At 42.1% G+C, this 288,358-nt stretch overlaps 5 protein-coding genes, 1 long non-coding RNA gene and 1 other non-coding gene across 17 annotated transcripts; 4 read left to right on the plus strand and 3 right to left on the minus strand.

Annotated features, from left to right (window-relative positions):
- Window positions 1-749: 749 nt before the first annotated feature.
- On the minus strand, window positions 750-8,496 carry SMIM28 (small integral membrane protein 28). The gene is made up of 2 exons (XM_074820711.1): window positions 8,386-8,496; window positions 750-1,938 (listed from the first exon to the last, which is right to left on the minus strand). The coding sequence occupies exons 1-2, from the start codon at window positions 8,494-8,496 to the stop codon at window positions 1,540-1,542; spliced, it is 510 nt and encodes a 169-aa protein (XP_074676812.1). The 3' UTR covers window positions 750-1,539.
- A 16,268-nt stretch (window positions 8,497-24,764) lies between these two features.
- ARFGEF3 (ARFGEF family member 3) lies at window positions 24,765-123,731 on the minus strand. 8 transcript variants are annotated; one of them, XM_074818969.1, is made up of 35 exons: window positions 123,218-123,731; window positions 121,967-122,018; window positions 104,712-104,793; window positions 100,833-100,964; window positions 84,838-84,906; window positions 79,624-79,746; window positions 78,015-78,060; window positions 76,915-76,993; window positions 73,505-73,609; window positions 70,470-70,794; window positions 68,954-69,066; window positions 67,296-68,206; window positions 63,641-63,724; window positions 62,313-62,479; window positions 60,909-61,074; window positions 59,389-59,496; window positions 58,925-59,137; window positions 58,558-58,668; window positions 57,029-57,179; window positions 56,155-56,469; window positions 54,451-54,584; window positions 52,781-52,926; window positions 51,049-51,228; window positions 50,525-50,669; window positions 49,282-49,404; window positions 46,920-47,023; window positions 44,704-44,848; window positions 41,929-42,057; window positions 41,201-41,377; window positions 40,516-40,630; window positions 39,791-39,893; window positions 39,031-39,162; window positions 37,304-37,434; window positions 32,487-33,717; window positions 24,765-31,760 (listed from the first exon to the last, which is right to left on the minus strand). In XM_074818969.1, the coding sequence occupies exons 1-35, from the start codon at window positions 123,300-123,302 to the stop codon at window positions 31,569-31,571; spliced, it is 6,624 nt and encodes a 2,207-aa protein (XP_074675070.1). In that variant the 5' UTR covers window positions 123,303-123,731; the 3' UTR covers window positions 24,765-31,568. The 8 variants fall into 8 exon arrangements, with proteins under 8 accessions (XP_074675070.1, XP_074675069.1, XP_074675068.1 ...); XM_074818968.1 differs by having other exon boundaries at window positions 58,925-59,140; window positions 78,015-78,057; window positions 123,218-123,729; XM_074818967.1 differs by having other exon boundaries at window positions 58,925-59,140; window positions 123,218-123,729.
- On the plus strand, window positions 122,262-122,363 carry LOC141921951 (U6 spliceosomal RNA). The gene has a single exon (XR_012622834.1). It is a non-coding gene; the product is annotated as a U6 spliceosomal RNA (small nuclear RNA).
- A 21,357-nt stretch (window positions 123,732-145,088) lies between the features above and the next one.
- PERP (p53 apoptosis effector related to PMP22) lies at window positions 145,089-156,029 on the plus strand. Its single transcript, XM_074818976.1, has 3 exons — window positions 145,089-145,351; window positions 152,806-152,949; window positions 153,569-156,029. The coding sequence occupies exons 1-3, from the start codon at window positions 145,141-145,143 to the stop codon at window positions 153,802-153,804; spliced, it is 591 nt and encodes a 196-aa protein (XP_074675077.1). The 5' UTR covers window positions 145,089-145,140; the 3' UTR covers window positions 153,805-156,029.
- A 9,121-nt stretch (window positions 156,030-165,150) lies between these two features.
- LOC141921793 (p53 apoptosis effector related to PMP-22-like) lies at window positions 165,151-179,713 on the plus strand. Its single transcript, XM_074820712.1, has 3 exons — window positions 165,151-165,361; window positions 179,106-179,249; window positions 179,499-179,713. The coding sequence occupies exons 1-3, from the start codon at window positions 165,151-165,153 to the stop codon at window positions 179,711-179,713; spliced, it is 570 nt and encodes a 189-aa protein (XP_074676813.1).
- Window positions 179,714-212,099: 32,386 nt separating this feature from the next.
- Window positions 212,100-216,407, plus strand: LOC141921794 (uncharacterized). The gene is made up of 3 exons (XR_012622781.1): window positions 212,100-212,233; window positions 213,889-214,141; window positions 214,363-216,407. It is a non-coding gene; the product is annotated as an uncharacterized LOC141921794 (long non-coding RNA).
- Window positions 216,408-222,677: 6,270 nt separating this feature from the next.
- TNFAIP3 (TNF alpha induced protein 3) lies at window positions 222,678-249,121 on the minus strand. Of its 4 annotated transcripts, none has more exons than XM_074818980.1 (9): window positions 248,583-249,119; window positions 244,984-245,296; window positions 240,674-240,864; window positions 240,356-240,503; window positions 239,998-240,168; window positions 239,127-239,307; window positions 236,730-237,640; window positions 235,074-235,306; window positions 222,678-223,731 (listed from the first exon to the last, which is right to left on the minus strand). In XM_074818980.1, exons 2-9 carry the CDS (start codon window positions 245,294-245,296, stop codon window positions 223,714-223,716), a joined length of 2,166 nt encoding a protein of 721 aa, XP_074675081.1. In that variant the 5' UTR covers window positions 248,583-249,119; the 3' UTR covers window positions 222,678-223,713. The 4 variants fall into 4 exon arrangements, with proteins under 4 accessions (XP_074675081.1, XP_074675079.1, XP_074675080.1 ...); XM_074818978.1 differs by lacking the exon at window positions 222,678-223,731 and adding an exon at window positions 232,684-234,436 and having other exon boundaries at window positions 248,583-249,118; XM_074818979.1 differs by lacking the exon at window positions 222,678-223,731 and adding an exon at window positions 234,269-234,429.
- Window positions 249,122-288,358: the final 39,237 nt, after the last annotated feature.

Below are 288,358 nucleotides of genomic sequence, written 5' to 3' on the forward strand. Positions count from 1 at the left end.
TAATCCCATCTCTGGATTGCAAAAGGCATTATTTTTTTCTTGTTTTAAGGGAACTGTATGAGTGGGATCATCAGTTTTGATGTGGACTACTTGGTTACTGTGGTGATGTGATTTGTGCTACTGTTGACATAACATGAATTTTAACTACCTGCAGCTCAAAAGTGGCCTTTCTTCTGCTGAACAGAATTTCTTCTTCCATTATTGTTTTCTTTTTTTTTTTTTTTTTTTTAATGGAATGTGGTATGTTCACAAAGTAGGACTGACTGATATTGACACTTAATGACAGTTGCTGGAATCACAATGTGCAAGTCAGGACAGCCTTTGGGTTTAGGAGTCAGACCAAGACTGCATGCAATAATATGTAGTAGTTGTTATGTTGGCAAGCCACAGACAAATGTAATGTCATGGAATAGCTGACACCTGCAAGGAAGAAAATGTCATAACTTTTGAAGCTGTCAGGATCCGTAGTAGCCACCTTCCATTACAAGAGCATCTATCAACATAGTGAAAAAGCTATCTTGTAAGAAAGAATTAAAGACAGCATACATCATTGTATGAAAATACGTATGTGCAAGCCCTCTTGAAACTGAACCACTGCTACCAATGCACTTTAATGAGATTTACTTTGCCCTTGTGATGAAGGGGGAGTATAATTCTGTTTTGAAATACAGACCAGATTTTTTTGTGCATTTGATTTTATTAATTTTTTCCCAACTCCTTTACACACTGCACCAAATAGGTCACAGAGCTCTATTGTTGTAGACTTGTAAATTGGAAAATAAGTCAAGCCAGTAGCCTGGAACATCAGGACCTTGCAGACCTTGGCAAATAGCTTGCAGCAAGAGTGTGAGTGTGCTCGTGTGTGGTGCTGCTGGAGTCTTCCTCACACAGAATGATCAGGTCTTCTCTGATTGTCCTCATTGTTCAACCGTGATAAGACAAACATCCACAGTTCATGTTTGAACCTTTGGGGACAGTTGCTGGAAATTTCGTAGAGTTTATATATTTATTTACTTTCCTGAGAGCTGTTGTGATCATTCCAGAACACTGCAGAATGATGTGATGTTAACACACACAGATGGATTGAATTGGCTTGTCAGAAACTCAGTTAAAAAGAAACACATAAAAAAGAAAAAGCTAAACTGGAATAGGTGTGTACGAAAAGCCCTTTTTCTGACTGGTGAATCTATAGCATAATTTATATTTCCTTGTAGCTGAGGGATTGCAGAGGGACAGATTCCCACCCGTCCTTGAGTTTAATCTTTGCATGACATGCTTTGTTAACTGGAATACCCGTGTTACCAGTCTGGGACAGATTTGGTGCTATGCTCTTTGTGTACGCTTGCCACAAATGGAAGGTAGAGAATCCTAGGATGAAGTGAAGACACTCGTTCCCTGTTACTCCAAGTTTCTTCCTTCATTAACTCATTGGTTTGGTGCCTCATTTGGAATCTTGTCACTAATTTTAAAGGCCATAGCAGTTCCAGGTTTGTGCCTTGAGGGGCTGCATACTTCAGCTAAGGTGCTTCCGTAGGAAGTTTATTTGGTGCTGCTAGATTGCAGCGTGCTCTCTTCATAAGGAGGCACTGGATCTGGAGAGAGCTCAATGTGAGCCTCGTCCATGGAAGACTTCATGGTGGCCTCCTCGTAGGATGGAGGCAAACACACAGTGAGGAACGTGGCATCGGGGAGCAGAGTGGAGTAGTGGAAACTCTGTTCACTGTTCCAGGGCAGCACAGAAAGGAAATTGGAGACATCGTGCTCAGGCAGGGTCTCAGGGAGGTCGATGCTGAAGACCTGTCCCTGTGGAGCGGGGCGCTGGCAACGGCGGTACAGGAAGAGCAGCAGGAATGCCAGGAAGAGCATCATGGTGGCAGGCAATATGATGCACAGAAATGGTTCTATGTCGTCTTTGGTTGAACTTGTCTGCTGTCTGCTCTGTAATCAAAGCAAATAGGTAGTGTGTTGGATTCCTGGAGACCTCTTAATTGGAGGGAAAAAATACATTCTCAATCCCCTGCCCCATGATGTATCAGTTGCTTTTCCAAATTACTTTTTGTCTGCATTAGTGGCATTCAAGCAATAGGTTTCACAGGCTCATGAACTGTCAAATTCTATTTGCTGGTCCACTAAACCTAATAACGGCTAGAGACAAAAGAAATGGAGAAGTTGCAATGAGTGTGGGTTTCTAGGAATCCCTGTCTCTAATGGGGGAAAAAAACAACAACCTGGAACTGTATGTCTTTTGGTATGAGATTTTGTTACGCTTGGACCAGTCCTCTTTGCAGGAGATTGGCCAAGCTTTTAAAACTTGGTAGAACACCAAATGGCAGAGCAATAGGGCTAATGATCCATCACCTATAGTTGTTTCAAACTTGACTGTTTACTTTAAAGAACAAATATTATGACAGCTATGCCTTTCATCAGGGCCCACTACCTACAATACCTGTTCTTTGGTCTGTTCTAACCTTATAGGCCAGCCCCAGATAAAATGCAGTGTGTCAGGACAGCCTGGACCGGGGCTCTTTCTTGAGCTTGTTCTGCCAGCTGTCCAAGAATCATTCTTCTGTTTAGAACTAGAAAAATAATTTCTGGTGTAAGAGTAATAGTAGCTGTGACTGCTGTGTCAGCTTTATCTCCTGCAAAATGTAGCACAGAAGACCTCTGTCCCACAGATTTTGAATTGTGCTGTGGAGTTATAAGCTATTTTTTTAAAAAAAATAACACTTGTGCTCTTCTGTTATTAGCTTCACTTTGAAAATTTAATATATCTTACTTCCAGTCTGACTCTATCTAACTCTAGCTTCTAATAACTGGATCTCGTTCAGAGTGTAGTCTAGAGAGGGAGGAAAACCCAGACTCTCAAATACTGTTTATTATCAACTCTTTCCCTTTGTAAGTACTTTGAAGCCTGTAATCAGATGGATTTTTCACATTTTTATGGTGAGAGTGAACAGGTCAATGGATCAGATTTCCTTTATTTTGAACAAAGACATCTTTTCAAGCTAGGAGAACTTGAATAGTTCTTTCCTCAAAGCATTTGGAAGCAGGGACGCAAAGAGGCTGTTTGCAGCAATGGCTTTGTGAAAAGGGCTAGTAACCCCAGTGTCCCCCTTCTTAGTCTACGAAAACTTTCTCTGCTTATTCTTCCAAGAATCATGGTCACTACAAAAATCACACTGTAATTGATGTTCTACTGATTATCTACCAGGTGTTTTTTACCTCTCCGCTTTGTTGTCCTATTATGAAATTGTTAGTACATGGCCATGCCTAAGAAAGTAAATGGGTTTTCACTTTTATCGAATAGTGTAGGGGAGATTTCTGCTTTTTTTTCCTGAGGTATTTTGGGTCTGAAGCCAAACACATTAAAGTAATTCTAAAATACATTGAAATCTTTGTGGATTAGCTATTAAGCCTTTTTTTCCCCCAGCTGGCTTTTACCACAAAAATGCATACTAAAGAACTATTTCATATTTACTGATCATTTCTTATTAAAGAGTTTTTGGCAGTACAAGCTGTTGTCTTACCTGACCATTAAATGAGCTACAGGAAAGAGCCGAGCTGGAAGAAACTGTTCAGCTATTATTCTAATGCAGACGTTAAATTTTTAAAAAATCCCCTCTTTTTAAAAAAATGAAGTTTGTTAACACTTTTTAAGTGTGTCTTGTGAGGTACATAAAACACTTCACAGGAAAATAAGAAAAAGCATTCGGTATTATGTTTGTGCGCTATATATATTGAGAGTCACTGATACTGTTATGTTATTGATACTCTTAGAATAAATATTTAGAACAGCTGAACTTATACTGGACAGCATTATTCATGATTAGTGAAAAGCATGTTTTCAAGATCCAAGTGTATGTTTTGGGCTTAATTTGTAAGGAGCAGGCTTTCAGTCAGGTTAAACGTTGCTCTTAGGATCTGTGAGTTGTACACTATTGTGGTTGTTTGTGAGGATAGAGGGCGAGATTGCCAGTGTTTCCTACATGAGACTAGTGAAAGGTATGTAAAACCCCAATTCTTTTACCTTTAAACTCAGTGCAACTTCCCTATAAATTTCACTGAAAGGATATTTGTATTTTAAATAATGGCCAAGGGCAACGTGTCCTTCGTGTGCTGGTGGAAGCACAGGCTAGTGTTATGGTTGCCTGACATGTCCTGTTATAAGACAAGGCCTCATACAAAGACTGGATTTCAGAGAGTCCACAGGATGGCGAGGAGACTGGGGAGACACTGGTGGGTTTGGATGTGGGGGTGAAGTGCAGGATGAGAACTGATGCTCCTGATGTGAGGAGCTGTGGATTTGTCAGGGGAGGGCAGAGTGGAGAAGGGTGTGGACCAGAATTGTGCAGCAGTGTGGATGGAGAGCCTCGGCTTGTGAGGAGGATGCACAAGATGCAAAGCTGTGGGGAGGAAAGCCAAAAGGGAACTGAGAGTGAAGGCAGTAGGATTGGATAGGACTAAGAAGAGAAGTCTGAGGAATAAATGGTGGGGCTCCTCTCTCACTGTAGAAGTCCCATTCTCTTTGCAGAAGAAGAAAAAGGAAAGGGCTAGTGACAAACTGGGATGCAGGGGAAGGAAATACTAAGCTTGATGGAAGGAATTAACAAATGGTCTCGAGGACATACTTTGTTCCAATGTCTTACCTGGAACCCAGCAGTCTTGGGCCTTGCAAAGAAATACACATCAACAGAAATATGTAAAATATATAATTGTTGGAGGGGCCAATTTGCATCTAATGGTAAGAAAACAGAAGAAGAGAAACTATTTGTAGTATGAGCTAGCTCAGATGGCCACAGTCTGTGAAGCAGGTATAAAAGGACAACCTAGATTCATTTGGATGTCAGTGTGGTTACTGGGCTGCAGACTCTTTGTTTAAAAGCTGTCCAAGAGTAACAGTAACCTATAGCATTGCTTCTAAAGTTGCAAATTCAAGCCCTCAAGACTCAATAAAAGCCAGTGTTTTGGATATCTGTGAATTCTGAATTTGATCCACAACGCACGTAATTTTTAATTGTGTTATTGTGTACAAAGTGTCTACCCTAAGCTAGATTGCTTAGGGAAGAAGACCACAGTACCTAGGGTAATGCGTTGCAGGCTATGTAGAGTATGTAGTGACTGAGTCAGGGAACTGGGGAAGAGAGGACTGCCTCTAGTTTGGGATAGTGAATGCTCTCCTGGGGAGCTGTATTCCTGTCTCTGTTACTGAATGCTCTAGGCAGGGTAAAACAGTTCAGCTGAGGTGTTTGTTGTGGATTATTCATTAGTTATATCTCACTTTGAGTGCCTGGGTTGAGATCCCTGGGTCTGGTCTGTAGAGATGCTGCATCTGTATTGCTGTCCCTGAAGGTGAAAGGGTGGTACCTGTGAGTACTTTATTACGCTAAGGGATCTGGGCAAAATTGACATAGGAAATCATGAAACAGTTCATATGCTGTTGTACGGTCTGAAGTGGTTGGGCAGTTGTACTAGATGATCATTGTAGGTCCCTTTCAACTGAACTACTCCTCTTCTACCTTATTCTATTCAAAATAACTACACAAGTGCCCGGTGGCTATCTATTCAGTAATGTGTACAAAACAAGATATAAGAAATTTGTTGTTTGAAGAAGATGCAGTAAATAAGACCCTGAGCTGTATGCTGAGAAACGTGGGGAGAGTAGCAGATTCAATGGCTAGTAATGAAGAGAATGCCATGTCCTGTGCAGTTGTGAAAGAACAGTAAGTATGTCTTACTACTATCTGCAAAGTAATAGCATGTGAAGCAGGTAGGATTAAGGATTGGGTAATATGTTTATCTGTATGATAAGAGGTGACATTAAGGGACAGTTTTCCTCAGTCTGTGTTTCAAACTGCCCATAGTTTTTAAACACAGCTAACATTAAGCCTTAGCTTTCCTGTTTGGGTGAAATAATCTGTAGGCTACTTAGTATTATTTGAGCTGAAATGGTTTTTAACAAGTTAATACTGCCCCACGGATGCTCAGAACCTGAAACATAAATCACGGGGAGTTACATGTCCATTTTGATACTGTCTCCTGCCAAACATTTTACATGGACTGATTGTGCATTGAGATGGAGTTCAAAAGGCTGATTAACTTCCTTTAGGTATATCCATATATATATCAAATGTATTGGGAGACAATTGAGCAGTATTAGTCCCTGTTTTTCTGTTGTGGTTTTGTGTCCACTTCTGGGATGAATGGCTAAGGGGCTACTGAAGAATGTTGCAAAAATCTTGACATAAAGACTTTTGGAAAATCTTATAGCCATTAAAAAAATTATACTAAAAACAGAAATAATTTTAATAAAATGAAACAAAGGTCACTTAGAAAAAAATAAACATTTGCTCTGAAGTTCTAAACTAAAACTAAAGTTCTAAACTGAACTAAAACTAACTTCTAAAACCGAAGCTCTAAAACTAGAAAAGGAACCAGTGTGTATAGGTATCAGAAATAGCTGCTAGAACTGGAAAATAAAATAATCTAGAAATGAAACAATCTTCAGTAATTGAAAGTGTAAGCAAAGTGTAAGTAAGAGGTCAGCGTATGCTCTGTCTGTGTTATCACAAGAAGCTACTGTCGCATTAGTAACTGACAAAAATAAGGCTCTGACTTCCAGCATGACAAAAGTTACAGACACGTAAATATAGGGAAATTATCCTTTATGAAGACATAGGCAGAAAAGGGCATGGGGGTAAAAAAAGTCCTCTGTTTTCCCAGAACTGATTTTTAGTAGGTTGATTTGGCCATTTTAGGTTCATGTTTATTCTCTTCCTTTCATTTATATCTTTGTAGGGACTAAAACAGAGGGTCAGTTTTCCCAAACACTGAGCACAGACTAGTAGTAAAGCCTTTCATTAGTAATCTGTCTGCCTACGTTTTTTTAACGTGCTGAGCATGTATGGTTGCCAGCTTACAGATTACATGACCCATATTGGTTTAGATGAGCTTTTACTCGTGCCTGTGGTAAAGCAATAAAGTGCAGAGTACAGCCTACTTGTGTGGCATTTCCACAACGAGTAATGGAATGGGTTTAGAATTGAACTCTTTGTCTAGATGAAAGAAGCCTAGTACCTGGCTTTGAAGGGAATAACCTAATAAGGCCAAACATGAGTTTAAAAGAAGCTTTTGTGTAAGGATAGAAAAATGAAAGTTTATTTGGCTGGCTTAAATTCCCGCTGAAGTGATTGTTTGATTGGTGCTAGGATTTATTATGCTGTTAATGATTTGCTAGGGTACTTAGAACTTTATTAAAATTATTTTTATTAATATAGCCCAGATTTATACTAATATCTTTTGAAGCTGAATCAGTAAACCGATACTTCTGAAATGTTTTAAGTGGATTTGGAACAAAGTCTGCTTTGAAGTCATGAGGCTGTGGTCCATGCATAGGTGCTTTTCTAAGCTTCATCCTACTTCTTAAAACTGATTCATTATAGCTTGTAAAGAGCAAAACCATATAACTCTGAGAAATAGAAAAACATTTTGATGTGTTTCTGTGTACATTAATTATGACACATAATTTTTAAATGCACTTAGCTTTATAATGAATTTTCAGATAGTTGTTAGAATGTGACTCTGGTGATGCTGTTTGTTTCTCACTGTTGGACAAAACCAATGTCAAGGTGTGAAGACATTGCCATTCTAACTCTGGCAATGTTACTGATGAGGTAGACTTTGTTAAAATTGCAGAAGCATTTGAAAACTACTTTTTCTCCTGTTTTGATCCCTCACTCCTACCCCCTTCTATTTTACCACAATACACTTGATAGCTAAGTAGCATGGACAGTTCATTTGCAAATGCTACTTGACTTGGACGTTTACTGGTGATATATGTGCTCCTTAAATTATTATTTCCGATCAGAGAGACCCTTTTGCTGTCTCCCAGACAAAGCCAGAAAGGCAGTCTGTGTTTTCATCTTCCGAGGGCTACTTCCCTCCCCCCACTTGCCTGCATGTGATCCTCTCTCACAGAAGTAATCAGCGCGCAGCTTAGGGAACAAGAGTTCATTGCTGACTGCTAGTGACTCTTAACATCTGCAGAAAGGCTTCGTGGGACCAGATCCAAAGAAAAACCATGCATTTAAAAGAAAGGAAATCAGAGAATAGCAGAATGCATTATGCTTAAAAGAAATAATTAAACTTCTTTACCTGCCGCTCCAGAAAGATTTTTTTTTTTTTTCCATCTAATGTTTTTCTTTCCCCACAAATGTGTTTAAAACAGCAATAAATAAATGGTCTGACTCCTATGTAATTGAGCAGTACTGCTTTGATACATTTCAGTACCCAGGTATTTACTCTGTGTTATACACTGAGGCATTACACAGACATAGATGCATGCAAAGTCAAAGGACACGCCACAGAGAGGAGCAGAGGGGTACAGACCTGAAGCTCTGTTTCCAGAAGTGGCCCACCTGGTTCACTATTTAGCCAGTCATAGTTTCCTCTGTCAGCGTGTCCAAATTTTCTCCAGCTGCTGCCCGAGAGCCACCTCATGCTTTCATTAACCTGATCTTCTGTCTTCGTGCCTCCACCTTGCTTCGCTGCTTGCAACTGCATCCCCGCCTCCCAGCCTTGACCCAGCTGGGCTGCTCTCAGCTAATGATCCCTCTTAAATGATATCCCGTTTACAGTGGAAAAGAAAAAAAGAAGTTAGACACCCCCCACCCCCCACCCCCCCCCCGTCATCAGGAAGCCAAGCAAATAGATCTCAGAGCCTCTCTCCACTTCCAACTCAATCTCTCTGGATTTGCTTCGGTGGCCTACATTACCAGCAAAGCTGGCATCAGGTATCCGGAGCTGGGGCTGATAGTGCTCTGATTGGAGCACTCCCTGCATTAGGATTATTAAAAGGGGAATTTGCATGTGAATCTGAGCCCACATGGTCATGACTCTGTGTGGATAAATAACGCTCTATATTTAGGTATCTAATAAACACTTTTTCCAACAAAATAAAATAAATAAAACCCACAACTTCTATGTCGAGAGCGAAGATTCCCCCTCAGTTACGCGACGCGAGGAGGAACCATGATCCAGACAGGTTTTTCCTCCCTGTTGCTGGAACATACAGTAAATAGTAAGAGCGGTTTCTGGGTAGAGAGGCAAGGACACAAGGCTAAATGCTGTGCTGAATTATTTAGCAGCACTAGGATGTAGATGTTAATGATAAATCCAGAGAGAGAGCTCTGCCAGGAAAGCTTTGGTCACTGAGAGTATATGATTGCTTTCAGTAATAATGAGTTGTCAGTTCAGTTAAATGAGGACTCATTTACAGCTTTCTAGGATATACGTTGTTAAATGGCAATTGTTTCCAGAGAGAAGCCTTTGTGCTGTTTATCCAGCAAAAGAAAATATTTCACTGATGTGTGTTAACCTCGGAAGGGAGGAATATTTAATCTAAGTTGAAAGGTGAATCAAGGTTTAACTCTTACTGAAAAGTTGGAGGTGTCTTTTTCTGCCTTACTGTGAGCAGAGGGAGAGGCTATTGGTAATATCCCATTCAACTGTGGTGTATTTTGTATGGTTTCTCAAGGCTAACCTGTTCAAGCAAAAGTTGTGTTTGGGACTGATGATACAACATTGGGGTCAGAATTGTAATCTCTTATTTCTTGCTTAGACTTCCTTTTGTCAGCTCTTCTTTTGAGCTTATGGCTCCCAGAAAATTGCAGGCCTAATTGGCAGCAGGCTGAACTCTTGCAGCCCCAACAACGGTGCTCAGAAGCGCCAGAACTTGACGTTTCTAACAAAAGGACTCTGGAAGTGCCTGTTCCAAGCCTGGCTGTGATCCCTGCGACTGCAGCTTGCAGGAGGGATTTACGCTGCAGGTGAACCTGGGCTGTGGGAAAGAGGGGAAATGATTGTTTGATAAATCTCTCCCATTTTGTTACCAAAGTTGCCAGGTGAGCCATGGATGGGGAGCAACAATATTGAATGAAGGGTTGGTCTTGGTGCTGAAGCAGCTACAACATTTATCAGAAACCAGACCCTGCTCTTGATTCTGCTGAGGAGGTCCTGCGTGAAGCTAAAAAATACACCTCACCAAAGCCTTTGCACTCTTGTGAGAAGACACGTCCTTTCCTCAGTGCCTCACTTGTCATCTTGGAAAGCACTTTTAGAGGTGGTGACTGCTTGCAGCTGCAACCAGAGTCCACAGGAGATATGCTGTGCATCAGAACGTCCCCTGAGAAACCAGGTCCTAACTGTGTCTTAACAGGTCACACCAAGAAAGCGAAATACTTCTGACTTGATGACTCGACACCTTGTATGGAAGGAAGAATGACAACCATCTTTCCCAAACTGGTGTTAAGAAAATAAATTCCTTAAGGAGTCTTGTGACTGTGTAGCTTAAATCTGTCATCTCACTTGCAAGCAGGAAACATTCATATACTATCTTAATTAGGGTCTTAATACAGCTTCTAAGATTATTAATGCTATTTTTAAAAGCTTGCTGTAAATTTGCTTTGGGACTGTGTCATGAATAATGAGGAGAAGTAAAAAATTACATCTACTTGCAGTATAAACACCCTGCTTGGCATCCTTGGATTCTGGTTAGGTGAATTTTAGCCAAAAAATAAGCTGTACACTTTTAAGACTCACTGACCTGATTTACAAAGTGCTGCTTTGAATTCTTGACCTCTGAAAAATATTTAAGAATGATTTAACTTAGTAGAGCTGAGGCCAAATGGGAATTTGGGGAAATGTGATGGCCTTTGTCATGCAGGTAATTAGAATATAAAATAATGATTTTCTTTATGGCTTTTTATATAATCAGTGGTCCCAGCAGGAAGATTAGTGAGAGTAATGGGGATACAGCCTTTCTACTGCCAGTGGTCGGACACCCATTTGACATACTGCCTTTGTAGAGAAGATCTGCTCTCGTGCAGAACTCAAACAGTACCACTTGAGACTGAATTTCTGATGACAAATGTGTTGCAGATTTCTGCCAACCCTGTGGGACACACGTGATACTTATTTCTCCTTCTCACAAAGAGTTCATAAATGCCACCACAGCTTGGGCATGCTGTAGTGTGGAAGTTGGAGGGAGGGTGAACAACCTTGATTCCAAGCTCCATGGCCAGATATCAGGCTTGCTGCTTTGAGGTGTGCGGGAGGTTGACCTTTGGAGGTCTTCAGACCCTGACATGAACAAAACTTACCTCCCTCTCCATCCACTGGCTTTGTTCTTTGAAACTGTTTAATATAACAGTTGCCCTGTCAAATAATCTGAAGAAACTAGCTGGCATGGAATTGTACCACTAAATTGATTAAAGTTTGGTAAAGGTTTATAGAACGATTGCAATGTAATGTTTTGAATTGAGGCGGTATTGCTAATATCCCCTCCAATGTTCTAGCAGGGGAGTAGGGAGAGACTTTCTGAGGAAGCCACTGCAGAAAATAATCACTTCAACTCTTCCCAGTACAAAGCTCAAACTGTCTGTCATAAATAATCTTTCTGACTTGCTGAGATGTTCAAGGCTAGCAGTGTAAGTCTAGGCTGGATTGCCACTAATATTGTTAGGGAACAGAATATCCACAGTGCCCTAGACGCCTTTCAAATTTCTTGCTAATTTCTTCCCCCGGTTTCTTTTGCTGCTTTCTGCAGGAGGTGGTGAACCTTCTCTGCCTGAACAACTTCACTGCTGTGAGGGAGGGTGTGAGGGCTAACCTGAATAATGCAAAACTAGGAATCAGAATGGGTAAAGGGTGTAAACGGTAAACTGTAAACACTGCTGTGTTGTCAGGTATAGATTCATCAGATGAAATGGAGGGAGATGCTGACTTTTGCCTATAACCAGCTGGTAGGTGCTTCTGCATCCTTCAGATGGAAGTGGTGTTGGCTCCTGTCCATTCCCTTTCACTTAAGCAATTCATAAGTGATCTGCTCTTTTTTGATAAATTTTTCATGATATTGAGATTTTGGCTTTGGTGTTTTGTGTTTTTTTTTTTTTTGTTAAACTTCAATAAATTCATTTTTCAAAAACAAAGCACCTTCTGAAGAGCAATCTCCTCCCCCCATCAAACTAAAACCACTGTCACTTCAAAAGGGTAGATACAAATTGTCATAGCCCCCCTGAAAACCAGTATTCTGGAGAGCAGCATTTGTGAACAAGCTGTGCATACTCATGGCCTGTAGAAATGAAGACAGGGAGACCCAGTTATCAAATGAGTGCACCCTGGTGCTTCGTATGCTGGTGTAGGAGCAGCAGCGACCACGGGAGCGGGAGGTGGTACTGCTGAGATATTGATCTGGTGCTGCAGATGGGGAATTGAAAGTAAAACCTTTATAGAGGGTGCCAGTGACAGACCTCAGGTCTCTGCCAGAGCAGAATTGCCTCCTATAGAACATCACTTAAAGTTTTATGAGTGTAACAACACTTGAAAAGCTCTGTGGCCATGTCAGAGTGCTGGTGACTGACCAGCATCCATCTAACAATACTGTCTAGAGCTTTGGGGGGTTTATTATTTATTTTTTGTAATTTCTGTCAATCTAGTTTTAATCCCCTTCATTTACAGTTTGTCATCCTTACCCTGAATTCTTGTTTTCTCTTATTTAAGTTTGCCAGTATGCACTGTATGGTATTTTGTTCCTATTTAGCCAGAAATTCTTGGGTTTGTTTATTTGTTTGTGAGGGGGTTTGTGATTGGGTTTTTTGGGGTTTTGTTTTTTTTTTTTGTTTTTTTTTTTGCTTCAGCTCATGTTGCCTTGTGTCACCACTTAGCCATTTTGTCAAAACTTTGCAAACCTTTCAGGGCACCGGAACACTGAACAACTTGATGTATAAGAGCACTGTCCAAAAATGAGCTGTTGCCTTTCGTCTTGGACAGCAGGCAGTGCCTGGTGGAGAGGGTCAGGTGCTCAGTGGGATCAGCAGCTTTTCCTGAGATATGCCACAGGGGCTGAGGTGCCCAGCACCATGTTCTGAAGTCCCCTTGCACAGCCAAGTGCCCACAGCATTGGGGATCCCCGTCTGTCCTGCAGCTGCTGCCTGGCTAACAGACCCTGTCCCAGGTGAAATCCCCAATGTCCCTTTGGGCCTGGGCATGCAGTGACTGCTATCAGCGTGCCTCTGAAGAACATTTCTCTTCAGAAGACTACAGTGGAGAGTAAAGGCTGGAAAACACAAACATTTTTAGGGGGGAAGGGGGCTAGCCTTGAAAAGCATGACACATTTTTCCTCACTGTCCTGAAATCTGTGTGTGCATGTGTGTGATTAAATTATTTCAGTGCTAGTTCATGTTTTGGGGAGAAGGAGGTTGCATTGTGATTTTTTTTTTTTTTTTTTTTTTTGAGGAAAGTGGGGATTAAATGTTTGTGTGTGTTTTCTATTTGCAGGCTGAGATATGCCCATTTTATTTATTCTGTCTTCCTGACATTGTCAGACCCTCTCCTCTGCACTAATGTTGGTGAAAATTGTGCTGCCACCCTGGGCTCTTGCTCTGCTACCACAATATGTTGAAATTTTGACACTGACTCCGTGCGAAGGGGCAGATGTTAAGCTCTGTATATCGCCTTACCCGTCATAGCTAAGAGGGCTGTGGGCTAGTTTCCCACTGCATTTATTACTCCTATTTAATGTAATTGAAATGAAAGGAGGGGACTTTTTTCGCTTTAGTAAAGCTTAACTCAAAGTGTTTTTATCTGTCGTAAGGCATACATTCTAAAGATGGCCGTGGCAGTTCAGTTGTCCTTGTATCTGAACTCCAGTTGCTTGAAAGTTTATGCAGGCTAATTCATCCCAGAGCTGTAGCCTACTGGCGACTGTGGGGGCTCCTGGCCTGGAGCCCATGGCATGGCATATCGCTTTGCCTTCAGTCTTGCAGAAAAATCATTCTTGACTGATTCTGCTTCTCTGTGAGGGATTCTTTCTTTCAGGCTGTCACCTGCAAGTAAGCATCCTTCACTTTTCCAAGGTACATAAAAGACTGCTTTTACAACTTATGCTGACTCAAGGCTATTATTTTCATCAGTAGTTAAAACTGAACTTTGTAATGCATCACCTAGCCAAAAGAAAAATCTGAATTAAAAAATAATTATATATGTACAAAATATAGGAATAGAAAAGAGCCATTTTAGTAATAATACTTCCACCATTTTGCCATAACTTTCCTAAATGTGTTGCTGAGATCAATTTACTTTTGAGTGATTCAAGATTACCACTGTTCTCCTTGGAAGTCATGATCTTGAACTGGAAACTGGGCATGATCTACAGGTTGTCCTGTACCCCTAATAAGCAAGAGGAAGCAAAGGTCAGCTAGACATCAAGAAGGTGGACAGCCCCTCTTTTGATCTTTCTGAGAGTTGTAAGCTCTGGGTTTCTGCAGCTGTTTAATTTAACTGGAGTTTCATAGCAGTGTAAGTAGCCCTCACTCCCCCCTTTTCCCCAAAATGCAGTTATAAGCATTTTACAGGCATCTTTTCTGAGATAATCATAGAATCATTTAGGCTGGAAAAGACCTTTAGGATCATCAAGTCCAACCACAACTGGAATTGCACATGAATTTAAGCACTTCTAGGTGAAGCAAAACATTTCTGAAGAGCCCAGCTGACCATGTATGGTTTTGACTACCTATGCTTAGTGAGAGATAAGGTGTTTTGCTACTTTATAAGGATGGTATTCCAAAAATAAAAAAATGGATTAGAAATGCTTCAAGCAAAGGGAGTGAGGAAATGGAAAAGCACTAACTAGGGATAAATATCTGATGCTGCTGGCATATCCAAGAAGGGGACAAAAGCTCCATGGTAGCCTGAAGATGGGGAGAGAGAGGGAGGGGGGGCAGCTGTGAAGGGGTGTCTGTGCGTGTTTGACTGTGAACAAGAAGAGGCAGATGTTACTAGAAAGAGAAGAGCTCACTCCATATTGTGGAAAAGCTTACTTCTTGCAGTATATCAAAATAAATGAAGTCCCCTTAAGTAAATAATAGTCAGTCCTTAAATATACCTGAAAAAATGCTCATTGAGATTTCCTTAAAAATATACTAATTTGGTAGCAATATAAAATGTTTCCATTTTTTAAATAAAGCTTTATACCATTCTAATACCAGCAATGAAACCTAATTTAAGTTAAACCACTAAAAATGAGGCTGAACTATTGTTTTCTTGCCTTTAATAGTAAAAAATAATCTTTTATGTCTGGGAGATCTCTACTGAATAGATTGTCCAACACAGCTGTAAAATTTGTCTGCATTTAACTACCAACTATGAGCACCATTATAATAAATTGTAATACTTGTAACATCTGCAGTGATGCCAGTATCCTTCCTTTTAGAAGGCTTCAGGAAGAAGAGCAGATGTGTGTGTTAACACTGACATTAAAGAATGGCACGTAGGTTTGCTGTATCCTTTATCCACACTTTATTTCTTTTGCTGGTTTCTTCCAGTAATGTGTGCCAAAATATGGAAATAAAATTTTAAGGAGAAAACGTGAATGTCTGGTTAACCTTCAGCTGAGCTTTTAAAAATAAACTTTTAAGATTTATCTGCATCTGACCAAACACTATTTGTTTTTATAGAATGGTATTGTTCATTGTATTTGATGTTGCTTGCCCGGATTGTTGACCTGGTGTAATGCTGGGCAGGCCTTAGATACGGACCTCGCAAGTAATCTGCAGCGTCTTGGGCTGTGTTTTATTCAGTAAGTTGGGAATTGGTGAAATAATGTATAATAGTGGAAAATCTAGAAAACTTAGATTACTCAAATTTCAACCTCTCTTGCAGCATGTTTGAAAGGTTAAAAAATCCCCCCCAAAACAACAACAAAACCCAACAACCCTCCCCACAGCAATGCATAATCTCTATTAGTATGGTCATTGCAGAAAAAAGATAAGAAAAGGGAGACTTCATGGATGGATTCTCTTCTCTCCCAAACATTCCTGTTTGGGGTGGGGATTAAAAGTTAATAATTCTGTTTTGCATTGGTTTATTTTGGATTTTTTTAGTTTGTTTTTCCATAGTCCAAGAGCTCCAAATGCCTTTCATGAATACGGATTTCTTGCTTTTTGCCCAGCAGCTGCACTTTGTGCTTTTTAGTTCTGGGGTTTGTGGGTTGTTTGATGGTGTGGTTTGGTTTTTTGTTTTGAGGGTTTTCTTTTCAGATGTATAATTCACACAGGTTGAATCTCACTTTTTAAAAAATCACTGTTGTTACAATAATCTTTCAGTGCATTTGGAATTTTTTTTCCCTGTGTGTTTTGTGTTTTCAGGTGGTTGCATCTTCCTTCAGTATTGTGCCGGGCTTTAGTTAGTGCTTTATACTTCTTTAGCAAGATTGCTAATGACAGTGTTTGACAAGACAGTATCCAATTCTGGCCACTGTGTGATCCTACTAAAACAACTTGGCCCAACTAAGTGTAGTCAATTATGCAATTTTTGCTTTGCCTATAATGACTGTGTTTCAATCCATTTAGCAATTCTTTGTTCAAAACGATATAACTTTCTGCTAGAATGTTGTGAATTCTTGGATCAAATCCCTTGAGACTGTATCTAAATACAGCAGTCTCTGTGTCAGTACATGTTGCTAACACAGTAGATTTTATACAGAAGCATGATCATATCTTCATAGCCTGATTTGGTTAATGTCATCTGCTGCCAAAAATCTATTGACTCTAGATGCCAAAGGAATTAGTCTTTCTGATATTGTTGCTTAGAACCAGTGTGGCCAAGAGAGCGCTGCTGGAGAAGGAATAGCTCTTTTAGCTTCTAAAATTAGCTCTGTTCTTCAACAGATTGGAAAAAATGCAAATTACTTACTAGTCCTTTGTCATCATTTTAAGGCCAGGTATTGCTCCAGAGCAGAGAACTTGTAGGTATTAACATACTTTCTGACAGGTAAATGTCTCTAACTAGAGATCTAGAAAAGCCCTGATATCTTTCTTGTCATTAACAGTGAATCTGTAGGTCTTCATTTGTCAGTGTTAAAATGCTTGAAACATTTGAAAGCCTGAGGAAGTACAGCTTTTGAAATCCATTTCTGCCCTGTAACATATTTAGCAATAACAGTCAGAATGAGTGAGTTGAAAATTATCTGTATAAACGAACGCAGCTGATGCAGTACATAAGGTTGTAGTGGGTTGCAGTTGCCCGTATAGATGTGAGAACAAGTGGTATGACAAACTGGACCAAAGACACAGTTGTGGGGGGGACCTTCAGGCTCTGTAAAAGGAGAATAAAAGTTTAGGCACTGCCAGTTCCTCAACTGGCCTTTTGGAGAGCCAAGGGAGAACTCATAAGGGGAAAGCTGGAGTATGCTGGAGGACGAGCTCAAGTAGCAGAGGTTACCCAGCTCTCACTGACTGGCCTCTAGCACAGATCAGGCAGGTTACTCACTTGTCCTTAACCCCAGCTCATCACTGGTTAGGTGGCTTCCCTGAACTGCAGACTGCATCCGTATGAGAACCGGGGCTGTAAATAAGACGGCACTTGTTCAGTGTTGTGCTGTGCTCAGTTGTCCCTTCAGGACAAAGGAGAAAATTATTCCTGCCTGTGGACTTCTGAATCCATATGAATCCAAACTCCCTGAATTGAAGTGTGCATTATTTAACAGAGCATCAGCTGAGAGGCTTTGAGCAATTTTGTGCTGTTTGAATTTAGGTGAACTGGAATATCCCTTTGCTTGAAATAACATGTTTGTGTACTGTTGCAATTCAGAGTTCAAATCCTGAAGCTGAATTTCCTGTTGTGAATCTAAAGATTTCTACTTCCAACTTACAGAGAAGATGCACAGCCTCCTGCAACCTGTAAAATGAAGTTTGCTGTAGAAAAGAAATACATGAAGAAAATCTTGTATGTAAAAAAGGCCCCAAATAAAGCAAGAGCTTTATTTTCTCAAGTGCACTTGTTAATGGTTCAACTTGTCAGCAAAATTGCGATCAAGTCTAGATTCGATGATATGACCCTTATTGCACAAAGACAGGTCAGCTAGTCTTAAATGCACAAAGCTTTATTAGCAGAGCTGATGGCATACATTGACTGCAAAGTTACCTGAAGGGGCAGAGAAAAGGGAAAACTTTTCCCCACCAGTCAGGGGGGAGGAGAAGTAAGGGAGTTGCAGGCAGGCGTCCTCCTCCTTGGGGTGTCCTCTTGGGGCAGCAGGTGCCCCATAACACTTTGCTGAGCATGACTGCGTTGTTTTTGTTGGGAGCTGCTCAAACTCCCTGTTGGTTGCTTTTGCTCCTGATGATATTAGCGTCAACTGCATCAGACCTGATGTGGTACATGTGCTGCATGATGATTGCTTCCTAAGCTTTGTGCACATGTGTTATTGGGTAATGTCTATTGAATAAATAAAGAGCCATTACTCTAGTAGGTGCTGAAGTTACCTACAAAAAACTGCAAGGAGAAGGCTGAAGAGCTCTTACTATAGAGCTACAGACTTGGAAACTAAAATGTCAGGAGGCAGAGGGGGAAAAAAGGGATGAGTTAAACACGAAAGGCAGACATTTTCCACATAAGTGACATAAAAATGTTTCAGACTTGACCAGTGCAAAGCCATAAGGATGAGAGCACTTGGGACAGTGGGGTAAAGGCACTGCCACAGTGTCCTCAGGCTGGAGAGATGAGAGTTTACAGAGATGCAAGTGGGAAGTGTGCTACAGGATTGGAAATCAAAGTCCCTTGATATTAAAAAAGGTAAGGCATCATGCAACACACCCAGTAGAAAACCACAGATACAGAGGCAAAGGTTTCAAGTGTGGCTTCTTAAAAGGAGGCTTATCGAGGCAGCTGGGTGTGGCATTGAAAGCAGGAGATCATGAAAGGAACATGTTGTCTGAGGAATGTGTGAATGAATGGAGGGGAATAATTACACATTAGAGATACCTGGACAGTGGAGCTGCTGAGAACCATTATTCAGCTGCAGCCCAAGAATTATGTGCTGATATTGAGGTGTATGGAGTTACGTGATAGCGTCTTCTGTGGGAAGCTGACACTGAGGTGGGGGCTTGTACAAGTAGAAGGGCCAAAAAGGTAGCAAAACGTAAAGACAATTCTGCTCTGTGGCTTGGGGAAGCTGAATGGATTATCTGAACAGTTCTTTCATGTGTGCCATCTGTCATGTCCTAAATCCAGGAGACTATTGTCATTTGAGAGAGTATTGAGAAAATACCCACTGCAGTGACACCCTTCTGGATAACTAGTGGGAAGAGGGTGCCCTGTGGTGTGTTCCAGTTCAGCCTGCATGGACTGCATTGATGCTGTGGTGCAAAATGTTGTTCCTCTACTAAGCTCCAGCACTGCTCTATGGGAACAGGGTTGTACAGTGGGGAAAGCCTGGGTCCAGGCTGATTATATATGGATTTCCTTTTTAAGGAACAACTAGATTTTGCTTGGGGCCCTGGTGTACAAACAAAGTGAGATGTGAACAGAACAGCTGAGGCAGTTTGATTTGATTTCTGCTACAAGGTGGGGATCTTCTCATCCCATTTCCAGGCATAGCCTCATACTTTCAAGGTCAAGTGACTTGGTGTGTTAGGGCAGGAGGAGCCAGGTGGCTGCAGTGGGGCAACAGTGCCTGCATGGGACAGCCATTATAATGGGCCCAGGTTGTAGGGGCAGCACTAGGCCTGGCTGGTTAGAGGCATTTGTGTTTTGATGTTGCTCTTCAGTTGTTTTTTTTAAAAAACTTTATTTGGCTCCAAACATTGCTTTTTGCCATGTGCAGAATGATGCCTCTTTGAAAGGGATGCTTGTCCAGCCAGCCTGGCTTGATTTGATGGCTCAGGTTCTAAAAGTGACATAGTTTGGCACTTGTGCCCTGCCCCAGGCTCTTCTTCCTCCTCCTGTTTTTCTTCAGCAATCACTGCAGATCTGTGCTGTTATCTAGGATGACCCAGCTTACTCTATATCCTCACCCACCCCTGTCGGACACTCAGTAGTGGTCATCATTCTTGTCCTACTCTCAGTACAGCTCTGCCTAAAAAACTTCCATGGCACACTATTACACTGAGTTTTTGTTCCATTGCTATTACTGCTCTTGTTCCTCTGAAATGCTAAAGGAGATTTGATTGAAAAGTTGTAAGAAAAAATTATTAGTGAACTGGATTTAAACCTTCACTTTTTTCTTTTTCTTTTTTTTTTTTTTTTTTTTTCCATGGTTGGCTTTGCAAACTAATAATCTTTATTCTCTTGGGCTTGGGGCTGGTCACAAGAGCCTGCATTGAGATATTCAATTATTTAGCATCCTTTTAAAAGAAAAGGTAATGTATGCAAGAGAGATGTAAGATCTGCTCTGATGACCATCCCTGCACCTGGGACTTTAAAAGAACATTTTTATCAGAGCACTTGCTCTTGTGGTGCTACCATTGCAATTCTACCCAGAAACTGATTCCCATGTTTTTTCAAGGGAAGATGAATTGCTTTTGCAGGTAAGTGTTTCGAACCAACCAAGACCCTTTTCACCTTATTCCCTTTACACGAGTTACTGCAACACATTTTCAAAGCCATTTTTCACTTTCTCATTACATTTGACATTCTTGTTTCCCAGGCTTGAAGATTTGTCTGTTTCTGACCTCTTGGGCATACTTATAGGGATAGATTTCAATATAGTATCTTATCCAGTTTTATTTTGCTCTGTTCCTCTCCCCATAATTTCTGGCACAAAGGAGAACTTGATTTGAAGTACAAAGCAGTTTGCCAGAAATGTAATTTAACATTCAAAAACATAGTAAATAATTGATAAATATCACAGAGGAAAGTATTCTGAATTATTTTAATCTTAAGTAATTTTGTTTGACTGTGGTAGGGAACAAGGATGTTGAGCGACCTCCTCAGAAGTAGTCACACTAACCACAGCAAACAAAAAAATTCAGCTTGGGCATATTTCCTCAGAGCTGGCAAACCAGAAGTATTGCCTCTACTTTATGGATACAGATCTCCCAGTAAATACAGTGTAGATAAAGGTACAATTCTCTTGTAAAAATGAAACAAAACAAAAAGCTAAACCAGGTTTACTACTGTAGATTTCTATCAGGAGTCAGAAAATTGCACGTGCAGCCTGATTAATGTGTTTGGTTTAGGTTTTATGTTTGGTTTTTTTCTTTTTTTTTAATTCAGTATAAGACTAGGACCTAACTGATCTGTGCTTACATCTATGTTGTTGTGAATTATTTGGAATTCTGTTGGGTTTTGAAACCTGAATGCTGAGTGCACTGTTCTAGCCTGTGTCAGACTTTGGATAAAGAGTTCAACTTGTGTTTATGGTGATATTAGATGTAAGTAGGTTTATCCTGATGCCAGCTTCTTTGCCAAAAGCTCAGAAATTGGAGATCACCCCGTGGTTCACATGGCTCAGCAGATACAACCCAAGCCTGGTTCTATTTCTCATTTCGACTTCTGTCACAGGCTCATTTAGTGGACCAAAAGACAAGTTTCTCCATCACTAAAACATGGATTAAGAAATGTCTGTCCTGGAGAGATCCAGCAGGATTACTGAAAATATTGTCCCATTATTACCATGGGGGTACTTTCTGACTGTTTGGGTGTACAGATGTACCAGTGGTCTCCTATGCAACCCTATCGTGTGTTAACTGTTGCATTCAAAGTGCATACCCTTTCTCTTTAGTCTTGTACCTGAAGTATCTGCTAATATCTCTAGTTTGCCTTTCTATTATCCCTCCCATAAACTGCCTTTGCTCTTGTGTGCTTTTTTTTTCTCTCCCTCTTGACAGATTATCCTACAGGTCTACAGCTCTGGCCAAAGCAAGAGGCCAGAGCATGTGGTGTAGATACTTTGGGCCCTTTTGAGGTAAATGACATATTTTTTACTTGCTCAGTTGTTGATCCCACTTGTAAAATGGTAGTGGTGACACTGGGTGCTCTCTCGGCACCCTGTCAAAAAATAACAAATAGGAAAAATACCAGCTTGGTATCTGGGAAGCTTTTAAATTTTAGTTGACCACAGATTAATACAGTGTAGCCTACACTGTGATAAACGTACACTGTGAAAAAACATCAGTTTTGAAATCCTATTTGTTATAAATAAATGTTTATCATGGAGGGAGACTAGGGTGACTTGATGTCCATGCACCAATCTTTGGCACTTGTGATGGCAGAGGAAGACCTTTACCAAAGCTGGGGAGAGAGCATGTGGTTTCATGTGGTTTGGTGGGTGCTGTTCCACCTCTGAGCCTCTTGGGGGTCTGACCTGTGGTAGGCTCTAGAGGGAGTTGAGAGAGCTGACCATCCTGGACCTAAAAGTCAGCCTTTCAAAACTGAACCATGATCATTTCTTCTGATAAATATGTTTATCAGTTAACGACTTCTATGGGAAGTTTTCATTGCTGGTCAATTAACAAAACCAAAAGCAATCTGTTAAATTTTGTCTACAAAGCAATGCATTAAATGGTCACTGCCTTTCCTGCACCCTGTTGTGGAATCTGGCATATGAATTCAGTGACTCCACTGAACAAAAGACAATGCTTGAGATTTAATAGCGTGGCTGTTCTTCTTTTTTTTTTTTTTTTTTTTTTTAATATTTGCTGACAACTGTTTTCTTTGGTGAGTGTTCTTAACACTTTGTTCTTCAACAAAGCAAGCAGCCCAGGTGTCTTCTATATAACTACAAAGGAAGTTGACCACCTCCACTGTGTGTTGACCTCTTCCTCTCACACCAGTGACACCAGAAGCCATGCTAGTCTGACTTCCCTGTTAAGTGAGAAGACAGCTGGGAATTTGTACAGGTAAGGAGTGAGTGAAATAGCCGTACTTTCTGTACCAGTTGCTGGTTTACATCACTGAACACTGTTTAGGAGGAAATGAAAATCTTTCTAATGGGATCTAAATGAGATGTGTGGAGCAGCAGAAGGTAGTTTCCTGGGATGGAATTAGGTCCAACTGTTGGGATTTAACACACTCTGTTTTGCCAGAAGTGCTGTAAGATTATTAAAGCATCACAACCTCATTTAGTGGCTTTGTAATCTGCTTTTAACCTTCATGCTGATGAGGCTGTTGTGTAACAGACACTGAAGCCAGGCCTTGTGTTGCTCCAGTGCATGGGATCCCAAGCCCAGTGATCCCTGGGAGGCCAGGTGGGAATGCTGGCTGCATTTTCACTCATGAGATGATGTGGAAAGCTTGTCTTTGGGCTGTGGATAGCATCCCTGAGCACACAGAGGTGTACCCTAAAGGTTACTGTATGCTGCTATGTCTCGTTGCTGAAACACTCCTGCTTTCAGGAAGCCCCATGGTAATTCTCTTGAAGGGTACTAGTCAACCCTTTCTTCTTCTGTACCTAAATTTTGGTTGCATGTGCAAGCATGTGTGGCTGCTGTGAAGAAGGTGTTTACTGTTCTCATTAAATATTTCCATTAAAGATTTTTCTCCAGCAGGAGTGATCATTGATCCAACTTTAATCAAAAGAAGGATTTAGGCGACAGGGGAGAGCCCTTGCCGAACTTTTTAGAGGGATGAAACACTGGAACATCCATGCTGCTTGCACGTACCTGTAGATTGGGAACCCATTTGGAGTGCTAGCTAACCTGAGTGTGGTTGGGGAATGCCCAGCTTAAAAACCCAGTGTGGTGGTTTGACCTTGGCTAAATGCCAGGTACCCACCAAGTCACTCTATCACTTCCCCCCCTTTCCCCTTTTTTTCTCAATAGGGCAAAGAAGGGAAAGAAAATAAGATAGGAAAACAAAACAACCCTTGTGGGTAAAACAAAAGCAGTTTAATATAAGCAAAGCGAAGCAAAGGTCCGCGCGCGGAAGCAAAAAAAGAAAACAGATTTATTCTCTACTTCCCATGAACAGGCGATGTCGGGCCTTCTCAGGAAGCAGGGCTCCAATACGCGTAGTAGTTGCCTCAGAGGACCAAGGGTGACCCCACCCCCTTCCTCCTTTCTCCCAGCTTTATACTGAGCAGACGTCATATGGTATGGAATATCCTTTTGGTCAGTTCGGGTCAGCTGTCCTGGTTGTGTCCCCTCCCAAGATCTTGCCCACCCCATCCCACTGGGAGGGGAAATGTCAGAAAGAGCCTTGTGCTGTGTAAGCACTACTCAGCAGTAGCCACACCACCAGTGTGCTATCAACACCCTGCCAGCTCCCAACATAAAACACAGCACCATGAGGGCTGCTACAGGGGAAAACCAATTCTGGCTCAGCCAGACCCGGTATACCCAGTAAAAGTCTGGCTGTGAACTGGGGCTCCAAGGAACCCTGTCCTGTGACGGCTGCCTGTCCCTGGCGGTGTTTACAAGCAGTGGTTTTCATGTTGGGGGCCGGGGTGGTGGTGTCTGGATTTCAGTGGCAGTAAAGTGGGTACTTCAGTGTGTGACAGAGTATGTAGAGTTCAATCCCTAAAACCTTAGCACAGTTTTCAAAGCTATTTCTGTGATTGAAAGTAGGTGCCTTTTCTGACATGTTTGTGTGGGGTTTTTGGTGTTTTTTTTTTAATTCCGTCACTAATGAAATCAAAGCCAGAAGTATTTTCCTCATTTTAATGGATGGAGAAATGTTTCACCTGTTTAGATGCTTCAAAATTCTGCACAGTGTCTACTTGCACCTTTAGCTGTCTCAGTAGCTTCATCCTTCTCCACCTCTGCAAGCCCAACTCAGGCTAGGAGTGGTGTAGGGCTCATTTGTTAAAGTGTTCAGATCTCAGCTCCCACCAAAAAACCCCCCAGCAGTTCAAAGTGGCTAAATTCCTAGGTCGTCTGTGAAAACTGCAGTCCCTGCTGGTATGTACCAAGTGTTTCAGGCCCTTTCTCAGTTCTGCTCTTTTGCCTCATCAGTAACTGTAAAATAACTTTCTTTAGACAAAACCAAAGCTTAATTTATTTTGCATTTGCTTCTTTATTCTACAACACAAGCAACATAAGTAGTTTATAATTTTTGTTTTAAAATATTTCCATTTCAGAATTCAGTCAGAATAAAATATACACAAAATACAATTTGCAAGCCAGCTGACAGTGACTGCCTGACCACTGGACACCCGAGGACCAAACAAAGCTAGCAGCACAACAGGACACGGCGGACACAGGGAGGTGTTTTTCTAAAGAAGAGCAGAAAGGTAGAGGGAGGAAACATGGATGAGACCGGGGAACTGCAGCTAGATATGAACGCAGTAGAAGGTAAACCCAATGTAATTAGCACTTGCTTGACAAGGCAATTTACAGTCTCTCTTAGAAAGTGTGAGTGGCTCCTCCTGAATATACAGCTAGAGAGATGAAGTCCTGGGAATCATGTTTTGTGGTAAAATGCTTCCTATGGCAGCCATCATCATGGAAATAAAATTTGATTTTTTAATATTGAAACAGGAAAGGCTTACATCTTTGGCAAAATGGAGTGTCCACTCCCTTTGGCTTGCTTTCAGTTTTCAGTTCTGGTTGAAGGGCCCATGGAAGTATGTTTGCAGTTTCACAAATAATGACAAAAAGAGGGGGGTGGCAAGCGAAAGTGAGGGGAACTGAAAGAAAGTGCTCGCTGCTGTCATTGCATACATTTCAATGTCTTGCTCCCATCTGCTCCAGCAAACTGTGCAGTACAGGGCTTTGTCACCACCATGCTCTGCCCTTCCTGGCTCTTCTCCCTTTGGTACTGCTTTCCTCTGCAGAGAAGGGGGCTCAGGAGCCACAGTCTGCTTGTGGGGAAGATATTTGTCCCTTGCTTGAGCCTGTATACCTGTGCCTCTCCACCAGCTCAGCTCCCTCATTTCAGCTTGCTTCTTGTGGAAGCGTGGCACTTCACCGCAGCCCAGAAGAACCAAACGCATGGACAGGAAATAGGGCCCTGGTGCTCCATGGTATTTAAATGACGTTTATGGAAGTACATAACTAACTTTTGAAAAGTGGGATGTTGGGGTAAAAGGATTGAAATAGATCCTGTTGCCATGTTTCTTAACAAAAAATGCCTTCCATAAATTCAGTTCCCTGATTCAATGTGGCAGTGGAGACTATGCAAACCTCAACTTGCGAATTTGCCAAACAAAGAGAATTTGAGGGATTTGGTCCCACAGGCAAGCTCATTATTGCATTAATCCAGGATCACACAGTGTAGCTCTGCTGATATCCACAGAATTAGGCCATTTCTTCTTCCCTCTGCTTTTACTTTTTAGCTTGGAGACCTCTGAGCACTAAGTGAAAAGACTGGTGTATACTTATACTATGCTTTTTTGTTTTTTTCTTTTTAAATAGCCAGCACTCCATGTTTGGCCAAAGCTGTTTGTTTAGTATGATATCATACAGTTAGTGTCACATATAAAGTATATGTTCTGAGGGGGATTAGTGGAAACAACAGAAAGAGGAGCTACAACTTCTTCCTCGCATCTGTACAACTTCCTGGAGTCCCAGGTGCGTTGCTGGTGAGGGTTGCTAAGAGACCCTTAGGTCGTATCTCTATAGAAACTCTACTCAAAATAGGGAGATTCGGTGAAGAGGGATCTCTAGCTGCCGAATGCTGTTATCTACATTGCATAAAATCCCACATTTGTGCTTCTGTGCTATGGGAACTTGGTCCTTTTATACTAAAAAAGAAGAGAAACTATTTTATTTTAAATTGACGGTATTGCATTATTTCTTCAAACAATTGTGGAATGATCAGAAATTGAAAAAACCTAACTGTATTTTGTGTCATATGCCATGATTAGCACTGTACATAGATCTTCACAGAAATTACTACAACTGGAGTAATGAGTAAATATCTTGCTTAGTCATAATCTTAGCACATGCCCACAAAAGCAAGGGCAAGGAAAGAATGCACTTTTCTAGTGAATTAAGTTATCACTGAGTAATGGCATTTCTAGAATGGATTGCTGAAGGTGAAAATAGCTAAACCACCTGCTCAATTTCTGAATAAGCTTCTACACAAATGAGCAATGTAGAAATAAATTACTTTGGCTTGCCATGGTCAGCCTCCTATATGCTAAAACTGGATCTGTGCAAAAGTGAAGGTTCTAGTTGTGGGATGCTGGGATCCATGGGAATATGTGCCAGATCTTGTGAATTTTTCAAGCAGGAGGCATACAGAGGACAGCAGCAGAGCGGGTGACATCAGGAACTGTAGAGGACTTCCCCTTTCCTGAGAACTTGTGAACCTGTATGTAAGGACTAAAGGATTCAAGGACTGAGTCCTGAGTATTAGAGATATCCAGGTATGTAACTCGCAGTGATTTCAACAGCCTAGGCACTTTGAGTGTGGGCCTAAGCTGTGAAGAGAGGTACGAAGGGCAGGCAGCACACAGAGCTGGACCTCTCTACTTGCTAACTCATTTGCCACTCAGTTTCATACTGGTGCTGCATCGAGCTCTGCAGGAGCAGTGCAGGAGACACCAACACTGAGATGCTACTATATCAAGTGCAGGTGGAGATTACATATGGTAACACAAGGTGTTTAGAGGTGGGGGATGCATCTTTGGCATGTGAGGATTTGTCAGTGGATTTTACACTAAGGTTTAGGTTTTAAACAAAACCTGAAGCTCAAATTGAAAGGCAAAGTGCCTTAGAAGTCATGAGTGTCAACTCTGGCCTTGACAGGAATTTTTAATCTGTGATGAGGCAAAAGCTGTGTTGCCTCTGCTTGGAGTTTTACAAGGAAGGTTTTGCCCAGGTCTATGTAAATCTTTCACTAATAATTCTTCCTAGATGCTGAATTAAGTCAGTCAGTTATTCTCACATGCATGTTTATCCCTAGGAGAGTATTAAATCTGTATCTTAACATCTTAAAGATATGAAAGCATGCTCATCAAGAGATAGTGGTGGTAATTCTATGGCTGCTGTCTCATATATCTGTCTCAATTGTCTCATATATCTGCATATATGTCTCAATTGTTTCATACATCTGCATATAGTCACACTTCAGAATAAAGTGCAAACATATGCAATGGCCTGAGACCAGTTAGGGTCAAACCCTGCTTCTGTTATACAAGAAAAGTAGCACTTTCCTGCTTGATGCTTTTTTCAGCTTTAAATATTTAAACATTTGCACAGTGATGAGTTATTCCATGTGCATAAAGGTAGGTGATGCTGGCCAACAGCAACTCTCTCTGTGAGTGGCTGCCTATAAGATTTTAAAATGTGATGTCATTGCCTCTGATTGCTGTGGTGGCCCTGAGGCGGGAGGTGTGAACTGGGCAAAGGCAGCAGAGGTGCAGCTCTGGTACTTGAGAAGGATGTCAAATCACCACACCCATTTTTTTTTTTTTAAGCAGTTCAGTTAAATAAAAATTACTGGCCGGTCATTTAAAAAAACTCTATAGAAATTCATGGGACAAAAAAAGCAAGTGCAAGAAAAGAGAAGAATGTGGTCATTAAACAGAGCAAAGAGAAAGAGTAAGCTCAGGCTATAATACACAGACTCTGTTTTTTCAAGGCTCAAATGCTCTGATTCAAAAGTAAAGCTGGTAATATGCTGCTGTTAGCTCATGCATTATGTTATGGGGCTGTAAGTAAGAATTTGGATGGGTTATGTCAGAAAGACTTACATGTGCGGATACAAGGGTTGCTTTGTGCTACTGACTGAGGTGCTTCCCCACTCACAAGTGGAAAGCAGAAAAGCTGCTATAGTGTGGTACAGCTGAACATGACTGGGGTGTTCAGAGTTGGGGAGTCCCCTTCTGAAGCTTAGGACAGGCTGTTGCCAGTACCCTTTTCCTGCGACTGTTCCTTTGGGCTAAAAGCTTCCTTTGTGAGGCCTGAACGTAGCACGCTGGCAGCCTTAAGCCCAAAGTATGCATGAAACAGGTTGCACAGGTCTATGAAATGGTGACTTCACATGTTTAGTGTTGTACTTCTTTGGGGCTTGCTGATGTCTATGGCTAAAAAAGAAAAAAAATAGCTGTGAAACTAATGAACCAACTCAATTTTTTATTTATTTATATTTTGGAGGTGCATCAGAAAGCATTTGCATCTCAGATTAATGGTTCCTGAAGTGGCTGCTCTCCTCACCTGCTTACCATTTTACACACAAGGAAAAGGAAGAGCAGCACATGCTAAACTTTGCTTATGTAAAGCCTGCTGCTTCAAAGATTCCTTCATCCCCACCTCCACCCTCTTAAATGACATTTCTGGAATTACTCAAAGTTACTCAAGACCTCTTATGGAGGGGTGTTAATGAGCAGAGGCACTGAGGGTGACAATGGGCACTTAGTGCATAAATTTGGAGGGCAAAGTTTAAAATAGGGCAACAGCAATACAGCAAATTTACTTCCTACTCATTTCCAGTACAGAATTTGTAGTGTAAAAAGTTGAAATGAAATGATATTTTGGGTCAAAATGGTGGCTAATCAAATGTGTTTATGGGCTTGAGAGGGGAGTGGGGGTGATGGTATTGTCACTCCTAGAGCTTTTCTTTCTGTTTTACAGAAGGATTTTGTATTGCAACCACAACACATAACCACCGATACTAGACCCTCTTCTGGAGTCCTGAGTGATTCCATTGGTACTGCTATCAATTTTGCCTCTCCAATATAATTTAGGGATTTGCTTTAGTTTTAGATTAGTACAGCAAGGATCTGCATTCATTCAATGCATGTGTAATGAAAAACAGCAGAGTTGGGTGTTTTGCATAGTTTATTATTCTGATTTTTTTGTTGCCTAATTAATGTACTGCTTTAAAAGCAGTTCTGTATAGATGTTCCAATAAAAACATTAATGAAAAATATAACCACCCTTTTACTCTACCTAAAGATGTGTAAGAAAGACATGGCAACAGAAATCAAACCATGCCACTACTCGCCCATATACCAAGGGCTAATCTCACCCTTCCCCAAGGAAGTACTAAAACTGCTGGGGGAAAATTGACAATTGATAAAATTGTTAAATTACTCATTTATAAAGTCAATGTGGTGGTAAGGAAGAGTAGTTTTAATGGAATTTTTATATCCTTGAAACAATTTAGCCAAGGGAAGTTTTGAAAGAAAGGGAAACAGTGTGACTGACACTACAGAAAGGTACGAGACAAATATTCCCTGCACAAGTCTAGCAGGTGGGAAGTGGGAAGTGGGCAATGGAGGGAAAAAGCAGGAGGATAGTGGCAGACTCTTCATAAAAAACACATCAGCTTGGGTGATGGCTGTTCAATGGAGCCTCTTGGTTCCCTCGGTTTTTCTAGGTTAGTTATGCAAAATCCAGGCTTGATATAAAGAAATGCCATTTTGAGGAGGCTTTAGAGCAAGGACTGAAGCTGTATATTTAGTTGGTATGCACATTTTAAAAGCCTTGGGAGAATCTAATTAAGGGGTCACCCAAGATTAAAATCAATTTATTTTCAACAAATTATTTTAACTTCTAATCCAACAAATTATGTAGTATGGGAATATGAGATGGCATGCCCCAGGGGCTGTGGCATAACTTGTGCAGCAAGGTAACCCTTTGCTGTGTCTACTGTGAAGAGCATCATACATGTATTTGACAACACAATAGTGAATCCTTCCCCTTCATAATATCAGCAAATTGTAGTAGTTCCTATAGGAGTGCTACATAGAGGGGGGTGTTGCCTCCATGAGGATCTGTCCCCTTCTATTTACAGCAGCAGACAAGAAATGGGAGAGAAACAGGAGAGATACCTTCATTTCAGACTATTTTCCATCTTGATTCAGCTCGATGTGGAGTGATAGGCTAAGTTTAACAAAGGTGGTAAGGGTGTTCCTGGCTACAGCAGCTCTATATAAGCAAACATAAATTTCCAGTAGAAGCATAAGCTAACTTAGCTGCAGTGTTGCTTAAACTGGAACACTTTATCTCTACTCTTGTTTAGTTGAATGCTGGATATTGGCACATGCTGGTATTTGCTTTGTGGTGTGTCTTTCCCCCACCTTCACAAAAAACAGTGAAACAAACATCCCTGTTGCCCTTAGGGGGAATTAGACATGTGGAAAAATGTCAGCTCTAGGCATAGCTGAAGAGGCAGCCAGGGTAGCATTGTAGAGAGGGCAGCTTGACAGTGCCATTTCTCCTCAAGCAATACTCCACAAGAGCAATGAAAGGATGGATAGTCTGTGCTTGGTTCCAGTTTTAGACCTGTGATATTTTAATATTCACTTATTAGCTACTCCAAATGTGATCAGACTTCAAAGGCTCTTCTCAGGGCAAAATAAAGCTCCGCTTTCTCTAGTGAGTGAGGCATATAGTAACTACAATAATCTTTATTTGGCTTTCCTCTTTCATGCTAATTTCAGAAGGGAAAAAAGTTACCCTAAACAAATGTCAAGTTTTTACTTGTCCTATAGCCCCACCTTTTTCCTGATTTTTTTTTTTTTTTAAGTTACATAGGCTTACTGGCCCAGTTTGACATCCAGATGACAGTTGCGTTCACAGCTAATTGCAAGTGTGGAAGAAAGTTCTGATGCAGTTTACTGTGGCTCCCGCTGTTGCAAATTTGAATTAAAATGAAGTATCAGCTGGATTTACTGGCAGTTTCTGGGTTCTGGGACCATTCCAGACCCCCCTGGACACACTCATGCTTTGCCTCCTTTGCTAGTGTGAGTGAGGGACACAGAGTTTCAAGTGAATAGGGGATATACATCAACAAGCTCATTGTTTCTTAATTTATCACCAACAAATAGGCAATTAATGAATCCCAAATACTTCTTTGCTGTATACCTTGGATGTCTTCTCCCCTTTGCAACAGAGGGCAGCTAGGTTTAAATGATGATATCGTAAACTCGGCCCACTCTTCCCAGCCATTCTCGTACTGCCTGGCGGACACGGATATCTGTCACGTGGCAAGTCAGTTGGCTGATACAGGGGAACACTGCTGGCTGCAGGGCTGTGAAAGTTTGGTCTGGCAGGGCCTGAATCTGGTTGAGAACTGTCAGCACCATGTTGGTCCATGCCTACAAATTGGAAACAAAAAAAGACTCTTTTAGAAGACCTTTCTAAATAGATGAGCACATTGGTTGAGGCAGAAGATGAAGAGGACTGAGTAATGTCAGCATATGCATTTAATGTTCACTGTGTCTTCCGAAGTCATTCAGTATTGTAAGTCATTGTTTGACTTTGTATTGCAGGTATCATGCTCACCCTTCGTCACTGTTTATTTCATCCCACAGTGAACAAAGACTTTAAAGTTTGATGCTTTCATCGCTTTGTTCACTTGGACATGCAAGCAGCAAGTTTCTGTTTAGCAACAGAGCCCACTATTTCTGCTGTGGAATTAACCAAAAAACCTTCTTAAGTACAAAAGCATTGTGATAAGCAGCATGACATTTTCAAAAGCCTTAAGTGGGCTAGAGCCCTTAGCAGTAAGCAATGAGTTCATTGTAGGCTGTTAGTTCTTAGGACTAAGTGCAGCTTTGGCCTCAGTCACAGAAGCACTCTTGAAAGCTGTACTAGTATATGTCTGATAACACTTCCCTGAAGACTGATTTTCTTTTGATAGGACAGAATCGGGTTTTTATCAGTGCCAGACGCTGAAATATTTGGTCCTCATCATGATGACTTCTTCATGTAATGAAGACATTTAATGAAGAGATTATAATCATTATAATAAAAGCAACAGAAAAAATATTTATCTTTTTAATTATGGTTATTATTATTAGCATACTACAGGTATGTCCTACCTGTATCTGGGCCTCAGCATCCCTAACGGATATATTCAGGGAGCTGACTGTGGATCCTGAGCGTGGTCTCTTCTCTTGTCTCAGGATCTCTGGCCCAGCACTGAATGAATGCCTCATTTGACCTTGATCTATAAGCTGTTGTGGCCGCTGGAGTATGGGTGAGTCTGGCCCTCTTGAAGTCAGGAGCTCCCCTTTCTTTTCCACTTTGATCTCTTTGGTGAAGGATGTCATGGCCTGTTGCTGCTTTCTTTTCTTGTACTCTGTCATGAGCTTGGAGATAGTTTTGTCAGTGGCTATGGTGTAGATCTTGTTGCCAGCACTCTCCCACCATTCTTTTTTCCTGGTTTGCTCTTTTTTCTCTGGTTTAGGACTTAGGGGTGGGGGTAGCAGCAACATTTCTCCACTCCCTCCTCGGGGTGTCAGGCTCTCTCCCAGTTGGTCCCTGATTTGACTCCGGTCATCTTCCGATGGTGTGTCCTTCCCAGATTGCCCTCCAGTCGATGGAGTAGAGGTTTCTGAGTGAAAGGATGGTAAAATGAAGAAAGGGTCACCTTTGAACACTGGAGGCTCCTCTATATTATTCTCCAGGTCCAGATGCATCTGGATATAGTTGTTGCACAGTTCCATACAGAGCTTATGAAGCCGCTTGATTAGCCATCCCCAGTCTGCATTGCTGACGGGCTGTACACTCAAAGATGGTATTCGAGCCCTCCACTGTCTCTTCTCCTTCCCTCGTGGGGGACTGACCTGGGCAGTTTCTTCAAAAATGTCTTCATCTTCTGAAGAACACTGCTGTGATGAGTCTGTGCTTCTCTCATCATCTTCAAAGAGGATCTTTTTCACTTGCTCTGCAGTGATGTTCTCCTGGTTTGTCAGGATTGCACAAATCAAAGCGTGGAAGTAGATGTTGAAGCTCATTGCTGACTGGCGATACAAGTTGGCAGCTCCACTAATGCCAGACACTTTTTTCAGCAAACACTTCAATCCAGGTCTGGTGTCAAACTCTCTGGCTGTTCGATAGGAGTCCAGCAGTAAGTCAAAGATGACAGCCAGGTTTTGCATGGAGATGTACCTAAGAAAACCAGCCAACTTGTTTTCTGGTACTTGTATTGTCATTTTCTCCTCTAAGTTAGAAGGGCCTTTCACAAATTCTTCCAGTAAGATGTCATATAAATTCTGGAGCAGTACTTGGTGGGACAGCAAGCTCACCACTATCGTCCTGAAAGGAATACTTGGTAAACCAAGCATGGGAAGGAAGAAAATAAAATAAAATTAAAATGGTGCATTGTGCTTTTACTAGAAGTACAGGAACACAGTATTTTAGACTCTAACACGAAAGATGCAAACGAAAGGCCAAATTTTCATAGCCTTGTTACAAAAAAGTGAAGGAAGATAAAGTTGTCTAGAATGGTCTTTCAGCTACTCTTTCTAATACTTTCCTAGAAGGGGAGACACATTGGTTAAGAAAAATAATTGTCCACAGCAAGCACACTAATGGCACTTGTGCAGAGGTGGTATTAAAACAAAGCTCTATTGTAATTTTTGTTCTTTTCTCCAGAGATGTCTAACACTGAGGGATTAAATATTCTGTGTTTCAATTTCATGGCAGCTGCAACTACTCTCAATATTTCAGCCTGCTGTAACTGAGGAATTTGTTAATACACAAGTCATGCAGCACTTCTGCCATTGGTCTCTGACTGCATTTTCTAATTTTGTTGCTGGACTTTGGCTAAGTTGAAATATCCTGGAAATTCCTCCACCAGCATTTCAGCCAACCTTAACTTTGTCATGAGAAACTGAGGTGAAAACTAGTTTACTATTCAGCTTTCATTTCTGCTAATGCCACGAGTAGTACTTAAAAAAATAAACCACAAAGAGCCAACCAACCAACCAATAAAAAAACATCTACAGAAACATCAGCAGTGCAATGGAGCATGCAAAGAAGCTTAAGTCTTGCTGAAGGCACATTTCACTGTTTGCTCTTAAGACTTCAACTTGAATACTGAGAGCCTAGCATGGAAATATGTATTCCTAACCTTGTTTCTCACATACGATACTGGGTGATTCTTAGATGTACTCCTGTTAGAGAGATGCTGTGAGTCATTCTAAGTCTCACTGATTTTTGATTTGCACAGGGAACCCATGAATGGCAAATTCCTCCAACCAAAATTTTCAGGTCATTCACCAGTAAATAACATCGAGAGGCTTGCAGGCAAGGGAGGCCAGGAAGAAAGGGTGGACAGGACTGTTGTTTGGTATCTCATGGATTTATAAACTGTGACACCTATCTTAAGGAATTTTAAAAAAAGTCTTTGAATAAGATTACAGTGGTGATGTTTTAACCGGAGCTGATGCTCTAGTAGACATAGTTATACTGGTTTTGATGTAGGGAACTATGATGGGTTGCATTTTAATTAGCACTGCTATCAAGTGAGGAAGAGATTTTTCAGTTTGCTTGCAATACTAAAGTTTTAGGTCTAAGTCAAAGGAAATCTTCATGTAACATCAGATGTTCAGTTGCAGACCTTTAATTTTTTTGTTGCAAAAATTATTCTACTTTCATTAAACAACTTTCAAAAGTGTTTTCAACATACCAAAACAAGAAATCTACTTTTTTTTGAGAAATTGTATCAAAACTCAGTTTTGAGAATGCAACATTTAAAAAAAAAAAAAGTCAGACAAAAGTGTGCTTCTTGGGTTAATTTACCTATGTCAGTTTGCTTACCATGACACAGCTGTCAGTGCTATCACATCAGTAAAATTTACTAGTCTTATTATCTGACAGTGCTAAAATCTTGGTGATTAATACATACATTGGAGCTCTTTATGGGGAAGTAGTTTTCTGCTGTAAAAACCATTAGAGGCTCTGACTCAGAAAAGCTCTTAAGAGCATACATAAAGTTAAATGAGTGCTTGCATTGATTTCAAGAGACTAATCCTGTTTCAAAAGCAGGATCAGAATGAAGGAGATCTGCTTTCCTTGTAATTGCCAAAGAAGGCAATTTGCAAGGGCAGTTTAAAGTACTGTTCAATTCCAAAAGAAACTAGTACAGAACTATAGGTGAAAACACACAATGCCAAAGCTGGTTAAGGATAGTATTTTCTTATTCTGCCCAAAGTTTCAAACTGAAATATATTATTACTTTTTAGGAAGAAGAAAAGCTCCCTTACCCCAGCTTCCTGTGAAACGATGCAGCATTAAGGAAACAAAAGCAAAAAGGGAGAAGAGAAACCCCACTAAGGTTAAAGTAAAACTTTTGAAAGGCCACAGTTACTAGCATGCAAGACTGGCATATTACTGCACTGCTGTAGCAAATAATATGAAAAACAGTGGCACAGTCAACTTTTGAGCCCTGTTTTAGTGAAAAATGAGCATTGCTGGGGTAACATTTGCCTGTCAGCATATACACTTTTTGCAGTTGTTTAGACAAAGCGCAGGGTGAGAGCATTCAGAGTTTGTATTAATTGCAAGCTTTATTTATTTATTTGTTTAAAGACAAGCAAGACCCATGCTACCTTTATGAACGCAGCCTGTTAGATAGCATGGCCTTATGTGCCATGAGAGGGGAGTACTCCAGTCTCTTGCTTTGCATTCATTATAACAAGAAGAATGATTCCGCAAACCTTTGGCTAAAGCAGATATTTTCCCACCATGAAGGAAGGGTTTAAGACTCTGATCTCAACCTTTCTTCGTCTTTGTGCAGGGCCCTGGTCTCTGAAGGCGAGGCAACAGAGCACCTGCTCTTGGGGGAAACTTCTGTACAGCTGTGTAAGAATAGAGACATCTTACATGGTCTTTCTTCCTGTCCATCCAAAGAAGGACCATCACATTCTGGCTCCTTGTTGCAAGCAACAGTTTAGTTTTGAATGAGAACACCTGAAGTGGTACAGAAGCAGGTTTGGTATCTAGTAAAAGACAATTTCATGCCATGTATTACATACCTTGCAACACAAACACAAACCCTGAATGCAGAATTCTAATTCCTGGCCCTATTGATGTTACAGCAGTTGTTTAAACAACTGAGTGCAAGCAAAAAGAAATATTCTTTGACAAGATCAGATTGTCATGCAAATGCATGAGTTTCTGAGGTGGTAACATATAGAAGGGCTTCCACAAAAATGAAGTGCCAAGCAAAAACAACGTTCCCTAGATCAATATGCTGACAGTTTCACAGCTTTGGATGTGGTCTCTTCAACTTATGCCACTCCAGTTTATCCATTAACTTCTTCTACCATCTTAATCCAGTAATACTGAATTTAAAAGACCATTAGAGAAGCAAACATTATTTCATTTGCTAGGATCATTACAAACATAACAGTACTCCCAAAGCTTTCTTCAAATTGGTATTTTTAACTATACTTCTTAAAGAAAAGAATCTCAAATATTGGAAAGATTTTCCTAGTATTTTCTATGGGAAATCTTTTCTTAATTTAATCTGCATTTCTTCTACTGGAAGGCTTTGTGTGACCTTATGTATCCTTCAGGTATTTGTAACCTACCAATTTTTACTATTAGAAGCATTTTCCTTATTTAGCTTTCTAAGGGACATATTACAGACCCTGACACAGGCTTGTCTATAACTGTAACAGCTCTTGCATGTGCCTGCTCACCAGTGTATGATCATGGGAACATGTGGAGAGCAGACAGTAGTAACCTATTGTCTCCTGTGTCACAAACTCTAAATTTTATGTATTTCATTTTTGATGAGACCTATGGAGAGGCATGGTTTGCCAGGCTCAGTTCACATCTCTGCCAGGCTGACAATATTTTTATCTTGCCTTTAATGACACAGCATTTTCCTCAGAAGATATTTTACCTTCTCTGTGTATGCCCATTTGGTTTCTTATCTGGTGGCAGGTCAATAACAAGCACGCACGACTGAGCATGTTCAAACCCTTCCTTGTTGTTAGGGGTCTTTGGGGAGCACTGAGTCTCCAGCATGAAGACCTAGAAAACAACAAGTTACATAAAACAATCAGTTTAGCACTTGCACTGGGTCCATGGGGGGCCTGAAAATAGGATTTTCTGCATTGTGAAAGATCTGTTATGATGACTTATTTTACAGTGATGGAGAAAATGAAAGGTATCCCCCCAGGCAGAACTTCCCTGGAGCATGCTGCTTTGCTAAAACAGCCTCAGAGCCATGGGCTACCTCCAGACACTCAGCAGAGCACAGGGCAAAGGACAGACATCTTTTTCTTTGAACTTGTATAAGGCATAATACCAAATGCCAAAACAAGCTTTCTGCTGTCTGGATACTACTATCAGAAAATATCATGTATAGTGGAGTCAAGGACCTGGTTTGCATAGTTAGTCTGTTGCACCTAGAAAGGTTGGTTACTGGAAGGATTATTTTCAGCCACGAAGATACAACAGACACCTAACTTGCAATACTTTGTGTGGTAAATGGGGAAATGCCTCTCAGTTGCTGTAACTGTTTTGTAGCTTACTAGTTGTGCCAAATTCCTGCTGAGAAGGACTCAGGGAGTGCCACTGATAGTGTCTACAACAAAAGTATAAATGCAACATTCCTTGCTTTCTTGAGTTCTGCATCTTTAAAACTTAATTTAAAACATTTTTTCTATTCAAACAAAGTCTGCCACTACCACATTATTTGTGATCACAAATCCTGGTCTGTGTGTCTCAGATTTTCAAGTAGTATCAGGGTATGATTAATCAAGTCAGAAATTGACACCAAACATCTGTTGGCTCTTTTAATCCAGCTGCTTTCCCATGGTGAAACTGTCACACAGTATTTACAGTTTTATCATACCCTGCAGGTCATTAAGTTCAGTGTGCTGTATTTCAAGGAGCTTGTTTCATATAACCACTTCCATAAAATGAACAACCTCCATTGTACTCAAAAGGACCCCGAGAAGGTTGTCTCCAAGCTTGCTCTGCTGATTAGGAGTTAGTGGTAAGTTTTAAATCATTTGTTAAGCGTCAGCCTTATCCTTCCAGTTCTCTGTAACTCTTTTTCTTCTCTGCAATCTATACCCAGGTATTTATAGAGAAAAAAAATCTGCATTCCTCTTCACACTCTGCTTTGATAGGTTGAACAAATCTTGGTTTTCTAGTTTCATATCACAGTCTCTGTTCTAAGTGCATTTTTTGTCCTTTGGATTTATCATTCTTTAACAGACTAATCAGAAATAGAGATGACATTCTAGATGAGGATTCATAGTGACACTACTATTTCCCTTTCTCCATCAGAAACATTTCCACTGATGTATGCTAGGGTTGCCATTTTTAAAGCTGCATTACACAATAGGCTCGTTGCCAGTCCTCCTCAGGTACCCATGCATCTTCCTCCACCCTAGGCATTCCTAATTCCTACTTACAGGAGGACAGTTTTAAGGATTTTTTCCTAGTTTTTATTACTTTTTCTCAATACTACTGTTAGACAAATAAATGCTAGGCTGGTGATGAGGAAGTCTTTGCCTGTAGGATTTGTGAGAAAGGTGGTAGTAAAGGTGTACTTTCATAAAGAAAAGCCCCAAGTTTAAAAGGTTCTCTGACTTCCCCTGAAATGTCAGTCAGTACCTGTTGTGCCATGGCTCTGATTCTCCAGTATTCAGCTTCAGCACTTGGCGAGAGGGAGGGGGCTGCCACCTTCACTTCACAGGCATCTCCACTAAAGCTTTCAGAACCACTGTGGAAATAGCCCAACAGGTTCTATAGAGAGACACAACATCAGACTTTCACTGTGCGTTAAATGAAGTCAGTGACTGTAGCACTGTCCAGCCTGTTTGTGTGCAATACAAGATTCAGTGATCTGTCCCATTGTCATCAGCTGGTCACCTGCTGTTTAGCATTTGAAGGATCTGATGCAAAGGCATTACAACTTCTTACGTACTCATCCTTAACAGGATTTTTTGTTACAAGAAAGATAGTGAGTTGAGAAATAATTTATATGGAGCATGTAGCTACAAGATCAAGGTAACAACTTTGTCTTCTATCTAGTTTTAGACAATGCAGAGAAAGAAATGGATCAAAAAGTAAGTTTTCACCTACTTAACTCTTCTGATTTCATACTGGCAGAGCAATTTAGAGTAAGTCTGGACTGTTAGCAACTAGTGTTATCTGTACATGTTTAGAAAAATTTATTTCAATATCCATTGTTGATCCAACACCTTTCATTGTGAATTGACAAGATAACAAAAGCTACCACATAATCCTTACGCTTCTTTTCCTGGCTCTGTACCCAAAAACTTTTCTGAAAAACAAAAAGCAATCTGTCAAAAGTTAGTGAGCCTACAACTAATGTGATTACATTTTGACTGTCAGCAAAAAGGCAGATTACCTTTACTGGCTCCAGAGTGGCAGAGAACGCATCCTGCAAGGCACAACATGCAAGCCTCCACATCTCTTCGGTAAAAACAGGCCCTGCTGTCACTAACACATACCTGCAAGGACACAGGAAAACGTTACCATGTTCAAGAAGGAACGAGACAATTCTTACTTGTAATGGGAGAAGGTTGAAAACAGAACAAAAGGCCTACTCAGTAGTTAGCTAACGATATCCAATCTCCTCAGTTGACCTATATTTGCAATTACACTGTAGTTCTGACTTTTTTTCCTTTGCTTTTCCTCTTTAAGTAGTCATCTTGCCAGCACAAGAACCACATGTTGTGTTACTATATAATGCAGGGCTTATTTTGACTATGACTGTAATAACCTGAAGACTGAAAGGTATTAATTACCTCTAAAGACCTGTGAATTCCAACAGAAAGACCATTGATTATTTTTCCTAAGGATTAATTATTGACTAACTGCATATAAGTAATGTACAAGTGCATTTTATGGGAATCATACACATAGTAATGCCTCAAATCACAGGTTCTGAAGCAGACCAAAAACAGCAAGAAAAGGTTAGTAAATCTAAAATTCATTATTCAGGTAACAAGAGAGAGAGATATTGTAGACTTCTTTTGAGATGCTAGCCAACTTAATCAGTCTGCAAATTCTTCAAAGATATAAAGACTTTTTTTTTTTGAATATGCTAAGAGAGTGAACAGACTGTGTTACCTGATACAAGAGCAGCCAACTCTGGAAATAATTTCTGTTGGTTCTGCTACACAGGCTACCAGCAACTTGAAAAGATCTTTCAGCATAGTATTGATCATATTTTCATAACCAATATCTATAAGGAAAAGACACAGACTGGTTTTAACATCATTGCCTTTTCATTATAATTAAACAGTCTTGCTACACTTACTGCTATTCAGAGACTTTGCAAAACCAAGTTGTTTTTATGCAGCTATCAGTAGAGTTCAATTGTGAAACACACATCACATCAAACTGATATAAGAACCATCCTTTTGATGTTAACAATATACAATGTCTGGACTTAAGTGGTATTGGAGAAATTCTGTTAGATCCTGTTTCTGATATTCTAGTTCTTTATGATCAAAGTCTTAGTATCTTCTTTTGGAAAGTATAATATAGGCTGTGATGATTTAATTTTGAAGATAGCCCTGCTCTGAGCAGGAGGCTGGACTAAATAATTTCCACAGGTCCCTTACAAGTTAATTTTTTCCATAATTCTAAACCCTACAAAGAAAGAAAAAACCTCAAACAAACAAAAATTTTCAACCTCCTCCTCTTATTTTATGCTTGAGCAACCAAAAAGCAATGAAACCATCTCCCCAAGTAGCTATTCAGTAACTTGCCACTGATAACTGTCAGTAGATGTGACAATACAATCACATACCTGAGTGTATGAAATTTTGAATGTGCTCCACTACGAGTTCACAGGAAAGGCCAATGGCATGCTTGAAATTAGCAGATGCCACATCCCAGTAAGAATGGTCACCATGACTGCGATGGAGCCAAAGAGACATCGTGGGCAGAAGAAGATGCACAACTGCATAAATGCCAAATCCTGGTCCTTAAAATAAACACAATGATGGTTGTATACTTCTGCTTACAAAGCCTACATGAACAGTAAATCTGCTAAATTGTTCCAGGCTTGATGCCAGGGGTGATGCTAAAGAAAGCAGGTTCTGAAACACTTTTTGTGGGATGAGAGGGGTAAGCAGTTTTGGATCTAGTTGTGAGGTGGTATATGAACATTTAGCGAACTGTTTACCTGCTGTCTTTCCCAGAAGGTCTACAGGACTACATAATTTTCTTTTTCCATTTCCTAGACACCAGGCAAACATTTTCTGTGGCTAGGAACATCAATAGAGTACTGCACCTCTTTATTCGTGCAATAAATATAAGAGTAACTTCAACATACTCTTACAAGATGTCTTTTGTCAACACAGAACAATGCACTAACTGGAACAACAGATCATGCTCTAAGAAAATCCCTTTCTAATTGAGAATGTCTCTGTGCAGCTCTAGCATAAGTAACACACTTTACAGAAGTAGTTTGGGATTCTAAGAGGTTCGGGTCAGGGCTCTACTAGCTCACATTTTAGCAAGCTCTTTCATTACCAGGTGTCTTGGCAACATCCCTCAGCAATTCAAAGAGCAGATCCAAAGTAGGAGGCTGGTGCTGACGGGGACAGTTCGATATGGCAGTTGTTAATTCTTCCAGCAGAATAATCCAGACATTGATAAGGCCTACAAGTAAGGAAACAAAGATTAAGAACCGTAAGTGAGAAACTGCATTGACCACAGCTGGAACTTGCCCTCAGAAAGTGATGTAGGCTAAGAAATTAATTAACTTAAAGATCATGGGTTCTTGCATGTTCACTGTTCCTGGGTAATGGCTGTGGGCAATAGCAATTTTTGAAACTATGGTCTCCTTTTCCTTCCCTTTTTATTAAGTTTGTGTTTTGCCCCTTCCTTCCTCCTCCACATACACCTTGTTCTGGTCTTCTGTCTTAGTTTACTACTCCCACTGGTCTGGTCTCCTTAACCTTGGTGGGGTTTTAGATTTTTTTAATGGGACATTTTACACATCTCACTACTGTTGCAAATGCTACTCAGAAAGGACTGTACTCATTTAGGTTATGCTTTTAGGTAAGGATCCTAAGGTGACTGGCCATAATTTAACTGGCTTTATTTGGTACCCGGAGTTGAGCAGTAATAATGCCTCATGAAGCGTCATTGGGCTGCCTCACATCATCTTTAGATGTTAAGAGGTCACTGATAGAAGAGTACTAAATGTGGAAATGGCAGAGCTGGACAACTACCAGAACAGCGCTTTAGGATACAGGTAGTACTGTGAGTTCATATCTACACATATCCCTAAAAGATTATAGGATACAACTAGTTTTCAATACAATTTTGAAAATGGTTAGGAATTGCTGCCCTTTAATTTTTCACAGATCACTTAAGTACTTGCTAGTTCCCCATGACATTATGAATGACTAGAGAGATCTTGCATATTACACTCCTTATGCTCCTTGCAACATATAGTGTTATTCTTGAGCTAAGTCTCCTTAAAAAGCTATGGGTTTATTAGGCTAAAATGGATTTTACTTTGGTTCACTAATAAGCCCATCTTTTCTGTCATGCTGATGTAGTCTGTGTCTGCATGATGCCTGCTGGCTAATTATGTTCCAAAAGCAATAAAAAAGGCTGCAAGAAAACTTCATTTAAGAGGCACTGAGTTTGCTGACTGCAAGAGCCTTCTGGAGAATCAAGGAGAAAACAGAGAAATCATTACTTGGCAACTGGGTTGATTATTTATTCACACCACTTCCACAGGGCAGTGAAGTTATACAAACTTCAATGATGTTTCTAGATAAGGAAAAAGCACAAATCACTCAGCACAAAATCTGGCTATCTTCAAATCTGAAAGAATTGAGTATCTTTTAGAAACACCCTTTTGAAGAGTTTGGCATGGAATCAAATACACTACGAAAATACACTACACCACCATATGGCAAAGTAGACTACAACATTTTGCTCCATCTTGGTACTGACTTTCAGCACTAGAATGCCAGGTAAAGCACTGTCTTCTGTCTTTGTAAAGTCAGTTTGCCTAGCAGTGGTCTAATACTGTCATCAGCTAAATAAAAATTGGGTGAAAGTTTCAGCAATTAGCTCTGACAAGAACCAAATCAGGTGGTTTCTTTGCTGCTGGGTGGCATTTCTGTTCATAGCAAGCAAGACGCTGATAGGCAGAGCCACTTCAGAACACAGTAGGCAAGTGGTGCTCACCTGAGGTGGGGAGACCCTAGGTCAAGTCCCAAGCCTGACTCAAAGCAGAGACTTCAGTGACTTGGGTCTCCTACATCCCAGCTGAGCATCCTAAAGTTTCCAGAGAGGGAAAAAAGAACCAAGCATATAAAGAAGAAAGTAGAAGTGGGTTTTTTTAAAAAAGCCTAGGACTTGCGGTTTGCTTTTTTCAGAGAGCAGCTTTTCTCTCCTTTATCCAGGGTAGCAGTGGAACAGGACAATCCATGTGACAGAAGAGCCCAGATAAAAGTAGGTACACCAGGAGTCATTCTGGTGAGGCATGCAAATGAAATGCGCTGGAGTCAGCCTGCTTTCTGCCTGTTTAGAGCTGGCTCTTCACAGAGGCACCCAGGCTGGAACAGCGCAGTAGTTCAGATATTCAGAAATGACTGTACTGCTTCGAAGGGCCCTCACGAGTCCCGAAGCAGTAAGGCTGCATTCCTCTACCACTTGCTTCAACACAGATCTAGCTCATTAATCACCTGATTAATCCACAACCCATATAAGCCACACAAATAATCAGGAGAAAAATGCTGCCTGTTTTTCTGGAGGTCATACCGCTTTTTATGGACTTTAGAAATACACCATTTAGTTCAACAGACCACAGGACATAATTTTGGAAACATAATTAGACAAGTATTCTTTATCTCTAAACTCTAACTCAACACTGATATTTTTTCTGTTAAAGGCAGGCCTGCCAATACCAGCCTTAAAAGGTATTCACTTGTTTACTTAAGCTGTGGTCTAGAAAGTATTTTTGTGTTAGCTCTCAGAAATACATACTGGTTGTATTATGAGTATCAGAATAATTAAAATATTATTAATTAAAATATTATTTCTTGTCCCAAGAGAGGGGTTGTATTTTTCTCATATATGAATGGTATCTTTTAACATAAAGAAGGTGATGTGACCTGAACTTCCAAGCACTGTGTGTGTACATGTGTGTGTATAGACAACAGGGAGACAATAAACTATGAAGTTTTTCCCTTCCTTTTTGCTTTCAGCAGTTGGCAAAATTTACAGTGACATATAGAAGAAGCAATTGATTAATTCCGCATTTACTGCTATCAATACACTTACCAGTGTCGTCATCAAAGTCAGAAAGGATGCACTCAATACCATCCTCACTGCTGGCTGACTGCTCCTGCACTCTTCGGGGCAGGTTAATCAGCCGGCCACTGAGGAACATGGGTTTCAAGGGCATTTTATAGATTTTGGCTAACAACTTGGGGGTGGGGAAGAGGGTAGGAGAGAAAGAGAAAAAAAGAGAAGATAAATATATATGGGAAACTTTGTAAAAGCTATCCATACAACACAGGTATGTAAAATAAAGCAAAAGGTATGAAAGCAGCATAATGTCAGCATTTGATCTGTTCATCCAGCTATAGTGAAAATGAAGGACACAACTGGAGGCCAGAAATCTTCTATTCATTGACAACTCTCCACTCTCATGAGACCCCACCTGGAGTACTGTGTGTAGCTCTGGGGTCCCCAATATAAGGAGGACATGGACCTGTTGGAGTGAGTCCAGAGGAGGGCCAAGAAGATGATCAGGGAGCTGGAGCACCTCCCTTATGAGGACAGACTAAGAGAGTTGGGGTTGTTCAGCCTGGGGAAGAGAAGGCTCCAGGGAGACCTTATAGAGACCTTTCAGTACTTAAAGGGGGCCTCCAGGAAATATGGGGAGGGATTCTTTGTCAGGGAGTGTAGGGATAGGACAAGGGGTAACAGTTTTAAATGGAAAGACGGTAGATTTAGATCAGATATAAGGAGAAATTTTTTACTGTGAGGGTGGTGAGACACTGGAACAGGTTGCCCAGAGAGGCTGTGGCTGCCCCCTTCCTGGAAGTATTCAAGGTCAGGCTGGATGGGGCCTTGAGCAACCTGGTCTAGTGGAAGGGTTGGAACTAGATGATCTTTAAGGTCCCTTCCAACCCAAACCATTCTATGTAGTAAGGGGTCAGGGGGAGAAAGACAGGGAGAAAAGCAATTTAAATAACACATTTTTGGGGAAGGAGTGTGCTCTCTCCTCATTTGTGAAAGACAAATGTTACTACTTACTGATTGCACCTATGACCTAAGAAGCTCCATTAGCTGTACACAGAATATTTTGGAGCTCTGAAGAACTAAGTAAATATTGATAAAAGGATCTGTATAGGTTTACTGCAGAGCTTCATTGCCTGGGTTGTCAATTGCACAACAAATACAAACTGCAGAATTGTGCTATACCTGGGATGCTACCAGTATTTTACCAGGTCTTTCTAAAGTAAACCATGTATTTGCAATATACAGACAGCATTTCTTTTTAGTCATTCCTGTTCTTCTTCTACTGGCAAGTTAAAAGGTATAACAAGATAGAAATGGCTGCTTCTTTTAAAGAAGAGAAAATATTTCTGCCTCACTGTGGACTGGGGTTTGTCAGAATGAGGAAGAGTGATGTGACACATAGTGTATAGATAGAACATACATTAGACATATGAATAGCTATTCACTAATTTTTTTTTTTTTTTAGGTGAACAAGATGGCAAGTACAGCTTGATATGTCTGCTGTTTATTATTCTGAGCTGCCTTATTCTTTCCTTCTCCTCTCAATCTGCATACTGAATCCACCCATCATCTCTGAATTTAGATATTAAGGCCTTTCAGCTATGGTAATATCCTTTGTTATGCATTTGTACTGTACCCAGAAAAAACATGGCGTGGGTCCAACAAAAAGACCTGCAGGTACTACAGAAATACAAACACCATTATAAAATGAGACAAAAATCTTTCTAATAACCCTGGATAATAATCTGTGCTGTGTGCAAGGAGATTACAGGAAACATGCCAGCATTCTAATTGTTAAGAGATTTGCCCTGAGCTTCAGATATGTTTTCATGGTACAGATAAGATGCTGCTGCATTTTAGAGGGTGTAACCTGTTGCTCTTCTTAAGACCTGACAATTCTCAGGGTGGTTCTTCTTTTCTCCTTCATTCCCAACACTGTTTACAGTAACTGTCTAAGTAAGATTGAATGTAGCTTTGAATATGTTACTACTAGGTTTTGAACATTCACATTTTCCCACATGCTCCTTGGATCTGAGTGTTTTTATCTCCTCAGTTTTCCCACTGTTAGCTGGCCTAGAAGGTGTGAGATTCCTTCAGATTGCCACTCTCCATCTGGCAGTGCAGGTTATTACCGTCAGGTTTACCACAGATTCTGCTGTGTTCATGCAAACCACCTAAACACTGATGCAAAGCCTGGAGGTTAGAACTGCTTCCTAGGCCAGGTTAGTACCTGTATAAGATCATCATACCTGAGAACATCTCCTGAGGTAATCAAGCGCGGGAAGGCACAAGTCTGTAGATGCAGATCCTGATCCTGGCACACAGTCACCCATCTCCTTACAATCTACTTCCCCTGGGGATAGAAGAGGCAGCATTGGGAAGGACAGAAGAAGAGAAACAAACATAACATTAGTTTTCCTTTTTCATTCAGTTGTGTCCTGATGTCTGAATAGAATCCAGAAAACATCCTTTGTTTGATCTTATTAGATGACAACTAGATGATCCTCATACAAACAATACAGTGATATTGGTCACAGTTCATACTCAGACTTTTATATGAATAAATACTTTAATAAATGCATGCCTATTTAGTCAGTCTTTAGTAGAGCCTTTGGGAGTTCTTATAACCATACCTTATAGTCATCTGTCATATTGACTCCACTGTTTTCCATGGGTGTATGAATTACCTGCTCATATTCACCCTTTGCTCAATTACTATACTCATTTTTTTTTTCTGTTCATTTGCATTCCAGTACCCTGGAAAACTCTTCTACCACAAGTTCTTCCTTTTAGTTTATTTACTCCTGAATACACCATTTTATATTTTGTGCTACAATAGTTCCTTCTTCCATCTAATTCAGGTTTCAAGGTCTCACAGTTTCAACTGTATGATATCCTCAGGGTCTAGTGTCTCAGTATCGCATGTATTACTAACTCTGTGGCATCAGCAGACTCCTACTTTTAGGTCAGCTTCACTAAGTGTACTACTGAATAAGATGATCAGTTCCAAGGCATCCTGTTGCAGAGTTCCTCCCTGGGTAACTACATTCACTCCAGCATTTTCCCTGTCTGCACGATCTGTTTTCCTCCCCTCTCAGCCAATGTTCTGTCCACCCTACAATACTTGGCTCATAATCATTTTTCCAGTTTAGCCAAATACTTCCCACTAAGTGCCAAATCTGAATCTTTACTAAACGCTTATATACGTTAACATTTTATTGCCTTAAAAGCTATTCCTCTCATAAAAACCACACAATAAATATTAAATCTTTTATTAAATCCTACTTTATTCTACTTTCACTACATTTATTTGTTTTTTCTATGGCCTTAACTATTCCCTCCATACTGTATTTTAAAGTCTTGTCTACTATTGAGATCAGCCATGTCAGTCAGTGAGGTTTGAATCTTTCACTTCTATGTTAAAATGAACATAAACGTATTTGCTATTGTTCAGTACTGAAGTATCCCATAGTTCTACTACCTTTAATACAAGAAAAAGACCTTGTTTTTTGACACATAACCATAAAGGTGGCAACCTTACCTCATGAAAGTAAGAAACCTAAAGAAATGTTAGACAGACTTTTAAGTTCTCCAGAAGGCACATGAGTTCCCTCTACTGGTACTGAACATGCAAGTTTGTTTCTCTTTTGTAGTAACAATTACAATTCTGGTCTGTCATCAAAAGCTGAATTCTGCCCCCATTGAATAGTGAAATAGCTTAATAAGATGAGAGTAACATTGAAGACTAGATATGCTGCAGTTAGGTGCTTCATTTAAATCAAAGGGAGACACTTACAGACCAAGATACCTCTGTGAATTAATATACATATAAAAAAAGTGTCACATTTTACCACTCATTAGAAGTTTTGCGATTTACATAAGGAAAAAAAAAAATCATTGCCACAGTTCAATGAAAAGTGTCAAACTCTAATGATCAAGGCAAGCCAGGGAACATGAATATGGGGGCAGAATGACCCAACACCATTTGCCTTTCTTCTGAAGTTTGGTGAAGCACCACAGTTACCCTGCAGGGTCACCTTGACTTGACACGCCTGGTCTCTGCTGCCCCAGTAACACAACAAAAAAACTAATTGTGGAGACAGAGTGCTGTTAGTTGAAATGTTCATGATCTCACTGAAGGTTCAGCAGGTTTTCAGCAATGCATATGTCAAACTGAGGTGGGCAAGGGTAAAAAGGAGCCATGTGGCTTTGATCGTTGAATGTAAAAGATACCTTGTTCTGTTGCAGACAACCTATGCTGTAGCTGTGCAATGCCATGACATTTCTGCAATATTCTGGGGTTTGTGGGTTTTTTTTTCCAAATTATTTAACTTAACATAAGCAAGTCTTGATGCAAATTAAGATCAAATGAAGCAGACATTTGAGATTCATCTTTGCTGCTAGAACTTGAAGAATTGATAGCATTAAAAGTGTTCCTAAAATAATCCCTTGTCTTTATTTTATTTTTTTAAAGCATTCTGGTCTCCATTTCTTCACTGCCTCTCTCTTCCCTACCATGCAATGTATTACATTATTGAATTCTCCTCTTCTGCAGGATCAAGTTTTACATATCATGACTTAATAGGATAAAAGGAAAATAAAAATATTTACCCAGTCCTTTGACAAACTTCATAAGGCACATAATATAACTGGTGGCGGCATTGGCAAAGACCTGGATGCTGTCTGTGTTTAGAAATGCTTCAAAGACATCAAACACCGGAGCCTGGCGTTTCCCTGTGGAAATAACAAGATGAGAACTCTTCCCCATCCCCCATAAAGGTGATTTTCCAACAGTTTTTCAACAATTTAACTGAATCTGTAAAACCTCTTCTATTCTGGTCAGAGTCAGAAATGATCTTAGAAGTAAAACCTTCTCTTGCTCTTGAGGCAACTTGTGTAGTCTTTCACAGGAAGTAACATAGACTCCTTCCTTTGCCTTACCTATGAAAAATATCAGCCTATACCTGCCCAAATGGTAAAAGTAGGTCTGAGCTCTTGAACTCAGCTCAGTAGCTGACACTTCTATTTGGTGGAGGTTTCTGGTTTAGTTCTTGATAACTGCCAAGATGACAGCAGTCACACGGAAAACTATTCAGAGTATACAGTAACAAAACAGCCTTGCTTTTCTTAAGTAGATTATTAGGTTTCAAAAGCTGTATAGACTTGCATTTTGCCATTGATCATAACAGATCTGAAAGAAAAATTTAGAAGGAAAACCATATCCCTTACATGTGACTTGTCACATTTAAAAATATCTTCTAATGGGGCAACAGAACAGATTAAAGTGATTGTCCCATATTACCCAGTTTCCATACAAGCAAACATCTCTGGGAAGGATGCAGAATCATTCTTACAACAAATATGGTTTGTAATAGTGCTAGCAATTTGAAGTCTTGTGATTAAATGCCTGGACAAGCACTCTCCTAGATTATCACACTAAGTTACCCTGATGTATAAAAACAATAGGTTTCACATAGTAAGAAAGACAGTCCACATGAGATGTGGTGGTTGTATACAGTAAGCTTTCCTTTCTCCAGCAGGACAGTGACAAGGACCCAGCCAAGCTCAGTACTCCTGCAGTACTGTTCTGCTCAACAATATTCAAGTATGTTTGAAGCACTTCTTTCTCATTCTACTCATCTGCCAGAATCCAGAAGGTAAAAAGTCAGAACAGTACCTCTGCTCTGCCTCCCACCCCAACTAATAAACCAGATACTTCGGTACAGTCCTGGAGTATCGCAGCGCCACTGTTCAGGTAGGGCATTTAAATACATTGAGGTAGTTATTGTGTCCCCAAGGAATAAGACAGGGAAACAAAAGCACATATGAAACAGTCAGTGCATTAAGTCCTTACCCATAGAGTATTCTCCTACGAGGTACTCTTTAACCTCTGACTTGCTGCTGCTGTGCACTGTTTCCAGGGCACTGAACAGGGGTCTCCATCCTGACTGGATCTGGGTAGAACACATTTCCACCAACTCTCCTATAGAGGTGACCACCTGCAGACAGTGTAGGAGAGGTTAAAAGATTAAAACCAAAAACCAGAATCGATACATAGATGGACCTTCAGAAGGAATGAGGATGGCTTTAAACACATTCCTAGATTTCACTATGTCAGTCTAGACTAATATTTATTTTTTTTTTTAGATAATAGAGAAGTTTTATTTAATTACTGTATGGCCAGGTGTACTGTCTCCATGCTCTACCACAATGCTGGCTTAGGTAGGCAGAACCCTCCTGATTCCTTGAGGACGATAAAGGGGCACCATTTGAAGGATATCTGGGAAACACTCTCTCAAGTGGACCAAGTGCACTCTGGACACCATCCTTATGTGCATGGTAGGTCAGATACAGACACCCTGATCAGGGCTAACTTGCCTGGTCTTGGACATCCTCATCACACAGCTCTAGCTGCATGATACGCTCAAATGGGCGGAAAAGCGCCTCATTAAAGTGAAAATGAGAAGGCTCATTCCAGTCTGTTAGCACTTCAGTGAGGATGTCATGGATGAAGGAGACAGCCTTCCGAGACACATGCCTCTCCTTATGACAGGCAGCCTGCAGGGAAAAGAGGAGTGTTAGTTTGTCTAAGCAAAAAATTTGCCATTAGTGAGACACTTTTAAGGGAGATAAGCACTTCATGTTGCTGAACGCTAAAAATGGCTTCACCATGAATGTGACAAGGGACCCCACTGCAATGAAAATGGGAGTACTGCCATGGAAACAGATGACGACTGAGACTCTTAACTGCTTGGAGTCCCACAGATGCATGAAGGTTTACAGACAATTCAAAAAGCACAGAGCTAAAAATAAATAAATAATAAAACCCACAGAACTTGTGTGAAAAGTTGCCTTTTGTTTCTACCATGTGTCTATTTTTCCCTTCAAAAAGGTAGTTTCTGTATATATTCACCATACTTATCTATGTACGATCAAATGTCACTTTTTATTTGGCTATTTATGGAACTTAAAGTGAGAAGGTTCTCATCACTTTTAGAAGAGCTATTAAAAAATTAAACACCAGTGAATCTGGATATAAAATTACTGTTTTGAGCAACTATGCAGGTTACGTTAAATTCTGTCCTTTCCCTGATATTGCTCCTTCCCAGTAATGCCTTCATCTGCACTGAAGTCAACTGAAAAGACTGACCAGCCCTGCATTCTAAAAATACGGAAGGTACTTGAGTTTAAAGTGGCCTGGGATTTTAAAAGTGTTCAAAACATGAGAAATATTTAAAGTGGTCTCAGAGTGGCATCCAAAAGCAAGTGAGACACTAGTTTTCAAGATAAAGCATACAACAAAACTGTTCTCTGCTATTTCTACTTCACTTAGAGAGATTCCACTGAGACTCCGCAATGTCTGAACTCTGCTGTAAGACAGTCCACATATTTTACTGAGTCAATGAAATGAAGTGCTATGGCAATTTACTGAATAGCTTGTCTTAAAACTCCAGAGAAGCATGCTCCCAATAGACCTGAGCAGATGACACCGCATACCTCACCAAGAGAAAGAAAGGAAGTACTGCATGTTTATTCACACCAGTGATACAAATCAAAAAGCTCTAAGTCAAGACACCAGCATTTCACCAGATAAGACTGAAAGTTTGGCTGAGAAAAGGTCCTTTGTTATAACTGAAATCCATTATATGGCTGCTACTGGCATGCCACTGACCAGGATTCAAGAAAGAGAAGGAAAGTGAAAAATGTCACCATCTTCCTAGTTGGCTTTATACGGGAAAAGAAAGCCTGCATCCTTTTATGGGAAGATTTACAAGGATGCAGACTTTGACTGGAAAAACAGGTAGGTGAAGGAATTACTTGTAACCTTTTAGCGTGGTTTCAGTTTTTTCACCACAGACGCACAGGAAGTATCACATTTCAAAAATCCAACACACTGTCCCTGGACCTGCCCATTTCAATTATTTAAAAGTGCACTCCTTGGTGGCAGCATCACAATATAAGACACAGGATATACAACACCCCAACAGGAGTGTAACCAGATTTGACAACGTTGAGGGCTGACACACATTTTAAGAGCTATCAAGCCTTCTCCAGCTTTTTCAGCTTTGCTATCTCTTGCACACATTCCCATTTTCTCCCCTACTCCTACCTCTACAAGGTGAGGTGCCACCAGGCTCCAGCAGCGCATGAGGTGGAGCAACGGGCGAGATTTACTCCTTACAATTCTGAGCATGGCATCACCAAGTCGGAACAAGTGAAGTGCACTTCTCCTGTCCTGAGTAGATTTTACTTCACCTACAAGAAAGTATAAGAAAATAAATGGAAGCTAAGCAATAGCGGCTCCTCCATCTCTAGATGTCTAAATTGGAATTTAAATCAGGTTAGAAATACTTAGTATTAAGTCGGGGGCAGGAGTGGGGCAGGGAGGGTGGTGGAGAAAAAAAACCCCACCACATCAGTCTAAAACACAGACTATGCCTGTGTAGGTAAAAGGAGATGGAACAACTTATTAAACCCACTTTATCTGGTTTAAGTGATTTTTTTTTTTTTTTTTTTGGCAAATATTTTAAAGACAAAGGCTTGGAAAAGTAGTGCAGAAGAGTTAAGCAAGAAGTTAAATAATTGATATGAAGACCCAAAATAGTAGTTGCAAAAACCTCTGGTGACATCTACAGGGGAGAATATAAACTGCAAATTACTTAGTTTTGGTTTGTCCTTTTGCATTTCTTATCAAGCAAAGGATAATGAAGCAGAGAATGTGAGAAAATACTTCTCTGTTCCCCAGCCAGTAATACTTGTTATTTCCTACTGAAAGAGATTCATCTTCTATTGTTCCTACAACATTTGGAAAGACACTTTTTTCTTTCATTTAAAATATGTTGGTGCTTTTATCTCTAATGTGAAAGACATAATCAGGGGGCATACCACTTCTAATATTAAAAAAAACCAAACAAACAGTTGCTCTAATCCTAATTTTAATTTCATTATTACTAACTACTGTTGATTGACTACTACATAAATGATAAGACGATCACTATTTATTAAAAATACAGTGATGAATGTTTTGGCCTGGAGACAAGCAAGAGCAAAAAATGAACAACTTGAAGTGTCACACTGGGAAAATGACAAGCAGCAATTCAAGGAGAGGGGAACTGATTAAACTGGAGGCATATATCAGATAAAATCCATGTCCGCTACAGGACAGAACAAAACCTGTATGACTAATGTAACTTCTACAGGCACAGCACAAATTTAAGGAAAATATCCTTCTTTGGGTCCAATCCTGCTTTATTTGAGACAGTGATGGAAACAATTTACAGGCTTTGTACCATAAGGTGTATGCTCCACTCTGCTGGGGAAGAGCAAGCAGGACAAATCCCACGGCTTTAACATTCTTCAGTTGCATGCTTTGTTGGTTCATTTTCTGAACGCTTCTGAGGTTATCCCATTGTCAAATGTCTAACCTAAATCCACTGTCTTAGGTCTACACTCACCCGAGTTTCCTTACTGGATTGGGCTTCAAAATGGAGCTGTGATTAAATATCTGTGGATAATTAACACCCCCAAACTCCAAGAACTAAATGAATGTCCTCTGAAGTGCTTCATAGCAGGCGTGGATGTGGTCCCTGTCCAAAAACAAAGTGCTCAACCTTTTCTAAAGACTTTGAATTGCTCCTACAGAAAGATCTGACTAAATACTGTGTTTTATTTGAAATTTCAGTTGGAAAAATTAAAACTGTAAGAAACAAAGCAAGTCCTGTAAGCAGTACAGTTGTATATGAAACACAGAACTGTGTAAGGGATCTTCAGGTGAGTTACCTGGCATTGCTAGGGAGTAATCAACTGTATCTGTGACTGAATGGAAAAGCTGGGCCTGAGAAGCCTTCTTGAGCTGGTAAAGGAAGCCTGCCAATGCCATCAAGTTTAACTTGTCAGCAGCATCTTCAAAAAGCCTGTGAGTGAAACAACAGTATCTAATTGAAAAATTAACAAGATAAAAGACCTAAATGTGTATGTAACAGGAAAACTGTTATCTGTACATGGCTGCTATGTGTTACCTTTGGTGACACACTAGGTTATTGAGGGCTTTTTCATTTATACACTGCTACAGAAAGACTTTGATCCAGCTTTATTAATTGGAGGGTGGAAAGTAGGGTGCTGTAGGACCAACCAGAACCCTTCCAAGATTCAACTGCGGGACCAAAACAAAAAGTCACTTTTTCAAGGAACCAATGCTTCCCCATTGCTGTATCTTAATGCTATAAGCAGTTCATGGGCCAGTAATCAAAAAACCAGTGAGAATATGCCTAGTCCTCACAACACAGATCATCACAGCTCCACTGACTTTAGAGTTACACCAGTTTGCTCCATCTGAAGTTACAGCCCCTTACCTGAAAAACAAATTAATTCAAGTCTTAAAGTTCCTGTACCTGAATTGCTATTTTGGAATATAAAGAAGAGTTGTTATTTTCAGCTGCAATGAACTCTTAAGATTTAAGAGTTAAAATCTGTACCCTTAAACCAGTAAACATGCTTACATAGGAGGTAGGTTCCACAGAGATTAAGGTGAAATTTCACATGGTGCAGCCACAAGTTGAAACAAATATGATTTTCTGACATTGCTTTTCATGAAAAACTTTCTATAGTCCTAGAAAACTGGAGATTGAGTCCTAATAACGTCCACACTGAAGTATAAGTGCAGAAATCAAATTTGCATTGTTAAAATCACAGTACTGCTATTCCCTAATCCTTGGAACCAAGTTGTATTGTGAGCTTCCTAAATAAAAGGTACTTTCGATGCACAGAGTCAAACTCCTACAAGCAGTGTCAGTATGCATTACTTTTTCCCCTGAATTTACAAATAACACCCTCCTATGGGCAGAGATCAAGAATGTAAAGTGTTAGCTGGAGAAGAAAGGTTATTAGAATCACCCAAACCCAGGAAACTTTCAACTCTAGCCTGGGCTGCCAAAAGAATAACAGAAATAATGAAACAGTGTGCAACATCAGTCTGCAGATGGTGTTGTAGGGACACTTAACCTAGCCATTCTGTGACCATGATTGGTGGCCCTTTCTCCTCTGGACATGCTTGGGAGGGCTGACAAGCTGTCCACACAGTCCTAACAGAAGCAGCTGCTTTCTAATTGATAATGGTTTTGTCACTCAGTCCCTTCCTGTCAGGACAAGACACCTACTTATTTTGTCTGCTTTAATGAACACCACTGATTAATTTACATGCAAGCAATAAATCCACCACTCTCAGGATGCATTTGATTTACTTGGCATATTCACTGTTGTGCACAGACATACTCAGCCCAGTACCTGCAGGGCAGGTACTGCAGAGATGCAGAAAACCAGGGCTTTTAGGAACTGCTGGTTGTGACGCACCTGCAGCTCTTGTGAAACTCAACCAAAGCAAGTAGCTGCAACAGAGAGAGATTGGGCCCCATTGCACCACAAAAATATCCATTTTGGTCCTGTTTAGGGAACAAGGATTTTGGTTCCTGACAGCGCTGCTTTTACCTGTCAGCTTGTGTGGAGAGTGTGAGAACAGCCTTGGCAGCACTGGTCCCGCACAGCAGGCTGCCTCCACGGAAGTCAAAAGCTCTGCCCTTACTGCTCTCCTTGATGAGTTCTTGTATAGAAACTGGCTGAATGACAGGATTGTTGCTGAGGGTGGTCTCCTGCTCAGGGGTCAATGCCTGGGGAGACTCCCCAGGCTCAGAGTCTGGGTGCAGCCCTCCAGGTGCCTGCTGTGACTGGGTGATGGTAAGGGAGGGCTGAGAAGCACCATCACTGAAGTGGGTGTGCTCCAGTGTGCTGATGTACTCACAGACCCTGAGAACAAACAGGAGAAGCAAAAGATGAATGAAAACCCCCAAACAACAACTCCCCCCACTAATCACCAGGTTCACTGAAGAAACATTTGGGTCTGTACTCCAGAGATGAGTCAGGATAGTGTGCATACAGCTCTCAGCTGCCTCACGGCCCCATCACTGTGAGAAGCCAGCTTACATGGAAACCAATTTGCAGGCACTGATTTCTACATCTGAATCAGATATGATGCACAGGGCATTTTCCTCAAACTGTAGAAAATCTCTAACTCTCAGACTACATATAGATAACCCATCTTCTTACATCCTTTGGCCTCCCATGAGTCTAGATAGCAAACAGTTTAGTGGAGGTGCCTGAAAAGCCCATTTTGAAGTTTCTAAGCGTTGATTTTCTCTCTGAATAGAGGTGGAAAACAGCACTAGCTTTTCTCTTACAGATACAGGCAATTCACTCTGATACTGTTTCTGCAGAACACTCCCAGAGCGTGTAAAGTTTTTCTCAGTCCATTACTTTCAGGCAACATGGTACAAATTCTGTTTCTTTTGGAAAAGCTGGTGAGTACCTGAACACGTGAGGCCAACAGTCCTGATTGTGGCTTCCCATCTCCAGGCCCACGTTAAGGACTGCGTCCATACACAAAACATGAGCAGTATGCAGGCAGACTCCCTGCACTTTCCCCATCTGCTCCAGTTTCTGCTCCACTTTCTGTTTCACTGCAGCATGAAAAATAAAAGAAACCCATTAGCTTCTCCAGCTTTTAAACAAACACTGGTTTGTATATAGGGTGATGGCAAAGGTATACAGTCTGAAAGCTATAAAAGATCATGGATTTTAGACAAAAGACAAATTAGAGAAACGAATTTCTTCCTAATAAACATAAGGCAGTTTTAAAATTAAATCCCTTTTGATTGATCTTATATGCATGACAACAATCAATGCCAGATTGACACTCCACCCCCAAATTCACATCTTGTTGCCCACAGAACAGATGCAGACTGGCAGTGATATTACATGCTTCTCTTTGGAGCTGGCTGGCTGGATATTCATTTATTTTTACCAAAATCTCCTTTGCTACAGGAAAAAAAAACAGTTTGCAGATTTCACATCTATTTCCATACAAAAGTTTCACCGAAGAGCTTTGTTAATGGATACTCTTGTCAAAGCAAAACTAATCCTGATCTGAATTACAAGCATTTGGACCTCATTCTTTTTCCTGAGAATCTCTGAAGAGCTTTTCTGCATTGGAATGGAAACAAATTTTGAAGCTTTACAAGCTTTCACAGAACAGATCTGTTGGCCTCTGGCCACCTCTAATGCCCCCTCTTTGCTTCAGCGTGGCCTGGCCAATTCATTTCAGTCATACCTAGCAGGGTGGACAAAAGCTAGTTTGTGCTCAGGCCTATTCAGTTTTGTTTTCTCTACTGAGACACCAAATTTAAGTGCTAAGCAGAGTCATTTGTGCAACATTGTGTTTTGATATGGGCTTCTTGCCATTAGAAATCAGATGTCATCAGACATATTTTATGTACTTCTCCATACAGCCACTGGAGACAACAATTGACTTTACTGACTTCCACTGGGTTTGAAGTAGTGGTATGAAGATGCAGAACCTTTTACATGTTATAAATACATCATTTTTTTTTATTCCATCTTCATTTAACATGATTCAGGAACAGTTTTAAATATGTGATGATGACAAAAGACAACCAAGGATGTATATGCAAGGCAGGGATGCGAACTCAGCTTATATTACCACCCAACACATTAAAAAGACATTGTTTCTCTGATGCCCTGTTGCACTAGAATTGCAGGGCTTAAAAAGTGCACATTTCAAAAATGCTGTTTACTTACCTGTTGTTCCACTATAATTTCAGTTCCATATAAAATATAACCATTATGACATAATGTTAAGAACCTAGGACAGCAGGACATGTACTGAAGCCTCTAGATATACATCCCATATGCACACAAGTGAGTGGTGCACAGTAGTGGCACCGCCCTCTGTCCTTGTTCTGTGTGTAGCAAAATACTTTCCAGTTGCATCTTTGCAGGCAATATGAGATAAGGTAGGTAATTTAATCACATAGCAACCTTGAGCTATAGTATCACTGGGCTCTTGGATTTCTTTTTCCTCTTTCTCTTCTTGGACACAGGAGGCAGCAGCCATTTGGGCAAGAGCAGATGCACAGTTAGCAGCAACTCCTGTAAGGCAACAACACAATTACTGTTTAACCAGCACTTCCTCCCCAGTCCCATGCAACCTCAACAACAGGCTGTGTCAAAGAAAGTTGGCTGGATACGTCTATGCTGTAGGGCAGGTGCACTCTATGGGGAGTCCTACAGTCCAGGTTCCCATCCAAGACTGGAACAAGATGCTGCTTTTCTCTCTCACAAAATCCTTTAAGGAAAGTTACCATCCTATTTTATTAGTCTGCCATGATCCCACATGCAGCAGTACCTAAAGCACAGCTCAGCCGGGCTGCCCTCCTCAGTCCATCCAGGCTCACACAGATGGAGTCCTTCTCCTTTTGGTTCTGCTCCTTGGCTCCTTCTGCTCCCAAGATGAAAGCCAGCCCCTTGGAGCTGCCTGCCATGCGGCCAGTCAGTGGTGTGGACAAAGTGTCAATCAAGTTCTTCCAACAGCCGATTAAAAGGTATCGGGCAAAGGCAACTCCTGTAATGAGAAATGCATTACTACTACTACTGGAAAATGGCACAACAGCAGCTTTATCATCAAGGGTAAAAAACAAGTCATATTTGTCCTCTGCATACTGGACTACCAATTCACACATAGGATGTACTGACGTACTTCCCTCAACCCTTAAATTGTTGTCCTAAAACACAATTTATCTGAATATGCTTATGGTATATAACAATCCACTGCTGATAGATACACTTGTGCATATAATACAGTCTTAATACCTGCAACAACAGAATCATCTGTCTTCCGGTTTTGGGAAAGAGGAGATTGAGCTGAAGCAGATGCCATCAATTGGCCACCAATCGCACTGCTTCCCAAGCCATCAATGTCTGCCAGAACATTAAAAACCAACAGATTACTATTTGACACACAGATGGTATAAAGAAAGCATCTCCTACTGGCTCTTTGTTCAAATAAGTACTAGCACTCCTGACTTCTCAGGTATGCTTTTTAGTTGCTTTTTTCTGGCACCCTTCTGAAGCCTTGGCATAAGCACGAGCTGTGGCATCTTATGCTTTGCCCAGTATAACCAATGTTTTCTTGAAGAAGGGAAATATCCCACTCTCAAAAGCCTCCTATCCCCCCTGCCAAGTTGTCAAAAGAACTCTCAGGCAAAGATTTCATGGTATTTCATACAGTTCAGAACTTCCCACGTTTCTTAGTATAACCTTTCAAATCTTGCTAAATCCTGTATCTAGATGTTTCCAGACCTTAGTCTGAGTCCTCAGGATGCACTGGGATCCTATGTCCTAAATGCAATTTTTAGTAAACCCACGTAGGTTCAATCTCAACAAAAGAAATACAACCCTTTCTCCAACACAACAAAAGGCCAGTTTCTCACAGAGAGTTTAATGTTAGGGACGGCAGGTTGATTTCCTTTCTAGTAGTCCCTGTCTGTCTGTCTCTTCTTCACATACTTCAAGGCTACTGTTTTTCTAAAGTGCTTCTTTCAGCTTCCCAGCTCAATAGCTAAAAGCAACACCGAGCTCAATAGAATCAGCAAAAAACTTGCAGAGCAGTGCCCTTTGATTACTAGTTAATGGTTCAGCTAAAGCCAGTGTTCTCCCTGCATACACTGTTTTAATTACTTCTCTGTAATCAATACAGTATACATATTTAAGCAGACAGTGAACAGACAGAGATTATATCAATACAGTATCACAGACATCCTGCTGCCTTTCAGCTGATACAATTTGATTTTTTTCCTCAAATGAAGCTAAGGATTATTTTTAAGCATTTGTTAGAGGTGCTCCAGGTTTTCAGCTTTTCTCTAGTGCCACTTGGCATATTCCTGGCATAGCACAAATCTGAACCGAGGGGAGCACAATCTGTGGAAGTCTTCAGGATCAGACACCACTATTTATATTTGTTCTGCGCCACAGGCACACTGAAATGGCAGCCTTACCACTTATCATTAACAGGTACCAAGTCTACCAGAACTAAAGCTGACAGAATTAAAAGATGTTTTGGTTCAGTGAACAAACCTACCCTCCCTGTCTCCCAGGATGGTTTGTTTTTAAACACATGCTTCAAAAGCTTTCTGTCTGATTCAAAACAAACACTTAAGTACCTGCCACGGTTAAGTCTGGTTCCTTCTCTACCAGTAATTTCATGAAACACCATGTGTTGCATGATGATATGCTGTTCTGTATGTAACGCAATGAATGAAGCAGTATGTTGTTGTAGCTTGTTTCAGACATGTGTTTGGAAGTCAGCCTTGCCACCATAACATAGTACTGACCCGTCAGCATGGTGATAAGTGGAAGGCTGTGCTCTTCAGGGCTTCCCCAGTATCCAGCTTCCCCCAGCATGTTCCTTTCTAGTACCTGGTGGTACAGTTCTTCAACCCAGGCCTGGGAAAATACCATCAACACTCCACTGGACTGGACCTGCTTCATGAACTCCTTCTGCAGAGAACCATAAAAGCCAGATGTAAGACAACAGTAAGCTCTACAGCATGAGTCTCAGCCCATAGATCTACTCCTGAGTGTAAAGGAATGCAGGAGTAGAAATGAAGTTATGCAAAACCAATAATTAACCACGGATTGCGATGTGTCTCTACAGTGGAGAATTACATGAACAAAGAGCTTTCCCTTCTCTTATTGCAGTTCATGCAAGATGCAAATCATAATGACAGTTCTTGCACAGTGACAATGGGATGTGCTGATCTCTCATTATTTCCACGAGGTAGGGGTAGGATCTCAATTCCAACAACAAGAAGTTGTGGCACCTAATACTGCCTGTCCAGCAATCAGGCCCTTCTGCACTGAACAGTCACCATAGATGAACTGGGGTCCAATTAGATATCTGAACTACTTTCAACAATACTTAGGTCCATGCTCAGACCTGTCGTGCACAGTGCTGTCCCTAGAGAAGGTTACGAGTCACAGACTTGCTCTCACAGCTGCTGAAGAACATAACAGAACTGATGATGATGTTAAAACACATGTGGTTTTGAGGACTTATTCTAGAATATAAATTCTCTTCCACGGGAAGCTCAGCAATAATGGTACACTCTGGCAGAATTTTTTTGGTTTTAGGAAATTTTTTTTTATTTTTAGGAAAACTCTGAAATGTCTTCTCTCAGGCAATTTAGTTGAAAAACCTAGATTCATGTTTTATAGCTCCTGCAGCCTTCGAAATAATTTTTAAAAAGACCAAGAAGCTGAGGAATCTCAGGTGCCACAGAAATTATCAGTTCATATTTTTCACTCTAACTTCTCATGTCTTCATCTGTGCAAATACAAATCAAGTATTAAGCAAGAAATTTGTCATTATGCTCAAAAGTAGTTACAAGATGAAGAAGGTATGTCCCTTGATAACATGAACAACCAGTACTTACTGTATCACATGATACTAATGAAGATCTGTTCTGAAGATAGAGTATCCATCAAAATGACTGCTACTTTAACGATAATCAGTAAGCAGCATTCGTTCCCCCCCAAAATTACAGAGAAGCTGTGTAATTCAGATGCGTGACATTTATCATGCAAGATTCATAAGCAGCTAGGAGAATGCTTCATTTGCAATTATTATTCCTCCACTTAGCAAGCAGCCTGAAGGCTTTACGCGTGGGCTGTTTTATGTGAAAGGAAGCAAAACAAATTTGCTTTTTTTAACAGCTTTCCCGTATTCTCCAACTCACCAGCAACACAGGGGCTTGGGCAGGCTTCTTTCTGTAGTAATCCGAGTTGGCCAATTTTAGGTTGAGCAGCAGAGTGTAATGTGAGACCATGTAGAGACTGTCTGCATTCATCAGAGTCTGGAAGCTGAAATTTAGGTTTCCCTCAAATCCTGGTGAGTGCATCATACCTAACAAAAACACCATGTGAGCTCTCACATTTTACACAGATTTTGCCTGGAAAAAAAATCAGAAACTAACCCTAGCATTTCAGCAGCAACAGATTGCTAGAACAGTTAATGAATCATCAGTAGAAATTACTCTACTAAATGTACTAGAATAAGTAATAGAAAAATAAGTAGTCCATCTAGAATGCAGCGCTGCAAGGCAAACTGAACACTCCAGTCACAGTCCAGCAAAGCAACAAGCTAAATCTGAAATACACAAGGAGCACCAACACTCATTGGGATGACTGTCAGGTACAAAGCAAAGGGCAGGAAACATCTGCAATGCTAACTGGAAAGGTGAGGTGGGAAGGAGCAGAGGCAAAGCCTGCATACTTAACTGAGCATACACTGCACCAAAGGAGGGTGACAGCCCTTTTAACTCCCTAGTAAATCTGTCCTGCCTAAATGAGTTGTTGGATGGAGACTGGAGTGCTCAGCACCTTGCAGGAACATCATTCTCTCCATTGCCTAGAGGTGTGGGGACAAATATTTGGGGCCAAGCTGGCTGGAATTCCAAGCCCTGTTTAGTTCATACAAGACCTGCTTTCCAGATAGCTGAGCACTTGCAGCTCTGTCAGACCCAAAAGCCACTTGTAAGTGCTCAGTACTCCTGAAAACACTATTTGTATGAAACAACAACCTACAACCATGCCCAGTGGCACAATCTCTTCTTCCCAGGTAGGACGGATGACACATACATTTTCCTGAATTAGCTGACCTACTGGTAGAAAAACATAAATCAAGTATGAGCAATACCTAATTGAATCCCCATGATCTGTAGTTTGAGCCACGAAAAAAACAGAATTATTAGACACCCCCATATGACCCACAATATTTCATGGTTTTCACATCAACTGTGAAATCCATTCATATAATGTCAGTTGTGGAAGATTAAGGAGTAAGCTTTATCCTAGAGGAATGTTTGAAATGAAACAAAAAACAGCTTCCAAGGTTAGTTACATGATGAAGCAAAGCTGTGTCATTTGTTAACTGCTGCAGTGGTTTACTGTGAATATATTCCTCCCACCATAAAGCTCATAACTCTTCTTAGACAAAATACAACAAACCATTAACATTAAAAAAAAAAAAATCCACACACAGAAAAGAAGCAAATGTTTTTCTTGCCTCGTGAGGGTTTGAAAGTTCTGTGCTGCTGCCTTCTCGGACTTTCCACTGTCGTCACTTTGGGGGCGTGGATAAGGTGAGTAACTGTTTGAGGGCGGATTTAGAAAGAGAGTAACTGTTCCAGGGTGGGTCTAAAAAATGAATAGCTGTTCAAGGGAGCAACCTTTGTGGAAAAGAGGTGATAGGGCTGGCCACAAACCATACCCACATGGGTTGGCACGTGCTTGGAGTAGATTTCTTGTGGTGAACGTTAACAGAGAATCTTTATCTAGCACCAAAACTGCAACCATGTGCTTGAAAGTAGCCTGTGAGTAGCTCCAGTGACTCCTTCATCACTGAAGGCAAAGATGCATCTTAACACTTTGTTGGATGGAGGATCATGATATTGATGTAGCCAGAATATATTGATTTGATGCCTTATCTGTTCTAAATATGTACCTCAGGGTCTAGCATCTGCTAGAGTAATAAAAAAATCAAGGCAGAGAGGTAGGTAAAAAAAAAAAGCCCACTTTATTTTGCATTAAAGTATTTTAAAAATTATGCAACACCCTACACAGGACTGCAATTAAAAAGGAATGCGTATAACTGCACATAAAAGTAGCTACTACATAGTCGGTATGTATTTGAGCACCCAAAAGCGTTTGGGAAAAATATGGTCCTTAATTTCCTCTAAAACATAATAAACTACTGAATTTGGAGATGCTGAGGTCACAAAAGCAGAAGATTAGCTGATGCATAAACTTGCAATGATGCTTACCAACATAAAAACCTTGCTGCTAAAAGCTATGGAATCAAAACTGAAAGGAGGTGCTAAAAATGTTTGCTATGATTATTCACACAATGGCACGCAACTTTTAGAATTAATGCCTTGACACTATGGTTCATGAGAATAGTTATGTCTGAATTAAGAGAATACTGATCATCAACTTTAATTATAAAAATCTGCCAGCTATAATAAACAATGAAGTTCACACACTGTCTTAACAGAGACAATAGGTCATTTAAATCGGCCAGGTAAAAGGAGGTCCTGAAAAAATGCAAACAATGTTTTGTACAAGTCAAGATAACGTTGAGAATTTTTAGATAATTCAGTATTTTTTAAGATAGATATCACACTTTGGTGTCACTAACGAATTTTTTGGCATTGGTTTGATCTAGCAACAAGGAGGAACTTTCTGAGGAAAGATGAAAACTGTAGCTTAGGAAGGATTTTAACCAACTGACTTCCAAATCTTAATTTCACTATAACTTTGCTTAGCTGACTTCACTTTTTCCATGCTTATACTCCCATACTAGTGCCTCAAATTCCTACCTCCTTTCATTTGCTTTTCAATCCTATGATAACATAATAATATTACAATGCTATTTAAGAACCTAACCTGTAGGAAAGACTACTAAATTGTAGCTAATGTATTTTTCCCCCAAAGTGTAAGAAAAATTGCTAAATGAAGCAAAGCAGTTAAATAAGGTCTCTCAGAAACATAAAAATACTGCTTCTGTACTGGCTGGTCTCAGAACCGCACCTGTCTCTTATCAACTTGGATCTTAACCAATACTCAAATTTCCTAATGTATTATTCAGGAATTACACATTAATAAATGTTGTACATACAATGAATATGACCAGTTCCTCTAACTTCATCACCTAATTTGTGCCTTGAATTGTTGGTGCTAACAAAGGAGTCCTGAAGCAAGGACTCACATGTTGCCTATAGAGGCAGATCAGACTGGTGTCTCAGAAGCTCTCCAGGGGAAGTTCCTACCACCAGACACATGTTTCAACTTTAGTAAGTCTCTCTCTCCACAGGTCTTCAAACCTGCACAGGAACACAAGTCCTCACCTCAGGAGGACTGATGGACTTTTGCTTAAGATCTGAGGTACATGTTAAGGGACTGTTTCAACTGGATTGAGTCTCATTCCAGGTATCCAACTGAAACATGAACTGCACAGATCTTGGGACAGCAGAAAGTTACAACTCTGTAACAGCCACGGCTCTATGAAAACACCAGGTTACCTCTTCCAAGCTATTTTAATACAGTAACTTGCTACTATATTTTTCCATGATCCCTTACTGAGTGGCACCTTCCAAGAATACTTCACCAAGTCTGACTGGAAACATAGTGTACACTTTTATGTACAGATTTAGCCATGGGGGTGGCTTTCTTAGGAAAATGAAAGGCCTTTCTCAACAGTTTAAGTTCAAGACTAGGTATCTTTTTAAGACAGATGTACAAACCAGGAATTATGGACTTAATGCAGAAATTGAGTTATATTCTTCCCTCTTTCTCACTGTATTAATCATACTGAATGACAACAAAAGCTGCATTTAGCTTTAAAATATGAAAGTCTGCTACATCTACCTCTTCCAACACTTTAAAACGTTCTAAAGGATTTGACAGACAAAAGAGAAAAGAAGTGGTATATGCATCCATGCACGAGAGAACAGGTGCACAAAGTTTGAGCTAAAGTTCTAGTCCTGGTCTTTTGGCATAACTTCAAGATCATTCTTTTTCAGGAAAAATAAATCCATTGTGCTTCTGAGCACCTCAATTAGGAATGTAATTAATACTAATGTCCTGTTTAAGGTATCTCCCTTCTGTGATATAACATGGCCAACGTTTCTTAAGAATGTGATCTACCATTTTGCTGACATAGGGCTTATTTGGGCACCATTTAAACAGGATATCAGGAATATCAGCTTATTCACCCAGCTTCATATCTAAACTATGCTGTATAATGATGGGAGGCATCCCTTCTGACTCTGTATGAGTTTAATGTGTATGAGAGAGCACAAATGAATGAAGCAATGATTAGGAGAGGAGCAATAGGAAAGGCAATTGTGGTGAATTAAGTTAAAGAAACAGAGAAATATGTTTTAACAAACATTTCCACTTTGGCCACTGTCAGAAAAAAGAAACCCTTCTAAAAAATATATATATACACATCTTAAATATACTATCAACAGGACAAATTAGCCTTTGCATGGTGTTTTTTTGTTTGATTGACCAAGTCAAGATCCTCTGAAAGAACAGGTATTTAATCTCTCAAAAGGCAAGATCTTTAACTATTTTTCACTTGGTCTGGACTTTGCATTTCCTGTCATGATAGACAGCAGTATTAAGAAAAACAAAAGTGAAGAAGAGAGTTGCTCCTCTTTTCTTATCCTCTCAAGAGTTTTCTGCTGTGGAATTTTTACCACCTTCTTTGCAAAGCTGGCATTACTAACAGTAATGCAGTGATGTACTAAGCTACTTAAATCTCTTTCAAAACAGGTGATGGTCCTCCCCACACCCCTTTCATGCTAAGGGGCAAGCCCAACCTCTCTTTAATGACAGCGTGTGCAAATCTTCTCAATAGATCTTCACAAATCTGTGAAGAGGTATCTTACTACAGAAAATTTGATTTCTCTGTTGACTGAGGACATAATCCAGAGCCTGTTAAGAGTCAATGGATTGACCTCCCTTTGAATCAGTGCCTGCATATTCAATTTGCTTTGCCCTAAATGAAGTGTGCTGCTGTGGAGGAATGTGCTTTGTAAAGCACAAACCTCCTTATTCTGGGTATGTTCTCTGAAGATGAAATCCTACAAGAGAATCTGCGTACAGTGCTGTCACAGCGTGCATGCTGGTGAGACAGTAAATATTTGCTTGCAAACCTGAGCAGAATGTTGAAGAGAAGCTCTGCAGTGCTCCATCCACCTCCTCTATGCTGGGAAGAGCTATAAGCCGAGGAAGAAGAGCTTCAAGTGACTGGATAAACAGCCGTGCACTGTGCTGGTCTGCTTCTTGGTTTTTCAGCAATTTCAGAGAGAGAGCAGCAGTACGTAAGGATCTGTGACCTGGACAATCCCGTGGTGTCTGCTCCTCATCAGCCAGGGAGCAATTGTCAGAGCCTATATCTGAGACATCTGACCTGCCCGAGTCCTTCTCTGCTGCCATGGAATACTGATCACATGAATCAAACTCAGTCCTAGAAAGGTCCTGGTCATCTACACTGAAGTTACTTTCGCTGTATCTGGATCCATAGGACCGGGTCTTGCAATCAACTGATAAGAAGTTAGTTATATCTGGATAGACTATGGTGTGGCTTCTCTGAACGACGTCTGGCTGGTCGATGGTTTCTGACTCTGGTTCTCTATAATGAATCTCTTTGCTTTCATGTCCAGCTGGAGATGGCAGTGAGTTTTTTTGACTTTCTGGATTATCCTCTGGAGTTGTCTGTCCCATATCCCCTTCCAAAGTGGTCTGACCAGTGTCTGTGGTAACGCTAATGCTAATATCAGGACTTTTCTCATTTCCTGATTCCCAGGCAGGATTTTCTGAGGACAGGATGCGCCTCTGCCACCTAAAGTCGGCATCATTGATCTCCATGGAGTCCCTGCTCGTCTCGGTCCCATCCTTCAATTCTTCTAAGCGCCGGAGCAGCAGCTGGATCTGCTCTTCACTGAGACCCCTCCCTTGGCTCAGCTCATCTAATGCTCCAAGCAGGGCAAAGACACAGGACACTGAAGCATAACATGCTTCAATACCACCTTTGATGCATGCTTCTGTCATCCCGTCCATGATACTACAATAAAAACAGAGTTAATTTAAGTGATGCAGCACATACAGTGAGCATGTCACTATCATCCAACACCATCCCTCCATAGCCAGGAAAAAAATAAGTGAAAAATCCTGTAAGACTACTCCTGAGAAAGACAACTAGTATTAGAACAAATCACTAAGTCTCCCACGTGGACATGGTCTTTCTGTAAAGGGAGTCTTAACCAGAGAAACAGTTACCATGCATTTGTACCAGCATGCACAGCGTGTTTTCCCTTACAGGCAAGCACTTACACTGAAAAAAAACCATCAACACCCAACTGAAGCTAAATTTAAAGCCATCTGTGTCCTGAAAATTATCTTATGTACAAGATATGATCTTTATAGGAATTGAGAATCCTTCTTGCACAATCTGACAATGTTTAAATTTTCGATTATCTCCTTTGACTTCATCTTGGAAACGTACTTCTAAATAAGCACACAGTTATTTCATTGCAAGTTTAGGGACCCAAACCCAAGAATTTCCAGCTGTAAACCAACATATTTGGGTATTCTGGCAAACTCCACAAGGTAGTTATCTATGCCTTTACAAGCAGGCCCAGACTGATGACAAACCAGTAAGACCCTTTACACCTCTGCCGTTTTCACAGCTTATTTAACCAGAGAGGTACCCTGGCTTGTATTTGGGTATGCTTCTGAAGGTACAACTGTTTAAGTGTCCTGTGTGCACAGGCTTAAGAGAAAAGAGGCTAAAGGAGGAAACAAAGCGTACAGCTTGAGAAGATCCAAATGGGACTTCCTTTTAGAAATAGACCTCTTCCTGGATTCTGACTCAGAACAGCAGGGCCCTGCCAAATCACAAAGCTGCCGAGGACTGCCAAGTATCTGAAAGGAAAGGAAACCGAAGTTACTAGAGGATTATCTAAGCATTATTTAAACACAATAAATGAGTCATAGTTCTATCAAGCCCTGGAACCTGAGGTAGCAGTACTGTAATTTCTCACAGCAAAGGAAAACAGCACGCTGATGTTCTACTTATTAAAGCCACCTCTTTTTAAAGGCAGAAAAGCAGATAGAGAAAAGCAGAATATTGGACAGAAATCACAAATAGAATGTTCTGCAGTGCTTTACATTTTTGACTGAATAGGTTTCAACTGATACTGTACACAAGACAGTCTTTATGTCTAAATATAGAGCAAGTATCTTGCATTACATTATATACCAAAGGGAGCCTTTCTCTTCAGTCATCCAGTTACAAAATGATGGAGTCATGCAAGGATAGGCAAAGTGATTCCTTCTGACTCAACCTGTGGGGTGAGGTCCTGTTAATGCCCACCAGGTAATACAAGGAGAAGGCTTTACAAACAAGCCCATATTAATAAGCAGAAAGAGGAAAGATACTCCCTGCTGGAAACAAAATTAGACTGAGCTTTTCCTAAAACTTCAGTTGTCATCTTTCTATTGTTTAAAATTAGAGGAAGACAAGTGCCAGCATAACCGCCAGTTCAGACAACCACCCAGTGGGTGGCTGTGTGGTGTTAGGAGACATCTTCAGACATAGAACAGCCAGGTATGCACAAGCTAGAACAAAAATCCTCTGAAAGACCACTGTTCCTACTAATTACATAAGTCGCTTCATGTTCCACAACATGAGAAGAAAGCCACATATGTGAAATGGAAGAGCCCATGGTTTCAGCTGCTGCTCAAAGTCATCTCCCAGTGCTCCAGTTCTAGTGCTGACAGAGGCACTGGGCAAGAGGCCAGAATGGACTGGTCTTGACATGGCCATTTAAGACATTAGCAGCTTCCTTATGGCTATTCTAATAAAGCTCAAAGAAACTGTATTTCAAAAACCTGGCATGTAATCAAAGCCCATATTCACCTTAATGCCTGGAATCCTACACTGTGAGGATGAATGTCTCCTTCTAGCAAGAGCAGAGAGTGGGGAAAGATGCCAAAGAAGTTGAGAACTGCATCATTATACTGTATCTCACCCAAAAGAGCAGTCATGACTCAGTGAGAAGATCTGCTCCATGCAGTACCACAGCATGAACACTGATGGAGTTGCCATAGCAGCTTGCATTATGGAGATAAATACAGCTATTACGACTTTGTAAAACTAAAAATATGTCAGAGTGTCTTTGATGTAATAGCTGTGCTCAGAAAGGGTGATTTCAGCATCCTTAGTGCTAAGGTATGGAATGGACTGTATGCACGTATCAGCAACATTTACTGTTAAACAAACATTTTGCTTTATATGCCTGGATTTGCACATGTGATTATCCTACCTCTTTCATAATTTTGATGGCTTCTACTCGGTGCTGAGGTGGTGGGTAAAGCAATATCCGGTGATAGAGAGACTGCAGCACAGGCTTCATGGATTCCACTGACCCCACTAGTCGAACCAGTTCTGCTGCAATATAATATATGGTCCGTGCAACAGGCCCACTAAGGGCAGGTGCTGTGGAGGAACAACCTGAACCCCGGCCATGATCAGAGATCCCAGGGGAAGGTGAATCAGCCTCAAGGCAGATGCTGCTGTGGGCAGAGGTGATAGTTTTGTCATGGATTGGATTTCCCAGGATTACTACTAGGGCTGGACACAGTTGCTTCCTGAGAAAGAGAAAAGCAGCAGATGGTAACTGGAAAAAAATAATCTCACAGGAACAGATTGAAAATAGCCCGTGGTTAAATGAGATACACACTCTTGTTTTAATGATCAGTCAACAGCAGTGGTTAGATAGAATAACAAATAATGCCAGGCTTTTTTCATCTCCCAAGCATCAGCATGTTAGTACATATGGAAATACTTTTGGGTGCTTTATAAACATGGTACTGATTTTGCAAGTTCATGTTGCTGCACAATGCTGTCCTTTACAGGATAGCATGCCTCCTCTTTCATTGGTGCAATCTATTGCAAGGTAGAAATTCTAGGTTTCTACTGCTAAGTGTTTCTTCTTCAGTCCAACTTAAAAAAGCCTGACCAAACAGAAACCAATCTATGTTAACTACAAGGCCTGATGTTCCATCACCGAGCTGCACATGCATGTATTTTGGTAAGCACCCTTAGTTGTGAGCTTCTGTTTTGCTGCCTTTTGAGAACATAATTAAAGCCCTCTACAGTAACTCAAAGTGTGCACTGTAATTTCTCATATGCCACTACACACTAAAACCACTGTCCCCTTCAACAGTCTTTCCGCATGAACACGTGAGTTAAGTGATTCCACACTAGCAGATCACTTTTCTGTGGAACCAGAGCCAAAATCAACTGAGCACTTTGCTTCATTAGCTGTTATTTCAGCTTTGCACTCATGCACTTGACATTTTACTTCAGTCTGCATTCCCTAATTTAAAAAGCCAAGTGCTGCATGAGAATGCTGCCCCAAACCTGATTTTCACCCACATGTCTCAGAGGTTCAAGCTGGTGCCTGGAGCAAGAACCCAATGACAAGTAGTGATTCAGCATAAAAAGTAACACATCTTCATAGGTAAGTACATCTTGTTTTCTCAAGATTTTTACGCAGTCCAGAACTTTCATTGCTTCTCTTAACATGCTTGCTAAAACAGCTCAGCTTCCTGAAGTCACAGAAAGAAAAACAGCTTTTAATCAGACATCAGATAATGACTTTGAGTCTGCATATTCCATTTCTTTCTCCAATCCAGTACACTTCAAAACATATCAATTCACTGCTTAAGAAATAAGCTTGCCTCGAAGCAGGCGTAATCACAGGTTGCAACAGCAACATATTCCCCACATATCTTACTCCCATCAAAGTGCTTCTGTATCAAACTATAGAGAACACTGTCAGAAGAACAGAGCTAAATCTCTGTCTGCTCCCTTCTTTATCTTCTGTTGAGAACTGACTACAAAGTGCCAGCCAGAGAGAAAGTTGTGTGCATGTAGGCAACAGCTCCTTAAAGAACAAAGACAGCTATTAGTTTGGTTCACAACTTTGCTACACAGTTAATGGATCAGTATGTACTTATACTGAAATATATACTCAAAATGATGTTTGCAGTTTAAACTGTTTCATGTCTTCCTAGTGTTTTTTTTTTCCACTTCACCTTAGGTATGTAGTTGGAGGATGCATATTCCTTGGCAGCAACGCAGGTTAAGAAGCCCTGAAAGCTTGCCCTCATGATACAGTTACAAATACAAACACCTGTAGATTTGCAGCATAAAGTGGATCATCAAAATTATGTAAATTTAAACAGGAAGTGTTTTCTTTTTACCAAGATCATTTCAGTGACCTTGCTTACAGGATGGCCCCACAATCACTCACATAAGCATAAACAAAGGGTTGGTGAAATTCAAGGGCAGAAACTTCTGAAAAGGGTTTGCCATGAAAGAGAGGACTCTGCTCTTACATTAGAGCTCCCAGAGGTCGCAGCACAGGGTCCCTGTGCAACACTGCCAAGTGTTATCAACCTGAAGACCTCCCAGTCCAGCAGCCACTGATTTTACTGGGAGAGCAAGGAAAGTTATGGCTACCTCTACATGTTGTATCCTTAGAACTAGACCCAAGTCAAACACTTTCATTTCAAAAATTACAGGGTAAAAGCACAAGAAACACATTTGCCATTAACTGTCACATGTATCTTTTCTTTACACAGTCACCCACCAAGGTCACAGGACGGGCATAGACTGCAAGGAACTGCATATTAGTTACATTCTTGCTTTATCACTATGACTCAATTATCTATATGCTACAAAAAACGCACTACTGCAAAGAGAAGAGGGAAAAGTATTATTTCAGGTGCTCTGAGGTGATGATATCAAACAATTAAGAGGTAGATATGAACACTGAAGACGTCAAGCCTTTCTGGTGAAATGTATTAAAAAGAGGGTTTCTTGATAAAGTGGAAGCACCATGAAGACCATTTAGCCTCAACCCTTATACAATGCAGGTCATAAGCATTTCTGGTCACCAGCACACCATCTGACATTAATTTTGCTTATCTTCCTGTATTACTGCATCAGACCAGTCAGAGTCTCTATAGCACCCTCCTACTGTAAGCAGGACATTTGTGTGTTTAATGCTGCACATGAATTCAAACTATTGCAGAAAGCATAAGAGATTTTCTGTTCTGGCTAAATACACTAGACTTCATTACAGTGATAATTCACTATAGGGAATTAATGTGTTAGTTGAGCATGAGGTCCTACCAACCTTATATGAGGTACAAAATGAACTGATAGTAGGTTATCAGCAAGCTCTGCTCACATCTGGAGATTTATTACAGGTTTGTTTGCATGGCTGGGGGAGAAGATCCTTTTATACTTACAAACAGAATATTTGCACTAGTCTTCAGGTGTACTCACCATATTAGATCAGTGAATCCTTTGTGCTGATGCATGCTGGGAGAGGAGCTGTTTAACATGGAGAGGATGCACTCCAAGTAAAGAAGTTGAAGTTGCCGATTGTCACTGGCAAAGAGAAAAGATGCCATTCACATCACATTAAAACAAAGATTATTTAATTTTCTAAAATAACTACATTAGTCCACTTGAAAATTATACCACATTTTACAGCAGTGATTTATTTTGCTACTTCCCATGGATTTACAATGGTATGATCACATTTATCATCCCATTTATTTTGTACTGATCACATGCAGTGATCTGCTACCTTAAAAAAAAAAAAAAAACTATGTGAAAAAAGAGGAAGAAGAAAACAGAAATAATTATTCAAATTCAATCCAAAACCTTGAGGAGGAAGGAGCCCTTAAACAGAGGAAAAGAAGACAACCAGAAGATTTTTGTCTATTGGATAGTTTCTTCAGGCCATCTGACGGGCATTTAGGCTGCTCTCTTCTGGTTATTTTTTCTCTTTTCTTGGTGACAGCTACAACTGTCAAAAGTCAAGGTCTACAGGCAGAAAGTTACATGATGACATGGCTACCTTTCAGGGCCTTGTCAATTACTCTGTCAAAACCATAAACACAAAGTGAGCTTCATGAGAAAGAACATGCAAGATCCTATGGACATCTGGAATTGATACACTTGTAATGTGCAACGGGCTTGTACCTACTCTCAGAATTAGCTGCAGAATTCAGGAGACAAGTAAGGCTGAGGTCTGCCTTACAAAAGGAGCTCCCCAGGCCAACTGCACCCACATTCTGGATTCACTCCTAAGAAAACTAGGATTTAATCGTTCTTTTTTGGTCTGAGATGAGAGCTGGAGGAATGTATTTTTTGATGTATGATGGTAGGTAAAGGAAGCTGTAAAGAATTGATTTATCTTAATTGAAATTAAGAAATGAGAAATGTCTGCTCTCTGTCACTGCCTGAATTCCTTTTGTTCACATAGATGAACTTTCACCCAAGTAGAACAGTACCTATTTCACATGTCATGCAGAAAATAGGGAATCCCAAGGCTCAAAGCTAGATTTCGAAGTCTATGCTATGGAGAGTTTAAGACTACTGGCTGGTTACATATTTTAGAGGTGATAGCCTTCTCCTCACAACAGTCCACACCTATCTGGAAATACCACACGTTCCAGGTACATTTGTCTTCTTTCCCAATAGCTTTTCTTACAATGTGTCTTAATGCAGATCATCAACATCTTGCAGTTCACACTTGCATGGGCATGCACAGGGCATCCCTGCACTCTTGATTGCTCTGATGCCTCTTGCTAACAAATTGTTTTCCTGTAGGTAAAAAATGAATATTGCACTCCTGCACACCTCAGCATAGCTGGTGTGTTCATATCACTGCTGCCACAAATTCCACAGTCACCAAAGTCACCAGTGGTCCTGAGAATAAAAATCACCTCCCTGAACTCATCCTCATCACTCATAGCTGTACCTCCCTCAAAACCAAATTCTAAAAAGCTTGAAATTTAGAAGGAGGAATTAAAGTAATCTTCATACTAAGAAATTACAACAGGCAGTATAGCATACTAAACCTCATTTCACTGACCTGGAGGTTAGAAAGTTAAGTTGCTGCCAACAAAGTGTTTTGAAGGAGATACAAAAATTGGCCTTGAAAGAAATAACAGCTTTTCATTCATGGAGTTAGTTCTTTAACAAGCCATGCTAATTAAATTTATTTTCCTCAGTTTCAATTAGAATCCTTTACTATGCTTTGCTCATAATTACAGATCCTAACAGTCTAGGTACACAATTACAAGCATGAAGTAAACCATGGTTTAGTAAGTATTTTTAAGTCCTCTGAATTTCTTATTGTACATTATCTACAGCAAGCGTCAATCTGTTCTAATTCAGTACAGTTTTATGAGGAGCTGGGATTGCAGATGAATTTTTAAAAGACTTTCAGTGATTTTGAAAGATCCTGTGAGGTAGTTTAGTTTCCATATTTCATAACCAGTAATTCAAACTGATTATCATTTGGTGGACAATACTTATCAGATGATAGCTGTTTACAGCTTCACATGTGGGCAAAATCTGATACAAAGAATCTTTCAGCTGGTTTTCCACTTGCTATTGTTAGATACACACTTTTGAAGATCTCTTCTTACTGTCCTGTAACTATGCACACAACTAAAAAAAAGAAAAGTTTATTTAGAAGATTCAGAAACATGCTTTTGTTTTCCCAAATGCTGACACTGATTAAATAATGCTAAGTAAGGCACTCTTCCCTTTCAAATCTTGCTGTAATTAGAGACACTCATGGGAGGGAAGTCTATAGAAGAACTGCACATGAAGATGTCCGTGCTGTCTTCAGCTCCAGTAGTTCCTAAGCATAGGTTTCCCGAAAATGGTAGAGCATATAAAAGGAAGTACCGATGCATGTTTCTTTGGTTTATCTCCCATTTCCCCGAGTTCACCACAGGCTACTTCCAGAGACACACAGGCCAACCAAAGAGACAACGTTATGCTACATTGAAAATAGCTTCAGACTGGCTTTTTTGCTATCACTCAGGCCATATGCAACTGGCAGTAGTAGCAAGTTAAATCTTATTTTACTGATACAGAAACAATGTTGTCAAGTGAGAACCTGTTTTTCCCTTAAAACTTTGAAATTATTTCTATATTTCTATTTTTCTAAATAACTGTATAATGTTTGCATTGCTTTTGGTTGGTCACCTCTTTAACACTTAAGGCTTTTTTTGGCTCATTTCTTAATAGACCTTTAGTCTATTAAGTCCATGCTAGAATGCCACAGGAAGTAATTTTTAACTCATGAGTAAGTATTTACTCTTACAGTAGTGGCCAACAAGAGACTAGTATTTTAATGCAGTGTAACACCCTATTGCTGCCCATAATAACTGCATTTTGAAAGTTAGGCTCATGCATTTCAAAGTAGGTAGCGTATGATATTCCTAAATTTAAGGAATGCTTTAGTAACACAAATTATCTCAACTAGATGAATGCTGCCTTTCTAAGGAGGACATACTAATTTATTCTGCATGTTGTTTCTCTTAGGTTTTTCCATGTCTCCTGTAATTGTTGTTCTCTCTACAATGGATGCTTTCAAGCCAGAAAAGAAATCTCCTTTGACAAGTATTTTGCTGCTATATGGAAGTTACTTATAGATTAGATTTACTGGAAGCTCTTTTAAAGCTGAACAGTGCACAAAGAAGGCAAATTAGCTTCTCATCTCAAGTGAGGATTGAATTAATGCATCATGAACAATACTTCCTCTAATAAACACTTCATTTAAGCACAGTTTTGCTCCATAATTCCAGAACTACTAGTACAATCACATGTATCAGCAAAACTCTCAATCTCCAGGTAATAAATTCAAATTATAAACTGAAATAACTCACTTTATGACAGCCTGGAGCTTCTCACAGAGCACAGTGAGGACAGATACAACATCATCACAAAGAGACTCAGCTGAAGTACCTCCAAAAAGGACAAAGATCAGAGGCATTACATATGTGCAGCTAGATTGCAACCTCAATTCACTTTCAGAGCTGGTCAGAGCTTTTAAACAATGAGCAGGGCTGCCAAAATTCATAGAGAAGATGCAGTAGGAAAAGTCCTAGACTGCAAAGTGATCTCCATACAATGAAAAAGCAGTATTATTAAATCTGAAGAGAGCATTGATTGCTTACGTGCATTTACAGAAGGTTAGCTGAAATTCAATTCAGATAATGAAATAAGTATACAAATAAATAATAAAAAATTACTGGCTCCAGTACTTCTACATGGCAGCTAAAATTTCTGTATCTCTCCCTGCAGTTTGTCTCTGCTACACAGCTTCTGATGTCTGATCAGGTTCTGATCTTAGAAGAGGATGCTTGTGTACTTCAAAGATTTTAGCCTCCATCCACACAAGTTCTCCTGCAGACATCTGGTAAGAAGGTCAAAAGCAGGGATTATTTTTTACCTGTCAGACAAGGTGTTGGAAGTTAAGCCAGAACAGGAGTAGGAAAAAAATTCTCTTGTAAAATAATAATTTGGCAAGTGTGAACAGACCTTTGCTAGTGATGCACTTTCAAAAGCTGACATTTTATAAACCATGTCTCTGGGCTGAAATACAATAACACAATCATTTCCAGATTCCATGTCCTACTTCATGAATCTGTTTCAATTTAGGAAGTAAAGCGACTTACTAAAACTTTCTCCAGAGCACTGAAACTCCTTAATTACAGAAGTTAGCACCTTGAAACAATCATTTATTACTATGTTGAGTGCAATGCCGTTACCATAGTCCAAATGAAGACATGATTGAAAATATCAGGAGCTAACAGGGCTGTCTCATTTCTTACCACAGGTAACACTAAGAACATCTAGCTATGGAGAAGGTAAGAAATCCTGAAGATGCAATTCCTGTGACATCAAACAGTACTGTGCTGATGAAAGGACAGTGAAGAATAAAAAAGCTGGATTGGAAGGAGCCACTAAAAGGTGTTACAAATACCTTGATTCTTGAATTTCTGCAAGGTCTCATGGTTTTCAATTGTCTGCTGAGGAAAGACAAAGGTGGTGTAATTGGTGCAAAGGGGAGAAAAAAAAATGTAGAAGCAATACTTTAACAGCAGAGCTTTCTTAACAACTCTATGTCTTCTATCTGTTTGGGGTTTTGTTTGTTAGGTTTAAGTGAAGTTTTTGCAAAACATTTTCAAAAATTCCTTAAGATCTGTTTAAACAGTTGTTTAGATTTAAAGAATTCACATCTCATTGAGCTGAACTAGGATCTCTAAGTCCTTAAGGGACATCCTACACTTAAAACAACTCAGTAATAACTAGACATGTAAGTCATTGAAAACAACTGAGAGGAAAGGATAGTCTAGATTTCACAAACTACTTGGAAACCAAAATCAATTGAGTATTAGAGAGTTTATCACATTATCATTGTTAATGTTACAGTGCCAACACAATTAATGGCAGTCAGGAAATGGAAATGACCTCTTACATCATTTGGCTCAGCTGCGGGATAGGATTCTTCCTATCAGTGCAAAAAAGGGGTCAAACCAAATTCTTCTCTCAAGCATCAACAACCAACTGCTAGAACTAAATGCAGCTCTCATATGCTTTTACCTACTCCTCAGCTAAGAACAGAACTAACAACATTCAGCTTTCATACCCAAACTGAATTTTTAAAACTACTGGGGTTTTTTGGTGGTTTTTTGTTTGGTTGGTTTCGTTTGGATTTTTTTGTGAATGTTTTGGTTAGTAAAATGAACCTACTTAGTGCAAACAGAAGATAAGTTTAAATAAACCGATTAATTCTGTTCTGCAGTTGCTCATTAGGATAAAAGTAATCTAGTCTACTAATCCAAAATAGAAGTGATTGTCTTAACCCAAAACAGATATAAAGAAAATAATCTGTGCAACTAAAGTCCTTAAAGTTTCCTAATAAATAGAAACTTACTTTTACAAATAGTGCTTTTTTGATAATATGATAATATACAAAGCAGCACGAACAAAGGTAAGAAGCCAATGTACTTTCACATATGCCCAAAACATTTACAGTTTTGCTGACAATGTGCTGGGATTTCATTCAAACAGCTCTCGTGAATTTTAATAATGCAATAAATAGAATTTATTTTTTTGCTAACAACTAAGCAAAGAATTTCATGAGCTTAAATTATCTTCTGTAAAAAAGTAGAAGAAAAAACTGAATTACACTTTTCTTAGTTGAGAATTTGTTTTGTTTATGTAAATATTTGTCATGCAAAAACTTTTAGCAAAAGGATTTCAGTGAACCTTAGGAAAACAAGCGAACAAAATAAAGAATGGAAAAGGCCAAGGCAGCCTGACATCAGAACAAAGGCTCTTTTGATTAATGGAAGGAGAAAAAAAAAAAAATCAGCCAAGTAGAGCTGACAATGTGAGAGCTGCGTTTCCGATAGACTGCTCTGAGGCAGGCACAGAGTCAGAGCCAAAAAAATCTTTTAAACAAAATTGTGGAAGTGTCAAATAAAAGCCATAAGGCACAACAAGCCAGTACAATACACTGCATTCAGAGCAACAAAAAGGTACGCAGCCATGGACATGGAACCATTTGTTGACGCCAGAAGGCTCACCATGTTTTCTTGCTTTTGTCGTAACTGTAAAGTCAAGTCACTCAACATTTGGCTGAGGGTTGCCCGCACAGCGGTGTTAATGCTCCGCTGGTGACAGCTAGATACATATGTCTCAATGCAAACCTGATGAGGAAACAAGACAGCAGTACATAGATATGAACTGTAACTTACCAGGAACACATTTTAGGAGGATACCAAGGTCTCTCACATGCAGATAGTCAGCCTTCCCTACTATTTCACATTGCTTTATTAGCACATTAGAAGTTTTCAGCAATATGGAAAACTGAGTAAGTAGCATCTAGACGCAGCATGCAATTCATCAGTCTCACAGCTGCAGGAATGGTAGGGCAAAATTGGCAAAGTCTCCTGTCAAATCCATGTGATGTTGGCACTTGCCTTGCTTTGTAGATAATTCACTAAATGCTGCTTTGATTGTTCATTTCTAGACACTTACTGTAACTATCACTCTGCAAGTCTGTATCTACAATGTAAATACCCTCTAATTTGTTAAGGTTGTTGCTTCTGTTTTATAGGTATTTGCCACTTTTTCTATAATTAATTATTACATACTGCAACACATCTGAAAGCCTTTGAAGGCCTTTCCTAATACAGAAAATACAACAGTGCTTTACCGTAAATAACACAAATGATTGCCTTTTAATAACTGGCAATCAAGCCGAGGGCTCCTCAGCTCAGAGATCCCATGGGAGCCAAAGTAGCAACAGAAGAATCCTGATGGATCATTCAGTTCCCAACTCCATGCTCAGCTGCTGGCAGTTGTTTGACACTGCTGTGACCAGAGTTGTGCTTGACTTTTGCCCCAGATGATGCTACACAGATAGCTGCCAAAGAATAATGCCGCTAGGATCCTGGGGAAAGCACACTGCAAAATGTAGTTTCTATCCTTGATCAGATTTTCTGTGGGAGGTGTTGGTCTCTGTAAGAGCTGCTGTAACTGTAGTAACCACTGTAATTACTGCACAGTAACTAATAAGTGGGTAACAGTCTTGATGGAGCTGAGTGGGTTTGCGACAAAACTGTACAATACAATCTTCTCACTGTGATCCAAAGAAGCAGTTTTGGTCCTTTGGCCTACATTGAGCTTTATCATTAACAATGACAGTAAAAAAAAAAAAAAACAAAAAACAAAAAACAAAACAACGTAAATGACTGTAAATGACTGTCCACATACTTTTCAGTCTTTGTGTTTTTAGTCCGCCACCACTCAGATTTATAGCTAGTGAGAAGAATCATGAATATAGAGCAAGCTAGCTGTGAATTTTTTTTTTAAAAAATATAAACATATAGGATAAATGATATGCATGAGGAGTATACATAAACACATCTGGTGTATGTTTTTGAATGAGAAGGATATTATATGATGTAAAGCCATTTTTATAGGGTGAGTTTTATGAGGGAAAAATTAAAGTGATCTGATTACACAGGCTAATCAGTATTGACATGGGCACGTGGATAAGACTCTTGATTGTTCCTAACTCCTACTGAAATGAAACCAAGCTATTCCATTGACTAAGAAAGAAAAGCTGTGGGCTCGAGGCTAGGAAGTTTAAGATGAACATGTTGCTGGCACACTTCTGCATTTGTTAGAGTGGAAAACAATATAGGTATGTTCCTAAAACCCTTCTGATCTTCTCACTTTCGGCAACCTCACATCTCATCATTTCAATAAAGCCACAAGCACAAGAAAACAATTTCTTGGATACAAACTATATCTTAAGTGAGTGATCTAAGACATCACATATGGAAGCTACTTAATTACGGCTCTTGCCTTATTTTCCCTTATTTCCCAACTACACTGTGAGAGGGCATTCCAGAGCTTTTCAAGTGTACATATATCACTTGTTATCTTATGCTAGAAACACTATGCAAGTGACAAATTGAGACTGATTACCTCTTTTGACAGTACACTAGAACAGGTTACGGTTGTACACATTTGCAGGATATAAGGGACCGAACTGACAGCATATCTCATTCTTGTTGCCCTTTTTCAAGATTCCAAGATCCCCCCAAATAAATAAAGGATTTTATTTAGATTGAGATCAATCAGTCAGTAAAGATGGTCTTGTAAGTTAAAAGAAGGCCTGGACCAACTCTGCCCATCATTCAGCTATCACCCGAATTCTAGTGGACAAAAAACCCTAAAGCCTGTTAACCATGTACAGTCCTTCACAGAGGTCAAACCATTCTAGTGCTGCTGAGATCATTCTCTTGAGGTGTAAGTCCTTTTCTAGAGTACCTGAATTAATTGATGAAATACCATTCGTAGAGGTAGGCTGACTTTCTGGAAAGAGAATGGTTGATATCTCCTCCTCTTCCCTCCCCATGCCAGCTAATGCGCAACAGCACTGTCCACTTGAGCTCCGAACTTATGAATGGCCTGTGTTCTAAAATGGCTGGGCAGGGTACCTTTTGAAAAGCCATTGATGAAGAAGCACCAGTAAAAATGCGAGAGCTCAGGGCCCCAAGGAGGTGTGCAACGGACATTTGGATCATTTCATGCAATCGGGGACTTCCAGCTCTATGGCATGCAAAACACAACTAAGAGCAAAACACAGAAGGGTTAGCCAATGAAACACAACAGAGTCAAACAAAACAAACCTCCAAACATAGATGAGAGTAACAAATACACACATAAAAACAAGCAACAGCATGAACTAAATTTTCTTGCAGGGGTCTAGGCAAGCATGGGAAGGTGCACAGAGCAAGATTTAGCTTGTTTTCAATACTATTAATACTTAATACAAAATATAGTACTCTTCATGCTGGATGCTTCCTTAATTTGAAGCTGATAATATTCAGAAAGATTTGGGGTGCCATTATTTTGCACATATGAATTGAGAACAATCAGGCAGTGCAAAACGGCCAGACTGTAGCCTTATTTGTCAGAGAGGGTCCTTAAAGAGTTCTACCAGTAATGCAGGCAGCACCTTTCCAGTTCTGCAGTGGCTCCACTTTGCCACAGAGGGCAGGCTAGGAAAACTAAGAGACTGACTTGGAAAGAAATGTTAAACAGCAGGGGCACCGGAGCAGAAAGCTCCTCTCTGCCACCTTTGCCTTCGAGCAAGTCAGAACAATAAATGCTGAGGCTAAGCAAATGCTGAACTCAGAAGTAATTTTCTGTTTCCTACTGCTTATACATTGCAGAACTCAGATATTGACTTCAGCTGTTAAACTCTGCCTTACCTAAAACCTGGCCAGGAGGAACCTGAGGAAGCATGTATGTGCTTGGTGGGACTTGCTAATTAGAAAGACCTAGGCATTCACTGAGGCAATATTTGCTCAAGGAGTGTGGGACAAATAGCTGTACCTCTAAACACTCCAAATAGAAACACACATGCTCTGTATTACGGCTTGTTCCAACTCCCTGAAGGAAATTAAAGTTTTGTTTGCTTCGCTGGCACATCAGCCTGCATCAGAGCTGCTGTTCACTTTAACAGAAAAAGGACAAACTATCATTGTGCTAATTTGTACCACTATACTGGAAAAGGTTTTTAAGAGCCAGACTAGTCTTCTGGGAATGAAAATGAAGTGCAGCTACCAAGAACAGCAGAGTTTAACTCCAATCTGTGAAAGAAAACTGTCATTTTTCAAGATGCTTTAAATGAGCCCTGATGTTATCCAAATTTACAGAGAGAACAGAAAACATGATTTCTGATACAGCTTATAGCACACAAAGCATGGCTGACTGACCATTTTCCCTCAGTCTTAGACAGTGCTCTTAAAGATTGAAATGTGAAGGGTTTAAAGCTATTAAATACTTTTCCCAGCAAGTATTTCGTCTAAACTAGAGCTCTTTACCTACAGCAGAGAGATGTACTAAGCTGAACTAATCAGCTTTTGCCTTGCATGTTAGAAAGTCTGCTGAGAAAAACTGCAGCAGGGGAAACTATCTGTATTTTCTTCAGTTTGGGTTTAAAAGAGGGTTTAGCAAGACTTAAAAAGTTGTGGCTTGCTTAAAATACCAATTCAGTTCATCCTTGCTGCAGCATCTACAGGTGGGGCTTACAAAGACCTCCAAAAATAGCCATACCTTACAGTCTCACATAGCAGAAGCGAAACTGAAGTCTAAGCTGTGCAGGACTTCTGGAATGATTACTGCTTTTTTTTATCCTGTATGTTATATATACAAACTCTTTATGTTGTATCCCTGCCTTTTAAAGCCCATTTGTTACAAACTGGCAGCTGTTTTCTTTGGTTCCCTGTTACCCCTACAATCCCATTGTCAGATTCCAACAGGACAATGCAAGGTCAATTTTATTCCTAAACTTAGAGAATACTGTAACTTCCAGGTAAAGTGAGCTGTTTTCAAATGGGATTTTTATTTTTTACCAAAAAAACCCACCCAAAATACCAAAACCTGGGAAGGAACGCGTCTCTAAATGTCTACGTAAACTTGGAGTGTAGGATATGTATATAACCTTTAAATTGCTCCATGGACACTAGCTCTCCCCATACCACATTAACAATATAATTTTAGAATGTGTTCTGCACACAACAGTGTGTGCTGCACAGGAGGATTAAGTGTTCCTGTGCATCTTCTCTAACCTGAACAAACAGCCCCATGACTTGATACACAGTGTACTAAAAATATCACCCATCTACAAAGGCTCACTGAATAGACCTGCAGGTATATTTTTCTACAGCCAAAGTTCCTTTACAATTTAATTCAGACTAAAATCTAAGGGAATAAAGGGAGAAGAGTGACTAATAGCACCAGGACAACACCATATATCTAGAGGTGTAATAAATCTTTTACTTGGATGTATTAAGAAAAAGATACACACCAGGGTAACAAGGCCCATTGTGGCACTTATGCTAACATGGCACATCATGGCCTACACACCTCTCTTGAGGAAACCTCATTAGTTTTAGACTTGCACCAGGTAAGGAATCAGCACAGTGCTGTTTTATAAAGAACTCAAGGAAATTTTTCTATTGCAAAGGGCAAAGCAAAGTAGTAAATGTGCAACGCTGTAATACACAATTATCAGTCAGTTTCCAGAAGTGCCTTCCCATGCAAGCCCATCAACCCTGCCCAACTTGCAACTATTTCTTCACGCTAGGCATAAGATAATACCAGTCCTTAAGATGGTAATTGTGATTTGGACTAGTTCAGTTTCAGGGTAAGTATTGAAGACACACTCTAGGTAGTGGGGGAATGTTAAGCAACACAAACAATGGTATGACACTTACCTCAGCAATCTTCAACACTGAACTCCCATTCAGCTCAAATGTGGAGGTATATGTTATACAGAGCAAGACCTTGAATCAAAAGAGAGGGAGGAAGGAAAAATATTAAGTTTCATCCATTACTGCCTCCCTTCCCCACCCATGTGCTTTTAGCCACAGATCCCTCAATTTTTAGAGCAGATGTCAGAAGAAGCTTAGCACCACGTGTTACTGGGATAAAGGAGATGGCACAATCAAGTTGGTTCCTCCTGAGAAGCTGCAACTGTAGGCCCCAGAGGTACAGCCTTATTGCCACCTCCTACGTCTGACCGCAGAAGGAAAGACAACCCAGTGACCAGCTCTGGCCTTGGAATCGATAGCCAGAATCCATCTGTATTTTAACCTCAAGCTTTGCATGACTTATAATCAGTCCTCCCATTCATTTCTATCAGTATAACAAAGAACGAAAAAACACATACAATAGAAGTTATTACCTAGATAACACAGGTACATACATATTATGTGAAACAAACTGTTAATTACTGCTTGACATGAGGATTTCCCAGCCTAGGATATTTCCAGTAAGTGTATTATAGTCATTTGATAACGAGCAGCTAAGAAACAATTCATAAGCCCCAATTCATGAGGGAACGCTTGTCCCGTCTTGAACTCAGCAGGAGGAATAAGAACTAAAAGCCGCATCTAACACCTTACTTTGAAGAGAAAGGGAGTGGGAATGTGATGTGATCTACTGGGGGGCAATGTGGTTAGAGGTGCTGTCATGTGATGCCTTTAGTGTCCTTCCCTTCTCACCTTCCTTTCCAATCTGTCCTGTGCCACATAAGACTGAGAGAGCCTGGGCTATTGTCCTCTCTCCTCCAAAGCATAAAATTACCCCAGTGCCAGATTTTATGCTTTGCTTGGTCTGAAATAGCATGAGTTTCTTGGGATAAGTGTACCAACAAATACCAATCACATTAATACTGATGTATTGGTGCCTACAACTTCTTAGCCCCTAAGAACTACTGTTCTCTGCTTCACAAGGAAATTCAGGGCATCAGATAAGTTAGCATTACTGGCTGTTAACCAGTTCTCTTATTTACTACATGCTTTGCAGTGGTACTAGGTTTTTACTTGTGGGTAGGTTCTGTGACAGCTACTAATGCACAATACCCCGGGGTGATTTCCTTAGCCTAGAATGCAAAACAAAAAACCAACTTTGTCAGTGTGTCTAACCAGAGCTTGCAAGTTAAACAAAAAAAGGAGGCAAAGGGATGCATGTTTGGAAAGATTATTGCCCTTTGGTTCTTGTAAAGCATCATTTTTCTGACCTTTTATTGAGTTGCGCAGTTTCCACATTATGGTGGAACAGCAAAAAATTATAATGTAACAAGTTGAAGCAGGAAACTAGATCACCTCTCAGGTGCAAGCTGTATTTTCTCTCTAGGTAGTGATGATCTCTAGAAGTGTCTCAGAGTCTTCATAAAGAACAAAAAAAAAAAATGCTGATCTGCAGTTTAAGAGAAGGAGAACACTCTCATATAGCATCGCTTAGCATGCTAGAGCCACTGAACACCCATCATTACTATTGAATCTCTGCTTGGGAGAATACTCCTCTCTGCAGTTATTTTGCATCAGGGATGGGGAAAAAAATCCATTACTGGAAAGCAGGCATTTAATAACTGTAGGGGAATTTGAATTCTCTGTATGAGAGCAGTTTGAGCATTAGCTACTTGCTCTTACAGGTACAGACAGAAGAGCCTGTCCACGGATGAGCGTGCCATTTTTCTGGAGAAGGACGTAAACAACCTTCTTTGCATTTTGAGAATCAGACTGAAAAGTTTCTATGCACTGAAGTGCACTGCACCTTTACAAATGTTTTTCTCAGCAGAAAAAGTGTATTTCACTACAGGATGTCACACCTTACTCCAAGGTTGGTTTGGTTGGGTTTTTTTGCTTCTTTATTTTTTAAAATACAGAAGATGGTTTTACTACTGTCCTGGTTTAGCTAGGATAGGGTTAAGTTTCCCCGGCAGTGGGGGGGAAGCTCTAGCCAGGTTATTCAATACCATGCTGACGTCACGCCCAAGCGCGGGAAGATGGGTAACCGCGTGGTGTGTGGTCGCTCTCCTCACTGCTGTATCGGTATATCCCTTGTTCTGTTTATTGTTATTACTGTTATTGCTATTGTTATTGTTGTTATTTGTTTTGTTGCTGTTACACTGTTGTATTAAAACTCTCCTTATCTCAGCCCTGGGGTTTGTATTTCACTCCCTGCCCCACTCCGGTCAGAGGGTGGGGGAAGGGCAGTGGCAGTGTGGTCTCGGGTCCCGGCAAGGCCTAAACCACCACAACTACAAAAAATGTTCCAAGAAAACCATTATGTAATGGCAATATTACATTCGTCTATATATGTTATCTCACCTTGACTATTAGTCCTTCATAAATAGAAGCTGAGTAATGTAGATAAATACTAGAGGTAGTGAGAACAGAAAGGGACATGCTACTCTTCTGAAGTACAATAGTCCTAGACTATAATCTCTTTTTTAGGTATTTAGCATTCACCTTTAGAGCAAAGCAAAATTTCTGAACCAAGTTTCTTCTTCATAGTTTCCCTCTTCTGTGAAATGGGCAAAATGGATTTTCTCATCTTAAAAGTGTTACACAACCTACCTCAGTATTACGAGAGATACAAGCTATAGAGCACTTGAACTTGTTGGAGAAGAAAATCTAATTCTAATGACAAATTATTAAGAATGCTGTACTTTGTATTTCTTGATAGGAACTCTGCAAATTTCTCTGCAATCTGCTGCATTTGCTGGCACATGGACAAGTGCCAGTGATGAGGAACAGTGAAATCTTTTTTCACATCCACAGAGCAAATCCTACAGAATAGTTGGAAAGTAAACGGTCAATTACAAAAATCATCAATCATCTCATTTGATTAATAAGTATCTAAGTTACAAGGGCTGTTATTTCCATCTGCTGCTCAGTCCATACCTGCAAAATTTAAAACTTCAAAACTGAACAATTTTGTTTGGCCCTAGGTAATTTCTAAGCTACTGGCCAGCCTCACAGTCAGCTGTTGGGCCTCACCTTCTCAGCTGTTAACTACCCTGAAATTTTATTGATATTTCTAATAGTTGTAAGAGCTCAGCAGCTGGCTAAAAAAATATACTCAGTGTTTAAGGAAAAAATGATTTGTACTCTCCATACACTGTTGTGTCAAACACAGGTGCAGTGCACAGTTCATAAACCCAGAGACAACTGTCACCTCCCACTGCTAAATCCCTTCTTATTGTGCTAAGATCCAAGATGGACAGCCAGGCCCACGACTAATCTTATTCAGTGTTTCACGTGTCCTGATTTTCCCTACTTGTAAAACCTTGTTTCCTTCATGTGATTTTCTGCTCTCTTGTACCATCTTGGCTTTGTACAGTTTGTTAATACCTAATGCTTTCCAGAGATCAAAACCTGGAAGCCATATACTATAATACATGGAAATACACACCAGTTTAGGCATTCTTATAAGCTCTTACTCTTGAAAATCTCTTTTCCTCCTCCCTCTTTTTTTTTTTTTTTTTAAACTTCCTACCTTTATAGAGCTGAACTGTGAAAAGTTAGCACACATATGCTTAATCCCTTCTGTCACAAGTGCCAATAACCTGCTTGTAACAGGTAAATGATAGAAAAGTCAGATATCAAGCACAGTAAAGAAGTGATGATCAAAACCTTGCTATGAAGCAACAGGGAATTTCAGCAAAAAGACTGCTAAGTTCTGACTGCTACTCTTTGTATAAAATGAGATCTGGGAACCTATTAGCTAGAGAAAGGGCATATGATCTGATGTGATCAAATGACAAAAGTGTAACAAGTTATCAGCCAGCATATTCTTGGCTTACTCCACTTGCTACCATCTTCCCTCACAAATCATTTGTGAGATCTGAAAGATGGTCTCTGATCAATGTACAAGACTGCTCTCAGCTATCATTTCCATCAGTGCTGCTGCAGGGCAAATTTACAGTCTTGGTGATCCTCCAGACACTCAACTCGCATGTTTTCCCATTTATGTTGAACAAACAGGAAGACAGAAGACTTCCCTCCTAGATTACTGGATGAAAAATGGGATTGAAAACAAATAAAACCAAACTTAATCATTCAGATCTACTAAAAACACTGAGTCTCCAGACAGTATATCTCATAGGCTGCTTAACTACTCATGACACTAACTCAAACAGTCTGTATTTTTAAAAAAAAAAATAATGAAAAGAAAGATAGGGTTTCTTGGGCAATGATATTTTGGTTTTGCGACCACTGGTAATGGAAGCAGAAACAAAACTACAAAGCAATTCCTAGTAACATCTTCAGTACAAAACAAAATTGAAAATCAGTTTTTACCGTGTCTTACTGTGATGAAATCTTAATTGGTACAGATTCTAAACCACACTTTTTTTTGTTTTTAAAGAAGGAACTTACATGACTGTAGAAATAGTTTCAAAGTCCTACAACCTCCAGGATGTTTTAATTGGCTTTCATTACCTTGCAAATGCCCGAATGAGATCACATTTCCATAAATGGCTTATCCATAATGAAAATATCCATTTTAATTACTGTTGAAGCTCTGACTGTCATGGAACAAGAAATGTAATGCCTACTCCTTGGAGACACAGGGTAGCAACTGTAGTATAAGAGTGCACGCATGGATAGTTTTCACAATAAGTAAAAAAAACAACAACAAAAAAGGTGTTTCTGATGATATAATGAAGGTCAATTGGCACAAAATGTACAGGATTTGAACTGCAATGTAATTAAACTTACATTAAAATGTCTATGCCATATTTTAAGAGAAGTCTCTTGAAGACAGAAAAAGAGGGAACATTTTTAGATCGTAAAACTGCTAAGTGTTGCTAGCCAAGTTCCCCAAGTGCTTAGCACATATTTGTAGTAGAAGACAATTCTCACATTGAAGACCTTATGGTAGAGTCACATCAAATAAACAAGGTATGTAAGAAATCAAGTAGTATTCCCAAGATGAAGAAAGAGGGAAAAGGTACAAAACTTTAAAGCAACTGTAATCTCTCATCACCCGAGGATGCTTCAGCACTTCGCTGCATTGTGAAGTGGCAAGTCCAACATCCATACTCTACTGTTATATTTCTCTCTTCCAGCACGCAAAATCCTCTGAACATTCTTGTTTCTCCTAGTTGGGATGCACATAGACACTTTAGTCCTTAGGAGTGCTGAATTTTGCAGCCACCTCTAATCCCTTTGTGGGATTCATAAAGGAAGCCTTTCTTGACTTGACTTGCCTTGCAGGCTTGTAATCTTGCATGCAATTTATGCTTGGATGATTCTTAAATCCTCCACCCAGAAGGAAAAACCCAGCCAGAAGACAATGCAGGATAACCCTTTATCTCATTCAGTATTTGATATTTAAAGCAGTCATCTAGTATTTCTGCAAAACAGTTTGGGCAGGAGGTGCCCTTCTATTTGTCAGGATAACTAGTAACCTGCTCATGTTACATTCTTTGGCCTTGAAGGAAAGCACAGGCAAGAGAAATGAAGTGCACTAATGAACTTGTGTACATTGTGTCACCATGTACCACTGTAGAAAACAGCAGCTTTAATTATGGACGCGAAGGAGACAATGTCTCCCATGAATCAGAAAACCCATAAAATGCCTTGCTACCAGAGCTACTGGTGCTCAGCATTATGAATGCACCAGGGCTTCAAACAAAAGGACTGTATCAGGTATAGAAGATCTTCACACATTATCAGTGGTGACAAGCTAAATGCTCCCAGAAGACGATGCTCACTGGTTCACTAGACTGAAACAGAACTACCACTGATCACTATTTATGGTGGTATGAAACCAAGTGAAACTTCTGCTTATGTAGTACAGCTGTAGATAGATGCTTAGATGCTTAATAGATATTTAACAGGTTTTCTCAACGGCTCTGACAGGGGCTTTCATCTATAGAATTATAATGCTTAAAGGCAGAGAAGATTTTAAAAAAAGGCTGACTAGCACTGCTAGGATGGCATTTCCCCATTTACAGGTTACAGCCTGTTTAGGTACACTGCATTACTCTATGAATTAGAAGATATATATCTGAGTAAAACAAAACTGAAAAAGGACAAACATCAAACTGAAAAATACCAACAAAAAATTTGAAGAGTTCTCAAATAAAAATGAAGCTACATGTATCCACTACCAAGCAGGACAGTCCAACATGACAGAATGAGCAAGTTCTCTGTCTGAAAACACCTTCATAACCTCACAGCTGAAGGAGCACTGAGAAAGCTAAAATTTTTTGCAGACAAGAAACTAAGTCTGCTTTTCTATCCCACAAATCTTTTAAGGGACAGGATCAACCCTCTGCTTAGATTTTTTTAAAGCCACACGGCTGCCCAGACCCACTGAGGTTGTTCAGGGCTATGAATTCAAGCACAGAAAGGTACTGAGGAAGAGCCACAGATCCTGGAAAGAGGCTGCATTTTTGAGATACTGAATTTACTGCTGACTCGTTTTGGCAGCTCCCATCTAGTGCCTATTTGGCCATATTCAGGCCATTACCATTCCCATTCTTTTGTACCCATTAAGGAGAAAGCTCAGGTATTTAATTCAAGACTGCAGTTTCTGCTACAATGGCCAGGCACCTGAAAACCAGGACAGTTCTTTAATCACAATCTTAATTATGAGTACTAGACATTTACCATAGTTCTAATTAACTTGGGAAAGGATGACCTCATCTTGAAACATGCAAGGTAGGTCACTCAATCCATTGGAATTAACCTGGTTACTTGTAACTAAGCACATGAATAAAATGACTTTAAAAAGTAACCAGGAAAAAAAAAAAAAAAAAAAAAAAAAGAGAAAAGTAAACCCAAGAGAGTCTGGATTTGTAGTTGGCCTATATTGCAACAATTTAACTTATGAAAAGGCTAAGTAGAGGAAGCCCTAAGAACTCTAGCTAGCAGTCCTGGGCAGGACTGATCTTAGAAAAGAATCTATTTGCATGACAGTGTGCAAGCCTTTACAGACTTCCCTCTTTAACAGTGTAGACTGCTAACACATCTCTGAATTATGGACTGGACAAAAATCAGTTATTGCTTATGACAGCTCATATCAGGCACCACTGTTACAAGAACTAATGAACACATTTAGGTGAAACTTCCTTCTACAACCTTTCAGCATTTTATTAATTTTTTCTTATTAATATAATTTTTAAACCAGTTCTGGGTTAAAGCATGCAAATAAAGTTGAATAATGGGTTTTATTTTTTACTTTATTTGAAACATAGTCCTTCTCTGCTCAAAAGTAGACTGGACTGCAATTTATATTGCAAATAATGTTGAAAAATGTTTGCAATAATGCAGTGCATAACATATATTGAGGGGGAAAAAATGATCTCTTACTCCAAAATTATATGTTAATTAAAATATGTGGATTAACAGCAAGTATTAGCAATTGGGTTGACAGTCTCTTTACTCCATCTCCATTTACCAGTTACACTTTTACTGTTGCACCAATGAATTCTTATTTTTGATGGTCAGTTAAATCACTCAAAGAGGCAGCACAAGGAATAACACAGTTTATGTACACCTTTAAATCCAAGTTGTTTCAGTCCAGCTTCCTCCTCCATTTAATTTTAGAGTTCAAGACAAACCAGAACAGTTGCAAATTATATTCTATTAAGCACAACCAACTTGTATGTTGAAAGATACATTTCATAAACATTAACCTTAAACCAATGAGAATATATCTATATATATATATTTGTGGGAATTTATTACAGCAATCATTTACCAGTATTCAAGAAAAAGGTGTAGAATGTAATCGCCCACAGAGGCTGGGATTTTACAGTTGTGTTCTGTCAGCATTTTTGATCAAACAGTTTAGAACTACTTTTCAAATATATAACATAATTTCTTCTCTGTCATAGGGGGCCAAAGAAAAAAAATTACCTAGCCTCCCATCAAACCCTCCACATCTTGGAAAAATTAAAAAAAGTTAGGCTTCCTGTTCAATGGCTACAAAGTTCCTGCCAAGTTTTCTGAAAAAGTTAACAGTAAATTTTGCTCAGTTGTTCAAGCACAATCCAGCTTAATTCAACATTTGCATTAGTTCAGGACTATCTCCCTGAACCTGTAACAACACGGTTGTGCAGAACCTAAAACAGGTCAACTATGATTGTTAAAAAACTAAAAACAAACAAAGAATTGTCCCCAAACTGTCTACCACTCCTTGTAGATCTTCAATAGTGACCTTCTCAAGTGACTAATTTGACACTGTAACTGGGGCCCTATCAATTAAATTAGTTATTACAGAAAAAAAAACCATAAAGACTAGGAGATGGCTCTTAGTACTTGAAGAATCACTTTGCATCTTTAAAGCATTATGGTAGCAATCTTGGAAAGAACAATTACAAATACCCAACCTAAAGAGAGTGTTTCTGAGGCAGAGCTATTTGCTCCATTCTGCCTGTCCTTACACAAGCTAAATTTTACCACAGAACTCTGATTCATTTCAGTTCTGAATATATCCAAAATGGAAACTCAAATCACAAAAAGAGCTGTCTACTATTATTACTGGAGAGTTCCCAAATGCTATATTAATGGATTAGTGAAGAGACAAAGAGAAAAGATTGCCTTCACACAGCAGATTTAGCAAGGGTTCATTAAACCTCATTCACAGATTAAGAAGACTTCTGGCTGACTCCTCACTGAAAGCCCACAGAAGAAAATCATAAAAACTTTGCCCATCAGCAAGCAGTACACCTAATCCACTAACAAATGCAAGTTGGAGTCACTGGGAATAAACTAACCTTTCCTAAATGAAATAGCTGTTCACCATGGACAATAGGTAAATACTGGGAATTAGAAGAGTCTTCTGTCTCTCAAGCTACTTTGGAAGAATATTTTTTGGTTCCAGAAAATCCTTAAGTCCATTTCAAAAAACATCACAAGTAGAGTACCCACAAATACTGTGTGAAGTCTTCTCAGAGGTAATAAGAAGCAACGCTTGGAAGCTCCACTGTCAGAAACATAATATGTATTCATAACACGTTCAGCATATCATAACACCATTAGTTAGAATAGCGAAATAAAGACCAAATATTTTAGAAGACATCAAATCATAAAACTGAGTTTCCTTCATAAAAGGTAATTATTCTCATTCGTGCTTGAAAATTTCTGTCTGGCTAGCCGTAAATTTCTTGGGAAATCTGGGCACAGAGTGACACGCACTGGATTACATGGCACAGCTTTATCTGTGACTGAAGAAAAAAGGAGGCAGTGAAAGGGAAATTTTAAATGATCAGTCATGCCTTTCTTTCTAAAAACAACTTGTTTGCTGTCAGCACCCATTCCATTACAGTGTATCTGGTTTATCTGGAGATCTTATTTCTGAGTGAGGCCTCATCTATTAATTCGCAATTATTCATAAAACTCCCTTTTTTTTTTTTTTGAGAATAACATTAACACAGTTACGTAGAGAGAGAGGGGTACTGCATTATTAAGACGGTTGTCAACTTATAAATGAAAGTCACCATAACACTAGTGAAAAGAAAGGAAAAAATCCTTACTGGTTTGGATTCTTTCCACCCTACCCACTTCCTTCATATTTGATTTCACCTGTTTCAATATCACCGTTATGTTCAAATCTGAATTCCATTTCTTTCAGAAGTTCCTGGAGGAACTGGATTTTAGGGTCAGGGTTACAGATGAAAAATTACCAAAAAGAAATAATCAAAGAGAGAAAGTAAAAATCACAGAATCATTGAGGCTGGAAGTAACCTCAATCCAGAGGTGCAGCTATAGATTAGTTTCCTTTTCCACTGCTTATCTGGCCATATCCGATAGTGCTTTTGTCAATACTATATGTGTTTCTGCAAGCAAAGGTCTAACTGCATGAAGCAGAAGTACTTCAGTCATTTTAAAAACTTCTGAAGCCAGAATTTAAAAGCACCAAAGCAGGAAAAAAAAAAAATCAGGATCCTCCTATGCCACAACCAAACTCAAACCCATGATGTTCATCTTCAATCCAGAAAATGTCTGCTTTCTGCTGCAGACTGTTTGCTTGTTAGTCTACTGCTTAAGGTCAACAAAATGCCCCTACTCCTCAACACGAGGTACACCCTTGCATTTCATTCAACTATAACATAGCCCCACATCACACAACAAAATTCTTCCCACTTCTGGGCCAGCCATATTGCATGACCATGTTCATCTAAGGTAAGTGTTGAATTACTGCTCCCCCCCATTTTTTGTACACATCTGTATAGAAAATATATATAAATAGAGCAGTGAGTCATTTTGGTGCCACGCTGATAAAACACTGAATTTCATTAGTGATCAATATATCTCCTCCTTCCCATTTCACATGAATATCGTAAAGAAAATACACAAGTAAAATCATTTAGATTACTCCATTTGAAACTGCAATTAAGCTACTGATGTATTACAAGAAGCTTGACAGCAAGGCACTGTATGATTGTGTGATTTTCCATTCCCTTGATACAGCTGAGCATAGTAAGAACACAAACTGATAATAAAAATTAGAGGGCTTTTCAGTGTGATAGCAAAGTATCATGGCAACAGCAAAGGTGAATGTTAAAGTGGCCTTGTGTCAAATACATGGCTCCCTCTGGTCACACTTTCTGGATTACCTGGTTTCTCAGTATCTTTTAATATGATTTAAAGCACCTAAATAACCCCAGTTTATTTCCCAGTGTGAAAATACTAATAAATCTCTGTCATAAAATGTATCAGAGATACAGAGAATACACAGACAGCGTGGTCATTGAGATATTCTAAAGAAATATGAGGCTCAGCAAGTCTGAACGCAAAACCTGTACACACTAGACAGCTTGCTTTACTCAGTGGGAAATCAAATGTAGTTAGTACACCTGTGTTTGTTATAAGTCCCTATTCACGTCGCAAAGAAACCATAGTCTTTTCCCCTTCCTCACTGAAAAGTCTTCTTTTGGGTGCAAAACTTCTCTTGACATAAGAATTACCCAGCGCTTAGTAATAATAAAGGTGTCCTGCAAAATCATAAACAAGGACTTCAGAGTTTCACTTCTACTCTGGAAATTCAAGGGGAGAATTTCCCCACATAATCACTCTACGTGAAACATCTAAGAAAAAGGTGCAATCCACAACTGGTATTCAGAAGAACTAGAGATACTGGCAGCAATCCCTAACCTGGAGTTTAATTTAATACCCATTACAAAAAGTAAAATTCCACTTTAAATCAAAGTTTATAAAAAGGATAAGAGGCACCTCACCTAGCACAGAGGAGAGAGGTATTCTGAGAGAGGAAGGCTTTGAGTTCATCTCAACAGCTGCATTTGGACGGTATGAATTCTCCCTGGCTGCCCCGGACACACTCCAACACAGTTCCCAGCCCTGGCCCTTAAGTCTGAACACTGTCAGCATGCTGGTTTTGTGATCCTCCAACCTGGAAATCTGTAGAGCATGCCATGACACTCACCCTTAAAACAAAGAGAATTTGGTACCTAACTATAAATTTGCGAGTGCCTTTCCACTTTTACAACAGTGGCCCCAACTGCTTGGGTTTTTTTGGTGCCAGAAGAGGTCCAGCTAGCACTGCTCTCCATTTATTCACAGCAAAGTTACAGTTACTCTATTCCATTCCTGTCTAATGTTGCCCTATTACAATAATATTTGACAGGTTCCAAAAGTGTATCAAGCAAGGCAACTAACTGCACTTATGCCTCTCTCCTGCGTTCTTCCTTTGACTGCCAATTCCAATCTGCAGTCACCTAATATAAAAAGCTTTACAGAATGTTCTCCTTAGCTAATCAAGTCCCTTCACGCCTGCATCTGCAATACATGTGGACAACAGCAAAACCATTAAAATAAATATTCAAAACATTTGTTTAGGATAATACATGAAGTGTGTATTTCTGGTGTACACATATTGGGAACAACAGGAGATCTTTAGGATAGGATTTTTTTTAAAAAAAAAAAACCAACACATTTAAGTGATTTAGGAGCTTACATGCCAGTAACTTACAGTGAAGTCTGTGCTCCTGCACCTCTATTTTCATATCTATTTTGCATGACTAAATGCTTCTGTGTAATCTTTGCTGGTTGCATTCTTAATACCTGCGAGACTGGTGCAACTGTGCAGCAAGTCACAAAGAACAAGGGCAGTATCACTGCTGACCCAGTTTCATGCAAACATGTTCAGGAGTGTCTAATATAAAGATGTATTTAAACTCCTCCAGATGGAATAACAGAGTCTAATGTACGATCATATGCTGCCTTGAGGATACATTTTAGCAGACCCAGGGATATAACGCATTGCTGAGACCAGCTGCTTGAGAAACCCCTGAAGGCTTTAGCCATTCAGTCAGGCCTGGGTTAGCTACAGCATTTTCAAGTGTTGTAATGGCACCTGTAACCTTCAGGTTACAATGTAAAAAGATCTCTACTTGGTTGGACTTTTAGGGAAGGCTCAGATTTAATGCCTCTGAGTTTTAACTGCCCCGATTACATATGTTTTGGCTCTCTGGCCTCTTGAATTATTTAAATCAAAACAGAAGTTTTGCTTTGTTCTCAGGACATAAAGATGCAGCCTGATTTTTACCATACATGCATTTAGCTGTACTTTTATCCAGAAAAGGATTTGTACATCAAAATTTCACTCAGTGGAATGAAGACAATGTTCCCCTTTCTCTTTTGTGCTGAAACTGGAACTGAACAGGGTTTTTGTTTTTTTTTTTTATTAAAAAAAGAATACATAAATAAAATCACAGAATCACAGAATCATCTAGGTTGGAAAAGACCTTGAAGATCATCTAGTCCAACCATTAACCTAACACTGACAGTTCCCAACTACACCATATCCCTCAGCGCTATGTCAACACGACTCTTAAACACCTCCAGGGATGGGGGCTCCACCATCTCCCTGGGCAGCCCATTCCAACACCTAACAACCCATTCTGTAAAGAAATACTTCCTAATATCCAGTCTAAACCTTCCCTGGCCCAACTTGAGGGCATTACCTCTTGTCCTATCGCTTGTTACTTGGTTAAAGAGACTCATCCCCAGTTCTCTGCAACCTCCTTTCAGGTAGTTGAGAGGGTGATGAGGTCTCCCCTCAGCCTCCTCTTCTCCAGACTAAACAACCCCAGTTCCCTCAGCCGCTCCTCGTACGACATGTGCTCCAGACCCTTCACCAGCTTCGTTGCCCTTCTCTGGACACACTCGAGTAATTCAATGTCCTTTTTGCAGGGGCCCAAAACTGAACACAGTAATTGAGGTGCGGCCTCACCAGGGCCGAGTACAGGGGTAAGATCACTTCCCTGTCCCTGCTGGCCACACTATTTCTGATGCAAGCCAGGATGCCATTGGCCTTCTTGGCCACCTGGGCACACTGCTGGCTCATGTTCAGCCGGCTGTCAGTCAAGACCCCCAGGTCCCTCTCTGACTGGCAGCTCTCCAGCCACTCCTCCCCAAGCCTGTAGCGCTGCTGGGGGTTGTTGTGGCCCAAGTGCAGCACCCGGCATTTGGCCTTATTGAAACTCCTACAGTTGGCCTTAGCCCATCGCTCCAGCCTGTCCAGATCTCTCTGCAGAGCCTCCCTACCCTCGAGCAGATCAACACTCCCACCCAACTTGGCGTCATCTGCAAACTTACTGAGGGTGCACTCGATCCCCTCGCCTAGATCATCAATAAAGATGTTAAACAGGAGGGGCCCCAAAACCGAGCCCTGGGGGACACCGCTCGTGATCACCCACCAACTGGATTTAACTCCATTCACCACAACTCTTTGGGCCCGGCCATCCAGCCAGTTTTTTACCCAGCAAAGCGTGTGCCCATCCAAGCCACAAGCAGCCAGTTTTGCCAGGAGAATGCTGTGGGAAACGGTGTCAAAGGCCTTACTAAAGTCAAGGTAGACAACATCCACAGCCTTTCCCTCATCCAATAAGCAGGTCGCCCTGTCGTAGAAGGAGATCAGGTTTGTCAAGCAGGACCTGCCTTTCATAAACCCATGCTGACCGGGCCTGATCATCTGGTTGTCCTGCATGTGTTGTGTGATGGTACTCAGGATGAGCTGCTCCATCAGCTTCCCGGGCACCGAAGTCAAGCTGACAGGCCTGTAATTTCCCGGATCATCCTTCCGACCCTTCTTATATATGGGCGTCACATTGGCCAATTTCCAATCTGTCGGGACCTCCCCGGTCAGCCAGGACTGCTGGTAAATGATGGAAAGCGGCTTGGCAAGCACCCCAGCCAGCTCCTTCAGCACCCTCGGGTGTATCCCATCTGGTCCCATAGACTTGTGTATGTCTATGTGATGCAGTAGGATTGTGGGGGGATCGTTCTCCCAGTCTCTGTCTTCTGGCTGAGGAGGCTGGATTCCCTCAATACAACTAGTCTTGTTATTAAAGACTGAGGCGAAGAAGGCATTAAGCACCTCAGCCTTTTCCTCATCACTCGTTGCCATGTTTCCTCCTGCATCTAGCAGGTTTTGGCTTGAATTTTATGTGGCTTGGTGCTCTGGGATTGTTTTGTGGGTTTTTTGTTTTTTTTTTTTTTTTTGCTTCTCACATATCAAGACAACTTGAGAAGATATTCACTGATAACTGTAATAAAATACAGTGCTCACATTCTTCTCAGTGTGGGGGCAATGCAGCACAGATGCATGTCATGGCTTTCAAAGAAACAGTGCACATGCAGATTCTGAAACTGCAACACTCAAGAAGGTAAAAAAACCAATTTGCTAAAAATTACTGCATACCAAGAGAGACCTGCTGGTTCAGTAGTGCTACTTCTTAACTCTTCCCCTGTCGAACTGTAGAGACAAAAGAGGCAGGAAAGAAGAATGCTGGGTTAGGAATGCTGATCTGGGTGTTACCAGTTAAGCCTGTACATGGGCAGAAGACTGCTCCCATAAAACAGGTAACAGTCCACACAAATACTGCTCCCTTTTTTCTGCTTCAAGGCTCAACCTTATGTCTGTTCTGACACTGAGTGCATATTGCAGCCAGGTAGTCATCTTCAGTGGCAAAGAGTACAGCTAGTACAGAGCAGGTTCAGAGTGGACAACATATATTCATTAGAACAAGGATGTCACATGTAAGAATGAAATAAAATACCTAATCTGTACAGTTAGAAGTAAAGGACAGTCAAGTAGTAGATCCAAATATATCCATCAGTACTACGTATAATGAACATGCAAAAGCGACCACCAGGTTTGTTCCAAAACGGTTTCAACTGATGATCAGCTATAGCACAACAAAGTCTGCAGTACAAAGTTTATACCCAAACATTTGAGAACTATTCACCACCTTATTACTTCACACAAATAATACAGGTATTGGAAGTTACTTTTTTATGGCAGTACTGGCAAGTCATACAACCAATCCAATGACAGGGCAAGGAAATTTGACAGCACCTCCACTCCAAAACAGTACCTCCTGGCAGCTAAACTTTCTAACACACAAGAGAATGGTAAAGCATTTCTAGAAATGGAAGTTTTCACTGAGTATACAAAACAATAATTTCCCTTATGCACTATACCAGGGACGTTGTAGTACCTAAACAAATCATGCTTCATCATTAGCATTTTACGAAGAGAACATATAGTTAACAAACTAGAAAACACCTACACACACACAATTCAAAATTGAAAACCTGCACAGCCTACCTCACGAGCACTAAAGCTCAATACCAAACACAAACTTCCAAATCTACAAGCCATTTATCTGTGAACTCCCATGGAGTGAATTGACTGTCCTTTTTCAGTTTGCTAAAACTGGGACCACCAGTGCACTGACTCTTAATATAAACTATCTCCTATTTAACCCAGGGAAACACAAACCAAGTAGAAATGAAAACAACTGACATCTGTCAGCAGGAAGGAGGGAATCAAATACTGTCCTAAGGTGAAGATTTCCAAGGCAACAGCTAATTTATTTGCTAACCCCAGCATTCAGTCACGCAGCCCCTCTTGCAAGCACTGACGTGTGTGAAACACTAACCTTCATAACTTCAACCTGCAGGTCTTCGTTGAGCGAAGGAGTCACTTTGACGGCATTCAGCATCTGATTAAGCAACTGTTTCTCATCTGAGTCTGTTTCCACGGATACAAATCTCTCATCAGACAGGAGCTTCTGCAGAGAGAAAATGGCAATGTAAGGGTTGACACAAAACTGCCTCTGCCCAATTCTGCTGTAAACTACTACACCTAAACCTATTTGGTACTATGGTGGCTACTACCTGTTCAGTACTACAGTGGCTAGATTTTCTATGTACAAATTCCAAATGGATCCAATAATAAGAAATACAAAAGTACAGCAAAACTGGGAGATCTGTGCCACAATGAGGGGGCAGTTGACATCGTCTGAATCAGCTGCCATTCAGGTATCATCCTTCCCCATCCCACTTCTGCAGTGTCCAGAATAAATCAGACATCAGTAATTGACACAAGACATCATAAACCACTCCAAGTAATGATCTCAGCAAAACCTCTCAACATTTTAGAAGCAGGGAGAGTATGGAACCCTCACACACACCCCAAACCCAAAATCGAACACAAAAAACCCCCACTCAGGCTAGTATCCTGGCCTCAAACTAGTGCTATCAGATACCCTGTCCACCAGGAGACAGAGTCAGCTATCATCCCACTCAACTCTGATAAGGCACAGAGCACAAGCACTGTGGAGGTGGCACTTTTGATCACTGACAAGATGTGTGTTGTGTCATTCAGAAATTGACTAATAATGGGTGCAATCAAGTCCTCAGGAGGAAGAGTACTGTTAGCAAGTGACTGGCATGAGGACCACAAACATACGTAGGAGTGCGTTCAATACAGATTGACTGAACTTCAGAGTGAATATTTTAGACTGATCAGATTTCCTTTGCCTGGAAAAAGCCAGTATCCGAGCCAGTATCTCCCAACATGGCCAATGGCACTATTTCCTCAGAGTTCTACTAGAAATGCCTCTTCCATTTAGTCTATAACCACCTTCATAGGTGCCTCTTATTAGTGGCAGGCATCCTGCAATAGATGTACCTACTCAAGTCTTTTCCCAGATCCAATCTTCTTACAAGCTCCCATGACAGAGCAAAACTACCTTGTCTTAGTTCCCAGGAACACAACCTTGTTCTACCCCGGTGCAGACTTTGAGCAGCGCAATTCACCCTGTATGTTCTGCATCACTTCTATACTGATGCTCCTTCCCAGCTTCAACTCTGTAGCACATTTCACTGGTTCATTCCTACTTATTTGCTATGCTTGTACTGGTTTTGGCTGGGATAGAGTTAATCTTCTTCATAGGAGCTCATAGGGCGCTGTGTTTTGGATTTGTGACCAAAACAATGTTGATAACATAGCCACATTTTGGCTACTGCTGAGCAGCGCTCACGCAGCATCAGGGCCTTCTGTTTCTCACACTGGTGCCCCAGCAAGTAGGCTGGGGGTGCACAAGAGGTTGGGAGGGGACATAGCTGGGACAGCTGACCCCCACTGACCAAAGGGATATTCCATACCCTATGACACCATGCTCAGCGTATAGAGCTGGGGAAAGAAAGAGGAAGCAGGGGCACAGGGACATTCAGAGTTAAGTCATTTGGCTTCTGAAGTAACCATTACATGTGATGGAGCCCTGCTTTACTGGAGATGGCTAAACGCCTGCCAATGGGAAGTAATGAATGAATTCCTTATATTTTTGCTTGTGCACACAGTTTTGATTTCCCTATTAAACTTTGTCCTAGCCCATTTTCTCACTTTTACCCTTCCAATTCTCTCCCCCACTCCACTGAGAAGGAGGGAGTGAGTGGCTGGGTAGGGCTGAGCTGCTATCCAGGGTTAACCCACAACATTTTAAAGAATTTCCCACATAGCAGAATATGAAGTGTTTTAGTACCATACAGCCTGATGAGAGTAACTCAATTTACAAGGAAAATAATAAGTTTTTCTATATAAAGGAGAATGTTTATTTTGGTATGAGAGATATAGAGCTGCTGGAGAGTCCAGGTAAGGGCTACTATGATGATGAAGGGACTGGAGCATCTCTCATGAAGAGAGGTGGAGAGAGCTGGGACTGTTTAATCTGGAGAAGAGAAGGCTCAGGGGGATCTCATCAGTGTGCATAAATACCCAAAGGGAGGGTGCAAAGAGAACAGAGCCAGGCTCTTTTCTGTGCCCAGTGACAGGGCAAGAAGCAATGGGCACAAACTGAAACACAGGAGGTTTCCTCTGAACATCAGGAAACACTTTACTGTGAGGGTGACTGAGCACTGGCACAGGTTGCCCAGGGCGGCTGTGGAGTCTCCATCCCTGGAAATATTCAAAAGCCATTTGGACATGGGCCTGGGCAACCTGCTCTAGGTGACCTTACTTAAGCATGGGGTTGGACCAGATGACTTCCAGAGGTCCCTGCTAACCTCCACCATTCTGTGACCCACTTCTGGCAAATTCAAGTTGTATCGCATTTTTTGTCTTTTATTGTATTTTTAAATTTATCTCCATAGCATCAGTAGTGTGGTTTGCTTTTTTGTCCTTCTTAAAACATCACATACCATAAAAGCAGGTGAAGGAACGGTATTGTTGCCTGGATTACCTTTTTGGGCTTCTAGATAGGAGGTAACACTCTTATTTAAGGTACCATGCTGCAAATCTGCAACTCTGCAATTCCAGTTCTTACAGTACTCAAGCGTATGTGCAGCAAGTTAGAAGAGTAAAAAGGTAAAATTTATCTTCACTGAGTGTCCCCATGGAAGCTATACTACAGTGGACAGTGAGTCATTCATAATTCCTCCACTATTCTTGGTTGATCATCACTCTACAATGTTCTTCTAACAGGCATACCTGCACCGGTACAAGAGCAGACATATGTTCAAGTCCCACTAGTCTGCTGTTGCTTTCACTTTAAAAGCAACCCCTGGCCCCCACCTCCCACTTACCTGAAACACAGGGCACAGGATGTCACAGTGGGACCAGAGTACTATGCTGCAAGAAGGTGAAACACGTCTTCTGGCAGAGCCCAATTATTACAGGAACCCTTCAGAAAGTACCCTTTTTCCTTAGCCAGAGCTTCCTACAACCATGTTGTGTCCCAAGATGGGGCACTCTCCAACCAAATGCCTGACACCTCATATGCTGAGTTAAGTGAATTTGAATGATCCACTTACACCCTTATACTCCCAAAACAACTTCATGCTTGCCCTCTGAGGGAGCAACTTCTTTCTGGAAAATGGTGGCATGCATGTTATGCTCCAGCAGTGTAACAGGCTTTTCTACAAACAGCATCCCCCTAGTGATAAGTATTTACTGATATGTACTCATTTGTCCAATTAAATGGAAGGTTAACTGCTTTAGTCTTTATACTGTCAAACCAGAGAGTCTTTTTGTTGCTTGTGCTGCACTGCTGTTTTCTTTTGCAATGTCATAAACTTCCAAATCAGATGCTACTCCTACTGTTTTCAGTGTACAAAAAACCCTGGAAAGTGCCCACACATAGAGAAGGCAGCTCCCAGATCCTTTATTAACTTCTCCATCTTTCAAGCACTGCAGTCCTCACTTATAATCAAAGGAAACAGCAAGACTTGACTCAGTTTAGTTTCTAAGACATTTAGCAGTGGCAAGGCTTACTGAAAGTAGCACAGGCCCACACAAGGAAGAATACATTCAACATTGAAAGCCAGGAACTCCCATCTATCTGCAGAACATTTTTAGCTTCTTCAGAATCACCAGCCTTTACATGCATCCTAACTTCTGATCACTGTTACAGAAACACAGACATTATTGTTAGGTCCACCCAAGGATAGACACTTTTTCTGTAGTATTTTTCAAAAGAAAAGTCTAGATTTTCTTGACACCCACTGCCTACTAACATACCTTCCCTCTACAGGCATACCTGCATCCCTGCTAAAGCCTGTTGGGCCAACTTCATGCTCTTTGATTCCAGAGCCAGTTGGAGAGGAAGGAGACACTTCTCCCTGCAGAAAATTAAAAAAAAAAAAAAGTGAGAGGGAACAACAGAACTAAAATTGGCCAGAAGGGCTGTATCACTTTCAGTAAGATAACACTTGCATGCAGTAATCAAGAAGAATTTCACAACTCTGTGAAGCACTTCTACCCTCTAAAGAAAGCTGGCATATTTCTTCACATACTGTTAAGAATGGCTTTTTAATTGAAATTTCACAGAATACTTCCCAACTGTTAGCCCTCTGCGTGAATGTGCAATGCATAAAGAAGGGATTCACAGATCACTAGTGGTCCTTCAACTCAGCATGATAAGCATTACACTTCAGTCACTTACCTTCTGTTTAATATTCAAGCCAGAAAAGTGGTTTCATAATCCATTTCTATTAGTCAAGTTTTGGTCTGTGGCCTCCTCTACAGTACAGTGTGTGCCCTGTCATGTTAGCTCCCTGCAACTATAAATGGTGTAGACAAAAGCAAATGTGCACTAACGAGTATGGTTTACGCCTGAATTAGCATGTGCTAGAACTATGACTAAGCTGTACTTTAATTACAGAATAACAACATTGTTTGAATATTAAAATAAATCACTAATGAGGATATTACTTTAGATGCTTTTGACTCAGTGCTCAGATACTGAATTTTTTATTCGGTGACCAAACCAAACAGTGCCTGGAGCTGTGACTTCTTTCTTTACTCCTTGCTTCTTATCAGAGAAGGGCTGCAGCATCTGATGAACACCTAGTAACCACAAGCCCTTTAAGCAAATCCTGCTAGTTGGCAGGTAGCTCATTCCTGAGCAGATACTCAGCCCATGTCCAACTGCAGGGCCCCTGAAGGTTTGCAACACTTCACTGGGTCACATATATAAGAGGCACTTACCTGTACGTACAGAGTCTATTTTTGCATTTGTATAGACATACTTGCTTATGGCAAACCATTCTGTGCCAGTCCTAAGGAGTCTTAGTTCTCCAACTGTCTGCATTGCACCCAAGGAGCCCTTTTGGAATCGTATTAATTTCTTCCCCATGGAGACAAATGTGTGCAAGGTAGGAAACAGAAAACAACCAGCTGAGTCTTTCCCTACACAACTGGAATCCAACAAGCTCTGACTTGTTCTATTTGGAGTGTTCTTCTTTGTCAAGTCTCAATGCAGTCAAACACACACCCAAACCCCCTATCTTTTCAAAGCAGAGTCAAAACAAAAAATTTTCCCTCTTTTGTTCCTGTGAGCTGCCTTTGACCTGAACTCACTTAGCTTCAGTTGACCCAATGATAAATAGTTTATTGCCCAAAAGTAGATAAAAAGCATTGACTAACTCTCCTACAGCTCTAAAAGTTCAAGTTCTGACACAAACGAAACACATGCAGTAGACTAGTGTGCATATTCTGCTCCTCTCACAAATCCTCCCTTCATAACTAGCTAAGGAGAAGCCCTAGGTTAGAGCACTAGCGATTACTGGAGTTTCAGACGTACTGTCAAAGCTATCTATTCATGCTCTGCCACAGTCTGCCCATAACCTACCAACCTTCCTCCAAAACTGGCAGTCTACAACCTGAACCACTTTTTAAAAAGCTTAAATGGAGATTACCAAACACTAGCCATCTCAGCTTTGAGGAACCTAACTTGTAACTCCTTCAGTGGATCCTGCTTGCAGAGGGGACTGAATGTCCACTCCGAAAAGTCAGCTCTATTTTGGGCATGTTCGGTTGGTATTCCTTTCTCTCTACCTTTCCCAAAAAAGCACAAGTCACAAACTACCCCAAGGGGCACAAATCTGCTATTTGCTCTTTGAAATGCAACCCCTTCCTTTAATGATAAAGACTTGAGAGTCACAAGCATGGCTCGTTAAGCAATCTAGCAAGCTTCTGTACTTGGCAAACAGCTCTTTAGAATCTGCAGACCTTTTCATATTTGTACCTTCTTTCCAGGTTATGGGAATGTGGCATAACAGCACAAGAAGTTTTTTAAAAGAAACATGAATTACGCAGATTTCTGAAGAACTTGAAGCAGACTACATGTGTTTCTTAAAATAGGTTTCTAACTAAAAGCTAACCATTTGCTTCATTTAGGATATTCTGAGAAACAGGCAGGCACACAGCCCAATTTCCTCAGAAGTTCCTTTCTTGAATGTTTCTGGAATCAAGTTAACTAGAAGGACTCTTAAAACCTGTGAGTTTAGCATCCAAAACAGCTTGAATCACAGAACATCTAGGAAATATTTCGTTATAGAGTATTGTATCATCCAGATCTACAGAAACTGCCAAAACATCTACTCCCGGGTTCAGACAGTAATCCTCTAGCCATTATGGATCTGGCTACTGCCTATGTATCTAGCCCAGCTTTGCCTCGACCTGGGAACATGTGTAGCATGCAGGTAAATTGTGATAGGACTCTCTAGTTTAGAGAAGTGCCACAGCAATGCACCTCTAACCCACAAAGCACCTTTAAGTGTTAACTTTTACGTTGTGACTTCAACATACTCTCTCTTTTAAAAGAAGTTGTCACTATCACCCTCCGGAAGAGAACTCACGTTTGAAATTAGTAGATCAACAGGTGCCAAAACAAGGTACCTGTGCATTAACTGGTACTCAATCAGCCAGACACACACAGGAAAACACAAAGAAAAAAAAAATAACAATAGTCTATAGTAGTAACTGCAGGGATGCTAAAAACTGATGATGATTTAGACCTGCACCTCTTCAGGGCAGAACGCCACATTTCTTTTAGACTTTCTACAGTTCACTGCAACAGCATATAAATGTTTGGGTCATTATTAATACACAATCACCTTAGTCTCACATTAAAGTGCATGGGAACTGGGAGGTGAGGGAAAAGGGAAGGCAGTCATAAGCCACTGGAGTGGATCCAGTTCAGTTTCATTGTAATGAAGACAGGTGGGAGCTCCTATGGCTTATGTGTAGCTACCCTGCACATCAGCATGTTGCCTACCATCTGTCATCACATACTGCAATGAGCAGAGAACAACGAGAGCTGTTTCTTGAGATATGTCCCAAAATGAATAGGAAAAAATGACAAACAGGAGGATGGAAATTAGAACAGATTCAATTAGCTGAACTTCCCATCCTCACTAAAAATGTTTAGCTGAAAAATCTAATTAAGGTTGCTGCAGCCTCTGTTCCCACTGTATTCTCCAAGAAAATGAATCGCCACTGTGCCATTTCCTGCCCTTGTTACACACTCAGTCAATTAGATCTCTAGCATTTCTATCCTACAGCTATAAAACACTTGCACAGATACCTCGTAATGTTTGATTGGCTTGAACATCTTCCACACTTCAGTTTGACCTGCCATTTAAATGCATCATCTGCTAGTATGAGAACACAGAAGGATGCAGCAGATAATCCTCAAGCAGAATGGGAGAGGATGATGTAAATTAACACAGTTGGTCCCTGCTAAGGTCTACCACTTAAGAACTGGGTTCAATAAGGCTGCACAAGAGATAATGCAGACCAGAATTTGACCTCAGAGTGCAATTAAGAAAGGGATTGATGTTTCCTCTTATACCTTACAGCCCTTTTATAATTCCATCCTATTTTGAGTGATCCCACACCATGGGATCACATTGCTTACTCCACTGTCTGCAGTTCTATACTGTCAAGTGACCATTCAGGTTTTGTAGTACTACATATGTAAGATATTTTACATACATGAAGTTCTCAGAATAAGCCGGTGCACATCAATACACTTCAAAACATGCTTAAGAATGTTTTCCATCTATATTACTGTACAGAAACTAGTTTTATATTGGAACTCCTAAGTTTTCAGACCGATACACACAGGTGTGGACATATATACACGTACAGTTTTAAGCACAAATAACCCTGAATGAGCCAAGTCAAGTATAACACTGAGAGGGCATAAAAGGAAAGGAGCACCTTTGACTTGGAGGAGTGGAAGCTACCAAAAGCTTCAGGATAAGGTATCCTGGGCATTGACAGATGAAACAAAGCAATGAAAACAGAAGCTAGAGGAAAGAAAGAAGTGGAGATGCTGTAAAGAAGGACTGATAGTGAAGAAAAAGGATGCACTCAGATAAGTGGTGTACTACGCTGGAATCCCCACTAATTGCCTTGTTTGCATATGTCCACATAGCAGTGCCCTCAAAACCAAACCAAAACAAACACACCCCCCACCTCCTCACAAAAAGACGAGGGGAAAAAAAAAACCACCACAAAAACAAAGAGAGGCAGCAGTAACAGATCCTGGCTTTAGAGTTCTCTCCCTGACAGTGGAAGAGAAAACAGGGATCACTCTTTACCCACAGCTGTTCTCTAAGGTCACCTGTGCAAAGGATATGGTGAGAGCCACTACAGAATGAGGGTCTGCAAGAATGATTACACAGTATGGAAGGTAATTGCAGAGACATAAAACAGCTTTCTTAATCACAGTGTTCCTATTCAAATATGGTATAACACATAAATACTGAACAAATAAGTATAACATGATGGCAGCCCCCTCCATTCAAAACAAAGAGTACCAAGCACCCTCCTGTCCTGACCCAGAAGACCAATTTAAGAAAAAAAAATTAACATATATATATTCTAAGGTTACTAGAAATCAGCAGTCATTTGCACTAACAGGCACTCCATCAGAGAAAACAGCATTTGGTAAGTGTGGACCTTGTTACGTACAGAACAGTAAACAGACAACACCAAGAACAAACACTCAGTCCTATTCCTACTGAGGCTACCTGGAGTTTTGTCACTAGACCTCCATAGTATCTGGACTGAATCCTAAGTGACCTGCCCAGGGTCAAGCAGAAAGGTCAGAGACAGAACCAAGTGTGTAATCCAGGACCAGTATCTTCAGGAGCACAGGTTGTCCTTCCTGAGCTACCCCAGTCCATGACTGTCAGCTTCAACTGCAGAATGAGTCATGAGAATGTAAATAGCCTTTATATTCAGCATGCTGGGTTACAACGACCTTTCTAGTCATCTGAGTTTGCCATGGTTCATCAACCTACTTCTTTCCCTGCACGTCTGTCACTAGGGATGCTATGACAGGTCAGTTAAAACAGACTGCCAAAAAGGTCAGAGCAAGACAGATTACTATTGTAAGTAGAGAGATCATAAAAATTTTCTATCCTCACTGTAGTAGAAAAACGCTTTAGTGAGAAGAGAATAATGGCTTATTAATTCACTCTCATGATGAAAGCTGTAATGAAGATAGGAGATGGCCCAATCTTAACTCCTCCTTGTTAAGGGACTGGAACACAGTCTCATGGCCCAAGTTCACCTCCACCATACTGACTTAGGGAAGGGGACGCTATAAACGAAGTACTTGTCACCACTGTAAAAGTTATTTCCCTTCACGTAAATGGTGATAACCATATTAATTTTCAGAAACAGGATTAAAAATAAGACATCTATCTGCATCATCTTCCCCCTGAAAATTACATAGGAGGAGCAAAATTCAGAACCTCAGGGCCTTACTAGCATGTAATTTGCATTCCATAACGTAATTCACAGCCCAGTCAAAGAACAGATAAGCATTTGATTCACAGCTGTTGCCATTTTCTGATACACTGTTTGTTAGGCAAGATAACAGTCACAGCCAGAGTGACATTTTTCAGTCAGAGTAACACTGACAGCTGAGAAGAGCTTCCCAGTCTTGGCTGCTTAAAACAAACAAAGTATCACAGCCTGTAACTCCATTAGCCTCACTTATGCAAGCAGAAAAGTTGTCTCACCATGACAGAATAAATGGTAAAGATGAATTCTCAAAATTCTGTACTCCCTTAAATTGGAATGGGCTGCCCAGGGCAGTGGTAGAGTCCCTATGCCTGGAGGTGTTTAAGAGTCGGGTTGACATAGCGCTTAGGGATATGAATCACAGAATCATTCAGGTTGGAAAAGACCCTTGGGATCATCGACTCCAACCATCAGCCCTACTCTACAAAGTCCTCCCCTACACCATATCCCCCAACATCTCATCTAAATGACCCTTAAACACATCCAACCACCTCCCTGGGCAGCCTATTCCACTGTCTGACCACTCTTTCTGTGAAAAATTTTTTCCTAATGTCCAGTCTAAACCTCCCCTGTTGGAGTTTAAAGCCGTTCCCCCTTGTTCTGTCACTAATCACCTGTGAGAAGAGACCAGCCCCAACCTCTCTACAATGTCCTTTCAGGTAGTTGTAGAGAGCGATGAGGTCTCCCCTCAGCCTTCTGTTCCTCAAACTAAACAGTCCCAGCTCCTTCAATCTCTCCTCATAGGATTTGTTCTCCAGGCCCTTCACCAGCTTCGTTGCCCTCCTCTGCACTCGCTCCAGCACCTTGATATCTCTCTCATATTGAGGTGCCCAAAACTGGACACAATACTCCAGGTGTGGCCTCACCAGTGCAGAGTACAGGGGGACCATCACCTCCCTACTTCTGCTGGTCACACTATTTCTAATACAAGCCAGGATGCCGTTGGCTTTCTTGGTGTGGTGGTTTAGCCCCTGCCGGGGTCTGAGACCACGCGGCCGCTGCCCCTCCCCCACAAAGGGAGTGAAATACAAAGCCCCAAGACTGAAATAAGGAAAGGTTTAATACAACAGTGCAATAGCAACACAACAAACAACAACAATAACAATAACAGTAATAGTGATATCAATGAACAGAGCAAAATAGCTACCAAATACAGCAGTTTGAAGCACGATGTACAAAACCACGAGTGCACCGCGCTCCCACGCCAGGAAAATGTGACCTGCCAGGATGTGATGTCCGCATGGTATCTGAATAACCCGGCTAGAGCTCCCCCCCCACTGCTGGGGAAACTTAACCCTATCCTGGTTAAACCAGGACACTTGGCCACCTGGGCACACTGCCGGCTCATGTTCAGCTACTTGTCAATTAGAACCCCCAGATCCTTTTCTTCCACACAGCTCTCCAGCCACACCTCCCCAAGCCTGTAGCGATGCATGGGGTTGTTGTGGCCCAAGTGCAGGACCTGGCACTTGGCCTTCTTGAAAATCATCCCAGTGATGTTGGCCCACTGATCCAATCTATCCAAGTCTCTCTGTAGTGCCTCTCTATCTTCATGCATATGGTGTAGTTGAGAATGGTCAGTGTTAGGTTAATGGTTGGACCAGATGATCTTCAAGGTCTTTTCCAACCTAGATGATTATGTGATTCTGTGAAATAAACCAAACAGAAGCAAATACTGTCCCTACACAAAAGGGGATGATTTCATTTGTGTAAAACAAATTCCAGTGGTGTATATATGAACAAATGTACATATAGAAGTAGAAATATCCATAACTCTTCTTTTCCTGTGCTAGCCTAGAGAACATTGATAAAAGACTCCACCAACGTTATGGTTTGTAATGGAAGTACTTAAAACCTGGAGGAGGAACAGAATATAAATACATTCTTTTTCAAACAACAGCTCTTCAAGAAGAAAGGAGATTTTAAGTCCTTGCTCACATTCTAGAGAAATTATTAATTTTAACTGCAGCAGAAATATGACTGTCCCACTTACAAAGAGTATTACAGTCGAGCTCAGACAGAAGTTTGGACTTTGCTGCGTATAAATATAGGGCAAGTTCTCATGCCTCCACAGTGCAGGAAGTCAGACCAGATGACTACAACAGACCCCTCCAGCACTAAAATATGTATCTCTATGCAAATACAGGTTTGTTGATAGCACTCAGAGACCTCTTAGAGCAATCTGAAGCCTTCCAGTTAGAACCCTTCTTTTCAGGAAAAAATAAAAGAACAATAAATTATCTTTATGATGCTGTACCACTACAAGATGATCATGCTCTGTTAGACAACTTCAGTATTACAGTGCTACATAAGAACAAACAAGCAGTCGGAATTGCAGTTTACAGGTTCTGATAAAAAACAGTTGAGAGATTGCTGTCATACTATGTTGGTATAAATTCTGACTTGCTTCAGCAGGGCCAGGATTTTACTCCAGTTACTCACAAGCATAGGCGCATGTGTGCATGTTTCCCATGTCAAGAGATCTGCCTCTCACATAACCAGGTGAAGGTCCACCTTTACTAATAACTTTAAAACTTTTGGTTGAAAGCATTTTCATTTTTCTTCCTCACTACTTGCAGCTTCTTTTTTTTTTAAAAAAAAAGGTCTTTTTTTTTCTCCTCTCACACTACAAAACTCTTCACTTTTATCCAGTTACAATGGAAAGGCTTCTTTTCACCTGACTTGAGGTTTAACTCTCCTTTTCCTTCCATATCTGATTCTCTCTCACCTCAGCTGCTGACATCAGCTCTCTCTTGGAGTTCCCTCTGGGTCTCTACTCCAGCTCAGTATTTCATTTTTCCTTCCTCTTTGCTTCACATATTTCCTCTTCCCTTCAATTCTTTTGCTTTTCAAATCAAGACACAAAGTAATCACTTCACCCAACACTTAAATGAACCTGTCTGTGGAGGGAAGTATATGAGTTGCTTATCAGAAGACCCGTAATGACACAGGGAAAAGGAAGTGAGGAATAATGCCTAAATGTAACTTCATACAGTTTGTTAGCTAGAACTTTAACATTTTTACAACCTTGAATGTTGAATGAGACTGAAATTTAATACTGCTTGTTATTAAAAAAGTCACACAGTGACATTTCTAATTTTTGTTATTTACATACTTTCCAAGAGAAATGGATTTGCCTAACAGCAGAAGTACAGCTCTACTCATGGGACAGGCAAATGTGAACAATTTAATCTTCCATCCAGCCTAATGCAGCCGAGACCACAGAATTCATACAATCATAATTAAATAGCTCAGCACAGTCACTCTGCTGGAGAGCACTTCTAAGGTCATTTGCTTCCTTGCTATACTCTCTAATAACATCCTGATTTCAACACAAACACAAAGTTCCCAGATAGGAACCTGACACTGTTGTCAAGATAAAACCAAAACAGAACAAAACCAAACCATAAGCACAAAATGTACCTTTGCTTGAGAGGAGAGGAAGAGAGACAACAAAAGATTCTACACAATATTAAAGTGGACAAGGCCAAAATAATAATCATGATGCTTCCAAAGCTGTAGTGTAATCTCTCCGTGATAGGTTATCATCACTCTCCCTAGAACATCCACTCCAGCAGATTTTTGCCCTTTGTGCACAAGGTATGACAGTCACTTACTAACTCTTAAGGAATTTGATGACACATGTAAACCTCACAAGGTCTTAATTATAAAGCAGTCTGTATCCTTTAGGTGATTTTATTGACTATCATTTGAAGTACAGCATGAAGATGAGGCGAGAGGCAGAGTATTCATCCTTACTGTACACCTCCTGGCCTTAGCTGGAGCACACACTGGACTTGTTCAGCCTACAATTTTGAAAACTTATCAGGCTATTCCATGAAACCTCTCTTCCCTATATTTGGTAAGTCTGGAAGGGAAGCTAAGGATTTTTCCAGTAAAAACATTTTTGTTTCAAAATTTCAGTACACTGAAAACATCAAATAAAGCATCTTGTGAGAATTAAACTTCCATCAGAAGTTGTTTTATAATGCTGGGACTGGGTAGCATTGAGGGGACAGAAGAGAGACACAAAGGTACTATAGCACAGACATCTTGCAAATGACCTTATTTTCTCCATTACAGCTGGATGGCCTAGAGTTAGTTACAAAAGTCTGATGAAGAAATGGGAGGATGAGGTAAATTTTTAATCGTTACTAGTCACATTTTGAAGGTTAATGATGCAATCCGCAATTCCATTCAACTTTCACAGCAGCGTAATGCTAGATCTTGACAGACCTAAGGGATGGTTGTTAAAAATATCCCCACAATTGCAATGCATTATGTAATTTTATACTCACTGCATCTTAACATATTCAATTTCTTAAGCAAACAAACATTGAAGGAAACCAAAGGTAGTGTATTTCCTGCAGCTTTGTTACTTTTCATGGAATGTAAATAAAATAACTGTGAGAAAAGACTTTTATTATTTTCACTCACCCCTTCATTTTCAAAACAAAGAGAAGTCATGACTTGAACAGTATCACACAAAGACCACAGCAAAGTCAAGCTTCATTTAGTAGGAAAACAGTCCTCTCTGCTTCAGTGCCACTTCTCTTCTTCCATCCCCTGGTTCCTGCTCCCCCCAACCATATTTCATTCTCTAAGGCAATTGTCACCAGCCTCCCAATGTTCTCACTTTCTTCTCTGCAAGCACTAAAAGCGATCAGATGTTTAAAACACACACGCTGCTATCCCATTATCATCCTTAGACCCTTAGGGTAATAATTCAGTTGTATTTGTTGTTAGACAAACACTCAAAACTATGGCTGCTCTCAACTTTTACTGGTGCTACTTCTGTACTGAATGAATTATGTACATCCCACCGTAACTAAATGTTGGGGGTTAATGCTTATAGGCAGCTCAGCCCCACTCAGCTGCTCCACACTCCCACCCTACCAGCTCCTATGAAGAAAATCAACTCTAGCCCAGTCAAAACCAGTACACTGTGGGCTTTTGTCATGAATCTAGAAAGAACTTTCAGAAGAATCCACAAATGGTACAAAGACCCAAAGCAGTGGTAAATATTAAGGTTCACTACTACAAAAAAATGCCAGGAAAAGCACAAAGTCAGTTTCAGAAACAGCAAGCACTGCCCTTTTTAAACAAACAAAAAAACCCACAAACAAGAGCAACGGAAACAATCTTTCAGAAACCATGCACCTTTCCCCCTGACAATACCAAACCTTAATACCTTAAAGAGCCATAACCCCAGCTGACAGGTTTTAAGGAACTCCTAGATCTAGAGGCCTTCCAACACTTTTGGAATCTTGTCTTGACAGCGAGAGTGTAGACATGCCTGATGGAAACTGACCCTATACACCCCTTTCCTCTCCAACACTGCTGTCTTTTGGGGTCCCAGAAGAGATGAAAAGTTCTGCTGAGATAAAAATACCTTCCCATCAGACAAGATATAGGGCCAGTTACATATCCCAGATTAAACATGCAGTTTGATCCAAATTCTGTATCAGACAGTGCCACACTGCCCTTCTAAACACTAATCTCCTCCCCTCACCCACCCCCCAACATTAGAACTAGGAATGCAACGTTTTAAATCAAGACCAGAGCATATACACCATTCAGAACACCCATCGGGCTACATAAACGCCTCCAAACATCTGGATCCAGCCTGTAAACTGCTAACACAGGAGATGCAGCTCAGCAATCCACACTGACACTAGAATCTCTTCTTAGCCAGATGCTTGACAGGGAACTCATCATCCACTTGCTGAATGCTAGATAGCAACTGTGTAATGGTTGAGCAGCATGAGTCGCAAATCCAGCAGTCCCGTTCAGGAGGAAAACACAGCAGCACTTAATGCCGGGTGGTTGTCGCAGCAAGACCACGAAGCCGAGTGTTTTAAAAATGAGGAAGACTAAAATAGAGAGAGGTATGCCAAAAACAGCCCCCAAAAAGACCCTCAGAGACAGTCATTCCTCCCTTCCCGCTCCTTTCTTCCGGTCAGGGAATCTGCTAGATATATATCAGCGTCCCTACCCACTCTCATCCAGTAAAAAGAAACTAACAGAAATGATGAACAAAATAAAGTAGATGGGAGAAGAATGAAATTATGAATTCACAAATATTTCTTCACAGTGGAGAAGCCGAAATGCATCCCAAGCCTCACGATTCTTTCAGTGGATGATTCATCTGCAAAGCTAAGTGGATTGGAAGCCTCTATGGCATTGGATGTTTGGTGATGATCACACCACACTGCTTTTATTACTTGTTGAGCACATGTAAGCTAAAATGAGTGAGCATGCCGTTTTATTTAAGAGTTTGTAAGCTCAGCTACTTCTCAAGAAATATGTCAGATGCAAAGCTAGAGACGCAAAAATAAATGGCAGAGCAGAACTACCAATTTTATCCCTAAATTCCCATGAATATAGAAAAAAAAATGCAAGGAAGATAGATATTTCAGAGTTCAGCTAAGTTAAAGGCTTACTTGTGTTCCTGACTGCTCTTCATTGCACTGGCTTCCTGAAGTTCACAAATTGTCCTTAAAAACTAGCATCAAGATGAACAGGACTGGGACACAAACAGGAGAGACAAAACTGGACATAAGCTGGTTATTGCAGAGGACCCTGCTCACCACTGACTTCTGACTCTCCAGCTGTAATCTCTGGAAATACTGTCTATTTTAAAAAGGCCAATGTGAAATACCAGAGGGATGCAAGGTTTTGCAGTAAGGAACACAGGAACTGCTACCAACAGAAACAGAACCTGGAAAGGCTCAGCACCTCTGAAAGCCAGGACCTGTATCTCTCTGATGAGGCAGCCAGAATTGGTGCCCTGAAGGCTTGAGCCTTTACCTCCATTCAATTTCAATTACTTTCTGCAACTTTAGACATGTGCAGTATACAGATATGCTGAAAAGATGTAGGCATTTAGAAAGCCTTCCTGCTGCTTCTTTGAAAGAATGCAAATCACATCAGTTACTATGCCAGAACACCTCCCTCATCAACATGTCCTCATGGCCATTAGTCCACATGGCCTTGAAAGTCCACTGGGGAAACTTTAAACTAGCATGAACAGCCACAACAGCTCCACAGAACAGCTCAGACTCAAGTCTGCAGTGATGCTTCTGCTACAGTGACAAAAGGGCAAAAAAAAAAAATTTTGCCATTGTTCCAGTCAGAAGAAAATAAAAGTAATGGCAGGATAGTACAAGACCTGGAAATTATAGGAAATATCTTAGAACTATGAGAAAAATCTCTTTAGGATAACTATAAAAAATTCCTAATGAAGAATGGCAGGGACATGGTAAGAAATTCTGTGTATAAGACTCCAGGCTCCAGTGAGGACAGCAACACCAAAATACAACAGCTAAACTACCCACCAAACCACAGCCTCCCTCAGAAGTCCCAACCAACCTCCGCTTTACAGCACCAAGTCCGTGCTGGTAGAAAGCCACTAAGTTTTACATAGCCTATAAGGCATGACTTAATTACATAAAGCATTCCAAGAAACTCTGGTAAACCAAAGTTTTTTCAAAGCAGTATGTGACTGGCAAGCACTGTTTAGCCTCTTATTTTATTCTCTGGTATGTAGATAATCCTTACGAGTGTTAAACTGCTCTGATCAAACATTCATTTTCAAGGCTCATTTTCTTGTGTCTGTTCAGTTACCTTTTATGGATCATATTTCAGTTTCTAAAATCACAATGGAGAAACTGGCCAGGAATTGGCCAAGAAGAGAGACTTGTTCAGTGTAGGTTTTTGGCCTTAGGTCTGGATTTGTCAACTTGAAAATACTGAAGTGACTTAGTAGCAAACAATTGTTTGCTGGCAGACAACATTAAGGTCTCTTAAGCTATTTTCCGTGTGATCAATTCACCAATTAAAACACCAGCACATCAATTTCTTTTATCTAATTCATTATTTATAAGTCAATCATCCAGCCTCCTTAAGCACTTAGTATCTATCCAATCTTCACAACGCTTGTTCATCAGAGACAAACATCACTGTAGTAGGCAGGCAACAAGAGACCAATGAGTTATGTGACTCTCCCTTCTCAAGGATTCACAGGACATGTGTGGCAAAGCCTTGAACTGCCTTAAGGTCATTTCCACCCTGGTCCACTTTAATCCTCTTTACTTTTTCGCACCCTTGCTCAATACTCTGATCACAAGTTAAAGCACTGAAAAAGCATGCACATATTCGTGTCTCAAGGCAGAGCTGACAGGACTCTGTGGGAAACTCCGTATTTGTTGGAGATTTGTATTTCTTTAGGAAGTGAGACATTTAAATAATGCCCCTCACTAGAATAACACAAGGTTATTAACTGGGATTTGGATTCATAAGTCCAATTAACATCAAAGGAAGCTGAACAGCAATATAGTTTCATTCCGCTCCCTGAAGATATACCCAACTGATCTCTATCAAACTAATTAAAGAATGACATTCCAGGCTGACTGTCCAGTCACTGCACTCCCTTGGGGCAAAAGTACCCCAGGTGCTCCCAAACATAGCAGGCACGTGCTACCTAAACCGCTGCCAGACAAGTGCTGGAAACAGCTCCCATGCAAATGCTACAGCCGAACCCCCTGACTAATTGCACAGGCTTCAGGGAACTATAATGTGGCCTGCCCAGTGTTCAGTAACAGGGGGCCAACACAAGAGTGGAAACTATGGATAGGTCAGGAGCAAGCCAGAACATAGAATTAATCTACCCCAACAGTGTCGTGGAGATAAGGATGTAGCTGATATAACACATGTTAAAAACCTTGAACTCAACTAGTCAGAGTCTGAGGAAATGCAAAGAGATAGCTTGCCCTCCCCATTCTCAAGCTAGAATCACAGTCTTAAAAGAAAACATTCTTAAGAACCTCTACTTATCTAGAACTGTGGTGTCAAAAGCAGCAAATGGCCTTTTATTTTACAAGTAAATAAAAAGGGAGTATACAGTTTATATGTACTCATTCTCATGAGCAGACTTCATTCTTCAGTTCCAGAAGGAAAAGAACTTAAAAAAGGTCATGGCCAATCTGTTAAATGGCAATAACACCAGCACAACTCGCTAGTGAAAGCCAGGTGATGCTTTGTGGAGAAACAGAAACAATACTGATTGGGGTACTTACTTAGATTTGCCATTTCTGAAATCAAGCCAGTATCTATCTCAACTGGACATGGCAGCTTATGAATCTGTCCCCCATTCTTATGCAGTATAGATGTGCAACTATAGATCATGAACTTCCCCAAATATACTATAGAGAAGTGCTGATATCCTTTTCCTTATATCCAGTATATTCTAAGCACACACCAAACTTTCCTACTAAACAAGCTGGAACGTCCTCCCTGCACATACAGTACTCAAAATACTCATTCAGCTGTTGCTCTTGGAACAGACCTCACAAATATGTATTTTGCTACTGAACTATTTGCCACACTGCCTCTAACACTTTCATTATTTTGCTGCTGTGGATCTCAGATCTGAGTTGTGGACTAGGGTTAGTTATTGGAAAGATTATATCTATCTTCACTCTAACTCTAGTATCATGGAATATTCCAGAACATATCCCCAGGCTCTGCTCCTATGCTCAAAAATACTGTAGCAGAAAGGGTGAACGGCAGATTCAAAGTGGATGAGCAGCCAGGGGCTGATCTGTGTTGCAGCAGATGACACAACGTGCACCTGATAAAGATGAAAGCAGGCAAGGGACACGGTCAGGATGTCTCCATCCTGCACCTATCTTGGCTGTATTTCTGGTCATTACCATTGCTCTATTTTCAAGGCTATTCTTTTACAGTCTTAGGAACCAAGCTGTCACAGTGCTGTTCTGTAACAAATACCAAAGATGAACTTTCATCTAATTTGCACATCATGCAGGGCGAACTCCAGCCCAAGATGTAGCCCAGTGTGTTGATCTAGAGTCTGGCAGTAGCTTGTTAACAGAGAATGAAGAGTAAGCTCACAGTACTGGTGACAGCAACATCTTCCACCCTGTCTGAAGTTGTGTGGCAGAACCATAACAAGGATCCCACAACCAAAGCTTTTGTGCAAATTCTCTAGTGCATCCTTCATTTTGTAAAACATCCAGTAATACTGAGTGCATTGTTACTGACAAGTCTAACGTTAAAAGCTTACTTCATCATAGCTACACCTGCGAAGGTATTAGCTTTATTTAAAAAGATAAGGATTTACAGTAGAAAAAACCCCAAACTAAACAAACATTAAGAACATTGGAGGAAGAAGAGAAAAACGTAGGCATATCTGTAAAGAGGCAGTAGGCAAGTGAAAAAGGAAGAAACGTGGTAACAGCTAACTGATTCATAGGGAATGAGAACAGTACTTAAAAACAGAGACCATACACTGTATTAAAGATGAAGGGTGATAAATGGAAAGATAAAGAGCCACGTTTTCTCCCTCCACAGTGCCAAGTAAATATAATCTAATTCTAATGGAGCTACTGGGAATGATTCATCCAGCTGTTCTCAGCTGCCCAGCCTGTGTTGGAAATGATGTGTCTGGCACTGGTCATGTCAGACCTGTGCTACATCCATTCCCCACTGACTTGAGGCCCCTTGTCAGCTGCAGCTGACAGCAAAAGAACCGCTCTTCTTCCTTCCCTATTTGCTGACTGCTCTGGAATAACTAGCTCTTCAAATTTTCTTGCACAAACCTGCACCATGTATACCTGAAAGGAGCCATGGGGAGTAATAAGGTGATAAAAATACCCCCAGGAAAGTAACATTGTGGTAAAAAAAGTGTAACCTCTGTCAGCAGCTAATAGCAGATGTCTAGGAGGACTACAGGACAGGCCAAATTTATAGCAACACTCCTACAAACTCAATCATCTCTGACTAAAGTACTTCTGACTTTTAAAAAGGGGTACCTTTGCATCTGATAGACTTCAATCAATTTCTTCCATGGATTTGCCGAGGTGCTTTTTGAACCCATGCAAACTTTTAGCATCCGTTACATTCTCTAATAAGACAAGCCTAAGCATTTCACATCTTAACCACAAGTTGTATGAAATAGTGTCCTCCTGTTTTGAACAGTGCAATTGTTAGTTTCTTTTGATGCTTCCTAAATGGTTCTGTCAGGAGGGACAGTAAATAATTTTGCCTATTTACTTTCTCCATATCAATCAGAATTCCCAAAATGAGATCTTAAACAGCTCTACAAATGAGGGCAGTGCCATCTCACCCATTTTACAGGTGTACAACTAGAGACAGGAAGAAGGGAGAAGACTTACTCAAGATAACCTAGCAGACTAAAGGAAGAAGTAGGCATAGAAACTGTATTATTTTAGTTCCTACCCAGCATCCTAGCCATATGATGATATAACTTTTCAGTTTCTAGAATATTTATTTTCAGTAAACAAAAACTGATAGATTTAAAGGAAAACAAACACACTGAGAAGACTGAGAAGGATCATCACTTATACTGAAGGCTGTAATCTAGAAGAAAAACTCTTTAGACCGTAAAACAGACCTGCTTTTAACCATGTGTCACCATTATACATAGTCATGTCAATTTTAACACGTTTTCTTACATTTCATTCATGGCTAGAGGCCAAGGGCTCATCAGCAAATTATTTTCTACTACCAGCCTAGATAAGTATATCTACAAACTAAGGAAATCACATAGATTCAGCCCCCTCTTCTGTCTACCTCACTTTTAATTCAAATTTTTACTTCAATTTTACAAATACTCACAGCTCCACAGGATTCATCATTAAATGTTCTTACCTTAGCTGATACGGAGGTATCTTAATAGCAGCATCAGGAGAATCCAACGTTTCTGTACAACCAAAGGAAACAATAGGGCTTTTAAAAGAAACTTTTGAGTTCAACCATACTAATACATCTGGCTACAATCTCTGAACCAACAATCCTAAAGTTTATACCTACTCCAGCTGACAGAACAACAACCACTGCTGCTCCAAGTCGCCAAAGCTTTGCATGAATCTGTCAGGACACTGTGTGCCCAATGAGAAGGCATCGAGTACCATCTTTTCCTCAGTGAACTCCCATTCACATATCAGCACTTCGGCAGCACATATACTAAAACTGGAACAGTATAGAGGATATTAGCATGGCTGCTGTGCAAGGATAACACACAATTAATGAAGCAACCCATGGAACATCAAGCTGAAAGGCCAGTAATAAGACAGCAACAGGTATGAACTACCACAGATTGCTGTAACTATGTATGGATGAAAAATAAAAATTTAAAGCAATTTTAAGTATCACAGTCTTGCTGATGTAAGCTAAGGGTTTTGCTGACCGGTGCTCCAGGTAGTTAGCATCAAAAGCACTTCAAGTCACAGCTAATCTCTGGAAATGGGTGGATGCTGAGATGTACCTAAGCTCATACTCCGTTAAAAGAACTTGCTTTATTGATTATTATTTCCGTTATACAAGGATAAAAGAGCTCATGGAATCCAGTCAAAAAAAAAAAAAAAAAAAATCCAGCTTTTAAAATCGATGCCTGAACATAAGCCAGCAGTGAAAACTGTACCGGAGATTTTTTTTTACGATGATTTTGGAAGGGGATGGGGGGGGGGGGGCGCTTTTAGAGAAAAGACACCCCCCTCCCAGCATACACAGAAACTGATAGCTACTGATACCCGTGTATCTGGCTCGCAAGACCCACGAAGCAGACCCCGGAGGAGGGGGTGGCGAGGGTCACGGATGCTCTCCGGGACCGCCCGCTGGTGCCACAGCCCCTTCCAGCACCGCGGAGCTCCCGGGCATTTTGAACGGCCTGAGGCGCTCCGGTCCCTCCCCACCGCCGGAGGCTCAGCGGCCAGCGCCGAACAAGTTTGTTGAGGTCTCCCTGTCCCCGCCGTTACAAAACCTCTCCGGCGGAGGCTCCTGCCCCGCACCGCTGCGGGCCGGGCCGTGCCCCGCTCCGCTCCCCCGCGGGCAGCCCGGCGGCGGCGGAGTCAGCCCGGCGGGGTCAGCCCGGCGCCGCTGCCCGCGCCCCCCACCCCTTACCGATGGCCCAGGTGCAGCTCTCCTTGATGGCCCTGTGCTTGCTCCCCGACGCCTCCTTCTGCAGCTTTCGCAGGATTTCTTCCATCTTGCCTCCCCCGGGGATCCTCGCGTAGCCGCGAGGCAGAGGAGCAGACAGCGAGGAGGAGGAGGAGGAGGAGGAGGAGGAGGGGGGCGGTGCGGGCGGCAGAGCGGGGACGGGGCTGCTCCCGCCGCGGCCGTGCCTACGCGGGGATGGTGCGCGGCACCCCGCTGCCGCCCCGCCGCCGTTGATGAATCACGCCGAGCTCCATGGCGGGGACACGTCAGTTGTTGCCGCTGCGGAGTCCCTCCTCCTCCTCCTCCTCCTCTCCCACCCGGGCAGGCCCCGGTGGCGCAGCCGGGCTGGGGCCGGGCCTGGCCCTGCCCGCCGCAGGCACAGCCCAGCGGCTGAGGCCTCCCCCCGCCCCGGGAGCGCAGAGAGTCCCTTCCCGGCGCCTGGAGGGCAGACGCGGCGGCAGCTGCCGCCGGCCGTGGAGGGCCCAGGGAGCGGAGCGGGGGACGGCGCCGCCGGACCTGGACCCTGCGGCGGCAGCCGCCCCCACGGGAGGAAGGCGGCGCGGGCGGGCTGCGGCCTGGCCGGTTGCCATGGAGACCAGCGGGAGGGGGGCGCCGACAGCCCGTGCCCCTGCCCGCCCCCGGAAAGCGGGAGAGGGGGGCTTGGTGCCTGCCTGCGTTTAGCCTCAGCCGGTTCCAGACGCCGTGGGGTCGGGCGGCGTGACTGCGCCCGGGGTTGGGAGAGGCTTTGTAGGGCTGAGGCGGGGGCCTGGCCCGAGGCCGTCCGGCGTCCCCACCGCCCCGCTGCCGAGCGCGGCCTGGGCCGGCAGCGCCGGATCCCTGTTCCCCAGCCCGGCTCGCCTCTCCCCGCAGCCCTGCCGCAGCGCAGCCCCTCTCTCCCGCAGCCTCCTGCGGAGCCACACGGGGAGGGTCGCGGGGAGTCAGGCCTGCACTCCAACGCGTGTGCGAGTCATCCCCTGAGATCAGCGGGAGCAAATAAATGGCTATGAGCCCTGCAGGATCTACGCCTTTCTCCCTAGCTGGCAAATGCAGCCCGTGCCTTGAAAATAACGCACACCCTTGTGTCCCCCCAACAGGCCAACCCCCGGGAAAGAGAACAGCCACCTTGCTAGCTCAGACCTTCCTCCTCATGCCCCAAATGCTTTCTACCCAGCAAAGCTCCTGCCTTCTTCAATTTGTTGTTTCCCTGCCTTATCTCTACAATATGCTACTTGCCCTTCTTTGCAGCTGTATCAGTTAATGTTACTTGAGTGTTTTAAAGCTGTTGTCTTGTTACAGAATCTCTCTCAAAACATACAAGAGGACAAATAGTCTAGGAAAAGAAAAAGACAACAGATAAGAAAGGCACTCCAGGTGTAGCAGCTGGCAGTAGTAGTGCTTATGTCTCCTACTGCTAATTGGAAGAGTACCAATTGCAAATTACCAGACAGAATATTGGCACCTGGTGAATCAGCCATAGCATTTCCCATAGGATATCGGGCTTTCAAAGGCTGTCCCTTATCCAAATACTTACAAGGGCTGATCCTGCTTGCATTTGGAAGTGTAATGAATGCATAATCCATAGCTGCATTTTAAGGCTAGAGTGTAAAACTCATGTCTGAAGAAAAGGATTTAGAATGATGCCAGAAAGGTCTGGAGATGGATAGGGAATGCCTAGAGCTACAATATTAAGGATTTAAAAAAACAGCTCTAACAGAAAGACCATTAAGCTTCAGATTCCAGGGTGTAAACCAATCTCTAAGAAACTGGGAGTAGTTTTTCAAAGTTTCTTACCTCTAACCATGCTCTAACACCTTCCTTGGAATGAAAAACTAGTAATAGCTAGTGGCCAGGGTTGTCAACGAACTGTGATGCCAGAAGCCAAGGCTCAAGTTGAAGTGATGATGAATTTTTCTCCACCTATATGCTTCCTCTTTATTCTGTGACATGCTTAGTGGAAATGAGCATGGGCGTCAGTTTCTGTCTTTTCAAGTCTTTGATTTTTATTTTTTTTTTTCTTGCGGGAAAAACAACAAAAAGGACTGTGACGGTGTTTGAGGTATTTTTAATGTAGAAATGGTGTACCAGAGATCATTTGGACCTGTGGAACACTAAAAGATAAATCTATTCATAGTAAATAATTAATTGCTTATTTTCAGGAAGCCACTGATGAAACTGAATTTTTAATTTTAGATTATTTTCTAGCTATATGCATCATCAACTCACTAGTTAATTTCCCTGTGGTCTCTACAGGAAGCCCTTTGCAGCTGAAATCTTCACTAGAGCTACAGTGTTTTCATAGATGCTGATGTCACCGAATCAAGATTTGCATTTGTTTGTGTTTTACTCACTGTCCAGTGTCTTCAAGCAAAATGGATTCTGTGCTGCTAAACACTGTTTCCCAGTAGTTACATCAGCAGAGTGAGAGAAACAAAGGTCATGTCAGGCTCTCTAGAGCATCTTAAGGTCTGCCTATAAGATTGTGCAGATGGAAAAACAAGCCATGATGAATCTTCCCGAGCAAATGTATGTCAGAGTACCATGAGTCAGCTTGCTGACACTTTTCATGTGAGGCCCTCCATCTCCAAATGAATAGGAGTCCATCAATCCTTGTCTCTGTTGTCTATAGCAAGCACGTAAATAAACAGTAACTATGTCCTGCTGAAAGTCAGTCACTGAATGCACTTTGTGCAGGGACGGGGTCACATTTAAGCATGTGCTTTGGTTTCCCCTTCAAGGCAAGTGCCCTAGAACATCACAGGATCTGGAAGTCAACATAGAGTAGGGATGATGGCTAAGAAACCTCCTATCTTCTGCCATGAAGAGGCAACTAAGCCTTCTATGGTCATGCTTACAGCTCCTAAGTCCTCCTGCAAGCCATCAGCTTTCTACAGTGGTAGAGGCTACCTAAGACTCGGCTCTAATGATCCCCTGCAGAGCTCAGGCCTTGTCCAGCTGGAAGTCAGAAGGATCCTATGCAGATCTGGTATCTGCAGGAAGCAGTGGTTATGTATCACTAAGATGCAGTGGCAGATATGCAGTGTATTTTTGTGACTCTCACCTGGCAGTGCTACTGATCTCTTGCATTACACGAATGCAGATTGTATCCCAGGATATATCCACAGCTCTGAACACAGCCAAGAAGTGTGTAAGCAAAGCCAAACTACTCAAGATACCCAGAGAAACAGTCTCGTATTAGTACAATTCTCTGTCTAGGCTGGTAAGCAGAGTTAAGGAGCAGCATATGCTTGCCTTCAGAGATCTCCATGCTTCTATGGCTCTGCTCCTTCCAGTAGCCAAGGAAGGCAATGCGGTGCTAGTTTAAATCTCTTCCCATAGCATATAGCCATATTGCCCATGCACACACCTGCCCTGTCACTCTATTCTTCGAGATCCTAAAAAGGAACCAAATGTACAGTGGAAAAGTAGGAGACAAAGGCATGTTAGACTGTGAGATAATCACCTTTATTTACTCTTAGTCATCATCACTCATGTATTACTTGTGCTTTGGCCAGTTTAACAGTATGCTTGGTCAAGATCTGATTGTACACTGCAGACACTGGACAGTGTGGACCAAAGAGGTGGTCTGTGTACCTGAGAACTTCAAGTTCAATTACAAAATATTAAGAAATACCCTCTAATGACAGGAAAACCACCTGGTTCCATAGTTCAAAAATGATGCTTAGCCAGATTTTTCAAAATTACTCTTTCCCAGAAGCACCCCCATGACTGGACTGACCAGACTTGCAAAAGAAGCTTGGGCTTGGTTTTTCTCAGGAAGCTCTGTACGTGTGACTCCCCTCATGTAGGACAAACTGTTCAAAAAACTTGAAGTGAAGGAGGCTGTAGCTGGAACATGGGCTCACCAGCACCTTCGTGTCACCTGATGCCAGAGGAAGATACCCTTCCTTCCCTCTCCCAGAGAGCAGCAAGACTCAGACAAGCAAGACCCTTGTCGGGGTTTGTTTTCAGTTTTGGTTGTCTAGACTGTAACCACATCACTGATGATAGGGTGGCATCTGTCACTGTTTGCCTGATTACACAGTGAGTTACCAGAGGCTAGCTGAGTGCTCAGTGAAGTCGTTCCTAGCAGGTGCTGCTTTCTGCACCCTCCACAGCATGACCTTGGTGAACAAAGGCAAAGCACTGCAAAGCACAATGACAACGGGTGCTGCTGAGCACAGGGATTACAGAGTTAGGGAGAAAAATCCTCTGGAGTGGGAGCTGTGAATAAAGCTAGCATATATTCAGCACTGTCTGTTCAACATAACCTTATATCATTTATTCTGTAAAGAACAGTTGAAGCAAAAGTAAAGTCTTGAGATCCATGCCAGGATAGAAATAAGAGACAAGACTCTCTGGCCTTGCTGAGACATACTTTCTGCAAAGACAGATGAAAAGCAAAAATCCCCTTAACTGCCTTCAATCTACCATAATCTTCTCATCTCCCTGCAGAATTGCAAAGGCAATTGACGAGAGTATCAGGAATGCAGAACAGGTATTCAGGGTCAGATCAAGGTCCTTTTTACCTAGTAGCTTATTTCTGACAAAAGTTAGTTGGGGATTCTTAAAGAAAGGGTAGAAAGAGTATAGTGCCCCTTCCTCTGGTAAACTCTCCCATTTTCTATTAATTTGCAAACTGAGTGCTTCCTAAAACAGTGGTTTTATCTTTATGTATTCATGATATGACAGACTTTTCTGCTGTGAATATATCTATTCCTTTTGAACCTTTTTATGCTTTTGACCTTCACAACCATCCTGTGGCAGCAAGTTCCACACAAACAAAAGAAAATACTTTTCCGCACAGTTTTAGCTTCTTTTTGCTTAGGTTTTTGATGCTACCTACCTTTTTTACTGTGAGAACTACTGCATAAGCATTCCCTATTTTCTTCCCACCATTCATGATTCCTTATGCATTGAGCATGTCCTCCCTCAACTGTTTTTATTACAGTCTACAGTGGACTACTCAATTTATTCTTCCTATATGTTGTTTTGTCATACTGGTTGCCTTTTTCTGTACAAACGCCAGTTCTGCTCTATCCTGAAATACAAGAGTTTGGGAAGAAGCATGAATACATGGGAAAAGGCAGCATGAAGATTTGAACTATAAAAGCTCTCTTTCTTCCACCAGACTCTACAGAAAAGGCTTCAAGGGGAAAGGAAATTACAAGCAACTGTGGAGTTAAGCTTAATATTACAAGAGTTCCAAGCTGTCCAGAAAGCTAAACTTCAGAGGACTCTTTGTGTCCCACTTTTCTCCCTGTAATCTAGGAGATTCCCATAGTCTTAATCTATGGAAAGAGAGTTTAAAAATGTAACAGCAATACATTCAAGGGCTGATACAAAAGTCAGGATTTACCATCTGGCCATCATATATTCGGAATATGCAAGATGGGCAAAACCAAACTCTCTGAAGCTGTGTCTAGAAAGAGACTAAACTGGTAACTTGTCATATAGCTGTATGAAATGTAGGTCACTCAAAGTACAAATTATACATATTTTGGTCCATAAACTGCTTTGAAATCTGCTGTGACCTTTGACTGAGAAAAAGATGTCCCTCATTACGAGGAAACAAGGACATCATGGCATATACAGCTGTCAGATGCTTGTGATGCAAAGTCAAGAAAGGTCAGCAAGACCTAACTAAATACATCTCTGCTGGCCAGGAAATGGATTGTGATTTGCATACCCAGTTTGGTGTTAAGCATATAAATAAATGGGTTGAAGTACTAGAAATACTCCTAGAAAAGCTGAAATTGTGTAAGATTTCAAACTAATATGCTCTTTTTTAAATAGATAAATAGATTTTCATGCCACCATTTCAAATTTTAATGTATGGCTCCTCTGTGACAGATTTGTTCAGTATAGTGCAAAGTAAAGAGAAGCACAAATGCACAGGCTAAATAGAAGTTTATTTAACAGTGTTGATTTGTAGATTCTCTTCTGCCACAGATAGATCAATCTGAAGTGAGTTCCCTGGTTTCAGGGGAATGTTGTCAGTTTTACAATGCAATAGTGGCAAAATTCAAGCCAGAGCCTTCTTTTTATGCATTCATATAATATTCACATATAAAGACTAAACATGAGAAAACTTCTTCCTTCTCCATGCTGCCCCCAAACTCTCTGAGATGTGGTTTGACTCTGTTAGTCAATGGTGATTATTTTGCCAACTTTAAAAAACAATTTAGAAAATTTTAAAGATAAAATGTTCTGAATTAAGAGCTTCAGAACATATTTTGGTTCCTATTTAGTATGCTTTTTTCTTCACAATAATAAGTGGAAATTTATTTCAAGGAAGGTAAGCTCTGGACTCCAAAAGCTCTTCCAAAGCATGTAAGGATCTGTTACTCTCCATATGCTCTTGTCCCTCCAGACACTATTTCTCATCATCTCAAAGGTAGAGCATGTTCAATACTTCCAACATGAATCAGGAGACTATCAATTACTTATACATAGCTCTCTTCCACCTGACTGGGCACAGAACCAAATTCCTGAATTTGACACTTAAATTGCAAATTAACGGTAAAGTCAACCTGCAAGTCGACATGTGGTATAGTCACATGCTTGGAGGATTTCTTGGAATGTTCTTCAAGAAAGCAGTTTGCTATAAACTGACCAATGTACTTGCCCTTTTATATTTCACTACTAGTATTAATCAATGTGAAATCAATGCTCGGATTGTTATTGGCATATACTTTCTGGAGATATAATCAGAGGGAATATAGCATTCAGCTTCCAACTTGCTGAGAGTAGACAGTAATTGCCTCTAAGTCATGATCTGAAAATCCAATGCTAAGTGGATATTGAACCACACAAAAGCTCTTACTACAGCAATAGTCATACAAGCACACAGCCTTGTAGGCTCAAGGGAGAGTACCGTTATCCAAATGTATCTTTTTTAAGACTTTTGGAAATTGCTCTTACATTAAATGAAAAATCTAGCAGAAAGACACAGTGTTTCCCAACATGTATTTTGAAAAGGGATTTCAAAGAATGGCACTGCAGAGTTCTGTGTTTGGATTTCAGTAGCTTCCAGATCAAATATATTCAGTGTATAAATTAAAAACCTTAGGGAAAAAGGGATCTAATAACCAAGGCTACAGATCCATCTGATTTCTAGTAGTCAAACTGTATTCCTTGCTATCTACAGTATACCATAGGGTAAGCAGAAAGAAAAAAAAAGTTGAAAATGTTTGGGAGATTATTAAAATTATGATCCTTTAAAAAACAATAACTCTTTATAGGGATACAATGTGAATGTATTTCATTGGCTTAATATTAAACATACCTGGCATCAGTCTTACTTTCAGTACTACTGTGAATTTCACTGATTTCAGTGGTACAAGATTGGACCTATGCAACTCTTTTCCCTCATGTTTTATTGCCACAATTGCAACAAGCAGAATTGTCTGATTTCAGGGCTCACTGACATGAAAAGAGAGGTGCTCTTCTACCATAGCCCTTTGCTTTTGCAATATGCTCTCTCTCTCCTTTGATCTGTAAGGTTGCTGCACAGTAGCTGCACTGGTTTGCCCATTTTTTTTTTTTTTCTGGGCCTGTAAGGAATAGGGAGATAGAGATAATAAGAAGACAAACCACTGGACTGAAGAGAATTGCTCTTTTATTGGAGGATAAGGTATCTTTTTGCCTTTTCAGGTACTTAATTTCTCAGAATAATTTTGTGTATGTGGCATATTTTACAAAAAAAGACATTAGATCTTAACACAGAAGTTCTTCTGTGTAAATGAAAACACTAATGAATGTTCAGATGTGTACAATAACATTTGACATTTAGCTTGAATTAACGGTGCTCTGAATTAATATTGCTATGATTTCCTGACAGCTAGTTTACAAGAGGTGATGATTCTGTCCTCTTTTTCATCTGTCTCTGGTATTCTGTCTCATATATTCTTGTACTTAGAATGTACACACAAAAGCACAGCTATTAAAGAACATGGCAGTGCAGCCTGTGCATTGTGCTAAAGTCTAGATGCTCATCCAGCTTCATGCCTCCTCACAGTCCCAGCCTCCTTGTTCTCTCTGCCCAGTTCTGCCCTAGCTCTTCTGTGCTCCATCACATCTCCTCTCTTTCTGCAGGTGCTTTCAGTTATTCTCATTGCATTCCTGACCCATACTTCACACCAGGCCAGTTCTCCTTTTACAAGCATCATCCTGCCTTGCCCCTTGTCAATGTCTAACCTCGGTCAGCCCTTCTGTCTATGACCTTTTTATTTAAAAAAAAAAAAAAAAAAAATCTATCCCTTTGTAGATCTTTAGAGTTAGATGACATGTTCCTGTATGTGGGACAGTTCTAGTCTGAATTAAGTTAGAGTAACTTGGATTGAGCTACGTGTTACTGCAGTACTCTCCATTTAGGACATGAGTAACCAATTTATGTCTAGGCTGGGCACTCCTAAGTTACACAGGCACCATTACAGTACAAGATAAGCAAGTCTGCTTGCTCTCAGCTCCTGTGTCACATGCTAATGACTGCCTACAGGTGTGCAGGTTTACAAATAGATGAAAGCTTCTGTTTAGTCCCTTACAGTGTAGAGTATTAGCATATAACTATAAAAACACTCTTCAGAGATTTCAGCTGATAAAAACTAGTGACCTTACTGAACATTTGTAGACTGATTTTCTGAAATTTGAACAGATTCGGGCAAGTTTTCAACAATGCAGCAAAAAGCATAACCCTGATACATAAGCCACTCATACATTTTGTTTTAATTCTTCATGACAACAAACAGGGACAGTACATCTTCTCAAAGAAAGGTTATCAGATTGTATTAACATTGGCAAAACATTATCTTCTCTCTTTTGTCCAGAAATAGTGAAACTAATCTGATCAAAATGCAAAGCAATAACCCCTGCTCCCATCCAGATGGAGGATTTCAGCTCCAGTTAGTATTTGGCAAAGTGAGTGAAAATGAGATTGTACTGTGGCAGTTGCCAGGTAACCTTAAAGTATTCCCACCTATAATGCCAGCCGACATTATAAATGACATATATATTACAGATACAATATTTATTTCATGTAGTCACATGTCATTAGTAATGAGAATTTTGTTTGTTTAATTTACTGCACCTTTTCTGATCTGCGTGGAAGATGAAAATATGATCTTCTTAAATACCAAGAGTCTAACTTGAATAATTTCTTCATTTGGGAACAAATTAGTCCAATAGTTGCTCATATCAAGGGTAAACTGATCTTTATGGTGCAGAAGAACAGAGCATCACTGAGTCATTAATGAACAGTGATGTAGATATCAGAATAAGAGGATTTAGTCGTGTTACCCAAGGATATATAAATACAAAATATATGAAATATAAATCATTGTCTCTTTTTTTTTTTTTTTTAATTAAGCTCTGAAGTTCCATTTGCTTCCTTGTGCAAAATGTAGTAAACTAATTTACTGTTATTGGCCACTGTATGAAGCAAGGGTCCTTCCTGCAGCAAGGGTCAATCACTGTTATAGGATTTCCCTTCAGAAGTGGAAGCAAGTCCTGTAGCTACCACAATCCTTCCCAATATCACGAGTTAACATACTTCACGTACTCCATGCAGTTGCTTCAGCATTTGAGCATTCACTCTACCCTCTGAGGAGGGCAGCAGCAATTCCTGTATTCTCTGCCTTCATTCTCATTACCTATGATAAAGGCTGTTGCTGTAAGTAGAGGTTAGTCACAGTAGGTATTTGCAAGACTGTGAGCTAACGCAGGTCCTTCAATGTCACAGAAGATGGTCTAATAGAGTTACACCAGCAGAAGAGTTAGGCTTATATTTTTTTATGCTGAAGCATATATATACGACAATTTAGAGTCTCTAGTTTCATAATCCAAAGAGAAAATCAAATGTCTGTGTGCTAATTAAATTTTATTAAATTAATTAACTTGAAGAGAAATTCAAGGAACAGATATACTGCTTGTTAATCTTTTCATTAATGATCTTTCCCCATTATGCTCACAATGAATCCAGTTCTACGGGAATTTGCAACACATTAGATTATAATTTCATTTCTTAAGGGAAAACCATTAAACAGGCATTACAGTGGTCTATGATATGTTGTATGGATGGTTCATGTCTTTTGTCTTTGCGCTTAACAATGCAGCAGGAGTACCATATAACAAGCTGTGTGTCAATACAAGGATTTATTATTTGAGTGCAAAATGTAAGCATCCCGTGGATGACGCATCTTTATTGACACCTGCATGTGCTGAATCTCATCACTTTCCCCTCCCCCCCCCCAATTATTTGCCCCATTAATCTATTCACCTCAATGCTTTCTGATGGTTGTTCTCTAGCAAACCAGCTGCATAGATTTCCTAAATGCTCACATTGCCAGAAAACCACAATCTTCACATTTGTGTTTGTTTAACTTTTTCCTTGTTGAACATGGCACTGGGACATATTTTCAATGAATGCCTTCTGTGCTTCTTAGATATTTCACAGCCTTGCTGTGGTGTTCGGTTACCTACAAAAGCCATTTATTGCCTCATGCATTCCTCCACCGTTGGCATTATCCCTTGAATAATTCACACCCCCTTGTGCCTTACTGCCTGAGCCTCAAACAATATAAAAAATATTTAAGGACAGTCTTTACATAAAGCTCACACAATTTCATATAAGTATGGTTGAACCCTCTTGTGGAGTCAGGTTTGCTTCAAGAAAACTCCAGCTCAGCAGGAAATTTACTGTATCATGCGTGAACTGTTTTCCTTGTGATTTGTGTCTGAATCATGAGAAAGAACATCTTCAGTGCAAGCTGCATTGTTGGCAGAGCATATACAGGCAGTTAAATCACTTTTATCTCCTTGGTGCTCTTGTGATTTTTTCTTTTTGTTTGGTTGCCATTTTTTTTCCATTTACAATCCAGGGCAGAGCATATGGCAAAGGTTTAGCTTGATGTAACATGTCCATAAAATAAGCAAAGCTGTCAGTGAGCCTTCTCTCCAGCAGGCCTATTTCACTTTCAGGAGGATTTTTCTTCCACTGGAATGAACCTCAAAGTTGTAACTTCAGAAGCTATTTCTGCTGTTATTTCTGCTGCCAGGAGCGCCCATCATGTACCAACATATACAACCCTCTACAGATAAACAGTAAAGACAGGCTTTACCCCAAAACACTGTCTAAACAGAAAACACAGGTAAACCAAAGTTTAATTTTGCTTATTTCTTAGCTAAAGAAATAATGGCACGGACTGCTTAAACTATTTGCCCAAGGCCACGCACAAAGTCTAAGGAGCTATGTCTAAGGCAGAGCTGTGAACAGAAAACTTCTCCTGAGTCACAGTTCAATGCATTCACCACAGTTCATCCTTCATTTTCAGAGTACTACCATGTAGTAACATATTATTCAAAGTTGCTGACAAGTCTGAATAGCTCTTTTTCTAACAAATGAAGGAGTGGCAGTTGGCAAAAGGTGCTAATAGCACTGGGCAGCAAAGATTATATAACTGCCTGTGCCATGCATTGTATTATACATTTTATCTTTAAATGCTCCCTTAGAGAAGCACAAACACGAATACGAAGGAGGCCGAAATCTGACACCTGCCTATAATTTATAATAGTAATTATATTTTTGGGACAGCCATTTCTTGGCAAGGTAAGTTCTTTTATTTATAGGCAGGGGCTGCTCATGATTTGCATGCTAATGCATTCACATCTGCAAAGCCTATAAATTAGCCTCCAGCTCATTACGGCAATGCCATTGTCCTACTTGCCAGTATGTAATCTGATCCCAAATGTTTCAGATGCCCGCAAAATAAAACCAGCCCGAGGGAAGAGCTTCACTGTTGCAGTATTAGCACACCAAAAAATATCTTCCTCCCCCTCAAAAAAAAAAAAAAAAAAGAGTAAGTAACAGAAAATCACTGGAGAAAAGGAAACTTCTAAGTGTTTCAGAAAGATGAGCCCAAAAGCCTAACACTCAAGAAACTGGAAAGCTGTTGCTATGTTTTGAGATGCTTATGACAGTTCAGCCAAAATAATGAATTTACAGCAGGTTTTTAATGGGCCCCCAATAAAAGTATCTTCATAGAAGATTAAGTCACTTGGCTGTGCATCCTGATTGTATCCTATTGAACACTCGTGTTACTATTACTGTTTAAATTCTGGTTGTGCCTAGTTAAAAGTCCTTTTTTGTGGTGAGCCTTATAAAGGCAGGTACTCAAGAGTTTATGATGATGTCAAGATTTTGCCCCTTCATTAAACCAGCAAAAAGATAAAATGCAGCATAGACAAAGCAGGCTCATAGAGAACTTATCCTCTCCCATCCAAATGTGCAGCTGCCTCCTATGTTAATTCACTTTGTCAAAGTTAACTGGATGGTACAAGATTGCTGGGCCTCACAAGTTCAGCTGCTGAAATCTCTGCAGGCTCAGCTGTGCTACTGTGGGTAGGGTGAAGAGGACTCTCCACCACCATCAGATAAACACTGGCTCACTCCTGTAACTTCTATCTGGTTACCTTAACTGTGGTGAGACACATAGCCATACCCATCCTTAAAAAAGAGAAAAGTGAAACCCTTACAACCCCAACCCTACCTACATCGTTGGAAAGGTCTTACACAGGGTGACAGAGCTGCTGTCAGCAAACTCTCATCCACTGCCCAGACTTGCCTCTGCATTACCCTACTGCTTGTATCCTCTGGCCTTTTCATCTCTTCCTCCCAACCTCTCCACCTACTCTTCCCGGGCTGTAGAGTCCTCAGAAACCTCCCTTCTTTGCTGTCCCACTGCTACAGCTAAATGACAGTAAATGAGAAGAAAGCCTGAAACAGGAGAGCTTCGACTGAGGCTTCATAGTCAGGAGGGGGCAAGGCACAAGTGTGATGTTGGATTCAAGATCCAGATGTACCTGCATGCAGGAGATGTAGCAGTATATTAAATTTATTTATTGAATTCTGGTTGATGATAATAGCTGGTTATTTATTTATTTATCTTCAACTCTCTTGTTTGTCGGAGTAGGTGGGAGAGGAGCAGAAAAGCAGGGCTCTGCATGAGTCATAACCCAGAAAAAGCTCTGCTGAGAGCACAGCTCACACTGCTCTGCAGCATAGCCCAGGTGATAAGCATCAGTGTTGCTGTTGTCTCCATGTTGTCGGTCTCATATTACCACGAACAACAGGATTCGCTATGATGTATTCAAATGGGGCTGTAGGTAAGAATAGGTAGGGACTTCTCCATTTCATTTTCTTATATTTGTCTTTTTCATACTACGGTAAGAAAGAGGAAATGCAGCATAAAGAAAAATAACTTCTTGTTTAGAACAAACATAGAAATACAGAAAAAAAGGTGTTACTTTTAAATCCAGGGTTTTGATCTCAATTCTCTTCAACCATACTTCTGATCTTGCAGAGAATTGCACAGGGTTAGATCCAGCTACGGGGCCCTGGGAGGGTTTATCCATCTCTGCTGCTCATCCCACTACAGCAGTGGGCAGTGCCAATGCGTGAGCCACAGCTCTGTCACCCTGTCACCCCTGTAACTGGCAGGTCTTTCTTTTAAATATAGAATAGTCTCAGTTGAACTCTGTGGCACTTTCTTAGCTAAGAGCTGGGCACAGAGTGAGGGAACAAAAGGTCCTGGTGTTCCACTGAAATCTGCAGTTCCAGCACGTGTTTAAAGGCAGCCTTCCTGCCCATGTTAGGAGCCGGGCTGCTTGGTGCTGAGTTTGTGATGAATTTCTCACAGTCACTGCTGGATGAGGACCACTGGCCGCATCCACGCTGCTATGAACGTGCTGAGCTGGGGGTGGCAGTGAGCACTGACCTGGGTACCTCTTCTCCTCACATCTGCCTCACCCAGAAGCTGAAGACCATTTGGGGCTGCTGAGGTGCTGGACATATGAGGTCCTGCATCTCCCACAGAGAGCGAGCAAGTTCTGGCTGTGCCTGGAGCTGCCCTTGTAGGCTGAATCTCTGCACGGGCACTGCTATCACCCACTGGGCTCCTCCAGCCATGCAGCAGACCATACCAACAGAATCTGAGTAGTTTCAAGAGATTCCAGTATTTGAGTAGTTTATCTATGCTTCCCATGTTTATTGTGTTTCTTTTTTTTCCCAGCAGAATGGAGTATGGGATATACTGGATGTTGCTGTTTAGATACTGCCCTGAAAAGTATAGTGTCAGTGCCTAGACAGAGCTGATTCCTATCCCATTTCTAATTGAGTTCACTTTCTAAACATGGCATAATCTCCTTTACAATAATATGTGTGGGAAAAAAAATCTTGGTAGCATTTTTGTTCAGATCACCTATGATAAAGCCTCCTTTTCTCTTTCCTCTGCCTATTGTGCTTTTCTTTAAACTTTTGTTGAACCTACATTTTGTACCTAGTTTCTTCATGCTTTGTACTGCAGAGATTCAAGGAATTATTTCTTCATAAATGGTAGCAAAAAAAGCATGCAAAGGCTAGAAACAGGCATGCTGTAAAGACAGTTTAAAAACATACATTCTCCTCTGTGTATATTTAACAGTTTCCATATTTGCCATATGTTCTTTCCCTCATCAATTTGCCTTTTAGATTGTTCTTTAACACTTGCCTATTTTCTTGCTTCTGCAACAGAAGGGAAGTTGATCTTTCATTTGTTCCGCAAATATTCCTTATTGTCCCAGGTTTTATTACCCCATCTGTTATTGTGTGATCAATTGAAGTCTCTTGTGGTCTCACTTTTCCAACTGATCACACTATACCACAGGCTATATTTCAATTTAATTGCTATCTACTGTATGATGTGTAAACTAGAAAGAGAGGAGCAAAAAGATGAGGATATTTTTCCCCTGCCTACCATTCCTCTCTTTCTGTGTAAGCACATATCTTCAGTGCTTACTTGTTACTGGTGACAGTGTTTAAACTAAATCCCTCAACTCCACTCTTTTCAACACAAATCCGATGCTTCCAACTCAGTGTTTACTACTTTAAAGCACAAAGGTGTTTACAGAACAAGCTCACCAACACTTGAGAGAAACGGGTAGATACTGTCACACTTCATGAACTGAAGCAACTCTTTGCTGCAGCACCCTTGCCAAAATGGAAACTTCTCCCCCCAAACATGGTGTTTCCCTGTTCTCCCTCCTCCATCTCTCACCCCTTTCCTACTGCTCCCAACACTTACTCTTGGTCATGCATAGTTATGTTAACTCTGCCTGTGAGTGTAGTTTTAAAATTACCTTTTCTCCCATTTTTTTAGGCATTTATGGACAGTACCTTCTGCAAAATCCTCTTTCATCTTCCTGCACTTAGCTCTGCCTATCACAGCAAGGTGCTCAAGAAAGACATGCTTTTAAAATTAGAGGTACAGTACTGTTTCTGCAAGTGGAAGCTAACCCTGTAAGTGTGATCAAGCTGATTTGAAGAAAGTAAGTCTTTTGCAGCAGGACAAGTGGATAGAAATTTCTCCTGTCTGTCCAGCACTATGGGAGAGAAGACTCAGCATTATAACTATTCATAACTATTTATAACTATTGCTTTTCATAATAATAGAGCAAAGTGGGTCATTGCCAGGGAGGAACGTGGATGCAGCTCCTGCTGTAACAAGGCTTGGGAAACACTGCGTAAGAAGCATTTTCATTTGCCCCTGAAAATAATGACTCAACGTATTGACATTCATGCATGTTGCATGAATCTAGTGTCACGTCCACATGTGCTGCTAATTTGGTGTTGCGATCTCTCATTTGAGCATGTGCTTAAAGACAGTCTGTCTCTTAGAAATCAGGCCTCTGTGGCCTGAGCTACTGGGTGAGTAATTTATAAAAGCTAAACAGGGTCCTTAGTGTGGAGCTGTCCAATGAAATATACCCTGTCTGCTTCTGGATGTGCAAGTGGAGATTAAATTTATCCCAAAAGCTCCTGATATTGCTGCTGGGAACCAAGACATCATTTTGTAAGAGCTGCCTGTGCTGAGGCTGGAAAGAACAAAAAAGGTGATGGTCTTCTACAGTGCTGTGTGGGCAGGTTTGAGATGTGCATGGCTCTGCAGAGGGGAAGGAGGAACTGAGACGTGAAAAACGGATTAATGCAAGCAAATGCAAAGATCAGTGGAAAGGAAAGCTGCTGTAGATCTGTCAAGCCAAATATATTTTTGAGATAGTTGAATGAAAAAGTCTTTCTAGATTTGACTCTTTCCTCGAAAAAAATTGAGTAAATATATAAAGTGTCAGTGCTAAGAATGCACAGTAGGAGAGTGGCTTCCGGCTCCCAAAATGACCCCCCAGAGGGCAGAAAGGCCGCAGGCTCTGTCTGTGGCGCGGACAGGAGCTGACCTCACAGCCTGGATGACCCCCCCGCCATCAGCGGGCAGACAACCAGACGTTTCCCTTCGCTTCACCCTCGGTCGAAAGTAGCTGGGAGAGCGGCACGCCACTCCGGGGGGGCCGCCCTGCCCGTTCGGGGGGGATTTAAGCACCCGAACGCCTCTGTGCCCACAGCAGGGCCCCGCCGAGTCCGCCCGGGCTGCTCGGGAGGCTCCGCGGTGCCAGGCGAAGAGTGGCGGGCCGCGGAGGCCATTTTGGCTGGGGGTCCCTTACCCCCCCCCGCCTTTTGGCGGTGTTTCCTGCCCCCTGGTGGTCAGGGCTGGCCGCCGGACCCCCCCCTCCCCGCGCCCCGAAACCTGCGGCACGGACCCCCCCTTCCTCCAGGCTACCGGCCGTGGAGGCAGCAAAGAGGGGAGGGGGTACCAGTGCCTCGCAGGCGCTTTTAAAAGTGGTGGGATCCCAGGTCAGGTCAAACGCAGAGTTTCAAAGCGGACGCCCGTCCTCAGAACAGCGGGAAAAACTAACAGCGTCCCTGCAGATCAGAGGTACAATAATTGCATTTCCAGCCTTCTATGTGCAATTGCAGAAATATATTTTCCAAAGCATATCTTCTCTCAACTTATACGATGTGAATACACAATTCAGAATAAACATAATCATGCTGCTCTGCAAGAGTTAGTAAGTCTTCCCTGTATCTCTGAGTAAATAGAAGTTAATGTTATAACTAAAAACTAGTGAAAATCCCCAAACCCTCGTGCACAAATATACATTATACCTTGGGTTTTCTTGGAGGCGTGGTTCAAAAAGGAGTATTAACAACTCTAGGAAATAATGTTCACATGCTGCACCAGGCTCCCATTCCCGCAGAAATAGTTTCAGTGTTAACTAGGCAATTGCTAGCACTTTGTTAACACAGCTTAGCATCATGCAAAAACCTGGTCAGTTTGCAGCCTTGGACTTATGGACAAAGCCAAAATTACAGTGGAGGTCAAGGATGACACAGTTCTTTATTTGATTCTTTCCTTTTTCACATTTTGAAAATGCAAATGAGAGGATAAGGTAAAGGAGGAAAAGTTGCAACAACAAGTCCTTAGACCATAATTGTCCGAAGACCCTGGATATTGTGTGGGCATGATCTAAGTGAGCCTGAGGCCTTTAGAGAGCTCCAGGGTAAAATCCCAGCCTCCAGGGATCCTGCCATTTCCTTTCATATAGACAGGATTTCATCCAGTACAACTCTGGGACAATACAGAGGCCTCTGCACAACCTAAGTGTAGAAATCTGGAGTTGCTGAGTTAGTGAGCTGATACACACCTTGATTACTACCTGTATGGCAATCATAGGCACAGCATGGACAGAAGGAGGGCTCTTTAACATCCCTTTATTTCTAAGATTTTAGGTCATCTCAGGCTGATGGAGTCACATACGATGTCTCTTACTGGAATGAGAAAGGGTTAGTAAGACCTCTGGAGGCTACGTTGACGTCCTAGTATTTTCACACAGCTTTTGAAGCAGGCTCAACAGCACATCAATTACACAGAGCCAGCTTATTTCAGCTGTGCCGGCCCCAGATGAGTCTCTAATGTAAGCTGAGTTCATCCAAGGGCTACTGACAAAAGCTGGTCAGAAAAATTGCTTTTTTAAAACTTAGATAATGGCAGCTTTTCAGCACACATGAGGAAATTGAAGTTTGATCTGAAAATACTGCTGGAGTGGTTGCTGCAGGTTATACCCAGTACCTCCCATCCCTATCCTGTTTTATGGGTTGAATGACTACCTTGTTTTGGTGATGCTAATTAGGTATTATGGCTGTGATGCCTGAAGAGAGATTAAGTAGAATTAGGGCACTTGGACATGGAGGAAAGTGAGCATAAGACGCTGCTGAAGGACAACACCCATGAATTATAAAATAATTGGATTTACAACAGGTATTAGTCTGCGGAGATTGCTTTTTTCCTAATGGTTTTAGCTGAGAGGTAAGCAGGCTAGAAAAACATATTCAGATTAAATGGAAAAAGGAGAGGTAACCCGGCCCTGAGAGGATCCCCTGCCCTGCCCCACGGCTGCCCACTGCAGGGCAGAGGGGTGCCCTTGGCACTGTGCTGCCCACCATGTCTCCCACCTCAAATGCACTCTTGGGAAATAGCCTGCAGATTCCCACCTGCCAATTTCAAACCTGTCCCTGTGAGAGCCCAGCCCTGCCTGTCTGGGCTGGATCTGATCCCTGACCTTCACTCAATGCCGCTTGGTTTTCTCTGATAGCTAGGTGAATGATTGCCAGCAGTGGTAAATGATTTACTCCACGTAAAGCAGAGGGACATATCCCTCATTACACTGCAGAGAAAAAATATTGTTATAGAGCCCCAAAGATTATGAAATTACCTCATTATTTACATAATGAATAAAGGTAAGGATAGTGGTGGTGAAAGAAGCTTATGATTCCTTTTTTCTATGGTAAAAGAAAAATTTGGGGAAAGAGTCTAGATTTTCATAATTATTCCAGAATTTGTAGTTGTGTTCATAGCTGAACACAACGTACTTTTGACAGAGCAGCTTGGTCCAGAATGCCCAGATATATTCAGGCATTTCTGATTATTTAGTAAAGCAAAACCCCAGTGTATTTTGTTCCATATTAGGGCATCTTTTCCTCATGATCATAGCACTATGTGTTTTTCATGCATGTATCGTTGCCACCCCACAGAGCTGACTCCTACCATCTGGTCTTTGTGAAGATGCGGGCTACACAGCCTGGAGGTGAGAAAAACTACATATGCTGCTGGAGCTGCTTATTTTGCTGCAGGAGACACTGGTTTGTTAGTTTGCTAGATTTCCTCACTACTAAATCCAAGCAATATCAGGTCTGAAGGCAGATAACTTCATTGACTGTGTTGCAGGCCCTCGGTCATGGCCCTCCCAGGCACCACAGCATCAGGGCCCTGAGGCACTCCAGGTGCAGGCACAGCCCTGGGAAACCAGTTAATGCAACTACTAAAACCAGCAGCCAGCTCTACGCCCTTGTCTGAACTGGGGGAACTCTCTAACTTTTGAGCTTGTAATGAAGTGAGTACTTTCCTGAGTGGCGCATTCCTACTCTATCTCTCACAAAATGGGTGAAATTTAACCTCCCTTCTCTTCCAACAGCTCTCACTTTTTGTGCTGAAGAAAATACCTTCTGCATCTCCTTCTGAGTCCTTCTGAGACTGCTGGAAAATCACTGCTTAGCACTGCACAAATGAAGTTCTGCTATAGTGACAAAAATTGATGATCATGGTGCCCAGTTCTGCCTTTACTTCTCTACGCAAAAATTGTGTGCTGATGAATTAGGCTTGCAAATAGTTCAGGCAAAATTTATTTACAGCTCTATTTTGTTATGAATTTGGAATGAAATCTGGTTGATGGGAATGACCATCAGGAGTAAAGGAGGAAGATATTTTGGTTGTAGTGTGGTACTGATGATTTCACTGGATTTGAGATGGACAAAATTGTGGTAATCAAGGATTCAAGAATAATACAAACAGATATGATTTGAATTGATATTGTAAGGAAACAGTGGCAAGAACTGAAGAATGGAGGAGGAGTTATGATCAAAAAGCATTTGTGTGTAAAAGTATATATATACTTTTGTGTGTGTGTGTGTGTGTGTATAATCAAACTGTGAATTGATACGTTATCACAATACAACTTACTATTCAGGAATATGCAGGCCATTAATTTTTCCAGATAGGTGATTTAAAGCTAGATTAGATCTTAAAACCAGCCCTTCATTATTTTGCCAGTCAATATGCACTTGCCAGTAAAAGCCCTTGAGACAGTTAAATAGTAAGTAGTCCCTCAACAGTATTCAAAAATGGAAATTCTTAAAAGCATCAACTTAAAAATACCCTTTTTTCAGTTTTTAGGAAATGTTACAATAACTCCTAGCTATAGCTTTTCATTTGCACTCTTTGAAAAGCCACATGCCATGCAACAAATATGCAAATATTTTTTTAAAGCTGTTTTTTAATAGAAATTGTATGATTATTATTGACAGAATTAATACTCCCACAATTCCATATTTCACTCACATTGTATTAACAAGTACATACTTTCCAGATACATATAGCATCTTTCTAGATTTTTCTGGTGGGAACTTTGAGGAAGATGTTGAAAGGGCTGGTGAAACTCTATGTGGTTTGAGGTAACCTGCCTGAGATTTTTGCAACTTGCATATGGTGGTATCATCATATTGTTCTGATTTTAGTATCACAATCCATTCCCTAGCATTTGCCAGCAATTGGTACCCAAACGAGGTGACCATTCCTCTTCACAGGACAACTTCCCTGAGTAGCTTTTGAGGAACTGACATCGGGCACAGTTTGATCGTGTTTGACATGGCTGTGACAAAATCCCATTTGATGCCATCCAGTAAGAATGCCCCCATCTTCCACAACACCCATGTAATCTCTCCTACCTGCTATACTTTTTCAGCCCTTCAGACCTCAAAGATTTGTCCTCCTACTGACCCGCTTGTTGAGGCCTTGAAGCTTGAAGATTTGGTCAAATGCGTATGAGTTATGTGCCCAAAATGCATGCACCCCTAGTCCCGTGATAGGCACGTGTCTGCTCATACGATGAGAGTTTTCACTGGTGCTCAGCAACGGGATGACGTGATGGGATGTGCGTGGATCTTACTGCAGAGAATTGTTTCTCCCATGACCAAAATTTTGGCTGTTCATTCATGCCGTGTGATGGAGAAGCCTTCATTTTGGTCATCTCAGGGGTGCATTTCCAGACATGGGATGGGAAAAGATCTGGGCATGTGGGTCTTGAGTACCACTCCTTGGACTGTGCCTGACGCAGCCTGGTTGGAAGCCAGAGCACAATTGCAATCAAACACTCGTTAGATGGCCATTAGGAAATATGCATTTGTTTAATGCTGAGCTTGATGCCAGACAAGCGATGGCTTCCTCATTGTCACAGTCCCATTGTCATACAATGCCTTTCTTTCTTTTTCTCGTTTGCATTAAAATTGTCCAAAAACTGGGCAAGAAGTTGACCATTTCGACTGCAAAGCGACTTACTGCATGCTTTTGGTACCTACAGTGGTGAACATGATGAGTACCACCGATGTTGGGTAACGCTGGTCTGTCTACCTGGTGAGCAGAGGAGAAAGACGAGCTTCCACAGCCGGGAGGAGGCAGGGCTTGTGAAACCTAGCGAGAACCCAAAGCTTTTGCTGGGGTTACGTTTTGGGGCCACGATGGAGAAGCGGGTCCGGCCGCGGGAAGGGTGGCAGTCAGCAAGGGGTTAAGTGCCAGGCTGACTGCGGGGGGGACGAGCGATGGGACGGGGGGACGAGCGATGGGAGCGGGGGTCGCCGTTCTGGCAGGGAGCCGGGCCAGGGCGAGGGAGTGGGAGAGGGCGAGGAGCGGGGCCGGGCCGGGCCCGGCCCGGCCCAGCGCTCCCTCCTCTCCTCCCCGCCGGCCCCACCGGTCGGGGCCGCCGCCAGGCTTAGTCAGAGGAATGTGGGTGGGACTCCCTCCTCCCTCGGCGCCTTAAAAACCCGCTCGGACCCAGCCGCACGCATTCTCCCGTCCCGGCGGCGCGTCCTCGCCACACCCCACCCCACCCGCGACGCTCGATCTCGCCGGGCAAGGATGGTGGTGTGCGGCCTCGCGTGTTGGAGGTGCAGGTGGCTCCTGCCCCTGCTGCTGGGCCTGGCCATCATCATGGGCATCATCGCCCTGGCGGGCCGGGGCTGGCTGGAGTCGGAGTCGGAGCCCTACGTGTTGCAAGCGTCCCTGTGGGAGAGCTGCACGCGGGGCGAGGCGGACCTCAACTGGAACTGCGAGTCCCTCATGGACTACGGTAAGCGGGGAGCGCCCCGGGGCGCCCGGCCCGGAGCGGCGGCTTCGGGGGGTGCCGGTGCCGCCAGCGGTCTCCCCGCCTCCGCTGGGGAGCAGCGGCTCTCTGCGGGGGGGTTGCGCCTGCAGAACCTGCAGAAATGGAGTTTCAGGGCTTAAGCCAGCAAAGAAACGCGGGTCTAAGCCGCTTCAGAGCAATATCTTCTGTCGGTGCAACGCTGGGAAGCCAGGGTGTTGGTGTTTTGGGTTTTTTAAAAAACTTACTTCACACCCAGACTCAGAGAGCCAACTGGCCACAAGTCCCTCCTCCGGTCTGCTGTCTCTCAGCTGGCTGCAGTCCCGGCAGCCTCGCCTGGCAGTAGCCAGCCCCCCTCCCTGTGCCTGTCGCTGGTCCGATGGTGAGCGTGGAAACCTTCATGCAGGTAGCCTGTGCAGAGCCACACCTGGGCAATAGGAACGTGGTGTGTGTCGTCTTCCCGTCCCGTCCCCGGTCCCCCCTGCCCTCCAGAGGAAGACAGCACCTTAATTTAACCCTGTCTGGCCAAGGAGCGTGGCTGTTAGGGTGTCTCCCGACCTGCAGCTTAAAATGGCTTGATGTGGGTCTGCAGGCAGACAAAAAAATGCCCTTTCCTCTGGATACCTCTCTATTGCACTGGGGCCTAAATCCGGGGATAATCACGTCTCTGTTTGAACTTGCTGAGCTGCTTCTGTGTCTCTGGATCTTCATCACCAGCATAATATTCCTACTGCACACTCCCAGTTTCTGGGCTTTTTGGGGGACTTTTTGGTTTGTTTGGGTTTTTTTTGTTTGTTTGTTTTGTTTGTTTTGTTTTTTTTTTTTTTTTTCCTAGAACACGTGGGTCTGATTATATCTACTTTTCAAACAAAATAGTTCGGGACAAATAAGCAGACCCGCCTTGAGATTCTGGATGAGGGTACTTTGGGGACTGGGAAGCGGGAAGGGTGTGTTCCAGCCGGGACTGCTTCCCTGTGCAGATCCCATGCTGCCTGAGCACAGCGGGCTGGCTTCCAGAAGCTTTTCATTGCAACACTCAGGTGTAAACTGAATCCTGAATATATTGTAAGAGCAGTGGCTTCATTTCTCAGCCAGGTGATGACTGCAGGTTTTACTGTAGGTGAAAGAAATCTGGGTAGTGTGACAAAAATATCTGTCTCCCCATTAGTGAAGAAAAGCTAATGTGGAGTTGCTGAAATTTGCATTGCACAGGGAGGTAGCTAATACAGTAGAGCTGCTGAAACTTGCTTTCTCCTGTAGTGACACTGCTGCTCATGTCCCTGAGCACTGATGGGTGTGTGCTTTGAGTCAGCCCTGAGCGTTGTGAGGCAAAAGGAACTTTCTGCTGTTTTTTTTTTTCTAGTTAACAAGCTGTCAGAGAAGACTAGTATCCTTGACTTTGCTTATTTAAGCCTTGGCCTATTTAAACCAAAGCTTACTTAGATCCTTGGCTTATTTATACCAGTGTGACTTTGCCTCTTCTCTAATTTTCATTACATCAATGCCACTGTCTACTCAAATGCTATTTGCATCTAGAGACAGGATGTAACATATGAGTTCAGTCTTGATTTATTTGGTTTCCTTTTTTCTATGCTAATGCAATTAGGCTTAAAATAGATGAGAGCGTTTACAAAGGAAAAAATGCCTAGCAGGCATTTACAGTACTGCTGCAGGAAAATAAAAGTTAATTAATTGAGATGCATAACTTGTGTTTTGCATACAGTAACTACTATACACTAACCATCCTGTGCCTCTCTGGATGAAATGAAAACTTTAGAGTGGATTCCCATTAATAGGAAGCTTCATTAGACAGTTTCTTAATTGATGTGTGGCATGTGTACGGAAGAGAAAAAACATCAGTCACTTATATTAAATGGGGGAAAAGGGGCAGGAACAGACAAAAATTATCCAGTAGGAGTGTCTCCTAAACTGCATTGCTTCTTAAATGCACATTTGCAAATGCCACATGAGAGGGAGGAAGTGAAAAGGGAAGAAGAATAGGATGTCACTTGGTAGGGAGGTGGGGAAGGGATTTTGTTTAAAGCTCTTTACTGGTTTGTGTCTGGGAAGGACCTGGCTGGCAGCATCTGTGTATTATCAAGATGTTGCAAGGCAGAGCTGCTGTACTGCACTATCGTATGACTCAAGATGACTTAGTCTGGACCATTGAAGGAATAAACTGTTGACTGTGTGTTTAAAACATATTGGTAAACCGTCAGCTATGACAAGGATTGTTTGCGATGTGGTTACTTGGAGAGAGTGATTGTCATTATAGTGATGAGGCTGTAAGTTTAGGAGAAACATTTGTGGGTGGCTGCGTCCTCCTGGTTCTGAACGGCTGCTCCCAGCGACTTTGCTTTGAATTATCACTGTAAAAGATGGGCGTGTATGTGTGCAGTAAAGGTGATCCCGTAGAGGTTAACTCTTATATATTCCTAACAGGCAGTTGGTATTCATTAAGTATACAACAGCCAACCTAGAAAAAGGGAAGCATTCATCTGGATCCTTAGTAGGAGTCAGGAAAAAAAAGTAATCTAGAAGTAGGAGCCCAGCCTTTGTGAATCATGTTTCACTGCGGCTGTGCCACTGTACATGTGTCCTTAGAGGCATGGACTTTGATACAACAGATTATTGGTGAAGCTGAGTGCATGTGTTGACTTCACTGAGGGGCCAGGTAAATAAAGGAGGAATGTTACATGTATGCTTATCTTCTCAGTACGCCTCTCTTCAGGCATGCTTCTGTCTGATTTACGATGCAAGGATGTAGTAGAGACAAACTTACTTAGTTTATAGTGTCAGCTGAGTGCAGGCACTTGGAAAATGTTGATGGCAGAGGTGTAGCAGTTGGTGTCCCTGTCTACACCCGGAAAACATTTACTGCAACTTCCTAGTGAAAGCTCTCAGTGAGCAGGCGAGGCTGGTGTCCTGCCAGTGGGCTTTGCTGGCCCCTGGGCAGGTGCCCTTCCACGGCTAGCAACCTGCAGACCTTAAAAACTGGAAATCTATAGGATTGTGCCTCTCCTGAGCTCACAGCAGAGACAAGTGGCTGAAGCCAAGTTTTTACTAGTGGGCTTTTATTTAATAGTTTGGTAGTATAGCAGTTGCTTTTCCTGCACTCCTAAAGCCTTAAGAGAGCTCTGATTCCCAGTATTAATTCCCAGCCAGTCCTCCCAACAAACCTTTGTTTCTGGGCTGTCCAGTGCTCGTGGTGGGTAAGCACATACCTTCCCCTCACCAGTCATGCTACCATGGAAGTTTGCACATTATGTGAGCAAGAAGATATTACTGACAGTGCTCTCTTGCTCACAGTACACTGCTCCTTTTTGTCAACAAAAGCAGATATTTTTGGGCATTCTATGGAATGGGGTCTCAGGGCTGAACAAGAATTGCTACTGGCATTTATATACAGAAAAATAACTACAATATAAAAGCATTCCTCATCTATGCATGTCATGGTAAAAAATTCTACCCTGAGATTCCAGTTATTCACAAGCTAACAAACTAGCTTCTACTTTTTGTAAGTAAGTGAACAAAGATGAGAAAGGCTTGTTACTTCAAATCCTGTAGCAGTTCATCTTCCTGCTAGACTATTTTCCCAGTCCTTTTATGCATTTATAAAGGGAAATCTAGATTTAAATATATGCTGTAGAGCTTCCGTCTCCTCCCTGGTGAGCCTGAGGCACAGCCAAATAAAATCAGGAAATATGCCTAACACTAAGGCTGTGTTGCTTGATTTTTTTTTTTTTCCTCATTTTGTCATATTACTGGTGCTCATCATTAACTTTAAATAATCCCAACCCCTCCTAGTTATTCACATGATAACATTTGCAGCTTAGTTAGTTTCCATAGCTTGATTAATGATGACTACGTAAGAAAACTCTTAAACCTTCCTAATAATTACAGACCTTCAGCTCTCAAACAGTTTTGGTTTTTTTAATGTTCTTTCAACACCATCTAATTGATAAATACTTTTCTGCTGATTAGATGCAAAGAACTTGACTATTCTTTGAGGCAAAGCCAACCTGGAATGCTAATACCTCCGACTGTTCTGCTTTTTTGCTCTCCTATTCTTCTCTCGTCTTTATGCAGCCCCAAATTACTGTGGTGTTATTGTTTGATTCCATAGACAGACATCATATTTATGACTATTTTGAGTAAGAAATACTCTCTCTGCCAAGTGAAGGTACTTCAGAATTTTCTATTTTTAGGGAAAACTTAAATTCTGGCTAAATGTCTTGTGATTACAAGGTACTTCTGAGCACAAATCAGCTAGAAACTGGGGCTGCTCTATCTGTGAGACTGAGCAGGTCTCTCCAGCTCTTAAGGCAGCAAACAGTGAGTGTAAACCCACACCTCCCCCCTCCTGGGAGCCATAGGCAGAAGATCTTGCAGGTGGAGACAGGAGAGCTGGGTGCCTGTGGGGGCTCAGTCAACTCTAAAGAGAACTCTGGGAGAAAAAGGAGCTGGGAAAGCCTGATGTGATAGGTATGGGGATGAGGGGGATCCTGCAAGGAGAAGCAGCAATTTCAGTTGGAGCCCTGGAGCAGCCCCTCTGCTGAAAGCTCTCCCTGTTGGCAGGGGTAGCAATGGTTTGTGTGGGAAAGGAGTGTGCCAGGCCTCACCTATGCTGGGAAAGGTGCAGCCTCCCACCCCAACCTCTTCCATCAGTCACCTATTAGAAGAGTTGCAGTTAATCTTTTGAGATTTCTCTTACATTGTGTATATATACAAGTCTGGAGCTTTTTGTTGCTCTTCCTGCTGATGTTCATGTGGCAGGCTGGCCATTCTATGGCTGTTGTTTAGTCCAGCCCAGAGTAGACCCAGCACTGTGGCCAGCACCTCGGTCCTATCAGGTCTTGTCAGTATCAACCTGCTGAAAACTGCCTGCTGGAGAAGATAATCCAGCAGGAGAAGGAGAGGAAGGTATGGGTTCACCAGCACTGAGCTCTGACACATGTGAGCACAAAACCCACTGAATTTCATAATGTTGGTGCCTACTACTGCCCTGTTTCTGAAGACCTGAAACAAAGCTGGGCTTGATATTAATCTTCCTGACAAGACATCTCCTACAGTTATGTGTTGTCATTTTCATATTGCCAGAGACAAGAAGATAAATCACTGTGAGCCAAGCTGGGGCTGACCTGTAGCCAAAAGCCTGTTACACTTGTAAAGTAAGGACAGAGGATATGGAAATAGCAGAGAGCACTGGGGGCTTTTTGGCTTGTATCTCTTCCAGTCATGTCTGTGTTGCACCAAACCTCAAGGTGTCTAGCCTGCAGGTGCATCTGAGTTTGCAACCTAAATTTTATCAGACAGATGCCAGACTTGGCTTCCTACATTGTGCTAGCATATGTAATACATCTGAAAGGGGATGTGCTTTAATAAGTAAGAGTTCCTTCTTGTTGATGCTTTTTTAAGGCAAATATCAATAAATAGCACTGCTAGGTCATTTAGTCTGAATGACTTTTCCTGGGCTGGCTGTGTGCTATGCTTAAATATCCCTTTATATTAGTTATCCCTAAATAAATCTTCTTGTGGAGACAATACCCAGTACCTGCATTAGGTATATCAGAGAATATTTTATATGGAAAGATTTTATCAGACCACTGATGTCACTTTAATCTCTAGACACTCATCGTGTGTCCTCCCTACCTCCTGACCCTGCAGCACTCTCTTAGTGAAGGGGTATGAAACACACACACCTGGCTGAAGGAGAACTAATTAAAATAGTTTTTGCTGTCTCAAGTAGCTCCAAGAAAGGAAAGGGGAAAGAAAACCCTTTTCCTTACCCTTTCTATGCCAGCATGACTCACTTCAGGTGGTGGTGGTTGGGGGCGGGGTTTGGCCAAGATCTGGCTGGCGGATGGCTGCTGTATTTCAGTTTTGCTATTGCAATAGCGGGGAAAGAAACCAGTTCTGACGATTCTAATGAAAATAGCTGTAAAACAGTGCTTTGTTTTCAGGGAGTAAATTGATGTACGTAGTAGAGGTTTCTGAGATAGTTTTACTGCATTCTCTGTCTTAAATTACTAGTTTTTTCCCACTTATGCAACTAGTAGAATACATGAGTTAAGGTAGAGGATTTTTAACTCTTTAGGAAAAGGTTCTCTCTCTCTCACTTTTTCCTCTTAGTTTTTGCACAGAAAGAATGGAGGCTATGTTGAAAGCAAGGTGTCTCCAGAGTTGCTTACAGCCATGTTGGAACAGACAGCTCTGATGAAAGAGAGGTTTTCTTGGAAAATGTTCTGACTTAGATAGATCTCACCGCTGTCTTTATTCCTACATTAGAGGGAGCTCGGGATCTGGTCCTACCTCTGTCTGAATGTGTGAAAGTAGAGACCCATGTTATGCAGATGTGGGAAGTGAGCTGTGATGACAGCTGATGGGAAAACAAAGCAGTAGCCAGTATGGTTTAGCCCATGTGGGCAGGTGTCCTGCCTCCAGGGCAGGAACACCTTCGCTTGTGGTTGTTTGCATTGGGCTCACCTGAACTCCTGCTTGGTTTCTAAAGAGGACTGGGTCTGGCCATAAAGAGGGCCTTGTCACAAGCCCATGTTACTGCAAAAGGGGACTTGCTGGCTGTTTTTCTGGGAGGTTTTCTTACCTTTGTTGCCCCAGCTCTAGCCTATGGTGGGTGAGTTCTGGGTGCTGGTGCTGCTCTGCTGGGATAAGGCTACTTGCTTGGTGTCTGAGCCTCTCCAGCCTGCAGTTGCTCGATCCTAAGAATCTGCACCACTTCATCCCATCAAATGTCAAAGTAATGACTCTTCCACTCTAACTCAGATTCTGCTGTTTCGACTCCATCTGCTACATTATAGCTGTTTGTAAATTTTTTCAGTGGTGAATAGATGTTTATCTTCAAGAGCTTTCTCTTTGTGATCTCTCACTTCAACTATTCCAAATCCATTTCTTTTTGGTCATGCTAATTTTGCTCCACATGCCTTATTCTTGTCATAAACAGTCAAGAAGCTGTATGCTGACAGCACTATTATTTCACAGCAGTTATCTCCTGTGGTGACACCCTCTTGTCTGCTCTCATAATTCCCCATGCATAGAAGTGGTTTTGTAAACTTGCATGTCGAACAGGAATGGTAATGATAAAGTAAGTTCTCAGTGGTTGTGTACCGTGTCTGCTCAGATGTCTGTGGGTCTCTTACCGATATGGAGTCTGGAGGTGTTATGTCTATTACCATGCTGCACTATACCCCTCTCTTCAGCAGGACGAGTTAGCGGGCAGGGAGTTCTGTGCTGTTCCATCAACAATGGGGCCTCTTCGGTCTGCAGCTGTGCATTTTGGAGGCATCCAGTATTGCTTTGGCATAGGGCATGCTTCTTACAGTAAAGGATTTTAATGAAAAATGATTAAAGGAAACCAAAGATCTGCAACGACCTACAGTTCAGTGCATTGCTGTGTGTAACAACTTTCTTGTTTTCTCTTCAAGGGTGGGGGAGAGCAGCAGCTGCCACATACCTTGTTGGCTTTGTGATCCTGGTCATCTGTTTTGCCCTTGCAGTCATTGCATTCTCAATCGAGATACTCCGCTTCAACTTTGTGCGAGGAATTGGAGGCTTGCTCTTTGTTGTTGGTAAGGCTGAGCACAAACACGACGTTATTCAATGTAAAACAGGCATCAGCAGAAAAACATGCTAGATGGAGCCTCCCTTATGAAATAAGCCGTCTTTGGTTTATGACTCATTTTCATGGGGAACAAGGAAAGGTTGATTTATGCTCTGAAAGAATAATGGTTAGGGAAGCTCCAGTAGCCTTTGTCAGTTACACTTTCTCAAAAGCAGTGTATGGGGGCAACCAACACCTTTGACCCTGCATGTCACATGCTAAGAGTTAGGAGCTTGAGAGCCCCAGGTGCTTCTCATCTTCCCAAAGGGAGGAGGAGTGACAGGGTTATGGTACAAGTGGGAGGTAACTGGCTCCACAGGGATCACGGTGCCTGGCTGTTGGACAGAGCTGGTCACGGCATGCAGGTATGTGCCTTAGCAACCTGGCAATGTCAGCCATAGCTGCTGCAGTCGGATAGGTGTGGGGATCTGCCTTGGCCAGAAGTCACGTATCTCTAAGAATGCAGATTTGATCATAGGACTGAAGCTAATCCTAAAAGGATATGCAGTTATCTCCAGCTACCTTTTTAGTGGGAAACATAATACATTCATTGTCATTTACTCCTGTTTTTCTTTCTTTCTCTCCAGCTGCATTCCAGATCATAGGCTTGGTCATCTACCCAGTGAAATTCACAGAAGACATTCCACTGACAGGAGATAATATGTTTAGCTGGGCCTATGGCTTCGGTTGGGCCAGCACTGTTGTTGTAATAGGTTGTGCTTTCTTCTTCTGCTGCCTCCCTAACTGGGAAGATGAAGTCCTGGGAAACATCAAGCCTACGTATTACTACTCCTCCCCAGAGAGAGCACCGTACTTAAATTGAAACATTAAATCCGAGTACAATCAACTGTCAAAACAACAGAGGAGCACCTCTGATGTAAATTCGGTGCATCTATAGGAGACTGAAAAAACCCACCTTATTTCTCCAGAGTATTTCTTACCAGCCCGGGCAATAAATTAGTAAAAACATTGGCATCTTTAAGCAAATAGCTTTTACCGAAAGTATTATTTCCATATTCTCATGTCGAGTCTGTTTGGGTGGTTTACTTGCTCCTTCCCCTCCCAACTAATTGAGTCATCCTTATTTTATTCAAACATTTGCTTATGAATAAAGATGTAGTGTTTCAAGTGTAGAAAGGAACAGAGATTTTAAAGAACCCATTAGAGGGACCTGCAAGTTATTTTGTTTTTACCTATGACAAAATTGCCTTAAATGGAACTAGAAAAAAAAAAACTTTCAAAGAATGCTTTTTCTTCCACCAAAGTCAGTCCCAAGGAAGGAACTTCCCTGAGACTATCACAGCTACATGCTGCCTAAGAACCTCTTCTCATTCCTGTTACTGGACTATTGTTGACTATTAGCTATTTGAATTAAGGCGGGAAAATAAAATAAAAATTTATTTTCCACCAATTGGTGCTGGTGGATGGAGATCTCCTCTAAAGCATAGAGCTGGTGTGTATAACTGGCTAGTGTAACACCTATTGGTGTTTTTATGGCCACTGCAGGACTTATGATGGAGCCACATATAATTTAATATACCTTGTCACAGAGAGAATCAATAAACTTTCAGCTGTTAAACCACGTATATTTTTACATGGCATTTGAGGGATGCTGATTTAGAAAATACCTTTGAGTAGAAACATACACTGTTCTTTATGACTACCTTTTTAAAACTGCAGTGTTTGAATTATCAGCTGTGCTTTGGAGGGAAATCTTAGCATAAGGTGTTGAAAACCTCCAAAAGTTTCTAAAGCACACTGTAGGTACTCCGAAGTTTAGTAAACTTGGGGGTGCTTTGTGAGTCACTAGGGATAACAGGTAAAAATAGAAAAGCAGTTCTGTGAGCAATTTACATATGCAGACTTCATACAGACACACGTCTTGGGAGTAATCTGTCTGGCTCATAGCTTGTGTTTCTGGAGTCAGTGATTCCCAGTAAGTATTCTGGTGAAACAGAGCTGTGTCTGTATTGGTCATGGACCTGCAGCAGCTTACAGCAGATTTAATTATGGTCTGTAATCTTTGTCAGAGCTTTCTTCATTGGGAACCAAGAAGCAAGAGGCTCATTTGTTGAGCTCCTCTTCCAGCTATGGGGGAAGTAGCTCTAACAGACAGATTTGAGGTGGGTACACATAGGGTGGAAAGCAAATGCTGCATGTTACTCGGACTTATTTCTTACTATTGTGAACCCAGTACTTAGGAGAGTGTAAGTGTGTGTGGGTATATGTGTTCAGCCACATGTACAGAATAGGACTTAGAAAACATTAACCACCATACTGTAAAACTGAAGTCATTTAGAACTAAGCTTTTTCAATGCCCAATATTTCTTGTATTATATATTGTATAGCTTTCTGTTTTGTAACACCTTTCTAAATTTGGTAATTCTATATCCTGTGTGTGATCCTGTTTTGGAAAGGCCAGGTGACTTCTGAAGGTCCCTTCCAGGCCTGTATTCTATAACTTTACAGAGTGTAAACATCTGCAGACTTCAGAACTGTGTTACAAGCTCAGTTGTGGCGTATACAATCAACTGTATTTATGATTCTTGCTGAAGAGAGAATCCTCTGACAAATGTGTCTTCCCCCCCCCCCCCCCTTTTCTGTACAGTACTAGCTAGTGGGAAATGCTGTGTGGACTTACCTGCATCATGAGTAATGATAGTACCTACTTTTTAGTGAATTCAGGACACAGCAGAGAATCCCAAGTCTGGCAGATCTTTGCACAGCTAAAGCTGAGAAGGAGAAAAGATGTAAGAAAATGGACACCCTTCCTAATGAGAGGGAGGATGATATGGTAATAGGGTTTAGCATAACTTTAAGTATTTTGTATGGTTTTTTATAAGCTTTGTCATAACTTGTCAAAAAAGCACAAATGTAAAATAAACTTGGCTCTGAATATACTGGGAGGGGTAGTATAATCAGCATGTTGCACAATTAAGGTGTTTGGGAGAAAGCTATTGCAAATAGTCATTAATTACTCTCAAGTGATACTAATGTATGTGGCACTCCTTTCAAATGTGGTGGCTTAATTAAAACTGTTTTAACTGACGGTTGTAGAAGCCTGGTGGTGTTTGTGGTTCATGGATTCATTTCATAAACTGAAGCAAATAGCCATTCTTTCCTTCTCTTAATGTAAATGTCAGTATAAAGTGTTGGGTTAATAAAATGAAGTTGAAGACCTCATGTCCAGGAGGCAACAACTTCATTTTCCAGTCAAATAAGCTTGAGTATATGCTGCAAAGCATGTCTGTGTGCTTTCATTGGAAGTGCCAGGCATAGAAAGCTCTTTGCTAAGCCAGGACCTCTTAAAAGCATCACAACTCTATAAACATTTCAAGTACGTAACGGTCTACAAGAGGTCTCAGATATGGGAAGCCTGTTCTTTTTTTATCAAAACTGACAAGTACCTTTCCTATACTGATCAAGAACTTTAAGTAGTGAGAAAAAGAGGGAGTACTTGCCTGCTATTTTCAGTGGAAGACTGCACTTACCCTGTGATTAGAAACCTTCCCATTTCTAACCTCAGATTATGCATGGCCTGCATATAGCCCTGTGCTAGTAGCATTCTGTATCCTGAACAACTCTTTCTTCCCCTTTTTTAGAGACTAAATCTACTGTCAGCCGCTGCTGTGTTAAACCAGCTCGTGGCTTCTGATTTCTGGAAAGATGGGCTCACTGTTATGAATGTTTTAGCTGGCCTCTTCCTTAAATGTCTTAGTTTTAAAACACACCACCCTGGATTCTATTGGCTTGCATGGGTTTCTTTGGGTTTTGGGGGTTTTTTTTCCCCTCCTTTAATTACTCTTAAACACACAATTAGAGAAAATTTTTTGTTCCTTTAGATTTTCCTAAATGCTTTAAAAATAATGGGAGGGTTTGTATAATGTCCATTTTTTGGACATGAAGAACACTTATATTCTTGTTTACCTTCCAGTGTGTATTTAGCTGCAGCCTAAATCTGTGCTCACTAAAATCCACTGAACAACTCCAGCGAGCTTCAGGCTGCAGGGTAGCTCCTTCTAACCCAACCCTGGAGAACAGAGAGCCATTCAGGAGAATCTGAGCACACTTGTCTCGTCTCAGAGGGAGTTAGGAGCAATCAAAAATGTGCATGATGGGGTGCTAGGGACGGCTAATTGACCTGAAAGGGGATGATTAATGCTTAAATCTCATGGATATGGGAAACAGCTGCCACACCCCACTGGGATTTTGTATTTTTAGTTGATGCAACAAGTGACTAATTTTTTAGACAATTCCTTGGCAAGGTAGAATTCTTAAGAAGTATTCACCTGGCCTTTACATCTTGCATCTAAGGACTTCTGGACCTAGAATGCATACATAAATCAAGACAGTGAAGTAACAGGTCATTCCAAGTAAATTTTTGGGTGGGGAGTATTGTTATGGTGATACTATAGAAACAAAAACACCCACGTGCTAAAAGGAAAGGTTACACACAAAAAAAAGAGTTGCTGAGATCATTGAGCACTTATGAATTAACAATGAGCCAAGCACATATATTGATGGAAACCAAAATGCTTTAGGAGATGCACAACAGCTGAAAGAGCTGAGGTACTGGTCCCACAATGCAGAGCAGTGGAGGTTGCTGGCAATAAGGAAGAGCACCCTGAAAAAACAGGGTTTTCAGTGCCAGTAGGTGAAGCTGCACAGATCTTAAAATGAACTTGGGAGATGATACTCACAACCAGAATAAAGTGTAATCAAATCTGGAGGATATGTTTGCCAAAAATAGGGATGCTGAGTTTCTGGATGCGATTCCTGTAACACATGTGCCTGTACAGGTGTAGCAAAATCCGCATGCAATGAGTTCACAGAACCTGGGATACATCAGCACTACTGCATGTGTGCAGCAGTTTATATGTGTAGATCCAACTGACCAAGATGTGTTGATTTTGCTGTGCATGTGCAGAATATTTATAAGATAGGTCCGATGCATCCATGGTGCAGGTCTGTGCTGTACAGTAAGCAGCCTTTTGTCTGAGATTTCCTGGTGTCCAAAGGTGTGGGTCAAGCTGCTCCAGCTATGGAGCTCGACATCCAGAAATTCCAGGCAAAAAGCCAATGCCCTCTGTTGCATTTAAGGTGATGAATTAATTTGGTAAGAGATGAATCCCCTTGCATTCTAGCCAGTCCTCAGAGATTAGAGGGGCTAGGGGCAGCTGGACTTATCTTTTAATAGGTATGCCAATTAGGGCCGTGACTATAGGTCTGACCCGGCTGCACGAACAGCCCATGTGCTGTAGGTCCGGTTGCATTCAAGAGAAGCAGTCAGATTCACAAATGGTGCGGTTTATTCTTATGCAACATCTACAGATTCTTTGAGATTGCCTACGATAAATGCACAAACTGCAGGTTGGCTATATAGCACTACACGAAAGAAAACTATTGCAATCACACACACTTAGTTTCCGGGTAATCACTTGCTGTAGCTGAGGGTTCAAACCTTACCAAAAAGTGTCCCTTCTGGGCAGGGGGGGGAGGCGAGGAGCACAAACCCGTCAATCTGTCCCTCCGATTTGGTGTCAGATTATCGTCCCTCCAAGTTAGGTACAAACTCAGGGTAGTATTTATCTTTGTATGTATGTGTGAGTGGGTGGGACTGTAGTCAAGCCATTATCTTTTGAGTAACGACACAGCACATTCTGTGGTATGAGGGGAACAGGTGGGTTTTGTGGGAAAAAAGGGAGGATGACAAATAAGGTCAGCTTGGAGCAAGGGGTGCGCTGGGATTTTGTGGGAAAAAAAGGTAGGATGAGAAACAAGGCCAGCAGGCTACTGCAAAAATCACCCCTTGAGAGAAAGGGGCAGAGCAGGAGATAAATCTCTCCTTGGGATAAGTGAAAGAATGGGACCGCGTGGCCTACACCTCGCTTCGCATTCCTCCCTGGCGCCACAACAAGCACAGATCGCTGGACCTCCATCCTGTTCTGTGCTTGCTCTGGGCACCCTGTGTCAAGGAAATGTGTGTTTTACAGATTTCTCACTGTTTTGCTTTTCTCACGCTTCCAACACTTAACACCCTCAAGTTCTGCCTCTATAAAATTATATTTAAATTACTTGGGAGTTGTCAGAATAATCCAAAGGGTTTTTATTATGATTTTTGAATACCTAAATTTAATAAGGCTGAATTTATAATAAAGACTGTAGCAGAAAACATGCAGGCATATCTAGAGCTTTAAACTATAAAAAATATAAATAATAATGTATGATAAACAATATGCATTGTATAATGTAATTAATAAATATAAATATTTCCATGAATTATATACCTCATGGGTTCATCTTTGCAGGATTGGATATTTGCTGGAAGGATTGGTGTGACTGCTGCTTTTTATTTATTTATGGGAATGTGGGCAACACATACTATTTTCCACAGAGATCTTTGTGAATACAGAATATTTTATAAGTATTAAAAATTGCTAAATTTCAAGGGGACACATTGGAAACCAGTGTTCACTGAGTTTGAGAGGGCCCAGAAAAGTTTGGAGTGAGCACTCACATGAAGCTGTGAGCCTAAAAGCCAGCTAACTCCTGTCCTCCAGTGTGCTGCCCTAGGAAATGATCATGGATTAAAGAACATTAGTTGACTGTCACGGTCTTGAATACACATGGAGGCATATAACTGGGGTAGGAGCTGACGTGTGGCCATTACAATCCCTTTTTAGTAAATAGCCTATTTTTAAGCTCTCTGTGTTAGCAGTCCCATAGGACAAGAAATAAGCAGAACTTATCATGAAAAAAGACTTCAGCTGAATTGTGCTAATTGAAAATTAATTTATACTCTGATTTGCAATAGAAGAAAGACAAAACAACTTGCGAAACAAAACTTGTGAAAATCATAATTGGCATTTAGTATCAAGACAACAAGAAAAGTTGAAAGTGTTGATAGTAGACCACCATTTTAATTTCATCCCACTTCCCAAATCAATTCCATGTCAAACATTTAAAACTGAAGAGGTCATTTCCATATGACATTTTGGTTTCAGCGTAACCCTACTTTTGGCTGGAGAATCTCAAAGTGAAAATTCATGGCTGAAACTCTTTAAAGATATGCTTGGTATGCATGTCTTATCTGCAAATCTCAAAGTGCTTAAAGTAGCTGGTGCTGTTCCCAGCTGACCCATAAGGCACAGTAAATGAAAGCCATTTCTTTGACAGAGAAATGTAAGTAGCAAAGGTGTGGCACCTGGGAATTACCTATGTAAGGCTGATTTTATTCCTCTCCTAAGGCAGCTGAGCTATATGTTTTACAAGGAGTTACTGTTATGATCCACTATGATACGACAACTATTTAGTTAGCCCCTAGCTATGCCACAGAGAAGTTGTGGACCCCAAAGCAAGTAGTTTAAGTAAAATTACCCCATATGTAGAACAGGCCTGTGCTGTACCGCTCTAACTGCTTACACACAATTTCATAAAAAATCTGTATGCAACATGCTTCATGTGTACCCACCAGAGAGCTTGTGCTTCTGACAGCCACCCAAGAAAGATACAGACCCCCAGAGTGGTTACAAATGTCCAGGAGCCATCTCAGCTGTAACTGTGTAGTGGGTCTACAGGACACCCTTGATTTCAGCCATTTGCCTGGTGGGGAGGGGGGTGTATGTGAGTTGACTGAACTCATCAAACTTCTACAGACCATCTATAAGAAATAACTGGGGATTAAACCTTGTTCTAGTATAGAGCCTACCCTGAAGAAACCACGTCCTTTAGCAAAAACTATCTGAAAATTACATCCATGCTCAGGCTCACAGACTTTTATGTTTTCCTAATTTTGTGTTTTCCTAATTTTTGTTTTCCTAATACAGTCTTGAATTGCTCACATAAATAACAATCCTGGATGCAGCCTCATGTTTGTGACTCGGTTGTTAAAACTTGCTCTTGTGATGACCTCCTGGTTCTGCATATGTAGCCTCACTAAGGAAAGGAAGAAAGTGCCTTTTAAGCGTGTTTGTCTCGTCGAGGCAGGCCTGCTTTACTGACAAGAGACAGCGAGTGCTGCGCATGGGGCGGGCTTTGGAGATCTGACAGCAAGCCGGTCCTGGACTGGTTTTCCTAAAAGTCTTAACAAAACCCCGTGGAAATTTTTCTCTAAGCTCAGCAGCCAGCGAGCAGAGGAGGTCTCAAACCTCTGCGTGGAGGAAGGCTTTCCCAGACCATGGCAGCAGGACTGAGCACCGACCACTGCCAGGTTACCACAAGTGTCATGGATGAGCCTTGGTGTCCAGCCACTGCGAGAAAGTCCCTCAGACTGTAGTTCCTCAGTGTGTAGGAAACCACAAGATCTCAACTGGATTCGTTTTTTTTAGGAGGGTGTTCTTATTTTGCAATGAAGTAAAGTCAGGTCCTGTTCAAAATGCATTTCCAGTATCCTTCTAATCAATTTAAAGGTATGGCAGCTTGGATTACCCTGTGAACACTTCTGATGTCTAAAGGTACATTTCTACATATGCTTACTGTGAATGAAATATTAGTCACACTGACAACACTACTGCCTTGGTGTCCAGGCGATGCAGGGTACAGAGAGTGACCACAAGGTACAATTTAGACTGAGTAGGATTCAGCTGACAGAGTTGCATCACTGTGTAGGCTGTGCTTATAACAATAACTGCAGTGCAATATTCCAGTTGCAAGGCAAGTTGCACCCTCTCCAAAGGGAAATGGCAGATTGGCACAATCAGGAAGAAAAGGACCTATGGTTGTAAATGGATTAATAAAGATAATAATAATAGTCATAAGATTTATTTATGATAGCTTATGCCGAAAATGTTTCTCGGTTGCTCAGCATGACTTGTTAGATGTACGATAGCATACAAGAGAATGGATTATAAAATAATCTCACCAAAATTTAAAAAAAAAAACAAACTCTGGGGACTTCTTGTTTATTAGCAGTATGTATATCAGAGAATTAAAATGTGCTTGCTGCAAAAGTCATGAACATGCACCACAGCTGGTCAGCCCATGTCAATCCAGTCATTTATATAGCTCAGCTGACCAGGCCAGCAGACTAAAGGTGGATGAAAATGTGCAGCCAGTCATTTGTTATCTTCTTCTTACACTAAGAAAACCATTTGTGTCTTGGCTGAAAAGGGCATATTTTTATTTTTAGCTCTAATGCTGTAGAATTGTTTGTTTTATCTATATCCTACTGCTTACTTGGTTATTTCAAGTAGCAATGAAGATTCCTTAGGAATATTTTCACATGCAGTAAGTGCACTACAGTCTAACAGTTTTAACATTGATAATATATCTTCATTTTCAACAGATGATGCTGGTGTTAACCAGGAGGGACTATCCACAGATACTGGAAAAGGAGAACAAGCATTTGCTTTCACATAAACACCCAGCTTGTACACTGCAAAAGACAAAGCATGTTGAGGGTAAGTCATCACTTCAAATCACAGACTCCTTAACAAAACTTTCCAATAATTTTCCACTGTATGCCATTAGGAGTATCAGAATTACACAAGATAGATACTTCATTTTGAGGCCTTTGAATACATCTCTCTCGGTGCTGTTCCAGATACCACAAATTATCCGTGTACTGAATGTGGAGATTGCTTGTAGTTCTAAGTGACTTAAAGATGACAAAGATGGGCAAGACACAGAAACACCTGTGGTGACTGAACACTACTCATCTTTCTTTCACAGCATGATAATGTGTTCTGTGGTATCATCTTGCAAATGCCAACATTTCTGACAATATGCGTTCATCCATGGGTGAGTTATAACAAAAGCTGATGACAAATCCTTCCATCATAAATGCCTACCTGAAATATGGCTGAGCATTCAAAAAGCAGGGAAGAGGATTTTATTCCTCAACAAGCATTGTCTCTCAAATACCTGACAGTGCCTGACTTCATACTGGATTTCAGCTACAAAATTGCTTTAACTTGATTTGGCTATTTCCTCTGAAAAAGGAAAAAAAGGCTGAGTTTTTAGAAAACTGTAACTTTGTGAAGGATTGAAACTTGACAAGATATAGACAGCTGAGTGAGGGCTTGGCTACAGTCTACATTCTACTGCCACATTCAAGAGTGTTTCTGAAGCCATCTTTTAAAAACCATTTAATATCCAAAACTGTGTTCTCTCAATCTTTTGGAGTTTATTGGGACCATTTCTACCTCAGCTGTGGCAACAGAAAGAACATGTCTGAACAGACTTGTGTAGACATGTGTAGACAGCTTGCAGCTACCAGCATATTGCACTAAGGGTGAACTTCAAATTGTATTTCTTTTAATGTAAATATTTTTAAAAATCATGCCTAAAAATGATATACTGCAGTGTTATAGAGCTGGTAAATAGCATTTTAAACATTACATTTACATTAATGATAACTGAATTTGTAGGTAGCATAAATGCAGACTACAAGGGAAGATACATAATCTAAGGAAATGGTGGTTCCCTAAAGTGTACTTTACAAAAAATACTTGAGATTGTCCCTTATTTCCAACCCAAAACAGCAGCTGAGGTGTCTTCATAGTTGGCTTTTGCTTTAAGCAACATTCAAATCCAATGGCCAAATCTGTGAAAATGTCTCCTACTCTCGAGGAGACTTGCTGAATGCCCCTGACGGACCTCTCAAACCACAGGGATACTAGGCCGTGTCCGTACTAGGGGGACCTGCTGGCAGGATGCTTCAGCTAACCAGCATTGTACTGGCTAGGGAATGAGAGGGAAGCAGCCACACCACTGCTAATCTACCACCAGGATAATAAGCTATCTTTGATTAGAGATAAGGCACGGTGTCTCATTAACCCATTCAAATTGCTTTCATGACGGAGCTACTACCTCTTCGCAGTGCTGCAGCTCATTGCTGGGGATGTTTGAGCTTGGGTCTGTGCAAGCTCAAAGCCTCTTCAGGCACTTCCCTGTAAAGCATATCAATTCAACATAAAGTATTAATCTCTTTTATTTAGGCCATTATTGATTTATTAATATTAATTCAGCAAAACTACGTGGAGTTTGCAGTTCAGTATGGATGTCACATTTTGCCATGAAAGTTGCAACAGGGTAGGAACTCTCTGTGAGTAAATGAGGTCAGTCCTTGAATGCAGCCCTGACTGACACAATTCACCACGGGAGAAAAGGATACTTTGTATCCTCTGTCCTTAACCATGTTTCACAGAAAACAGCTTTGATCTGCAAGGGGTGCAGCTGCTTCCAGATGTAAATGCGTCTGGGTCCTACCAAAATACTCAGTTGTAGCATGTGTTAGTTCAAAGGAAGAGGGCTATGAACATGGCTATATCCCTTCTGAGCTGATAGACAGAAAACTCTGCCCCACGCTGGGTTGGGTGGCCTCCCGGGACACGGCGAGGTGATGGCTCATCTCTGCACAGCACATTGCAGACAGGCTCTGACAGGCCCCAGGCAGTGCACGTACAGCCAGAGCCACGCGCAGGGAGTGTTCATAAGGCACAGTCAAATGAAAGCTCAGTTTTTGTTCTCCCACTAAGGCTATATCAAGACCATATTATATTTTTAATGATAAACCTTGTTGGGTTTTTTTCTCCTGCAGCTATGTCCCAAAAGGGGGAGGGAGGGCAGTCACATGTTCTTTATTGTCTTAGCCTTGTAGCAGCTAGGGGAATTTTTTTTAATTGTAAAAAATAAGGTATCATTTTATTTTTAAATGGAGTCCAATAAAGGCAGCTTTCAGCCTCAAGGTGGCAAGTTTCAGAAGTAACCACCCTCTAATGTGTATAGTTCCTTGGCTTGTCTAGTGTTTTCACCTGCCATAATGCAAATCCCTTAGGAGACAGAAAGTTGTAAACACAGCTGTGAGATGCTCCTGCTGGTAGGGAGTGGCAGGAAGGAAAGCGTTAAATGCCGGGGGTAAACAGCGCCCGATTTGTTACCTAGTCAGCAGGGCAGAGAGGATCCTACAGATAAACCCAGCTTCTCCCCAGCTCAACTGGTTATTGCTCAGTGGCAGCTCTTACTCATCTGAATCTAGGTGGAGCTCCTTCTCTCCCTCCCTCCCTCCCTGCCTGCCGTGTCTCTCCTGATTAAAAAGCTTTTCTCAAACATCTGCACATGCGCTTGTAGGTACGGGCACTCGCTTTCCAGGAGCTTTGCAGAAGCACCCCTTGCTTCGCGTGGCAGAGACGGCCACCCTTGTCCCACCGGACTCCCCCTGCCCTAGAAGATGGTGAAGTACGGCCTCGACTACACGCGGTGCAGATGGATCCTACCCCTGCTCTTGGGCATAGGCGTCATCTTTGGTATCATTGCGCTGGCAGGCAGGGGCTGGCTGGAGTCGCAGACCTTGCCCTACGTGCACCAAGCGTCGTTATGGGAGAGCTGCAGCAGGCCTGAGCAGGGTGGGGAATGGAACTGCGAGTCCCTCATGGGTTACGGTAAGCACCTGCAAGGATGGTGGGGAGCAGCCTCTGAAGCAGTGAAGTTTATATATGAAGTTATGGGCAGTAGGGACTGTCACTGAAATACATCAAAGCTTTTGACTAGCAGGATCAAGAAGAAAATGCCCTCACCTCTGTGCAGAAAGAAACCTGGTTGCTTTAGATGGTGGCTTGCATAGTACAAAAAGCCACATGTGGTAATGTACCAGTGTAGAAAATATTACAGCATTTAAGGTTTTCCTTCTCTCTTAGAAGAAGCTAGTAGCCTCATCTCACTAATCACTGTTTTTCAAAACTTAACAGCTACTGCTGATCAAATGTCCAAACAGCAAGTTGTGTGGGTAAGCCTGGCATTAGTATGATAAGCCAGTCCTGAGTGCCAGCAAGAAATGGGGAGGTAAAAATGTAAGGTGGTAGGAAGATATTCCCAGGGAGTGTCAGGCTGCAGAATCCTGCCCTGAGACTGCTCCGGTAGGTGGGTCGTGTGAAAGCGTCTCCTTGTGATTATGAAAGAAAGCTTTAAAAGATGAAAGGATTTCTTGTTTGTACTGTGTTTTGGTTAAGTATGCTATTAGACATTTTGACCCAGGTGCAACCTTCATCTTGAAAAGATGGAAGCCACTAAGTCTGGGAGAATAGGCCAAGAGAAGATTGCTCTATATGTGCCCTGTTTCTTTTTTTTTTCCCTTTCTTTTTCTATATATCTGTTATGGGCCATGGTGTGAAAAAAGCTATTGTGAGTGATGGGCTGTTAGCCTGAGCCAAGAGGAAAGTTCAAGTGTTTTTACAATTTATGCTAATTCAAATTAAAGGGAAGAACGTTTTCTCTAAGGCTCAGAATCTCAGCTGCTCTTGTTGAAAATGACTGTAAAAACACAGAAGCAATCATCTCAGGGATCATTTATTACAGCTTTTTGGAATTGTTCCTGAAAGTTTATCATATACGGTCAAACTGTACCTTTTATGCACAAAATGCAGCTGTAATGAGTTAATTGTAGCAGGCCTCTGTGAGTGTAGGGCTCCAGGACATGACCAGCTCCATTAAGCATCACACCCAGCCCTGCTCTCAGAGCTCCTGTGTCAGCTGTGTGGCTGGGCATAGCTCAAGCCAGCAAACCGGTCTCTGGTACATAGCACTGGAGAACAGGAGAGAGACCATGATGCTTAGCAAACGGCTTCTCAGTCCTGAGTTTCCATGAAAAGTGAGCCCTCCTCCTGATCTCCAGGTTAGGCCCCATCTCTATCATGAATGCCAGCTTTAACTGGAGAGAAAATACTAAGAAGTTTCATCTTTCTTCTCTTAATAACACAGGAGAAGTTTCACCTTGCTTCCAGGTTGCTTGCCATTTCACTTCCTTCCTTATCCTGCCTCACTCTTGCATGCTTAAATTCTGCAGTTGTATGCAGTTTCCCACTGGACAGCATCTACTGACGAAGCAGGGAGGTCATCCTCTATGTGAACTATCCTGCAGTGTCTGGGGTTACCATGAATCACATCCATGATAAGTCAGCACTGCTAACACAGAAATATTTGACTGAGTACACACATGCAGAATATTCTCCAGTGTGTACATTGGAGAGTCAGCTGATGCTTCTGAAAGCATTAGAAACGCTGTTCATGTGCTGCATGACTGCATTATGCTCTCAATGGGCATGCATCTATCATTTGACCTCTTCAAGCTTAATAAAGACCCAGAAAACCTAAGCAAATCCTCAGAATCCTCCTGGACAAAATTTCCAGGTGGAAAAGGAAGATATGTCTGGGACAATGAAGTCATTTAGTGAATGGGAGAATATGTAAAGCCTGTATGTAAAAAATGTGTGCATAGGCCAAGTGTCAGTGGACTATGTTTCCAGGCTTCTGCCTCTGCAAGATTATGCCATTACACTGTAGATCTTGGCCATTGCAGGGGTGGGTTACCCTTGACCCATAAGAGGGCTGTAGACCTGATGTTAAGGATGCAAACTCATGTCACTGTCCTGATCCTTTCCAGTCCCTTCCTTCAAGACACCTTCTCTCCAGAGGTGGGATGTGTTCAGATCCAATCCTGTCCTTCATTTTTCCTATCATTCTGTCCTCGCCCTGTTGGTGTGGGGTTGGGATTTTTCTTCTGGGGCTCCTGCCTTTCCTCATGCAGATTGCAGGTGCCTGATGCTGATGCTTGCTCCCAAAAGACTAGACCTTGAGACAGCATCTCACTTGTAGCATCCAGGTCTTGTTATGAGCCTGATTCTACCTACCTTAGTGCTGAAACATAGGGTTTTAATAATTCTGAGATTACATTTATCCATGGTGCTCCAGAAATGCCATCAAAAACAAGCTTTCAGCATCCTGTTCTGTGGGATGTTTAACTTTGTCTTGTGCCAAGCTAAATGGTGCTGGATAAACAAAGTGTAATCACATGCCTTTCTGAACACAGGGACAAAAGATGTGATGTAAATTGAAAGGACAGAAGTGTTTTACACCTTTCCTGAGAAAAACTCTCTCTTTCCCCTCCTCTGTTCCACAGTCCCCTTCTTTTTTCCTCTGGGCTTTACTCTCAGCTTCCCTTCCTAATCTGCCACAGGCTGGGTAGGTTCTGAAATTCAGTCTTCCTGTAGGGATGATTTCACTGACATACGTGATACGCACGTGTACCCCAGCAGCTGCCAGCAAATACTCTCAACATGATTTGGACAGTGTAGCTATCTTAATCCACTACAGATATCTTCATCTTATCATAATTAGATATAATTGTAACGTTCTTGCAAGTTGTTCAATATAATCTGCAAATTCAAATAAAATTGTCCATGTGCAATGTTTGTAATCCCCTTGAATCTCTGCTGCTTGTCCTAACATATGTGTATACACAGACAGAAGACAGAGACCCAACATTGTTGAGGTCAGTCAGAGTGGAAGGGAAGAAGGTTGAATGTTTCTTTGATTGCACCAGTGGAGTTTGGAGTCTCTGAATAGTTGCTTTAACTGTCAGAATTAAAACCTCACAGGGAAGACAAGAGGCCTGTACAATTTTTTTAACCTGGAAAGCCAGTAGAGTAACCCCACTGGTGCAGTTATCTTCTGTGAAAGCATCTGCACGCCCTTGGTGTTTTGCAAAGTATGAACTCTGTGGAAGGTGAGAATATGAAGATTTTATATGCTCTGTTATCTTCTCCAAGAGTTCAGATCTTCTACTTTAACCATATGACACTCATCTAGACTTTTATCAGAAGTCTTTTGCTTTTCAAGCATATTTAGCTCAAAGAAATAGAACTTCCTAGGAAAAAAAGAATCTAGTGCATTCGGACACTTACTAGAAATGCATGGAGTTTAGGATGAGGGGCTGAGAGATGCAAACTGTAGCTCTGCAATGTTCTGACACTTGGAACAAATAAGTCAAGCTTATAACATGTTTGAACCTTTACAAAGACAGAGACAAAGACTTTTTGGATAGATAGTGAGCACAACATGGAATGTATCTGTCTGGGACATGGCTCAGCTTGCAAAGAAAAGGCAGAGGTTAAATCCCTTCATGAAGCTGGCACAGTACTCCTTTGTTTTTCTTGATTTTTGGCTATATAACCTCTCTTGAACAAGGTGTGTCTCACAGACCTGAGACAATTTTTCAGTGTGTAATTTATTCCACTGAAGGCTTTGAAGATGTTTAAACGTGTGTGGGTTTGGTTGGGGGAAAATAACTGATTTTATTTTAATAGTCCCAATGTGATGCACAATAGAATGAAAAAGTCATGGCTACACTTGTCCCATCTTATGTTCCACTCAGCCCTGCAGCTCTTCCTCGTGCAGATGCTGCCATCAGAATAACTGCAAGCTTAAAGCTCTAAATTTAGGTTGAAGTGGTCAGATCATTTGCTAGGCACATACAGAGATCTTGGGGGAAAAAAAGCAGGAAAAGGCATTTCCACACAACAAGTGGAATCAAGATCGTCAGTTATTTTCACATCATAGTATTCAATTACAGCCTTTTCCTAGGATGTGTGGAGGGTTTAGTGGCTGTGGAGATTAGTGGAGGGACGAATGATTTTGCCACCTGGAAAGGACACCTTCTTGCATCTTGTCTTCCAGGAAAATAATGGGTAACTATGTTCTAGCTCATTCCAGTTTTATTTTGGTCCATGAATATTAATGCAATCCTACAAGATAGGATGGCTAATATAGTATGATTATCATGAACAAAAATTACTTTAAATATGGCATTAGACGAGTATGTCTGCAGGATAAGTGAAAGAAGGGAATGCTGCAAAAGGTAATATCTTGAGGAAAGAAGTATTCTGCTTTAGTCTCATAAGAACCCCACTGATGAGTAGATTTTCTTCCCTGTTTTGCCTATATCAGGCACTTGGGTCTGCGGAATCTTTTGCTATGATGAAGCACCATTTATTATTCTGGAGGAATAACAAAATGGAAATCACTTGCTAAAAATCCCCAGCTAATGATACAACAATGAGGCACACAGTGTGGTTGGGATCAGTCTCTAAGCAGCAAAGGACCTCTCTTGGTACTACACCTACCACGGGCCTTGCACTGCTGGCCCCACAGCTCTCCCTCTGGAAAACTAACTTCTCCAGCAGACCAGTGACTCATCACACCCGGGGCACAGGACAGACCAGACACCAAGTTTCACCATTGCCACACTGCCTACATAAAACTGTTTTGCCTTCCCCCAAGTTCCCATCACATCTGACAACCTAATCACAGCCATGGGGAAGCCCTCACTTGCCTCAAGATGAAGCAAGTGTCCTGAGCAGAGTGACACGGGGATATTTCCAACGGTATGGTCTGGGAGACAGTCCCTCTCAGCTGGGCCTGGGAGGAGAAGCAGGCTGTCCTGGTGACTCTTTGGCATCTGAGGGTGTCTGCACATAGGAACAGAAATGAAGCAAACAAGTACCTGTGCTTTTGAAACAGGGACCAGCTCAAGTCACGGGCCTTTTATTGCAGACTTTCCCTGAAGTCAAGGTTCTGTACCTAAAGGCCTTCAGAATTTGGTAAAATTCAAGTAGATTTGGAAAAGTGTCCTTGCAGCTGGGAAACAAAGGCTGGGAAGGTTTCTGACCAGTCCAAGGAAGCCTGTGGGAGAGCCCAGGATGGAGCCCAGCTCTATGCTCTGTGCATTGCCTGGATTACAAGGCAAACCTTGACTCCTTTGACACAGGGTGAACTGAAAACAAAAGCTTGTTTCTGTTCCTGCTGCATCATAGCATGAATACAGTTATGAAACAGCATGAAACAGTTATATTTATATATGGTGATTGTTGGTAGTTTTAATGACAGTGTATAGAGAAGCACATAATTTCCTAAGTCATCAGTCTCCTAAAAGTGTAACGTTACCTGGGACAAATCAGTGAGAAATGAGATTACAAGATTAGTTACTTAATAATGTAGAATATTCAATCAGTATTCAAAACTTAGAATGCTCAAAAATACAGGCTTAATTAAATGTAAATAGTAATGAAAGCACCACCACAACAGTATATTTAAGGAACTCTGATGCAAGAAAGAAAGAACAAATTAGATTTTTCCCCAGCTTGTAGGAGACACTCTTGTTACTAATGAGGTAAAAGAGAAGGGAATCAAGTCCAGAGCATTTAATTACCATGTCAATTTTCATTCCTCATCTGCAATTGCTAACATACTTTTCCTTGTAATTTTAGAGTTTGTCTTTTTATATGTTTAGTGGCAGATTCATTTAATCAGACTCTTTTCTAAATAATAGTTATGCTCTTCAGCAATTAACTCTACAGATAGCAATTGCAGATGGCATCCCACTGTTTATTACCCAACCTTCCTTTAATAATTACAGTTAAATTGGTTGGAAAAATAGCAATCATGTGGAGGGTTCTCATCTCCCCATCAGGAGATCTGAACTGCTGGTATTGAGGACTTTGTGAAGATACTCAACACTTTGCGTCATGAGGACCTTAAATCCTTGAGTGGATACCATTCATTCACACACATGCAGGAGACATCTCTGCTGAAAATGTGTGGAAACTTATGGCTAAACTCTCATTTCTCTTCACCTCATCTCTTCCTCTAGCTTATTGAGGTAATCTGATACAGCAGGGCTATAATAACCTCTCCATAGTATCAGCGGTGATAAGAGCTGCAAGATGGATTTTGAATTCCACTATAGAGTTAAACAGTCAGGTTACTTAAGCAGGAAAGGAGTTTCACAGGAAAAGAAACAAGACTCTCAAAATGCTGTTTTTTCACATTTCCTTATCACTTCTCACTGACAGCTTGTATTGTTCTGAGCAGCCTTGAACACATTGAGTCAGTGAGTATTTTAATGCCATGTTTCTTCTTTGTCAAGTACCATTACAAACCCTCTCATTGGTCAAAAATTCCTGGGAACTCAAGGTATTTTGCAGAGTAATGATGGTAGCCTATGTCCCAGGGGTTTCTGGCTTCCTTCTACTGGTACTAAATAACACTTCAGATCACACACAGTCCTGCTGAAGTACTAATCTGCAATTGAGTACATCTAATGTCACCTATTATGTTGAATATGTACACTGTGCCCAAATCAGGCCCCAAATGTAGGAAGTCTCTGTGCAGTTCATTAACAACCCCATCAGCCATAAGCAGCAAGTGCTGAAGACTTTCAGGATGCTTTGTAAAAGCTATTTCATTCACAAGAAGAGTAAATAGAGCTTATGATGTATTTTGTGAGCACAAAGTCCCATTTCGGCTTATAAGTCGGGGTTTTTCTTTTGCAAATGGTAAAATTTTGCTTCTAACAGAAAATTAAATCCAGATTCACAGCTGCTCTCTATCAAAGAAAAACTCCATAGTGCAAAAGATGACTTTCAGCAAGGTTTCAGAACAAAGTTTGCTCACAGCATGAAAACTGCCGATCAAGAGTGAGAACAGTACTTGGTGCATATGGAAATGATATGTAAATTCAGTGTTCTTCAGCCTCAAATGCCCCTGGGAATATAAAACTTAAAAAGAGCATTTTGGTTCCACTCTACTGTTTCGATTAAAAGTCCTAGTTCATAGCCTGTGTTATCATGGAAATTGATTCTGTTTAATTCACGTTAAATATTTTAACCCACCCATGGTTAGTTAGGGAGCAGGTACATCTTACTACTCTGATTAACTAAGGTTATGCATATATACTGATTAATCAATACCTCACCTGTTTTATTTACCTGACCCTCCCAACCCCCATATACACATCCAAGCATAAGTAATCCTGCTTTAATTTAAAATAAATAGGAAAAAATAGGAGGAAAAAATGTTATAGCTTTAAAATGTATAAGACTGAGCTTTAATCCTGAGATGTTCTCAATGTATGCAAACTGCTTCTGAAGATAATGTGAGATGGGGGTGCTCCCTGGCTCTCTCATCAGCAGACCTTTAATTTTGATGCACTGTGTGCACATTATTTTTAATAGCTAACTTACTCCCTTGGTGCTCCCTTTGATGATGGCTCTACGCCCTCTGCCACTTCTGCCTCCCTAGTGCTAAGTAAGCATCAGGGAGCAGCCCTCATTAATACCAGATTTGCAGAAGCCAGCTTCTAAATCAAGTTTGTACATGCCTGGGCTTATGATGAGATTAATTTGAACCACTCCCTCAAGATGTAACTGCTCCTCCCCTCAAATTCAAGTCAGAATAACTTATAAATTGAATTGCTTACCTCAGGAAGAGGTGAGGTTTGCAGAAGTACATAAAGCCTTGGATGCTGACTTTGCCTGTATATGTTTGTGAATGAAGTCAGTGGTGGTAAATTTATATGTTTTTGCTTTAAAGGATTTAAAGTCCACCAAGCCAAACTGAGCTATCACTTTAGCACTAAGCTATGGTCAAGACATTGCTTTCTACTGATAGATGGCCTATGCATAAAGGTTATTTTCCTTACTGTTGTAATTTAAAATCATTTTTATGGGGTAATTGTCCTAAATTCCTAATACTTTCTCATTTTTATGGCACCTGCTACTAATCACTGAGAAACTTCTGCAATGGCATTATCTTAGTGTGAACCTAAATAGGTCATTCTCTACTTCCATGGTTGTCTCTTAAGTAATGGCAAGCTAAAACTGGTTCCTGCTCACGTAAAAATGCCTTGCATGTTATGAGATAATACTCTGTTATTAAATGAGAAATCCATATTAACTGCCAATGAATTCTCAAGAAGTAATGCTAGGGGAGAAAGAACAGAGTTACCAAAAAAGGATGCCAAAGAGAAGGACCAAAAATTTTGTATTCCACTCCAAATGATATAAACTCACAAAAAAAATCCAAATAAAAACATCCAGTATTGACTCCCCACAGCAAAGATATTCAGAGAATGCAGTTGTTTTAAGAATGATCCAGGTGCAATAAAGATAGAAACTCGGAGAATAATACACATCCAATCATGTCTCTGATATTTTTTTCCTCATTTTATTCTGTTCATAAATTATCCGTGACTAACATGTGATTTTCTTCATTAGTATAGCCTTTCTTTGAAATGATTTTCAGTCAATAGCTTTCACTCTGCACATACAGTTTATTCATAAGAAGCTGCTTTTAGTAGTTTCTGATTTATCTTGTCTGTATACAACTACATGCACACTGGTATTTCAATGCCAGCTCATGTCATCAGCAAACACTCGCAGAGATTTCAATGTTCACTTGTTTCCAAAAAGAGCACAGAAATTTCCCATAGTTGGCATGACACAGAGTCGTGATTTCCAGAAGACAGGATTTTGCACTGTCCAGTGTTGCACAGATAACGTGGTGAATCCAGAGTCCTGTATGACAGTGGCTTGCATATACACCAACAGCTTGTAACCCTTCAGCTGATAAATTGAGATGTGTGTTAATGAGTTTGATGGGTCATCTTAAGATTCAAGCTAAGGAGAACACATGTTCTGCTGCAGAAATGCTCACTTTCACATGGAAACTTTCTGGAGGAGAACAAACCAAAATGAAATGGATAAAACCTGGCCAAAGCAGTTCCTTTTCAAAGTGAAGCATGTGATCCACAGAGTTCACCACACCTTAATGAAGAACGTCAGGTTGAGAAACCTAAGTGAGTTCAGCTTTGTTTCCAAAATAATGCTCTTTCCCTTTAATCAGAGAGATGTAAAACAGGTTGAGCTCTGCAAACTCAGCCTAGAAACATTCTCATTGCCTACAACACAGAGATGAATCACCACCACGGCAGATTTTAGTTCTTGTAAGAATTGCTTTGCAAGGCTGGAGCTAGAACTGCAGGGTTTGTGTTTCTTTCCCTTGGTGGTATGAAGAATAACAGAGCAAAGTATTAGTCTGTTACATTTGCTTCCCCCCTTCCCTGTTTCTTTTGAGTTAAAACTATCCTTCCTGAAATTCTTTCCACAATTCACTGCAGTGTCTGATGTGTTAAAACAATCAGTCAGCAAGAACCTGTAGATAATTGTTGGTGTCTGCAAGCTGGCAATAAACATTTGTTTTTCTTTCCAGTGCTAGTTGTGTATTTAGCTTCAAGCCAGGAGGAAAATTTGAGAAAGTATGTTAGTATTGATTAGATCAATTAGATCAAGAAGTACTTCTGAACTCTCTGGGGCTGCTTTCAGAAAATGTCACCCAAAGAGAAAGACTCAGTGATCAAGAAAAATGTGAGAACATCATTGTGAATGTTTTCCCGTGTTTTGAACCACATACACCAGAAACACAGAATTTGTATTTGTCATGGGGGAAGTAGATTCACATGCTGTTTTCAAGGCATGACAGCTGTTTTCTGAAGGCACCATTTGGAGCACAAAACACAGCAGGCTAAGGAATGACTAGATCTGGTGGTTCAAAATTTTGGCTCAATTGGCTGCTGAGCAAGGAAGTTTATTTCCTTATGTGTGAAGCACAGACAGTGTTTACACTTTTGCAAACTGGAAAACACGTGAGGGAGTAAAATCAGGAAGGCAGGAAACTGGAGGCATTCTTTGTCCTGGATCTCTAATGAAGTTCATCAGCTTTCCTATGGCTGCAGTCAGCAATAGGATATTCAGAACGTGTTTAGATGGTGCAATACAAGAGGTAGTCATGCTACCTCTAAACTGAGTTAGCTTTAATAGCAGAGTAATAAAGCTACATTATTATTGTACACTGTCTCAGCTCATAAACTGCAGTGAGCTCTGTATTGGCATGGGGGGGCTCTTTCTGGTCTCTAAATTAGCTCAGGGGTCTTCTCACACAGCAGGGAGTTTTAGAAGGAAGGCACTTATTTTCATTTTCCAGTAGTCACATATTACTGCATTAACTGTGAGTAGTCCAGACACTCAAATCATTGCTGATTGGTGTACAAACCACTGCAAACAGAAGCACTGTCCTTGCTCTGCTTGAGATGGGTGCGAAAATGTGGGTTCCTTTTGCCTGTTTGGGGTACCAAGGTCTTACTTTAAGACAAAATTGCTCAGAAAATTGCCAGCTAGATGGAGTTTTCAAGAGCAGACGGTGTGTGGCTTCCTACAAACCCTTTCGTAGTGTTCATTGGTGGTGTGTCAGCTGATAGAGGAGCTGAAAAAGGGAGAAATAGGACTGGCACACAAGTGTTACAGGATCCTGCTGGTATTCAAGGATTTTCTTGCATAAACATACATTTCTTTTCTAATAAGCACATTTTAACTCTTAAGCAGCCAAAACATCACTGCCATTTTGGGGGGCTGAGAAAACAGATCTCACAAATTGCTAAATGTTTTCACAGACTCCGCTTGATATCCTGTAACCTTCTGCTCCCTGTTTCTATTTTTGATTTGATGACAGGTGGACTAGATCCTTTCAGCTTTTAACTGCGCTCTCTCTAGAGTCAAGTGAACTTTGAGTTGGTGTTGTACCTGTGATGATTCTCTAGCCCGGATTTCACATTTTTAAGAAAAAGCTTTGCAGTTGGAACAATTTATTTATGCTTTTGCTTTATGTTAAAGCAAAAAAAAAAAAACACCCGCAACATTGGAAGATAAGAAAATATTTGGACCAGATTAGCCATTCGCTTGTCAGTGTTTTCTGACCAGTTTAATTCCTCTAATTCTGACATTTTTAAGGAATTGTAAGTCTTAGTTCTAGTGATAAAGGCACTAAGCTACTCTAGTGCTGCTGGCTTTCACAAGGAAAAATAAACTTCTCAGATATAGAAATAGTTGCAATTATTCCTACACAAAGCTTTTGCTACCTTTTACCCTAGAAAGGTAAGGTGTTTGCACACTGTTGTCTTAGACTACTGAAATTTGCTGCTTTTTGTAAAGGACAGATGAAGTCAGGGTACCGTTCCTCAAAAAAACCCTGTAGTGACTCTTCCACGCAATCCTATTGCCTTACTTGGAGCTGTGTTTTGGTTTTCTTTCAACGTTGAGTTCATTTTTTTTCTCTTTTGTAGAAGTAAGAGTCACAAAATTGGCTGTTAGGTGATTAAGAAATGCCTCCTAAAGATGTAAGCACTCTGCAACAAGCGTGTCTCTTCTTGCCATACAGCCAATGCCCGTCGGGTTGGGCGTGCACCCAATCTGCTTTCATACAGTCACAGCATTTGTAATACTACTTCAGGAAAAACACCTGGGTGAGCCCAGTGGAGGAGGGAGACAGTGGCATGGGCAAGGTGCCACCGCACACGGCTGCGGCCACCAGGCACCTCTCCCTGAGCCCCCAGCCCAGGTGATGCTCCCATGCCGGGGGGTGGTGCTCTGCCATCAGCAGCAGTTGGGAAGCAAGGCTGAGCTTTAGCAGACTGTCTGCTGCCCACAGCAGTGGGGGTGGCAGCAGGTCAGATGACACCCCTGGTGTCATGGTGCCTCAGCACTTCCCAGCTGGGCAGCTGCGCTCTGAGTCTGCTCTGGGAAAGGACACCCCTTTGCCCAGGAGTTTTGCACCCAACCACAACCAGCTGTGCACCTAACAAAAAACATCACCTCTAGATGTCCTTGTCATTTCACCCTTCTGTCAGAAGTTATAACTCTTGTATCCAAGAGCAATGAGGTCACCACTGCTGAGCAACTTCTCTCATGGCCAGGAGCATCTTTTTTTTAGAGGGATGGCAGAGAGGCTGGGAGCAGGAGCATCCTCAACAGGGTAAACTGGGCTGTGGCAGTACGAGAAATTCCTCTTTCTGGCTGTTTCCTTTAATACTCTGCTTGAGGTTCTGCCCTCCTGCCTGCACCTCCACATTGCACACTGTGCTTCCAAGCCTCCTGTAAACTTGCCCAGAGGAGAGTTTGGGCTAAAGTACTGGGCTAGAATATAAGATGTAGGCACATCTTTTCTATCCCTTTCAGTCTTCTCAGGCAGCTGTCTGTTTACAGGAAGAATAATACAGTTGAAAAGCCCTATAAGCAGACAGAGACTTTTTGGCATAAGGAAGAAAAAGGACATGACATAAAACTCAAAATACAGTGCAATAGCTAGAATGGAGCAGAGATCATAAAGCGGGGGGGGTGGGGGGGGTGGTGTAAAGCAAACAATAAAGGGAAATTGTTTTTGATGGGCTGATGGGAAGAAAAGTAGAGCTGGAGAATCCTGACCCATTTTCCTAGTCTAATAGAAGAGGTGGCGTGGGGCCTGGGGACAGAGAGGTTGAGCACCAAGGTGTCACTTACCAGAGGCAGGATGGTGGCTTTCATGCCTACCTGACAGTGGCCAGGGGGTACGTAGGACACTTTGCACTTTATTATTTGCATGCTTGAAGCAAACAAATTGGCAGGTTACCTCGAAAAATCTTAACTTAACTCGGTTCTGGTGGGAACTTTTACTGAACAACGTGCACTGCACTTCAGTTGAGTTGTAATTATCATCAGGGTTGTTTGGGCTGCGATAGTTTTTCAGCACTGCTGCTGTATATATTTGGTTAGAAGCTGACACCTTACAAACGCATTGTGTAGGTGAGGGGGTGAAGTCTGTAGATGCCCAGCAGACTTTTACTGCCTATTCCGTCTACATACACAATTCTAAAAGTGTCAAAGTGGGCTTTTTACATTCAGAAGAGGAGACATTTTGATCTCTTTGAGCAGTAGTTGCCCCTCAAGACTTAAAATACTGAATAAATGATGTTTTTTTCCCAGTTGTTATGCCAACACAATATGCTTTACTCTGGCATGTTATAACCTAAAGTTATGTAATTTGAAAATGAAACTCTTAATATCCTGAACAAGCTTTTCAAAATGAAATAGTTCTGACCTTGGATCAAAAGCAGAAGTCAAATTTCCCTACAAAACAGATTTTAAATCTTTAGTACCATTTAGGACACAGAGCTAAACAAAGGCTGAAAAAGCAGAAACCCCTGGATTTTGACATTTATGGACTATTGCCATGTCTTTAAATTTGCATGAGAGAATGGTAGTGCTTTTATAAACACATTTTTTAAAGGAATAATTTAATTAGTTTCAGGGACAGCCTAATTCTCCTTGCCCATGCAAAATGCTGCTGGTTTTATGGCATCTACTGAGGCAGTGACATTTGTTATTGAAGGAGAGTGTCCATTCTTACATCTTTACATTCATTTTTATCTCAATTGTTAAATCTAAAGAAGAAGCTTGCATGCAAGCCCCATTGCATTCTGTACAAGAGGTCAAGACTGGCATTTTTATGCATTCTGCACTTAGTGAATGATTTCTTGTGGAACTAAAATGTTCATCTGTGAGAGGAGAAAAAGCTCCTGTGCTTTCCTTTTTGGGAGCTGACCTTCTTTTCACATTTGTTTAAAATTACCCTTTCATTATAAACCAGAGAAAAACACTACAAGGGATTTTTTTATTCCTTTCTAATATATCTTCCTTCTGATTTCAGCCTGGGGAAGAGCTGCTGCTGCTACATACCTGGTCGGCTTTATACTTCTAGTCATCTGTTTTGCTCTGGCCATCATAGCATTTGCCATTGACACACTTCGGTTCAACTTCATACGTGGGATTGGAGGCTTGCTTTTTGTCGCTGGTAAGGTAGTAGATAAAGTCAAGTTTAGCTTGTGCAGGTGTATCAATACTAGAACTGGTATTTCCCTCAGCTGATTTTACACCCAGATCTTTGCCTGTGTGCACTTGAACTCTCTGTGAAAAATATATAAAGTTAGTGGGTCGATTTTCAAATCCTCCAAAACGTGGGTGGGTTTAGCTACAGGTATTATCAAGGCAAACAATGTGATGGGTGTTAGTTTAAACTTTTTTTTTTTGTTTGTTTCTTCAGCTGTGTTCTCCATCATGGGCCTGGTCATTTATCCAGTAAAGTTCTCAACTGAAATTGAAATGACGGGAATCAATATGTTCAGCTGGGCCTACGGCTTTGGCTGGACCACCGCCATTATGGAAATATGCTTGGGATTCTTCTTCTGCTGCCTTCCTAACTATGAAGATCAGATCTTGGGTAATGTGAAGCCCACATATTTTTACTCTTCCCCATAAGCACCAGGAAAAATGCATTTGTATTCCAGAGATATCTGACAGACCAGGTACATTTTCCATAATATTGTCATTGGATGTTAGTAGAAAAGGCTGGAAACTTTTCAAATGTGTGTAGAAAAACAGTACTGGCATTCTGCAATAAAGTTATCTACTCTATTTTGGACCTTCATATCTAATGTGGTTTGGTTAGATAAAGTCTAAACATTAAAAAACCTTGTATTTCCTCATTCATTCCCATGAGTGGAGTATATGTGGATTCCATTGCATCTGAAATGCATTAATATTTCTAATTAAATTTAGGAAAGCTTTTTAAACTACCAATAAATGAAACAACAACAACAAATATATCATCTTCCTGAAGGAAAGCAGCTCACAAAAATCCCATTTTGTATGTATCATCTTTAACCTGAAGAGTTTGCACATTTTTCAAGAAGGCAAATACCTTTATCCACTGACTGCCAAAGTAGTAAATTAGTCAGACAGCACTTCATAGCTTTGCTTCCATTTTTCATACATTCACTTAAGCCATAGGACAGAGTAAGAAAAGGATGAGAGAAAGCCCCCTATCAAAGTCAGCATCTTGACTTTTACCCATCTATGTGGAATGTAACTATTTCTTTCTAAATATTTGTAAGAGTAAGCAAGGACCATCAGTAAACCCTTAAAAATCCTGGCATGCCATTGCTGGGGCCAGCGCAGAGCGGACAGAAGCAGAGGGGATTTCCAGCCACCCCTGCAACCTACAGACCCGTTTTGAAGAGGCTCCTGGTGTGGCTTTCTTCACGGGCATCTGCCTCTTTTATCTGCTGTATGAAAATCTACGACTTTAAAAAGCTCTGTTATACTGGTCCAGATCTTTTACCCAGCCCAGAAGGGTCAGGAAGGACTTAAGCAGAGGTATGATTCCCCTACACATCAGGAGTTGAGCTGGAGTAGTGTGAGTGTAGGTATCAAACATTTGTTAAAGGCCCCTTTTTCATTGCTTTGCTGTTCATAAGTATTTTAAAAGTTGAAGGTGTATACTGTCATATGTAACTGTAAAATGCATAAATACCCCTTACTATCTCATTCTAAGTCTCTCATAAAGAAAATCACATCATAAAACACCTTTCAGTGTCTTACACTCCACAGTGCTTTCAAGCCTTGACATATTGCAAGCAATGAAATATACTCAAGACTCTGCTGGTCTCTGTCTTGTTAATCCTAACTTTATAATATTTCATTTCTTCTCTTAAGTAAAAAAAATGGATAATTTTGCTATGTGGAAAAGAAGTCTCATCAAAATCCTTAGCTAGAAAGGATTATTAGTTTGTAATACCTCTGCAATTTTGTAACTATGACTTTACGAGAAGTGCCCTGCCAAATGCTCTGTACCGCAAAGAATAAGAGGTAGAAAATTTTTTTAGTAAAACCTCTGGGTAGCTAAAATTAATAAAGCCACAGGACTTAATCTGTCTTAATCTGTTTTTCTGAAGAAGTTAACTCCATTCACTTTTATGGGGTGTCTTCTAACTTTGAATAAACATGAGAGATGTATCAGACCAACGTGAAGAGTCTGTGCAACAGGGAATAGTTAAACAAGAGTTTGCAAATACATTAAGATGTTTCCTAGTTGGGAGGAAATTAAAATGTAGTAGAGTTGAGAAAGCAGCATGTATAAAATGGCTTCCAATTCTTGGTGTAATATTATCTGTTCGAAAAAAATTTATCATAAATCTTTCATTATGCTTATTATACCTAATAAATGATGGTACCCATGTATTGTTTCAAAAATGAGTCTTAGCTTTTGTTCTCTACTAAAAGTGGGGAAGTGTGGAAGCCCCTAAAGCCTCCTCTTCTCGGGCACCACCTTGGAGCACCTGGGTATGCTGGCTGGACTTTGAGAGGGGAGAGTAACTTACAAATCTAGCATCACAATAGCTTGTTTTATTCTTCAGTGCTATTCTGGCTGTCTCCTGAGGCCTTGTTCACAAGCAGATCAGAATAGTGGACTTGCTGGTTTTGCTTATGGGCTATGTGGTGTCAAGTAACTATACGTATGCTTCTGTGCTATAGTGTGCTATAAGTCATTTTGGCATGGAGGGTAACGCACTCGTGCTCACCGATTAGGAAGCCAGTGTGGCCCCACTCAATGTTTTTGCTCCAACAGATCTAGCAATCCCTGAGGAAGGAAAAGGGAACTTCAGCAACCACTGATTGTATTTACAGTTTCATTAAGAGTAGGGTCGACTTAGTGCTGAGGGATCTGGTGTAGTTGGGAACTGTTAATGTTGGGTTGATGGTTGGACTTGATGATCTTCAGGGTCTTTTCCAACCTAGACAATTCTGTGATTCTGTGATTAGCTGGATACTGACCCAACATCTGGAGGTGGGGAAAGGTGCACAAAACAAGGTTTAGGAGTGTGACTCCAACCTTGATGAGAGAGCAGAGCATAATTAAAAAGCAAAGGAAATCTCCAGCGATCATACCCCTTCCTCCCTCCTCTCCCTTGTTGCTCTCAGCAGCTTCACCACCTCCTCTCTCCCCTTCTCCTTCTCTTCCTCCTCTTCCTTCCTAAGGGCAACAGAGCAGTGTCAGGGCTGGTGGCTGTGGCTCTGTGGGACACAGCCCCAGTCTGCATTCCCCACTGCACTTTCCCTTTCCTGGGAGAGAGGCGGAGTGAAGCCCCTTTGCTGACCCCAGCACATCAGTGGGGCCCTAGCCTGGCTCCCTGCCCTAGGCACCCCCAGGGAAACTCTTTCTCTAAAAAAAGGCAGAGTTCAGGTGGGTGTCCAACAAGCAGAAGCATCACAGGGGCTGGAGCTCAAATGCCTGCCTTTAGGGTAGTTTGCTTCCAGTCATGCCAGGCCGGTTCACCACAAAGCCCTAGAAAAATGCATCCTAAACCCTGTGGCAGAAAATCAGTGAGAAAAAGTATAAAACTGTTTTACAGATCCCAGTGCTGTTTCCTGTGACTGCTGCAACAGGGGAGCATGGCAAAAGCAGGACACAAAATACAATTGGTTCTGACAGAAAAGGATAGTGAATCCAGAAGTCAAGGATGTGCCTCAACTAGATTATTAACTAACTAGGTTATCAACTAGCTAGGTTATCAACTAAATTGTTAAATTAGTCTATAGCTAGGTCAAGTAGGTTATTAACTAACCAGATTGTTAGATTAATTTGAGCTAAGTCAGCATCAGAAAGTTTGGGTTTTCAAGCAAAGGAGAAATCAGAGGAAGAGAAGGCATCCCATTAGTTCTGCACCTCCGTTTGTCAGGGTTATTGCTCAGAGTCTTGCTTATAAGAGAAAAGGACACTTAACCACTAAAAGCAGGTCAATAAAAGACTTAAAGTGTCATTGTGCCCAATGGCAAAGCTAAAGAGAGATCAAGGAAGAACAGATGTCTGCTAGATTTGGCTTTCGAGAACATTAGGTCTGCTACAACAAGAGAAGTAAACACTTGACTGCCAAAGGCATTGCTGCTGTTCCTGTCAAATTAAGAATTAGGGAAACAACCTCCAACAAACACATTTTATCTAATTCAACTATACTACTGAAAAGCAAAGGAAAAATTGTGCTGAAAACAAGTGGAATGTCAAGCAGCCCTACAGGTACAAACCGAAGCAAAAGAAATAATGAAAACTTTCTACTGGTAAGTTAATATGTTCAATTTAATTTCTGGTATTTCTGCCAGAGCTTGTATAACATGCAGACATCTTCAATCTTCTCTGCAAATATTTCACTATACATTTTTCAGGCACCTGACATTTGGTCTTAAAATGCAGCCTCCTTAATCAATAATTCAAATGCAATCTAGTTTGCAACTGTATTAAAGTTGTGCATATTTTGTTGTATGAACTAATACTATGAGTGAAGTTTTGACCCCATTGACATCACTTGCAAAACATTTATTGATTTTCTTGAGGCTGACATTTCATCCTTGAAGCACAAACCCTTTTTTTTACATGTGCTCAGAATCAATAATACTCTATGGGATGCTCCATTGATTTCAGCAGCTCTGTTTACTTCTGGGGTAGGGCACTGGTCCGTACAAGATGAGGAACAGAAGTTACAGCAGACAAGATCATACCCAGAATAAAGGACAATTCACGGTGTGTAAGATTAGCAGAATCTGGGTCATAATTAAATCACACTTTGTTAGGTACATAACATGGTCACAGTAAAAAGATTTCTTTCTTTCAACACATCTCAGTTGTGCAACAGTTATTACTTCTTATAATTCAGTTTCTCAGAACAATTCCTTGCACATTTTTATATTCAGTGTATTTCTGTGTGCTCTGAAGATGAGTAGATTTAAGGACAGAATTAAACAAGTTTGTGATAGGGGAGAAGAGAATTGGCCCATTTGTACACTGTTGGAAAGCGAGAATCAAACCATCTTACTAGAAAGATAGTGAACTGAACAACCAAAGAGTTACTTCTGAGTCATATTGGAAATTCAAAACTGAGAACTGAAAGACTGCTCTGTAGTTAATAATGCGGAAAGACAAAGTCACGTGGATCTTCCTTTGTCTTTTTCCTCACTGTCAAAATATTGGTTTTGCTAGAAATTTTGGTTTCAAGAAAAATTGTTACTTTGGTGCAGCTGCATAATAATGTCTAGGCCTAAATATTTTCTGTGAAGTTCTTCAGTGCTAAGTGACAAAAATCTAGAAAAGCACCTGGATAACCTTAAGGTTGCAAATGGTTTTGATGGGGTCATCAGAGCTGTTTACATAGATGGCTCCTTAAGTGACTTAATACATTAAGGCTCATATGCTCATCTACACACACTGGCTAGTTCCACAGATCTCCTGAATATGAAGTGAGGTAGTAAATTATTTCAATTTTGCTTTTTATTTTTTATGATCAGAGTAAAAATGTTGATGCATCATAGAATTTTGTATGTGACTGCTGGGTGTGAGGAGAATTTACAGGAACAACTTTCAAAATAGTTTTACAGTTCATGATAAATGTGGTGAGAGTACATCAAACTGTCCTCTCTTGGATAGCTTTTATGATACATCCTTTTACTTGTGCCACTCTGCCTAAGCCATCTGTTTTTCTGTAAAAACAGTTTTGTGAAAACCTACTCTAATGATCGTATCATACTGAAAATAAATTATATTAGGTATCCATGGAGAACCCATCATAAAGCACTTTAAATAGCCCTTGATTGTTCAAATGCAGTTCAAACAGAGAGAGAGATGTTGCCTGTGGGATTTTTCCACAGAATAGTGTAAACCTAAAAGAAGCAGATTCCTTTCAACTATTGACTGTAGTCCTGGGTTACATGCCCAGCTCCCCATTTCTTACAAAGTAACTAGTGCTCTAGAGCCTTGTCCTTAGCAGAACATCAAACAAATAAGCAAAATGCAAACCAGAAAAATAGTGAAGGAAAAATAATACATAAAGGCATATACATATATACATACTTTGTATCACCAACCAGTCTATAGTTGACCTCAGTGTGAGTGGAGATGGACCAAAGTTATGTAAAACACATTTGGGGTTGCACTGTTATCTCCAGTTTCTCATTCTTTTTTTCTCCTATATAGAAATTTTCTCACCTCACTTCTGTAAAACATTACTGCTTTTTGGTAAGATGTCCCAATTTTACCACACCCCGTTCCAATAAGCACACCCATGTTTGCCATGTTCATATCTGAAGCTTTTACGAAGTATTAATACAAATAGGTATTTATGCCTTAACCCTCCCTCTTTGCTTCTTAAATAAAACAGTTTGAAGTAATAAAATCTTGCTGCCATTAGGCAAAGTAGAAGAATGGAAGATTTTTCTCAGGTTGCTTTAGAATTAACCCTCAAAAGAAGAAAGAAACAAGAACTGAGTTTCAAGAGAAAAACCCAGTCTAATGCAAAAATGGTTTCCCAAAATATACTTGCGGTCCCGAGGGTAAAATATAGTTTGGAGTGATTAGCAGCCACATTACGTTTGCAGCCCCCCCCCTTCATATGACCATGTAGACTCTGCTGTCTTGCATTTTTCACTAACATCAACAAATCTGTGCACTGGTTTCTGAGTCCTCCAGTATGCAGAAGGAGGGGCTGCCCAGGGAACGATTTTGTTGGGAGGCCAGAAGGACTCATTTGGCCCTTGTGTGATATGGCTGGTGCCTTCATGGCAGGACAGGATGGCTACCCATCTGAGTGGAAAGTTTCCCTCAGTTTTAGTCTATGGTCCCAAACAAGCTACTGGCAAATTGAAACTGCCATTTTATTCAGCTGAGAGGTTTGTGTGTGGGGGCAGATGAAGGTTAGAGACTGGGCAGCTCACAGTGGTTAGCCCAAGACAGAAAAATATCCTTGTAAAATAAAAAATTCACTGTGTCAAGATTTACAACCTTCCTTAAGATACTCCCATGCATAATACACAGAAAAAGGGAGGGAACAGTTGCACCTATTTATCTTCATAATTGTTAGGCCTAGCACTTCAACACCAAGAAATACTCTTTGGGTTAGTAACAGGAGGATGAATACAAAAAGCTGAAACTTTACACTTTGCCCTGAGTCACAGCACACGTGAAGACCTCCTCAGTCACTGAGTGCTGACCCTGACTGTCAGAGAAAATTTCTTATCATCTTGTTCATTATCTGATGCCAGTTCTGCTTTGCCATCCATCCTGTGGAAATAGGAGGTTGATCTTAAATATCATCTGAGAGTTGGCCTCTGATTTCCATCCAACACATATCACTAGCCAGACAGTAAGACTCCCTCTTCCTCTGGCACTGCCTATGGCAATACCCAGACCTTACCCTGGGGCCGCATCATTGCCTCTGAGCTTTCCTCCAGCACAACTTCTTGTTTCAACTGCAAGAACTTGCATTTTGTCTGATCCATCCCCTGCAACACATCCTTCTCCAAGCAGCACACTGCCTTCCAGATCTGTGCTCCTGTCCCGACTGCTGCCTTGCTTCCCACAGCTGCCACTCTGGATAATTACTGTCAATTCCATAGTGTCCTGGGCATCCTTATGGTCCCTCCTTTCTCTTGCCCATTCTAGAGCACAGTTATTCTGAGCTGGCCTCACAACAGCTATATGGGGAGCACTCCTCACCCTGTCTGTGTGAACAGGCTGAGGGAAGCCTTGTTCATTTCTGTGGCAGTGCATGCTTAAACAGCATCTAGGTCGGCATCAGGGAGCATTGCAGGGAAAAAAAAAAAGTGAAGAATGAGGTAAAAGCAAACTTCTTCAGTTCTCCATCTGTGCAGTTAAGACAAATAAGACACAAGAACTGTTTGTTAAAACACTTTTTGCAGTGGTGAACTTGAAATGACATGTTCTGCCTTCAGCTCCCAAGCTCCTGAGGGCACTTGGGAACCATGGTGCTTGCAGGAATGAGTCCTCTATAGGTTCAAAGAAAGCAAGTGGGTTTCTTCTCCACATACATTTCCACCTCCTCCTAGTGATACAACTCAAAGATTGCTCTGGAACCTGAAATGGGAGCGTAACTGACACAAAGCCATCAAACCAAAATAGCTCCAAGGAGGAAAGATGGCTTCAGGCATCAAAGTGGGTTATCACCTCCTATATATATTAGTTTACATAGAATATCACACAGATCATATACAGTGCATGTTTTGGGAAAGGATGCTTTGTTCTAATGAATTAAACATTGCTACAGATGTGTTACTAGCTTGGATTAATATTGGAAATGGGGATTGATATTCAGCAACCTCGTGTCATCAAAACAGCTCCAATCTGAGCTGTGTTTTTTTGTAGCTTGCTGTGTAAAAAAATCCAGAAGTTTAGTATTAAGTTTACCTAAATGATTGATTCTTTAGGGCATTTTTGGGTTTCTTTTTATCTGGCTATTTTTCATGAACTTCAACCCAAAGGAAAATATTTATTTCAGCTTCCTTTTCCCAGTATATTTTTTTCCAGATTTTAGAATAATAAAATTTAGAAATTAAATATTTAAACTTTATGTCAAAAGTATGCAGGTACAACAATTTAATTGTTTAATTTTTGTTTTATAGTGCATGAAAATATTCACAAATGACAAATCTGAGAGTTTAAAGTCAAGCTGAGATCTGATTTGCTTTTTAGTGAATAACCTGTTTGCCCCAAAACTGGCCTGGTTCTGCTGTTGTAGATACAGTACCTGTTTTGCTATTAAAACCAGTAATGTAGCTAATGTAATATAAAGAGATTCTTTCTTTCAAGTCACTGGTGATAACGTACAAACACAGAGAAAGGCATGGCTTTGAAGGTTATCAGATGAGAGATCACAGAAGACTAAGCCAAGTTACAGATGACTGGGCTTGTACATGGATTCCTCCTCACTTACTCGCCCAGTTTTGAGAGTCCCTGCCAAGTCAAACACAAACATAAAGACTTGTTGACAGCCTGTGAAAAGCATTTTGAAGGCAGGGAGGCACTGTAGACAAATGCCAAATAATTACAGTGCTGCTGCCATACGCTTCTGCCACTAAAAATGTGATCTGTGCCTCACTACAGCTCTACAGATGCTTTTGTTTCTTTACATTAGGAAGCTTCATTTAAGTTTGTGTTAATAAAATGAAGATGTAGGCTGGCCTAGCATTAACGAAATGAATGAACTCATGTGCAGGAGCCGTTTGAAAAGGGAGTGCTTGTGTTCATGTTACAGAGCTTTATCATTGTGCTTCCTTCTTCCCTCACGGCTGTGGTAAGTAGTGCCATAATTGACCTCTTGTAAGCAAAAAATATGAATTGGTACCCCTCACATACTAATTCCCATCAGCTTTGGGACTGCCAAAATACTGTATAGATGCAAATAGTAGGCATATAGAATATCTACTCACACGAAAATTAAGCTCAGCATGAAACAGTTCATCTGGGCAACAGAAAGTCTCTGTTCCAGCTCCAGGGCAGCCAGTGCATTTCTACTGTCACAACAGATTAAGAAATACACTGTGCAGTCCCAAGGAGCTGAATCGGCAGAAAACCCTGGGCCGAGACACTGGCGATGAGACATTCAGTATCAGTTCTTGGGCAGAAAATGTCCCTCGGGCTAGGGCTGGGTTGCTCCAAAACTCCTCAGCAAAGAGGCAGGAGGTACAGGCAGTGCAGTCATCCAGCGCTTGGTGCTGGGGAGCAGCTCCCCTGCAAGCACTCGAGGGCAGTGAGACAGTTGGTAGAGAAGACATCACTGCACTGAAATTAAAGTTACAAGCTGCTTTCCCATGGCAGTGCTGGGACATAGCATGGTGTTTTATAATTATGTTTTAGGAGCCTCCGCCCTCTTGCCCTAATTTCCAATTAGCAGTTGTACCCTTCCCAACAGAGATGGCAAACATCCTGCAAACAGGGGGAGGAGGCCAGGAAGGACCATTATGCGCAGGTCAGTAGCAGGCGGCAATCTGGAGAAATTACTTCATGTCACCACCAGCAGCTTCTCATCCCTGTTGCCTAATTAATTTTCTTTTGTAGACTCACTGACAGTATATTTAAAGCCACAGGGAAAAATGGATAGCGAGTGGAATGGAGATGTGCTGGGAATGGAAGGAGAGGGGAAACTGAGGCAGCAAGGCAGTGGGATGCAAACACTGCAATGCTTCAGCCTGGATGTTATTTCTATTGTCAGCCAACTGTGACTTGTCTAGAGTGAAATGGTATACTAAAGGTGTCAGCGAGGGATGGCCCTTTCTCTAGTTTGTTTCCCTAACCATATCTGGATGTTAGATGGTGTCTTTTCCAGTAGGGCTCCTCTGTTTCCCTCACCTCATCCTAGATGACCCAGAAGTTGCACTGAGAAACCAATGTTGTCCAGTAATCTCATGATCTTTCGAGAGGTGGAACATCAAAACTGTACAACTAAGAGTATTTTAAAATATTTTCTTGCTTAAATTTTGTAAATTGTTTCATAGGTTTCAGAAGCCACTGCGGGTTTATATACAGATTTTTAAGATGTTTGCAACTCCTGATTCAAATTCAAAATGTGTAATACCCACATTTTCATCTCCAAATGTTTGTCAACAGAAGTTTCCAGGTGACTTTAAATGACCGGTAAACCGTTCTGAATGCCAAACGGCACAGACAAAACCAGGATATTTGATTTGTGATGGAGGCTGGCAGCACCTACTTTAATGAGGAAGAAAGGTGTAGGCAACTGCTAAAAAAGCTCTGGTTTACCACATCTGAATAGGTAGTCCTCCCCTGATGGGTTATGTTACTTGGTCAGTAGGTTGCAACTGTGAAGGAAACGTCAGTTGCCCATCACACAGATCCTCCTCTGATGCTTTCTCCTCCTCCTCCTCATTTTCTGGTGGAAGGAGGAGGGTTTCACAACTCTACAGCTGTCCATTCTTTTCATGTGGGTATAAATTAAGGAAAGACCATAACCTCATGAGGGTGATTTAAAGCAACAATTTTGCCCATCGTAATGATAATAATTTAATATCTTCAGTAGGATGTCAAAATGATGTTTCTCCCTTCATCTGCATAATAAAGAGTTTCCTTTTAACTTTAATAATCCTTGTTCTATCATCTGTGACCAGCAGAATGTATTATTAGCAAAAAATAGAATTTATATAATTAGAGATTTATGGGCTTACACTGAACCCTTAACCAGTCTATTTCTGTTTCTATACACCACAGTTTTCCTGTTTGTTTTCGCAGCTGGTAAGAGCCTGGGAGGCCATTAAAATGGAAATTGCGAAAAATTTTCATATAGAAACCTTTCCCACTGGAAAAAGCTGGTTTGGATAAAAAAATCAAAGCAACTTTTATGAACTGGTTTGGTTTAATAAAGACTTTCACCCCAAAATTATTAGAACAGAGTGTAACACTTCATTTTCAGACTTAGGCACTTAATTTTGATATTATTTTTATTCATGTGAAACAACAAACAGTGCATAATGAGATTAATTTTTTAGTCTTATCAAAATGAAAGGATTTGACCTTATGAAAATAACTTTAGTAAATCCTTAGTTTATGTTTTTAAATAACTTTTCCTTTTGATTTTTTAAGTCTATCTCACAACAGGTGGAAATATGAAAATATTAAACCATAAATTGCAGAAAAGATATTTCTTCACGGACAACTGTCAATAAATGGAATTTTTGGGGATGAATTTTATGAAGGTTTTGATTCTAGTGAATAACCAGGAGCTATTTTTCATTAAGGAACTTCTTTACAGGGAAACAGAAATCTGAATAAGTGTGGAAGAGAAATATTCTTGCAGTTAGATGTAATGAAATGAAAAGGCAGAAGAAATGTCCATTCTGGTGGGCACCACGAATGTCCTGTCCATTTGAAAACTGAGTACCGAACCCCAAGCTCTGTAGCTGGGGCTTCAGCCTATTTGGGCAGGTCAGGCACTGCCTTAAAGTGAAGCCATGCTCAGACTGACACCCCAGCACTGGCTGCACTGCTCACCCCAAGCCACTGAGCAACTGGCACATCAGTCTCCTTAGACCTACCTGAGGAAAAATCCCGTGACAAGGCTGCACGGGATGCACACCTGGACCCAGAGACAAAGCTGAATCAGAGCCTGCCTCTTTCTTCATGATGGGAGATATTGCAACACCGACGCGGTTGCTATTGCTGAGGATAATATGTTGTAAAGTATTGGCTTCTGCTTCAGTCCAGGGTGTCATCCGTGACATTTCCTTTGCTCCCTATGTAGTACAAGATGGATTACAAGCAAAGGGAAGACTATTAATTGTATAATTAGCAAATTATTTAAGTTGAAATGTTACTGATTTAGTAAGAGCTTTTATTGCAGCACAAACAAGCAGCCATGTCTCACATAAAAGACACAAAGCTTTTTGGTCATAGCTCTTCAGAAGTTATTAGTGTTAAAGCTTTTTCAAGCTACCCTGGGCTAAAAGGTTGACTGATTGATCAGCAGCTGCACTAATTGGAAATCTTTCAGCCATCAATCAAGAAGGAGGTGGGGGCAAAGGACAAATGCACATGTTCAAGACAAGAGTCTGCATTCCAGTTCAATGAATTAGTATTAACCCCCATGTTTATCCGCTCTTGTCTGATTACACTTGAAGTCTTCTGATATCAGAAATTCAGGACAGCTTGTCCTTCCACAGCCCAAAGAAGGCTTTCCCTAAGCATCCAGGGAAAAAAAGCCCTGAAGCCACACAAAAATGATGGAAAGGATCAAGGGTTACCTTTTTTTTTTTTTTCCCCCCCCCAGGAAATGCAGAGTGATCATGATTGGTCAGGTCAGTAAGTGAACTACAGAAGGAATGAGTGGTGTGGAGGATGAGGAGGCCATACTGAGAGCTTTTTTTAAGGAAAACGTGACAGTGAGGAAGCAGCTCAAGAAGAGCTTGAAATAGCTGCTAATCCTGATGTGGAATGCCAGTATTTCAAGTACTGCAATGGATTGCTCTCAATGTTATTTTTCAATTACATGTTGTTACTGCTGCAGCTAGTGATCCACGTGGGAGTGCTGTGAGGAAAGATTTTAGTGAGCTGCATGTACAAACTGGGCTTTCAGTGCTAGAATTTGCTTTAGGAAAGTCATCATCTTTCAGCAGTTTGTTGTGTGTGAGGGTTTGGGAGGAAAGGGAACCTACCAGGGGTTGAGTTTAGCTGTGATTTTAATGAGTGGGAACCTCAATTTTGCCTACATGTGTGGATATGAGGGATGAACATGAAAACATGGCCAATAATCCAGTGAGTGCAGTAACAGAGTGCTATAAACCTCCAGTGCCACTTATCTCCTCTGAGCATCTGTTTCTGTGTAAAATAGCATCTCATAGAGTTGTTGGGAGGATGAATATTTGAAAGGTACACTGAAACTGTGGATATTTTTTGCATTTAGCTGTAATTGGTTGCTAAAGCTGGCAAACAATCTAAGCCAGTTGTTCCTCAGGATGCCAGCTCAGCCACTCCTCAAAGGTAACGCCCAAGGCAACATCACCACCACCCTGATCTGAAAAGAAATAAAGAAGCTGCTTTCCTTCCTCTTACTCTTCTGTGTCCCCAAATCACAATTTGCTTACGTCAGACACCATGGTGATTGAAGCAGGTGAAGCAATACTGCCCTTTGTGTCCTTTCCCATGTTTTAGAGAAGGAGCAACTGTGCTAGTTCAAAACACTCGGAATATTTTCAGTAACTTTTGCTGCTGATTCAGAACAGCCTGTAAACTGTTTGGGAGTTGTATATGTTCTAACAGAAACCAGCATCACTTTTTTTTGCAGGCTTAGCTGAAAGTTCAAACCTTGCATGTTAGAGAGGTTGAAGCCTACCCCTCTGTGATCCGCAGAAATGGTGCTGGTACTGGGTTTACTGCAGTGCCCCAAGGACACCAGGATAACTATCACTGTTGCATTAGCAGTGCTAGTGTTGTCATTCTCCTCCCAGTTTATGGCACAGCAGTGATTATTACCTCGTGTGTATTGGAAGCTGCCATGGCAGAAGTCAGTTTGTTCCGGTAACTGAGCAACGCATTGCTGTTGCATGGGGGGATGATGAATCATGAGGGTGTTGGTTCAGGCTCAGCAGGGTTTGGCTCAGGGAAAGCATTAAACAAAGAAGCCTAACAAATCTTACAAAAAGCCAGAAAAACACTAACGTTGTCATTGTCCAGGTCAGGGACTGACCCGTGCAACAGATAGCAGTGTGTGCACAGGAAAAATCCCTGGCTTCGCACACAGAGGTGCCAGGTAGCAGAGGCAGACCCATCAAGTGACCAGAAAATAAATTATATTTACTCTGATTTTTTTTCCCCTCCTGGCATTACTCTGTCCTGTATTAAACAAAAGCAAGGCTCTAATATTTGCGTGTGTGTGAAGGTGAACACAGAGACACAGCAACAGCTTTTGGAAGAACAGTGGCTTTAATGGATTTTAGGGCTTCTAGCAGAATTAGAAGCTTTGAAATTTGGTACCAATTTTAGAAACAGACTAAAGAAATGAATGCTCTTAATCAATTTTTCTTTTAATTTTGAACAGATTTATGAGAGTTTAATATCCCATAGTGAGTATTATGTAAATTTTCCTATTCTCTGCTAATAAAACAGGAAACAATGAACAGTGGGGCCATATCAATTACACGATTTGATAAGGCTGGTAAATAAACAAGCAAACGAAGCCAGGAAATGCAGGTTTTGAGTGTGTAAATCTATAACTTCACTAACAAGAGGCTGTGCAAATAGCAATACATTTGGTTTAGGTTGTATGTGAGCTGTGACACAGATCAGTCTTTACCCTGGAAGGCAAACCTCTTTATCAGGGAGCCTTCAAGTGGGAATGTAGAAGTAGCCGACTGAAAGCTTATCCTTTACTCCAGGTATCATGGGGTTATATCTTGAACCAGTAACTTTCAGTTGTTTCTTTTTAAACATAAATCAACCTCAACTGAGTTTCAGCACTGACATTTAGAAATCCCCGTTCTAAATTGAGCTTGCTTGAGCCATAAGAAGTTTTGTCCATATCAGAAGCTGTCTGATTATCAAGTCTTCTCATTTGTCAATATTAGAAAGATCAATTTTGTGTCATAAAAATGAGATGTGACTAGAGCTCTTGCTTTCCCAGAACCTGGCTGTGAAAGTCTTTCAAAGCTGCAGAGGAGGATCTTTTTCCAATTTCATTTCTTACTACTCCCTTTGTTAGTTGTCATTGCCTCTTGCCATAGGTTATACCTCACTGATCTGCCTGCAGAGCGAGTTGTGAATGATTTCTAGCTTGTTTCAGGCACAGTCAGTTGGATTATTTCAAACTTTTTCCCACCAAGTCTCTACTTTCCTCTGATTTACATTATTTAGCTTTGTGATTAACAGTGACATGAATTAGAAAATGTTTCTGCAATTGTGGTGTGAACAGAAGAGCTGTGGAAGAAAAAAACAGCTGGGAAACACTTTTTCTGCTGTTACAGGACCCACAAGAGGGCCCCTGTCCTTGCAATACGAAGTGCATCTCTGAAAGCTTCTCTAGCTGGGCCCAATCATGTTTTCATCAAGGTCTTTGGCAAGTCCTTCTTCATGAGTACGTGGATGTGATTTATTTTTTCAAACTACACTTAGTTCTCTGCCTGTTTCCTTCAAAATCCCACAGATCTCCTTTAGAAACACCCATACAAAGTGACAATGTAAAGCACTTCTGTGTAGCCCAAACGTACAGATAATTCTCCATTAATGCTTTTGCTGGTTTCAAAGGAAAAATCCATTGCACCTCGGGGAAAATAAAGATACAACAGCACATAAAATATCAAGATATGTTCAAGTGGGCATGTAAGATATCTACAGGAGCTCAGGATCTTCTGGCTTACTCAGTACACCCAACAGATAACCCAAACTAACCAAACAAAACCAAAATCATTTTTCTATATTAACATTCAAGTCATACGTTGAGTAAAACAGATCTGTATTTGGTTTTGGGATTCTATCATTTTAAGAAAAATTCTCCTTTGAAGCAGAGAGCCAAAATGAAAATTATTTTTTACTAGTCCCAAGAAGCAAATTAAGTCAGCTGACTGGCACCATCAGCAAGAAGGATTGATTGAACTGAACTAACCTTTCTCCTTTCTTATATCAGGAGTTGAAACACACTAGTAAGGCAGCATTGGTTCCTGTTTTGTTGCTTCTTGCTTGTGTTGTTGCTTCTTACGCTGTACCTGTTGGTAAATGAAGGCAGAATTGCTTCTTCCACCACAACTGACAGTTGGGTGCATTTCATGTGAAATAAGTGTGAGGAAACATGAAAATAAGGAAAGTTAAGAACAGATCTTTGAAATGGATCTGAGACAAAAATTTATGCAGCTGCAGTGCAGCCTCCTTCAACAGTCAATACTTTTATAGTCAGCAGAGTCTGAGGAAAATAATCTCCTCGTGTGCTCCTCCCTTGAGGAGAAGGTGAGCCCAGCCTGAGCAACTTTGGCATAGACATCTAAGAGAGGTTAACCGATCTCTATGTCCATCTCTCTCTTGATTTGTGTATCAATTTCAATAATCTCAGATTTTAAGGCTTTAAGGGATTTGCCCCTACAGTCTTGCATCTTACATTACACAACCATAAATGTTTTTTAGTGATTAAAATGTCAATACTGCCAAAGTCAGCCCTCATAGTTTATCTGTCAGAAGAGTGAGATCACTTTTCCAACTTTTTAAATGCTTACTGTTTTGAAGGATTAATAGAGAAAAATAAAAAAATCCAAGCAACCCCCCTTTGCCTGTTCTAATCCCTGGATCATCTTAAGGTGGGAAGAAAATGCTGATCAGACTTCACAGTTTTTGTGCTTATTTTCCATACTGCTGAGTTGTGGTCAGCTTGAGGCTGAGTTCTGATACAGATCTGGGCCTGTATGACCCAATGCTTTGCTGAGACCTCCTGACCCAGAGAGGCCTTCATGGTCCAAGGATCTCCTCTCCTGGAATAAGATGGGCGTGATCCTCTGGGGACCAGGGACTGCCAGGAAGGAGGGATGACTCTCCACTCATTCTGGGGGAAAGGGGCTCTGTTGTTAGCCTCTGACAGACCTCAGGCACAGAAGGTCTGTAAAATAAAGCAGGAACTGAGAAGACTTGGTTTTAGTGGCTTGGTTGGGAAAATTTTAACAAGTAAGGGACTTGTCCTGTGTTACCCAAAGTAATAAGTGCTTCATGAGTCAAAATGTAAGGCTTTACTGATGCTGACATTGGTAGTATTGACATTTTCTATTGTAATATGAGTATACCTGTAATACTCATTCTGCTCTTGGGTAACTGAGGACCCCAGGCATAAAGCGGGGGTGAATCAGGCTCTAGATTTTGATAATCCCTTTTGGTTCCTTCCTTTCCCAGTCTTGCCAGAGAATGTTTTCTGGAATTAATGAAAAAATACTTACTATATAATTTTTTTTGAAAAAAAAGAGTTATTAGAAAATAAATAAATCAAATAATATTGAGAAGCACTGTAATTACACCTTAGTTGCCTATGCTTCTTGCATGTTGCACCCTTCCCATTACAGCTGGGTGGGACTAGTCTCCTTTCTTGAATCCCTAGGCTTGAATCCCTGAGAGCTGGTGATGTTGCTGGAAGCCAACAGAGCCACCTCTATGGTGCTCCCCATCAGCCGGGCTGAGGAAATCTACTCCAACCAGGCTGCCAGGAAGCACAGCAGTGCTAAATCCTGTGTGTTAGCATGCAAATTTTTCTGTATTCGTGGCCTCTGCAGCTTCTTGTAAGCCTGTTCCCAGGGAAAGTGAATGGCAAAATCCCCTCTGACTACATTTTACGGAAGGCAGTTCAAGTGCTGGGTTTGTATCTGTTTTTCTAGCCCAATGAACCCATAAAGTGGTTCATTAACATCTCCCCCTCCAGAGATGATGTGATCCTGCCTTCTGCAGTCAAAGGTCCATAATTTAACTGAAGTTAAACCTGCAGCCATAGTCTCAGCTCGGGCTGCAGCACAGGAGCTCTTTACTTCAGTTGTTTGCTTTACACCCCATTGAGCTTAACCTTTACTATGCAGATCTCTTAGAGAAAAGATTCATTCTAGTCATATGGCTGGAGTTTTCCATCCACCTCCCCCAAAAAAACCCCCCAAACCTCTCAGTCCATCCTGTCATGCATATTGCAATAACTAAGGGACAGTGCACACGAGAGGAAGAATTAACTGCAGCATTCAGAAAGGCTAGCAGTACTTACTGGCACTGTTACTGCCTGATATCAGTACAAACAACCTTCATGTGCAAATTTGTTATTAAACAGGCTTATAGTACCTACACACCTATTCCACTTCATGTAGATTTTTCTTTTATGGCACAAAATAGTCAAAAGGTAGTGTTTACGAGCAATGCCTTTTCACCAGGAACACTGTCACAAGTTCAGCTGCAGCTTATCATGGCCTGGAGTTCTTTGAAGTTTATCCTAAACAAATCCAAGTAAACAATAATTAGCTGTGGATTGGTGTGGGTCTTAATCAGAAGGCACAAAGGATTCATATTTATTAAACTTCTTGTACCAGGCAAGTTTATCTCCCAGGTAGAAATGTGTTACGACCTTCAATGGCTCCCCTAAAAATATCTCACAAGAATCTCAAGCATCTTACCCTTTTCAAACAGCTCTAGAAAAGGCATTTTGCTTTCTCAGATTGAATACAACACTCAGAATAGTAGCTTCTAAAGCAAACCTTGAGTTATCAGTGATCTGCTTTGGGCATTTCACTCATTTTTTTTTTACATCTTAATTTACTTGTTCAAACCATGAGAGCAGCTCAAGCCTTTCTGTGGTGAGGAGGGAGGACTTCACTCCTTTAACAGCATTTTCCAATAGGTTATTTATTATGTAGGACAAATAATAATTTGTTATGCAAGGCTATAACAACTTTAAAAATTTATCAGTGAATCCTCCCATGTAAAACTCAGTTGCTGACCACAACTTAGTTTTTGATGTGGTAGCTGGTTGATTTTTGAAGTTAAAATTTTCTCAGTTGTTTGACTTAGAAAGCAACCTTAGCAACATTGACCTCTCTTTATTTCATTTCTAGAGACTTAGTTTTTGTAGTAAGGAGGTTGTAATCCCTTCTAGGGATTCCCTGGCAAACTATAAGCATGTGCCCTTGGTTAGTTTCCTCAGCAGGCAGAGCCAGCTAAACCTTGTGGTTATAAAGGTGTGCTGTTTTTTGGAAGGAAGAACTGTCAAGGTCAGTACAGATGGTCTGATGGTCTTAGCCTTTTAACACCCCCAGTCCCAGCAGTTACTAAATTAAAAAGTTGTACCCTTTCCCCATGGACACATGCCCAAAACAGTTTACACTGAGATTTTAATAAGGCAACTAGAAGACTCAATGGTATGATGAGTTTGAATTTAAGGAGTAAATTTGGCAAATAGTTTAGATTTCATAGCTCTGTAAGACAGAACTGACTCCTTATATGTAAACAAAATCCCTTTTTTCTCTATATAGGAAGGGATGGAGAAAACGTTGTAGCGACAGTGTTGGCTTCTCTGCCTCCTGCAGTAGCAAATGGGGTTTGCTGTCAATGCTCAGGTTGCAGGTCCCATGACCTGAGGGTTTTTTGAATTGTGAACATGATGAGCAAGAAGGCTGAAAGTTCCCAGAGGGCTAAAACTGCAAACAGAGCTGTTGTGAGTAGTATGTCTAAACTGGGTCTCATGTTGTCCACACTTTAGCCCACAGCAGAACCTCAGATGATTCATCCCAGAAGCAGATCACACATACAGAGCTGTGATATATCGACCAACTGTTTAGACAGAGAAACATATAGAAATCTCCTCATCCATATATTTTCCGACACATTTTCTAGTGTGGGATCCTGGTCAAAAGTGCTAGACCCTCCAATTGAAACCAAACCTCAATTTCTCAATTCTGGTTTCAAGTTGTTGACAGTGAATCATTTAATGGACTGGCCACATGCTGTCATCATATGCCACTTGGTGGGCATGTGTCTGCGTTGTTTACAAGGTGTTTGCAACAAGTGAGAACATCGTTTCCCTCTTTCGTGTCACATTACAATGACACTGCACATTTAGAACTATTAAGCTCTTGGGGGTAGGGGAAGCTATGGAGCCATTCAACAACCCACTTTTATTCAGCAGATTAGAGATGGGAGGGTTCAATTTTCCAAACTTGCTGATGCAGAATATGCTGCATGTGAGTGTGTGTGGGAGAGCGACCTGTAAGGGAACAAACACACAAACAGTGATGTGGCCAGACTGGTGCTGCTAATGAGCAGGGTGGCATTAGGTGCTGGCAGTGTTGTGCTCCATAGGAGTGCTGGCTGCACTAATTACCAGAGGAAGAAAAGTGGCTTATGTAATTCAGTGTTGCTAAGGTGAAATAAGAAAAGTAAAAATCAAAACACTTATTCTAGAAAAGAGCACAATCCAAAGAGTCTGAGCTCCCCAGTGCAGCCAAGCTCCTTGCCAGGCACATGGATGATGTGCTTGGTCCTCAGTGCCTGGTGCTTCTTGACTGCAGTGCAGCACCATCCCAAATCTGCAGCAACGCCCTCAGCAAGAGGTTTCATGATCTTGAAATACATATTGTTCCATCCTCAGAAAATTATGAAAAGAGAGGTATAGTCAGCCAGCCAGCATAGGCCTCAGGAGACCTAGACAAAGAAAAGTTCATTGTTTTGCCTGACATTCATACCCTGTGATACCTTGGGAAGTCACTTTGGGTAAATCAGTAAAGGGTAGCTATGCTTTTGAGGATGCGAGATAGTAAATGCTTGAAGACAAGAGCAGTTCTTAAAAGTTACCTTAGCTGGAGTGTTAGATACTCTTCAGGGCTGAGAAATGCATTTTTCTCCATGTGGGACTTATAATTTAACATCTGCATTAACACAGACACCAAGAGCTTCCTAAACTAAGTAGAGGTAATTCTGACACTGATGGAGCTGGTAAGCCCCTTACATTTATTCATTCAGCAAGGAGACATGCTGCTAGCTCCCAGGATGGAAAGCCCCATGCAGTTGCCCCTACTGCCTGGGGTAGCTCAAACCCTGAAGCCTCCACTGCTCCTCTCTGCCCAGTGGCACTCACATTCCTTCCTGAGGTGGGGACACTGCAGAGGAAAAGGTAGGTGGAAGAGCAAAGCAGGAGATGGAAGGGATCACTGCCCTGAGCTCAGAGATTAGCATGTCTTACTCAAGGGAAGACCTAATTTTCTGCCTTTTCTCAAAGTACTAGTTACACATTTAAGAACTGTTATATCATCATGAATAGGTTAATATATGTTCATGTTCATGGACAGGGGTGGCTATAATCCAGTTCCCCATGTCTTCTCCCTTCTCTTCCACATGAGCATCTTCATCACTGTGCTGCAGAACTGTGCTACCTCTGTAGACCAGTGGGATGTGAAGCTGTGAGATTCAATGTGAGAGAAGGGACTATAGCCATGATTTTATGGGAAGCAGCTGAACCTAGGGCTCCCATGGCCTTGTGACTACTCTACCTGCTGGTGCCTGTCAAAAAGCAAGGCACTTGTGGTATTTAGAAACCTTCAGGAATAGACAGCAGCCAAACAGGGTTTTGCTGATCTGAATCTGTGCACTTCATTCTGACGATGCACCATTTCATTACCTACATCTTTTTCAAGATCTCTATCTTTCTGCCCAGTATTGGAGAGTGAGAGGAGAATATTTATGAGCAAACTGCAGGCATAAATATACTGAAAAGTTGTGAAATTACATACATTAGAATAATGAGCAAAAATACTTGACATGTCATGCCCTCCGAGTTAGGGATAAAGCAGTTATTCCTTTCCAACCAATGCAAGACTAACATTAATCATGTCTAACCATATAATTTTAGCTTGTACAAATACATTCTGGCTCCTGTCCAGCTACTGAAAAGCTTAACCACATTATAACCACATTTTTATTATCTGTTGCTTAGGGAATCAACTTCCGGCCTCCCGAAGGTACAAAGGAAACATGAATGAACGCCGTCAGTATCTGTCTTTCTTCTAAAAGCACTTTAAGAACCATAGCAGAGATCTCCATCTCTTTTGGATGCACCCTTTCTCCTGGAGCAGGCGTCGTCTCCAGCTGCTGCCTCTGCCCCAGACAGCTCTGTGCTAGTCCTCCAGCAAGGAGATGGTACCGTTTCTGCCCAGTCCACAACAAAAGCCATCAATTTGGGAAGAAGAGTTACTGCTCATGGACTTGCAGGAGGGTCAGTAAGCTGTTAGAGATCCATGTTTACAGCTGAGTAAGAAATTGTTAGGGAGGCAGTGTGGCATTAAGGAGTTAATCAGCAGCGAGGCAGAGATTAATGTCTAATTGTAGCAACTCCAGGCAGTTTAATTTGCTTCCCTTGGCCTTGTGACAGAGTGAAACCATCAGCTGGAGCTGTGTGAAGCCTGCTCCACCCAAATCAGGGGTTTCAACCAGAAAGTGCCTGCCAATCTGCCTGTCCTGCCTCCCTGCATGCACAGAAAAGAAGAAATCATATACAACTCTCCAACTCCTAACTTCAAACTCCTAAGCTCCTCTGCGCCGAGGGAATTACCCATGATTATATCCTTGATGGAAGCTGCCGTCTCCTCAAATTAGTTAGGCACATTCATGCGCTGAAGAAAAGATAAAGTGTCTGAACAATTTAAGATTAGTTTCTGCCTCCTTTTGTTGGAGCCATAATCACAGGGCATGGCCTCGCCCCCATGCAGGGGGGGAGAACAGGATCAAAGTTGGAACCGTGCACTGAAATACTGTTTCCTTTCTCGCTTTTCTGTCAGTCATACTCCACTGCCCTAACTCTCTCTGGAGTTAGACCAGACTCAAGAAAAGAATGGGATGGCCTCCATTTGACGCTGGAGGTTACTTTAGTACCTGCACACCTCTTGGAAAAAAACTTATAGAAATGTGTCCACTGTAGCAGCTTTCTTTCAGAAAGAATCCAATAACACGACTTTGTACAGTAATTTATTTCTCACCTCTCCACACTGCCCAGATCCTAATAAAGGAGCTGATTTACAACATTCCACAGCAGTAGACGACTACTGGGAAAGTACCTACATGTTGCATTAGGAGCAAGAGCAACAGTGGTTGAACCTGCAGGGGAGCTTCCAGTAGGCTGGATGAAAACGCCCAGATTGGAATTTGTCAAAAAATCTGGATTATTTCCTTTACCTCAAGAAACGTATGATGCGAGACCCTAAGGGCTTACACTACATGAAAAACCATGGTCTCCCTAATATGGTGAAATCAGCCATTCACCAAAGCAATTTGCATTCCTTTCCCCCATGCAAGGCCTTGTCTGCTTTACAAGGGTGTCCTTGCCAGCCTTAATTCTGACGATTATGTTTGCTAGAGAATAATTACTTTGGGCTCCCAGCTCAGTGTCCTTGACGTTGGTTCTCAAAAGCACAGAGAATATTTATGAGCAAACTGCAGGCATAAATGTACGAAAGATTGTGAACTTATGTGCATGCTGGCATGCACATGGTGACCTCAAACCGTCACAGTGAGGCACTTCGGTGGTGAGCTGCTCTTTGGAGGTGTCACAGACTGCAGCAAGTGCCACTCTCAGCCTTTGCTGAAATAGTTACCGAACTCTAAGTGATACCGTGGGGAGATTTGGCATGCACAAGGACATGCTTTTTTCGATGTGAGATACTTGCTCACAGGTTTTGTGCCTGTTACTTTCTAGGTGATAAAGACAGGATGCTTCTGTTGAAAGATGCCAGGGACTAAATAATCGCGAGTGACTGCACACAAAAATCAGAAAATCCCTGAGCTGACCAGATGTCTGATACTAAAAGGTACCATAGCGAAGAGATGGCAATTTTTCTCCTGTCTCAAGCCCTAGGATTTGATGCTTACTCTGGCCGGTGCCGTGACAGTCAGCAAACGTTTCCTTCCAGACACAAGGAAGCTGCCGTCCAGAAAGGAGAGCTGGGTTGGGCCGGGCCCGGGAGAAAATGTCTCTGTGGCCGAGGGGACGGAGGGAGGCACAACCCTGACTCCACTGTCCCGCCGGGCGGGAGCCGGGCGCCGGCGGGTCCCGGGGCAGCGGGGAGCGGCGTTTCCCGACCCGCGGAGAGGCGGGCAGGCGCCCAGCCCAGCCTCCCTCTTCGCACCCACCTCGAACCGGGAGCCCCACCTCGTTCTCTGTGAATATCAAAAGAGCTAAACGTTGCCTTTCCCGATGGGGCTCCACCTGAGCTGAATGGTTACCGCTCCCCAGAATCTGCCAGCGGTCACCTCCCTGCCTAAACCCTTCTGCTGGGAGGCGGGGAAGTGCCCGCCTAGCCCTGCAGGAAGGACCGAGCGGTACTGTCCTACGGGCGCTCAGCGCAGAGCGAAACAGCTTCTCGAGCTGCGGCTGGGCCCCCCCGGCCGGGACTGCCCCCCCTTCCCCCCGCGGCAGGGATTCCCCCCCGCGCCCCGCTCCGGTTTTGCCGCCGCCGCCCCGCCCGCCCCGGGACGCGCCCTCCCTCCCGCCCGCCCGCCCGCCTGCCTGCCTGCCTGCCCGCCTGCCTGCCCGCCTGCCTGCCTGCCTGCCTGCCTGCCGGCCCCTCTGGCCACGCCCCCCGGCCCCGCCCCCGCCTCGGCGGCTCTGCCCGCGCCCGCCCTCTGGCGGCGCCCGGCGGCACCGGCTCCGGGCCAGGCGCTCCTCGGGGCCGGGCAGGGCCGGGCAGGGCCGGGCTTCGCCAGCTGGGCCCGTCTCAGAAATCGGGCAAATACAGAACAAGCGAGGGTGGCTACCTTTTCGCTTTGGGCAATCAGTAGTTTAACTACTTCTCCCCGACTGGGGAGTTCTCATGGCTGTAAGAGAGTGAGCAGAGCTTCTAATTTTTCCATGAAGTGTTAAACCGCAAGAGGCCAGGAAACTCCTGCTGCAGAGCCGTGTGGCAGCTGGGGCGTCGAGTCGCCGCCCTGGCCCGGGAGCCGTCGGTCTCGGTGTGCCTGGCGCAGGAGGAGCTCCGACGCCCGCGGTAGGGCGTGCATCGGTGGATCACCCCTCCTTCGTGGCACCTGCCGCGCTCCTGAACGACTGTCGGACACCCTTCATCTTCCCAAGAGAAGAATTAGCAGCAGCCAGTCAACAGCTTAGGCTGTCTTCTTACGTCACAGAGCCTGGAAACTGCCTTCTCTAATTGCAACATGCCACGCAGCTAAAAAACTCATAGGAAACCTGGGACAGGCTCCCAGAAGTACCTTTGATTTAAAGCTAGGTCTTCCCCAGATGGGGACAGACAGATGGATCGGTGACCTCTGTCCAAAGAAGAGGAAAGGGCCACAGGCTAGCTGCATGGGAAAGACTTGGCCTGATGGATGGAAATCCAGCAAGCCCAACCCAGCTGAACCCCATCCCCAGAGGAGCTGTGGGCTGTGACGCTGCTGGCTGATTTGGGGTGTAGCTGTTTTGGGGTGCTGAGTGCACACACAGAGAACTCTGTGGGATCAGGTCCCAGCCAGCCCTCTAACACTGCAAACCTCAGTAACATTAAATAATACTAAAGTAAAAGAACTTGCCACAGGAGGGCCCTAAACCCTCTCTTCTCCATGGAAATCCTCATTTATCATCACCCTGTATCAGTATTATGTTCTTAGTAGGATAGTAGCATGTTCTTAGTACATTATGATTTGTAACCATCCTTCCGCTGGTTTGCTTTTGCTCAGGCATCTCTTCTTGTGCGTGAAGGTTATGCAAGATATGCACAACTTTACACAGCAATAACCTATTGACTAAAACACAAAGAAGATAGCTGGGCCAAATGTGCTACTGAAGTGTATTTTGGTGTGCGGCCATGTGATGTGTCCCTGCTGGCCCGACAGCTCTCAGTGCCAAGGGGAAGCGGCAGCCTCCATCGCTTCTCGGAACAGGCTGACTCTTGGTCTTGTTGAGCCATTTTAACTCTCTGCTTTATTTCTTATGTGGAACAGTATTTGCTTCTTGAGTCCTCTTGATAGGAACTAATCCTGCTGCAACAACTTTACTCCTGTCTTTGCTTTTACTTCTCTTTACTCTCACACAGCTCATCACAGTGCCTTTACTAAAGCTGCAGGAAGGTCCTGCAACCATGCCTTGCAAACCTGGGCCTTGGCTTGCAGGCATCTGAATCCCTGGGCTGTGAGGTTATGAATAGGAGAAACATGCCTGACCTGTGAGTGTGTGAGCTCAAAGTGGGAGCTCAGCAGGAGCAGCCCATTGCCCTCCTGCAAGGCAGAATAATATGCACATTCAAATGCAAACAAAGCAAAAACTACCAGTGAAATGTATTGCTGATGTGATACAGGAGGTTAAACCAGGGAATTGGGATGCTTCCTCTGACACTAAATTTCTACATTTTTCTCACAAACCTGTATAAATTCACATGTTTTGTTAAATTAATATCTTGTGCCTGAAACGACTTGTCTTCATGATGTGGCTATAACCTGCTAAAATAGGATTTGGCTCATTTGTATGCATTGCATATTAAAATGGTGGTTTGCTTCTGGAAGCAGGTTGTCACACAAGGTAGAGCAAGCTGTATTGGTATGAGAATACAAACACAGATCCTGAGGGTTATACTGTTTCATTTTATTTTTGACAATTTAAGGGCTACACTGTGATGCATGTCCCTGGTTAGAGCAAGCACCATTAAGAGACGGAGTGGGGGTGGGGGGGGAGTCCTGCCTCCTTTATGCATTGCTCTGAGGTGGTACAGCTACGCGGGGCCCCTAAATACCTCACACAGCACATAGGCAGTGTAGAACTGGGAGACCTATGGCTGAGTCTAAATGGCCAAAACTGCTTTTTCTTTCCTCCTGCTGCAATAAACCTGTTCCTCGTGCTGCCATCCTCTGTATGGTCCATGGGCCACTGCTTCCTGAGTGCAGGGGAAAGAGGGTGGTATGTGTGGTGGCACCTGTCACAGATCAGGGATCAGCTGGCATCCTCTTGAAAGGTGAAGGGAGCAGTTACAACAGAAATGGGACTCTAGTTGAATTCTGTTACTTTGTGATAATTAACAGGAAATAGAAGCTGCCACTCAGGCCTTCCAGCAAGCTTTTCTAGTATTCAGCTGGTGATAATAATTACATCAATCATCAGACATTTCTGCAGTTTCTTCTGCAGTTCCTTTTTATTACTTTATTATTCGACTATTGACTAAATAGTAAGTATTCCCACACAACTTGTTTAGGATGTGTGAAACAATTTGTATGAAATAAACCTATTATGTACTTGTGCTCTTCTTTATTTCAGTTTTCATGCATTTCTTTAAGACTCTTGAATAAACATTTCTCTGACCCAAAGTAGAAATGCTAAAATAGTCTGGGTTTGTTTTAAAAAATAAGTGACAACATATTTTATTTAGGAAATGAACCTGTTATTCATAAAGTAAAAGGACCAAAAGTGCACCAGGAAGTTAAGTGTTTGTGTATGTGATTTTTATAGGTATGTAATCTCATAAACACTGAATAAATACAAAGAATCAAAGAACTGTTGCCATTTCTGTCAGGAATTACCCATCTGGTATTGGTGGACATTCAGTGCCCAAACCTTTTAAAAGGTCTACCCATAGCCACAAGTTGAGATGGCCAAGTGGCCTCTTCAAGTCAGACTTCAAGGGTGACCCTTGTGTGTAACAGGAGGAAGGGAATTTTCTTGCCCTCGTGCTCTTGGTCTCTCTTGTCACCACTGTTCTCTTTTGAAAACCGTAGGGAATAAACAAGAATTAACCACTAGATGGCTGTATTCAGTAACAAAAGGCCACACACACGTTCTTATTCTGCTATAATCCATGCTAAAGATGGGTTATTATTTTTATAAGCTCAATCAGTCTTTTAATGGACGAATTCATGTGGACAGACCAAAGAGGCAGGACAACATACCCTGACAAGGTTATTGGCTATATAAGTAATCTTGGTTATTCTGTGTATTGGTAGTTGGGCTACCCCAGGTAAGGAGGGCTTTAGGGTGCAGTGCCGTGCAGAGTTGTGTGCAGTAGCTCTTCACAAAACCAGCCTGAACAGGATAGCTTGGTCAGCACTGAGCCTGAGCATGGAGGTCCTGAGCTGTCCTCTAGTGCTAGACCCAGCCTAATTCTAACAGAGGCCAAGGATGACATTTCCTGCTGGGCCTATGGGGAGGTGCTCCTGCCCCAGTTTCAAATGTTGCTAGAAGTCCCAGATATGGAGTACTGGTCCATCTATGGCTGTGCCAGCGGTGCTTTTGGGTGGCAGAGGAAGGGTAAGGCAAAAGTAGCACATCTCTGCCCCTTCCCACAAAGGAGAAGTCCACAGATGACAAAAGAGGACTGTGGTTAATCTTGGTTAACAGCCAAATGCCCAGCCAGCTGCTCACTCCCTCCTCCCTCCACTCCTCCTCCAGTAGGACAGAGGGAGAAAATAGGACGAGAAAGATCATGGGCCAAGATAAAGACAGGGACATTGCTTGCCATTTACTGTTGCAGGCAAAACAGACTCAATGGGGGAAAAATCAATGTAATTTGTTGCCAATTAAAATAGATTTGGGTAGTGAGAAACAAAAAGAAGAACATTAAAACAACATCCTTCCTCCCTCCTTTCCCAGGTTCAACTTCACATCTTCAGTCCAGACTCTTCTACCCATCCCAAGTGGTGCAAGGTGCCAGGAGTGGGTATGGTCAGTACATAGTGGTTTCCCTCTGCTACTCCTTCCTCCTCACACTTTTCCTCTGCTCCAGTGTGAATTACCCATGGGCTGCAGTTCCTGTCAGGAAAAATCTGCTCTGGTGTGGGCTCTCCACAAGATGCAGTCCTTCAGGAATATCCATCGGTTCCAGTGCGGGTCCTCCATGGGCTGCAGGCGGGTACCTGCTCCCCTATTGAGGACTTCCTCCTCTTCCTCCTTTCTCTGACCTAGGTGTTCCTTCCCTCTGCTGCTTCTCACTCTTTTTTTCCTCCTCCTCAGTTTCAGATGACCCTCTAGAAATCGCAGAAAAGTATCTACTGTGTCTACTTGGCTTTGAGCCTTTCAGTGATCAACTGTGAAGGGCCTGCCCTTGGGTGCACTGGGAAGGGCTCCCAGCATTTCTACTACTGTGGGAACAGCCTGGGCACATCTGGCTTTTCTTCAGTATCTCTGAGAGGATGTGCAGAATTGGTAGACTGCTAGCCCGAAGCTCTTGTGGAAGTCTAGCAAAGCCATGGCACACAGAGCAGGAGCTCCAAGCATCATGCCATCAGAAGCTAGCTGAGGAGCTTATGGGAGGCATGATCTGGGCCAGTGGGAAGGTTCCCTGTGGCTGCTGGTTGACCATACTTGCTGGTGATGGTCCTGAGTTGAACAGGACAAGGGAGCTGTTGGACATGGCATCTGTTAGTGAGGCTTCACTGATCAGCTGATGGCTATGTGGTGCCTTTTTTTTTTTTTGTATTTCATGGGATCCTCTGTGTGTATGCTTTAGCAGACAGTGACCAAGGATACTAATACAAGGCTTTACAATGCAAAAGCTAGGCTTGTGTCCTGAAACATAGGTCAAAGAGGGATAGTTGTCCATGTGTGTTTATTGTAGTTCTGTGGACATGAGTCAGCCAAGAAGGTATCTTTTTTCTATTTTATCTTGGTAATCCCATGCTGACCATTGTTGCTTTTACTAATCTGTCATGTATCAAGGTGTGGCTGACTTGCATCTTTTGATATCTACATAGATTCATAGATTCACAGCCCTAATGATAAAAAGTCAGGGCCAGCCTTGTGAAGGTGTGTCCACCTGTGTACAGCCAGTTGTGTAATCTGACTGTTTCTTTACTCCCTGTTCCCCAGTTTTGTGCACCACCATGACATAAAAGGCAGCCATGGATAAGGCCACTTGTCTGAGCAAGACTTCAAGAGCCACAGGATACATCTGATGAGGACATTATGGGGTTAGTTAGTGTGATGGAGGTGTCTTGTCAAAGGTGCCAAAAAGATTTGTGACTGCGTATCATTTCAGACAGGACCTCAAGTGTACTCTTAGGTAGAGAAAGGAATGGCTTGCAGTGTGAATATAGTTGGTGCATCCATAATAGCTCATGTGAAATCTGGGAATGTAGTAGTATTTCACTGGCCACATCTACATCGCTGCTGAAACACTTCTCCAAAACTGACCATGGCTTGTCTCACTATTGCCAAATCAAGATAAAGATAGTTTAGTAGTGCTCTCAAAAGCTTCAGTGGTGTATTTGCTCTTTTCCACAGAATATCTAGTGACTAATGCTTAGAGAATCACAGCAAACTTTTGTTCTTGGAGAAAAGGAAAAATAAGTTCTGTCAATAGCAAAGGTATTGCTGTGGTCAGTTAGGCTTACAGTGAAAGTCAGAAACAAGAGATCTCTGGTTACTGCAACCTAGAAAGTAAAACTTTAATTCAGTTATGTGTCCATATTTAGCAAGCTTTTGAAATGCTTTTGGATGTTAATTATACTGTGACAATCCTGTCAGGCCCTGGGTTCTAGATGACACCTAAATTAGGATGTTAATAAACGTAAAACATCTGCAATGAAACTTGAAATAGTGCAATTATTTCAGTGGATCAGACAGAAAGTTCAGACCAACGAAAATGAAATCGTGTGCCTACTACATGGGCGATACAGGTGAGTTAGTTCAATGGTTCCCAATGACTTGACAGCATGTCTACGCTGCTTTGAGCTGACCACAAGCACAGCAAGGGGCACAATACCCCAGGGCAGAAGAGGTGACTGTTGGGTAGGGATCATGCCTCCCAGGCAGGGTCATAAATTACAACAGTCCCATTCCGCTGTAACACAGTCCAGGCAGAATAGTAATGCAATGGCCCTGGACAACAGGGTGAGGATAAAAGCCCCAATGTGCTTCTTGACTGCAGCAAGGTGCTGCCATCTAGCATCCTCTGAAAGTTTTTTCCTCTGCCATTTCTTTTGTCAGGAATTAACAGAAAATGTACTCCCCTCTTTAAAGTGCTTTTTCAGCTCCTGATACTTAATGGGGATGTGTGAAAGCAGAGGTGCCCATGTCTTAGCCAGTGTGGATTTCTGTGCCCTGTGACATCCACTTTTACCCTTTTACATAAATGCAGTCATCTTCCTTGAGGGAAATAAATGCTAATTTTGCATTTTCAGTGCTGGTGCATGCATGTGTATAGGTACTTAGCTTTAGTCTGCCATATCTGAAAATGTTGATCCAATCTGTAAAGGAAATATAACACTCATGGAGTAAGAAACATTGTATATTACACATAGTTTTGTTTCTTTTACTGTTTAGAAATCAAATTGTTCTGTTAAAAATCTTTAAGAAAAAAACCTAAAAATCATTAAAAGGGGCTGAAGATTTTCTTTCATAAAGGATTTTGAAATTTTTGAAACCTGAATGTTGAACTTGTCACCAGAGTGCTAGACAAGCGATAACAGTTCAGCAAAAGAAATCTAGACCTCCAGTTAGTCTAACTTGGACTCGCACAGGAATTTCACTTTAGCAAAAACCTGTAGTTTGTGTGGGTTTTTTTTTTTAATGAGAAATTTAAGCAGATCATATGACTATGACAGGAATTTCTCATTTCCTCTGAAACAGTATCTTGGCAGAACTGATGTGATATTGTGAAATATTGCTTTGATAGCACTGCTTTTATTTTAATTCAGAAGTGTTCTGTCAGGTTTTTTCCAACCACTTTGGATGTGACTAACTTTTATAATGCATTTTTTTCCTGACTACCTGCATTTCATAATCATTACAATATCCAGGCTGATTTCACAGGCAAAATATGGAAACCTGGCCTCACAGACAGGCAAGAGGAAAATTGGTCACTATCTTCATTATGGCAAGTTTTTTCCCCATACAGTTCCTGGAGCTATCTCATTCTTCATCGGGCAATTAAATTACTTGTTTTAAGGATTTTTTTTCCCTCTGTAGAGCAGCTTTTTTGTTTCTACATAGATTAGAAAGAGATGAGTAATTTTTTAAAATAGAAAGGTTTTGACAGTTTCTTGTACATTTAAGATGTGAAAATTGTGGGTTCATCTTAAGAGAGGAGCAGAAGTTCAAGGCAGTTCTGCCTGATCTAAAGTGATGCTGCATCCCAGTTACCAAGCATTAGTATGAGTGCCTGGTGATAGGAAATCTTTGCTTCTGTATCCATATCTGACAAAATCTTTTAAATAGATTCCTATTTCTTGACATAAAACAGTGAAATGTAAGCACTCGATAAAGCACTAGGGTAATAACTGGGGTATCATGGAAGAGTACTGTGGTACCAGAAAACTTCTCTGCCCAACTAGGCTGAGTTCCTGGACTCTGATATGCACTGCCAGGGGTTAAGAAGAAACAGTGATAGAGAATGGCAGGCAGGTCAGGCAGTAGCTACCGAAATAACTGGCCCACAAAGAGGGATTGGTGTAGTATGTTGACCATGACAATTGTCTTCAAAATCTTGTAGCAAATTCCCAGGTGAAAAGTATGGGTGTTTTTTCTACACCTTTTCACTGCTCCAGCAGAGAGATTTAAATTTAGATTATTAGCTGCTATATTCAAAACAAAACTACTGGGGTCACCTGAGAGTGTCTGAGGTGAGATTTAGCTGAGGCTGAAGTAGTTTAATCAAATTTTTACCCTCATCTTCATCTTAGTCTTTTGGTAACAGGAAGGCTCTTTCTCCAGGGTATATCACATTAAACTGGTGACTGCAAATTTATTGACAAGACTTCATAAAAATTGTGCAAAACCTTTTTTCAAAATTTTTCATTAATGCCATGGCAATAGAAATCAGTATAAATTTCAGATGACGCAAATAAGGAGTTACACAAGTGTACTCTAGAGACTTTTCTTATGCTGAGTGGTGATATATTAACTTTTTGTCCATTTATGTCGATTGCCAGTAAGTCTCCGGAGTTCTGTCTGTTGTTTCTGATAACAGGACCAGGACTCATGCAAATTTGAAGAAAATACATGGTTGCAGCTTTCTAAAGTGGAGAAATGAGGGATTTCTTAACAGACAGTCAAGCTAATCTTGCATCCCTGTTTAGTCAGTCCTTGATGAAACTGCCCGCTGTGACGCCAAACAGAAAGTGAGTTGTGATTACGAACCTCTCTTTTGAGTTTGCCAGCTTACTGACCATCATCTTCTCTTACAGAAACATCGTACCTTCAAGAGATGATGGTGTCTTTTGTTTGCTGCACCAGCACTAGGAGGCAGGATTAGGTATGTATATATAATATATATTGTTATAGAATATCTCAAACACGTGATCTAGTGTACAAAAACGTTATGCAAAGTGGTATTACTAGGAATGCTATTTAAAAAAAACAACTGAAGCATTGATAGGTTAAATGATTTGTCTAGGTTATGCAGGAAAATTGTGGGAGGTGCCAGATCTGCCTTAAATCCCCCCAGACTCACAATATTATCTTATTCACAGGCAGGCCTCTAGAAAGGATTCATCTAAATGCTACATAGTGGCAACTGAACTCCAATGCTCTTGTTTCCTCTCTCCATGCAGTGAATACTTCGTTCACCTTTTCCTTCTTTCTCTACGTGGCTGAAAGTAGTGCATGCTAAATGTGCTGCAGCAGCTGTACGCTGCTCCTCATGGGTACACACTGTTTGTTCTGCATACCTTTAGCAGCTGTCATGAATGCCCATCAGTAAATGTTTATATGAAGTTATTATTTAGTTAAAGATGTGATACATAATGTCAAGGACGAATGCTAATGAAAAAGCAAGCTGTCAGATACTGATTCAAAAAGCTCAGGACTGCTCATCTGGAACCCAGGGCACCATGAGGTCAAGTACTTCCCCTTATTCAACCACACACAATACCTCTGGCTGCTCTGTATTTTTAGTTTCAACCATTTTCTATCTTTGGTATTGGATTGTTCCACCAACAATCAAAGTATAAGAAATGTTTTGACGTGAAGAGCTGCCAGGAAGCTTTGTTGGAAAGCTGGCGGTGTTAACCCAATGTCCTGGTTTTGGCTGAGATAAAGTTAATTTTCTTCCTAGTAGCTGGTACAGTGCTGTGTTTTGGATTCAGTGTGAGAATAATGTTGATAACACACTGATGTTTTAGTTGTTATGAAGTAGCGTTTATCCTAAGTTAAGAATTTTTCAGTTTCCCGTGCTCTGTCAGCAAGGAGGCGTACAAGACACTGAGAGGGAGCGTGGCCAGGAGAGCTGACCCAAACTAACCAAAGGGATATTTCATACCATAAGATGTCATGCTCAGTATATAAACCAGGGGGAGTAGGCTGGGAGGGGCAGATTGCTGCTTAGGCATCAGTCAGCGGGTGTGAGCATTGTGCATCACTTGCCTTTTCTTGGGTTTTATTTCTCTCTCTTTTTGTTATATTCCGTTTCATTACAATTATTATTATTTTTATTATTGTTATAGTATTATTGTTATAATTATATTTTAATCCATTTTAGTTATTAAACTGTTCTTACCTCAACCCATGAGTTTTACTTTTTTTCCCAATTCTCTCCATCCCACTGGGTGTGGGGAGGGGTGAGCAAGCAGCTGCGTGTTGCTTAGGTGCTGGCTGGGGTTAAACCAGGACACCTAGATGTTGGTGTACTTCTCGCACTCAGATTTGAAGGGATGTCCATGGTAGATTTCAAACCACAGGCAAAGACATGTCAGTTCTGTATGGTTTTCTGAAAGCAGGTGGAGGTGACACCTTCCTCAGGAAAAGGATGCCAAGTAGTAAAAATACTGGTAGAGAGGCAGCATGTACCAGTGGGATTTTCTAGGGCCTTCTTTATGGGAGAACAAAGTGTGTTGATGAGCAGCCTGTTGCCTGGCTGATGGTGCCCATTGGAACGGTAAGAATATTAATGGCTGTTTGGGTCACTTTCAGGCTCAACATTGAAATTTGCATGAAGTTTAAGAAGAAAAGACATTCCTCTCTGATCTTCTCCTGTTGCAGTTTTAATCAATGAATGAGTATGCTTAGGTTGACAGGCCTTCCTCTGCTGTGCTGGTAACCTGGCCCTCAGAGTGATGGGTTTGAACCTGAGAACCTCCAAGTGACACCGGTCACTGGGAAAGCTGTCACCAATTGCCTGCTTCCTTCAAGCTGACAACAGTGCAGTCCAAAATAAAGTGCTCAGGCAAGTACGGGTTGTTTACCTGATTCATCTAAACTGCATCATCCCTCTTTTTTTACTTTTAGAAATAAACATGGGTCAAATTTCTCAAGAAGCTTTGAAGAGTGAGATATAGCCCACGTAGTTATACCTTGCTCATTGCTGTGGGATTTGAATATTTTATTGGACTCTATTATGCATGACTGTCAGCTACTGAAGCTTGTGGTGTTTTTCTCTACCTTCAGCAGACACTGGAGAGACCAGAAGGCATCTGGATTCCTTTTTATAATATGGAGGTGACATGGAGAAAATTATTGAAGAGGGAGGAAACATTTACAAATAGTAGCTATGTGACTTCTTGAGACAGAAAAAAAGAAAAAAGGAAAAAGGGCAAAGTTTAATGGCAGGAAGTGGTTCTTCAGGGAACAATTCTCCCAAGTTCTTATGCCTTGTTTAGCTTTGATCAGCTAAGCAGAACACAGCAGCTCTTGAAGGACACATGTGGGCTGCTGGCTCCACAGGACACGTGCGGACATGCTGCCGGTTGGTCTGAATGAGCAGGGAGAGAGGGCACCTGCATGCCTCTGGGGAGGTGATGTCTCAGAAAAGGTAGTTATAGAAGACGTGTGCAGAGGATTACAGATGACTTGATTGTTTCTCTGGGAAGTCTGGAGAATATTTTTTCTTTCATTGCCCACTAGGTAGCATTGTCCCATGCTTTTGTTATGGTTAGAAATAAAACCTCGTCTTGCACCAGGGAAGCTGCAGTGCTGGTTGTTCTGACTAGCAAGTGGCAAGGTGGGGTTGTACACCCACATCACGTTCTCTGAAACATGGACAGTGCAGTCAGACAATGCGAGGACCAGCCCTGCCTTACCCAGCTGAGGTGGACCCTCTTTGGTCTGTCCCATGTGGGGCGAGGGGATGGACGCAGCTTGCCCGGGGACAGCTGTTCCTGAGGCCTTCCCACAGCTCTCCCCAGAAGATGAGACCTTTCCACTGAAAATAACAACAGTGAAAAAGTACAAATAGCTCAGCACAAAGCCCAAAGCCTGGGTGTGCTCCCAAGCACAGGGTCAATGAAAGATACTCACAGCTGGGTAGGCTGTTAATCACCTGGTGGAAACATTTCTTAATTATGCAACAGGCAGACTTAAATAACCTCCTACAAAAAAACCAAACACTTCTTCCCTCTTGATGCGATACCTTCTTAAAGAGGCAGAGGAGTCCTGAGAAGCAGCAGAGACAGTCAGCCACCATGAAGTCCCATGGGCTTCACAGAGCAGCTGTTGTGTGAGGGGTAGTCCAACAAGAACCGTGTGCTGGAAAACCACACATCTGGGACAGACCAGGATGGTTGCTGGTCAGGGAACAACGTGCTTGTTTGCAGAGGGGAGTATGAGACGCAGCAGGCAGACAGTCAGGCTGGCCACTGGAGGCTGTGACAAGCAAGAGGGGAGGCAAAAAATGGCTAAAAGAGGAACTGGGAAGGAGAATCTACCCACAAGGGAACTTTTCTCAGCCAGCAGTGTGACAGCACTCTCACTGCACGAGGGTGGCTGTGCTGATCATGGGTGCTGTCCTGATGCCCTGGCTGGCTCAGGGTCCTCAGCATACCCAGCCCTGTCCTGGCATGGGCAGGCAGCAATGAACCTCTGCAACTGGAAAACACACAAGAGGTGGAGACATCAGGATGCCAGAGCAGATGGGAGACGATACATGCAGCGAAGCTGTGGAGATCTGCCAGCCCCTGGCAGTGGGAATGGAAGGCATCATCTGAGGACAACAGACAAGTGTGCATGATGCGCTGCTCCAGCCAAAGTCCTGCTCCTATCTGACATCTGGCAGCAATCACTTTTGAAATGGATGGAAGTACCTGTAACATTTTGGAGAAATACGACAATATTTTCATGTTGCTTGGAGAGATGTGGCTGGAGATAAGAGATGTGTCTAAAACAACTCATCCTGAACTGAAATAAAGAAAAACTGAGACTTATGTACAAGCATTTGCACCTAAGGCACACTATGGTACATAGACATATGTGAAAAACACCTAGGTAAAGTGTCTGAGGAACAAGAACTATTTTCACTTGGGAAAGGAAGAGGTTGTATGAATCATGATGTACTTCCAGCATAGATTTTTATGGAAGCGAGGTTTTAAGGAGAAGAGATACCATCTGAAAGTTGGCAGAATTTGTTTTTAAAACACTTATCTGTGGAAATCCTGTACTTTGAACAAAAAAAATAGTTATGTGACAAAAGTCAGAATAAACCATGTTGTTTAGCAAAACAGCTTCATGATCTACCAAACCCTGTCTTGTGATGAAAAGCCACATGAAATCTGTGCAGATAAGCCATCACCCGTGTCTGGTTTCCCCTATGTTGCACTGACAAGGGGTGGGGAGGAATATGCATAATTAATACTCAGGGGAAAAGTAGGGGACATCTGTTGAAGTAATCCCTCATTGCTCTCAAGTGGATATTGATCAAATGAAATCAAATATGCTTTTGTACTCATATTCCTCTGGATAGCAGAATCGGGAGATAGTCCAAGCAGAAGTAATAGAGGAGCTGCTAGGTGGCTTGGTGGTACAGCATCCCACCATGCCTGAAGGGGTGAAGGAGGTGGGACAGGGGAGACCACCTGCTGAGATGAACCCATGCAATGCACTGCTGGTGAGCATAGAGGACAGACTCGTCCAGTCTGGGTGAGTATTTAAGGGTGAATTTTTTTAAGGTTTTCACATGTCTTTGATTAAGCTGTAAGTAGGAGGACAAAAATGAGTGTTTGAAGGTTGGAAAAAATCACCTGTCATTTGTTCAGGAAACAGGTTATTCTGTGACTCTGCAAGAGAAGTTTCTGGGTGTGGTGTGACTTATCTTTTCCTGTTTCTCACTGTTATTCAGTGAGATGATGGCTTTTTAATTGCAGTTATTATCTTTACATGATAAACTTAGTTCTGGTGACAAGATAAATAGTGTTGTAAGCAAGACCTCATTTTCCTTTCACCAGTTTCTTTGGTTAAGTAACTTATGTTAGTTATGTTGGAAAGCAAGGTACAATGTAAATATACCCTGTCCTTTTTATCCAGCCTTTCAGTAATATTGTATTGTGCAGGATAAGGACTTAATGTTAACGTTTTGACATTATGTACAATGATACTGCAAAAAGCTTATGTTGTTTTGACAGAGATAATTTTACAATAAGCTGCAGTGTTAAAAAAACCCAACCAAACAAAGCAACAAAACTGTCTGCTTTCTCTTTCTTCACTCTGATCACATTTTTTCAGGAAAAATTAGTTACACAAAATTTTTCCTCTTAAATTTGTAGTTACAGTTCCCTTGAACTTTCAAAGCCTGGAAATATTTAGAGCACAGATATGCTGGTTCATTTGCTGTGAGTGGGGCTAAGCACAGTTCTGCACATCAGTCTGACCTGAGCGACTGGTGCGGTATAAATTTGTCTGTCCGCACTCATGTCTCCAGCTCTCTAGAGAAGCATTCTGAGATGGATGAACCAGAATTTAATGGCAAAAAAAGCTGTGTCCTTGTGGGTGACTGGGGTGGGTGGTGTCAGCGGTTAGAAACATAGCTCACGCTTCACTGCACAGTTTGGGTAGGGGTGAATGGCCAGGCCAGGCAGGAGACACACCACTGAGGTGTTCCTTCCTCCCATGCTGGAAACACATTTGTTTGGGGACTTTCTGAGACATTTGCTTTCAAAATTTACAGAAAGTGTGACAAAACCTGAAAAAACAGATTCTGCTAGTCTGTGTTTATGGGGTGAAAACAAGCTGTAATGAGCCGACTTGTCCAGCTTTCCATATTGCTTTGGTCACCATCTCCATGCTGGAGAACCAAAGGGGAGCACTCCGGCTCCTGCACCCTGGGACCACCCGGTGTATTACTGGGCAGAGATGGATGCCCTGACCTGCATGAGTGCCCTGCTGGGAACCACCTCAGTTTACAAACACGCGGACCTTGGGGTAAAGCAGCAGTGCTGGTGTGTGCTGGCATACAAAATACATGGAGAGGAGGAAAGAAATGGAAATTCTGCCAAAGGTGAGGTGGCCAGGTGCCCACTGCACAGTGGTGTGCTGCCACTCTCCCAGCCCAACCAAACTGTCCGAGCACCTGGACACTGGTGTGAACCCCTGGCTGGTTCATCCAGGCTGTGCCTGCCATCCTGCACCTGAGAGCCAGCTGGTGCTGTTCTTCTTGGTTATTAACTCTTTTTAAAGAGGCAACACGGTAATCTCTTGTAGTCACTAATGGGAAATCCCCTCTTTGCAAATGACCTTGTAACAGTGCCATTTAGACTCTCCCCAGATAGAGCCTCCAGAGAGAAAAATTCCTCTTCAGACCTATCAGGCCTGAATCTGTTGGAGAAAAATGGTCCTGAGGTGTCCTCAGTCCTGCAAGTTGCAACATGGAGTCCTTGGAGCTGAGAGGGACAGGGAAATCTGAGATAAAGGATGTTTCTCTTGAGAAGAGGCCTTAACAGACTTCCCTTGGGTTATCACCAAAGCCAGCTCCAACACCAGCCCACCACTGACTGAGGCCAGCAACCCCAGAGAAAGAAATATCCCCTGTACAACAAGAGTCTTTCATTTTGTCCTGGTTTCAGCTGGGATAGAGTTAATTTTTCTTCCTAGAAGCTAGAACAATGATGTGTTTTGGATTAAGTATGGGACTTGGTATGAGAAGATGTTTTCAGTTGTTGCTAAGACATCAATGGCTTCCCAACTCCCCGTGTCCTGCCTGTGTGCAGGTGTACAAGAAGCTGTGAGGAAGCACGACCAGAGCATCGAACCCGAACTGGCCAGTGAAATAATCCATATCATGTAACGTCATGCTCAGTATGTAGAGGAGAGTCAGCCGGGAAAGGGGCGGTTCTCTCTCCCTTCCAGGATTATGATTTCAGGATCTTAGTTTTCTTTGGGATCACTAGCTGGGAACAGGGTGGGTAACAGCCAGCGGGTGGTGAGCAATCACATTGTGCATTACCCATTTGTACTTTCTATTTTGTTACTGTTTTATTTTATTTCAATTATTAAATTGTTTTTATCTCAACCTATGAGTCTCCCTTTACCCCTCCAATTATTTCTCCATCTTCCAGGAGGAGAAGGGGGAGCAAGTGGTTGTGTGGTGTTTGGCTGTCGGCTGGGTTTAAACACGAACAGTCCTTTCTGGCACCCAGTGTGGAGCAGAGAAATGCAAGAAGATAAGGATAGTAATTGGGAGAGGTAATGGACAAAACACAGACTGAATCCTGTTAGCAGAATGATCATGGGAGTTTTTGTTGTTGTAATTGTGGTGGAGGGACAAGGGGTGGATTTTGAGGATTGTGCTTTGGTATTGTGACAATGTTATTTTTATATTGTTGTGGGGAACGTTTTTTTTGTTTTGGTTTTTGGTTTTGTGCTGATGTGAGTGAAGTTTGTGAATATTGTCTTGTGTAATGACTGTGGATTTTAATGACTGTTCTTAAATAAGTGATTCACAGAGGTGAGGGGTGGAATGTGCTGGGTTTGTGTGTGTGGTGTGGGTTTGGTAGCAAGGAAGGGGGCTACAGTGGTGGCCCCCTGTGAGAAGCTTTTTGAAGCTCCCCTGGCTCCAAGTTGGCCAAGGCTGAGCCAATTAGTGACAGCGGCTGCACCTCTGTGATAACATTTAAGAAGGGGAACCTGGGAGGTGGAGTTGGAGTTGTGAGAACGCCTATGCAAACACTGAGGTCAGTGGAAGAAAGGAGGAGGAAGGGGAGGAGGTGCGCCAGAGCAGAGACCGCCCTGCAGCCCATGGTGAGACAGCAGGGCCACCCCCCTGCCACCCATGGAGGCCCACGGTGGAGCAGAGACCCACCTGCAGCCTGTGGAGGACCCCATGCTGGAGCAGGTGACTGCACCCGAAGAAGGCTGGGACTCTGAGGGAAGAAGCCCCCCGCTGTTGTAGTTCAGTGCTGGGAGGATTGCAACATGCAGGGGACACCCGTGCTGGAGCAGCTTGGGAAAAGTTGCAGCCCGTGGGAAGGACTCACATCAGAGAAAGTTCATGGAAGACTGTATCCTGTGAGAGGGGAACCATGCTGGAGCAGAAGAGTGTGAGGAGTCCTCCCCCTCAAGGAGAAAGTAATGGCAGGATTGACTGAATCCCCAATTCCCTGCCCTCTGTGCTGCTGGAGTGGGAGGACATAGAGAAATCAGGAGCAGGAGCTGAGCCAGCGAAGAAGGGAGGGGTGGGGGGAAAGCATTTTCAAGTTGTGGAAATGCTTCTCACTGTCCTATTGTCTGTTAAGTGTTGTTGTTGTTAGTGTCTGAATTAAATTGATGTTCTTTTTCATTCCCCTAACGAGTCTGTCTATTGCCCATGACAGTAAATGGGTGAGTCATCACTCCTGCTCCTTATCCGGATTCCTGAGCCTTTTGCTTTATTTTCTCCTTCCCGAGGGGGAAGGGGTGAGTGAGTGGCTGCATGGTGCTCAGTTGCCCTCTGGGCTCAAACTATGACATATTTCTCCTTTGGGGGTGGGCTACCCTGTGCTCTATCCAGGTGAGCTGCCACGTATCTCACTTGCCCTGTGGCAACATCACGCCTGGGATCCTGCCAGGAGGGATTGCTGATGGGACATGCAACATCTGAACACAGTCTGAATCCTGGCTGAACTGGCCTGCAGAGAGGCTTGGAGCTGGACAAGGGGGACCCAGCAACCCGCCCCAGAGGTCAGCAAGTGTAGACCAGTGTAGGTGTGGCCATGCTGAGCTCTAGTCACCACCTAGTGCCCCATAGCATAGAGGGTGATGATAGTTGGTCTGCTATAAATTTATCATTTTTAATTCCTTTTAGTTAGAAAAATTAAAAATATTGTAATTCTTCATAAGCTTTTATTTTCCCCTTGAATATAAACTAATTTGGGAGCTATTTAATTCTCTACTTACATGGCACTTTTTATTCTGATAGCAAATATACTTCTAAGTTCTTTTACTTGTGTCCCTATGTAAATCTTGGTACAAATATGTGAATTACAGTTTCTTAAATTAACACTTCCATCTTGAAAGTTTTTAGTGACTTGATGGAGGAAACCAATAGCACATTGTTTTCTCTTATTTACTATAGGAAAAAAGTCTTTTTTTTGATTGTGTTTGCAGTTTGTTTAGCCCTTGTATAACACAGCAATTGAGTAGTATTAAAAATAAAGAACATCACATTTTCCAGACTGAGGGACCAAAGGTTCCTTTCCTCAGCTGTGCAGGAGCAGCTCAGTAGCCAGAGTATGGCGGTGGAGCTGGGTGGATGGTGCAGACACGTAGGAGTAGGGAACTTCTTGCATTGCCACATAATGCCAAAACTTGACGGTTGAACTCTAACCCAACACCCTGTGTGTCATCCATTTGTTCTTTTGACATCTGACTTGTTTACAGCATGAACACTTCTCTCCCACATACAGGGATCGAAACTCCCCAAAGTCTAGTGCCAGATGCCAGAAGATAGGGTGGTTTACACGTTTTGAACAGAGAATAGCTAAAAAATTTAACGGGTATGAAACTTTTTCAAGAGTTTCACTTTGCTTATTTTTCATGTGGATTAGATGGGTACATGGGGTCTACTAAAGGTTAATGACACCAGAGAGTTTTTATATCATAGGTTAACTCCCTAGGTCAATTTTTGTCTCAAGTCAAAAGTTTCTTGCAGTTCAGAACTGACAGTTGATGGTCTGTGTAAAATGATTAGATCTTTTCAAAGGAATTCCACTTTATCAAACTGGTACATGAACATTTGTAGAAGGATGAATTTAGGAACATTTTGGACATCTTCCCAAGTCGGAGTTGCACTCACATTGAGGGAAAATAAGAGGCTGGCAAATCTAAAGGCAATAATGAATTTTTTATCATCAAATTAATCTCAGCAGTAGTAAATATCTCCTCTGGAGATAATAAAATTCTAAACAGGGAAAAAGTGTTCAGTAAACATTCTGGTTCTGTATCTAACATTTCCCTTAACTATTAATGTAATGGAAAGAATTGTTCTTATGTGATACAAGTAAATAAGATCACTTCTTCCTGAATGCAACTTACACCCACAAATCCTAAAACAGTTGCTTGAAGACGGAGGAAACCAACCAGTGACATTCTATGTTAATTATTAGTAAACAAAGCTTCTTAAATAAACCTGATTCCATGCTCTGCTGATGTCAATTACTAGCCTGGCTGATAAAAGCAATTACATAGACTTGTGTGAGGTATTTGTTTTGGCATTGTACAGTGTTTGGGCAGAAAAATCTAGCAACTCCTGCTGGCAAAAACCCCATGCCCATTAAACTGAGAACTGACACTCCGGCAGAATTACTAATAGGTTGGCAATAAGAAATCTTCAGCACATGACTTCTCTAGTTATTTTCTGCAGAGATCAGTGCCAGATTTTATCTCATTCTACATTTTCATCTGTGGCCAGGAAGAAAATATTAAATCACTACTGATAAAAACCAAAGATGACAGGAAGACTGGGAAAACAGTAAAAACAGAGGAGGCAGACAGTGTAAAATGGATTAGAAAACTAGACCCACTAAAACAAATGCACTTTAATACAGGCAAATAAAAGTTGGAGTATTATATCCTGAGAACAACAAAGAGGGTAGGGGCACAGTGGGCAAATAGCTCAATATGAGTTCACAGTTCATTACAGGGGTAAAAAGGAATGATGCAATTCATTGATGTATAAGCAAACTAGGAGAAGAGGTAATTCTTGCCCCTGCATTTCTCATTGCTGAGATTTTTTTCCATGCTAGTAATTCTGAGTCTTTTTACTGGTACTTCCCAGGTCTTGCTGAGATCACAATTTTATCTTTATTATGAATATTTATCCACTGCAAAGAGGGTGTTTATTCCTTGATTATGGCAATAAGTCACCACAGAAATACATAACAGCCACCTAGACAAACTTCTTACTTAACTTCCTTGTTCATGCCACAGTGGTTTATTCTCATCATCCTTGATAACCTTGAAAACCTCAGAGTAAACAAGTGGATCATCTATTTCCCCCAGTTTATAACATCATTAATCATTGTGTAGGCTGGATACAAATTCCCTGGTACATGTCAACTGTGTTACGATTCAAAGAAGCTAAACATACTAATCTGCAGCCAACTGCAAGCGGTGTAGAGAGAATTGTGACCCAGTATTTTTACTTGTCATTTGACAACATTTCAGATCTTTTGCTTTGTCAGAAAGAGAAATCAGTGATGGAGCCAGGTAGTTTTTTGATGCAATTCTATTGACTACAAAGGAAAATCCTATTTTCTTGAATGCATTATTAATGCAAGGGGAGGATATATTGTCTTTGACAACAATGCTAGGTATCTTGCATTAACACTTATTGCAAACAGCCCTGCCCTGATAACTGCATTTGCTCTCATTTTCTACACTGGAAACATAGTGGGCCTAAACTGGGAATTAGTTGAGAATTCAAATACATTTCTAGAACACTGGTACAATAACCAAGGAAATGGTAATGAAGTGGGTTTAGTATTTAGCTGTTGCTTAGTGCAGAGACATGCATCTTGTTCCACATGCTCCCTTTGGGCAAGTTTCATTTTGATTCCTCTATATCCTGTGGAGTACCTGAAAGAAAACAAGACAAAGTGACTTCAATAAAATGGAAAAGGAGTCTCAAAAGGTGAGACACAGTTGATCCCAAAGTTGTGTTGTTAGTGGGGAGTGAGTATGTCCTCAGTGCACATAGAAATATTAAGTATTGTTACTTACATAGCAGACCTTTCACCTCAGGATGTCAGTGCATACTGTAATCATCAATGAATTTAATTTCATAACTACTGAGGAGAGTTAGGTAAGTGTTATTTCTCCAATTTCATGCAGAACAAGTATATAAATGGAAGAAGTGAGAGGTTAATTACCCCAGATATTCAAGGCATTTAAATGCCTAACACCCATTGATTTCAGGCAGCACTAGTTGCCATAAGTTTTGAGTGACTCTGTGATTTGCCCAGCATCAAACTGATTAGTCAGGAAGCTATGAAACAAAAGGCAATCTGTGTATTGCCCTGATTTTCTAACTTTCTTCAAGAGGAAACATCACCTTAGAAATGGGTTGTGAGATTCATCTCATCAAATGTGTCACCTTTACAGTGTAAACATCCACATCTGGACTAGTTATCTGGATGCTCCTTGTAGTCAAGGGAGGGAAAGACAACAGAGATGAATTCCACCTTGGGTGTCTGCACCGCAAAAGCGGAATACCAAAACGCAGTCTACACCAGCTATGGTCATCCACTTACCCTTGCCTTTCGTATTTGCTATCCTGAGATTCACTGGAAAAAATTATAAAACATATCCAGGGGATTTCCACGCCGTCCTTGATGCTATCTTTAGAGTGCTCTAATGCAGTTTCAGAATAAAGAACTTGTTTGTACTTTTTCTTGTGTCTACTTGTCTCTGCTTTACCCAGCTCAAAACAAGAGAGTTTATAGATTGAACACTTACTGGCTCCACATTCCTATAAAGTTATCATCTCTTGGTTTTGCTGACCTCTGCGATGTCCTGTAGTTATTTTCCATTTATCATAGGCTTTGCCTGAGTTAATGTTATCTGCTGATGATACTTTCATCATTGCAGTATCAAAACAGAGATTTATTCAATCTTTTATACATTATCAAGTATTTTTAAATTGCTTTTTAACTGGGAAAAAATAAGCCACGATCAATATGATCTAGCTACACATTCACTAGAACTGAAAATATTTAGTTACACCCTGAAACATAACAGAAAGTGCATGTTAATAAAAAGAGGTTAGGCACAAACACAGCTCCATCAGCTATACTGCAGATGTTATTATTACAGGTTGAACCTTCACTGTAGAGAAGAAAAAAAAAAAGATAAAACCTACCCATGACTGCTATATTTCCTGCTGGACTTTGATGAGAGCTTAATTTGAAGTTATTTCCAAATAGGAAGCATCATTATCTCAAAGAGTAAATACTGTGAAATTTGGAAGGTCATCCCTTTGCAGAGTGCAGCCAGACTTCTGCATTTCTACAGATGAAGCCATGCGCAAGATGAAGAAGGCAAGCATAAAGGAAGAACATTAGGCACTGGAAATTTTCAGCAAGCTGTGCTTGTGACCCTTGCCTTCTCCAAAGCCTTGGGGAGCGGAAGAACGTGCCCAACCCACAAACCAGCATGAGGGTGGGGGAACAGCAAGGCAGAAGCCTTGTTGAGGTGCAAAATGAAATCACAGGTGTCTTGGAGAGTTGGTTGAAGCTGGAAGTGATGTGCCATCTACAGCACATGTAGACACTTCTATAAGTGAACCTATAGCCACACAGTGGAAAGTATAACAAAGCTCTGCATATTAGAGACCATCTTGGTCTTGGTCATAGCTGTTGGTAGGTTTCTCTTCTGCGAGAGGAGAGTGAGCCTGGATCAGAGAATGGATGCATGACAGTGAGGTAACAACATTGTAGATGACATTGTGGTTGTAGTCAACTTACAATGTGCAGATACACAAAAACCCCAAATCCTCAGAAAAAATCTTACCACTCTGAGGAGGACTGAGCACATAGTGGAGCCCAGAGTGAAAATCTGATGTAGCCCCAGTGCAGGGGAGATGAGCAAAGCTTAAAGGTCTGATATAACAGCAAACTGTCTGAACTGAAAGTCAGTTAATTAAATAACGAAACCCCAATGATATGAAATTCTGCCTCAATAGGTCTTCCCTGCTGAGTCCCCAAAAGAAAAAGCAAGAGGAAGAAAATTCTGGTGATGAATATGTTAAATCTGACATTCATGTAAACTCAGGTTTGGCTGGGCCTGACGGGGTCTGAGCTACACATCTGTTCTGAGTAATGCATTTTGAACTTTAATGGTGCACACTACTGATATGACTTAAATGCACAGGAGTGCAGGCAAGCACTGGAGGCCTTCCTGCCTCCAAGCACCCGACCTGGCGCCAGCCTTCAAAGAGAACAGCTCTGCCAGGGGTCATCATTCATTGCTCTATCACCACCACCCAAACTTCCCTTTTTTAAAAAAAGTCTCTGGAAATGATGGCTTTTTTCTTTTAGGCAGACGTAGGCTGGTCTAGACATGCACATGATTGTGAAAAAGCCATGCAACATCATCCTTTTCTGTTAGACTGTGCAGTAATAATACATAAATGAAAAATACTGTGCTCTCTTCCCTCTGGTAGAAATAAGACTTGTCCTAATTGCAGGTAATGAGTTCCAGGCTAAATAAGCTTTACCCTATCATGCTAAAATATTAGTTTGGCTACTTTTCTTGCCTTTTTAGTGGTTGTGCATTAAGGACCACAGCAAAGGCTAAGACACCTAATTCCCATTAAACTGTAACTAGCAAGCAGTGCTAGATGTGCATATATTTAAATGAGGGCTTAACAACAAGGTCTGCTTAGATAGACATGCCTTTGTGACATGAGGATTGAAACAGAACCTATAAAAGGAAGTAAGAGACTGCTTTTATAAGATAGCTGGCCAAGTCCCCATCCTACTTATCCTACAGCATATTTGGAGTAAAGTTGCTGAAGCCAATCGAATTAACAAAGGTTTACACCAATATTAACATTACCAGAGTTTGCAGTAAGTTGTTTACCAGGCATTACTGCAGTGCACGCTCTTCTGTCACGTCTCAGGCAACAGGAAATGAAAGGAGTCCCACAACAAGTAATGTTAGTAAGCGGGAATTCGGACTGAGTGATCTCACAGTACGTAATACTTCATGCTCTGATCAAATTCTGCCCCACGGTACTGAGTGGCGTATCTGAGAGCAATCGTAAGAAAAGCATCGGTTTCAAAGCACAAACCACTGCACAGAGCTGTGTTCCCCAGAGCAGATCCCCAGCTCACTGGCTTTGCTTCACATTGTAAATGAGAAGGGGATTTTGACCCCTTCTTGTGATGTGCCACCAAACAGTCACTTGTTTTTTTTAAAAAAGGTACCAGCTGGGAATTGGACTAACTCACGATGTGCATTCGTATGAACTTGTATGAATCCCTTGACATGGAGCCATAACCAGAGAACAAAACCTGTTTCCCTCCTCCAGTAATTCACCAGGGGAAATCTGACTTCCTGCCCAACACCACGGCTGTGTACTAGAGCTTAGCCAAAGACAAGAGTGGGGGGGAGAGAAAAAAAGCCAAATCAATAACAAAAAGAATCATTGCTGTCAGGGATCAGGAGTGGTGGGAGGGGGGAGAGGTTATGTACGTAATATTATTCACTTTAGGGAGGCTGGAGGAGGGGGTAGTCTGGATAGCATGCTGTAGGCTGTCTTTCAATATTAGACACAGGGAGTTTTTTGAAAATTAACATTAGTACAAAAAGAAGTCACCATAAAACTCCCAAGCAAAATTACCTGCTCTTATTTTAGGTTTCTGTTTGACAGACATTAAATACGTTTGGGGTATTTTTTAGCACATATATGTATATATACATACAGGCTTTTTTTCAATAGGCATTTATCTTGACAAATGGAGATGCAATCACACCAGGCTGACTGTGTTTCCTACAGCAGCTGTTTGGTGTAAAAGGGCTGCGAGAGCCCTTTGCAGGGGTGCTGGGCTGCCCGGGAGGCAGTGGGAGGACAGCCACGGCTTTGGTCAGCTGGCAGCAGCTGTCGGCTGCCTGATCGCAGGGGGACTGACCAGGTCAGCTCGGCCACGGGTTGAGAAGTGGTAACACCCACACAGGAGCAGGGCTGGACTGTGAGGTAGATCCAAATGTACCCTACTAAATGGAACAGCTAGAGAAATAACCCACGTAAGAGCTAGTGGCAGTCTTCTCCAAAATAACCACGTATGGTCAAGGAGAGGGGAGTTAATGAAGTAGCAGCTTAATTAAACCACTTCCAAACATTTTGTCTTTCTTCCTATGCAGCTAGGACCAGGCAAGGGACCTATGATCCTTATGAACCAGGCAAGGGTTGACGCTACCAGTATTTATCACCGATGTGGGAGAAAGCATCAGCACAGAACTTGTCTGAACAAGTTTGCATTAGCCCATTGAATTTGCTCCTATCAGCAACAGGTTTGCTGCACTGCGTGTTAAACGCTGGCACCTGAGAAACAGACCACTTGGATGTAAACGCACCTGTACTTCTAACTCTGGATTTTAAGGGACCTTGGCAGTTTAATATGAACTGAAATTGTAACTGTTCACTGTTGTGGTTTTCTATTTCAGTGTTGTACATATTACACCGTAGTGTTCTACTCAATATGTGGGATAAAATTATGCAGTGACTGATCCTCCGTGGCTTTCACCTGAACAAAACATTCATCATATCACCATGGTGAACCACTTCTTTTGCAAAAATTGGATGAGCAAGCTAATATCATGCACTGTGGTCTCATGGCCCCAAGTGCACAAAGTTATGCTCAGCATGAATTTTTTGAGATTTATATCCAAAACATTTATATCCAATTAGATGCTACTGAAATCTTCACAGTACCCCTCAAATATTGCCTGAAGTCCTTCAGCCCCTCTGTCAGTAAAATCCCCATGTACTGAGGAGCTCTCTGGTGAGTCTGTGTCCCTGTAGGAATACAATGCAAGACTGGCAAGGAGGATTGTAAACATGCTCAAGTGATGTGCAGTTGGGGTGTCGAAAAACACATATATCATACTAATCATTGTTTAGCTTTGTGTGCTTGATGGGTAGAACGTCTGTGTTTAGATAACATAGGCTTGTGGTAGACTCAGAGGCACCTTATCGAACATCCTTGAGATTCCAGTCCTGCTGTGGGAAAGATCAAAGCACTGTGGAACAAACTATATATATATATCCCTGATATATACAGGTGAAAGCAGCAGGTTTGGGATCTTTTTTTTTTTTTCTTTTTTCTCTTTCTGGCTAGCAAGGACCGAGCTCCGCAGTGCCTGTGCCCCTGCTTGTGTGCCTCTGCCCAGGTGCTGCTGCAGAGATCCCTCAGGTCGCAAGTTAACAAGAATCATTTCATCCATGGTTTTGTTGTTGTTCCTGTGTCCTGCCTGTGTCAGCTCATGCAGTCCCCATCCCCACACTGCAGAGGTGCCCAGAGGCCTCCCCGGTGCCAAAGTCTCAGCAGGACTCTCAAGCATCCTCCCGGGCATCTGAATTACCAGGTCTGACATAGCAGCTTAAAAGTGCCTGCTGTGCCTGTTTGGAAGAGGAGCTTAGAGTCAAGTATCCCAGTCCTTGTTGGGAAAGACACCTTAACATATCCCAAGAGCTTTGGTCTCATGTTTTTTCTGTTTGTATCCTGATCACTGAACTGTCTTTTCTGCTGTTCCTATCACTGTCAGTGTAAAGGCCATAGCTGCCAGATATGGGTGATTTAACTGACTTTTGGCACAAAAAGATGCTAATCTACAGCTCCAGGTTTTGTAGGCAAAAGTTTTTGGTTTTGTTTTTGAAGTAATTTTAGACACTTCTGATGAATGGAGTGGTATAGCTTAGGACAGTCTGTAGCACATGCAGTGACATCAGCTGTCAAAATGGCTATCACTTGCAATTCAGTCACATAAAAAGTAGGTATGAAGCCACTCCTACACTAACTTGAACAAAAGTTTGGTGAAAGACTTTAATAGGGCCTGTTGTGATACTACAAGGACTAATGGTTTTAAAGTAAAAGAGGGTAGATTCAGACTAGATTTAAGGAAGAAATTTTGTACTATGAGGTTGGTGAAACACTGGAACAGGTTTCCCAGAGAGGTGGTAGATGCCCCATCCCTGGAAACATTCAAGGTCAGGTTGGATGGGACTCTGAGCAACCTGATTTAGTTGATAATGTCCCTGCTTGTTGCAGGAAGTTGGACTAGATGACCTTTAAAGGCCCCTTCCAACACAAACTATTCTATGATTCTATGAAATATTTTTCATTTCCATTTATTGCATTCCTACTTCCTCCAGGCTGTTGGTGGGTCAGCTGGAATCTGTATACCAAGCTTCATGGCAAGCAGCTCATGAACAGCTGATCAAGTAAGACATCCTTACGTGAATAACCTCTTCTCGATAACAACCTCAGAGAGGTATGCTTCATCTGTGAGGTCTGCCCACAGCAAAGGAGCAGCAATGCAGACTGCGGGTCCCCTGCATCTCCAGGTAGCTCCTCTTTCACTGTGCTGGGAGAGGTGGAGCACTGCGCGGGATGGGGCTGGGGCTGAACAAGTGCAGGAGGAAAGGATAGGCAGACGGCTTACAGGCCATCGCAGCCTGTGCCTAAGACTGTAACAGCAGGCACTCTCTGTTCTTGCTTTCCCTGCAAACTGCTGACCACACTGAGTCCTGTCTGGGGCTCCTGGGATGCACACTTATGTCAGTAGCCTGATGTAAGTGTTTTGATCTAACACAGTACATACTGTTTGGTGCTCCCAGACCTGTGAAGTGGCCTAGTACTTCAGATCACACCAAAGACTTGGTGAGCAGAGCACTGAAGTACCAAAAGATAAATATATGTTCTCTCTACACTGAAAATGTAGTAAGTGCTTTCTTCTTTTCTATATCATGTTATGTATTAATATAGTGGTTAGGTCCCTGAGAAATCCAGAAACATAGATGATATTCATATCATCATATAATCATCTAAAAGTATCCTTTCCCCAAACAAAATTAATATGTATGCACAGCCTGCATAGCAATCCCTTCCTGCACTATATTATGAGGAATTCCAGTGCAATGCAAGTAGCCATTAAGCCAATTGGTTTTGCCTTTCTGCTAAGAAAAGAATCTCTGGCTATGTAAGCTTTGTGTCTTAGCAAAGAGACTTCCAGAAGGGGTCACAAAAAGGGAGACTCCAAATAAGAGTTCTCTCTTGCAGAACAGGAAGGAAAAAAATACATGAACTTGAAGAGGTGTCTGGGCAAAGCGCAGAAAGCATCAGAGGGTCAAAATCCCCTAAGGACATTAGGGAAATACCAGAGTATTTTTAAAAAAAGGCCCTACTAGCTTTAATGTTCCCATACAAGTAAATCACAAGAGACAGGCTGGGCACTCATTTACATGGGAGCTTCAGAATGAGACAAGCCTCATGTGACTTCAGGGTTATGAGTAATGGGCCCAGAAAGCAGTAGAGAAAAATCAATGGGAACCAGGGCATTTAATCTGAAATCCTTCCTCTCTGCAGAGGTTGCAGTTAACAGCAACTGGAGTTAATCAGCCTCCTGACACTGCAGGTGTCATGAGGGAGGCTCTGCCTTTCCAGCAAGCAGGGGCTGATGGCAGCCTCCATCTCCTGGTGCCCAGCTGCAGACATCCCTCCCAACCTCTGCCCACGCTTTCAGCACCAAGGTGTCTGCCTGGTGCAGAAGTTTGATGAATCGAGCGGACATGTGAGTTGCATGAGTTGTAAGGAAAGGGGAAGGAGGGTACGGATATACGGAGAGTCAGAATTTGAAAAAGAGGAATATGCTGTAGAGATGGGGTTGGTAGATCCAGCAGGCTCTGCGCTGGGCAGAGTAGGCTGACTTCTAGGTTGTATGCTCTGAAAGGAAGGGTATGTGAGTCCAGAGAGTGCTGGGCTAAATTGTAAGGAGAGCAGTGCACATCAGGAAGGTGGATAGGAATCCAGGAACATGGGCTAGAGAGCTGAGTGAATTACAAGGACCAGTTGACCTACAGCAGAAGTACTCAAGAACTTAACAGCTACCTGGTTTCAATTGGGACAGCCCTGAGGCATGTGTTGAGGTGTGCTCCTGGATGGTTAGCAGGGATTAAAGAGTTAACCCGGGTAGGGAGCAGCTGACCTGGAAAGGTCAGCCTCCTAGGAAAGGGTCCTCTTTCCTGACTGCACAGGGACATTTGCAGCCCCGACTCGGTTTTTTCCTTCAGGTCATGGGCAACACCTGAAAGTCATGGTAGTGTACAGTATTGCCTGTCTAGCAGAGATCTGAAACAGTGCTGGTGCAGGCATACTCAGGCCATACTGAGGGAGCATTACAGTGCAGAAATACCCTGGCAGTAGGACTGGGTTAGGCTGAGCTTGGGATGACAAGAAAACACCGTCAAGTACTTTTTCAAGTAGCAGTTGGCAACTTGCTTTTCAGGAGCTATTGAGCAACAGATGCCGAGCCCAGAAGGCAAGGGGCTTCCCTGCTGTCCCTGGTGAGGGGAGGTGGTAAGGCTGGCCTGTGCCTTCGGGGCTGCACACAGGGATGGACAGAGGTGGGGATCACATGCTGCCATCACCACCTCCCAAGGGAAACTGGGAAACCCTAGCATAACTGATGGATGAATGAAGAAAGCAAAGTCAATTCAGTCCAGCTTAGTTTCCCTTACAGCCTGGTCCTGCACCATCCTTGGGGACTGAAGATACTCTGCACCCACAGAAGCCAACTCCTTATGCATACTGTCTCTCAACAGTACCAAGAGCCCTTCCTGACAGAACCCCGGCATAACATGAGAATATACAGAGACTTACAGCAAGTTATCGCCTCCTCAAAGTGCTTGGCTATATCATCTGAACCAGGGAACACTTGGTAACATGCTGAATGGTGGTCCTGAAATGCTTTTTTCAGAGGGTGTCTCATGCTCAACTGCACTCTCTCTCATCAATATAAAATAGCAAATTCAGTCCTTCAATAATTTATTTCTTTAAATCAGAGAATGTTTTTCAATTATACATTTAAGTTTGTAACTTTCAACACAAGAGTAAATATATGTAAAAAAAAATCCTAGCTGTGCAAATTTCAAGTTGCATTGTTTCAAATAATATAAATATTTTAATAAAACATATGTTCACATTAAGGTTCACAAAATATATAAAATTTAACAGAAATAAGTCATGGATTATTTAATATTTTTTTCTTTTTTAAAAAATGTTTTTTAATAACTAGAAAAAGATCCTAAACTTGAGAAGCAACTTAGAAGAGGTATCACCTCCAAAATCATAGCAGCAAAACAGATGCTGAAAACTTAAAAGGTGTGAAAGGAGAGGAGAGAAGCAGGTACCAGGCACAAAGGTAAAAGCAAGGTCACTAAAAGTATTGCAGACTGAGATGTGGACACATGAACTCCAGGTGTAAAATCTTGACCCTAATGCACTCTTGTTACTGAGCTCCAAGTTCTTAGCACAATAACAGAATTGCATTAAGGATAAAAGAAAGAAGTGTGACAGAAATGGCAGGGGGTGGGATGTATGAACAGCAGCACACGTATTCCTGACAGTTACAATGCAAGAGAAGAGAGTTGTTTTGATTTCAGAACTGAAGCCAAAGACAAAGGGCTTTGGGGTTTTCTTGTCTTTTGGAGGCAATTCCTTCCATAGAACTGGGGAACAGCAGGATTCCGTTTTCTCATCACATGCGTGTGCTCATGAAAAGTTGCTTCTGTGATTGCCTGTCTTTCCAGCTGTCTTGGGATTTGGGAAAAGATCTAAATGCTGGTTGGGTTAACCATGTTAAAGAAGCAGGCCACTGCTGGTCTTGTTTCTGGCTGTGGTTCACTGAGGGCTCTTCAAACACAGAACTGCTCATCGTTAACACCCTGAACGCCTGTGGGAGCCTTGATGAGCTCTGTAAGAACACCAGCAAGGAAGTGGGCAACCCAAAGCAAGTTTCTTCAAACATCAACTGCAAGTTGCATCAGCCTGTCCTGGGGGATCCCTCTCAGGAAAGACTTGCCTCTGACTGATGTACGCCAACACAAAGAGCTCCTGCACCTCCAACAGTAGCCATGGCTCCTCATCCAGGAGGAGGGGAGGTATTGAGAAAGAGGCAGAATCAGGAAGTTCTTTGGACTCAAATGCTTCACACTTCCTCCTGGGAAGTCCAAGAATTAAATACGGCATTGTAGGAGCTTAGTCATGAACGACAGCTCTGTGCAGAAGGCAACCTGCCCTTCTCAGCAGTCCTTGTATGCAGTGTTTAGAGGAAGTAGCCGTTTATTCCTGTTCTTGGGAATAAACAGGAACACGAGCAGACAGCTTATATTTCCCCCCGCCCCCCCACTCCCAGGACCATTAAGTGTTTTGGACATAGCACCGTTTCAGTGAAGGAAGTAGCTGGTATAGCTTTCTTCTTTACCAACTCCTCTCCTCCGCTACCCATAGATCTGTTTGAACTGGTAGCATTCATTGCAGTAGCCGTTGCACTTGGCATTGCCATAGTGATCACAAGCAGGGGCTCGGCAGTGTTGCTTCGGGGGCTCCTCTGCAGCTGGGTCCCTGGCACTCCCCAACGGCGGAAGCTGACCAAGGCGCTGGCACTCGGGGCACAAGTCATCGCTTCTGCAGGCCTGGTTGTTTCTACACGAAGCCACAGCACACTGTCTCTTCTGGCTACTCAATGCTGCTCGCAGCAAATCTCTGTGCTGTCCTGTTCTCTTGAAAAATGTTAAAACACATTGTCAGTTGCCGTGCTGGCAGCACAAGTGGCTTTTCATTTACTTTCAACTCGGCTCATGGTTTGTATAGGTAACACTGGGGGTTGTTGCAGACACATGCTGCTTCTGAAAAGTACAATACCAAGAGCCAGGTTGGGCTTTACCAAAGAAAATCACAAATTCTGTCATTTCTTAGAGAAAAAAAAAAATGGTTTTTATCTTTTGTAACTCTCAATTCTAAAAGGGCCAAAACAAACCAAATAAAAAAAATCTGAAACAAAGAAAATCTGTAATGGGGTCAATGAAAAAGGCAACATGAAGCAGACTAAATCCCTAGATGCAGTTCTCCCTGACCAGCAAACAAACTAACTCTTGGTGCAATTTCTTCCACTGAAATTGCTGGTGAAATCCCATCTGAGGTAAAACTGAGCATGGCCATGATAACTCTAAACTGAGAACAACTTTCAGGAGTGCTGCTCAGCTGCATCAGGAAAAAATAATGAGATGCTTTATGCTTGTCTTTCCGTGATAGGATGCAGTCATTTGAGGATTTTCTAGTACACATCCTGAATTCTTCATACAAGAGAAACACATGCAGCGCTAAACGAGAGGAAGATTTTGAGAAGTTCACACTTACTTCTGTCTGTCTCACCAGCTGTTCTTCTGTCCTCCTGGCTTCCTGAAATCGCTGGTTCTGGGCTTTAATGAAGCAGTTCTGGCAGTACCCCTCAAGCATTGTGCTGCCCAGGGTGCCGCACTCGCGTCGCTGGCAGGACACAGTGTTACGGAAGGCGGCAGAGGAGGTCCCCAGCTGACCCGCTCCTGAGGACTTCCTCTGAGATCTCCTCTGGTGTCGTAGCAAAGCACTGTCTGTAATGCAAAGTAAGGACAGGAGGAGCTTGAATGTGCCCAATAGATCTGTTGACCCAAAGCAACTATAGAAAGCTCCCTGGTTTAAAAATAAGAAATAAAAATAAATCTACTAGCCTCAAACATGGGTTTTTGACAATCCTGAGACCCCTCAGTTGATGCACTTCTTTCCACGCTATATAAGTAATGGAGATAATATGGCCACATTTTCATATCAGAAGTTGTTGAAACAGCTGATTTGGGAAAAACTTGCCCTCAGTGGGAAAACTAGATGCCACTGAAGTCAAGTGGAATTTCACCTTTGGCTTCAGCATGTCATCTGTGACCTACCCTGACACTTCCCTTTCAGCCTCCCCCATTTCAGGCACATTGCGCAATGGAAATACAGTGGCACAGAGCTTAAAGGGAAAAAGAGTCTTACGCTTTTTAGTCTCATGAAGCAACCTTATATATTCCACAATCAGAATGAAAAAATTTTCATTGTGAACGATGCTGGAAAATAAGTTATTGCAAGCTGGCATAGAAGTTCCCTAATTTGAAAGTATGTGGAAAGCGCACCATTGTGAAAGATCTAGATAATCTTTAAAGGTCCCTTCCAACCCAAACCATTCTATGTTTCTATTGGCACACTTGTCAGCAATGAAACAGGCTTAAAAGATATGAAATAATTCTCTTAAATGTGCCTTTCACCCTCTACACCCAAGGGCTCTTTGCCTGTGTAACAGAGCAGTATCATGAAAGATGGAAGATTTCATGCTGTAATTTATTCACAGACTATTATCTTTTTGAAGGCCTGCCTTTAAACACACACATGCATGCACGCACATGATATTACCCCGAAAGATTTCTAGGTAGATTATAACAATACACTCCTAAGTCACTCCAAAATACAAGCACATTATCTACAGTCAACTTCTACCTGCTCTGCTTATCAACGTGACTTCAGTAGTTACTCCAGAGTATTATACCTGTTACACCCAGAATGGATATGGATCTTCAAATTCATCCCAAGCTTTTCAAAAGCCTTGCTAACATAACTGGTTTTCAGTACCATCAATACAATAGCATTTCCCTTACTGATCCCTACAGCTTGTCTAGCTGTGAAGAAAATTCATACCAAATCATGACTGCAGCGAATGGTGGGCAGGGATCAAAACCCACACCCTCTTGAGCCAGTTTTGCTTCCATGAAAGCTGATGGGAAGTTTTATGAGAGATTTCACAGATTTCCCACACTGTTACTGTGTGCCCCTTTACAGGATAATAACAGCCAAAAAAGCACCTTCTCCTCACACTGCTGCTCCTGTTCCACACTGTTTTCATCACCCCCTGCCCTTGTACCACCCAGTGCACGCAGAGCTTCATAGCTCAAGGAGGCCAACCTGAAGCCAAAGTGTGCCAAAGCTTACCCCATCTGCACTTACCGTGGTTTTCCCTGTACTCAAAGAAACACAGTGTGCAAAAGCCCTCATTCTGTGATGTCCCAAAAAACTTGCAGCCAGGTTTTCTGCAGAGGTTACCTCCCCTCTTCTCCTCAGGAGGTAGTGCTGGTGGCAGGGGCTCCTCACCATGGCTGTTGGGAGCCTGGTGGCAGGAGTGCTGGAGGAGGCTCTGCGAGATCTGGGACGGGTCAGCTGTTGATCTCTGGTGGCACGTGGGCATGAAAGCAGGGCTGCCATTTGAGAAGCGCTCTGTAGACCTTTTGAAGCAAGTGCTGCATATGCCGTTGAAGGTCCTGTTGGCCTTCTGACAGCACACCTTGCATGTTGCATAGTCTGAATGTCTCTGGTCATCCAAGTTGTTGCAAGGACCAAGCTGTCTGGAGTTGTAGCAGCGTTCGCAAAGCCCATTGTGTTGCACATTCAATGTAAATGGGCAGTCTGGTGTCCTGCATTTCATGGCCGTGGTCTCGCTGTATAGGAAGAGACTCGGAGCAGTCGGAGGTGCAGAGCGAGGCCCTGTTACAGGCCCTTCAGATGTCCATCCCCCAGGTTCACAAACATCCCCACGGGAGGAGCCCGACCCATCTGCCTTCAGTTTCTCAGGTACTGCTTTGGAGGTCTGCTTTCTTCCTTTGCTTCCTTGGGACCTCCGCTCAAAGCACTCATGGCAGTAGGGCTGGGTGTTCACAGACATGTAGAAAGGGCAATTTGGAGTTTCACATTTCACCTGTAAGAGGGAGAGCTGGGAAAAAGACAGTTCCTGTCTGTTTCTGGAACAGGTCTCTCTTCTAGCAGGTTCAGCATTCTCCTGCCACTTCTTGTACTCATGCTGTACCAGTTGAAAGTAATCTTCTACAAGATTTATTTCTTTGGGTAGGTTGCCTTCATCTAACCTGACAGCCAAAAAAAGGAAGATTGCGTCAGTGGTTGAAAAGGGCAGATGGTGGGGGTGGAGGCAAATACAAGCAATGTGGGGAGGAAATGTAGATTTAATGCACATCCATATTACTCAGCTAGAAGATCCAGGATGTTAAACTGTTGCTGTAAATGGAAATAATTTTAAAAGCAGGTGTTCAGTGATGTCAAATGGAGACTTTCACATCTAAAGAAATGATCTTACACAATGCTAAAACAGAAGTATTCTTAAAAGGATTTTCTAGGTGAGGGTTTTCTGTCTGATAGCTGTTTGCACGAAGAATACGGATAATCTCTCAAAAGTGAAAAGAAACATGCCCCCAATCTTGAATTCCTCTGAAGGCCAATGCTCAGCTGAGCAGAGGTTAGAGAAGAATACCCCTTTCTTTACCAGCCCATGCTAAGAACAAGTCTTTCCTACAGTGGGCTCAGCACTTCATGATACAGTTTATTATGAAATCTGCTCTTGGTTTTGCCCTGTTGGGTCTGTATCTACCAGCAGAATTCTTCAAACAAACTACAGGGCTTCAGTGTGGTTTATGTAACACTAGCATCCATCACACCATTCCTACTCTGCCCGACCACAGGTAAAACCCCACACCACAGCTTCACCACCACAGCTGGTAGGATGAGGAGTTAGCATTACTGGTAATACTCCAGAACACATTCATGCAGTGGAACTAGGGAAGGTGGACTGCTACTCTTTACATATGCATATATTCTTCGGGTAGGAGGACTTCAATTTTCGAGGCTCCTAAACCAGAACCATCCAACAGCATAAAGATATCTCCCTGTGTGATAATGGAAGCAAAGAGGGAGGATATAGGGAATTGCTTCCCTCCCACACTCACGAAGGGGCTGGGTGGACACTGCTGCCAGTGTCCCCCTAAATGTGAGAAGCTGATGGGTGCCACCAGCTGCCCCCTGCATGTTACTGAAGCTCAACTGTCAGGGTGATGAGCACGGATGCAAGTTCCTCCACCAGCCACAGCTTCCTGCCTACTGCCGTACTGCAACAGCACAGAGCGTCAAGGCATCTGTGCTAAGAACTCACTGCCAAGTACCTTTCCTAGGGCAGCCAAAATTACACCAACGGCCCTTTATGCAATGTGCCTTTACACAAAGCACAAGAGCTCGGTCTAACTAGTTCCTGGGTTTAACTACTTTTCAGTCACACTCCTGTGTAATCTAAAAGTCAGTGAAACTAATCCATTGGGTTTACTCTTCCAAAATACTAGTTTCAGTCTGCTAAGTCTGAAGACATTTTTGCCTTTAGATTTGAGACTGGTCTGAGCTCATACCACTTCAAAGAATGTCAACAGTAATGTCAATATTTAATATTTCAGAGGGTAAACACGTGTGCTACCGTGGAAGGAAGGAAAGACCGAAGAAACACGCTGGGCTGCCCAGCTTCTCCCACCTCTGCAAACAAGATAACTTTGAGGAAACAGGAATGACACTTACTTTGCAGCATTAATTAGATGAGTTGTACCATGATCCCAGCCTTGCACTGGGATTTCTATCACTATCAAGTAGTCTTTTAGCAGCTGCTCTTTCTCCCTCTCTTCTGCATCTGTCAGAAAGTGCACACTCAAATCCTCAAATCTGCCTCGTTCACTGGTGACCAGAGGGACAGCCCGGATTTCTGTGGGGAGACAAGATGGGTTATTTTACCAGGCAGGAGACAAGATGTCACCACTGCTGCTGAATTTCAGAGAGAGAGAACGGCTGGCCAGAGCAACCAGTTTCTAAACAGTGACACTGGGGGAGGATGCAAACACATCTGCATCACAAACCTAGTCCCAACCCATGGGAGTCTTAATGTCCCCATAGCAATTTTCTTCTCAGTGTGGGCAGCACTGTAGACCTTAGTTTGTTATACCTTTCCATGGAATGATGGCCTAACCTGAACCTGGAGAACTGCTATCCATTCAGAAGAGATCATTAAAAACGTCAAAGCATATATTTCACTATCCCTGCCAGGCAGCTGTACACTGCTGTCAGACCATGTCCTTCAAAGTTTCATCTCTTATGATGAGGTGTGGAAAGGAGGCCAGAACACAATGAATCAGAGGTCACTCTTTGACTGATTCCATCTTGCAAGCCAGTGAGTTGCATTCTACTTTCAGCCAGCATTTTAAAGGCAACCTTTACTTTCTATTCAGATTTACAGACAAAGTTGTTTCTGCTCACATTTTAAGAACATATTCTAGAGGAATCTTTTACATTTAACTTTAAAAATGCAAGTCTAAACCAGATTATATTTTAAATGCTTTATCAGCATGATGATATTGAAGAAGCTACATAAATACCAAACAAGGTACTTGAAAAATACCTGGCCCACTGTCCTTCAGAGTCACTAGTGGTGTAAAATGCATGTTGTCGTAGCCAAGCACAATTGGGTATCTGTAGCATTCTTCAGCTGGCCAAAGAAGAGGCAAGTAAATACCACCGACGTTCAGAGGAGCAAAACTGGAGCCTGACTCTAAACTTCTCACCACTTTATCTGCATAAGGAAGAAAAAGAAGAAACACACATAAGTATGTGCTACAGGCAAGAGAAAACATATTCTGGGTGTTTTAGAACAATTGCTGAAAACACCCCATTCTGAAATGCATGTACCTGAAAACAAATATTGAAGTAAGATTACTAACACAGTGCAGAGTAACATGTTGACTGGCTAGGCAACTCACCTGCAAGGACAATGACTGGCCTTCTGAGGATGTTAGCAAGGATGAAGATGTGGATTTCTTCCAGTGCATTATATGGAAGCCTGTTTCGAGCCCCAGATGTTTCTGGGGAGGTCATTTCAATGAGGTATTCCCACTCCTCCTCCCAGTTCTGAGGAAAGAAACATCTGTCAGCAACGGTTCAAAGACATGGAGGTCAAAGGAAGACTGTTTCTGCTCTCCACTAACGGTGGAATCCGTGAAGCCAAAACCCAAATTAAATCAGTAAGGCAATGCTGACGAGCACTCAGAAAACAGCACCATTTCCTCAGACCACCTTACCCGGGTGTCATAGTGGAGTCCTGTTTCTACAAACTCCTGGGATTTAATAGCCTCCCGCTGCCAGCGGAGCTTGAAGTTCCGTGTGTCAATCTCCCTGAGTGCGCTAAACAATGTTTTTCTTAAGACAAGGTCGATATCTTCGATACCCCACATGTACTGTGATGCAGCATGCATGAGGCAATTTCCATCACCTGGAAAAAAAGAAAAAGTACAGTACTTCTAAATGGCTACTTAAATAAAACCCCACAAGCATGCGGGATGTAGAATTATGCTGCGCGTATGTACATTCCCTGTGCACTTCTCTCTAAGCCTTGACAGAAGGGTTTTAACAAGGACACCACAGCTATGAGCTCTCTGGTCAGAGACAGAAAGGAAGGAGGTCCCCTCTCTACTGCTTTTGTGCCTTCACCAGTTAGTGTTAAGCAATGCCCCTTATCTATCTTGCTTAACTTTAACTGATATAATGATCTAATTTTTGGGGCAACTGCAAATATCAAACAGAGTTTGACAGCAAAGTCATCTTAAAATTACAAAAGAACATGTAAATCTCCCTCATCAGTGTTTATACAAATATACACCTGATGGCACAGGGTAGAGGTAATGGAAACCACTAAGAAAATACTATGTTAACACCAAGCCTCACGTCCATCGATGAGCACTGCATTGAAAGTCTTGGCACTTGACTGTGCTTGATGGAGGAATTGTAATTAAAAAAAGAGACAGAAAGGGGAAAGTAGGTGATTTATGTAAAGCAATCACAGGAACACCTCTTGTCACCTCAGAACTGACGGTATGCTGGGCTGTTAAATATTTTATTCAGAGGGTTTTTTAAAAACACAAAATTGAAACTAAATAAATGAAAAACATAATGATTTGGTTTTCATTTAGACACTCTCCTTGCATTGAAAAAGTCCTCTTTACAGGTAGGAAAGAAAGAGATGTTCTGCAATTTCAGAGGGGAAGAAACTGAGAATCAGAAGAGTTAACTAACTTAATTAAAAGGTGTGCAAAATATGCCTATGGCTGGGTTTCAAATTCTATCTCTAGTCATCTTCTTCAAACAGGGATGTCTCTCCTGAAAGGGAGACATCAAGAATCATTACTGTGATATCCTCAGATTCAAAACTAGGTCTGATGCTTACTACAGTGGTAAACAGATTCATCCAATGCTAAGAAACCACAGCAACTGGAATAGAGGGCAGTTTGCCACATGCATTATGAGCTCAATTATACTGTTTGTGAACACTTTTGCTACTTTTTCTATGCAGAGAAAAACCTACAACAGACCCCAGACCCTGAAAAAGGTATCATTTGACATCTACTCAACACTTCATAAATCGTTATGGACTCAGTGCGTATTAGGTTCCTGCAACAGCCTTCTGGTTTCTGAACGCTGTCTTGCAAAGTTTACTTCAAGTCCTTAGGCTGCTTACTTGAGCTTAAAAATCAGGGAACAACATATAAGACAGAAAAACTGACTGGGTTTCCTTCTGACCAAGAAAGATGACATACTAATCCTGTTAAAATTTTCCCTTTGCAAAATCTAGAGCAAAGATAAGATTTTTTTTTTTTTCCCTCTCTCTCCGAGAGCTCACTTTCAGTTCTTTATTGAGAAGCGCTGCCCAAAATTCCTTGCACAGCACTTGGAATTCCCCCGCACCGTTTGACTAGCAATTGAGCAACAGTTGTACTTTTTGTTCTGCGGCGTGCAGGGCTGAACAGCGAAGCCTCCCTCGGACTTTCCCGGGGGGTGTGGCTGGGCAAGCTGGAATGAATGCCGATTCATTATACAAGTGAAATCTCTACAGCCAATAGATGCTGGAATTTTAATTAATTTTTTTTTGAAAAAAAAAAAAAACAGTTTCAATTTTTATACCTCCTACTGCTTTCCTTCTATCCTCCATTCACATGTCTGCAAAGAAATGTGTGGTGATTCAAAAGGGCTTTTTTAATTAAAAAAACCCCACCACTCCACAAATTCATATACATATTAGGTAAAATATACATCTAAAGATCCTATAGGAGATACTTTCTCTGTTTGCAACAATTACAACCTTCATCAGAAAAAAACCCAGAATTTTCTGAAGAAAGCCCACTGTTGACTGAAAGAACTAATATATTCCTCTCACATCTATGGGTTAAGCAGCTAAATGCTTTAAAAAAATATTCTTCATGCCAAATGGGAGAAAAAAAATTCCCATGTTATTTTCTGGGATCATACAGGGCTTCTCCAGGCTTCTGTCCCTTCTTTCCAGGATCCTCTCCTTCAGTCCAGTCTATCTTCTCTCTCCTGCAAAGGTCCCTCGCTGCAACTACTTTGCATAAACCACAGTTCCCAAAGCCACTCCTTCTACTCATGCACTTAATAACCCTAAAGCACTGAACTGAAGCTGAGTTCATTGGCTGCACAGGGTACAGAGGGACAACAAACTGAGCCCTTGCTTTCCCTTCCTTTAACCTGCCCAAATATTTCAGCATCTTGTATACTGGTATGCCTGCTCACGGATGGGATTCAAGTCACCAGTCCACAAATTGTTCCGATTTGTAACACTGGACAACAGTCATGAGACAACACAAGAGGTCACAGTTCTTGAATACAGTGGTGTCAGCAACAAGGGCCTGTCCAGGCAGTGTTAACCCCTGCAGGACTCGTATTGACAGGAGATGGGGGAATTCCAAAACCATTGCTCTTTGCCCTGGGCAAAAATTACACACACTGCCCATTTTTCTAGTAAATCTGTTGGAGTGTATCTCTTGGGGTGAAGTTTTGAAGATGCAACACTTGGAGTGATACTACCTTTTTGGTATCTGTAAAGTGCTGCCTGCCCTAGCTGCAACTCCAGTCCTTCTGGAAGTTCAAGATTACATGATCTCCATGCACAGTCTAATTACAGTCATGAGAATTTTACACCAGTGCAGAGGTAGCCCATGAAAGCCCACCAGAAGGTCAGTGCCTCTATAACAGTTACAGAGATGCACATTAGGATCAGGCTCTTCTAGGCTGGGGCAGTGACATCTACACAGCGGTTCTATATTTATGGCTTTTGCACAATACAGCTGTGTACAATCAGACTGAAAAATATGGTAGAACTTGAGATGGAAAGAACGTGGACTAGGAAGATAACAGCAACATGTATATAAGCAGATATAAAAAGAAGCATCCACAGAAGATAACGTAAGGACTTCAACGAGGCTGCAGGTCCACCACACCCAGTGTTTCTATAACCACTGTGATCTGCTCCTTGAGCAAAGAATATGTATTTTACATGCTCTTGGGAGGCCTCACTGTCCCAGTCTGCCCTTCTAGTTTGGGGCAATCTCTGCTGTAGGGAATCCTGAGTCCAGGTTTGCAGCTGTGTGACCGCAAGTCATAGCCATGACCGAATCTTTCCTCCACCGAATGTGAAATGCCCAGCGACTCTTACAGTCACGTGCAAAAGTTTCCTGCTCGAGACTGTGGACACGTGTAACCTATTCAGGAAATCTTTGCAGTACTGCTGTACCTTTTAATTTACAGCACTTGATGAAATACACACAAAGTAACCCAAAAGCCAAGTCCTAAAATCAGCATTGACCCTTGAAAGAAAAGGGCACTGCAAACTTTGCGTTGTACAAAGATGGCGGTCAGTCACTCACACAGGAGTTACTGGTGAGCCCTGAGGGAAGGCAAGAGCTGGCAAACCCCAGCAGGTAGCTGAGGAAGAGGGAGCCAGCCGGGTGCAGGGCGCTGACTCCAGGGCCAGCAAGGTCAGGTTCCCAGAGGCTCCATGTCTGGGACGCTCCTGCTGGCATTGCTGTTAAAGCTGGATCAGCAAGCGAACCTTGTCTGCCAGCTACAACAACAGGGCTTATGGTAGGATGTTAACTTCTGCTATATATATATGGAAATGCATCCCTGTCACTCAAAGCATCTGAAGTCTTCTCTTGCCTGGCATTAAAGGCTGCTTGGCACTTCCGACGAGGCAGCCAACACATAGCAGAGTCAGATTCACGGAAAGGCGATGGGTTGCAAGTCGAGTTTCCCGCCTGGTATTTTACTCTGACGTGCCACAGGTTACTGATATTATGAAAATATCTGTGAAATTTTCAGGCTATTCATAATACCATGATAGGGGCAGGGGTCTGCTACAGTCTCAGGACAGTACATCATGTGGAAAGAATTTTAGTTTGCAAAGCTAAGATTAAAAGGCACCACTTTTTTAAAGCCGTGCGCTTCTGTTTCAGTAACGTGAACTCAGATGCTATTAATAAAGGTGCTACATTTGTACTACCCGTTTTAATGCCAGTGCAAAGACCTGCTCATAACTTACCATTAGTCTTCAAAGGGACAAGTCTCCGAACTTCCATGCACCAGTTGAGCTTCCTCTGGCGCTCCAGCGAAGTCTGGGTGGCCTGGTCAGTCAGGGCCTTCTGAAGTGCTTCCCGAAATTGAGGACAAAACTGGCACATTCTGAACATTTCTATGGTGTATCTGTGCATAGTCTTGAAGTGGTGAATTATTCCACTGGGGGGTCTGACCAGATCTTCAGGTGTCCTCTCTCTAATCTTCATGGCTTTCAGCATATTGCTCTGATACAAAGCTTGAGGAAGGATGTGTTGGGCAGCCATGTTTCTAGAAGACATCTGAAATGAAAAACAATCCTTTTATTGGCATGCTAGTGTCCCTGCATCACAGTGCTATGGCTTCTGCAGAGATTGAGAAGGCACTTTCAGGAGCAGGATTCTGGCTGCAGTTTTGCCTAAAATGAGCACAGGACGGATGCAGTCCACTGAGCCTTACACAGGTGATGATTTTAAAGCTCATATCCATCAGCCTCTCTGCATTACTCCCACTGACCAGCTTATTCCAAGCATTTACTGTGATCATTTACTGAGATATTAAAGAGAATTTATTCAGAACTAAGGAAATTGCATCATCATTCCAAAAAAAAGCATTTAAATCAAAGTAAGGATAAAAGAAGGCAAGATCAAGGGAAGGGAAAATTATCCTGGAAACTTGACTAATTGATAATTGCACAGTGTAATCCCATATGAACTTGCTGAACTTTCAGCACGTTTCAAGCTCTTGTTTTGATGACATGCCAAAAAAAGCAGATAATGACCATTTCAGATTTCCGCAGCCCATACATTCTGAGAAGTGATGCTTGGTACAGTACAAAAAGAGCCCCAAGAATTACACGCCATGCTAGTATCTGTCCCATACTTACAGTGGCTGAAGATGGCAAATGAGGAATTTGTCGCAGAGCAAGTTACTCAAGGACAGACTTATGTTACTCTTCTTGAGGCTCCTTGTATTTTGTGAGCGGTAGAGCTACTGCACAGAGGTGCTTGTGCTGCGTGTGGGGGTGAAGAGTGCAGTGCTGCTATTACTCAGCAGTAAGTCAACATAGCTGAAAAAGCATTTCCACTTGGCTCAAAAACCCCAATATTTTTCCACAGTGGGACATGTAATGTTTGCTGCCCTGCATCCCTTTCTGCAGTATCTCTGGCCTCGTGGGCTACAGCAGGAAGAACAAAAAAAACCCCATAACCTCAAACTGTCTACACTCTCTGAAATACTTATTCAGAGCACACTAACTCTGTGGCTACCTAGAGCCAAACATAGGACCACATCCCTCAAAACTCCCGTGCACTACAGTAACACCACCAACAACCTATTTTTACATGGAGAGACTCTCCATGCTGTCCATGTATGTTATTGCTCTGTTAAAAACCAAAGCAACATTTCTATTAAGACAAATAAAGGTATGCATGGCTAACATGTTTAAAATACAGCTGGTCACAGAGCCCACCATTGTGATTATAAATCTAGAGACAAATACCAAGCCATAAGTATATATCAAGGTCTGGATATATACCTTGCCAAGTACAGGGAGACAAGAAGCAACTGAAAACTGGTTTATGCAAGTATTTGGAAGTCTTCTCATGGAGATGGGTGTCTGGAGGGCCAGAGAGGGGAAGAAGGACCACAACCTGACAGGCTGACCTGGAAGGCACTCCCTTGCACAGAAGGACTTCAGCACGCCCTTCCCCGCAGGGAACCAGGTGCTCTCTCCTCTTCACCCAAACACTTCCACTGGCAACATCCACCTCCAACTGCCCAGCCAGAGTGCTGGAAAGGACCCTGCCAGGGTAAGAGGCGACCTCAAACTCCTGCTGCCAAGAGCTTCCCTCTATAACCTCTCTGAGAACCAGCTGATGGAGAGATTCAGTGGCTGTCCTGTCAAGCCTAAATAGAGGCAGGTGAAACACGAGATGCTGCAAAGTCCTCTCTGCTCAGTCAGGGCAATGTCATTCACACAGTGTCTCCTCTGCTCCTATAAGAGCACTGGGGACAGGGCTCAGAGCTGCCACATCTTGCAACACGTGGAAAAGCTTTCCTTTAGCTAATAAAAGATGGCATATTCTTATCATTCCCCCACCAGCATACAGCCTTAGAATGGAAATAACACATTTTCTCATCCACTCCTCCCACCAATAGAGTTTTACACGTGCTATTTATGTAATCCTATATTTAACTGTATGAATGATTTAAGAAATATAAACAACCCCTTATTAATCTGTTCAATAACCATAGCTATACTTTGCTCTGAGATGACCAAAATACAGAATTCCTTACTTATGTAAGTAGAGCCATTGAGTCAATGGGACTTTTTTACATGAATAAAAACTAATCGCATGATTAAGCACTACCGGTATTGACCCTTGAAATGGTTATTTCCAGCTTTAAGTAACAAAAACTACTGAGTTTACAGAAGCATTCACTGAAACTATATTATTCAATATTATATTCTACATGCATCTTTCCCCACACACACATGGAAATTACTGTATGTGCTATTTACAGTCATTAAATGTCAATCAAGGCAAAAGCTGAGCAACCCTTATTTTGAAAAACAATGTGATGGAACAAACAGAACTCAATAGCCACTTAAGCCAGAGATTTAAAGAACAGAAAGCTCAGCTACAACTATATTAGTTTACACTGTACTGTGCTATATTACTGTATGCTATACTACTTTAACCTTTCGACATGTAATGACTACAAATTCTCAGAAAAGCACCACTGTAAACAGTGATTAGCTACCCGAGGCAGCATCCTTTTTGAACATGTAATGCTGAGGATGCTGGCCTCAGGAAAGCTGAATACTGTTCTGAGATCTGCCAGTGGCTTCATAAAGTTATTAATTTTATTATTATTATTAAAGTTGTTATTAATTTTCTGTCCTCTATCTGAAAAACAGCAATAATAAACTCTTTCCCATAAAGTACTAAGACAACGCTGAAATAAACGTGCTTAATACACCTTCAGCGCCCCTGGATTTCTATGCCTGGGTCTTTGTCCGAGTGCTCGGTACAGAACTAAGTGTATTATCATCACTCTTCACCAAGGAAGACGCTGAGGACTAACAGTGTTTTATACACCCCAGGGCTGGTTTACACGGCGTAGTTCCCGAACTTACTGGTCTGCTGGAAGCAAGCGTGTGCAAGATGGAAACGACAACCGCTATTACCACCTGCCAGCTTTACAGAAGGAGCTCGAAGAAAACACCTTTTCCCGCAGCGGCAAGCGCTAAGAGCAAGCCCAGCAGTGGCCCCGCCACTCGGTTTTCCCGAGATCCGTGCCGCGGGGAGCCGGCCGAGGACCCGCGGGGGCCGGAGTCCCGCCGAGCCCGGGCCAGCGCCGGTCATCAGCGGGCACCATATCACCGCCCGGCCGAAGATGCCCCCTGCCAAGCGGGAGACACCAGGCAGCCCCCCCGGAGCGGCGGCGGCTCGGCTGCCGGGCGGAGCAGGACCAAACCCGGCTGGTGCCCCGGGGACTCCTTCTGCAAGCGGGATGGGGGAGACGAAGCCGGTTTGGGGGTCCGCCGCGCTCTGCCCTGCCCGTGCCCGGAACGGCGCTCACCTCTCCGCGGCGGGCTGCCCCTCCGGTCGATCCTGCCGGTAACTCCTGCTCAGCAGCGGGGCTGGGGCTGAGGCGGTGGGACGCAGCCGAGCTCGGGAGCCATCAACCCCCGCCGAGCCGGGGCTCCCTTCCCTCCGCCGCCCCCTCCCCGCCGGAGCTGCTGCCGCCGCCGCTGCCGCCGCTGCGGAATGAAGGGCTGAGTCGAGCCTCTTGTTGTGTTGTTTTTTTTTTTTTTTTTCCCCTTTCTGTTTCAGCGCCCGGACGCATTAAAAAAAAAGGAAAAAGAAAAAACACACAACAAAAAAAACCCCCACCGGGGATTTCCACCGGCAGCGCCGGGGACTTTCCGACATGTGACAACCGGCCGCCGCCCGCCCCGACCGCCGCCGCCAGGGGGCGCCGCCACGCGCCCGGCCCAGCCCCGCCCCCGCTCCGGCCCGCCGCCGCCGCCGTGACTCACCGACGGGCTTTTCGGGAGCCGGGCTGTCATTTTTTCCTTCCTTATTTCGTTTGCTTCCCCCCCTCCTCCCCGTGTGTGTGTGTGTGCCCGTCCCGTCCCGGAGGCCTCGCTCCGCTGCGGGGCCGGCCCGGTGCTCGGGGGGGCGCGGGGGAGGGCAGCCCGCGGCCCGAGGGCTGGGCCCGGCGCTGTGTCCCGGTGCGGAGCTTCGCCCTGGCGCCGCCACGGCGGTGTGAAAGGTCGCTCGGGCACCGCTGAGCTGTGCTGGGGAACCGGCAGCCGCAGCCAGTCGTGCCCGGCCGTGCCCAGAGGTCGCGGCTGCGCCCTGGGTGTATCCCGGCTGTTCCCTGGGTGCACCCCGGCAGCTCCCCGGCACCCTCTGGGCGCCAGTGGCGGCAGCAGCAGCAGCAGCAAGAGGCGCTGACTTCCCCAGGGGCCGTCACCTCACACGGGCAAGCATGACAAGGGGTCCGCGGGGCTCCTGGCCCACGCAGAGAGGTCTCGGGGTGTAGGTGCCCACACCCCTGCAGCTAACAGCCCAACGGGATGGCAAGGGAGCCCGTCCCTTTAGAAGCTATTGCTCTTCTGGACTGTTTTCGAACCCAGACAAGTTGTTTTTTTCTCATGTAGCTTGCATCTGCTTCACAGTTTTGGCTTTGTATTGTAAGTAACCACAAGTGACTTCATTTCTTTCAGGGGAGGTTACAGTTATATGTAATCCCGTAACTCCATATGGTGGCATTTTAGGCAGGAGATGTTAAAGTGCTTTAATCCAGCCCTTCGCAAAACAAGGTCATTGCAGGCAAGGGGCAGAATTTTGGACTAAAGTTATCAAATCAGGGAGATTTTAGTGCCTGAGTGTGTTTGTAAACTTGACCATACCTAGCAGTTCGTAGGAATCTTTACATGTGATGATTGTAATCAATTAATTCACACCTTTAAACAATATCCTAAAATCTGTGCAATGGAAAAGCTCACTGAATAAAAAACAACACTTGAGGCCTCTAAATATGATTTATGGATGGGATTTATGCTGGAAAAAGGGCCTTGCAGCATGAAGGCACCCAGAAATGAAATACAGTGCAATGAAGTTTCCTGCAGTCTTAAAAGACTTTATCCTCAAAGATGCTGAGCTCCTGCCCGTTCCCAAGCATCCACCGCTCGCACTGGCTCGATGAGAAGCTAGAGTTGCTCCACACCTTGAGACCAGGTCTTAGATCTTGGGTCCTTCAGGGAACAGGTGGATTTTGGAAGAGTTCAGCCTCGAGCTCCCCCACCTTGCCTCCAGCAGCAGCAGCAGCTGGCTCAGCCTGTGCGCTGGTGTCACACGCTGTGGTTATGTGGCAGCGTGCTCTTTCCCAGGGTTTACAGGCCTGTCACTGGCTCTGCACAGCCTGCCATCCTTCTTTCTTGGCCCTTCTTCAAAAAGAAGTCAGGGATGTGGCTGGAAAAAGAATAATCCCTTCCATTTTTTTTTCTCCTCTCCTTGCAGAGATTTCTTTTAAAGATTCTTGTGAGTGATTTTTTTTTTTTTTTTAGTACAGCTCTTCCCCCCTCCCCCCCTTTTCTTTCCCTAGCCTCTCTACTTACTTGGAAGGTAGTAGTTGGGTAGGAAGTCTCCATTCTTAAGGACTGGTTGCCTGAGGGATGACAGGTCCAGGGGCTGGATGCCTGAGGGAACTGGGCCTTGCATAACTATGGCAGCATCCGTGGTGTGATTTACCCAGAGTATATTTCCTTCAGCACCTTGCCATTCCCCGCTCCTGGCCATTTTTTCCTGTCCCTTCATGTAGGCTGAGGTACTGGATTACTGAAGTGACATGATTAGAAAAGAGCTATATATATATATTTGTTTTCATTCAGAGCATTTCTCTCATGTGATGTGAAGCCCAGCCACTTCTGAGGGTTTTACAGAGAGCATTTGAAGTGATGGAGAGTTTCACCATGGAGTGGGAATGAGGAGCTAAGGTAGGAAGTAGGGAAAAACGAGCTGACTTACACCCTGCTTTGTACATGGAACTGCACCAAATAGATAAACAACTGGTCCTAGACCCTTCTGGTTTTCACTTACAAGAAGAAGGAAAAGAAAATAAGTTTGAATAAGGAGACTAATAGTTCTGCAGTTATTAGCTGTGAGCCTGTGAGGGAAATGGTGAGTCCCAGAAAAACCTGAAAAAGCAACAGCTTATTTTTGTTTTTCTAAATGGTACACACATCTGAATATTCATGATTACTATTTACACCTTGATAAACTGAAAGTCAATTGCACGTGGCTAAGGCTGATGTTTATCATACAGGTCTGAGCAGGATGGCAGGAATTCATTTGATCTGAGTTTGCACAGCACAAAATGAAGTTCTGGCTTGTCAACTGGATTTCCTAGGCAATATAGGAATACATTAAAAACATCAGCAACATCAATAATTGTAGAATGCATGAATATTCATTCTTTTTTTCTGATTTGCTCCTTTTTCTTGTAATTATACCCCATAGTTTATCCCACTATTTATGATGTAATGTTTATATTTGACAGAATATAAACATATATATATATAGGGGCAAGGAAAATTTTCTTCTTTGAAGTGGATGTGTAGGCACACACATACATACCCCCCCTATATATATATATATACACACATATTTTTATGTATATATAGATATCTATATCTCTTGAGGGAAGGGGGAAGTTCTCCTTGCCATTGAGGACAGGATAAGTAATACTTGAAATTGCAGCTACCTAGATTCTGGTTAGGCATAAGGGTAAAAAAACCCCACCCTTATAAGTGGTGAAGTTTGTATAACCCTGGAGCAGACTGTCTAGGGAAGCTGCAGAATATCCATCTTTGGAGGGTATTTAAGTAATCCGTTTCATGCACGTCAGTCAATAACAATTCTTTATTGTACTTGAGAAGAAGAATAAATCTCTCAAGGCCCCATTCAGCTCTGTATCTCTAAATTATTTTAATTATTTCACTTCTTTTTACTGTTCAGGAAAGAGGAGCTCAAGCTCACTAAACTAAATGAAGAACTCGGAGTGCTCAAAACACCGTCACCAAGTGTTTCAGAGGTTGCATTAAGGAAAGACTCATCGTCAAAACAGTACTCATATAATATGCAATCATAGGATGATGACTATGATAATATTTACGGATAGTAACATTGAGATTTTAATAGCTCAATCATTTTACATGTCTTTTAATATCAGATAATTCCGTAAGAGGTGTGATTCATCTAGAAGGCAGGAAAAGGATCATAAAAGGGAAATCCCTTCTATTGCAATAGCAATGCTTGAGGTCACACTGGAATTCAGCACTTCTGTCTTCCAGGAGCCCTTTCATTGCTTCTTTTCCTGGTGGAGAAGTGATGAGAAGAGCTTGTTGGTGCAGAGGACAAAGCGGGAGGAAAATCCCTTAAACCTCTATCAGACAGAAAACCAGTGCTTACTACTGAATCAAGTAGTGATGGTAAAAAAAAAAAAAAAATACCCAAACTCATCTCTGCCATTTAGATAGCAAGATCTGAACTGGGTTTGTGAATTTTCTATTATACTGAATACAGTAAGAGAAACTCTGGATTCCCAGGAAGACCTTTATCAGGGTACTGTGGCAAAGGACTGTACTGGGAGTAGGTGCTCTTAATTATGCCACTGGGCCAAGGCTTCCTCTGCTTTTCTTCTGCTTTTTACCTTCTTCTTTTTTTCATTTTCTTCTTTTTTTTAGTATCTCTGATAGAAATGTCAGAAGTAAAGGGCTGGAATTGCAGTGGGTTCCAAAGAAGTTGAAAGTTCAAATGCTGTCTTAGCCCCTTTTGTTGAGCTGGAGGTTAAACATTAAGGATAATCACAGAATCATCTAGGTTGGAAAGGACCTTGAAGATCCTCTAGTCCAACCGTTTAATAATATTCTCCCATTAAGGCTGGAGAAACATTGTGATAAATAACCTATGGAGGCAAACTTGGACTTTTTTAAGAACAGGTTGTATTAGCTAGAAGAGGGTTAAGTATGGCCTTAACCATACTTAAGGTTGGCCTTAACCTCCTGCTGTGGAGGTGACAGGCAAGCTGAAATCTCAGAGTGCCTTTCCAGCGCTGTTTTACGAGAGTCTGTGAAATGTCTGAAAAGGTTGCAGTGGTAATAATAGTATCATTATAACTTGATTTTTATCTGTCGCACATTCCTCTGATATCTATACATACCGGATTGAGCCTCAGGGCTCCTGAGAACTGCAGAGACATACAGCTATGTATAGCTACATTTGAGACAGCAGCACAGGCCAGCATTACTAACCCTCTGCAATGTACAATGCAGAGAATTCCAATAAGCCCCCAGCAAGAAATAAGCAGAAGACCAACATTATTTTTGCCTAGGAGAGCAAAGTGCTTTCAGTGGACTTTGAAGCAGGCTCAGGCAGGGTTTGTGACTAAATTGAAGAAAATAAGAACAGCAGTAGTAAGCCAAATCAAAGGCCCATGGAGCTCAGTGCCCTGTTTCTCACAGTGGTTGAGAAGATGCCTAGGAAAGAGCGTAGAAACAGGGTAGGTTGTTCCTGATACTTTTCCAGCCCTCACTTTGCCACAGTTTTCCTGTGGGATTTGAGGCTGTGGCTTAGCATGCTGGTACCCCAGTTTCTCAGTTGTACGATAAGTGTAAGGATGTTTCTTGTCTCACACTTTTCCATATTTTGCCTGTTTAATTTTGACTATGTATTCTTTAGGAGTCTTTTCTTGGTTTGTGTTTGCTGTACCTTAACACCTAGGCACATGGTTATTTACCATGCATATTTACAGTGTGGTCCCTTCCTCAAGAAAGTTACCATCCAAGTGTAGTAGACTTCACTTTACTGTGAACTGCAACTGTTGAAATTGTCTTTGATTTAGGTTGAGGGTTGTAAGCATAAAGCACTGCATAGATAATGCTGCAGAAGGATAGGTTCTGCACATAGATGGTCTTCTCTTTCTCAAACTACCTGCCTTAATGCACATAATGCGCATAATGGCCAGGTTTAGGTAGTGCAAGCCCACTCATTTTAGCTTTTACATTGATCTTTAGGCTGGGACAGCTGCTGTGCTCCCTAAATGCACACCACAGCAGGGGACCCTAAAGCAGAGTCTGGATTTTGGAGCTGTTTGCTTCAGCCAGCACTTCAGCATCCATGGGTCAGCAACTGCTAACAGATAAATAGCTAAAGACAATGCCTCATCTGAAGTCTGGAGGGAACTACTATTGTTTTCCTTTCTATATTCCCTTTTGATGAGATTACATAAGCATCTATTCTAATTTTAGGTATGAAGTAAGCATTTACTACAGAGTTATAACCTCTGGGAGTGGATGGGAAGGGTCGGGGAATGCAGCTAGTGAACGCCTGCTCACATAATTAAAGCCCTTACTCCTCTCTCCTCTATTCCTCGAACAATTTCAACATATAATGCAGTCAGTCAAACTTTCTTAGATAGAACAGCCTGCAGTTCAGCAGACTTGCCAGTCTTTCAGGCTTTTAGCATCCTGTGTTCCTTTCCCAGTGATCTCTAGTCTCACTGAAAGTTTTTATTTTCTCCCAAAATACATGCAGGTTGTATTATCTGAATGGTAAAAAATTCACTGCAACCTGTTGTCATTTCTTTTAGATATTTCCAATAACGTATTCTCTTCTGTATATTTCCATTTATTAAGCCAACCTTACACTCTTTAAAATCAGTAGAGCTATTTTAAGTTGTGGTTAATTTCCATGTGTTTGGTGAATATGTGAATAAGTGACTCTGTATCATTCCTTGCTAATATGTGAGAACTGCTGACACCATTTTCTCTCAAGATGGAAATACCTCTTCTCAGGAACTCTTAGCAATGGAATTATGTGGGGACTGCTAAGTGAATAAAAAGTGACCGTGTGAAGGTAATCTTTAGTCACAAATAATAGAGCGTGAAGCTTGTCAATATTTTCCCTGTGTAATTTCTGTCATTTCCCCCAGTTCACGAAAATGTGGAGAAATAGCCAAGAAATATAAATTTCTACAGGACATGGTGAATACTTCTGACCATCTTTTTATGTTCATAATTGTCTAGTCTGACCTCCTCAATAACACAGGCCAGGGAGCTTCAGCTGTAGGTTCTGTGTCAGCCCCATAACTGCTGCTAGATGCACAGCATCTCTTCCTGGAAGAGACTGTTTTGATTTTGTCAAAGAGAATAGAATTGTATAAGGGGTCTCGTACCCCCAGTGATTACTGCAAATTCTGTTTTAGAATAGCTAGTGTAGGTGTGGGATTTAATCTCATTTGTCACACTCTCAGACAAACAGTTTCACTGGGGTTTTACCTCAAAAGCATTAAGTATTGAATAGGTTTCAGTATGTTTTATGTTAGGAGGTTAACTACATTTTGGGTCTGTTCAAAGCTCACAGCCATTTTCAATGACAATGAGGAAGTGAATTCATTCCTAGACTTTCAAAAGCAGAGGAAAGGCATTTCCTTTGCGTAGAGCAAATTCTGTGCATGGGGAATAAAATGAGAGGCTATATGAGTGGCCAGAAATTCAAGCTAGCTTTCCAAGTTGAGAGGAAATTTGCCCTGTATTAGCAGTGCCAGAATTTCCCCAAGAAAAATTCCTCCAAAGAAGGATGTTTATTTACACATGGGAATTTACCAGCATTTGCTGAATTAAATAACAGTCCATAGATTGTTTCCTAAAAACTAATAATCTTCTCCCACCAGGGAAATGGTGATTTTGCTTTGTAAACATGGGTTTAGTCAACATCTGTGGGGTGACTCTGATCATGTGTTTTAGCTCAAAATGTATATAGTTTTCTTCTGATTCATAGTGATTTCAGGGAGAAGGGACTCCCCATTTTTGCTACGACAGCACTTATTGGTTACAGAAACATAATCATTTATTCCTATCTTCTCAAAGAGTTTTGTAGGATTTCTGCCATGTACATGCGGGGAATGTGTTCTCATGTCACATGCCCCCACTTCTGTAATTTTTGCAGCTGCAGAACACAGCCCACAAGCTGCTTACTATAAATTACGGTTCACTCATTCAGGTGGTGAGAAGTAAAAGTAGTCCCAGATAGATTTATGAATAGTAGAGAACAAAGTAGCGTATCATGTCTAGGAGATGTCATAGACATCTATTCATCTCTGGTCTATGTGAAGCACCCTGAGTAACTGTGTTTCCATCCTCATGGTCCTAGAGAATTAAAATTGAGGACTGTCTGATCTGGATCACCTGCACCAAGCAAATGCATCTCTGTGTGTTGACTTTCTTCATATGGAGTGGGAGTCCCCTTTCATGGCGCAGTAACATAGTCCAGACTGTGTGGGTCAGGCAACTTCTGAGGGGCCATAGATTTATGATTTTTGGTATGTTCCTGTAATAGTTTGTTGTCCAAAAGCATTTTGCATGCTTTCTAACTGGACCAATGAATTTGCCATACTCTAGTGGAGGCATTTCTTTATTTGGTAGACCAGTTTTATAGAAAGCTGCTTTTTCCATTGCAGAACCATTGGGGTTTTTTTTCAAATAGGAGAGCTACTGAAGTTCTAGTCAGCTCCTCATTGTCATCAAAACATTTTACCTTTCAAGTCCTCTCCATACAGAAGAATAGATGTTGAAAAAGAAAACTAAGATGCTTTTGTATGATAGCTGAAGATGGATTGAAGGAAATACCCCACTGTGGAGAAGGTAAAGGCTGAAAGTCCAATACCAAAAGTTCAAGTACAGTATGTACACCTTTATCCTAGCTGGGTCACGTCTGGCTTATGGAGTAGTAGTCAAACAATCTAAGAAGTCCAGTGCACAGCTGATCCTTATCTCCCTGGCCTCCTTGTTCTGTTGTTGTGCCATTTTTCCCCTTTTATGGTTATGCACATTGCCCAAACTCATTCATTTTAAAAATAGATGAACTACTAACTTTATGGCTAATTCTCAGATAACTTGTCATGAAATTTCATGAGAACATGAGGCAGAAACATAAGGAGCTCATAGTCAGTAACTATTCCGTGGGATTTGTTACTACAGTAAAGGCCTGCGCTGGCTTGACATGTTTCAGTGAGGAGAATTACATCTGCTTATATAGGTTTCCCCTTGCAATTTCAGCAGGTTTATGGCATCCTGTCATTTCCTGGCCTAAGTAAAGTCATTTGGGTGCGCACTGAGGAGCAGCTATGGTATTGTCCCAAAGAAATGACTGCATTTCAGGGGTGGTTCCATTTTACAAGAAAAAGAGAGAGAGAATGAGTATCAAAGAGAGTGCCCTGTGTCATATCATCTGCTGAGAAACATGGAACAGCATATGCTGGATATGTGTGTGAATAATAATTATTCTATCATGAAAGTAATACATGGGCTGTATGCTCCGGCAAGGATATACGTCTATGTATACACATGTGCCCAGATGGTAGAAAAGTGGAATAGAGAAGGCTAAATCTTAAGATGATGGAGGCAGCAAAATGCAAACAACAGGGGTAGACTGTGGCATGATATCTACAGAGTACAGAGTGGGTGGTTTTCACAGATTCCCCATGAATTTCTTCTCTTTGACACTCTCAGCAATAAATTTTCAGCTCTTCTTCATGAGTCCTCTGAACCTCTGTGCCTTTTTGCTCCTACAGGTACAGTGCCAGGCTACTGTGCAGCTAGTCTGCAGGCTGCACCTGCGAGGGCACCCATCCCTGCTGCTGCTCGGGTCTGCCTGCAGACTCTGGGGGTAGCCAGGGCGGTGTAAGCTCAAGTCTGCCTGCCCTGACAGCACCCTTACTGGTCATCCCACTACCTAAGCAGGAAACTATTTCTTTCAGCATAACCAGCAGATCTAACAACATTGTGATCGGTTATAACCATGGTTCAGAATCCACATTCTGAGGGGGGCTTAATCTGATTCACTTCAGTGTGATGGAAAATGAAATGGAGTGATAGGCTTCAGGCTTTTCTTGTGATGCTTCAAGATCATCAGTCCTAGAGACAGTATATCTCAGCATCTGTGTGGTTCACTAGGTACTCTCTGACATGGTCACTCTCATCTAGCCCCTGCAAGTACACTACTCAGCCTGGACATGTTTGTCTTTTAAAAGTCCTACATCTGAAATAGCAGTCCTTAGTTACTCCTGGTCATGGGCCAGGACGTTACTCTAAGCACACACCATTCCAGGAGTCCCTGTGCTCCTATGACTGTTTACTCTTCTGGCTGCAGGTGTGTTACATTGGCTGTGGGAGCAGGTATCTGTATGATCTATCTCTGTTCTCTTTCTATGGTACATTGAATCCCTAGAGATGCAGGGAGGAAGTAATCTCTGCACCCTCTGCCTTTGTGGTAGATTCTTGTGGAGATTGCAGAAGGATGTGTTCTGCCCCCTTGGCTGCTTGGCATGTATACCATAATTGGGCATTAATGAAACCAGGATTATCGCTGACCTCATATTCTGCAGAGAGATTAGTTCCTTTATAGATAGGACAGATGGCACCAGGATGAGAAGAGTTTACAACAGGCCAAAGTAGAGCAGTGCTGTTACTTCAAAGTGTGAGTCTGCAAACTCTGGAGAAAGTTCCTGGTACCGGAGCTGTCCCGAGCAGAGAGGGTGACTCCTTCTAATGAACTCCTGCACAATTCTAACGAATCTCTGCAGTAGTTCACCTACTTCTACTGAACTGTACATAAAAACCCCACAATGCTGTTGTAGTCCATAGCTAATTTAACATCTGAATTGCTCATCAAAGGTAAATCCCCTAATTGGACATTCACCATGGTAAGAGCGTTTTTGCAGATTAGAGGCACCTACGCACACTTACCCATTTCTTGCCTTAGTTCAGTACTCAGTGTATCTGCTCGATGTTAAGCCATCACTGTTATTATTTAGGGAAAGTTTATACGTCTCTCAAGAATGAAATTAGAGCATGCGTTTCAGTCTTATGTCTCAGTTATAAGCAGAATCAAGCAACACCAGTTTAATAAAGTGCTCAGCATCGCTAGTGTTAAAAGACAGTTTCCTGTTTTTTTCCATGTTTGTCAAACCACATATTTTTTGGGTGAAGTGTCTGATATTGGTCTCCACAGTGAATTTGGTGACAGGAGTGAGAAAGAGGGAAAGCCTGACTTAAAATAGTTCATTCTTTTCTAAGGATAAGGCTAGGGAAAAAAGTATACCATTTTGTCTGTGTAAGAAATTCCACCAACTTTTTCTTTAAATTGCTCTGATGACCCATTCTTTGGAGCAGAAACCTGGCAACAGAAAGATTTATGCATCAGGGATGTGCTATTTACAACTCAAAGAAATGTCAGTCGGCTAGTCAACTGCTATTTGCATTTGTGACTAGAGACTTTTAAAAGTCAAACTACAGGTGGTTCTGTAATGAGTGACCACGTGCAAATCCCTCTTAGCTTTTCACAGTGGCCATACCACTGTGCCTCCCTCTGTCCTGGCTGGAGCAGTGTCTCTACAGCACATGCCCTGGCTTGGCTGTGCTGCTTTCAGTGAACAACATATTTGCCTGCCATCCAAGAAACGTGCTGTGGTTGATCTGAAACTATCAGGAGTCAGATCAAATACTTGCACCTGGAAAATATTTCAGGGTGAACACAAGTGGAAGTGCCAATACCCCCTGCTGCCCAGTGACCCAGGGGAGATCGTATGTACAGAATGTGATTGGCCCAGTTTAATTTCTGCCTCTGTCACAGAAAGCTAGGTGAAGACAGAGGCAAACCTAGATTGTCTTTACTCTTCTTGCTGAAGTAAGGAAATCTCCAAGCTATGCTGAAGCACAGAGCATGCAGGAGAAGTCTTTCAGTCCCTCTTGCTCAAACTGTGACACTTTAATTATTTATTTTCTGGATAGGAGAGAAAGCACCAAGGAGTAAGGTTTCACAATGAAGAATCTTACTGAGGTTATTCCATTTAATAGTTAAATATTTCTCAGTATAGTAGGGGAGTCTCAGCAAGCAAAGTTGTGAGCACCTTACCCTGAACTGCACCATCCAGTGATATTAGCTGTGGAAGAAGAGCCTGCATCTCCTCACATACCAAAAAATTGACCAAAAGCTCCTTAGTTAAAAGACAGAAAGCTATATAGCACTGCCCTCCTTCTTCTTCACTTTGAGCCCTTTGTTTTTTGTTTCCAATGGTGTAAATGAAAAGGAAAGGTTTTCTAATGAGTAAAAATGCAAGTCAATATAATTTTTCAGGTTAATGAAACAGAAAAATCTGCATTTTCCTCCAGATCAAACCACTTCTTTTATTGACTTTTTTGGTTCTTCCATGAAACCAAACCAGTTTTATCCAGAGCTGGAGTAAATTGCCATCCTGCAACTGTGTGCCCCCCACAGTGTGATGGAGAATGAGCCATCCCCTCACAGGTCCAATGTTGCTCACAGGGTGCAACCATACAGAGAAGGTTTGCTGCAGCCCAGACCTGTAAGGACAAGGCTGGACCTCCTACAATTCCTGCCCCCCACTAGTCCAAATCAAGGTGGGAGGCAATGTAAATGAAGCAAGGGAGAGTCTCCCTATCTTGTGCTTTTAGTGGCCTTCTGTGCAAGCATTGTGGAAGAGGGGAATATCTGTGACCTGGGAAGAGCCTGGTGTTACTTGAGTGACAGATGAGACCTGGTGGTGATTGCTGGTAAATAAAGTTGAAGAAGACCGAATTTCAGACGTGGGGAGACTGGGAACACAGAAGTGTTTCTGTGGGAAACAGGAAACCAGGAGCTGAGAAGCTGCATAAGGGAAGTGATTCAGTCAATCAATTCATTCATCAGTGGTGCCCTATAGGATAGAAACCAACTGGACTGAGGAAATCGGTGATGGAAGAAGTGCCAACTCTTACTAGGAGCTAAAATACGGAATGAGAAAAGAAAGTGACTGGAGAAAAAAAGATCAAGCAAAGGAAGGAACTGGGTAGGACAGGGATAGGAGGAGCCCAGGGAAAAGGCTGTGATGAGGTGTCAGAAAATAGAGAGTAAGGAAGGTGAAGGCTATCAGCAAAATGTCCAATATTATGAATTTTGAAGAGATTAAAACTTAGCCAGAAGGGCTAGAAAAGAGGACTGGAACTTCATAAAGCAAGGAAATGGGCGCTTAGTGGCAAAGCTTGAGGAATGGGGCCTGAAAGATGAAGAGAACAAAATTAGGGGGCTAAGAAAGAAACAGGTGGAACCTGAACAGGGAGGAGTGAGGAATGAAAAGGAGAAAATGTGAGGCAGTGGGAAGAGACATGTGTGTCCCACTGCACAATCTGTGCTTGAGCATGGATTGGTTTAAACTCTTTGAGTTTTGCCATTTCTACACTGGGGATTATCTCTTACCTTTGTCTAACACTTCCTATTGCTCCCCCTGAAATGAAAGACACTGAAGTCACTTAAGTGTGGTACATGAGAATGCCTGTCTCCTTCACAATACATAAGATATTTGTTTGTCCTGGGGGAGTCAGGGATGCAAGGCAGAGTGAAGAGGACATCCCCCGTGCATTCAGGACCTCCACCTTGCTCGCCGTCTTGCTCTGAAGCTGCAGGCTGAGGGAAAGGATTGCACTGTGAGTAAGCACAGCTGCATGGTGAAGGTCATCACATGCTGGCCTGGGAAACTGTGCTTTATCCTCTTTGCCGCAAAATTTTTGTGTGGTGCCGGGCAAATTTTTGAAACCTACCTTGTCAGAGGTGATGACTGACTGGGTGTTCCTCGTATTACGCATGTGTGGGTGAAGATTTCAGGTCTGACGTGAAGGAGTGCTGAGTTCTCACAGCTGTAGCTGAGGTAATGCATACTGTGCTTTGCAGACAGAAAGTAGAGTATTAAGTAAACTGAGAAATCAGGTCCTAGGGAGTACACAGAAGTAATGGAAACTTTTGACCTTAATCACTTTGTGCTTCAGTTCCTTATGTGTAAAATGTGGATTGTACCACCCCCTCATGTTGCAGAGCTTAAGCACAAAGATTAGCTAATGTTCCAAGATACTCAGATGCTTTAGTGATGAGGCAAGTGCAAGAGTCTCTAAGTAATTTTATTTTCAGAGCCATTTTCGAGTTGTAGGTAAAGTGTGAGGCTAGGCACTGAGCAAAAGGGAGGACACGAAAGCCCAAAGGGCTGCTCACCAAATGACTGGCTTTGCAGCCTGTGCATGCAAAAACATGGCAGTGGGGTGGAAAAAGTTATTGTGAGATCATGAAAGGACTCTCTTCTAAGGCACAGAGCAACTAAAATTCAGTTGCTCTTATGAATATTTTTGTGCGCAATGTAAACATGTGTTAGCAAGTTGTTTGGTGAAATGGACATTTCTGTCTATAATGGAAGATGAGGGAGGGCTTGCTTTGTCATAGTGTACTATACTGTGTTGGTGAACAATAGTATTATTAATGCAGTAATCTTAAATAATATGTTGGCATTCATAGTAGCAGGATTTTAGAAAAGTGCGCAAGTATCACAACCATTTTACAGATCTATTCTCTCGAGATTTGCAACGAACATTGAAGAGCTGGGATCAAACCCCAGATCCCTGCATCTTGCTCTTTCCCATAAAGATCAAACAAAGGCATGCATTTTTCTTCCAGTCACACTGGGTTAGAAACACTGCATAAGTAAACATAGGTCTGCAGTTTACCTTGGAGTCCAGAAGCTGTCTCACCATTTAACATAACTAGGGGCAGGTCTGGAGTGAATAATTACTTGGGAACACCGAGCATGTTAGAGGAGAAATCCAGGCCTGACATTGAAGGAAATTTTAATGAATCCTGCTTTTACAGAAATCTCTGGGGTCTGAATGGTTCTGACTTGATAGAAACAAAAGGGCTTCTGGTATCAACAGCTCAAAGCCAGGGACACGAATGAGGGGTCTGGCTTTGGAATTAAAGGCTGTTTCCTAGAACTGATGTTCACCTGTACCTTAATTGAGCAAAGGGGTACTCCTTTCCATTGCACTGAGCGTATGTGGAATCCCCTCTAATAACTGATAATGAAACCATAGCTGATACTTCTAAAATCACACATTTGGTGGTTTGTTTTTTAAAAATCTCTGTGAGTCACAGGAATCTGTGAGACCAGTTGGGAGCAGGGGGAGAAAAAGAAACCCTCTATAATGTAGGTCACTAATTATCAAAAAGTCATTGAAGAAAAGATAAAAGCCCCAAACCAAGTATAGGTCCTTACTCTAGTCACTATTTTGCGTACAGAAACATTCAATTTCTGAGCAAAAAAGAACCCACAACTTCACTTTCTTGTCCATCATGAAAATAAAATCAGAGTGAGATTTATTCCAAATGTTGTTACAGTCTGTAGATTCAGAGCAATGAGTCTGACACCATGTGAGACATTTATCAGTAATATTTAAAAACTCAGTATACGCTATTTTCCTGGTGGCTGCCTCCACTAGTGGCTTCTCTTGGTCTCAGACATCAGTTTTCTCTTTTATATACTCTGTATTGATAGCAGGAAGAGCAATGTGTTGTCTCCCTCTTTTTTTTTTTTTTTATTTGTAAAACTTTTTGTAATATTTAGCAATGTTGCTTCAAACTAGGACTGGAGCTTTCTTTAATTACACTGTGGAAGTAGTAAGTAAAAGGATAATATAAAAGTATCTATCATCACCAGCCTTTCCAAGGCACACCCAAGAAAGCAGCCATTAAACAGAGGGATTGTGCAGATTCTTAACTTCTCTTTTGCTGCAGATCTAACTACAGATGAAATTGTGGGCTTAACATCGACTATTAGAAGATGTTTAATATTAGCTGTGAGCAGAAAATACTGCAGGCTTTGACCTAACATTTTTCTTCGCCACAATCACAGCATGTATCTCATTTAGACAACTGATTCTCTGCTGTATTTGCTGTTGTGGCCTATTAGGATTCGGTCACAACAAGCACTGTCAGTCAGGGTTGGGACTTGTGGCATGGAGGAGGCAAAGGGTACAAGCAGCTTCTGAGAGGTACACTGAGATCTGGAAGAGAACACAGAAACAGTAACACATTTCCAGGAGGTCTGAAGTTTTAAGAGTAATCTCAAACTATTAAGGACCCTATTAATCATGTTTTATTGCAGACATTCTGTTAGGGATCTTCTATCTTATCTGGTTAAACTTCTGGAAGATGATCTTCCTGGCATACCTCTTCTCCTGCAATAAGATTTTTTTGGAGAAGGATTCAGCAGCAAGACTGCTGATTTTAATTCTTTATGGCATTGTCTCTAATCCAGTCTATTTGTACATCTGGATTATCATCTGGAAGAACATATCTGTTTTTCACAGTGGCATGCAAACACACGAACTTATGCCCTAAGGTTTCTGCTCTATTTTTTAAAGAACAGTGAAAAAATGGAGAGGGAGTTCAGCGTAAGTAGAGTTCATATCTTATCTGAGCAGCTAATATACTTGGAAAAAACAGATAAAAAATTGGGTGCACAAGCCCTTCTTCCAGTTTGAAATAGAAGATTCAGCTTTCAAAAATGAAGAGGCATATTTGTAGGTTGGAGAAAACATCTTTCACTGGGAGATTTAAAGCGCACAAAACTTTTGGCTGAAAGAAGATCAGCTTGGTTTTTGATAGGCATTTTCTAAAGAAGACAGGACTAGGTGCTAATGGTGGAAAAAGGCAACCAAATTCCACTAGCTGGAAATCAAAACTAGACAAGTTCAAATGAGATGTTAGGTGCTCATAGCTAAATTATGTTTAATCGTTATTGGAACAAGTACAAGAAGGACCCAAGATCTCTTGAATGTCAAATCAAAACAGAATAACTCTCTGGATGATAAGCATCACACAAACACCACTGAAAGCAGCTAACTATGTTCAGTGCAGGGGTGACTAGGAGACGTGTGACACTGGGGTCAGCAAATGATCCGATTGCCGCTCTGAGCCTATGACTCTCTGAGGCTGTAGGTGATCACTTTGTTGAAGAACAAACATCCCACTGCTTAGATAAATGGATCACGAACCCAACCACACATCACCTTCTTTGGGGAAAAAGGGCTGAAACATATTTTCAGAAAAACCTAAATGATTTGGAGGTCCAGGTCCCCCCTCAGAAGGGACCTTTGTCTCATCTGCACTTAAAAATCTGGATTATTGCTGATATGAACATGGCTGATAATGAGCTCATGGCAAAGCCAGTCAGTAGCATCATGGGCTGCATCAGGAGGAGTGTCACCAGCAGGTGGAGGGAGGTAATCCTTCCCCTCTGCTCAGCATTGGAGAGACTGGCTCCAGTTCTGGGCTCCCCAGGAGAAGTGAAACATGGACTTTCTAGGGCAAGACTACTGAAAGGCCACAAAGATTATGAAGGGACTGGAGCATCTGTTTTATGAGGAGAGGCTGTGAGAGCTGGTACTGCTCAGCCTGGAGAAGAGAAGGCTCAGGGGATCTCATCAATGTGTACAAATACCCAGATGGCAGGAAGTAAAGAGGGAGCCAGACTCTGCTCAGTGGTGCCCAGTGAGAGGACAAGAGTCAATGGGCACAAACTGAAACACAGGAAACTCCACTTAAACATAAGAAAAACTTTTTTGATGTGATTGTGGTCAAATACTGGAAGATGTTGCCCAGGGAGGCTGTAGAGTCCCCACCCTTGGAGATATTCAAAACCTGACTGGACACAGTGCTGAGCACCCTGCTCAAGTTGACCTTCCTATGAAATGGGTGACCTCCACAGATGATCTCCAGAGGTGCCTTCTCACCTCAGTGACTCTGGGACTCTGAACATGGTAAAGAGGCAAATTCAGCCTATATATTACAGCCTGACAGGTTTCTTTGTCTGGATGAATCTTGATTTATGACAATCACACACAACTATCACACTCCATGCTGGTCTTGCTGGATGCAGATGCTGGCAAATAAGTATATCGTCTCATACTAAAATACTATGAGTATTCATTGGGCAATGTGTTTGTATTAATACATAGATAAATGCAAAGATATTTATAAATAAATATATAAAAATATAATTTAATACCAATGCAACTTGCTCCAATACAACAACTGGTAATTAATAAAAAGTATTTACCACAGCTATGTATCAGAGCTGTTACCAGCACAACTACGTTGGCAGAAAATCTCATGTCTTATCAGCATGTTTATACTGATTAAAAAAAACCCCCGTATATTGAAGTCCCACCTATTTATGTAAAAAGTCTGGCATAAGCTCCAAAATCATGTAAGTATTTTTGAACTGTTCCATCTTCATATGCAGATAGTAGTACAGCTAAGGGGAAGCAGCCATCTGCCTCCAGAGGAGACACGTTTACACAGCTGTGAAGGTGCTCTATGCTTCTATACCACAGGAAGACAGAAATCATATTGATGGAAGTTGTCTCTTTCTTGATAAACTATGTCTGAAGCAAGAATTGTACTATTCCAGTATAAAATTGCACCCCTCAGTTACAAAGTTGCTTGCTAAAAAATCTGGGGTTGTCTGAGGAGTGAAGTGACTCTTTTTGCCTATGATTTTTTTAAAGTTTGGACACTGACTCTAGTAAGTGAGAGGGATGTTGTAGTGTGGATATTTCAAACACATCCTGAAATTGGATTAGCTGAGGTGGAATAGACCTGTGTGTGTAGACATTAGATAGAAAGTCTCTTTACCGACATATACAGTCTCTTAAACACATGTAGAGTGAAACATCATCCTGTTAACCCACTCAAAAAAGGAGGAGGTGTAGGCCTTCCATGTAGGGACTGTATCCACAGAGCAGTTATGGGTCATAAAGCTGTGCTCACTTTCAAGAAAACCAAAAATGGCCAAATCAGGTAATAAACATCTTTGTACAGCTATGTTTTAGCTGAATGAGGCATACACAAAAATAGCGATACCCTCCTTAGGAAGCATCCTTTTTAATATAATTTAACTAGTAATTATTTTTTAAATAGCTACCTTTGCCACTCAGATCTTCAAAGGCTTCTGTTTACTTTGGGGTGTCTTATTTTTTGTCTGTTGGACACCCAAAAGAAACTCAAGGAAGGGTACTCAGGCAGCACTGTAGAAGAATCTGGTCTGTTTAAACACCCCTCAAAAAGACACCACCAAGTGAAGGCAAGTGAGGCGATCACTCACTTTGAATGGTTTGCCTCATGAAGACAGGAGCGTGCTTCTGGCCACGCATTGCCAAGTATTACTCCTGGGTTGTTGAAGCACTGACCTCCATGGTTTTCAAACAGAAGTGTTTAATGCTGCTACAAGCTTTTGGCATTTCTCTGCCTAGCAGTCATGACAGAAGGTAGTTTCACCTTGTGAGGGTGGCCTCTGGCTAGTAGTACAAGGCTACCATGGCTGGAGGGAGAACATCCATGATCCTCCTGCCATTATTTTATCAGTGGGGGAGAGTCTGCTGTTGTTACATGCTGCTGAAGTGGCTTGAAAAGTTGCACAGTAACTTAGGTTGGTGATGCTGCATCATGGTAATACATGCTAGGTTGCAGAGTTGCTGTCATCGTGGCTTTAAGCAACAGTGCTTTTCTCCTAGCAGGTGCATGTTTACAGAATTAAAAGAGTTAAGTACGAGATGCTGATCTAAGAAAAGTCAAATCACTTTCATCCCTTCCTATTGTCTCCCTTCGTTTCCACAGCATATTGGCATGAAAAAGCATTTATGACTTTCTCTGCAAATAACAAATGTGCTGCTGCAGATCTTAAATCTCTCTTAACCTCGTCAATTCTTTTCATACCTGTCAGTGGCCACAACAGATCAGTTGTTACTTAGGGACAGCTGTTGACATCCAACTCATTTTCTTTGCCTTAACTAAGTGATCAGTATCACCCCAAAAGGGGTTTATTTGGTTCACTTGCTGGTGTAGTTGCTTCAAGAGATGGCAGATTGAAGTAATTTGTATGTTGTGTCTCTGTCTTCTGCTGTGTGTTCAGTGGAAAGGCCCATCCTTGCTGCACTGGTCTGGAGTAAAACTGTGTGCTAAAGATGCTTGCATGTGGGAATGAAAAGCCCCTGTGGAAATGAAAAGCCACTATATTCTTAGAAATGGATGGCCTCTGGAAGTGGTGAGTGTAGCGGTCAGTCATCTCAGCCCACTTCATGTACCAGATGTGGGAGGATGTGCCCACACTTGTTAACTTTTATATAGGTACAGGCTAATTTAGCATCGCTTGACTGCTTTCTTTTAAGCAATATCTTTTCTTTCTCTATCTTTTTTTTTTTTTTTTCTAGAGGGGAATGCCAGACTTGACTAACAAAGACAAGAGCAGACTAAATGTTTCCTTAACAGGAAGCCACTAGCTTAGCAAGTGGGGAGGGAAAGGCTTTAAAACAGTTCAAAATCTCTTATGCAAATTTCAGTTGCACACAAGTTAAACTGTTGGGAGAATGTCCCAGGGAAAACCTATTCAATTGGAAATTGAGCCCCTCAGTCCCTTCCAAAAGGTGATTGTGGCCTATCAGTGATTATAAATGCACAGTACAGAAAGCTGCATGCAGCACCACACATAAATCTAAAGGTGAGGGGGCTTTCAGGTCTCCCAGAGTGCTTTCCACAGTTTCCATCTGATCTGGTTTTGGCTGAGGATAATATCTTTTCTAAGAAAAACATTTAGAAGAGCTTTGAAGCAAAAATATAGCATTGAAAGAAAAAGTAATGCCATGCCCCTAGAGGAACAAAGGCATTTACTACAGTTGTAGCCAGAAAATTAGTGTTTGAGTGGTTATTTGAAACATCTGCATATACAATTGCCATTACTAGAAAATATCCCAGAGTCCTGTCAGAGATCAAGGATGCTTTCTAACTGCTCTTCTCACATACATCAAGGAGATCATTTTGATCTCCAGACTGTTCTGTCCTAGACTTGGGACCTGTATGGATACTTTCTTTGTGACCTTGGTCGTGCTAAGAACATCACATAAAGAGAATCACATGTGCAGGGACTGAGGCCTTAGTCAGTGGCAAGGTACCATTGGAGGGTAAATCAGAAACTGTTGAGAGATGGGCCATTGTTTACAGGTTGTCTTCTCTGGCCCTTATGGTAAAAAGGAGCCTTATGGATGTGAAGTAGTTCAGGTGGATTAAGAGCCACTGAAACTGCTGTAATGGTCTTCCTAGAAAAACAAGTGTCTGTACCAAGCTCTCTTCCCTGCTGAGAGGCACAGAATATGGTTGTATTAGTTTCCATTGGACTTTGTGGGACAGTGTGCAGAGGGGCAAGTGTCTTGGTGTGTGTGTGTGAGGTTGCCTTAGAGCTGCACTGTCTGGCATATACATCCCAGAGCTGAAGATCATCGTGTGCCTGGCCTGATGACTGTCAGAGAGACCAGCCTGTGGCTCTGCTTTTGTACAGGCCAGCATCTAATGGTCCTAAGGAGGGGGTACCACAGCTGAGTATCAGAACAGCAGAGGCACATCCTCTCCCTTCACCTGCCACCTCGCTACTGTCAGGAAAGCAGGCAGTAGCTTATACTACCAGAGGATACCTTTGCCTTTGAGTGAGCTACCTGCAGCTGAGGTATCTGCCTGTTCAAAGCAGGCACAAAGCCCCAGGAGGGTGTTGCTATGTGAGCTAATGCTTCAGAGCAAGAACTGAAGTCTGTCCCTGGAGCCCAATTTCCTCAGTTCAACCCCTTCACCAACCAAAGAGGCGGTGTTTAATCATGGTGACATGGTCATGCATCTTCATGAGAACTGTCTGCCTACTAGCCAGCTCTTGGTGTATAAGACCTGGGTTGTATTCTTGCTTCTGCTATGGTATCTCTCTGACTCAGTTTCCTCATCCATCGAATGTGAATAAGGATGCTGCTCTCATTTCTGAAGTCTGTTGAGCAATGTGGATGAAAGCGGTCCACAAGGGAGAGGAATTGTGAGGGGGCAGAACACAACGCTGGCCTGCCGCCGTCTGCAGTGTGCTGCTATATTACGGGTGCATAGTGACAGCTGTAATCCTTGTCAGATAAGGAGGGAGATGGTCTGAGTTGCCTAGATACCCTCACTTTGCTTGTCTTCTTGAAGAAGCAACCACTTTTATCCATGTGGCTGACATCTGAGAGAAGTGACCACTCTCTAGAGAACTGAAAGTTCTTTTTGGCATGCCAGAGAATTTTATTCCCTAACAGATAAGCACAGCACTTGTTACTGAGAAACAACCCTGGCCAAATCGACTGTTTTCAGCTGTCCACAGCCTCAGGTCGTCACATGGCCACACATCAGCAGATAAAGTGCTCTGGGCCCTGCTGGAGGGTGGGAGATGGTGAAGGAAATTCCTGGGTGCTGCAGATGGTAATGTGGCAGCAGTGGAAGCAATGATTCAGGAGGCAGCTTTATTTTCTCTGAGTCATTGCTGATCCTTTACCTCTGTCTGATGTTAGAGAAACTGTGTTGCTGCATAGTTACTATCTTTCTCATGATATTTAAAACTGAGGTTTTGACACTTTTTAGCATCAGCAGAGGCTACAGCACTTTTTGCAGTAGCAAGTTGAGATGAGTTTTTACTGGGACGTGAGAGACAAGGTAAGAAGCCTGGCACTCAGAGGTGATCTGTCCTACCCCTGCCCTGAGGCAGGACCCTGCACACCTCAGCTGATCCTGACACCTGCAATGATAAGGGTTTCCCACTCACTCTTGGCAAGGTGGTCTGGTGTCTCCTTAGATTTACTGTCTGGAGGTCTCTCCTCACATTTACCTTACAGCTTCCTAACTTGTGAACTCTGCAGTTGAAGCCTAGCAGTATGAGTGTAAATGCCATTTGGCACCAAATATTTCAGCTTTGTAGGAAGGAAGTGAAGGATTATTTTTCCCATTAATGTGGGGAAATTAGGAATTTATAGTGCAAATGCCTAGTTTCAGGCTTTGCTTTCCATCTTTATAGTGAAAAACCAACCTAGAGAACCCACCACTGCAGACTGGATGGCTCAGGTGCCCCTGTGCTCCTGATCCACAGTTAGGACCAATGGCAGCACCACACCTTAAACCTCATGTCACTGGCACATGCTGTCACTGCTGCTAGTCCCAGCCCTGGCAGGGACTGGTTCGGTCAGCAGGGCTGCAAGCCCCAACACCGCTTTGGCATTTCACACATCTGCAGTGAAGCTGAAGGCCATCATGGTAGAGGTGGGTTAGACTGTACGTGGGCAGCTGAGTAACTCTGTGGGTGGCAGGAGGGCAACGGTCCCCATTCAGCAACCTTGTCCTCACCCACCCATCCCCGAGCATCCTCTTGCTATGCCCTGGGTGACAAGCACCGCAGAAATCTGGCATATGTCTTATTTTGATTGTGTGCCGAACAAATAATTCCTAATGGACGTCAGTGGTTTCACCCAGTCTGGGTGGTGACGTTCAGTGCACCCCACGGCACGTCGACTGGGTGATCACAGTGGGGTGCTGACACCAGGCGGGGTTTGGGGAATGGCTTAGGCAGCACATTGAGATGGGGGGTGGTGTGAAGCAACCTGGGAAGTCACATTCCTGCTATGGTGATGCCAGCAAAACTTTTTAGGACTCTGTTTTCCACAGAAACAAACACAAATGAGGTTAATGTCTCTTTTGAAAGCCTTCAGAGAACTTCAGATCAGGTCCTATACCCCTTCCTGTCCTATACACTTATTGTCTATTTCACTTTTAACAACCAGATAGTTAAGCAAAGAGCTGGATCCTCGATAAATCAGAACAGCTCAACTGAGGTCAGTAGCACAGCTATGTTATTTTAGTACCAGTGTGTGGTACAGACCCCACATTGAAAATTTGTTATCTGCCTGGATACTAATTTATGGCGCAGGTCCTCACTTTCCCATACTGTTCCATCCTGCTAAAGATGCCACCAGGCTGGTTTGGCTTGTTTCAGTGTGGATGTGTCCATAGTTCTTGGTGCTGTGGATGGTAATCAGCAACCACTGCCTGCATAGCAACTCCCTTATTAATTTTCTCTTTCAAAGGTGGCAGCCTTGCCTTCTCCTTACCTAGCAAAATTCTGTCCTCAATTATCAACTTCAAATATATGCATATATTGTATATCCACTTGTATATTAATTAATTCATGTGCCTCTGCTTAATTTATTAAGAACTTTGCATTAGCCAAACTCTTGTAATTACGTAACGGAGGAAAAAACAAAGGAAAACCACTTGAATCATTCATATTGCATATTAACCAATACTCCTTAATGCAACTAATTCTTGTGTATCAAGCATGTGGCAATTTCACAAGAATTGACTGCCACTCTACTGAAATTTTTAGTTCTATGACCAGGGAAAGCCACTATTACTTTTCATTTCCCAACAACAGCCAATTTAGTATGAAATTGTTATTTTGTAATAGCTGAAATGAAGATATTTTCTACCAGACTATCCTGGTGACTTTTTACCATAAGACCAGCAACACCGGACAGATGGAAGTGGATCATTTCCACTAAGAAAGGTCATCAGTCCTGTTGCAAAAGTAGCTACTGATTCCATCTGGCCACATAACGACCAATTTTTAATGAACAATTTTTGCAAGTCAGTTGGTTTGCTTATTTTTACTCTATGCTGACTTCCTACCTTTTCTACTGTTTTGACAAAAGCTCTGCAATTTCTGAAGTGCAACTGCTGTCTGCATAGCTCTGGTTCTAGCAGTCACCTAAAACCATTTTACCTTTAAGGATATATAGCCCTGCTGACAGAGATGTCAGCTCCAAAGAGGGAATCGATTTTTCTTTTTTTTCTGTTTTTTATTTATCCCATTTTTGACCTGGCAAACACAGGTATGATTTAGGTGATTGCCAGCTATGCCAGAGGGCTCGTTTGGCTCGCTGAGGCCAGAGGCTGATCTCATGCACATTGTTTTTGCAGCGGTGCGACTCTGCTGACGTCCTTTGGCTTCCTGTTCGGTGAGGCTGCGCTCTGCATCCTCGGCTTCAGGCACGACCTGCACCTTCTTAGACTTCACCCTCCAGCTCTTGTTTTGTTTCATCAGCCCTTCCCTGCCTGTGAATAATGCTTGGTGATGATTGCAGCACCACTCTGAGGTGGATAGGTTACTGGTGAGGGGGCAGTAGATGGCTAAATCAGATCATTCCTCTTTTTGGTAAACACCGAGAGTAAAATCAACTGTTCCTACTGCCAGGCTGCAAGGCTTTGCCTCCTCGTTGCGTTACAGGCATTGGTGCTGTATTGCATGTCTTGGACAGCCACACCAAGGAAAGGTCCTGCTCACACTGAAGTTTCTGAGTTCAGCTGAAGGTCCTGAGCACTGTTTTCTGGTGCCAGACCAGAATAATAACAATGGGCTAGTGAGGAACTTCTCTGAGAATTACTGAAACCAGAATCAAGGGTCTTGTCTGTCCACCCTTGTAGTTTTGTGGGATTAGTCAGGGAGGGCATTTCAGGTGTTATTCAGAGGAAACCAAGGCAGACAATGCTTCTCCCTGTGTTCCAGGTCTGTCCTTTTCTGAACCCCATTTCAGTAATAAACTCTTGTAGCATTCCCCAAACGGGACATTTCATAATATAGGTGGAGAATTATGCTGACTGAAGTATTCTGCTGCTTATAATTCAGAAGCAGTGCTGTGATTTGTCAGTGGAAGCAAGCGAATCAAAAATATCTTTCACCCTTCTGCAATAACTCATTTCTTGTTGTCAATTCAAGGCAGTCTGTTGTTGCAAGTACTTCAAATTTACTAAGCTTCACCGCAAACATAACTCTCATATATTGTGACTGCTTGCAGGACTGGTTTAAAGAGAACATTTCCTTTTTACAGTGGTTTCTAGACTTGAAGAAGAACTGAAAAAAGTAGGAAACCTCCAATCCAGTGCAAATGTAAGAATGATAAAAGACAGGGCTGCCAGTCCCTGGACAGGCTGGCAACATGGGCTAATAAGAACCTCATGAAGTTCAACAAAAGCAAATGTGAAGTTGTGCACTGGGAAGGAAAAGCTCCTTGCAGTGATATGAGGAGGAGACTGGCTGGCTGGGGAGCGGCCCTGCCAAAGAGGACTGGGGACAAGCAGTGAGCTGAATGTGAGCCAACAATGTGCCCTCACAGCAAAGGAGGCCAACAGCATCCTGGGCTGTGTTAACAGGAGAAGAAGGAGTAGATAGAAGGGTGGGATTATCCCCCTCCAATCAGTGCTCATCAGACCACATCTAGAATACTGTGTCCAGTTTTGTACACCTTCCTTCCCCTGAGTACAGGAAAGTTGAAGCCTGTTCAGCAGAGGGCCGCCAAGATGGTCAGGGCTGGAGCACTTGCCCTGTGAGGAGAGGCTGAAGCTTTGGGTCTGGTTCAGCTTAGGGTAGAGATGTCTTTGGAAGGACCTAACAGCAGCTCCCCAGCACATATGGAGAGGTGAGCAAGAAGACAGTGCCAGGATCTTCACAGCACTACACACTGGGATCAAAAGAGTCAAGGGGATGAAGTTGAAACAAGAGGCTCAGGCTAGATATAAGGAGACACTTCCCCATGAGGACAGTCAAGCACTGGACCAGTTCATTTGTACAGTCTGTCCTTGGAGGTTTTCAAGACTGATCGGGCAGAGCCCCAGGTGACCTGGTCTGAGCTTAAAGCTGTGCCTGCTTTGAATAGGAGGTTGTAGTAGAGACCTCTCGATGTCCCTTCCAGCCTGATACCTTGTGACACTATGTCAAGGTATACCACACTCTGAGTGTCATGAGAAGTTTCATAACTGGGTGAATGGTTGTAAAGGTAAAAGGAATATATTTTGAACTTTTGACCAATTGTTTTGCTTCAGTCCAGCAGCAATGGTATTTCCTGATTCCTCTAACCATGATCAGGCAGTGGGCTTGTGTAAGTGTTGGTTTGGCAGCTGGCATTTTAAGATGAGCTCAGAGGAGGTGGGTGCTGGGCAGAGGGGATGGTGCACCCACTGCCTGAGGAGCTTCTAACGCTAAAGCAGGGCTTAATCAAGTGGGAGTGTCTGAGCCTCATGGGGTGCCTTGTAGGCTGAGAGGTAGGAACAGAAACCCAGCTTTGCCCAGCAAGATACACCCAGTGGGATACCCTGGTAAGTGAGCTGCTGATACACAGAGAGACAAAGTATATAACATTGGCCAATTTTGACCATTTTAATCTCCTCAGAATGCAAAATTAATATTATACCACAGCACTAAAATAACTGGAGTTATTTGGGCTATTTCACTTCCCAACCTAAAATTAGTTATGTGTAAATTCAGCTCTGAGACTAGGGCACCCGTGTTGCCTGTGGGGCAGTTGCTGTGCTGAACAGTGCCACTGTATCCTACTTCTTCCTTCCTTCCTTGCCGCTCAGAAGCTCGGTGTGGGTCTGTCCCCACCCCACCCCACAGATCCCAGATCTGAGCAGCCACTGGCAGCCAAGAGATGTCACTGTGTTTGTGTTGGTTGGGGTTTTTTTAATGAATGAAGAAATTACCACAATTGAATGAATAATTCATTCATGAAAATGATGCATGAAAAAGAAAATTGGTCCTCGGTTATTCCTGGAAATTGTTAACCCAATTGTTTTTTTTTTCCTTTGCTGTGGTGGGGACTGGCAGTGGCTGTCAGCGAGATCACGCTCAGTGAAAGTTTGCCAGTGGTGGGGAGGAAAGGTGCATGTCTTCTGGGGATGAGCTCTGACCCGCTGTCGCTGATGGCTTTTGTGGGTGTTCTCAGAAAGTCCTGCCGGGCGGCCAGGGTGACTCACCGGCAGCTGACTGAAGGCAGGCAGGAGGCCGACAGCCCCAGCACAACTGGAAAGTACAGACTGAGCCCAGTGTGCACCAGAAAAAGGAGAAGATGACATGCAGCAATGTGTCTACCTGCCTGTCTTGTCTGTCTGTCACAAGGCTAGAAAAAATGGTGACTCTCTGTATTCCTTGTAGGATTTGTTCTTGCAAGAGGACATGTTATGTGGTCACATAGCAAAAGGGAGGAGCTATCACAGGCTTTCTGCAGGCTGCAGAAGACTTTCTAAGACACACGTGATATTAAACCCTTTCACAGGTACAGCATACTTTAGGACCCCTGAGGACTAGGGTCAGGTTTACTCTATCAAACCTACTCACTCCCCTGTGAAGGTCCTCTTGCTGCTTTCTGGCAGGCAAGTGATGGAGACCCAAAGTGATAATGCATATGGTCATATAGGTGTAGGAGTGTAAATACATCTGAAGTCTCATTTTGTGGCATCTCCTTCACTGGGGGCTCTGAAGAGCCAGTTCTTTGTGTTAGCCCTGGTGCTCATTAAACCTTGTTTCCTACAGAACTGTGCCTTCAACTCTTGTGACGGGCAAGCTCTGGCTGGAGATCTTCCTGTGATGGGCTTGTTTATAAGGTTCCCCGTCTCTGTGGACTTGCTGGTAGCTGAGGAGGGATATTGTCCTGCCACAGCATCCCTCTGCCCCCTGAGCCGCTCACCCTGACAAACTGCCTCTTCTCACAGATTAGGCAGAATTTAGTTTCCTTCAGAACTCCTGCCCCTGAGAGTTGTGGTTGGCATTGTCCAACAGTCTCTGGGCTAGCTGGGAGAGTGTTTCTGAGTGAGGGGGCAGGCAGGAAGGGCAAGAAGGACAGGCAGAAAGACAGACACACACACTGTGACTCCTGACACTTTTTAAAGAAGCTGAGATGAATGGCTGCTGGGGGTGACCCCAGGCAGGAGCTTGTTGCTGCCCCCAGGACCCTGCTTAGATAGAGCTGAAGTCAGCAGACCACCAGCAACCCATTCCTGGGGCTTACCCTAACAGGCCTTACCTGCCTGGACATCCCAGGGCCATGTCTGACACTGGATCCCCACACCAGGCCTGATCCCGACCTTCACCTGTGTGCCAACATCCCGTCCCCATCCCTGGGGAGTTTCCCAATGCTGAATCCTGGCCAGTTCCTTCATGGCCCTGGATGCTCAAAGAATGAAGAGTCACTGAGGTGCTTGAGTCTGAGGAGCTGTGGCTTGTCCCTAGCTGCAGCCAAGCCATGCTCAGAGAGCACCGATCCCCCAGCTCCAGCTCCTACTGACAGCATAGTTATTCATCAAAGGCAGGAAAAAAGCCTTCCTGGTTTCAAGCCTCTGGGGAAGTGCTGAGGCATGGGCTCAGCATGATATAATACAGAGCAAACAGTGATTCAGTTTTGATTCAAAACCCCTGGCAAAGGGTATGGACAGCTTGGCTTTCTCTCTTTTCCTTGAAAGGGCAGTTCTCCACCAGTATTACACCCCGGGGGACATGTGAACACATTACCCTCTCCCGCAGGGTCAAAAGCTGGAGGGTTTTGTGAGGGAAGTCCATCGAAAAGCCTATGAAATCCACTTGGCCTGCCTTCATCAGACAAGTACCATTCAGCTGACAGGGGCTGCTCCCGGGACAAGCCTACAAGTTTACATACCAATAGTTCAGGCTGGGTTGGTTAAATCACCACTTAAGTGGCTGTCCTAATATGGGCAGGACGTAAAACTGGAGTTTAAAGAGGGAACTGACACTGGTGTGTAGGGATGAAAATAATGAAGCGTTCCTTTTTTCAGTAACAGTGACTGATCTCCAACTGCAGAGAGGGAGTTTTTCAGAACGCAGGCACATACTTTCTGTGGTTTGTACCGCCTGACAACCATTCAAGTTACAGAAACTGTCAAGTAAGTCTTTTCTGTGATGAATGCAAGAGAAAATTGAAAAGCAACCCCCTAAAAACAATAGACCTCTGCAAACGTTCAGTACCTCGTAAAATCGAGGGCTGATAAATCCAGTGCGGGAGCGATGCAGCTTGCAGTAGGCACCATGCAGCCTCCTCTGCTGTGCTCCTGTTTTCCAAAGGCAAGGGTGGATCGGGAGGTGAGGGGTGTGGTAGGAGCAGAACCCCTTAAGGATCAAGCAGGGGCCAACTAGTTTGCGTTTGGTTGGAGTAACTGGAACTTTCTTTATCTGTGAGTGTTTTGTTTATGTTCAGAAAAAAGACCCTAGTGACAAGTCCTGGGGAAATACAGAGCTTGATCTTACCAGAGCTAAAGGCAGAAATCTTTTAGGTCATCTCTACCCCTACTGCCAGGACAGCAGCACACAAAGTGCTGCACCTCAGTGCTTGGCTACATGTGGCATAGTGCCATGTCACAGGGCATCTCCAGGACAGCTTGGGATCCTTTTCTTAGCCTGGCACTGTGCCAGGGATGACAAGCTCTGTGTCTTGGCAGGGAGGGTTGGTGTGGGCATGGAGCCATCCCAGGAGCACCAGTACTACTGTACCAGCCCCTAAAGCAAAGCTGCTGAGTGCCATAGAATAGAATGGAATCATTTAGGTTGGAAAAGACCTTTAAGATCATTGAGTTCAACCATTAACATAACACTGTCAAGTCCACCACTAAACCATGTCCCTAAGCACCACATCTACATGTCTTTTACATACCTCCAGGGATTGTGACTCAACCACTTCCCTGGCCAGACTGTTCCAGTGCTTGACAACCCTTTTGGGAAGGATATTTTTCCTAATATCCAATCTAAACCTCCCCTGGTGCAACTTGAGGCCATTTGCTCTTGTCCTATCACTTGTTACTTGGAAGAAGAGATTGAAACCCACCTTGCTACAACCTCCTTTCAGGTAGTTGTAGAGGGTGATAAGGTCTCCCCTGAGCTTCCTTTTCTCCAGGCTAAAAAACCCCCATTCCCTCAGCTATAGGCCACACTATTTCTGATACAAGCCAGGATGCTGTTGATCTTCTTGGCCATCTGGCCACACTGCCGGCTCATATTCAGACAGTCGTTGACCAACACCCCCAGGTCCTTTCCCACTGGGCAGCTTTCCAGCCACTCTTCCCCAAGCCTGTAGTGTTGCATAGGGTTGTTGTGACCCAAGTGACCTAGCACTGACCATTGTTGAACCTCCTACAACTGGCCTTGGCCTACTGATCCAGCCTGTCCAGACCCATCTGAAGAGCCTTCCTACCTCAACCTTCCTACCCTCAACACTCCCGCCCAACTTAGTGTCGTCTGAAAACTTACTGAGGGTGCACTCGATCCCCTTGTTCAGATCATTGATAAAGATATTAAATAGAACTGACCCCAATACTGATCCCTGGGAAACACCACTTGTGACTGACCACCAAGTGGATTTAACTCCATTCACCACCACTCTTTGGTCGCAGCCATCCAGCTGGTTTTTTTACAGTGAAGAGTATGCTTGTGCAAGCCATGAGCAGCAAATTTCTCCAGGAGAATGCTGTGGGAAATGGTGTCAAGGGCTTTACTAAAGTCTAGGTAGACAACATCCACATCTTTCCCCTCATCACTAAGTGGGTCACCTTGTAGAAGGAGATCAGGTTAGTCAAGCAGGACCTGCCTTTCATAAATCCATGCTGACTGGGCCTGATCATCTGGTTGTCATGTAGGTACCATGTGATGGCACTCAAGATGATCTGCTCCATAACCTTCCTTGGCACCAAGGACAGACTGACAGGCCTGCAGTTCCATGGATCCTCCTTCCAGCCCTTCTTGTAGATGGGCATCACATTTGCTGACTTCCAGTCAAATGGGACCTCCCCAGTTAGGCAGGACTGCTGATAAATGATTGAAAGTGGCTTGGTGAGCACTTCCACCAGCTCCCTCACTACCCTTGGGTTGATCCGCTCGGGCCCCATAGACTTGTGTGTGTCTAAGTGGTGTAGTAGGTCACTAACCATTTCCTCTTGGATTATGGGGGCTTCATTCTGATCCCTGTCCCTGTCTTCCAGCTCAGGAGGCTGGGTACCCCGAGACCAACTGGTCTTACTATTAAAGACTGAGGCAGAGAAGTCATTAAATACTTCAGCTTTTTCCTCATCCTTTGTCATTATGTTTCCTCCCACATCCAATAGAGGATGGAGATTCTCCTTAGCCCTCTTTTTGTTGCTAATGTATGTATAGAAACATTTTTTATTGTCTTTTATGGCAGTAGCCAGATTAAGTTCTAGTTGGGCTTTGGCCCTTCTAATTTTTTCTCCCTGCATAACCTCACAACATCCTTGTAGTCCTCCTGAGTTTGCTCGCCCCTTCTTCCAAAGGTCATAAACTCTCCTTTTTTTCCCTGAGTTCCAGCCAAAGCTCTCTGTTCAGTTAGGCCAGTCTTCCCAGCCAGCTCATCTTTTGGCACATGGGGACCGCCTGCTCCTGCACATTTAAGATTTCCTTCATGAAGCATGTCCAGCCTTCCTGGACTCCTTTGCCCTTCAGTACTGCCTCCAAAGCGACTCTGTCAACCAGTCTCCTAAACAGGCCAAAGTCTGCCCTCCGGAAGTCCCAGATTGCAGTTTTGCTGACCCAACTCCTTACTTCTTCAATAATTGAAAACTCTATCATTTTGTGATCACTGTGCCCAAGATGGCCTCCAACCATCACAACACCCACAAGTCCTTCTCTGTTCACAAACAACAGGTCCAGTGGGGCACCTTCTCGCCTGCACCCACAGTGCTCTCTGCGCTGTGCTGCCTGCAGATCCCTTGCCAGCCCGAGTGATGGCTGAAGCCTGCCCAAACTTTACTGTGCTAAACATTTGAAACACTGAAACGTCTTCTTATCCCAGCAGAAGTTTTGAATTCTGGGGCAGTGTATCAAGGTTTATGCTGCTAAGGGTCTGTATCGTTACCTATTTTCTATGGCAGAGGTTTTGAGACAGAGATTGTAAAAAGCAGCTTTTATTTTCCTTGAAATGTGTTTTCTTATGACAGAATGAATGAAAATAATATAGATGCCTGAAGAATAAGAAATGAAAAAAGTTCTGGAGACCTCCTGAATTCAAAAAGCCAGAAAGAAGCCCTGATACTAACTTACACTTGTAAGGCTACTCAATAGGTAAGAACAGGTTTAAAAAAACATTTAAATTCAGACTCCTCTTTAATAATTATGCAGCTGATTAAAGAGGAACTGCTAAAACATTTCTGATACAGGATGTAGGCTGGAGTTCCTCATCTTCGTTGAGTCCTATGGATTGCAAGGGCACAGCAGTCTGTTAATTAAAAGCAAAATTAAGCAGCAAGCTAGGAGACACCAAAGGTATGAAGAGAGGAAACTCCCTCGCACTGATTCCACAGTTCCCCTTCAAGTGGTGCCTGAACTGCAGGAGGCAGCTTAAATAATCTCCTGCATTACCACACTTCCATTTGTTGCTCCATTTCCTCCCATGTCAGTTGTTTGGAGAAGCAAGTGTAAGCCATCAGCCTAAAATATTCTTTCTTGCTCTGTTGCAAAGACAGTCAGCAATTCCAGCTGCTTTTAAGGAAATGCACAGTGCTAGCAGATAAGCTACTGTGACCTAAGTACGGTTTCTTCTTAAGAAGAAAAGAGATATGAAAAATATTGTGGGTGCATTAGCTACGGAGAAGTCTTAGGGGAAGGTCAATGTTTTGCTTAAGCCATCATGCTCATAGTTAATATATTCAGAGTTTGTGAAAGACCCAAACAAACATAAAGGTACAAAATGTGGAAAAAATACTCTTCTACTGGGCTGTGAGAGTGCTTTAGTGCTGGAGCAGAGATGCCAGCTGGAGGCAGGAGGACAGTGAAGTCCCCATCAGGCCTGTTTGTCTTCAACCGCCATCAGGACTGTTACTGAGATGGTGATTCCCAGCTGCATGTCAGTGTCATATTGCATGACAACGTTTCACCCTGAAGAGAAACCTAGCAAGGTTCCTGGTTGCTGCTCCTTTAGGAAAGCTATGTTGTTGCCTTGATGTTCAGTAAAGAAAATATTTTCATCCCTTTAATTTATTTCTGTTCACGTTCAGGAGAGCTGCACCACAAATGACATTGCTTTGGCTGATTTCATTAGCAATATATGAGAGAGTTCAAAACATAGTTCATGTAAAGGTCCATCACATACCAAGAACCATAAAAAATGAAGAAATGGTCTTGAGTGGGGCTGTTTGCAGACACCTGAGTTTCTGTGACCAATTTACCCACTGTTAAGAATGGAGATGATGATATTCCCATGACAAAGCCCCTGGAGATCTACTGACAAAACCAGCTCCATGATATTTGACACTGCTGTCACTATAATTGCTGTTAGCAATGCATGTGCTTCATGTGCAGTAAAGTGATTGTAAGCCAAACTGGTACAAGTCACATTTAAATCTAGCAGGAGGAAAACAAGAAAGGACTCTAGGTCCATGTACGGGGAAGTGTCTGACAGCTGAGCCTTGGTAATGCTTGGCATAGCAATTGAAGATGCCAGCACTGGCAGGTCTCTGCACTGTTTCTCCAGCAGACCCTGCTCTCACTCAGCAGAGCTGGTGGATCTACATCCTGTTTGTGTTTTAGGCATCCTTGTTCACAGTTTGATATTCTGGGGTACTCAGAGAGTCACTGTTTGTCATATTAAGGTACCCAAAGCGTAGATGATGGTAGCTTTGTGCTATGATTTTGGCATATGGGAAGATGTCACATTCTGCCCACTCCCTCATAGGAATGGAAACCTCTGGCTTTGATTCTTGGTGGACCAGAAGGGTCAGTAACAACTTCATCTGTTCTGGCTGGATTTTCCAGAGCTTGTGAGTCTTAAAAGGAATTATAAAATGGTCTTTAGTTAATCAGTACGACTTCCCTGTGTAGATGTGGCTGGAGTTTCTTACAGTACTGACCTAAAAAGGAAGCAGGAAAAAAGTCTAGAGTTCCCCCAGTCCCCACAAAGCCCTGGCCTCTGTATTCTCTTTTATCTGAAGAGCTGGAAAATATGTCTGTTTTCTTCTAAGAAGGACAAACTACATGTGGATTTCAAACTACATTTTCCTATCTCTGAGTTCATACAGTCACACTTTCTGAGACTTGAATCCCTTCTTTTGCAAGGCAGAAAGGATGGGTGAAAAATCCAGATTTTATTTCAGCATTCTCACCATCAGACCATGTCAGATCCTGATAATGAATCTGGTCTGTGCTGAGATTTTCAAGATGATCCCAAGATGCCAAAAAGTGTGCCATGATGCAGTAATGAAGAGACCGCTATTCTGAGTATCAGTAACTACTTGATGGGCAGCAGAGCGCTACTTCTCATTTCTGGCTATGTGGAAAGGCACACTGAACCGCTGTTACTGTGCATGCCCAGCCAAGCTCCCAAAGACACGTATGGTGGGTGAAAGGCTAACAGCCCTCTTCCAGGAGCAGGGAAGGTAATTCACGTGGGCAGTTGTTGGAGCATGAACAGAGCATCCCTGACAGTGGATGCTGCGGGGTGGTGGGGGACAGGGAGAGCGGGCTGGTGACGGCTGGGTGAGAGGAGAGGGAGGGCATTGGAGGACACATGATGCATGGCTGGAGCAGCAGCAGAGAGCTCTGAGACCTCAGAAAGGATCTGGGAGGAGAAGAGTGCAGGAAAGGGGAAATAAACACAGAGACAGAGTGATCAGAGAAATTTGCACTGCACATGGAACAAGAGCTGCACAGAGGATTCGGAGAGGAGTGCGTGGCAAAGGCGCAGCAACAGAAGAGGAAGATGAGCATTTGTTTTGGCTGCTTATGCAACAAAGCTCTACCTACGGGTGCTGGAAATAGTCACTGCACCCGTGAGTCTTCGTAACAAACATTGGACAAGTGCTGACAATAAACAAAACATTTATATCTATCCCAAGCCAACTGAATTGGTTAACTTTATGGTTCAGAGGAAGTTGTGATGGGGTAACCCATCTTTTGTTGGGACTATGGTTACAACATTGTCTCTCATAATCTTGCTTTCTGTGCATCTCTCAAAAAGTATTCAGAGGAGTTTAATTACCCTCAATTAACTGTGCTCCCCAAAATGAAAAGATTCCAAGATCACCATGAAAAAGGTCAAAATATCTCCACTTAAATATTTCCTTGCTGAGAAATTACGTTTTAGCAAAATCAGTCCTTGCATTTGGGAATTTGTCATTTCCAGGAAAAAGTCTATTTTTACATGGGAAACATCACAGTAAAACTTGACATATGTGAATTGCATTTTCATTTTCTTTCTGTTTATGAAAAAAATTCTTCAAAGCTATGATGAATCAAGGAACAATTTGTACTCAGTGTTTAGAAATGGAAGTAGAGATGCTCATATTCTAGATCAGGGTAGTTTAAGGGATTGTGAGGAACAGTATGCTGCAACAGTGATGCAAGCAAAAATTTCACATACATTGATTTGTGCACTTTGGTCTTCATCAACTTGCCCAGACTTTGCTGACTGCATTTTGTGTCATGTTTCATTTTCTTTTTCCTACTGCAGCTTTCAAAAACCCCTCAGCTTCAGCAAAGCTACAGAGCAGGTAAAAAAGAGACAAGAAAAAAAATGCAAATGTTTAGCAGGCATTAATAGTTCACCGCCACACGTTTTCCCCAACTGGAGCCACCATGAAAAATAACAAAATGGAAGAACGAAAAAAAAAAATAAAGTGCTTGTTGAAGGAATACTGCATGTGAATCCTTGTCATGTTCTTACTGGTAGAAAGAGGGGGGAAAATAGGTGCTACCATTGCCAGCTGAAAATGGAGTTTTAAATGCTTGAAGAATATGCATATAGGCTCACACGTGCTCTCGCATACACAAAAGCACAGTCCCCTGCTACCTACTAGACCAAGTACCCACCTGCCCTCTCAGACAGATTTCAAATTAATAACTGATTTTAAAGCAGCTTACTTGCTGAGATGTAATAGTAGTACACCTTTTCATGAGCAAAATTGTTATTAATTTTTCTGTTTATTTACACAGTTTCTTAGACACTTTATAGAAAGTAGAAATGGGTCCATATCAGCATGAGAAACACTCCAACTTTGTGAATATCTGAATATCTGACCAAGGATTACTGGTGAGAGGATTTATATTAAAATGTCCTTGTTAGGGTAGCATGAAATCCTCAGGGGACTGATTGTCTAAAGTAGTGGAGTCAGGGCTAGGGATTCATAAATGTTTTCAAGGACAACATTTTCAATGGAGAAAACAGCCTCATTGTGCAAAGCAGCAAATGTGCATTTTCACTCTGCTACCTCAACGTTTCTTGGCAGACTATCACAGCAAAAGTAATTTTAGTTTTGAGTCTTTTGTCTTGCCTTTAACTTTTTCCACTTTCTGTTTCCTTCCTTTTCATTTCCTGGACTTTGCAGGAAAATTTGGGTGACTAGCTGTTAAACTGAACTCTCTTTGGGAGGGGACATACTTCTCCACAATGAGTAGTGGGTACATTTAAAGATTAATTCCCCTTTCTGAGTAAGAATTTCTCCATTCTAAACTCCTGTAACTAGAGCCTGTGTAACGGGAATTGATTCTCAAAATAGAAAATAGAAAGAGAAAGAATTTTGAAACGGAAATCACTTACAGGAGAAATCTTTATTTTTAGACCTTCCAGGTAAAGTTCAACCCCATATGATATTTAGGATTTTACCCATCTTCTTTATTTCTTGTATAGTAGCTAAAACTTGGAGTTGTTATAGGAGATGTTACTGTCAGACCAGTATCACTCTAACCTGTATGGCCACCTGGCCTGTCCTTCCTTGTTTGCTTGGAAGTTCCTGGCTTGCAAGATTATGGTGTAAATGTAGAAAAGAGACAGAAGTTAGTAGGAAATTAGTGAATCAGTTGCCTAATGTCCGTGTGTCACATAGTAGGAATGCCAGTGCCTTCAGCATCCAGTCCCTTTGCTCCCTGGTGAGAGCCTGGCTTTTGACCATTTCATATTGTCCTTTTAAGACAAGAACTGGTGCCTGCTGCAGTGCCAGCATTGCCAGAGCTCTCCCTTGGATCAGTGTCCACTTCTGATGACCCTGGCTTGCCAGCTCTCTGGTAAGAGTGACTGCCAGCAGGACGGGCCATAGGAAGGTTAGCATCCCCTGAGCAACACACATAACCTGTGACAACTTCTGTTTGCTTCAAATCCACTCGAGAATAAGCCACTGCACTTCTGCAGCATCATGCACTGCCAGTGCCAAAAATTCAGGTTGGGAGTGCATGACTGGCTTCCTCTTTGATTGTGTTTTCTTCCTGTCCTTCAGGTCATGTTCTCGGGGGAGCTTGGTCAGAGGCAAGTACATTGGGAACCGCTCCCATGTGGACACCTTAGTGAATCGGAAAAAAAAAGGGCTTCAAAAACTTCACTATGTCAGTTTAACCCCACACCCAATATGCTGTCCTTTAGAGATGAGGTCAAAGATGTTTCTTTCTCTGATTATGAAACAAGGATTGTTGCAGTCACCACCCATATTTCCTGAGAACAGCAATACTGGGATGTGTTGTCAGATATCTCTCACTGTGAAAAGAGGTGCTGTCACATTTATCCCTCTCCCCACAAAGGAGCAGCCAGAGCAGGAGCAGGACACCCATCTTCTGCTTCCTCCCAGGTCAGCGTGCCCAGGGGAGCTCTGGGTTGCATACCGAGACACCTCTCTGCTCAGAGCAATCACAGAAGAGGGGTACCAGGCACCAGCAAACCACTGAGAGCCTCTGTCACCCAAAAGTGCTTCTGTAAGAGCATCCACCATCACATGGAGCTCCAAGTTGCAGACGAGATCCAGGTATCCTAAGGAGACATCTACATCATGTTCTCTCCGAGAGGAGGATAACAGCACATTGATGCCATATTACACAAGTGCAGGTCCCTGTGGGATGTAGAGACCAGCTGTGGAAGTTTGATGAGATGGGGCTGACCAGAGTTGCTTTGCTTCCATCATTGGCACTGATTCAGAGCCTCTGAGCAAAGCCCTGGAGGAAGCCTGTGGAGAGGAGCCAGCATCGGGACTCAGCAAAGAGGGTGCAGAAAGCACCCTGTGGTTTTGACTGGTCTTTTGGGGGGTGAACAGCCCAAAGCCTGGGCCCCTCAGCTTCCTACTCACCCTTCCCTTTGGGCTCACTCTGTCACTGATGCTCTTTCCCTCCTTCCAAATACTTTCTATCTTTTCCCACTTCCTTCTTGTGATTGCTTTTCCATCTCACTGATTTTTCTGTCATGGGTATGACACCCTTCCCTCTGCCCGGCATCCATCTGATCTAGTGGGGCTCTGCCATGTTGTACCACATTTGCAGAAGGGCGGCAAGCCTCCAGCTTCTACACAACTGCTCTGAATTTGGTGTTACATCTAAGCAGTAAGTCTCTGAATTAACCGAGGGCTGCAAAGCAACTGCTGTGAACAAATGCATTTTTTAGTTTCACTTCAGTTTCTGAGACAGGTATTTATTAAGAAAAAGACACACACACGTGCTTACACAGACATTCTCCCCAGACTGTACCCTTTTTTTACTAATCGCAGCAGTGTCCAAGCAGTAGGATGTGCAAAGTATGAAGAACATGTAGTAAGCATATCTCCTCTGAAAATGTTCAAATGAGCTTGGAGAACTAGACCGTGCTCTTCTGGTTGATCTTCTGGATAAACATAAGCTTTTGAAAAAAGAGAGAGGGGAAAAAACCCCAAGAAAATAAAGGTTTTGTTGTGTGACAGAAGCTCATGCTCCAGCTTCTCAGTTTAACTCTAGGCAGGCAATGAGTTTGTTTGGAGACTAAAGGCCTTAAAATCAAGGAGAAAAATCTCACAATTTTACTAACAAAAATTACAAAGGTCTTCTGTTGACTGAAATAAAGGGCTGCCTAAACCAGGCAGAAGAATTTGGCTGTGTGACAGAGCAATAAGTGAGTTTGCAGTGTCAAATTACTACAGACCAGAACTTGCTGAGGTGATGCTGGGCTGATCTTTCTGTCTGTTGAAAGTTGCATTTCTGTGAGTCATCCTAGATAATTCCTCAGATGTTTTTCTGACCCTGCAGCAGGAAACCTCTCCTTTCTGGTGGGAATTTTCCCTGTGCTATAGCAGAGCCTGCTGTGGTTTCATAGAAAGGAAATTCATATGTCCCTCCCAGGTACTCAATTGTCAGGGCTGTGGTTTAGTTTGGTAGTTATGATATTTTGACTGTATGATCCATAGCATTTCTTCTTCCACTCACTCTGATCTCTCTGCAATGGCCTTCAGGGGTCCTGGGCTTTACCCATAACTCATACCTCCCTCTGGGTTGGTTGCTTTATACATTTACATACTCTCCCACACACAAATATACACTGGGGATAAGAGCTGTAGCACCTTTGTCTCATACAAACAGGGTGCATGTATAGAAAAGGGCCCATAGAAGCAGTGGCCTGGGACTCCCTAATGTAAGGCAGCTGTCAGGTTGTCCTCTGGGTGTGTCACTGACAGGATCTGGCCAATGCTTCAATGCACGGTGACGGCTTTGTATCAGACAAGCTGGGCTGCAGCACAGGTGCCTCCTGGGTCTCCAGGTGCTCCTCGTAGCAGAAAGCTGTACCAAATCATCACCCCCCTCCCTGCAAGTGACCTACACCCATCGGTTCTGCTGCACTGCAGCAGACAAACAAATCCCAGCTGATAATGGCGTTTCACTCCGCCAGCAGCAAGGGCTCCTCTCTAATTATAATCATTGGTGTGGCATTGTTCATTTTCCCAGTGCCATTTATATAGCATGGCACTTTATAGAAACATTCCTAGTCATGAAGAGGATATGGAGAAATACATGGATCT

The sequence above is a fragment of the Strix aluco genome, chromosome 3 (assembly GCF_031877795.1).
Source record: "Strix aluco isolate bStrAlu1 chromosome 3, bStrAlu1.hap1, whole genome shotgun sequence".
NCBI classification, from domain to species: domain Eukaryota; kingdom Metazoa; phylum Chordata; class Aves; order Strigiformes; family Strigidae; genus Strix; species Strix aluco.

Excerpts from the sequence above, each read along its gene's own strand:
- SMIM28 (XM_074820711.1), bottom strand. The coding sequence starts at position 8,496 with ATGAGGTGGCTCTCGGGCAGCAGCTGGAGAAAATTTGGACACGCTGAC. Across the intron at positions 1,939-8,385 it reads TTCTGGAAACAGAGCTTCAG|AGCAGACAGCAGACAAGTTC; the intron begins GTCTGTACCCCT and ends CTTTGATTACAG.
- ARFGEF3 (XM_074818967.1), bottom strand. The coding sequence starts at position 123,302 with ATGGAAGAAATCCTGCGAAAGCTGCAGAAGGAGGCGTCGGGGAGCAAG. Across the intron at positions 76,994-78,014 it reads GCAGAAATTCAAGAATCAAG|GTACTTCAGCTGAGTCTCTT; the intron begins GTATTTGTAACA and ends TCCTTTTTGGAG. Across the intron at positions 37,435-39,030 it reads TCAGAGCCATGGCACAACAG|GTCTTCATGCTGGAGACTCA; the intron begins GTACTGACTGAC and ends GTTGTTTTCTAG.
- PERP (XM_074818976.1), top strand. The coding sequence starts at position 145,141 with ATGGTGGTGTGCGGCCTCGCGTGTTGGAGGTGCAGGTGGCTCCTGCCC. Across the intron at positions 145,352-152,805 it reads CGAGTCCCTCATGGACTACG|GGTGGGGGAGAGCAGCAGCT; the intron begins GTAAGCGGGGAG and ends TTTCTCTTCAAG. Across the intron at positions 152,950-153,568 it reads AGGCTTGCTCTTTGTTGTTG|CTGCATTCCAGATCATAGGC; the intron begins GTAAGGCTGAGC and ends CTTTCTCTCCAG.
- LOC141921793 (XM_074820712.1), top strand. The coding sequence starts at position 165,151 with ATGGTGAAGTACGGCCTCGACTACACGCGGTGCAGATGGATCCTACCC. Across the intron at positions 165,362-179,105 it reads CGAGTCCCTCATGGGTTACG|CCTGGGGAAGAGCTGCTGCT; the intron begins GTAAGCACCTGC and ends TTCTGATTTCAG. Across the intron at positions 179,250-179,498 it reads AGGCTTGCTTTTTGTCGCTG|CTGTGTTCTCCATCATGGGC; the intron begins GTAAGGTAGTAG and ends TTGTTTCTTCAG.
- TNFAIP3 (XM_074818977.1), bottom strand. The coding sequence starts at position 245,296 with ATGTCTTCTAGAAACATGGCTGCCCAACACATCCTTCCTCAAGCTTTG. Across the intron at positions 240,169-240,355 it reads GCCAGTCATTGTCCTTGCAG|ATAAAGTGGTGAGAAGTTTA; the intron begins GTGAGTTGCCTA and ends TTCCTTATGCAG. Across the intron at positions 239,308-239,997 it reads TCTGAAGGACAGTGGGCCAG|AAATCCGGGCTGTCCCTCTG; the intron begins GTATTTTTCAAG and ends GTCTCCCCACAG.